Source organism: Vicugna pacos, chromosome 7 (assembly GCF_048564905.1).
Source record: "Vicugna pacos chromosome 7, VicPac4, whole genome shotgun sequence".
Lineage (NCBI taxonomy): Eukaryota > Metazoa > Chordata > Mammalia > Artiodactyla > Camelidae > Vicugna > Vicugna pacos.
The window spans coordinates 23,653,113-23,935,886 of record NC_132993.1 but is presented as its reverse complement, the minus strand read 5'-3'; the positions used below and the strand labels follow the sequence as shown (position 1 = coordinate 23,935,886).

The 282,774-nt window shown below is 34.7% G+C and overlaps 1 protein-coding gene, 1 long non-coding RNA gene, 1 other non-coding gene and 1 pseudogene across 7 annotated transcripts; 1 reads left to right on the top strand and 3 right to left on the bottom strand.

The window, feature by feature from the left end:
• Window positions 1-42,229: 42,229 nt before the first annotated feature.
• Window positions 42,230-118,669, bottom strand: POT1 (protection of telomeres 1). 5 transcript variants are annotated; one of them, XM_072964564.1, is made up of 20 exons: window positions 118,562-118,669; window positions 117,662-117,797; window positions 114,746-114,818; window positions 111,332-111,423; window positions 101,994-102,107; window positions 101,166-101,213; window positions 100,282-100,396; window positions 75,820-75,950; window positions 73,047-73,337; window positions 67,453-67,608; window positions 62,464-62,633; window positions 61,312-61,400; window positions 58,645-58,701; window positions 57,408-57,564; window positions 55,668-55,873; window positions 52,401-52,536; window positions 50,148-50,236; window positions 48,148-48,239; window positions 46,440-46,545; window positions 42,230-44,886 (listed from the first exon to the last, which is right to left on the bottom strand). In XM_072964564.1, the coding sequence occupies exons 2-20, from the start codon at window positions 117,782-117,784 to the stop codon at window positions 44,774-44,776; spliced, it is 2,358 nt and encodes a 785-aa protein (XP_072820665.1). In that variant the 5' UTR covers window positions 117,785-117,797; window positions 118,562-118,669; the 3' UTR covers window positions 42,230-44,773. The 5 variants fall into 5 exon arrangements, with proteins under 5 accessions (XP_072820665.1, XP_072820664.1, XP_072820666.1 ...); XM_072964563.1 differs by having other exon boundaries at window positions 117,662-117,800; window positions 118,562-118,654; XM_072964565.1 differs by lacking the exons at window positions 111,332-111,423; window positions 114,746-114,818 and having other exon boundaries at window positions 117,662-117,800; window positions 118,562-118,654.
• A 3,084-nt stretch (window positions 118,670-121,753) lies between these two features.
• LOC116278842 (U1 spliceosomal RNA) lies at window positions 121,754-121,917 on the bottom strand. The gene has a single exon (XR_004188198.1). It is a non-coding gene; the product is annotated as a U1 spliceosomal RNA (small nuclear RNA).
• A 6,634-nt stretch (window positions 121,918-128,551) lies between these two features.
• LOC102534073 (developmentally-regulated GTP-binding protein 1 pseudogene) lies at window positions 128,552-166,479 on the bottom strand (annotated as a pseudogene).
• A 127-nt stretch (window positions 166,480-166,606) lies between these two features.
• On the top strand, window positions 166,607-280,200 carry LOC140697352 (uncharacterized). Its single transcript, XR_012074310.1, has 3 exons — window positions 166,607-166,739; window positions 216,747-216,849; window positions 279,950-280,200. It is a non-coding gene; the product is annotated as an uncharacterized lncRNA (long non-coding RNA).
• The last annotated feature ends 2,574 nt before the right edge of the window (window positions 280,201-282,774 follow it).

Genomic DNA, 282,774 nt, shown 5'->3' with positions numbered 1-282,774 from the left:
ATGTAAAGAAGGGTAAAATTAAAGATTAATTGACACATATATAAACAAGCATTCTAACCTTTCTCAGCTCTTTAGAGGTAAATTCTCTGTGAAATGCAGCCCCACCTTTTGGTGAAAATCCATTAAGAAGCAAAGATACTTACTTGGCACTGAGTCAATATGCTATATCAGCGGACCAGACCACCTCAGTTTTAGTCCCTCATAACTTCTCAAATAATATATTTTCCTTAGCAACTACATTGCATTATTTGTAAATCCTGTAAATAATCACAGTAGGCAGAACTTTTCAACAGTTATCCAAAGAAAAGGTGATACTATAAAGATACACATTTTACTTCCTTTTTGCTTTATTTGGAACGAAGCTGTATATTGTATCAATGAGATTTCTTCTAAGACTCTCCAGAGCCAACCACCTTATTCTACTTTTGCTTCCCCTCTAACCAAGCCTTATCCTTTAAATCAGTTTTCTTTGTAACATTGATACTGAATAATACTCAGGTATAAAAGCAGGTATAAAAGTAAGTCAAGCCATAGAAGCATTGTCTTTGTTTAAAATTTTAAAATACTAGTAAATTTGAATTTTTAGCAAACTGACTAGAATGTAATTTTTCTATACAGAGACAGTAAGGAAGAGCATGCTTTTCTATATGAAAAGTGAAACGCTGAGATAGTTGGAAGGGTTTTTTAAAAGAATGCATCATTAATTTGGCTCTCTTGGCAACCTATTAAATTTTAGCTCCAGCAAAGAAATCGATTCAATGGACGCATCTAAGCCTTGAGCCTTGGCACTTTTAGCCATTATTTTCTTGATTAGTAGTTGAAATATAAATGGTGCCAGAACAAGGTTTGCTTTGTGAATCATAAAACTCTACCCTAAAGATTGGTCAACAAAAAGGAAGCAATGGACTTTTCCATTTTATAATCTTTCTGATTTGTTTGTGTTCACTCTTTTTAGAAGGCGATCTGCTTTCTATTTATTTTTAGCTTAGTATGCGGAGAGGGTGGGACTCAGTATTATCGCAACAACAAATTGATCTGATAGCACAGAAATTTTGAATGGTCAAATTAATAAAATGTTAAGATGTGGCCCAAGGTAATCAAATTTGGATGCTTGAGACTGCTAGTTCTCTGGAGGTTGCGTTTTCTGGTTCCTGTATGCAGCTCCTTCCAAGGACCCAGCTGATCCACAGACTGCTTTTTCAAGACTAGCTTTATGTTCATACTTTTATGAACTGAATCTCCTTCCCTGCGCATCCACCCTCAGGAGAAGGGAAGTCCTTCATTTCCACTTTCAGATAACAAAGAAGTCAATTGTCTCCTCTTGTATTAGAGAGGACATTTATGTGATAGTGTGACCAACGCCCCTTGCAGTGGTCTCCCTCCTAAGAGAGGTGCCCCCTGGTGTTCGCAAAGCTGGCCTCTTTTGGGACACGGAGGGTGGGGTGGTTTCCCTGATTCCGAGATGCTTTTAGCTCCCTGGACGAAAGAAGAGACATTCACTCTCTGCCTAGACTTCCGTTAATGGATATATTGGACTTCATGAAAGAATTTTATTTATAAAATGAGAGAACTTGGCTGCTAAAAGGAATTAAAGATGAATAATCCAGTACAACCCCTTCCTTTTAGAAACAAGGAAATAGAGGCCAAAAGGGGGAGGTTATTTGCTCTGTATCATGCAGTGCAGTAGAAATAGAATTTGGACTAAAACCTGACTTTTCTGAGAGTGAAGAGGACAGGACACTAGTCAGTGGTTCAGAGAGGCCTCCTGACAGAGGCGGATGGACAGGAGGGTAGGAGTTGGTCACTGAAGCTGGAGGAGAAAGAATCCATGTTGCAAGCAGAGGGACTGGCTCCAGCAGAGATGGGAGACGAGAAAACACTGTATAGCACAGGGAAATATACACAAAATGTTATGATAACTCACAGAGTTATCAAAAGTGTGACAATGAGTGTGTATATGTCCATGAATGACTGAAAAATTGTGCTGAACACTGGAATTTGACACAACATTGTAAAATGATTATAAATCAATAAAAAGTGTTAAAAAAAAGAATGAAATGTATAGGACAACAAGCAGTTAGATATTGCTAGGAATAAGGTATGAGAATTTTTGTTCTTAGAAAATAGCTTGATGTCAATTTTGTTTTTTGAAGAGCACTTAATTACAATACTTAGGGATATCTGACTTAGAGATCTCCCTACTCTGGAATATTTAAATATGTATTAATCTTACATCTATTCAAGAATCCTCATGGCTCACCTTCTCTGTGCCAGGAACTGTGCTATGTGTGCTAGACGTATAGTGGTGGGCAAGCCACTTGTGATCCATAGGCTCAAGGAGCTCCTGTTAGAGCAGGCAGATAGCTAGATATGAGCAGAGAAACGGGGACACAGACCAAATGGCAGGAACTGGGCAGAAATGAAGGGCACAAGCCAAATGCAGGAAAACATACATCATGTAAGCACCAGGGGTCCCTAGGCAGAGAAAGAAAAGCAGAAATCTTAGGTCTGATAAGGGGCCACACCGTTTGGCCCGGAGACCAACAAAGAAAGGTGAAAAAAGGCAGGAATTTCCTGTGTCTGGATGTAACCTTTTGCTCATCATGCCCTCAATTCAATAAAATTAGTCTTGCAGATCAGAAGTACCTATCATGCAGTGATGCCATGACACTTCCGATCCAGACTAAATAAGGACAAAAATCCCTCCTCCCTTTGGGAAGGTGGAGTTGGGATGATAATCAGGAAATACAACCCCAAGCCCTTCCGTCCTCAATGAATATTCTGCCCATTCATTTTTACACCCTGTGTAACTAACTTGCCAAAGAAATTCAGGGCAGCCTCTCACCTGAGCCTGCCCGCTGCCCCCTTGAGAGTGTTCTATCCATCCTTTAATAAATATTCACTTAATTTTTTTTAACCTCTATGTCTTGTCTCTGAATTCTTTCTGGGACGGGACAAGAACCTGGAACACTGGTTGGATCCACCAGCAACACTCTCACTGTAATAGAGAATTCAGTCAACTGAGCAGGCATTTACTTAGAATATACGATGACAAAATCAGCTCTAGAATAGGGAAAGTGGGGCTGCTTATGAAAACATAAAGAGGTGTCTTCCCTGAACTGGAGGAGGTCTTGAAGTAATGGCCTTGAAGAAGAGAGGAGAGCTGGGCATCCAAGAGAAACTGGGGCAGAACTGAAATCCGTGATGAGCGTGATGGACTTATCACAGTGGCAGTTTGTGCAGTGCGGCTGGGAACAGAGTTGGAGGTAGCAGTGGGGAGAGACAGGTCAGAGGCAATAATTACAAATGGACTTGGGAGCCAGCAATTTTCAGAGAGGAGAGACCTGCGAGGAAGCCTTACAGATGGGAGTGAATGAAGGCACAGAAAGCTGATCTGAACTATGATCCATCCTTTGTCTCTGTGGCTTTCCATCAGTCACCTTTTTTTTTTTCTTGCTTCCAGCATCCCGGCTGTTTTTGTCCCTCAAATATGTGATACAATATACCTGCCAACACCTTCTGCATTTACACATTAAAGAATTCAGTCATTAGAGGGAGAAAGATACTGGCTTCCCCTTTTAGTTCCAATATCCTTGGAAAGGACCCCTCCACCCATCAGATGACCACATCAGTTCTCTTAGATGTGGCCAGACGGTATGCGCAAATTGAAACAGACAGCTTCCACAGACACCTGCAAGCTACATTATGCAGAGAAATGAGTTCACAGAAGAATTGTGGGGGCATTTCCCAGTAGGAGATGGAGTTCTGACCAGGAAAAGTCATGAGTGTTCACTTCATTGACTCACAAGGTCGCCATAATGATTGAAAGAATAATATATGAAAATTCAAAGCACACCCGACATGTAGTGGGTACTTAGTAAGTAACTTGTGTAACTGATTTGTTTTAGTGCTTGAAGGACAATGAAGAAACTGAAGTTTTTACAGGGACCACTTATTTGCTTTACCACCAGCCACACACACTTTTCTGGGAGTACACCCACACACCCACAGGGTTTTTTTATCCCCGGTCTACTGAGCTTTTATCCCAGCTCAGAACAGTTTTACCTGACTCCAGCACCAAGTAGGGGAAGAGTGTAGAGAATGCATTTCTCTTTTCCAGGCTTGAGGTGAAGAGAACTAAAACACATATAACATTTAAGAAACACTTGGAGATTATCTAAAGGAAGAGAAAGGATCAGAGGAAGTCAGTCCAACAACAAGAATCCATTATGCACCATTTATGTGAGGCTGCGCTAGGTGCCTGACCAAGTGAACTGAGCCAAAGTAGTTCCTAATTTTAAGTGGTCAACACTCAACAATTGGACTTCAGAATTATATACAAGACACTGGAGGCAATAACACAGGGTACCTTTATTTCAAACAAATCCTGAAATTCTTTTAACTTCAGGTGCCATTTTGAAAAAGCATTTTTTGGGAAGATATTTTGTTGCTCTATAATTGCTTATAAAAATTGCTACAATTTTAAATTATGAGTGGGAAATGAATTAAAGGTGCTAGAAATCTATCACTTTAATAGAGGAAACTACATTTAGGAAGAAAACATACCCTCAGACTATTACAGCATACTCTTCACCTAGATCATAAACAGTAGACTTTTATCAGGTAGTGATGTATATTACAATATTGAGAAGAGAGCTGGGTTCTAATTCTGACTCTACCATTAACTACCTAGGAAGGTAATCTTGAGAGTGTCTCTAACTTTTCTGTACCCATGTATCTTCATTTGTAAATGGTTAAGGCACTGTTAAAAGAATATAATATTACAAAAAATAATAAACCTTTTAAACGTTCATGGAATTTCCGGATTAGTGATTCACATCCTTTATAATGTTTACGAAAATCTCTTTTGTACAGGGGGTTTATGGAAAAAAGGAAATCTAGAAACTCTAATTATAGATCCAACACCTCTACTAATATTTATTAGTTATGACAGGAATAATGGTTTATTAGTAGTACATATAGTTATATAGTTATATGATGCATGCACTATTTGCTAAAAACATGAACTCCATTTAAAACCATTGTCTTGTATGTGGTCCAGGTGTAAAAGAACTTTATGGATTTAGAATGATTGAAAAGACTTATAGTGATTTTCCAGGTGATGCATTGTGTGTATCTGGTTTTAATTTTCAGTTTTTTTTCAAATGTCACTAACACACTATTTTAAAATAAAGGACAAGTAAATTTTTCAAAGAAAATTGTTCAGTTGGAATTAACCAAACTGTTGGATTCACTAATGCTTCTCATTCCACCATTCCAAGAATTGTTCACCCACAGTTCTTCTGTGAATGCACTTCTCTGCATCATATAGCTTGCAGGTGTCTGCAGAAGCTATTTCACAATGTGGGCTGCCACTGGCCCGCCCAGTCGCTGGTAGACTATTCTGTAGGTAACCAGGCACTCTTGCTCTCTTCCTGGTCCTTCCTGAACTGTGTAGCTTACCAAAGGCTAAACAGTTGTGTTTGTTTCTTTAGCAGCGAAAGCCAGTTGTTCTTGCTGCTGTAATTACGTACATTAACATCATATAAAATCGAATGAGATGTTTTTATGACCATGAAGGTGTTGTTTCTTTGGATATTTTATAAAGAACTGATTAAAATGCTGTTAAATTAGGTGGAAGTGGCACAACTGTAAAATATTACGATAGAAACTTAGATTGCTTTAGAAGTGTTAACTTCTTTCTCTACTCTAATGTAATTCGAACTGAAAGCATAAATGATGCATTCTGGGCGTGGTTTGCATGAGAAAGAAGATGAGGACCTTCAGGCATAGGACATCACTCAGATTCTTGGCCTCATCTCAAAACAGGTGAATAAACAGTAAATTTGTGTGTTTTTGACTACAATCCGGTATTTGAGGTATGCATTAATCACTTTTTAATGATTCTTCACATTCACTGCTTTTTAATGATGTAACCAACAACAGGTTCTACTCATTAGATGAGAAACTTTCTATTATAACTATTTATTTAAATGCTAGTATATTAAATAATCATTCTGGCTCCTTTCCTACTATGTCTTATGCTTGAACCTCTAATGTTTCTGTTCCTTTCAAATCCTTCTTTAATTGTCAACGAAGCATAGATACACCCTGAACTATAACATCCTGAAAGAAAAAAGCCTAAAGACGATTATCTCAGAAGTCCCCATTAACCATTTGCTCTTATTCCTGATTGTTACTCTCTCATTACTGTTATTTTCAAGGGAATTCATTCTTGGTCAGATTAGTCCACTCACCCAACGTTGTTGCCCCACACAGAGCAAAGGATTATCACTCCAGTTTATAGTTTTGGATATTAAAAAAAAAATTGTCTTGGCCAAATTAAATGAAGTGTCACTATTTTTCAGAGTGGTGTGTTAGGTGAGAAATATACAGATATTTAACTATTTTAAGTGCTTGGTAATTCCACAAATATTCATGGACTATCTTTTATGCATAGAACAGTGCAGTATGTTGTATGCACATTTGAAAAAGAAAAAAGGATCTTAAATGAGGCATTTTGATATGCTATTGTCCTAGCTTTAGGGAAGATTTCTTTTGATGATTTTTCAACCAAGAAATATGAAATAAACATATATAAAAAGTGACATGAAATAGCATAGCTAAAAGATTCTCTGATAATAGCATCTCCCCTGAAAAATATGGGGGCAAATGCACTGATTTTTTTAAATGGGCAAGAAAACTAAAGAAAATTAAAATGACAAAGGAAACTCTCAGGATTTAAGTTAAAGGGTGTTGTTTTAATCTGTAATCAATATCCTGACAATTCTTCATAGTTTCAGACTAAAACCTGTACACAGAAACAATGCCTGACATACTTTCTCAGTGCGTGTCTTCAGCAATGCGTGGTTGCTAATGACAGCATTTGCTCATGAGTCTTCCCTGCAGGAGAGCTACCGCCTTTGGGGTGGAGCATTTTCTATAACAGCAGACCTGCCATAGCTGATCTGTCAGGGTGAGTCAGACAGGCATTCTATTCCCTGAGGATGACAAGGAAACAAACAAAAATTAAACAGAATGCAAACATTTTCATCAAAGGCACCCGGCAAATTAGCAGATGCCCTAAGGAATCAAAATCAGGGGCAGAAACAAATAGCACTTCATTCATTGAAATCTTTAAATTTCAGTATTCCAAACAGATAAATTAAACCATCTAGTATGACTCCTGATATCCAGTTGCACAAATATATGAGCTGGGAATTTGGCCAACATTCCACGCTTTCACACACTGCTCATATTCACTTCCTGCGGATATTTTTCAGGCTTCTACTACACCAAGGCAAAGTGCTGGGCACTAGGGGAATGTAATGGTGAGCAGAAACTCACAAGGATTTTCTGCCCCACCAACCCCACCTTCGAATGCAGACGGGGAGGCAGGCACGGTAATTTAAGTGTTCACACAAGCAAATGTGAAATTGCAGGGAGACAAGTGTGATGGTGAGCTATGTGATGTTTAGACTCTGTGGTTGCTGTATTTTATAGAATCCTGAAGGTCAATGATGACTTCTGTAAAGAAGCTCTGGAGAATTCTTGGAAGTTAACCACTCAGCGGGGGAAGGAGGGACGCTCCAGGCAGAAGACTATCCATGTCTTAAGGCGTGGTGGCAGGAGAGGGTATACTCAGCTGAGCGACTGAAGGAGGTCACTGTGGCAAAGCAGAGGGTGCCCAGGCATCGTGGAATGCGGTGGGGCTGAGGACAGTGTTGGAACTGGATCAGGAAGGGCCTCATAGGCACGGTGGAGGGCTTTGCCTCCATCCGGAGAGATAGATTGTCAACAGGGTTTTTCAGGTGTGTGTGTGTTTCTCTGCGTGTGTGTGTGTGTGTGTGTGAACATGAATGTTGTGTGTATGCCGGTGGTGAGGGTGTCATGCTATTTGAGTGGCCTGGCGCAATCAGGTTTGCTTTTATACTCTACACTTTATTTCATCATTTCTTAATTTTACCAACAGACAACAGTCCTTTATAACAGTTTCTTCACACGGCAAGAGTAGTTGGAGTTGAAAGTGCTTTTACATTTAGACTGAGGAAAAGACAAATATGGCATCATAAATAAAGAAAATATTAAAGCAGTAAATACAAAAACACAATCACAAGTATTGCATATTTTCATTTGTCATGTAACACAACTGAATGGCTTTTTAAAATGTGTGATTTGTAGTCAAAATAGTATAGCTTGCTATTCTTAACATGAAGAAAATCAAGAGAAAGCTCATTCTGACTGAAACCAGTTAAATATTTGTGTAGTCATTTTTTAAGCATATACACTTGTTCCTGAGAAAAATACAGAATAGGATATTATATAATCACCAGAACTTGTTACATTCAAAGGTTGGGAATATGAAAAATCTGAATATGCAGTAAGTATAGAACACTGCATGATAACATACAGAATTACATAATAATAATAACTTGCTGTTATGAGTGACATTAGCAATAAAGAGAACCCAGCTCATAAGTTTCTGGCCAATATTATTCATGTCATGGAATTCCAGTTTTTAACTGATGGGTGCCCATCATGGGCTGGGTGCTTTAAACATCTCCATGGAGAGTCTTTGTGAGCTAGTTTTCAAGACGGACCCTCATGGAGCTAAGTGCAGGCGGGCTGAAGCCTGATAGCGGGTAGTAGAGCTCCACTTCATCCCACCTCCACATAAACACTTGGGAAGGTGCTAATTTTGTTTTGTGCTAGTTATTTGCACCTAGTCAGGAGGCAGGCATTTAGCCAGCGTTTTCAGAGCAGCCCATCTGATACCAGTAGTAGAGTATTAAAAATGAAAATAAAAATAAAATATAAAAACCTTGAAAATGGCAAAGGAAGCTTCTCCCACCTAGTGGGACACTGCTCCATTCAAACAGTGTCACCCGAAGCTGCGTAATCCCATGGGGGTGCAGGGGAAATATACTGGTCTCCAAAACCTCACTGGGTTTTACCCTGCTTTATGTAACTGTTCTGTTTTTCCCATTGCTGTGAATTTCCCAACCATTTGCCACTAAGACCTTCCATCTTTCTGTCAATCACATTACCATCCCATTGTGACAACGGAGAAATGATCACACTCCCTTTAGAAATGAAGACACAGACACTCTGAGCATCACAGTAACTCATCCAAACTAGCAAACGATCATGTTGACGTCCTGGTGACACAGCTGTGTTCTTTGTGGATGTCACTGTTGGAAAAGGTCAGGGAGGCTGACGGAACGATTATAGGGTGAGCGTTGTGGAGAAAAAAAGAAATCAGCTTCATAAACGTGTAACTGTGACACTGAGTCGAGAAAATTTAGGTTTCTTTTCATGTTGCACATAAAAATCATACGATCTTATGAATATATTTATTTCACCATCAAACTGTCAGTTCTATGACTATGGGAAGTCTGTCTATTTCATTCATCTGTGTGAGGCCAGCATCAAGCAAAGAGCCATGCAGGTAATAGTCATGTGATATATACTTATATTTTCAAATGTTCACAGTGTTTTTATTCTGAATTATTTCATCATTTAATTAAGGTGAAAAGATGATGGTTGGCATTTGGGGGACATATTATAAGTGATGATTCTGTGAGGATGGTTTTGGATGAGATTTACATGTAAACTGGGGAACTTTGAGTAAAGCAGGTTGTTCTCTGTATAGTGAGTGGGCCTCATCCAATCGGCTGAAGGCCTAAATAGAACCAAATTCTGCTGGCAGACTTCAACATCAGCTCTTCTCTGGGTCTTCAGCCTCTCAGACCACCCTGAAAATGTTAAACTTGCCAGCCTCTATCATTGTGTGAGCCAATTCATCAACAGGTCTTTCTCTCTCTCTCTCATATATATATATATATATATATATATATATATATATATATATATATATACACACACACACAATCTATTGATTTGTTTTCCTAGAGAATACTAAGTAATACAGTCAGTATTAGCATAAATTTTTTAGGATATATATGTTTCAGTATATGCAAACTTTGTAATCTTTAATGGTGTACAGACTATTAAAGTGGGGTAGAAAGAATACAGAGCAGAAAAGTCATGGGATCATATCTAAGATTTTTCCATTTATTCACTCATTCATCAAATACTCTCAGGCACTGTTTGGGGAGCTGAGAACGTACTGTGGAGAATGGGGCTCACAATGCATTCCTCTCCTGTCCTTCCATTTTAGTAGAACAGATGGACATACATAAGTGAAAAAGTAAATGAACAAGCTACTCTCAGAAAGTAACAACTACTACCAAGAAATAACAAAATGGACAGATATGATGGAGAGTTCTTTAGATTGGATGATTATGGAAGGCTTCTCTGAGGAGGCAATTTTGAGTGGAAAGCTGACAAATAAAAAGCCTGCCATCCCAAGACCTGGAGGCGGAACATCTCAGGAAGAGGAAACAGCAAGTGCAAAAGCCCTGAGGCAGGAAATGTTTGCCCAGGGAAACTTGGACAAATTACTTGGCCTCTCTGAGCCCTGTTTTTTCATCTATAAAATAAGGGTAATGAGATATCCTTAAAGGGTTGTTGTCAGATTGGAGATAACATTTATAAGGTCAAAGCACAATTGTGGCACATAATAGACACTTCAGAAATGGTAATTATTAAGGGAACACAACAGAAGGAGGAATGATTTTAACTAGGAATAGGAGGACATAGAGAAATGATTTACAGAGACATTTGGGTCCCCCCCCCAGTTTTATTCAGTATAAAATACACAATATAATTGACATACAGTGTAAGTTTAGAGTGTACAATATGATAGTTTGACACATGTATATATTATGAAATAATTACCACTGACAGTACATAGGGTTTCAGTTCTCCATGTTCTTGCTGACACTTGTTACTATCAATATTTTTTATAGTAGCCATCCTACTGGTGTGAGGTAAGTTATTACAACTAAAGGAAGACAATTTTTGTTATGACTATAGAAAGACATTGACCGGACTGAACAGCAACAAAAAGAAACCTTAAAAAGCAAACTTGATAGAGCCATCATGAAAGCTGTGGCTACGGTGATTTTAAAGCCACAGCAGAGCTAAATAATGTAAGATTTTCTAAGTTAAAAAAAAATTCACATGGATTTCATTCTCTGATGATGGCATTTTATTAGGTGTCCACACATCGAAATGACGTGAATCGCCTACAAATAAATTGTGAACACTTTCGGTTACCCTCCATCGAGTAAAGTGATCAAGTCAAACAAAGTACCGCCACCAAGAAAAACGCTCTTCGAGGCACTGACGGTGATGCTTAAGTACTTGGACCAGTCAACCTGGGAAAGGTAGTAGGAGGAATGGACACGTGCCGCCCTGTTCGCACCTCTGGCCAGGTGGAACATGTTGGCAGCTGATTAGTATGCTCCTGTCTAGAAATACATGCACCTGCTGCTCCCACATGTTCTTCGGCAGAATGTCTATTAAGAAATATTCTAGAGAGATAAAGCAACTGCTTACAATGCTTGGAGTGTGGCATTGACATTGAGTTTGAGCTAGATTTTATCAAGTATCAAGTAAAAGAGTGATAAATTCAATCAACTTGGGCCACCCACGGAGATGGAGAAACATTTCCACACTAAATTTTAATCTCCAGGAGGTCAGAAGCTGGGACTGTTTTTTTGACAACCATTCATATCCCTGTAGCGTAGTCCTGAGCCTGGCACTTAGTAGACACTGAAGAAATATTTACTAAAAGGATGAATACATGAATGGATGTTGCTGTATCCACCAGGTTTCCAACAGGCTACGTATGACACACCTGAACTAGGGTAATCTGTGGAGGGTTTATTGTTCAAAAATCGAATTAAAAGGTATAAATGAAGCGTTGGGGAAGTGAAAGGACAGGGCAGGAGCCCAAGCTAAAGAGATATTGGGACGTAGAATTGCCAAAACTCAGAAAGAAAGAGTGGGTGAACCTGCACACAGCAGGGACCCCCCTCCATCACCCTCCCAGAACTCCTATTTGCTAAGCTCAGCTTGAGGGCACAGGATCCATGTTGATGGTAACGTTCATACAGACCAGCCTCAAGGAAACATGACCTGGGGAGTGAAGGTTGGAGTCCACACCCAGAAGAGCAAATAGGGACACTGGTATTGTCATCTTCACAGGATGATTGCACTGCTCACCCGACCGACCGGCTAACTGATAAACCACACACAGGTGCAGTGTGCACACTCACACACCCATACGTCACACAAAGCCTTCCTTTAATTACAGTGGTTCGATTGTTGTTTAAAAAAAAAAATCAGAACAATCCACCCTATTTTGAAATTAGAACAGGAAACGCACAACTTTATTAATTTATACACCAAATATTTTAAAACTATAGGTCCATTTTATATTGCCCTCAGTGAAGAAGGAAGAAAGGAGATAGATAAAGAAGGAGGGGAAAAAATAGACTAGAAAAGGCAGAGAGACAAACTCAGAAACAGCTAAAGGAAGATGACCCAGGAGACTCATGGACCAAAGGACTTCCAGGGGGGAAGAACAGTGTGAGCCTAGGGAGAGATGTCGGGGTGGGGGCAGTGAGGAACAGAAAGAGGGGGAGGATGGGGATGAGGAGTGTGGAGAGGGAGCAGGAGGGAGGAGGAGGAGCCATGGCTATCCTCAGACTCAGGAAATAAATGGGTCAGTTGTTAGGAGCTGTGCAAAACCGCCGGATGGCAGGCAAAGCCGCAGAATGTTTAACTTGAAAAGAGTTTGGGGGAAAAAATGCTTGGTAACATTTATGTATTCGTTTCTGGAAAAAAAATATCCTTGACATTTTGACTTAAGTAATTAAGTCAAAGTAATTCATTCCATTTGGAAATGAAAACTTATTTCCATGGGACAGAAATATTTCTAACATAATTTTTTTCCCTTTTTACTCAGGAAACTTGGAAGCATCTTTGCCATGACAAAAATAGAAGAGGTTGATTACCCACAAACTGTTTCCCTCTCCTTTCTTACCCTTTACTTCCTGGTTCACCATATTGCCTTCCTGGCCATGTGCGTGTCTATGCCTATGATATAGTTATTAGTTTATTTATAGCCATATGTATAGATATAGATATAGATATATAACATATGCTTTAATTTTTTCAAATAAATGCCATGTAAGTGTGAATAATTTTAACTCCTCAAATGATTTTTCCCTTCTGCGATGCCCCGTGCTACACATTTGACAACTCTGCAGCCTGAGACTCAGAGTTGGAAATAAACATCGCAGTGATACAACTAATTAGCGAAGACCCAGGGCCTAGGTGTCCTCACTTCCTTGCTTTTCCCTCTAGGGCACCAACTGCCTCCCTAGGTAAAGGTTTTAATTGAAGAGTAGCAAGATGTCAGTTTGCCAATAAAACGCCATTTCATTCCATTTCCCTGACTTTTGCTTGAAAACATACATACCCCCTTCCGTTATTTTCTGGATGTTAGAAACCTATTGAATGATCATTTTGACATGATAACCTACATTTACTGATGATTTTTAAGATCTATCTCTGAGAACTAATTTAATGTGAACTACTGAATTCATCCAGTCACAATTCGGTGTCAACCCTGTTTTTATTTTTAGCCTATTGCTGAAACGAAGAAATGCCTGTTGATTTGCTAAAAGCAAGAGCATAAGTGCTCTTTGGGCATTAATAACAGTGACTGGGATAATAGGATGAGCACCTCAGAGACTCTATAATGTACAACACATAAAACTAACTCAGAAGGGCAAGATTCAGGATAATAGTTCCATTAAAAACAGACCTAGGTGTTAGCTGTGTAGTCACTCTATAGGTGCCCAGTCTTCAGGCTGGGAGTATGCCCAGTGTTAACCTAAATAAATAAATAAATAAATAAATAAATAAATAAATAAATAAATAAATATTTCCATGCTATCAACAGTGCTTTAAGTAAAGAAATGAGGCTCATGACAAACATAGCACAATTTAAAGCAGAATAAAAGCAATGTGGGAGGATTCTAGCGGTTGAATTCCCAAAACAGAGCCAAAACCATTCTTTAAAGAGGGCAGAAGCAGTTCAAAGCTTCGATCCTCCAAAGATCATGAACTTTGATTCTGCATTTCAAACGCTTAAAGGATATGTGAAGGAAGGCATCCAGAATTCAAAGTCTTACGTGCACTGCATATTCAGAGTTGTGCAATCTTCCACCTCCTAGAACCCTACTCGGGAATAAATCTGCCCTGGTCCCCGGGGAAGTGTGGTCAGAAGGCGCTCACCAAGCTGGTATCGTTTGGCTCCAGGACACTTAGGACTGTTGGCACTTACTGGGTTGGAAGCCCTTTTTTAGTTCTGAGTGGACACTGTAACTTCATATTCCTCCCAAACCATTTGGAATCCCTGAGAACCTCAACAGAACTGAGAAAGGTCCTGCCCCGAGCCGTGGTACGTCTAATCGTGTTTCTCGGGGTCTTCAAACAGGACATCGCCAAGATGCTGCTTGAGCTTCGGGGGAGGGGTGTTTTCCTCATCAGGCTTCTCACACCTGACGTGCTCCTGGAGGATTAGACCAGAATACCGTGGGGAAGAGCGCCCTCTCCTGCCTTGCACTAGGAAATGCCACTGCGTGCCATTGCCAGCGTGAATCCATCCATTTTATGAGTCTCCCCTTGCCAAACTGTTGAATTGGATCACAAGAAATTTGCATTTCAGTCTGGCTAGATCTTTTTTTATATTTATAGCCCTTGATTTGGAAATCCAGGTTTTATGTATAAACAAATGCATAATTAGAACATCAACTATAGATTGCATGTATAAACAAAATGTATAATTTGCATATTGCCTACAGATTTTCTTCAGAAAAAACAGCAATTATTTCATACGAGGTTTTGGAATTAATAGAAATCTGTTCAGTTGTGATTTATGGGCACTTCCAACCTGAGATTGTTACCGGGGAAATTGTGACAGTTAATCAACATGCAAATGACATGTTTATGGATGAATTAAAATGAATTTTGATAGATGTATGAGTGCCAAATATTCAAATTCAAAGCTTTAGTCTTGTAGTGAAAGTGACACAAACCGCAGAAAGATCTACCTTACCTGTAGACATACTGAAGATCAAGAGAGCTTAATTAGTACTTGCTGGGTAATTTTTCACTTATTGATAACACGTGAACTATAAAATATAAATACTCAGAATGCTAGAAGTAAGAAAACACTCTTGTACTCAAATCTCGCCTATCACCCCCATCACAATTCATTGATATAAGATTCATTCCAATACACAGAGGTTTTAGACTTGTCTGCAGAATTAAGTTGGGTATATTTAAGTGACCATTCTGTGACTGAATTTTTTTCTGTTCATAAATATTTGAAAATGTACTACTGTTTCTGAATCTTAATCATGAAAGTTCAACTTTCATTAGGAATTTTACAAGATTCTGAATAAAAGAAAGGCGTTGTTTTGAAAAAGTATGAGATTAACAGATAAATACGAAAGTAATTAAAGTAATATCACTCATCTGTTTATTTAATTCTCATCTCTTATTTGGAAGATCCTTAAGTTAATATGAACTAACATTTACTGAGTGATCTATAAATAATAGCTGTTATCACATATTGGGCATTGTGCTAATTGCATCACCTTCATTATCTCCTTCAAACCTCAGGATTTCAAGAAAATTTAGGCAAACTGAGGCCAAGGGGATGAAGTAACTTGACCAAGCTCACACCTCAAGGAAGTAGTGAAACTGTGTTTTCAATCAAGGCCTGGCTCCAAGACTCCACACACTTAACTTCTACAGTGTACGTTTCAGACTAAGTAACTGACACACTATGCTTTCTCTCACAGTCCTTTGCATTTCCCGGGTACATGACTGGTTCATGAATTTGGTTCAAGACTTTGGTGTGGAACCGAAGTTGGAGGTAAGGTCCAGGACTGCACTTTCCATGCCAAGAAAGAGTTCAAGAAGGAGAAATTCTAGCTTGCGATGTGAAGGACAAGAGAATGTCAAAAGAGGAAAACTAGAAAAAAAGTAAGTGGATCTGGGCAAAGATGAATTTAAATGATAGGGCTTCAGTGAGACAGCAAGGTATGAAGCAAAGAATGGAATGGGTGTGAGAAAAGGCAGAATGTCACATGTAAAATTTTAATGAAAGAAATGTAGTTATGAAATGGAGAAGAATAATGAGCCAGTAATTGGAAAGGTGCGATGGAAAGAAGGAAGAGAGAAAGGGGAGGGTGGAAAACTAAAATGTATTTAGAATTCTTCACGGGATAGGCATTTAATTTTCATATTAAGTGCTCCCAGCACAAAATAAAACATTTTTATAGATGAAGGTACTAAATAACATTTTGGAGAACACTTAGCTTATAGAATTTAAAGAGCCAAAACTTGAACCCACACCTTTTGATTCCAAATGCTGACGTATGTTTAAGAACAAGGAGTGAAGGAGTTAATAAGGAGAGTTTTATGTGATCTTAAATAGATTTCATTTGGTTGCTATATTGAAATATTCTGTGTGTTATTTCTAATTTTAACCATTGTACATGTTTATTTAAAGAAATGGGGGAAAAGTTTTTAAAAATTTCCTACTGCTCGTTGCATTCTTTTTGAGAAGAAAATATTTGTACTTTTCATGAATTGGAAAGTATTTTTATAAGTCAGGTAATGACCTTTTTCTTTTCTGTTTACTCCATCTTTTAAAGGAAGATCTATGCTTGAAACGGGGTCTGTCAGATGTTGGTATAGATCCCTACCTGAATCTTTTGGCTCCAGAGTTAGAAGAAAGGAATAAATCTAGGCTGCACATTTACTTGACTAGCTAAGAGATTCAACAGACTGGAGGAAGTGAAGAGGTGCAGATTTTTTCTTTGAAGATGTTATTTTCTTTGTTTTGATTGGCAGTGGGAAATTAACAAGGATAGGGCACTGTTTTATGTGCACGATAAACCAGGACACGTTAAATCCAGAGGATGCACCATATTCATTGTGACTTTAGCACCAAGTAAGGCCCCAGGCTCCCCTGTGGTGAGCATCCGGGTTTCTTTTGATTCCCACTTATTCCCAGGTCCTCTTTGCTATAAGGTAAGTTTGCCTTTCATTCTTCTTCTATTTGATCTACTTGGAATAGAAATCTTCCCGTTTCTGGACAGTGGCTATCACTAGTCCACATTTGACTGGTTAGTAAAAGGTTGCTTTCTTTATTTTTCTTTTAAGTTAAGAAGTCCATTGGTCCTTTTAATGGCAATCTCCTTAGACAGAGTTAGACATGTGGTGATGCTGTCACCTTAAATCTAAGTCTCTTTTGGGACCATCTTCATACATTTTTAATGAACTGTAAGACTTTCAAAGCTAACCAAAGTATGTGGGAAATCATCCAAGTAATTATGTTTTTGCATATTTGCAAACCTAGAGTATAGCTCAAAGTACTTTTAAGTCCATTGTACAAATGCAAGAATCAGACTGTAAATGTTTTATCTGCTCTCAAATAAAGGGCTCTAATGTCTTTGTCTGACATGTGATTATATGTCACAATTGGACGGAAATCTTATGGGGCCTGCTTACATAAGGATCTAAACACAGTAGGTCCTTGATACTTGTTTGCAGAGTCTATGGAAAAGTAGGGGAAAAAATACCTTTTCCTTTAGAGATTTATTCAAAGTGCATATTATTAAGGGTTCTTTTTTAAAAATCATTTTAAAGAATTTTTAAAAAAGAAGTCAATTCTATAAAAACTAAAAAATTCTAAGTAAATATTATTTATGAAAGTCTGTTTCACTGTCTGTAAATATTATTTATGAAGGTTACTGCTCACCTCCTACCCATTTTGTTCCAGACTACTAAGGAAAAAAAAACTTAAATTCCCTGCGGGTGGATAATCAGCAAGTTTCCCCAAAAGCTGGAAACTGTGTTGTTTGGAGACACGCATAAACATTGTCACAACTAATCCAAAAGGCATGGACACATACTTGCAGATTACACTCTCAGGATTTCCATCTCTCATCTTTCCTCTGAAGTCTTTTCCTTTTTAAATTGTCTATTCCTCATCAGAACAGAAAATGAGTTTCTTTGGTCTGTTAGTGTTTTGCTTCAGGCAGTGTCTCAGTTTTTCAAGCATCTTCATTGTGTGTGTTGCTTCCTTTTATGTTATCTGACTTTTATTCTTTTGTTTTCTTTTTGCTGATGATTTTACTTGCCTCTTCTACTTGTTAAACAATTTTGCTGAAATACCGCTGATGTACAATATTATGTTAGTTCCAGGTGTACTCCACAGTAATGTGACATTTGCATACATTATGAAATGATCACCTCGATAAGTCTAGGCACCATCTGTCCACATACAAAGTCATTACCATATTCCTGAGCATACTCCCTCTGCTGTATAGTCCATCCCCATGGCTTAGTTATTTTATAACTGGAGGTTTGTCACCTCTTAATCCACTTCCCCAATTTCAATCTTTCCCAGCGTCCTCCCCCTAGCAACCACCATTTTATTCTCTGTATCCATGAGTCTGTTATCCTTTCATTTTACTCATTTATTTGTTTTGCTTTATTAGATTTCACATATAAGTGAAATAATACGGTTTTTGTCTTTCTGTCTGACTGATTCCACTTAGTATACTACCTTCTAGATCCATCTGTTTTGTCACAAATGGCAAGCTTTCATGTTTTTTTATGGCTGAGTAATATTTCAGTGTGTGTGTGTGTGTGTGTGTGTGTCACATCTTCTTTATCCATTCATCTATCAGTGGACCCTTAGGTTGCTTCCATGTCTTGGCTATTGTCAATAACGCTGCAATGAACACGGGGATGCATGTATCTTTTATGGAAAAACGAAATTGCTGGATCGTATGGCAATTCTATTTTTAATTTTTTGAGGACCCTCTATACTGTTTCCCATAGTGGCTGGACCAATTTACATTCCTACCAACAATGCATGATGGTTCTCTTTTCTCCACATACTCACCAACACGTAGAGCAATTTGTTCTTTTTGACGACAGCCATTCTGATAGGTGTGAGGTGATATCTAATTCTAGTTTTAGTTTGCATTTCCCTGATGATCAGTGATGTTGAGCATCTTTTCATACATGTTTGCCAGTTCTACCATTTATCCTTATCGTCCGTTTTCTCCTTTATAACCTCAGCCACTCACTTTCTCTCCATTTTCCCACAGAGATGAAGTAGTGCTGTCATGCTACTTTACCTCCCATGAGAAGTTCAATTTTCACTTGAGTTTCTTTTGCTTTTATAGTTCTTTTTCCTTTCCAAGGAATAAAAAGGAATAAACATTAAATTCATAGATAAGATGCAAATTTATTTTGCTTTCATATTAATCATGATTAGCATATTTTCTGATTTTTAATGAAAGGAGGATATTTTACTTAACCGTATAAAATGCGTTTGATTTAGATCTCTATCTAGAACCGATCTCTCAGTCACTTGCTGATAAGAAGGAATTTTTTTCTTCATGATAACATAAAATGCATTCTTTCTGCAAGGCATGGTTCCTATTTCCTGAACACAAGCCACACTTTTCTTGCCACTGTTGTCTTTGTTCTTGATCACACCTCCACGCTCATCAAAGACTAGACTCCTGCCTCCCCCCGTGTGACTTCAACAGCCTGCGGAATGCTCCCCGCTCCTATGACTCTCGGTAACTTTTAACTATTCACTCTGAGGAGGTCCCTGTATCTTTTCTCTCTCAGCAGTCGACTTCCTCCTGCTCAACAGTGAACTCAAGGCTTTCAAGATAAATGCCCTGAATGGTCCTCCTACTGAAACAACAAGAAATACAGGACATAACATCAAATAAATTTTTAAAATCCCTAGTAGATGTAGCACAAAATTGAAGAACAGAGAGTCCAAATCTGAAGAGAAAGCAGAAACCCTGGAAGGTAGGTGACAAGACTGTCTTTGTCATCAGTGGTTTCTGATAATCCCGTGGCCGGACTCGGGGGAAGCAGGCAGGAGGTGAAGGCTAAAGCCTGAAAACAGCCTGGACCCCAGCGCAGGAAACCCTCAGAGCAGAGGTGAATGGGAACCAAATCCTCTCTTTACAGAAGGATAACAAAGAAACTTGTCTGTCTAGAACTTGATGCCTCCTCCGAGGATTTACAACCACTTGTGAGTGTTCACCTGAGCTCTAGTCCAAATCATCCCCACTTTCGTTGTCTGAAGAAAGATCGAGTGGAAATTTTAATTGAAAGTAGTCCTGGCTTTAATCTTGAAGAAATAGGACCTTAAGGACCTGAAAAGACAAACGTTGAAGTTAGGAGAGCCAGTGAAAGGATTATACAGCCGATTTGCACAGCTGAAGAGAGAATGGTTGCGTCTACAGGGAAAAGAAATTATCCAGAGAGTTAAAGTAAGTGGAGTGTGAGACGGAGTAAAAGGAATACGCAACTATTTACTTTCCAGAAAGAGTATCAGAGAGATCTGAAGAGATGATGATTTTTCCAGCGCTGTTAAAGGACGTCAGTATTTAGATTCAGGAAACTCAGTGAACCCCAAGCAGAACCGATAAATACATGCACACCTCAAAATACTATAATGAAGTTGCAGGTACGCCTAAAGACAAAGAAAAGGCAGTAAGGCCCAGTTTTGCTCTTAATGATCTCACAGTCCGGACACTTGCAAAGGGCTCTGCCCTCCCCATTTTATAGCAGTTACTTTTGGAATGAGAGGCACTCAGGGTAATTGTTTCTTTACATGCTCCTTTTCCCTTCCATCCCACCTTCATTTCTCCCATTGACAGAAAGATCAGTTCCTGCAGACATGACTTCATTCTGGCTCCCGTGAAGTCCTGAGAATCCAGAATTTCAAACACGGCAGACTACCTAAAACAAGGTAGAGAACCCAGCTCTCTCCCTGCGTTACTTCCATTAAACGTTGTTTAACTTCACAATGATCTCTTGTTGTACTGAAACCACTTCTATGAACTCCCGTTGATATCCACATCCTTTATGACTCAGTTTAGATTCCAATGACCCTTCTCTTATATTGCAAGTCCTGCAATGCTGCTACTTAAATGTATCAGGAATCTGCACCCTTCTCTCTGTCCAGTCATCACCGCCAGTTCAAGTCACCATGATCTCTCACGGGGATGACCCAACAATATCCACACTGATCCTCCTGACCCCAGTCCTCCCAAACTTGCCCTTCAGCCCATTCTCTACACTGAGCCGTAATCTTTCTACAAGACAATCTGACTGTGCCATTCCCCCTTTAAAACACTGTGATGACTTCTAGTCATTACTACAAATTCCTGAATATCACGTACGCATTTTCCATGATCTGGCATTTATTTTCCTTTCAAGCCTCTCTCTGTATCACTGATTAACCTTCTTGCTTTACCTCACTTCTTCTTCTTCCAGGTAGACTGAGTTATTTTGAGTTGACTAAGTTTTCCACGCTCCCTCCACCTCTAGGCTTTTGCACGTGCTCGTTCATCTTCCTGGAACACTCTTCTGTACTCCTCCACTTCTTCTGTTACTCCCCTGATCCTAATCACCCTGTAAGTCTCACCTTAGAGATCACATTTCTGACAACCCAGGTCTGAATTATATACCCTTTCCTATGGGCCTGTACTTCTGTATCACAGCACTTAACACAGAATCTCACAACTGTCTAATTGTGGGCCTCTCTCGTTAGACTGAGAGATGTGAGAATACGAATAGTATCGCCAGGCCCAGCACAGTCTGAAACACATTAGCTACTCAATAAATATTGAGCTGGGGGAGAGGATAGCTCAGATGGCAGAGCATCTGCTTAGCATGCACGAGTTCCTGAGTTCAATCTCCAGTACCTCCTCCAAAAATAAAATACAAAATAAATGAGTAAAACCCAATTACCCACTTCCTCCACAAAATATAAATAAAGGTATTCAGTGAATGGAAAAAAATTCCAATTCAGAGAGTCAGATGTAGAAAATTAAATTAAGCAGACATAATCCTAAATCAGGATATTAAATTAAGAAACTAGAGGATTTCTATGAGATTAGATACCTAGACATATGGAAACTTACTTGCCATTCTAGAAGGTTACTGGGGAAAAAAATCAGTATTTCCAAAATTATTATAAAATTTGTCTTTATATTACATTAAATAAGCATTTATAATCCACAAATTCCACTTTTTAAAAATCCAGGTTGACATTTCTACGTGTAATCTCCACACTCAACACAGGCACATTACCACTATAAATTGTTTTCCTGGTTTCAGATCAGCATGTTTTCTGAGTAGTTTCCTTTTTTTGGCCTCTGTGTGATGGAAGGTGACGTCCAGAGGCACAAGGAACAGGCTTCTGTCCCATCCCTCACGACTTGCCTCGGGACGTACTGCGGGATCCCCGGACCAGCATTTCTGACAGGTCGTCCATCTTCCACACAGCGGTGGCTTTACAGAAACACAGTTAGTGCCACAGACGTGGCTCCTTAAAACCTCAAAGCCAAACTTGCTCAGGCCATAGCATGTCAGTGGACAGAGAACACTGATATTCCCCTGCAGGTCTCCTTTTCCGGTCAAAATGGAAGTGTCAGATTATGATAATTCCCTCTCCATCAAATGCCTATAAAAGGCAGACAAACTGGGGGAAGATAAAAGTTAGTGAGAAGTATGTAAGAATAAAAGAGAAAATAGAGAGCTGCTAAACTCTCCAAGGCTTTCGTAACTGCTGTCATTTTGATAACATAATTCTTGCAGACCATCAGGCCGTAGCCGGCTTCTTCCAGCTGACAAGTCTGAGGTTCCCGCTGCTCCTAAAATTGAGTGATGTATCTGCGTGAAGGAGCAAACAGCCTCGTGGGAGGCTTTGTACTTTCATAACCATGGGAAAGCTGGTAAGGTCTGTCTACAGCAGTAGTTTCAAACGTGGATGATCATCAAGACTGGGGAGGGAGGTCGTTATAACATAAAAACTCCTCAGTCCCACTCCCAATATTCTGATCCACCAGATCTATGTTTTTGTTCATTTTGTTTGTATTTTTTCTTACGTTTTATCAAAGTAAAATTTTACAGAAAATAAAAAGCACAGATCTCTCTCTTTCCCTCTTTTGGGTTAGTTAATATTAGTTACCATTTCATTAAAAAATTTTTTTTTGACTTTTAGCTACACTTTGTTGATTTTTAAAAGTAATTTATATATAATTACCATATGCACCTTTATCACAGTCTATTCAGAGCTAATATTTTTCCACTTGACCTAACATGTCTAGTAACAGCATAATACTACCTACCTCCATCTTCTGTGCTGTTAACATGAATTTCAAATTTACATCCCTTATAAATCCTATAAACCCTAAAATATTTGCATTAAAAGGCAGTGTCTTTTTAAACAGTTAAGAGAAAAACCAAGATACTCCTTTACATGTATCCACTTATTTATCTTTCCTTCTGCCCTTGAATCCTCCCTGAAGATCTGAGTTCCCCAGTCACCATTTTCCTTTAACCTAAAGAAAATCCTTCAGCATTTCTTGTAGTGCAAGTCTGCTGGTGGCAAATTTTTAGTTTCCATTTATCTGAAATGTCTTTGTTTTGCCTTTCTTTTGAAATACATTCTTTCTGGAGATAGAACTCAGAGAGAATGTTCTACCAGGACTTTAAAGATTTTGTTCCATTCTCTTCTGGCCTCCACTGCTTTTTGATGAGAAGCCAGTCATCTTTGAATCATTGTTTCCCTGTACATAATACTTCACCAAACACATGTGTGCACAGAAGACTGCATTCATGATGTTCTCATTAATTCTTGTTATTATCAGTTTGATTATGATATGTACACTTATGGTTTTCTATTAATTCTATATTAATCTTACTCAGGATTCTCTGAGATTTCTAAGCCTGAAATTTGTTTTTCACCAAATTTGGGAAATTTTAGACATATTTTAGTATAGATTCGTTCCCATTTTTTCTTCTTGTTAGCTGGGGTTCCCAGTATACATACATTAGATAACCTAATGTTATTCTAGATATGTTTGAATGCCTATTTTTTGTCTTGAATCTTTATCTTTGTTCTTCAAATGGGATTTAACTTGCCATGACTCGCACTCCAAATGTTTGTCTTCCTTGTAGTGGGCAGCAGCTAAAATCTCTATTGAACCTTTTAAACTTCCAAGCTATTGTTTTCCATGGAGCTCCTTGGATCTTCCCTGACACTTACACAGTCACCAAGGATTGAGGAAAGTTCGTGTTTATACTGTGGTGCTCCTTCCTCTAGAACTCGTTCCTTACTAGGGGGAGGTTCTCAGCCTTTTAGGCCATTCCAGATTCCGTCCCTTGATGACTCAACCCCAGAACACTGCAGCCTCTGAGGTGCTGCTGCCCTGTACTACAGACAGCTGGGTGGAAAAGAAGGGCAAATGCAGTTCCCTTATGTTAAGGATCGAATTCCACTTTTGGTCATCTTCCAGTGGCTTCATTTTTTCATTTAGATTTTGTCATTTCTAACTGTGAGGTGATGGATGTTAACTAAACGTATTGTGGTAATCATTTCACAATATAGATATATATTAAATCATTATGTTGTACACCTTAAACATATACTATGTTCTTTGCCAATTATATCTCCAAAAAATGAAAAAAATTTTATAATTGCTATTTGTGGACTGACATGGGGATATATATGAGGGAGCAGCAGGAGATAAGGAGAAAATATTTGAGGCTAAGTCATGAATTACCTTGTATGAAATTGATGTTTATACCAAATCTTTTCCTGACAGCAGGCTTCAGCAGAGCTATCCCGTGCCACTGTTGTTAATACAGTTATTGTTCATGTTGTAACGATGGGTTTCTTTGCGATTTATGTTACTCTTGTATAGCAGTGCAACAACTGCAGTTAACTGACTTTTTTGACTGATCTCCAAATTTTAGGTTCCTAACTCTTAGCATCATTTAACTAGTCTCTGTATTTTCCCCTTTAATTAGCTCAACCTACATGCGTCACATGTAAGTAAAACTATGAATGAAAGAATCACTACTAAGAGAATAAATGTCTTCATTAGGGAAAGCATTTGTACTATCATATAGTCCCAAGTATTCCCTAGGGCTATTGCTAAAGTGAAGAGGCAATGTATGTTTTTGCCAAAAATAAGCTGTGGAAAAATAAATCACTTCTGTGTGACTTGGTTTGTTCGACAGGATGCATTATTGGGTAAGTGAGATCAATGTCACTGATTTAAGCCTCCTGGGAGCTCTGACATCACTGCTCATGCCTCCCTTTGTCTGTCCCACAGGATGAGAACAGTGAGAGGAACGGACTGCCAAGGCAAAGAGCGTGGGCCGTTCAGTGCAAGTCCATCCCCACTTCTGAAAACCACTCGAATTGCATGCCTTGTCACATTTGCCCTTGTTCTTTTCAGCTCTGCTCTGTATCCTGTATTTCCCAGGCTCCAGGCACCATCAGCAGAGTGGAAGGAGGCAAGAGGGAGACTCCAAAGTACCTCCTTTTCTACCATTAACAGTAGCTACCATCACTTTCAAGCTTCCATCTCCTTCCAGAAAAGCCCATTAGCTTCAGCCTTCATGCAGTAACCCATGATGATGGGGGACCGTCATGCCTCTTAATCCTTTGCCCTTTAGCCTGCAGATGATGGGAACGTCAGTTCCGCCAGTCTTTGGAGAGCCTCACTGTCCTCTGGTAGCTTCTCAGCTTCTTCCATCACCCATTTCCTACATTAAATTCCTCATTTTCAATACTGAGAGTGGTCCATCTTTTTTTGTTTATACTCTAAACAATTGTGCCTTGCTAATGGAGGTTTGGTAACACTGACTTTTTAAAATTTTTACTTAAAGAGTTCCTTTTAAAATATATCCATTAAAAACTCATGTAGGCATACGCACCAAAGAGGGGATAACATTTTAAAAGGCATTCTGACTAAAATGTTGCTTAAGGTCAACGTGCTTTGCTCACACTGAATTCTTTAACTAGAGGTAGACAATATGTATATAAGAAAGAAAACTGTAAGGCCGCAAGTATTATATGTGGCAGGCAGACTAGACCTAGATCAAAAATAGGAAGATGATCTAAAGATTCAAGTTGCTCAAACATAAATTATAGATTTATGGCCAAATGAATTCTCCTGATCACTAAAGGAGATTAAAGTTGCAACAAAGCAGGACAGTTTTCTTAAGATATGCATGCTCCCCTTACATTTGAATACAATTCTTACATGTTAAAATAGATGTGTGGTTTATAATTAATTAAATACAAATAATTTCCAGGGACAAACTATAGCATTTTAAGTGAATCAGTGAAGGGATAACAACGTTTAATTGCACAGGCTTGCAGGAGATTGGAACCACTGTTATGTAATATGGTCATATCACTCTAAAAGGTTATGTGTTTGCCTAAATGTACTATAAGACCGTGTATTATTAAATTTTGTTTCTTTGTAGAGTCAATCACACTATTCCTGCTACATAGAAGATGCTAAAAGATATATGTTACTACTATCCAGTTCAACACATGGACTGATGTGGCTTCCCAGAGATATATTCTCTAAATGTTCACCTAAAATGCCCAACAGAAACACTGTAGAGAGTCCAGAATTGCAGTAAAGCCCTGTAAGTGCTTTTAATCGCTTTCAAGTTAACTTAAATCCCAAGCCTGATGTTACAAGTGGGAAAAGAAAAAACACATAGTCTCCTAGACTCAGTCAAGCTTACTCATGAGAAATGAAAAAGACAAGAAAGGCTCACTTCCTTACCTAGATTTTTAACAAACATGTACCCTTGATCGAAATATTAACTCTGAGAAGCACAAGTCTTTCTTTTTAGATTTCTAATTACAAAAGTAAAGTAAATATTGCATTTGAGATAGTCTAATGTATTTTTAAAAATCACTGCCCATTTTCTTTTTTTTTTTTTTTTTTTTTTGGTGATCCTACAGGACTTGAAAGTAGTCATATTAAGAACTATTTCAGGAAGAGAGCAGAAGTCATCACACAGAAAAGTCACACAGCTTTATTTGAAGAGCCTTTCTTGGGTCTTCAAAACCAGTTCATGAAAACTTGGCAGAACTGAGTCTAGAAGGAGGCAAAGAACTCTTGAGCACCTGGTCTTCCTGGGTCGTGCTAGCCTCATGGGGGCAGCAGTGAGCCGCTAGCCTGCCTCAGCCCACCTTCAGGAGCAGCCGTACCGTATTTCTCTTAAAGCCCTCATTCTAAGAAGGCGTATAAAGGAGGAAGGAGACTGACTATAACTCTCTAAAGATAGATCTCCACTACATTTACAATCTGCATCTCACGGCACTACGGCTCTATCCACACCCCAAACTTCCCCCTTTCCTTCCCCATAAACCCTTCACATTCTCCTATTACTCAAAAATCTTTGGACAAAATAGATGCCAAAATTTACAAGCCATTGTTGCTTCCTGCTCAGTCAATACTTCCCTGAGCAAATGAAATGGAGAACTGGGACATAAAGTGTAGACAAGGAAGAGAAAGGTAAAGGAAAAAGCATAGAAAACCATAAATTGTAATCTCAAAACATTATCTGGCCTCGCTGATATAGTTAAATTTTGTTCTGCCTATTTGCTGAGTTGTTCTGATCAGTTCTAATAGTTTCTCAGTTATCACTTGGATTTTCTAACATAGAATTTTTTTTCAGATGTTTAAATTTTGTCTTCTTTCTCTACATTTATACTACTGGATCTGAATACATTGGCCATAATCTTTAGAATTTTAAGAAACTATAGAATCATTACGCATGCTTATACTCTTCCTAAATATAATCGAAGTGCTTCCTATAATTCTCTATTAGTTGTGATGTTGACTATGGTTCAGATATTCTTTGTTATAAGAGATCAATAGAAAGCAATGGAAAGGTTCAGTTATAGACAAAATAATCAGGGTTTTTTGGCTCAGACGCTAGGAGGAACAGTCTAATAAACTGGGAAAGTTGTAGTTTACCTCCTGTCTTACACTAAAATAAATCCGTAGGTCCAAGATTTAAAAAGAAAGAATTAGACTATAAGTATTTGAGTAAAATTATGTAATGAATGTATTTTTCTTAGACGTCTAAAAAATTTCTAAATATGATATAATAACCAGAAAACATAAGTGATTTTAAATAAATTTACCTTCCTAATAATAAAATTATTTTGCATGACAAAATAAGTAAAATAAAATCCCTAGGCAAAGTAAAAGGCTAATAGGAAAATAGGAAGAGGTTCAGTGCTATTTTTAATAATAGGAATATCCTGATAGAAAAGTGGGCAAAATATGTGATAATGACAAATGCATTTGAAAAGAATTTCAGCCTCACCATAAATCAAATACAAATTAAAGTGAACTTCTAGGTTATGAAAATTATAATGTCATTAAATTTTGTAATATAACTGACATTGCTTGAATTCTAGTATGGCCATTTACTAGCTATGCAAAGTTGCTTAAAATTTCTGTGCTTCAGTTTCTTCATCTGATAAAATCATTCCAGTCATACAGGGACCCACCCATCCTGTATGCCAGTATGTCATCTGTAATAGCCAGTATGTCATCTGTAACAAAGTGTTACTTTCCTCATGGCTGTTGTGTGAATTATATTAACATATGTAAATAGTTAGCACTGCGCCTGGCACAGAATAAGTATTCAATTAATGGCAGATAATGGAAAGGTCTAAAATTGTAAATTGGTTAGGAATGGATGAACGCAGCTGCAAATAACAGAAGACAAAAATAGAAGTTTAAGCAAACAAGGATTCGTTCTTCCTACAGAACAGGAAGTCTGAAGATGGAAAGTTAGTTTAGCTTCTCAAAATGCTATCCAGGGACTCATGCTCTTTTTTAACATCATACCTCACCATCTTTAGTGTCAAGGTTTACTTATTGCCTCAAGATTGTAAAGTGATGCTGTATATCTGGGCATCACATCTGCATTCCAGGCAGGAAAAAGAAGGAACGAAAGGAATGTGAATACCAGCTCAGTCTACCTCTTTCTATCAGGAATGCAAGTCCCTGACATAATAAACTTCTGCTTTTATAGCTCTGACCTGGAAATGTATTACATGGTCATCACTAGTTGAAATGGATGGGTATTGGGTCAGCCAACCAATAGTGTTTGCCATAAATAGTATTGATGGAAAAAAAAATCATTAAGATACTTAGCAGTGGCTTTATCCTTTATGCTTTTACTGAAAAACTTCATTGCTTTTTCACAGTAAAACTAATCATTAAGATTAAAAATTCTGGTACTTCTCTCTCCACTTCGCTATAACCCCCACCACCACCAAATACCTAAAAAAAAGAGGAAGAATGGGGAAAATATATTACTAGTATTCGATTTTTCGAAATCATTTTGGCACCTGAAAACATTCATAAATTTCAGTCTCTATTGCCTGTAGAGTATTGGTGACTTTTTTTTTTGTATTTGTGAGGTAATTAAGAAAAGTGGAGATCACTCCCTTGTACCACATGCATACATCTTTCTTTTATAATAAATCTGAGAAAACAAGGCAAGAAATTGCACGTTCTCAACCAATTTCTTTATTGAAGTTTCCCTCTGTTACATGTACCCACTTCAAGGACAAAGATCTGAGGAGTTTCACACCTAAACACTGAATGTTATTGGGAAAAGATTATACAAAGCAGTTTCTCACACTGAATTTTAATCTGATTCCTTTTAATCACATAAGCTCTCATTTTTAAGAAAAGGTCATGAAGGAAGAGAATGACATACTGGAAATAGAGCTTCAAAATAAATACATTAAAGGAGTGAACTCTCATCAATTGTTAAGCACTGTGAGAAATATACAAAGAGTAATTATTTGATGTGTTGGAGGTGTTAGATAACACTATGGTGGTAATCATTTTGCAATATATGAGTGTATCAAATCAACACTTGGTGCAGCTTAAACTCACAATGTTATATGTCAATTATATCTTAATAAAACTAGATTTAAAAAAGTCAATTGAAGAGCCTATGGACAACTATAAAACTAAGACTATCTCTGCTTTTGCTTATTTGAAATAAAATCTATTTAAACAAACCAATTTTATTAACACAATTTTTTCTCATATATTTTCTCATATTTATTTTGCTGCTTTGTTTTGTTACAGGAAAAGAGAAAAATCTGGTATTTAGGACAAAACTGTGAGTAATCTTTGTTATTTTAATTTAAATTATGGAGAAAATTTAAAGGCCAAATGTATTTGCATTTGCAATCAGAAAAAGAAAATTTCTAAAACCTTGTGTTTTCTGCTGACCTTAATGAAAATGCTTTGCAGTAATTTTATAACAAGCAAATAAATACCTTGATGAACTTTACCAAAGCTGCTTCTTTTTTAGTTATTATTAAAGTTCACTACAGAAGACAGGTGGTACTTCAAAAGATGGCAAATATAATTGTAACTGAACTTGAAAAAAAATGCAGTCCATGGAAGTAGTCATTTGTGGGAAATCAAATGCTAAATTAATGTCAAACCAATAAGACATGTGTGTCTGGCTGACTTTACTCGGGTACAAGAACATTCCTGGCCCACTAGATACTTCTATTCTTAGAATCTCACACATTATTCAGTTTGTTCTTGATAATCACAGTGGATTATGAATTATTATTGTTACATAACAGACACTCATGTGTGTATGCAAAATGAATGAACAAAAGACTCTCCTAAATAAAGCACGTAAACTACCCAGTAAAATTCAGTGGCCTAAGAAAACTTTCCAAAGAGATTGAAACTTTGGGACCAAACGTTTCTAAATACATCTAAATTCATTCATGGTTTTAAACTTTTATACAAATATTGTCTTTCCAATGGACACAATCTTTTAAGTTTATTTGTTCTATCAGGATAGGACAGGACAAGTACAAGAACAATTTGGTTTGGATTTAATGCAAGACTGATCTCATAGAACTTCTGATACTTTTACTCATTTATGTGAGATCAAAAGAACTTTAAAGAGATATGGATAGTGGCCACATAGAAAAACTAGTTAGTATTCTGACATTTTCATACTCAAGACTTCAATGTTACGTGTCTGATACAAAGTCAACATTTGAAGCTGTTGAAGTTTAAAGCACATTTGTAGTATGTGCAATAAGTTTCTTCAGCATTCACAAGCCCCAAATTCATCCCCTTTTCTTTTTGGAAAGCAATTTCAAATTAATTTCTGATGGAGGAATAATAAACAAATCCAAAGAACACAAACCATATCTGCACAGAGTGAGTGAAATAGAAAAATTTGATTATTACAGAAAAGATCTATCAAGTGGATTATTTTCTGCCTATCAAATCCAAAATCACTAAAGTGAAGGCTGACATACATTAATTACCTTAATTCTATGAGTAAGGCTTAAATGGTCTACTGCCAGCAGAAGTGTGAATTTTCTTGGTTATCTCATGTTTAACTGTTATTTTCTTTGTAGCATGATTTTGATATCTATTAAGGGTGTAGCAAAACTTAATCATGGCCTAATTCACAGTTGAAAAAGCAACAAAAAGCTTCTGTCACATCTTTTAATGTTAATTTGAACTTCTATTCATCTACAAAGCCTTAACAAAAATTAATCTTTTCATCACCAAGGGTATAAGAAATAATGAATTCTGCTTAATGTGAAGCTTATGGAAAATATAGAAGACTTTTTATATGATGTTAACTTAAAATCATCCAGGTTTTCTTGAATTATGTATTACATCTAGAAACGTAGTGGAATCAAAAAAGTTTCATTAATGGGGAGATAAGCAAGATGGCGGAGTAGAAGGACACTTGCAGCTCACCCTCTCCCACAAATACACCAAAACTCACATCTACGGACCTACTCAGCCAACCAGAGCACCTGCCGAACTCCGACAGAACATCGCCCTCTTCGAAAGACAAAGACGCCAAAACTCTGGTAGGAAAAAAGGAAAAAAGAAAGAAGAAAAAGCAAAACAGTGCCGGGCAGTCCCGCGGGGAGGGAGTGGCAAAGGAGGACTGGTGCTCGTTCACTGGGTCTCCCCTCTCCAACAGAGAGGCCAGCAGGATGGAGGGGGAGCCTCCGAGGCTCAGATCTGCCCCGAGAACCCCTTGACTGACAGAACTAAGTTAAACGGGCACAAAGGGTCCCCGCAACATCCAGCCCAAGACGTGAGCTGGCAGCTGGGGCTGGGACAGGCCACCCGAGCCGGGTGGAGGGTGAGGGCGGCTGCATGGAGGCAGCCCTTGGGGACTGCAGGGTGCTGCGTGCCACGGCTGGGAGGGGATATGGAGCAGAACCACCTCGGTCCCCCATAAATTGCAAAAAAAAGCAAAGCAACACGGCTGATGTGCCCTGAGGGGAGGGGCGACGTAGCCTTTGTCTCCCCAGACCCAGGGTGCCATTACTGGTGCTTCTCGTGAGAAGAGAGGAGGGGCTCAGCCACAGCCGCCATCTCCTCCTGTGCGCAGCAACCGGGCAGGGGTGGGGCCAAGCCCTGAATTTGCACCACAGGGCTCCGCAAACTCCTAGGCAGGACTGAGACTAGTTTACAGCCTGAGGCAGATAGGATCTTTCTGCCCTGGCACCTCAGAGAACTCTCGCCGCCAAGACAAACAAGGAGCTGAGATCTGGCACAGAGCAGGGGCAGGGCTGTTCCATGGTCTTCCCCGAGCCCGTCTACAGAGTGCCATCCCGAGGCAGAGCGGGCAGCTGCACAAAGCAGCGGAGCGACCGGCACCAGGAGAGGGTGGGCAGCCACCTGCCTTCCTGGCAGGAACACCTGACCACAGTGCTTGGAGGGGGCGCGATCCACCCACCTGCCTCGCCCAAGTGCAGCATCTGACTGCAGCATCGGGACGGGGAGCGACCCGCCCGTCCACCGGCCACAGCGCCAGAGAGATATGAGCAATATGAAGAAGCAGAGGAACCACTCCCAATTAAAAGATCAAGAGAAATTCCCTGAAACCATGATCAAGGAAATAGACATTGAAGGCCTACTAGATGAAGACTTCAAAAAAGGACTGATCAAAGGACTGAAGGAACTAAAAGAAATAGTGTTTAGAGATATAAAATATGTCAAAAATGAAATAGAAGCTATAAAGAAGAACCAACTAGAATTAGTAAACTCATTTGCTGGGATGAGAGCTGACCTAAAGGCTGTACAAAGCAGGCTAGATAATGCAGAGGAACGAATAAGTGACCTAGAAGACAGGACAACAGAAAGTACCTAATCAGAACAGCTGAGAGAAAAACAAATACAAAACAATGAAAACAATATAAGGGACCTACGGGATAATATAAAGTGTGCCAACCTACGCATACTAGGGATTCCAGAAGGGGAAGAAAGAACAAAGGGGATTGAAAAGGTATTTGAAGAAATCATGACTGAAAACTTCCCAAACCTAAAAAAGGAATCAGATATCCAAGTACAGGAAGCTCAGAGGGTCCCAAACAGGAAGAACCCAAACAGACCCACACCAAGACATATCATAATCAAGATGGCCAGAGTCAAGGATAAAGAAATGATCCTAAAGGCAGCAAGAGAAAAACAAAGAGTGAGTTACAAGGGAACCTCCCATAAGGCTCTCAGCTGATTTCTCTACACAAACACTACAGGCCAGAAGGGAGTGGCAAGATATATTCAGTCCTGAATGAAAAAAAGATGCAGCCTAGGATACTCTATCCAGCAAGGCTATCCTTTAGGATAGAAGGAGAGATAAAGAACTTCACAGACAAGCAAAAACTGAAAGAGTTTAGCAACACTAAATCCATGCTAAAAGAAATATAGACAGGTCTACTCTAAGTAGAAAAGAAGCAAGACGCTACAAAAATGAGAAACTCATAACTGGAAAGGTGATAACTACCATGAATTACAAAAAGAATCAACACAAAATTGTAAAAGAAGACATCTAAATCTTTAAGAGTGGGAGGGGGAAGCAAGGAAAGCCACTGTGGAAAACAGTATGGAGATTCCTCAAAAGACCAGGAATAGACTTACCATATGACCCCGGAATCCTGCTCCTGGGCATATATCCAGAAGGAACCCTACTTCAGGATGACACCTGCACCCTAATGTTCATAGCAGTACTATTTACAATAGCCAAGACATGGAAACAGCCTAAATGTCTGTCAACAGATGACTAGATAAAGAAGATGTGGTATATTTATACAATGGAATACTATTCAACCACAAAAACCGACAACATAATGCCATTTGCAGCAACATGGATGTTCCTGGAGAAAGTCATTCTAAGTGAAGTAAGCCAGAAAGAGAAAGAAAAATACCATATGAGATCGCTCATATGTGAATCTAAAAAAAAATAAATTAAAAAAATACAAAACAGAAACAGACTCGTAGACATAGAATACAAACTTGTGGTTGCCAAGGGTGCAGAGGGTGGGAAGGGACAGACTGGGATTTTAAAATGTAGAATAGATAATCAAGACTATACTGTATAGCACAGGGAAATATATACAGGATCTTGTGGTAGCTCATAGTGAAAAAAACAAATCTGACAGTGAATATATGTATATTCACATGTGACTGAAAAATTATGCTCTATGCTGGAATTTGACACAGCATTGTCAATGAGTATTGACATTATTGTCAATTATTGTCATTATTGTCAATGACTATTGGAATGACTATTACTCAATAAAAAATGTTTTAAAAAGTTTCATTACTAACGATAATTATAAATTGATAAACTAATGAGATCTTTAAATGGGACTTTCAGCATAATTAAAAAGTGGCAGACCACACATGGTATTCTACTTCACTGAAAAGATGTTAAATTAAGTGATTTTACAAATTTTGAATAGCTAAAGCATTAATAATACAGTAGGATTGTTCCATTTTTGTATCAATTCTCCCTAGAGATATTTGATTGAATTTTTAAAAGAAAGCCTCTCTTAGTTGTAAAATTAAAACACCAGAAAATCGTGTGCTTTTTATTACTTTTTTTCCTTATTCTAGACAGTTGCAGTATGTTGTGAAGACCTTCATAACTGCTATGATGTAATGAGACTTTTTTTTCTGCTAGATTTTCTTCTCATCTAAGAATAAAGTGAGTACTGTTATAAAAATGTGTTTATGCTTTAGTCTGAATATGAGTCGATACACAATCTTCATAGGATTCTGAAAAGAATAGGCAGGTTCAAAAAAATCCCCAACTGTTTGCATTCTGGTGGTTCTGCCTGTAATTTCTGTCATGTGTGTGATTTTGAGGGAAGGGACTGCCTTGTTGAGAGCTGTATTCTCAGTTCTCATCACAGTGCTCTGAACAAAGTAAAGGCTCACGAAATGTGCTTGTTGAACAGATGATAGGGGGGTCAGGATGTTAATACACTCCTTTGTTTTTACACAAAACAGTAAATGTAAGAACATTCTTAAATATTATTCTAAAACATGATATTTGAAGGCTGCATTACATTACAATTTTCAGGGGATAATTTATATTCTACCTAACCAGTATTCTGGGACATTATGGTTGCTTCCATTTTTCCTAAACCAGTAATTTGTGGGCATTATGGTCATTCTCAATTTTTCATAGTTCATAAAGGAGGAAAACATGGAGAGAGGTAGACTTTAATTAAACATTGTAATATAACTTATCTCTTTACCTATTTAATTTACACCATATACATGAGAAAGAGTTTGTGAGTTCTCTCTACAAAGATAGAAGATCAAATCAATTATTACTCCAAGGTTGGAGGAGGGACAGAAGAGAATCTAGGGCAAATCAATACTACCAAGCTGTGCTCTACGCAAGTGCATTATAAATTGTAAAGGGTTATCTGAGTGTACATTATTATTTCTGTAAGTCTGTAAGTTACCACTTAAAGTATCACCTACTCCCTAAATGAACTGCCAGAAATGTAAAGAGTATTAATGATTCCATTTTGGTTTGCCAGAGTACACTAGTGTTCAACTTATTATAGACTGAAATTAACAGTAAAACAAAAAAACCAAAAAAAACCTTCAAACCTCCATTCAGATGAAGAATCTAAGCAATTACTTTTCCTTTTTCTTAAAACATTGAAATGAACACAGACAATCTAAAGTTCTCCAAGAAAGCTCTTTTAGATGAATTCTCATTTTGGATAGGGAAAGAAACCCAACAGAAATTAAATTGTGAAAAGAATAAAGGTTGGTGATGATTCTGGACTGGTGATAATATTTTGGGGTTCTAGTTACTTTTCCCTTAGCTACTTGAGGGTTTGTTTGTTCTTAAATCATCTCTGAAAGGCAGCCTGTAATGCAGTTCTCTATTGTTTTCTTCCCTGTTTCCACGGAAAACGCTCATTAAATTAAGCCTTTTGGTTAGGCAGTATAAGACTTTTATTACTGGATAGAGTGAAGCCCTATTTTAGGGGAAATCAGCAGTAGCTGAATACAACATAAGTGTCTCCGGCAAAACTGGAACCATGATTCATTAAATCAACGAAATGTTAGAACTGGGGGCTGGGGGATTTTAAAAATCATCCTGCTTCACTGGTTTACAATCTGGACTTCTGATCTATTAGAGGACTTTAAAGGAGCAATGGGTAGAAACTGGGGTTCTTAAACCATTTTCAACATTTCAAAAAGCTTAAAGAAGTTGTACAATTACTCATGAGAAATCTGCACCAACTTCTTGCTTTTGCTTAGAATTAAAGGAACTTAGGCAGCTCTTGTTATATTAATCAGACCAAAACTGCTTATTTACTGTTGCTTTTAATAAATAAAAATACGAAACAAATTCTCATGTAGTAGGTGAAATTTCAACTCATCAGTGATGAAAACTTGGAAACAACTGGCCTTTATGGATGAGAGTCCAGAGAAGTTAAGTGCCTGACTCAGGATTAAGAGAATTATTGCAAAGACTGGGACTGGATATTAAGTTTGCTGACTCCCATGTAGGTGAGAGGCAGGGTAAGAGCTTATCCTTAGTTCTGCCTCTTTAGAAGCTGGTGCCACCGCACCACAGTCTGTGTGAGGGGCGATCCCTGGGGGTACGCGATGTGGGCCTCTTACTCCTGTACTTGGGAACCCTGTGGAGTCCTCTGTTCGCAACAAAATGTCACAGAAGATTTTATGCTTATTTAAAATATTCATAACAACATAAAGCAGTACCGTCTCCCCAGACTTACTTGCACTTTATGAAGGCCTAAGGCCTGGAACTAAAGAACCGAAGCTCTTCCAAGAGAGGGTCAACCTCTCACTAGGTGTTCTTTTGGCAGAGAGAAATTTCTGGTAAAGAGCCAATGATTAAGGGAAGTATGAAGTGGATTCTAACTCTCTAAAAGAACATCAATCTATTGAGAGTGGACTTGGGGAAATCATGTTATGAATGTTTGCAGTGTTGGCTTCCCTTATGAAGGAAGTTACTGAATTTGCCATGTGTTTTAACCTCCTCTGCCATGATGCTGCAGGAGTGGTCTGGTTCTGAAAGACTGGTTTTATTACCACCTTCCACTAAGCAAGCACTGTGTCATAAAGACTGAGGGATACACGGACGACAGGTTTTAGTAAATTTTAAGTACCTAATGTGTGTCCTCTCTGTAAGAACCAAATCTTATTTTCTGAGGCAGATAAATTATGATATGTATCACATGCTCTTTTTGGGATCTTAGAGTAGAAAGTAATTTTGCACATTCAATATTGAAAATCCAGTGCTTTCAAATAGGTGTCAGTTACAGTCTGTGGAACCTTAAAATAAGAATTTAAAATATCTCACCATATATATCGGTAGAAAAAATGCATTTTGATTTGCATTTAGATATAACTAAAACCATAGGGACACAACACTAGTGGTGTATTACATCATTATTTTTTGTTTAAATCTCTATTACAAGAAGAGACAGGTACGTGGAGTCATATAAGCCCATTCCAAAATCAGATTCTATCCAACACTAAGAAAGAACTTTCTTGATGACTGAAAAACAACGAATGGCTAGTGAATGACTTATTAAATATAACCACATTTGAATGATAAAAGCATTGGGAAATTCATCGATTTAGTTGTATTTTAGTTTTAAGTGACTCAAATGCAGAAACTGAAGACTTCTACAAACTGACTACATTGCAAAAAAAATTCTCCATAAAACCTACACTTTTCCTTCCTTTTCCACCATTTTTTCAGTTTTTTTGTCAGAAAAAAATATTTTCATCTTTCTCAATGATTGCACAGTGTGCAATGTTCAGATTCCTCCTCTTGTCACTTAGTAAAGCTAATCCCCTATTTTAAAAAAAAATCAGCCCTACAGGCACATAATTATTACTGTTTATCTTGAGTTTCTTTGCTTCTCTGTATTTTTCACAATAAAAATGAAATGTTAGGGAAAAATGGGATTTTAAGTGACAAAACTACCCAAGATAACCATCTTAGGAGAGGATTCTTCAGTCAGTGGGTCCAATGATATTCATTCCCTCCCACTCCCAGTTTTATAATAGCTTCACTAGATTGGGCCTGAAATGACCCAGTGTGTCACTGTTTCCCTTGGGCACCACAGCAGCAGAGCTTGCCTGGACACTAAGGAATCCAAAGTAGAAGGATAAATAAATTCCCAATCTTTTTTTTTTCTTTAAGAGAATGTCAATAAAGATTAGTTTTGTCATCAAGGCTTAATAATCAGATCTAGTCTTTTATGAGGATTTCCTGTGTGCTGGACTCTAAGTGTTTTGCATATATAATTTCATTTAACCCACTCTCCCCTACTGTCCAGTTTCCTGAGGTGGGCACTATTACTATTCCCAGTTTTCAAGTCTAACCAACTTGCCTAAGGTCAAACAACTAGTTTGGGATGCAGACGGGGTTGAATCCATGCAGTCCTAGCAGGAGTCCAAGGATCCGAGGCTGCTAAAGCTTCCTGTCACGTGATTATATGAGGCCGAAGCTAAGAACCAGTGACTGGTTCAAGGTGCTTCAACTCAAATGCTTTCAGGCCCAAGCGGGTAAAATAAATGAAGCAAGCAGATACAGACCCTACTCTCAATCATTTCTAAAATAATGGTTCTGAATCTTCTACCTGAACAGAATCCCCTGGGGAGATTGCTAAACACGCCAATTACTGAGGCTCAGACTCACAGAATCTTTGTTCAATCTGCATCGAAGTTACCTAGGTTTGATCTTTAAATGCAAATTTCTGGGTACCAGAAGTCACTTTTAAGTGCTAGTATCACCTTAGGTGTTAATAAATTCTAGTATTCTGATTTTGAGTCTTGAATATTTTATTGGTTCTAGGAATATTACTAAGCAAGTATAATATACCAGCAACTGGGTAAACAGCAGTGAACAAATCAAACTTCCTGTTTCTAAGGAGCTCATGTTTTGTTGGGAAAGGGAAACAGAGCAAGAACCGGTAAAAAATACGTCAGATTGGAAGTGCAACGGAGTAAAGTAAGTCAGGAGTTGGGGGTGGAGCCTGATGGGGTAGTGGTCTTTGTATGATCAGGGAAGGACTTCCTATAAGGTTTCTGTGTTACAGAGGATGTGAGGGAGTGAACCATGGGAACTGAACAGCTCAACAATGTCTGGACTAAAGTAACATTAACTTACAAAGCCCATGAAAGAGTTTGCCTGGAAACCAGAAAACACACAAGGGGACTAGTGTTTGGAGAGGAGTGAGAGGAGAAAAGTAAAAGATGCCAGAGAGGTAGTAAGGAAGTGGGTTGCACTGGGTGGTGAAGGCCATGGTAAGCTCACTCTGTGAGACATTAGAAAACACTGGAAAATGATGGTATCAGCCTTATGTTTTAAATCAACCAGTCTGCTGCTGTATGGAGGTAATTCCGTGTAGGGAAACTGCAGAAGCCAGCTGGGGAGATACGGCTGTAGACAAGGGAAAACATGGTAGCATGACCAATGTGGTAGCAGAGGAAGTGGCAAGAAGTAGTCGAATTCTGGATGTATTTTAAAGAATGATCCATGATTATTTTCAAATGGATTGGATGTGGGTTGTTAATGGAAGAGAGGAATCAAGATGACTAGACCTAATGTTCGGGCAGTTAGTGTTTAGTAAATCTGCTTGGTTAAATACTCTCCCAGCAAATTCCCAATTGGGCACTGGTGTGAAGCTTCTTTTACTTACGACTAAAGCAGCACCTTCCCTGGAACACTGAAGGTGAAATACTGGAGCACGTTATCTTCCAAACGACTGGAATTCATTAAAACCCACATTCTTCTTGATATGAAACACAGAATACAAGACATCTCTTTTATTTCATTACTTGCAACTAGAAAAGAAAAAGGTAAAAAGAGCTAATTTTCTCAGTGATATTTGTATCAGAAGAGAGTTTATTTAAAAAATTTTCTCCTTTGGTAATTCATTAATGCTTCTAATAATTCTTGAATATGCAGAGATATTTGAAACACTTTAATCACTAATAATAGAGCCAAAAGTAAAAAATGCTCAGATAAAAGCCAAAAGGTAGACCTGCCATTTTCAGAGCTTACTGCCCATCATTTTGGATCAAGTTTCTGCATTTTTAAATAACTACCATTAACAACAAAAATCATTCTGCTGTTTCATGTGCTTAATATAAAATTTTGCCTTATTACTCTTAAAATTGAGGTTAATAAACAGTCTGTATCTAATAACTTCTGTCATGTAATAAGAGCAATGTAACCTATCGCATCTTCATGTATAAGTTTTGCTCAAAATCTGTAGTGCCCACTAGGTTAGAAATTTTGAATTGTTTAAACACTCTCCTCTTTATTTAGCTCTTATCTCTCTTCCCTGTTTCTAAAGGTTGTGTTCCATATCTGTATTTTATTGTAAACCACATCAAATCCTTTCTGGATAGATACTGTATGAATACTAAATGAATATAAATACATGAGCTGACTCTTAAATGCCCAATTTGTACTCCATATTCTTTACCTTGGCTTCCATTTAAGCTCTGATCATTGTGCAGAAATGTTTGTCAATGATCCCCAAATTCAAGGGCAAGTTTATCACTCTAGAACCTCATCTAATTGGCCATAGTACACAGGATTTCATATCCAACCCAATAAAACCACATGATGACCTACTGCAAGCTATGTTTTCATCTGATTCCACAACTGTGATTTTAAAATGTGTTATCTTTCCTATTAACTGTTATGGTAGCTTGGGACAGAAAGTCATTTAAGAGGCAACTAAACTTGGCAAGAGAAATTCTAGAAGGACCTTGCTTCTAATGGAGGACAAAAATCTGCTGAGGAAGTTGTATGTAAAGACAAACCAGCTTTTATCTGGGAGTTCATATTTCACAGAAGGGAAAAATCATTCTGAAAACACAGGGGAAAAAAAAATGGTATATACCAGAGCTTCAGGGTTGTAGATGAAAAAGGTACTTGTTTAGAAACTGTGACAATTTTTGGTGGAATATTTTATTAATGGATAAGGCTCTCAATAAACACATGCTCCACATCTTCAAAGTATTAGGAATAGATGAAGTAAAAGAAACTGTACACAAGCTGAAAATGTCTTGTTTTGGCATTTGTGGATGAGGCTGACGAGAAATTCCAATGTATTACCCTGCAAAGTGAACTCAAAACAGAGAATAAAGGTGAGCGTGCACAGACACACACACACACGCACGTGCACACATGAATATCAATGTGACTCTGCGGCCTAGATTTCAAGGGGAAAAAAACAGACATTCATCAGGATGATTCTATGGTCTAAAAGTAGCAGAGGAGTCTCTGAACTATCCATGTTTCACCACTTGGCACATCTGAGGGAGAGCTCCCGTATACATTGATGCATTATCCTTATCGTTGTAATTGATGCCCGACACTTCTCTACCCGTCAGATGCAGTTTTGAATGGAAGGGACATTCATCTTCACGTAAGATGATCATCACTTTGAAACCTTAAGTGATCTCAAATTTCCTAGCAGCTTAAATCATAATACTGCAGGGGAAAAAGAATACATAGTGCTACTGATTCGTTTCCTGACTGCCAAAAGATAAAATCTCACATACCTGAGCGCATGGTGAGTTCTTGCTTCGTGAGTTCCAATACTATTTCCCAGTACAAGAAGGAAGAGAAGAAAGATCGCTCTGCCAGGATTTTATGAGGTGACTAGGCCCCCCCTTTTCCTGGGGTGAGTGGGGTTTTTTGCTACTATCCAGATAATCAGAGGGACCAGCACAGGAAGACTTCTAAATTTCTCCCCAAACGGTGTTCTAGAACATTAGTGTGACTCATTGTAGCTTTTACAGAGCTTGAATTTCCAAATGAAAAGCATTACAGGAGGCGGCTTCCTTTCTTACATCAACGTAATTCTTTTCACAATGAGTTCTTTAATGCATAAACAAGTATTACAGGACAGCCATGTCATGGCGGAGCCCTAACCTGTATCAGGAAGACTGGACAGGCTTTAAAAAATCTGATCACGTGAAAAACCTCCAGGAAACACAGTAAAACCAGGTCCCAGGGGCTCCAGATTTATTTAAAGGGAAAATAATACCAGACAAAACACAGACTAAATAATAATACTGCTGTGAATAACTATTCAATGAAACAGACAACATGAATATGTTCTATAAAAATATAAAATTCCAAAATTGGCATGATAAGAAATAAAGCACTTACATAGACCCCCAACCACCACAAAAACACAGAAAGTGAAATAACCAGAGAATTCCCCACTGAAGTTTCTTAAGCTAAGCAATTACAAACAAGTTTCTCCCTCTAATTCTACTGACGTAAAAAACAAAATCTACTCTACAAAGTGACAGAAGCAAGTTGCAGAAATATATTCATAGTATAATGCTATTTTAAAAATGTATCTGTACACATACTTACATGTTCTTAGGGAAACAGTCTGGAAAATTACACAGAAAACTGTTAAAAGTGCTTTCCTCTGGGGCGCCAGTTAAAGTAGGCATTAGTTCAACCTTACATACTTTATGCTGTTTCAAATTCTTACAAGTACATATTACTTTTATTAAAAAAAATTTCTGGATAAAGACAAAACTTGATGGAAAGCATGGTCAAAATTCAGAACACTGAAAATAATCAGAAGAATGTAGGGTTTTTCCCGACACCAATGAAAGCTTCCAGCGTGCAGAAGAGAATTGGCTGGACCGAGAGTCACAATTAGTGACACACACATGCTCTGACTTTGGAATCAGAACGGCAGGCAGCTGGGAGGCGGGCGGGGGGAAGACTGGCCCATTCCTGTGTGTGCAAGCAGCTCGGCAACACCAACTGTGCTGATATGAAAACCGGGCAGCCAGCATGGTGTGGAGACTGCTCTCCCAGGTAGTCACGGATGTGTTCCGCTTCTTTTAGCCCATCAACACCACTTTCTCTACTCATTTAGAAACAACGTCCAATGTGCAATATAACCAGGCAGAAGTCGTAAGAGAGTCATAAAGAAGTCTAAAAAGAATTGGGGACAGTGAGGGTGGCCACTGAAAGAGCCCACGATTTTTCATTATCTAAAGAATGGACTGTCTTCAATTTTCTAAGACGGGCCCTCTCTTTCCTACACAGAACAGTGCCGGGGCTACGAGAGACAATCCAGGAGTGTCTAAAACAAGGGCTGCTGCAGAGTCTAGAAACTGAGGAAGAGGCTGTACACAAACTATGTTCTTACATTTAAGTAATTTTGTATCTGACAAGAAGATTCACACAGACAACAAAGGGGACAAGGCTCAAATCTGGGCACAATGAACTACTGTCCAGTGTCGCTCCAGAAATAAAATTCCCTTGAAACTTGGGGTTCCCGATTAGGGAAAAGCCTTTCTTATCAGAAAAATGGGTTCTTCTGAAACTGAAACACATGTTAAGTGCTTACTTAGCAATAGTACCTGGTGTGCAGCCAGTCCTAACTAGCGGCTATATTGACAAACCAGCTTTGGTTCCTCACTTCAAATCATGCCTCAGCTCAAGATGGGACAAATAAATAAAACAGTTAAAATGCGTGCATTTATTTATTCTTTACTATTACTGAACTAGGGAGATCTGTATCTCTCAGCCCTTAGCAAATAACATACATAAATCTATACATATATACAAATATACAGAAATATTTGTATAAAACTGAATGTTCATGATTTTAAATCTGACAAACCTCGTCAGGTAAAAAGCAGCCTACATCATACTGATTTAACACTTCAATGTTCAATCTGAAACATGAGCACAGTTTATACAAGACTCTAACGAGAAGGGTAATATAAATAAGTCACTGACGCGGCCAATCTGATCACTTGATTAGGTTGAAGTGCAATGGAATAACTTCCAATAACATGCAGAGAAATAAGCAATAAAAGCACATAATTCGGGTCTGAAAAAAATGGATTTATCCTCCGTTGGTCAGTATCAACACCTAAAGGAAGCAATTCTGGCACTTCCACTTAGAGCAAATCACTCTCTCAAGCACACTGTAGCTCACTCAGACCAGCACCTCTTCCAGGAGTACTTGTTTAAGCAGATTCCTTTGTACAAAAACAAAACAAATCAAACAAATCCTTGCACTCAGTAGAAGCGGAGAGATTTAAGGTAAGGACATTTCCTAATCCCATACGCATGCTAAAATCACCAACCACTGCTGATGTAAAAATCAGGGCAGAAAAAGCAGCTCAACCAGGGATGGTGGATGGCAGAGCAATCAGTGGCTGATATGTGGAAAAACCAAAAGGGAGAGTGATATTTTAGGGTAGGGTAACAAAATATCTTCTTTGAAAGGACTGCAGAGAGTAAATGAAAACAGTCCTTATTTATTTGATGTCTCTCTTTATATATCCCTCGCAGCCAGCATACTGGGTATTCTGAGCAACAGGAACATTTTTAACTTACAAGAGGGAGTTAAGATAATGCAATGTCTATTTGTTAAAATTTTTTTAGATAGCTGTTAAAATGGAAAATACAGAGCTAACTCGTGTATGTGTTTTATAGCAATCTCATAAAAAATAGTAATGTTTTCTAAAATTAAAATATTTTACATATGCTAAGTTGAATGTCAAAATTAGATAAGGTCTTCTGCAACTGTGGTGTCAAAAATCTGATAGCAAATTTGCTGCTCTGTTCCACTTGTGACATTATACGACTTGATGAAGCACTCCAACCATGGATACGCATCTACAAATCAAAAAGAATATGCTTTTGAACCACTGAAATTAAACAACTCTAAAATATGTATCTAAGCATAATGATTAGATAGAAAAATTAACATATTTAATTTAGCTTGAAAAGTAAATAAATACACTCACCAAATTTCATATCCTTACTCTTCCAAATAAACAATGGATTCGTTATTGTTCGGCAGCAATTCTGATTTGATTTTTTTCCCAACAGGAAAGACTAATTCAATGTGAGGTTTTCAAAATGTTTGATGGCAAAGGCTGTAACCTAAATCATTTCCAATTTTTATTCCTTTTTTTCCCTCCTGATTATTACTTACTGATCTCATCTGTTTTTGTTTGTTTGTTTGTTTGTTTGTTTGTTTTTTCCTCCTTAGCTGACTACAAAGAAACCAGCTCAATACCTTACATCTGTCTTCTGAAACGTCCATCAGGTAACAGGTGCTGAATCCAGGCACGTTGGCAGTCAAAGATGCCATTTCCAAGCTCTGGTCATGACCACAGTCTATTTATAACTTCTAGAATACTCTCTTAATATTTCTTCAACTTTGAATTTGAAAGACATTTAATTTTGTCTTCAATATTGGGCAAGGGTCAAGCAAGAGAGGCATTCTCCTGCACTGCTGGTAGAGCTGTAAATAGGTAAAATACTCTGGAAAAGCAACCTGGCAGTATGTATCAAAGGCCTACCAGCCCCTTGCTTTTTGACATGTCAGTTTGATTTCCAGAAATCTATCCAAAAGAATCCAAACAGCCAAACATCAAATAAAAGTATATAAATTAAAACCTAGCTATAAATGCACAAAAACTAATTTTTTTTCGATTGTTGTAAATTGCAAAGATTGACCAGGGAAAAATAAAGCCTGATTGAAAATAACCTATAAGAGTTAAACTGACAACAGCTAAATCTGCAGCTGGTCAAATCTGCTACTGATGAAACATTGCTGGCAGAAGTCAAATTGTCTGAGTATGATTTAGATCTGCAAGTTTCATTATAAATGGAAATAATGGCCACAAAAGAAAACTCAGTGGTAGCAGGTGTAATCAATAAAATTTGACCTGAAGGCTGGTTGATGAATCAAATGTTACACAGAAAAAAACTAAACCTGACAGAAATACTTAGTAAAATAAAAACTTGTAAAATCTGAAACTAGTTAATACTGAACAGAGAATTCATCAATGAATTAAACTGGCTAAATGGGGTTTGTTGTCAGAAATATTTCCTGTCAAAATTTCATCCCTGTTGGTTTAATGTTTGTATGCATAAACATAGTATTAAATGTGCTTGAGATCAAAACTACCTGCCCTTTGTGACATTTTAAAACATTTAAAAAATCTTTTCATTTCAGAAATTATGATTCTTACCTATTGCATCCCTGCTAATGTCTTCATCCGCAGGTAGACCATACAGTATAATCAATTGCTACTTAGCAACTTACCTGAATTCAGATTTCAAAGTTTCTATGCCTTTTAAAGTCGATAGATTAGCCATATGCTAGGTGTTATTTCAAGAAAAAGAATGAATGGGATTATTAAAATATTACTGCCTACCAATTTTTACTTCTGGAGGACAAAACATATCCATGATCATATCTATACTTTGCTGAAGGTTGTCATTGAGTAGGACTTCTGATGCTGGAATCTGGAAGAATTTTTCCTTAAAAAAATTATAGAACAAACAAGGAAATGATATTTATCTTCTTTAGAAGTTATAATTAATAAAAAAAGTATTTGAATATTATCTAATTAAAATAATCTAGACTATTTCACCCTATCAAGATAGTAGAATGCATTAACTAGAGTGCTAATCTAAACTCTAATATCTGATTTACCACTTTATTCTATAAACAGCTTTGAGATATATTTATCTATAAAATCAAGTTAAACTACTTTGACTTATCATAAGAATAATGATTAGAATACAGTGAGGCTTACTATTCTCTTGACAGAATATAACTGAGTTCCTACAATGTCTAGGTGTTAAGTTTAAAAAGGTGTAATATACAGTATATCTTTGTTTCATTTTTCTTCTCTACTAGATTGTAAGTTTCAGGAGGGAAGGATTTTGCTTGCTTCACGCATCGCTATACACCCATCACAAAGAATACTACTTGGCACATAGCAGGTGCTCATTAACTATTTATTTAATAAGTGGATAAATGAACTGCTTAGGCAGGAGAAAAATTCTCCTCTCAACCTGACCCCAGATTCTTTCCCAATGTATGTAGTGAAAAATTTAACCTCACTGGCCTTTGCCCTTGGTTTCTGAGAGGTAATCTCTAAGCCCTTGGAACATCAAGCCTCATTGGAGGGTCCCTGTTTGCCTGGAGACCTTGGGTCACATTAACATTGTGATTTAGAGCGGGGACTTTGGAGCATGTGGTGTTAACTTGACCGCTGGTAGGGCTGAAGACTGAGAGCAGTCACATGGGCAGCCAATCACGACTACCCAATAGCATGCCAACAAAAACTCTCAACACTAAGGCTTAGTTGAGTTTCCCTGGTTGGCAGTACCTCACGTGTACTGTTACACATCATTTCCAGGAAGGCAACACTATCCACTACTTTATGGGAAGCAAACAAATCAAGGTTCCATGTTTGAAACGTTCCTAGACTATGCCCTATGCACCTCTTCCCTTGATGATTAAAATCTGTATCCTTTACTGTAATAAATTGTAACAGTAAGAATAATAGCTTTCAGTAAGTCCTGTGAGTCTTTCTAGTGAATTATCAAAATGAAGGTTGGTCTTGAGGACCTCTTAACTTGAAACTGGTGTCAGAAGTAATGGGGGGGTTTGGGAATGCCCTAACTTAGAATAGTCAGAAAATGAAGGTGACCTTGTGGACAGCTCCGTAGCTTCACACAATATAACTAGCTCCCTATCAAAGTAATATTGTTCCCTCTAACATGAAATATAGAAGCTTAAAAAGCCCAATGAAATACCAATAGATAATGCCTGTGGGTGTGGCCACACTTCTGCCTTTGGCTCCCAGAGAACTTCTGCCTAGTATGGACAATAACTCTTTCCTCAAATTCTTATTTCTGAATTTTTCATTATTCAGATATTAAATTTTACAGTATCAAATTAAAAGAGAGATAAATACATAGACCATTTAAGATTTATGTACTTGTCTTTTATTTATTCTTCTGAGTTGCCTTAACTCTTCTCAGTAATCAAGTAAGCATAAATAAATATATTAAAATTCAAAAAAGTACTATCTTTTAATTAGAAATAGGTTCACTATCTCTGTTACTTACAGAATCCATAAGATAAGCTTCCAACACTCCTGTTCCATCATCAAGAGTAAATGTCATCACAAACACGTATTGGAGGGGTACAATACCTAGTACTAATATGAAGGAAAAAAAGGTGAAACCATATGAATCTCCTATTTCTTATAATCAAAGTAAAGAAAAAATTGCTTTATGATATTACATATGTTAATTTTGTTTACTAAGATAATTCAAGATAAAAAACTTATACATATATCTTTTTGTTCTCTAAAATATTAAGCTCATTTTAAAAGGTTCCTTTTGGAACATTACATTATACCAATATGGGGACAATGACTCACGAGCAATTGTATCTTTTTTTTGATTAAATATTAATATAGCATGTCTTTAAAATGAGTTGATCTCAATGGAAAACAAAAATTGATTTGTGAAAGACAATTCATTGCATGTTGGCTTTATGAAAGACAAAATTAAAGTACCAGAATGTTCTAAAAAAATAGCATGCAGTATAATATTTAGGATTTTGTAACATGTTTCTCTCCTTTGTATTGTAAGCAAAGGGATCACTTATTTTTTAAGAGCTATATGGTTGAATGAAATCAGAATCTGGGATTTCATAATTTGGTAAGATGAGAAAAAAGAAAGAAATTAAAGAGATACTTAATCATATGAAAATTTATAGGTAAAAATAAACATCTTATATTGTATCTGGAAATGGAAGACATTCAATAGGCTTAGAGAATGGAATATTGTCTTCCATTTGTGGAATTCATGTTCAAATAGGACTAACAAAGGAGGCAAGTAAGAAGAATAAATTAGGGCATACAGACATGAATTAGGGCATACAGACAGGAGAGAAATTGTTAATACAGAGGAAGTGAATTCTAAGATTCAAAAGATCTCAATAGGCATAAAATGCGAGCTAAAACCAAGAAGGAAGAACATAAAACCTATCCTGAGGGACCAACCACATAAGCAAACAAAGAACTACATTAAGTATCGGCTGAGGAGAAGAACAAGGCTGAAGCACACAGCAAGAAGCTCATGTGAAAGTAACCTGGAACCCCACTGGACCCCAAACAAAATATAAGATAGCAGTATCATGCAGCTGGATTAAAAGAGAGAGGAAACAAAACCAAGTATACAAATAAATATATCTATACAATAAGATTTTCAGGTAAGTAGAAGCAGTGTCCAATTTTAGGGAAATAAATGTTTTCTTCATACTCATGAATTGGCCAACATCTGCAGCCCTATTTTCAGCTGTAAGTGCCAAACTCTGAAAAGAGCATTGGTAAAATGGAATGTTTACTGAAGAGGAGAAATAAAATAGTAAGGAATGCAGTGAAATAGGAAAGGAAGTGAGGATGCCTGCTTGGAGAAACAGACTCAATGAAGGCTTGACAGATTACCTCCAAATGTACAGTCTGTCATCCTACAGAAGCAGGAACAGAAGTACCCTAATTCTAGTAGACAGAATGTGGCCCATGTTAAAATTATAGGCAAGCAGATTTTACCTCACTGTTAAGTACTGTACCTAAAAATTAAGGGACATGTTACCTTGCAGTGTAACGAGCCCCCTGTCACTGAAGAGTTTGAAGCCAAGGCTAGATGACCACAGTTAATAATGTGATATACAAAGATTCTTCTTGTTCCAGCTAAAAGCTTGTATTGGGTAAAAAGCTGTAATAGCAATCTCTAAAACCTTTTTCCATCCCAAGACACTATGAACTGTAGAGATTTTTCACAAGTTGTACTTATAACTACTGATTAATACTAAGATTACTGAACATTAAAGTGTAAATTAAAAATACTGGCAGATGCTTGAAAGTAAGCTTTTAAGTGTTTTGAGCATTTACTCTATACTTTTGTTATAACCACCACGAACGGTTTTGCTTAAGGAAAATTAAACTTTAGCTCAGCCTTTACTCTGGTTTTACTATACCTGCAAATACTGAAATATAATCAGTGAGATCACCTTATACAAGACAGCTACAATTATAGGACATAGAACTTTAGCCAACCTTCTGCCACAGAAGAAGGAATCCACGATCTTTTATCAACCAGGGAATTTAGATTTTGTATTGGTCTCAGATTAGAACATTGTTTACACCTGAAATTAATAAAAGCAAAAAAACAGTAAAAATAATTTATTATATTATAACTCATTTAATTATTATTTACCATTTTTGCTGTTCAAGCATGCAGTTTAAAAAGTGTATTATTAAACAAGAGCACCACACCTCCTATATTGTAATATGTATATTACAAACAGAATTATTAAAAAAAAAAGCTTCTTACAACAGAAGCAATCAAAAAAGAGTACGATTCAGAATAAACACCTGTACATTGAGAATCAGAGTGGTTCCAGATGCAGACTGTTAATTAATCTGGCTATTTTCCTATCTGGTAAAACAAAAAAGTTTAAAGAGACAATCTCTAAGGACTATTTCATTTTATGGCTCTGTGAACAGTATGTAACAGTGAAGGTCTTAATTAAACATAAACCAATAGGAGAAAAATTATTCTAACTAAAGAAGTCAGTACTAGTACATAGGGGAATCATAGTTTATGATACGTTATACTGTAGTTATCTTTTGTAATACAAACCAATATAACAGTATAAATATACTAAAATTGCACATCATTTAGTATAGGTATGTTTTACTTACCTACAAACATTTTAAATACAAGCAATTTTTATTTGCATTTATTATACTTTTTATTTACACTTTTTATTATATATTAACATTTAGAAGATGTTGATAAGAACGTATGCATGAATAAAAATATAAAAATAAACATTCAAAGATGCATGCAGACTTCTTTTCATCTGCAAGCTGGGGTAAAACAAAGGGTAACTATATTAAATGTTATCCTCTTCCATTCTTCTAATACATAGAAGTTTTTTTCTTTAACAGAAAAAGATAATCCAATAATGAGTATTATTGCCTTAAAATAAGGCTGCGATATTAAACTTTAGACATTGATAAAGTAAGTACACAAATTAAAAATTAAGGATAATAAGTAGAAATTAGAGAATCCATTATTTTCACAGTAGTACAAGAGGGAAAAGGAGAAAAATAACATTTTTATAAGTCAAGCCAATAGAAGAATGGAGATAAAAATTAGCAAAATAAAAAAAGGAGAGGACGGGAAATAAGAATAGCATGATAAGTGGAAAACAACACAAAATGTAGAAGTAAAACCTAAATGTATCAGTAATTAGCATATTTTAAACTCATCTATTAAAAAACTAAAATCTAGTCATAAGTATTTACTTATGAGACCTACTAAAATATAAGCCTGAATAGAATGTTTTTTTTTTCTTTTTGACTTCCAGTAAGTGAAGAATGGTCCAAAGTTTATAACTAATATTTGCTTTTCTGGTTCTAGACTGGCCAAGGTGACTGATACTAGGAAGGCAAGACAAAAAGAACAGAGGGAGAGGAGAGAGCGCAAATGAGTCAGGATGAGCTACACGCTCAGGTCCATGTCAGTGACCTCTTAAAAAGAAAAAAAAAAAAAGCCAGAATTTGATATTTGGGAGATGGAAAAGGAGAGGGATGGTATGACAAGATGTATTCTACAATCCAGGGTTTCTCAAAGCAGGGCACTACCAGGGTGACTGTTTCATCAAGCGGAAACAGATTCTATCTGCACTGCCTCCTTCCAAACCTGGACACCTGTTTCTAGTTCCTAATGGATTCTGGTATCTTCCAGTTTCTCAGTGGCAACTAACTTATAACTTTGTGGCACTGAAAATCTGGAGTTCAATCACTTAACTTTTACTAGGATGCAGCTCTGAACCTTTCTCTGTAACTAGTATGTAAATTCTTATGAAAGAAAATAAAGGAATATTTCAGCCTTTGGGGTAGCCTTACACCTAGCACACTGTAGGCACTCAATATATATGCCATCCAAAGAACAGATACATACCAAAAAATCTAGTACACATAAATTGGTACTCAGTAAGTATCCATTCACTATATAGTAACAAGTGAGATACTGACAGGCATATGTAGAATAGATAAACAAGATTAGACTGCATAGCACAGGGAAATATATACAAGATCTTGTGGTAGCTCACAGCAAAAAAAAAAAGTGACAATGAATATAGGTATGTTCATGTATAACTGAAAAATTGTGCTCCACACTGGAAATTGACACACTGTAAAGTGACTATCACTCAAAAAAAAAAGTAAAAAAAAAAAAATAAACAAGCAATAGATAAATAAAAATAAAAATTCCCCAAATTACCATTATTGAAAACATACCCATAGTGATGCATTTTCCTTTGTATAAGGAATGGTGCTGAAAGGTCGAGGACTTCCAGGTCTTCTGGGCCAGATCTCACAGGAATTACACTATGAAACTTGTTTGAGAGTTTACAGATTTCACTGAGTGTACCTCCTATTAAAAGAGAATAAATAAATCCTTCAAGTATTACAAGTATAGAATAGGCAAAAATGGAGTACCTATTAAGTACCACATGAGATATATATAATAAGACTAAAAGGACTAACAGAAAAAGGCAATGCATGCCATGAAGTTAAGACACTTCATACACTTATACATTTATTGTTAAAATAATTTGTAAACTTAGGATCTTATTCATTGATTAAAGAAAGCACTGAGCAAAAATGCTGAGACTTGAACAAAATATAAAGTTTGTAAAATATTAACCATAACTTTAAATTTGTACAAATTGCTCTTTATGCAAGGAACACTATGGTTCAAATGATCTAAAAGGAGTAAAGTTGGGAGCCATAAAATGACAGGATTCCTATTAAATTTGCTATATACTACTAGTATATAATAATAATTTGAACTAAATCTTTTCAGTTTGATGTGAGCAGACTGTGTAATATGAATTCATGTATAGTGTTTGTTCATTTTTTTTACTGTGAAAATCATCCCACTTACCCTAATGCTATGACAGGGTGGACATTAAAATCATGTTGGCTGAGAAGAAACAGCATGCTCAACGATGTACCATTATTAGAAAGCAGCATTACCAATGATAACACAAACCCACTGGTACCTTTCTTGGTGAACTTTTCACTTAGGTTGGTAATTCTTCCTCCCCAGGGAAAGAGAATATGATTTATAAAAGTGATTCTGTGCATTTCCTAAAATTTGTGTAAAATTTATAATGCTAAAATTCAATTGTGAGGGGAAGCGTTTCTGGCATAGCAGTGTAAGAATGTCCCAAAATACACTTTTCCATAACAGCAAAAATAATACTGGCAAAAACTGTCAAATTCAACGTTTTCAGAACTCTAGAAATCAACCAAAGGCTTTCAACAATCCACGGTGTGTTATTTTTTAAAAAGTGGCTAAATCTTGGTAAGAACACCAAACTCTGCTGTGTTTTAACTTGCCCAGCTCCCATACCTCCTCCTGCAGCTCTGCCATAGCTGGCAACCACAGTTCAGCCACATCATACTATAGTTAGATCCTAGCCTATGGTTAGAGTTATGATACTGAGAAATATGATAACATAAAAATAGCTCACATTTTGATGAAACCCTTTTAAAGTGCTTTCACATACACTCTCATTTGACTTTTTAAAAAGGCTCTGTAAGGTAAAGTGTTTTACATTGGATGGACTTACGTATCTAATAAATCTCTACTGAGAGCCAGTTATGTGCCAGGTGTACTACTCTAGTGCTGAAGACACGTAGATTAAAATAACATGTATCTGGACCTTAGAGAGTTTACATTCTAATATGGAAACAAATCTATAAACAGACAGTTGTAACACAAATATAATACAAGAAGAAAAGTGTTCTACTAGAAGTTCACGCGGTATGTAATTAGAACCACACAGATCTGCCTGATGCATCAGAAAAGCGCTTATGCACGCAGATGCTCATTAAATATTTTATAAGAATTGCCAAATAAAGGGAATTACTGAGTTCACTTCTGAAGATGTATTAGAACAGAAATTCTCAGTAGAATAGCAATGGAATGGCACAGAGAAATATACTGGGTTTAGGAATTGTCACCAGTTCAATATGACGGAGGGTGGGGTGGGAATTGAGGACGGGCAGGAGATGACACTGAAAGTTTGAGGGACGCCTGGTAATTACAGATAGGATTAGGAGCTAAGGGGATGTCTTTATTCAAGCTTCCTTTGGATCCTTAAGGCCAACTTGGCTTTAGCATAGACTCCGGTGGGGAGCAGCACAGCACAGAAGGACCCTAAGGCATATTTGACATCCTCTCTGTTGGCCCTACAAGGACAGTTCTTATAAAGCCTGACAAGATCATGGCTTTATTTTATTTTTAGGGCATATAAACAGTCTTACTCCATTTTTGCGTATGTGTGTGTCTCTGTCTTTCTGTTTTTATGTCTATCTCCTGGTACAGATTAAAATACTGCTAATGAAATATCACATTTCACTCAAAATGGCCAAGTTTTTAAAAGCATTGGTGTATAAAAGCACTGGTATGAGAGTAGGGGAACAGATAATCTCATATGCACTAAAGCATATGCATACTATGATAACTTTACCAGAAAGTTATTGGGCAACATTTACTTAATTCCTTGTATCTCCATAATTATACTTCATCTGGAGGGAGGCGAAGTTCATCACAGAGTTACTATGTCAAAAAACAGGACACAGTTAAGTTCCACCACTCACTACCTCTATTGAGAAAGACATTTATCTCCTCTGTGGTTCAGTTTTCTCATGTATAAAAAACAACTCACAACAGTACCAACTTCACAGTGATAATTAAATGAACTGATACATAGAAATTAATTAAAATACTTTCTGATACACTATAAATATATTAAAACGAGATGTTCATGAAAATAATACCAATGTTTATATACATGTATATTCACACATATATGTTATTTTCTAAAGTGACTGTTTTATAAATAGAAAAATATCAGCACTAAAAATGATCATAATCCATTGTAATAAAAATCAGTTCATTTACAAAATGAAACTGAAGTTTCTCTAATGAAAATTAAAGATGATGGTCTCCTATTATGGATTACTAGATATATATTAGATAAAATAAGCCAAAAGGATAAAATACAAAACCAAATTTGACTCAAAGTTTCATTCTTTTAAAATATGTCGTTATCTTTACTTGCTTTAAGGGTCCCTTCCTTGATTTAGCTCGAGATGACTTTCATGCTGTTTTTATGACACAAGAGTGACATCCAGAGGCCAAAATAATAGCAACTGTACGTAACAAGCAGCTTCCTGATTATTATTTGGCTCAATAATCACCTTGGATCCCATTAAGATTACATGTACAAATCCAACAAGATAGACAAATGCAAACACTTGAATTTAATGTATAATTTCAAAATGTCTTTCAGATAAACATATACATACTTGTACGTATGTATCTGAATCTAGTTGTTATATGTAATATATTACACTGTTTGAAATTTAAATGAACACTGCTTTGACTTTGTATGTCCTAGGCTGCCCCTAAAATATATTTAACAATAATTAACCAGAGAAAGACACAAGCAAAAGCCGTATTCTAATAAAACAGTAACTTAAATATCATACCTTCTATCAAAATTAGACAGTTATTTGAAAATGGGAGAATATCATTATTTTTCACAAAATGAACAGCTACTTTTCGTTCTCCTTGATCTTTAGTGGTCCAGATTTTTGAATCATATAATGATGTGTTTTGTAGTTTGATATCTGGGGTTTTGGTTGCACCCTCTTGCAAAATTTTATCCAAATCACCCTCATGTGGAACTTCTTGCCTAAAATAAACAAAGAAATAACACAAAAACAACTGGTATAAACTTGCAAGGTCAAATTTAACAAATGATCCAATAAAAATTTTGTTCATATGCCTTTGAGGCAGCTACTTACTTTAAAATCTGGAGACAATTCACTTTGCAGATTAAGTGTCTCTTATTCAACAGAAAGATATCTGATGATATTACATGGCTAATTAGACCCATACTATAATTACATTGGCCACCAGCAATTTCCTTGCCTGGTTTGGTGATACCAAGGTTACTTATAATTATTTCTAGAACTAAACTGTTCTCTGTAAGGAATGCTAAACCTTCTAGCAGGAGATCCCTGTCTTCACTCAAGATAAACATCCACTTACCATTTAAATTATCTCACTTTCATAGGGTACCTACTAATATTCCTTTTGATTTCTTTTAATCTAGAATAATAATTTTTAAAAGTCATATGGTAAAGTATGATACAGTAGAAACAGCATAATTTGCAATCAAAAGGTTTGTGTCCTTGTCCTGGTTCTGTCACCAATCAGCTGTGTAACTAGGTGAAACCTCTTAACTTTTCTGAGATGATTTCCATAGTTGCTTAAAAAAATGATCATAAAGGGTGGTTTTGTTTGGCAAAGCTATGTGTTTTTGCTAATTATAACTTGATAATACTTCAAGAACTACCTAATATCTGTACTTATATTTTAATTCCAAATACCAATTCAAGCCCAAATGGGTGGAAGACAGTCTCCCATTTTATATAAGGAGATCTGATGATCAAAAATCTGCACAGCAGTATTACACTTAGATTCTGGAGGGAAAATATATATACATTAGTGTACACAGAAGCACCCACAAACAACAGACACCTACAAATATGACAGAGATGTATATATATTTATGTATTACATATTTAGAGGGAAGATAGTCAAATTGCATAAAAAAGAGGAAGAGGGATTAAAAATAATTTTCAGAATATATCTTGAGCTAATAAGTACATATTTATACTAATGTCCTAAAATTTATTTATTTATGTAATAATTGATGTTCAGAAAAAAGACTGAGGAACTGAGAAATCCTCAATTACTAACAAAAGTTTAAATTACATTCACTATATTGTAGTTATTAAGCAGGACAGAAATATTTCCAGCAAGGCTTTCTGTATCACTTAATTAGAAATTTCAACTACCCAGAATTATTCTCTATTTAACAATTTTAGTTAGTAATGGTTCACTTTCAAGAAGATTTGGAACAAATGAGAAAGTCTCCCCAAATATCTTCATAGTTTATTATGTGTTTGCATTTAACCAGAGCTACTAAGTTGAATTCCAGATCTGAAAACAGCACCTCCTTTTATGTATTACTACTAATAAATATCAGAAGGATTTATTACAAATTAGTATTTTCTCTTAAAAACATGATCATTCTTTCAAAATACAATACATTAAACTATCATTCACTCATTGCCAGGACTTAAACTGATACATAAGAAAACATAAATACACAAATTTTAATAAGTGAAAACTTCTGTTCTATAATGGAAAATACTCACAGTGAATGACACTTAGGACAAGAAAGTTTAACAGACTGACAGAGCCTTCTGGGCTTATACGACCTCAGTTTTGCTCGGATGCGGTACTGTTGGGGAGCTTTTTGTTTCAGAATAGCACAGAGTGGCGTTTTCTCCAAATATTGATGATCTGTAAGCACTACAAGGAATTGTTAGATTAAGTCAGAGAAATCTACAAGAATGTAAGTATATCCACGACATGAGTCCCCCTGAAGCAAATATACACATTAAGATGTAATTAAGTTTTATTCATTGCATTTCTGGTGTAGAAAGCCTACTGTGTAAGTGATACTGTGGCCTTCTCAGTGCATCACATCAGTGTTTCATTCCTGGGGATGTTAACTCTGCTCAGCTGGTGAAGGTGCTGTTTAGCAGTTATCTCCACTATACACTTATTGTTTCCCCCTTTAAAACTAGTAAGTACTTGGAAAAACATAAATATCCCAGTTCATTAAACATTTAGGATTCTGCTCATTTAGGATCCATTGATGATTGACAACTAAATAAATTATTACTATCATGATTAAAAAATGGCGTTTTTTTACCCCCAACTTCATTATTTCATTTATTAGTTGCCATTCTGTTTTAAATAACAGTTTTCCATTCAATTTCATTTATTTATTTGTTTTGTTCTTTTTATTTATTATCCATACGGACTAATAGATTCCTACTTTATTCAATCAGTTCTATCCCATCACCAGTATTTTTTATTTTGATACTCAAATTGTACCAGATTTGACATGTGCCATCATTACCTGAAAACTTCTTTACTTTCTGGCACAAGATGTTCCACAATCATCTTGTAATTCTCCTGTCCCAACCCTGGAATCTGCTATTTCTTCAAGGAGTCCTTTTAATTGGGGATATTATTTATAAACGAAGACCTGTACACGAGGTGTGCTCATTGCTACTGGGGGCCATTGCTTCTACAGCCTTTCACTGACACAGCTGGGGTGCATACGCACACACGTTCATACCTATACTTATACACAGGCACCTCTATGTGTATGTACGAATATGTACACACGTGCACCAGTAAGTACAAAGTGTGAAGTGATTAAAGTTAATGTCATATAAGATACTTCACATTATAAAACTAAAAATAAACCCCACTGTACTGTAGGGCAGAACTACATTTTATAAACTTATAGATATAAGGTCAGATTTATTATGCTCATTGTTATGCCCATTTTTCAAAAATGAAACATGGTCTTCTTACCTGTAGCTGATAGTTGCTGACATCTTTCTACCTCATATAGTGATACTGATCCAGAGCCTTAATTAGGAAGAAGGGAAGAAGAATTACAATTTTAAAATCCATTAAAAATTCAATGTGGCATTGAAAACTATAAAACATTACTGAGAGAAACTGAAGAAGATCTAATGGAGTGAAGTCATTTGTTCATAGATTGGAAGGTTCAATATTGTTAAGAGCTGATATTATCATCCCAAATTGATCTGTAGATTCACTATAATCCTAGTTAAAATTGCAGAGGCTTTATTATAGAAAGAGACAAGCAGGGTCTATTATTTAAGTGGAAATGCAAAGAATCTAGAATCTAGAATCTAATCTCAAAAAAGAACAAACCTGGAGGACTTTTATGACTTCAAGATTTACTATAAGGCTATAGTAATCAAGAGAATATGGTGTTGACATAAAGATTGACAATATTAACAGAATTAGAAAGTCCAGAACTAAACCACATTTACACAGTCATTTGATTTTTGATAAAGGAGGCAAAGCAATCCAAAGGGAAAGCAAAATTTTTTTCAACAAATGGTTCTGCAACAACTGGAAATTTGTATGAGGGGAAACAAATGTTTATTTCACACCATACTACTAAATACTGAATGGAAAGCAAAGAAGTAAATCCACACTTATACTCATTTGATTTTAACAAAGACACTAAAGCCAACTTAAAAAAAAAAAGATTCTGCAACTGGAAATCTGTATTTTTAAAAAGTCTACATCATACCATACTAGGCATTAAAAAGAAATAAACTACTGATACATGCACAACACGCATGAATCTCAAAAACAAACTGTATGTACAGGAGTACATAATATAAAATTATTCCATTTACATGAAGTTCTAGAAGAGGCACAATTAATCTATGGTGGAAAAATGAACTTCTGGGGTAGAGCTAGGGGTGAAGATTGTTTGGGAAAGAGCATGAGGGAGTTTTCTGCGAAAAGTAATGGACTTGATGTTAAGAGCGATTTAGGTTACACAGGTTCATATATTAGTCAAAACTCAAGTTCCCCATTTCACTGAGTATAATTTACCTCAGTGATAAAAGAATAAAAAAGAATTCTAAACAAATACTGAACTCTAGTTGATGATGTTCATTCATTGAAGTGTTTAGGAGGTGTACTTTAGTCTGCAAATTACTTTGAAATATTTCAAAAAAGATGGATTGATGGATTAAAAAAGAGAGAGACATGACAGATCAAAGAGAGTAAAATGTTAATTGGAGAATCTAGGTGGTGGGTATATGAGTGTTGACTGTACAATTATTTCAACTTTCCTGTGACATGTACTACTTTTGTAATTTAAAAATAATCAGAAAAACCTTTAAAAAGGAAAAAAGAGATTTTAAAAAATATAATTACAAATTACACTGTCTCCAAAAGATTGTCAGTTGAAGTAAATTGGCCTCCTAATGGTTGCTCAAGAAATCACGGATCACCAAGGTGCTAGGAAATATGAAGAATTTAAAGAAGAGAAAATGAAGAAATAAACTTATGTACAAAAAATCAAATAGCACACATTTGAATCTGACTGACTTTGCCATCAGGTAATAGCTAACTCAGCTGGGGCAAATTATATGAACCCCATCACTCAAAGCCTCAGCTTACTTTCTATAAGAGGGAGGAATAATATCAACCTCATAGGAGTGCAGTTAGGATTAAATGATAATGACTGTGGCACTTACTAAATGCCTATCAATCCACACACGTTAATGCTTATCATTACTGGTATAGAAAGAGAGTAAATACTCAAAAAGGATCACAGAAGGGAAAGGAGTTAGGTTGTTAGGAAAAAAAAAAAAGAAACACGACATAGATTTTAGGTCTCAGAATGTACAAGCAAATATTAAGACAAAGTGAAAAAGGAAGAAACCTCACAGAGTGTTTTAAATTTTAGATTTGAATAGTCATCTATTCAGGTAGATGATAACATAAATACACAAGTAATTGTTTGCTAATGTTTTGCAATTAGGTACTTGATTAACTCAATAATTAAGACTTGGAACTCTAAGGTATGTGTGATAAAAAACATGTGGGGAATTTGAAATAAAGCAGCAAAGACAACCTTTGTTCCTTTTAGAAACTGATAAGCAAAGTACTTGGCTAGGAAATTAATACAGATTTTTAGTAAACATATATACATACATATCAATATATATACATAAATACTACACATATCACAAATCAAGTAATTCCTACCACCCCAATTTTAAAAATGTAAATATTTAATTAAGGGAGGAATAATGTTTACCTTTGCCTAGGACACTGATAAAAGATTTAGCATGTTCCTTTACAAGAAATATGGATTTGCCAAAAAAGAGAGAGACAAACAGAAACGGGAAATTATTTAAAAAAGAGAATTTATATTGATAAAGCCATTTTACTTAACAGTGACTAAACTGGCAACATTAAAAATTGTTCTTACTTATTAGGAGTATGGGATTAATAGATATATATCACTATATATAAAAGAAACAACAAGGATTTATCATTGTATGGCACATGGATCTATATTCAACATCTTGCAATAACTATAATGGAAAAGAATTTGAAGCTGTACACCTGAAACTAACATAATATTGTAAATCAGCTACAGTTTAATAAATAAAATAAAAATGTAAGAATTGTCCTTACTTGAAATGTTTGAAAAGCTGTCCTCATGTTCTGATTGACAGATACCACCAAAAGACTGATTGGCTGGCAAATCTGCAGATTCTAAAACCCTGTAAGTGAAAGGATATAATTTTAAATTTCAAAAAACAGTCAAGTAATGGTCAGTTTAACTCTACCCATAGGAACCAAGAGCTCACTGATACTGTACAGAAAATTGTCTGTGCGTGTATGCATTCCTCATCTATACCTATGATCAGATTATCAGAGGGTTCCAAGAGATCCTCAAATTGATCAAACCTAACTCTAGAAAGATAAAAGTGGAACAGTGGGATGATGAAATACTGCAAACAAATAAGCTGGGTGCTTAATGGATGACATTCTAGGTCAGAACAATCTCATTCTAGACTCAAGCACTGCTATGTATTGCACTATGAGAAAGTAGGGAAACTGATACAAGATTATTAAAATGGCTAATTAATTTACTATGTTAGTCATATTGATTTCAGTATATTAAAACCTGGAAAATAGGTACGTCATTTCAATTTACTGAATAGGATACTTTCTATATCTCTTCGAAGATATGCAGGAAACATTTGCTATTTCTCTAGAATACTGGTCAAAGAGTTTCTATACACAATGACTAACAGTAATACTTCAGGAAAAAGTTTTAAAAAAAAAACTTTAAAAGTTTACTTCATGTAAAAGTTTTAAAAATATGATACACTGAAACATTTGTGTTATCTATTTTATCAGTTATACACACTTTAGAAAGGCAGTATTTTTTTCATGGAGGATCAAGTCTGTTTGCTTCCTAGATATATGTATCAAGTTTCCCAAACTTTAGCTAAGCTCCAGTTTCCACTGTTTGTTGATGTACCTGGAGAATGTGGCAAATGGTACAAGACAATAAATGCAAAGAGTAGACGTAAGAGCACAAGTAACTACTGGAAAACTAGCTCTGCTACTGTTAAGCTACTTGAACCCAAAATCATCACTTGATTTGTTTCATTTGGTTCATCTATTAAAATAAAATGGGTAATGGCATGGAAGACTCTGAGGATCCATTACAAGGTACCTATTAGATCCCCCCACCCCACTCCAGAATATTTTCTTAGAAATCAGCTTAATTAATACCTTATTTACAATTTCTAAATAGGTATATAATACACTTACTTTTTCAGTTGATCCACATCTGAGTTACTTTCTGGCAACACTCTGATTCCCCGACCATAACTGGTGCCTCCATGGAGATGAAACTCTAGGGCTAAAAATGTTGCCATGTTTTCAGAATTGACTGACTGAAGCTTGGTATGGAGGCTATAAATTCTAAGAAAGCTCCCAACCTAAAAACAGATTATTATTTAGAAAATGGAGAAAAATGAAACAATTTCTGGCACTTGCAATATTTAACAACCAATTTGGGGCACTGACCAATCACCAGGGGTGTTGTTGACTCATCAGAAAGGATACTGGTAAGTTATACTAGTGTATAATGAATATGCCCCAAGGACACTATATCAAAACCAAAATGTGTATGTACACATATATATGCATATGTATCTATTTTTTCAAATGTAAAGACATATTTACATTTTAGAGATATTAAAGTGTAAAATAAGATTGAGTCTTAGCATTGGTAAAATATAGTAGTTTAGAAATCTATTTGATTAAAGTTTCTGAAAATAACCTACCTTAAGTAATTTAAGGTAAGAGTTAATTAAGTATGATCACTAAAACACTCTCAATTATGAGAATACTAGGAAATATTTTTAAATGTGCAGCTATATCAAAATAATAAAGTCCTATTCCACAAGTTCTATGGAAAGAAAACTTTTATAATAATTTGTGTCTGTACACCACAATGTGAAACACATTCTATGAGTTCAAATATGGAATTAACCCAATTATAGTTTTGAACTAAATGTCTTACAGTTAATTTTAGATGTTTTGCTAAATTTATTAGTCTTAAAATATCTTTAATTACAGAGTATTTAATATTCTTTTAATGTACAAGACTTAAAAAAGAATCAGATGCAGAGTATTTATCAAAGGAACAAACATCTACTCAAAGGAAGCTATATAACCTAAAGTCACATTTATTTTTGTGAAGAGTTATAAAGAAAAGGAATTACCAACTAGGAAATTTAATTCATTTGCATAAAGCAGCTCTCCTGACCACTGATGACTATGGGTCTACCATTCTCCTTTTTTCCTACAAGGTCAAGATTGTGTAACAGTAGTGAGATTCTGTTTAACAGAAAAGCTATATATGGGGGAATATAAAGAAAAATGGGGTAGTAAACCAACTTCCCACCTCTGCTTATTGCTGTTTAGTTCATTGTGTTTCTCCTTATCACCCTCTGAATTTGATGGAGAGAAATGGGGGTGTGGAATAAAGGGGAAAAACACACACTTCTGGATGCTACTTGTTCATTCTCAAGGCTCTTTTTCCCATCCAATCATGGGTTTTGTAGAGAGGAAGTAAGGCATTTAGTCTCTTCCTCTCTGACTTCTTCCATTGACACACAGCAGGGGAGCAGGGTGAATAGAGTCAGAGTAGGAAAACACACACACACACACACAAAAGATGACAAAACTGATTTTCCTCATGGTCTCCAGACTAAGATGCTGGAAGAAAACATAAAACACTCTATTTCTATTTACTTTTATCTCATTCTTTTTGAACATTTATTACTCTGTGATTCTTTTTAATATACAGAATGTACTAGTACAGTACATGTATATAATTACAAAGAACTTAAAGAAGGCTAAACAGAAGGAGAAAGATACCATATTCATAAATGAAAAGCTTCAGCATTATATAAAGATAATTTCCTGCCAATCAATTATTCTTTAAAATGCAATTGCTATCAAAATCTCCAGTGCCTTTCATGGAATTGTAAAAAACTGATGTGAAAATGCATATGGAAGTGAATAGTTGAGTTTGTTTTGAAGACTCAACTGGCAGTGAGGGCTTAACCTATGAAATGTCATTTAAAAATGAAGAGAATAATAATTAAGACAGTCTGGTGTTAATGCAGACACATGTATGAACATGGACAAATTTTAAAAATATAATGTCAAAGGAAAAAAGCAAATTATAGAATGATACATAGTACATGCATCTTTTAGAAAAAAAGCCACAAAATACAAGCATAATAAATATGGGTGTACACAGCTACATGTTAAGATAAATAAAAAGGATACTGGGGAGCAAAAAATTAGAAGTAACAGAGGTACAAATAAGATTTCACATGTAGAGTTTTATTTCTTGAAATAAAAAGTACTTGAAATATGTGTGCAAGACATTTAGAAATGTTAAGTTTGGATGAGAGACACATGGGTGTTTGTTATACTATCTTCTCTACTATTGTATCGCATAATAAAATAAAATTATATTTTAAAGAAAAAGAGAGAATTTATTTATATAGATAGGCTATAAAGATGACATTGTTATTTCCAGAAATTCCTTCTGGAGGCAGCATTGTATTTTTTTTTAAGCTTGCTAAATATACTATAAAATGTGCCAGATGCTCTATTATAATAGACAAATATATAACAGATAGTCTTGTCAGTAATGTGATAAGATTCCAAAAATACCACTGAGGGAGTTAAAACCAAAAAATTATAAAAGATACCTTTAAAAATTGGTATAAAAGCCCATTTAGTATAGAAACAATAAAAATTAACCAAAGTAAACTGCCTATTAAGAAATCACTACTCCTTTAGAAATAATTTAAATATTTCTTATAAACTTTGAAAAATTTCCCTTTAGGTTTAACATTTCAATGACTGATATATGTCTAAAAATAAACAAAATAGAGTTCTTGGGTCACTGAATGCCAAACATAATTATAACTATGTATGTTTTATAACTGCTTTTAATTTGTATCAGAATAAGTATGGGGATTGAAAATATACTGCTTTTATTCGCAGATAGAAGGTTTGAAATGTCTGTGTGTGTGTGTGTATGTGTGTGTGTGTAAAATGTTTAGGAAATGAGGTTATTAACTTACTTAAAAAGCAAGGTTTAGAAAAAAATGTTAAGAGTAACTTAGCTGTAAAATTTATTGTATACAGAATTCAGTTATAACGTACTGTATAATTGCTTTAACTGTTCTCTTTATTTAAAAAACACATTTTTTCTTGTTCCTGTACAATAACAACACATGTGTTCCACGCATTTCAATATAAATATGCAATTTTAAGCAGTTCTCTTCAAGTATCAATAAGAATTTATGTGTATCAATATCGTCTGACTGGGGACTTCTTAAATTAGTATGAAATTGTTGATATAGAGGTTCCCTCAGAACAAATAAAATGTGGTGTCAATGTACATTAAAAAGCCTACAGTTATATTACTTATTCATACATATGCTTTTCATTTTTCTATTACATTGCAGATAAATATGACATATCTTTAAAAAATTAATTGCCCTACATTTTCTTAAGTACATGTGCTCACAGCACCCTCTAGTGGGTGAGATAAAACAGACAAAAAGAAAATGGAAAAAAAAAATCTGAAAAAAATTCACAGCACTCAGTGATTCCATTCATTCATCAGCAGACATTATTTACTCCATCCCTACTGTACAGAAAGCACTGTGACAGATGCTGTTCAGGACCTGGACAAGGAAATCAGGACAAAACAGGGGAACAGAAAGGTCTATCTGAACTACTTAAAATTGCATATTTATATTGAAATGCATGGAACACATGTGTTGTTATTGTATAGGAACAAGAAAAAAAATGTGTTTTTTAAATAAAAAGAACAGTTAAAGCAATTATACGGTACGTTATAACTAAATTCTGTATACAATAAATTTTACATGGGGGGAACAAGAGGGAATTAAATAGTAAAAGTAGAATTTAAAATGTAAATCTTTTTCATTCATAAGTATTGTATTTTATTGTATTGTACTATCTGTATTTTAAAGACTTTAGAATTGGCTTTACCATCACATTTATTTTTGAAACAAACTCATCAATGTAGATAAAATCAGGGAAAAGAATCAAAAATATATCTCCAATAATCAATTTTCTCCGATATGAAAGGCATGAACACATTCAAAAAAGGACAAACGTGTGCAGTTATCACCTTCCTTCACTCAGACTTTAACTTAATTTATTGATTTGAGTTGGGTGGGCTTATTTGTAACACAGTGTGCAAGCGGAAATGTTTCTTTCTCCAAGAATACTTATTTGCAAAGGGAAACTGGGCACTAAAATTCAGATCTAAAAAACTGCAACTCACTTTCACTGTTCTCTTCCTATAAGCAGGCTGTATAACTGCTTAAAGTAGGCTGGAAGCTATCTCCAGTAAAGGAAATCATTTCTTCATACTGCTTAAGAGGATTGGCTCTGGAAACAGATGTCGTACATTTAAATACTGGCTTCACCCAAGTAGCTGTGAAATCTTGGGCTTAACCCCTGAGTGCCTCAGTTTTCTCATTCGTAAAACAGAAATGATGATAGCACCTATTGTACAAGCACTAAACACATATGAAGTGCTCAACAAATGTTATTATTATCATCATTTGATTAATGATACCATTCTTTGCTAGAAAAACACTTGCTAATATAAGATATAGGAAAATGAAAAAAATTGCTTAAAATGTTATTAATAAGCAAGAAATGCTGTGACTAAACAGTGTGCTTTTAGCTAGAACACTATCTCAAAAAAGAGTGGGCAAATTCTAATAAACTGTATGGTTACACACACAGACACATAATTTGTAAGGTATTTCAGAAGTGGATTAACAATTTCTTAAACTAATCAGTACAAAGTTACAGACTGGATTTTATCAAACCCAATTAACAAAACTTATCATTTAAGTTTACAAATATTGTATGCATCCTATGTCATTTTAAAAAAGTGTATCTTATAGAATCAAATTTTTCTTCCTTACTTCCATAATAAAATTGGGCACAGCTTTTAAGATATTCAGGAGAAGATATTCTTTAATTTAAAAAAGCTGTTCAAGCCATTATAATCTAATATATCTTCTAATAATTTATTTTAAATACACACTTTACAAATTAAAAGTTAAAGACAAAATAAATTTGGATTTAATTTCTAGATCTCAAATATTATCTCACATGTGATTTACTCTAAAATTTATAAAATACAAGAAAGCAAACATGCTTGCTACTCAACATTACCTTCAGAGATTTGGCCACTGGAACATGGTTATCATAGACTAAAATGTCTATTGTCAGATTCTGCAGCCGTTGGATGTGACTTAAATCACCTTCAAGAACAAAGTCTTGTATTAAGACTCTCCAAGATGGGAATGGGGTCCTGGTGCCATCCCATACCTGCAAGAGGTAGAGCAAAGTTTAGGATCTTTTTGGGAAACCAGGGAGGCTAAAAGAGTTTTATTTGCTGGTAATGTAACTTAAAAGTACCTAAATGTATTCCCCAAATATCTGGTAACCTTTAAATATGATGTATATTCTTTCCTGATTACAAAAGGACTATGTATGTATAGGTAATGAATAAAATTATAAGGAAAAAAATTCAAACTGCTATGAGTTTAGAAAAATATTAACATATTGTTGAATTTACTTTTATCTTTTTTCTTCTGTGTGTGTATAATACATGTCTTTTTTTTTTTTTTCACCAAACTGGCATTATATTGTGCTTTGAATTTCTCATTTTTGGACACTTTTTCAGGCAATTTAAATATTCTTCTAAAATAGAATTTTCAATGGCTTCACATTATTTTATGGCATAGATGCACACAAATTTATTAAACCAATCCCTTTATTGGCCATTTAAGTTGTTTCAAATTTTTTGCTATTTTAAATAACTTAGTAATTACCATCTTGTATATAAACCTTTATAAGTACCTTTGCTAATTTTCTTAAATACAAATTCCTAGCTTTTAGGGAACTAATCTAACCTTTGCATATTCTTCTACTTTGTTCTGATTTGGAAAAGGCCTTTGAAAGTACAGATATCGGTACTTTGTTTATGTTAGATGTTATGAACATGAATGACAATCACAGGTGCTGGAAAAGGAAGTTCAGGTATTTCTCACATGAAATCTTGTTTTACATTCATCAAGACTTTGAAAGATCTTTTGTTCAATTATATATTCTATTTATTCATGACATGTAAAAAAGCTGTATTTAACTAATATTTTAAACCAGTTATATCACTCATTGAATAATTTTATTAATCCAAATGGCTTTTTAGTTAATCGTTGGGGCTTTTGTATGTGATGAGTACTGATGTTTATCTTTCTTTTAAAAGAGTTAAATCTCTCACTTCTTTTCCTTATTTTAGTGAATTTCCTGAACAACATTATATAACAGAGAAAATAGTAGAAATATTTTTTTCTTGTTCCTGGCATTACTGACTCCAGAATTCCAACACTAAATATTTGTTTGTGTACCTTACAATAGAAATTGTTTACTATGTTAAGGAGGCATACTTCTAATTTTGTTTTGCTAAACATTTTCATAAATATTTTTAACATCCATGGAAATGACTACATAATTTTTAATATTAATGGAGATGACTAGAATTTTCCTGAAATTAAGCTATTCTGAATTTTCCTGAAATTAAGCTATTTGTAAAATCAAACTGTGCTGGGTTATAATATATATATCCCCCACATATGTAAATATATCTCTGTATCATTCCTAATTCAGAAAAATTTTTCTTGTCTTTTTAAAAATCAGAATAAAACTTTGTTTTTTAAACCTTTGAACTTATTTATCAAGTCTATCTTTTTCTACTTTTTAAAAAAACCATTAAGTATATAAATTCCTACATACCTTACTGTTAGGAAACAGATACTTTCATACATGGCTAGGAGCTGTTTAAAGAAGCATTAACCTCCATGGAGGGTAATTTAGCAAGAGCTATCAAAATTTCAAATGCACATACTCGAATCAGCAACTCTATTTGTAGCAATTTATCTTCACAGCTCTATGAGCACATATGTGAAATGACGAATGTTTAAGTCAATCTTCTAAATGCAAGAACAAGATGCAAGATACAGTAAACTATGCTACACCTCCATATGACAAAAAAAAAAAAAAAAAACAGCTGAGCAGTGTTCCCCTCCTAATTCAAGACCATCTGGAACTTGTGAATGCATTGGAAACAGTGTCTCTGCAGATGTTATTAGTTAAGATGGGGTTACAGTGGATTATGATGTGCCCTGAATCCAACACAACTGGTGTCCTCACAAGAGGAAAATTTGGACTTAAAGACACAAAGAGAAGAAGGTCATTTGACAACAGGGACTGAAGTGATGCACTGGGTAAGCCAAAGAATGCCAAGGATTGCCAACAACCACCAGAAGCTAGGAGGAGGGAAGGAAGGATTCTTCCTGAGAAGCTTTGGAGGGAGCATGGTCCTGACAACACCTTAACTGTGAGCTTTCAGAAGTGAGAAGAATACATTTATGTTATTTGAAGCCACCCAGTTTGTGGTAATTTGTGATGGCAGCCCTAGGAAACATGTAAGGAACTTTTTAGGTGGTGTTGTAGAAAAATCTCTATGATAAAATTAAGTAAAAACAAGCAACTGCAGAGTAATGTATGTAATATGCTATCATGTGTACACAAGAAGAGACAAAAGAATATGTACTGTATATGAACTAAAATAGGTCTGACAAGATACTCAAGAAATTTGCTTCAGTGAGAGATGTTGAGATGGAGAGACCAACAAGATGGGGACAAGACAGGAAGTTGAGGTGAGAAACTTTTCACTACATAGCATTTCAAAGTATCTTTTAAATTTTTGGACAATGTTAAGATTACCTATCCAAAAATTAAATACCTTATTAAATATTACCTCCTACTTTCTATAGTTTTGTTTGTTACTTTTTCAACTTCTTGAGTGGAGAGCCCATTCTGATATGCTATGTTTTTTTTTCTTTCTTTGTTCATGAATACTTACATTAAGGCTCTGAATTTTGTTTTTGAATATATCTCTTTACCCTTACTAACATTATATTCTCAATAACCTATAATTATAATTAATTTCTCTTTGAAAGAACAGTTTCTGGTGAGATAGTGTCTTTTTTAACACCTGAATATTTGGTTTGGGTTTGTAACCGATGTTTGAATTTACATACTTTTACTGATTCTAATCAAAACAATGTGTTCTTTAACGTCTCTTTTTTGAGAATAAATATTTGCAGTAATTTTGTTACGGTAAAATTATTATTTTAAGAGTCAAATTTTTTGTTGTTGTTGAATTACAAATATCCTCATAGTGAGTTCTATTACATTTGAGTTTGAAAAATACACAATTACCAATAAAATAAGTTTTAAATTTTAAACCAACAGTTATATCATAATGTGTTAACAATACTCGCAAAAGGAATCTAACTGGCTGATTTGTAAAAGTGTTTTAAACTGATTTCTAACTCTTGAGTCAACTGTTATAAACAATAAAAAAAAAAAAGGTCTTGACAAAAACTCCTACACTTTAAAATAGGGTCTTTTGTATATAAATAGGCATAGTAATATTATGGATATTTTAAAAAATTAAGATAATAGTGATGTATTTCTTGGGCATTAATTGGATTTTTTATGAGATTAAGCCTTATTGTTAGATTAATTATATAGCATTCCTCTGCTATTTCTATACAAATAATTAAGTTGTAAAAATCAGAACAGTCTGTTAAAAATATGGTGATTTTCTAGTTTATGTTTTGTTTTTTTTTGATCTCCAAACCATCTTACAGAATAGGTATACAAACTTTCTACCAGCTCTGGCTGCCAAAGATTTCCACCTGTTTACAAGCAAATAAACAATTTTGGAATTTGTTTTACAAATCAGCCAGTTAGATTCCTATTGCCAGTATCTGTTGACAACTTGACTTCCCAGAGAATATATGGCTAAAGCACTGCTATATATTCCTCTCAATATATTTTTTGCTATGCATATAATACATTTTTAATATATAAATGAAGCTGCATTAATTACGAAACAGAAGAACACAAATTTCTATATCAGGAAGTACGTGTCTACAATGTCATTCTATAGTCACATAGTATCTATAATACATAAATACTTCACAAATTTTTCTATTGTTAGTACCTGAGTTTTGCCTGATTTTTTTTTTTTTTTTAATGGAGGTACTGGGGATTGAACCCAGGGCACTTGTCTATGCTAGGCATGTGTTCTACCACTGAGCTATACCCACCCCACTTGTCTGATTTTTGTTACTGTAAGAAATAGAAGGATAAATAGTCTTTTAAAGGCATTTTCCCACATTTTAAGTTACTGTAAAATAAATTCATGAAAATAGAATTATTGAGTTAAAAAGTTGAAAACAGCACATGTTTATTTACAGGTGAAATATTCTGAAAAAGTAAATGCATGCTATAAAAAAAGTTAGGTAAGTCAGGTAGGACAAAGCTGAAGCTAAAGCATAAAATCATCCAAACGAAGAAGGAATCTCAGGTCAGATTTATTTCAAATTGTCCTCAAGAATATCTTACTAACGTAATTTCTTACATTCATTTCTAAATGCAGTATTTTAAAAATAACATCTACATGAAAGCTGTTTTTATTTAACCGAAAAAGGCTATCTATAAAAATAGAATGAAGGCATGTTTTGTTGCTTTAGAGAGAAAATGTAGATTCAGTCATGTCAGCTAAAAGATGGCAGGCTTTAAACTCAGAATTTAAGAATGCTCTAACAACACAGCAGCCAAAAGATGGAGAATACTTCTCTGCACAGCAGATTCCTTGTCACTGGATGTGTTCAATGATTACCAAATGCTTATTTGCTTGATGTCACTCTGGGCATAAAGTATGACTGGCTGACCTGAGATTCCTTCTTATTTTGTTTGGATGATTTTATGCTGTAGCTTCAGCTTTGTCATACCTGACTTATTTAACTTTCTTTACAGCATGCATTTACTTTTTGAGAGTATTTCACCTGTAAATAAACATGTGCTATTTTCAACGTCAAAAGCTTCATATTCAATGATTTCTATCTTCAATATTCCTTAATATGGGCAAGGTGAAACTGGTAATGCTAAACTGTAAACCAAGGGCCACTGTCCTTCATTCCCTGTTTTATTGTTTCAAAGAGTCAAAAGCTAAAGAAATAACTGCAGGGGCAGGGCTGAAGCAGTGTTTGTTTACACGGATCCTGCCTAGGCTGGGTGGGTGAGGACAGCATCAGACAACTGTCTTCTCCAGAAGCCACTCATGAGTAAATTGGGATAGGTGTAAACGAAGATTAGATGGGTCTTATGTTACCTTTTTTTTCTTAATCCTGTAGACTTAAAAACAAAACAAAAAATTAAAAACAATAAACACTTCAAACGACCCATGATCTGCCCATGAAGCAATGGAAAGACATGGGAAGAGAACCTAACACCAATGAGCCAAAAAGTACAAATGAGTGAAAAGGCTATACCTTGACAGGGAAACAGAAATATGCATGGGTAGAACTGCAACGAAAAAAGAGCAACAGAAAAGAACTCCATATTTTATTAGTACTAAAATAAATACATAAATAAATACAGCATAAATTATACTGTATTTAAAACACAGATCTGGTAATACTATTTTTCTCTGGAAGCATACAATAAAAAAGAGAAGTTCAGGAGTAAAGCTGCATGAAGATACAGGCTCATCAAAAATGGTCTGTTACTTTTTAAGTTCCTAACACACAGTAGGCATATTTATTCCATTAGAATGGTGAAATACAAGCTCTTTAAAGACAAGTAGGTGGTACTAACATATACAATTACAAGTATTTAAAAATACCTACCTTTAGAAGAAATGATGCTCCATCCACCTGTGCTTTGCCCAAGAGCTGACAAGTCAGGTCAAAATACTGCATTGGCTGAACATCACACAATTTCACTAACGTTGAAGAAGGTGAAATATGAGTAGATGCCCAAACACGTAAGGCTTCCACCATTTTTTCGTCCTCAGCAGTGAAATTAAAACACTTGCTTGAAGTACGAGGTATGATAGGAGCTCCCAGAGTTCCCTCAAATGTCAAAGATGCAAAGCCAGAGCTGGCAATACCTTGAGTCTCGTTTTTATATACTTGGATCTAAGAAAGTGGCAAAGTACAAAACAAAACAGAAACAAACAGAACAGAATCTAGGAACTGGAGATACTTGAGAGATTATAAAATCTTGCCAGCATAGTTAATAGAGGACATAATTATTTAAATATTTGATTTAATAAGTATATGAAATTATAAAATCTACTGGACACATGAAGATCCACAAGCATCATGTAAACTGTAAAACACTATGCAAAATTTATTCTTATTTTTTAAAGAGGTATGCGGTAGACTCCCTAATACTATCAAGCTTGTACTTTTACTAACAAAACATTTTTTAGTTTTACTATTAAGGTATAATTTACACAAGGAAACAGGATAATAAGTAAGTTACTTGTGAATGTTATAGGGAAAACTAGTACACATAAATACAAGAGTTTTAAGTGAATAAAATGCTGCTGAGACTAAAGTTTCATCAGTCCGACAGAGCTAAGACGTGCCCTAAAGATACTGGCTTTCTGAATTTTGAGGCTCAGTTATTAGATTCACGTGCATTTATGACTGATACATCTTCATAAAGCAACCCTTTGGACTTACAAAATGTCCTTTTTAATCTCTTGTAATACTGTCTCATTAATAACTGTATTTATGTATTTATTAGAAATTAGAAAATATATTGAACTGAAGGATACTTAAGTTGCGATGTGTTTAAACGTATTGGATGTAACTAAAGTATCACAAAGAGAAAGCTTTCTAGGCATAACTGAGCATCTTACAAAAGAAGAAAGGTTGGAAATCAGAAATTTAGGCTTCTATTACAAGAAGCTGCACAAGGAATATTATCTCAAACCCCAGGAAAGCAGAAGTAAAACATAATCAAGGTAAGAAAAACAGAAACATACAATAGAGAAAATCAAAGTGAGAAGCTGATTCTTTGAGGAGACTAATAAAAATAATAAGCCTAGAAAGATTAATCTGGAAAAAATGAGAAGAAACATAAAGTATAGTATCAAGCCTGAAAAAAAGGACTTACCAATACAAATCCTACAAACATCTAAAAGATAAGTAACATTATGACCAACTTTATATCAATAAATTTGACAATTTGGATGTAACAGGCAAACTTTTCTAAAAATTAAATATATCGTAAATTAAACATAAGAGAAAATTTGAGTAATCTCATTCCTCTTAAAGAAATGTAAATTCATTAATAAAACCTACAATAAAGAAACCACCAGGCTCAGATAGCTTTATCAGTGCACTGCCCCAAGCATTTAAGTAAGAAAAAACCACTAAGCTTGCATAAACTCTTCCAGAATCAAAAAAGAGGGCACCCTTCCAGTTTTTATGAGGCAGCATAGTTTTAATTTCAAAATCTGTCAAGGACATTACAAGAAAAGAAAATTACAGCTCTAAATATAAAACAGGAAAATAATAAATGGCTTAAAGGAAAACTTAGCTATATTCATAAACTGGAGTAGACAAAGAGTTTCAGGACATAAAAAGTACTGACAATTCCGAGTCGGGACACAAAGGGAGTTTCTAGAGTTCTAGTTACATGAACATGCTAATACTGTGAGAAGAGAGATGTATATTCTACTTAAAATAAACAACAGCAAGAATGACTACTACAAATACAGTTGGCCCTTGAACACTGGGATTGGGAGCAACCACCATCCACACAGTTGAAAATCCCCTTAAAACTTATGGTGGGCCCTCTGTATCCTCAGTGTCACATCTTTGGATTCACCTAACTGTGGGATCCTGCAATACTGTAGTGTTTGCTATTGAGAAGAATTTGCATGTAAGTGGCCCCGTGCAGTTCAAACCCGTGTTGTTCAAGGGTCAACTGTACTATAGGAAACAGCAGTGTGTGAGAAATAAACTATTTTTTTTTAAGTTTGGATAAGCCTGTAATATAGTGCCACAATGATAATATTTCTATTTCTCTTTTCAGAAAATGTTCTCCACCATTCTTTAACTCTAAGGGAAAAGGCACTAATAGAGCGAGCGAGGTAATTCCCACCATATCTAAGACTAGAGCACACCTGGACACCACACTCAATTATGAGCATCAGTGACTGTGAGGGCCACAGATGAACTAAAGCAACAGAAGAAAAGACAGAAAAGATAGTGACGAGGTTGCATGGAAACCTATGTAACAAGAGCAAAATATGAAGGGACCGAAATGTTTAAAATCAAGACTGAAAACATTACAGTATAGAAAAACTGATTTTTAAAAAATCACATACTATCTAATATGTTCCACCTTCCTATTAAATGTTTTCTTGCAGAATGCAAATAGCCTAAGTCATGGCATCTAACACATTTCTGTGGAAGGAGGTAAGGTAGTTTGTTCTAATATGAATCATTTGAAGTCTGATACTGCTTACATTTCCTCTTATCTCTTGAAATGCCTGATGTCGTGTTCTAACAAAGCAACCACAGAATTAGTGCTAACTAGTTTTAGTGAACAATACAGAGCTCTCTTCATACAAACATAAATTCTAGACAGTATGAATTATACCTTCAGCCTGTGAAAGCGAACAATATCTCCATTTTTATAAATAATTGGAAGGGCTTCATAATTTCCACTAAAGAACAGGCAGGTTAACTTAACATTTGTCTGGTCCACAATTGTTACAACCGAGCAATAATCTGGAAAACACAAAAATATTTTACCTGACTTTTTGAATTTCAAAGCATTTGACAAAATGAGAATATGCTGAGTTCAAAACATCAAACAAACTCTATTCTTCCCTCTAATGAAATCTAAGAATAGGATCAAAACAAAGAAATTTTATTTCTCAAAAATCACTGTCAAATTATTTTGCACAGGTGTTCTAAAGAAATTAATTTTAGAAAGTTTAATCAAACAAAAATAAAAACATTAATATAAATTGTCTGGAGGTGTAATAACTTATTACTCAAAGTTGAGAAATCATAAGGCAGAGAAACATATTCAATAACAATTTACAAAATAAACATAATTAACTTGAGAATGACAACAAAAGACTAGAAGACATTTGCAGCAAATGTGATAAAGAGTTAATACATTGCAAAAAGAGCCTATGAAAATTGGTTATAAAACCCAGGATTTTACAGTAAATATAAAATTCAAAAGAACAATTCATAGAAAACTATATAATAATAACAAACTAAAAGGGAAAATGATGATTTGCTAGTTGTCTATAAAGGTTACACATTAGAACAAAAGAAGTATTTTATACAACTTAAACTGGTTAAAAAAAAACCCACCACCAAATTTAATGATAGTTGGGTTGCCATGAAAACAGTAACTTCAAACAGTGGTAGCAGCAAGAACTATAATAGATGCTACCTTTTAATATACATGTTTCAGAAAACTGCACACTTGAGAAAATTTGTTGACTTTCTTCTTTCCCAGGACCATAGTAATGACAATTTAGAGATAGAAAAGGATAAACCCAGAACAGTGAAGGCAGAAGACAGAAGAGGGGAGTGAAGGAGAGGGTGAGAAGATATTAATGTAGTTCAGGAAGCTGGGAAAGTAAATGGTTAAGGGACAAAATGAGCAGAGGAGGCTGCATCTAGAAGATACCATAAAGTGGTTACAGCAAAGATGGGGGCCACTGGGATTAAAGGTGGAAGTGAAAAATAGAGCGAAAATCAGGGCTAATCAAAAGTTTACACAGAGAACAACTGTTTCAATGACCACCCATCCTAATCCCTACTCCCCGTGAAAATGACTTCAGGTAGGCAGGCAGGGTATCTTAGTCTATAAACCCACCCCTCCCTAGAACACAGGCTGTTTTCCAAGGAAGTTTCACTGACAGACCAGAAAGTGGTAAAGCTTCTGATGTGGGTGTTAGCATCCAGAATAAATCCCTCTACATTATCACATCAGGGGGTCTACAGCTAGATAAGAGACTCTCTTCCCACCTACCCTAGACTGACATTTTCAGTCATGGTGCCCTAAATAAGTACTATTTGTCTCTGTCAGATTTCCCATTTCAAAAAAGAGAGCAAGTTGAAAAAACAAACTACTTATATACAAAGCAAAGGAAACAAATGTCTGCAATCTAAAATAAACCATATCTACATTTGTAAATGTAAAGACAGTAAACCATTACCAGACACAGAACAAAAATGGAAGCAGGGAGGGAAGGAGGGATACTGGGAAGGGGAGGGGAGGAGGTGGAGGGGAAGAGAGGAAAAGTGGAGGGACAGGGGGAAGGAATTGGGGGGGAGAAGAATGGAGGGCAAGAGGAAGAGAAACCTGATTCTGTGAGGAGGGGACAATAATTCAGAGAGCATAAAAAACTTGAAAAACAAAACGTTCATAAGCATCTTCGAAAAGAGTAAAAAGATACTACATCCTTGTCTCTTGATATACAGGATCTACTGGACCCAATTTTAGTTTTTGAGTTTCCTTTCTCAGTAGTTCTATTTGTAAGGAGTGTGATTTCATGATAATTTTTTCTTTCTTAGCAGGCTTCCCAAGATTAAAGATAAATTGTACTTATTTTTTAATGGAATAAAACACATTTTTGTTTTTGATTATCATATGGCTCTATTGCATCCCCTTTTATACATCTAAGACACATCATGGAATCTCAGTCATCTATTTTCCTATCTTGAAATATTCTATTTCCTTATCCTATTAACTCTTTCATCATTATTCCAATCTACGCTAAAAAAGACTAAATTATTTTTTAAACAGGAAATCGAATGATTTGCCTAGAAGAATGATACAAGAGTGAAATGAATCATCCCAGTTGCACTGCATTGCTTAATGTGTTACATCACCTTTTAAGAAGATACAGAGTTTGGAAACTATTTTTGGAGTTTCTTCTTCAGCTCTAAGAATTTAGTTAAGAATTCAGAGCTGAAAAATTTTTGCCAATAGTCACAGAGAAGAAAATTGAGAGAGGAAGTCCTTTAAGCATTATTAGATAAATCAGAAGCTGAATGCAAAGACAGGTAGCAGCACGTTAGATTCTAAGGCTAACGATGAGTGTACTTTGAACAAAACACAAATGCTCTGAAAGTTTTACGTTTCATATAATTTCATGACAGACAAAACATTAGTCTAATGAAATCCAATTCAGGTATACACCAACAAACGTGGTGTTTTTACATGTTTTGTTTCCTGACAGCTTCTGCAAAATCACGTATCACAGATTTATTTGTAATAGAATACACAAATGCACATTTCATATTTATATCAGAGAGCTATTTAGTACTTATATTTATAGCTTAAGTTGCAGTAACTCTTGATTACTCCTCTCACTCTGAATGCTTCACAATGAGCCTCTTTTGTAAACTGGGGATATAATACAGAACTACAGAACAGCACATTTAGCAGGCATAAATAATAACAGTTGAATTGACAGAGGCCAGTCTTTGTAGCACATACATGATATTAAAGAATGGAACAACTGAAAACATGGGGTTTTGGTTAAAAAAAAAACAGGTTTAACCTAAATTTCAAAATACTGAAAACTGTCTCACTGTTTTGTTTTTCCTGGAAAATGCCAGCCTTCCAAAAAATGACAAAGAGAGGGAGAGAGTTGGGAGGTGGTGGGGAGAGGAGGAGGAGAGAAGGGGAGGGGGGGAAGAGAGAGAGAATTGCCCAAAGAGCAAGACAACAGGTGTGTGCCAGGGTGTGTGTGTGTGTCTGTGCTCAAAATTCTGGACGGGCTAAAGGAATGGCTCTACGTGCTGGTGTAGATTATGGAGAAGAGGGCACCCTCCAGCTGCATCACGATAGCCTGAAACTCTGCGTATTTGTGTTTTCATCTAAGTGACTCCATATGAATGAAAATGGCATCTCCTTAATGGTGCACACTTGTGCACTGCACATCTGAACTATCATATGCTGAAGTCCCTGTTTTCTTCCCTTCTTTCTCATTCATGGCTTGTATTTTCTCTTTTGGAAGTACTACCTGTGACTTTAGCAAATGTAAGCCAAAGAGACTCACCTGGTCTCAAAATCTTTAATGAAGTTAAGATTTTATTAACAAAGAAGGAAAAAAGAGGACCTTTCCATAGAGCAAGAGCTTCCTTGAAAGCAAAAAACATCTATACTGCATACATACATAAAGTGATAAATGAGAATTTGTAGGCATGCAAGACTTACTACCGTAAGGATCTTGACAGTGGTGGGGGGGGCGGGTGGATGTTATACAGCAGCAGAATCACCACAGACACTAACTACAGGTGATGACCAAGCTCACACAGCTTGGGTAAACCACTCTAGAATTTAAACCTTAGAAATCCCCACCACCACCTGAGCATGCTGAATACCTCAGCACTGGTATATCGTTTTTTAGCAGCAACAAACCCTACTAAGTCTTTGCTTTACTGTTTTCCAATCCAATTTTTAAAAAATTAGTATATAAATTAATCTAAAATTTATCAAGTGTCTACTTAGTGCTAGGTGTACTGCTACTCAGTGAGAATATTAAACAAACAAGGCATGACACCTTCTCTTATGAAGTTTACATTTTCCTTATATTGATTTGCATTCTAAAAAAGTAATGCTATAATCTCAGCTTGTGTATTATTTTATATGTCAACATTTTCTAGTACATAGTTTATACTCCCTGTGTATGTAATGATTTCATCACTATAAAGGCAGAATTAATGATGCACACGACATTTTCTAGGATAACTGGAAATTGACATTTAAGCTTGACACTGGATAAACAGAAAGCCTTAAGACAATCCTGGATTCTTGGTGAGCATTACAGTAAGCATTCACATTTAAGAAAAGTGGTAAAAATAAAGGTTAATAAATTTCATACTCAACCTTGTAGTTCAAAACACAACAGACCTTAAATTAAATTTCAAAACATGACTGAAGTTTCACCAGAGTCTGAAATTATGTTTAATGTTAAAGAATATTAGATTCTGATAAAAGATATTTATAGTCCTAAATGTAGTTTGGGGTTATCAAATAATAATTAATAATGTGCAAAATAAAATGCCAATATTTCTAATTAATTTGTAGGAATGGAGAAATGCACTTTACTTCTCAGACAGAAAATAAAACAAAAATACAGTGTTAAGCAAAGTATCCTGTTCCCAGGCCTATAACTGGGGGGAAAATTACAAGATCTAGTGGTCGACAATTACTTAGGTCTTACTATATTCCGGGTAGTGTACCAAACAATTTATACATATTACCTCCCTGAATTCTTAGACAGTTGTATGTAGCAGTTTACAAACAAGAGAAGGTGGTTTCTTAACAAGGCTAGGTAAGATATCCATGTGTGAACGTCCTGTAAGTCACATATAACTCAGCATATCTGATTCCTATGTTTCTATATTTAACCAAAACACTGCACTATCTCCATATTGCATGTTTTTTAAAACATAAACAATAATCCCAAAGAAAGTAAAATATGCTTAAAACTGACGGATGGAGGCTTCAGAGATTTTCTAAGTAGGTGAAATTACACTGTATCTTAACTCTATACTATTTACTATTTCATGCATTTGTCTTGAAACATACTAAAGAAGAGTTCATTGCTGAAGAATTAACATATCATCATAATGAAAATTCACATATAAATTTACTCCAGAAACAGATCCTACAAACATCATCAGAGGAAGATTCTACAATAATGCATTCTTATGATGCTTGTATGTATTTTTATGTTCTTTGTAATAACTATATTTTGACTCATACAACTGAAAGAAGAAAAGAAGAAAAGGAGGCAAAAGAGTGTCTCCTAAGGTATCTGAACAAGAGTTAAATCCCAGTGGCAAGACAAAGGCAATAAAAGAAGATGTATGTTTAAGTATGAGGCTAAAGAGGAGTTAACCGCATCGTGAGTGGTAGGAGGGAAAAGGAGAGAGCACGGTGTTATAAATCAGGAGTTGCCAGACTATGGCCCACAGCTCAAATCCAGCACAGTGCCTGTTTATTATCTTTTCAAAGCATTCAACTTACGTTTAAAAAAAAAAAAGTCTTCACGTTCATATTCATCCATTTATATAAGATTTTATGAAATTACTTAATTAGAATAAAAGTAAAGGAAGTATGAACAAATTTGGGAACAAAATCCTAAGAAAACAATTCTTGCAGGCATACAGTCCCACTAGTGGGAGCAGGAATGAGCAGGGGCTTTAGGGCCAGTCTCCCAGTCACCAATTCCTAGTTGGGAGAGCTCAGGATGACAAAAGCATCAGTAACAAGGTTTTACAGACAGAGTGGAGAACATTTGTTCAGTGCCAAATTAGATAAGAACAGGTTGGTTAAGAAAGTTTCTAATTTAAATAATAACCTACTGTGGGAAGGCATCAATTGTCATGAAATAAATTATATATATTTATTGGGTAACAAATGATGTATTTGTACATAGCAAATATTTTTCAGAACAGTGACTGTATACAGAAGATTTCTAAAGAATGTCAGAAGGAAAGTAGACACTTTAATCAGAAAACACAGATAGCCTTCCAGATTTAGGATTAAGTCTTCACTATTCACAGCATCTATAACACATAGTAGTTGAGTACCTATCTTTACTAAATTAATGCATGTCATTACCTACAGCAAATATATACTTGTAAAAATTCCTTTCTGAGGCCTACTGCAGACACTGAAAATCATTTAGTCTCTTTGTGCCTCTATTTCCTTATCTGAAAAATGGAGAAAATAATAGAATTCACCTAATATGATTGTTAGAATTAAACAAGTAATTACATGTAAAGTGCTTAAAACAGCACCTAGAAGATGGTTAAATGCTATATATGAGAGCTGGCCAATGGTGGTGGTGGTGGTGGTGGTGGTGGTGGTGGTGGTGGTGGTGGCGGCGGCGGTGGTGGTGGTGGCAGCAGCGGTGGTGGTAGTGCCAGCAGCAGCAGCATTTCTCTTACTGCTAATTAATCAGCATAATTTTCTAATGAACCCAGGTATGATCTTAGACTCTGTCTTAACAAAGTATCTGAAGATACCCTGGCAAGATACAGTGCCAAACTGATCACAGTTGGCACATGAAATGAAACGTACAGAGCTAAGTGATTGCAAAGGAATTTCAATTTCAGTTTCCATCGGAATCTTACTTAGTTGCTTTTAGATATGGTGCTCTCAGAGAACCATCTTGTAGTTAACAAGAGCATTCAGTCCTCAAGAGAAATTTCACTTGGAACACAAAGAGTTTCTGAAAAGCTACAAGGTAGAAAGCAGCATTAACCATTTATCTTATTCAAAAAATGAAAGGTTAAAAATAATACAGAACAATTTTAATGGAGCTAAATGGTAATCAAGGGCCAAGAAGATCTAATACCTTACTTAAAAAATTAGGATAAAAAATTCACCTGATGATAGACTGTGTCAGTTTGAAGAAATGTTCACCTTCCAGTAGGGTTAACAATTCTTAAAGTTTGGTCTGCAAAACACTGGGGGGCTCCTAGACATTCTTATGGGGTGATAAAGTCAAACTTATTTTCATAGTAACACTACAATGTTATTTGGCTTTTTACTGTGATGACCTTTGGGACTGATAATATAAAAGCAATGGTGAGTAAAACTGTTTGTGTCTTGGCAAGAATCAAGGCAGTAGCATCAAACTGTAGTGGTGGTCATTGTATCCTTCACCAAAACACACTACATTAAAATAAAAACCCACAATAATTTTATTAAAGAATAAGGACATTCTTGATGAAACATTAAAAATTTATTATATGTGACCTATGAGTATATGTCTTTTTAATATTCTACATGATGGCATGGGAAGTAAAATATTTCATTTGCTTATCAAAGTATGATAGTCATTTTGAGGAAAAGCACTTGTGGGACTGAGTTGTGAGTTACACTTGCCATTTTTCTTCATGGAACAACATTTTTATTTAAAATCATGACTAACAAACTTTAGTTATTCAGGCTTTGGTATTTGACAGATGTTTTTACAAAAACGAATGGAATGAATCTGGTCAATGAAAACTGGCAACATTATTTTGCCAATGATAAAACCAAAGTTTTTACGCAAAAATTAGAATATTGGAAAATTTCAATCTTCTACCATGATACTGATAGCCTCCCAAAAGTCAAAGACTTTTGTGATAAAACTGAAGGCTGACAGAAATAACTGAGTTGTGGGTACTGGTACGTTTCAGTATTGTGTGATATTGTACAATGAAATGTGTTAACATTTAGAAGATCAGCATAACGCAGGAAATTTTTTTAAATGACTTATGCATTACAAATTATGGATGATTTAAAGATCCATTCAAAGTGCAAGATGGATCACTGGATTTTAATTCAATAAAATATGAAAGCTCATTGCTATGGTTTCAGATTCCTCATTGCAATTAATTTTTAAAAAGCTACCACTTGCTGATTTTTGGTGTAATATCAAAGAATATCCAAATTTATCTGAAGACTAAAAATCCTCTTTCCTTTTCCAGCTACAAAGTTGTGAAACCAGAAATTTTTATATATCTCAACTGAAGTAACATGTCATAACTAACTGAGTGCTGAAGAGAGAAGTCTGCTTTTACTATTTTAAAGATTAAAATACCTTAAAAACTGGGAAATAATACCACATTTCATATTTTTGGAAAGTATTTTTTCATTAAAAATGTTACTTATGTTTACATATAATAGACTGTTTTTGGTTTAAATGAATTATTAAATGTTATTAAATGTTAGTTCTTCACTTTTGATTTCTAGTATGTTTAAGTATCTATATCTATGACCCATATAAATAAATGCTCCTAGGGATCCTCATAATTTTTAACAGTAAGTTTAATTTTTAAAATATTTTTAATTTTAATTTTTAAGAGTGCTTAAGAAGCACTGATCTAGAGCATCAATATTATACTTTCTGAAAGGGAAAATTCATAAAGCGCTACATTTTATACAGATCACTACAGAGACAGGTCCCTTGCAATACTATCAAATTGCAAACAAGTAAGAATTGGCACTACCCCTTCCCAGTTCGCAATAAATAAATGAAAGTTAAACACATACACACACACACACACACACACACACACACACACACACACACACACACACACACACACAAATACGTACAATGAATTACTTGAAAGTGAAGCTCCATCAACCTTAATCTAAGTCAGTAATCCCTAAACTTGATTCTATGGAACAACAGTTTAAGTAAGAATCAGAGTACATTAAAAGGGTTCCATGTTCAAGTAATTCCAAGTAAAAAATAGTTAAAAATAAAGTTAAACGGGTTCCTTTATTAAAACTTTTCAGAGGTGATAACATGCTAATAATGCATCGTGAATCTCAAGAGCCAGATACAGTATGCAGAATTTCCCACTTTTTCACAGAATGTTTCACAGAACTGGTGTTTCTCTCACTGAGAATGCTTTGCTAAATAATACTTTTAAAATAACTTGCAGATTTAAGCTTATGTCAATTAGATCTGCAAGTTATTTTAGAGTATTACTGAGAAAACTGGAGCACTTACAGCCTCACTTAATGAAGAGGCAGACAGCTCTTCATGACTACATTTTCCTGTTATCGTGGGACACTCTTCACCAGTTCTTGCCTCCCCATTATCTACCCTGTCTCCTGGCAACTCAGTTACAGATTTTTGTCTCTTTTTTACATTCTTATCTCACTCTTTGTTGTTACTTACAAGACTGCAAAAAAAAAAATCAAAACAGTAAAATTCCATTTTGATGCTTCCTGATACCAAACCAATTGCTACCCTGACTTCTCCCACCCAACCTGCAGGAAACTCGAAAGCGATGGCATCCTTATTTGCTTGGAAAATGAGTAGGGAGCAACTGTCATCTTGAAGAATGTTTCCCAGTTTACATAAACTGTATCAAGTAACCAAAATAAACTATGAAGCAACTGGGTGACATAAAACCCAGTCAAATAACCTGTCCTTAATCATGCAAGTAACTGGCAACTTTTACAGCAAAAGTCCAAAGGCAATCAGAAAAGTCTAATAAAGTTTCTATCTTCTTTACAGTAAAGTTTATACACTGGTTTTTACTATTTCCTACACAAATGAATAATTTTAAGCAATAAAATGACAATCAAAGCTTTCTATTTCTTTTAAAGAGGATCCTGAAGTATTATGGTATTTGGCTTTATATTATTATGGATAGACAAAAATAGATATTCATAAACTCCATACATTTCATTGTATGTACTATTTTCCTTAAAAAAAAAAAGAACTGTAACTAAATACTGAAGTCTAGTTATTGATAGTTACATTGTCTAGAGATTATACTGTATTTTCAGTGGAAAAGTAGTCTCTTGATTTAAAACAACTTTGCCCTCAACTCATACTATAAATTCAAAAGATAACATTAATATATCCATACCCATTGTAATTTTCTGTTATGTAACTTTTCCAATGAGCATTTCAAAAGTATTTACAACAAAGTTTAGGACTCCACCTCAATGAAGTAAACTGTTTTGCCTTATTCAGATAATTACAGGAATGTATTTTATAAACACCTGGTGTAGTGACTAAGGAAAAGGGCACATAAATTACACTCAAAACGAAGTACTGCCCACTGGAAAGATAAACTGAGAAATTCTAAAATCTCCCTGTATTTATGCTATTTCTCAGATTTGTTTTAGTTCTCCATTTCTACAGCTTTAATTTTGGACTACTGTTATAATCCGGAATTATTTTTCCTACCTTCATATTTTCTTCTCCTCCTGTCAAATTACAAACAATTAAAACAGCATTCTTGAAATACATCACTACCCTTACCAAAGAACTTCTCGTATTACCACGTTATCTGTGGACATTTCTGAGTTGCTTAAAAAAAACACTAACATGTAAATATATACAGATACACAGATGTGTATATAGTTAATTAGAGAACTATCAAATAAAAAAGTACTTTCTCAACACCAAGGATCATAAAAACAGAATTTAAAAATATCTCATTCGAAGTTTATGTCTTAGTGTTTTAAATCTAACTTCTTCACAGGAACGCCCACACACGCAATCAATTCAATTACTGAGCTGCAGGCCCAGAGAGTCTTACATAGTAATATTCTTCAAAATATCACCTCCTTACAAAGCAAGCTGTTTAGAATAGTATAACATGAGGATGACTGTAGACTATCCTAAGGTTGTCTATAAAATAACGAGGAGTTTCAAAATAAAACACCATTTTATACACATATTTTGTATTTACCTATTTATAAAAGGAAACAAAAATTCAGATTCAAGAAATAAGTGGCATTAAAAAAGTGTCCAGTAAATTGCTTTTAAGAATAATAAAGACAAGCAGCAATCTAAATGAAATATTAAATAGCTTTCAGAGATGCAAATCAAAAAATACAATAAAGATACCACCTGCACCCACCAGAATGGCTAAATAAAAAATACTAAGAGTACCAAATGTCAGCAAGAGTGTAAAGCCACATTTTCCATGAGAGTTTAAACCGGTACAACCTCTTTTGAAAACTTTTTGGTAGTTATCTACTAAAGCTGAACGTATGTTCACCCTATGACCCTGCAATCAATCCACTCCCACAAATATGCAGAACAGAAATGCATACATTTTTCAGGAAAAAAAGATACAAGGATAACAAGAATGTTCATCATAGAAGTAGCATTCATAATAACTAGAAATTGGAAACACCCAAATGTCAATCAGTCAAGAGAATGGATAGACAAACTGCCGTGTATTCATTCAAAGAAATGGGACAGAAAGATTACTGCCATATATACCATCAATTTCACAAAAGTAATACTGAGCAAAAGAAGACCCAAAGGAATACGTACTGTATGACTCTACATGAGGTTCAAGAAAGCACAAAACTAAACTATGACAGAAGATAAGATAGTGGTTATCCTGAAGGGGGTTGTTATTGGAAGGGGACACAAGCAGGTTTCCGGTGTGCTAGTAAGGTTCTAGTTCTTGATCTGGATGGGTGTGTTCATTTTGTGAAGATTCATCAAGACATATATCCATGATTTGTACCATTTTTCTGTGATGCTACCCCTCAATTAAAAGTTTACTTAAATAAAAAGGAAAAATCAGCAAATAAATAACCAAGCTACTCATTTTAATAAATCCTAATAAGGCAAACTGCTATAATAGGTTTTATTTAACTGCCCCAAAAAAGTAAAGTGTTCCACCAAATAAACAAATAATCCTTCAATAATGACTACATAAAATAACAAAAATATTTATTTTTCCCATGCCTAATTTTTTACTCATTCCCAAATGAAGGAAAAATAAACATGCAAAACTATAGTCAACTTACAACTTCATATTTTAATAATAAAGTTACAAAAATAAAAGGTAATTTAAGTTTATTTTCTTGATAGCTAACATCGGCAGGGAAGGTAGGGAGAGTAGAAAGACATTTAATAAACCAGTATTCTTTCTTGTTTTATCTAACTAGTGTATAATATTTAAAAATACATATTTAAACTTTTAATAAAGGATTGCCTTTAATTATTTTAATGCTTCATTAAGACTTCATGTTTAAGCTGTTGACAAAGTATTTTAACTACTTTAACACTTAGGTAATACTTCATGTAACTTGATATAAATTGAGAAAAGATAAATGACAAATTAAGCCCCGTATTCTGCAATCTTAAGCAATTCACCTAATTTCCTCAGTATGATTAAGTGTAAATTGCCTTGGAGTTTTATTATAAGGGTAAGCTGGTAGTTCATCTAACCAAGGTCTTTAATCAAAGCATGCATGCATAAATCATATTATCCACAAAGAAAATTCCTTAATGAAAGTTGCTTTACCTCCTTTTTATCTACTACAGCACTGCTGTTTTTAAATCAACCAGTATTTTCGCAAATTTTCCATTTGTATAAAACTTTATTATTGAAACACTAAAGTAAAAGCTATGAAGACAAATCACTGAATAAAGGCAATATTATATGTTATAATCTTATTATTTACAAGGACACTTTCTATACAATACACATATAATAGCACTCCCTTTATTATGCTGGTGTGTGATTAACATAATTTGTACTCATGTTTTTTATAATATTGCAAAAGATCATGGGAGGCAGGAAAGAAAAGAAAGCATGATAAACTGTGATATAGATTCTATAATATAGATACGTGTGTGTGTGTGTGATTAGATAAGTAGGTTAGATTAGCTAGATAGATAAATACATAGATAGACAGACAGGTAAATTAGGTAAGTAGATAGGTACCTAGATGTTCCATGAGTTCATAAATGTTATTCTGGAATTATATAGCTGGAGGCATTTTCCTCCTGTGATTTACTCTATGCAGTGAGCAACCACAGGTCACAGACAGTAAACCTAGGTGTAAGGATTTATACGAAGACTAACAATGGTCTTTATCTTTACAGAGTTTGTATTTAAAATAAGGGAGGCAAAACTAACAATTTTAAAAAATTTAAAAAGTTTAAAAAAATAACCATAAAAATATATTGATATTCAGTAATAAAAAGGAACAAACTATTGATACATGCTACAACATGGAACCTCAAAATCTTTATGCTAAGTGAAAGGAGCCAGAAGCAAAGATCACACGTTGTTTGACTCTATCTATATGAAATGTCCAGAAAGGTATCGAGACAGAAAGGAAATTAGTGGCTGCTTAGGACTGAGGATGGCAATGAGGACTGACTGCAAACAGGATGGAGATCTTTTTGAATGGCATTGCTTGTTCATGCCTATAAAAATAAAATTCACTCTTCTTGGTTAAATCAGTTAATAACAACCATCCAAATATCTGAAGTTTTGTTAACTATGAGCTCTTTTGTTAACTATGACCTCCCATTCTATTTGGCACTGAAAATTATACCTATTTTAAACTGTAATTTTAATTTTAACTTGAGAGGGAGCTAATATAAACACATGTGCTCGGTTGTCTGAATTCTTCTTAAAATTTTATGAAAATCATAACCATGAGCAAGATCAAAGGTCAGCAAACTATGGCCTGGGGGCCAGCTGCCGGGCTGTAAAATCAAGTTTTACTGCCACACATTCATTTACATATTGTCTATGGCTGTTTTCATGCTATAAGGCACAACTGAGTAGTTGTGACAGAGATTACCTGTCCTGCAAAGCCTAAAGTATATACTATCCAGTGCTTTCAGAAAAAATTCAACTCTTAAACTAGATTGATGGTGGGTCTACAAAAAGAAGCGGCTTTCCTGAAGAGGGTGTGACACTGCAGACTGGTAACTGGCCAAATACGTGATTTGTTTAAAAGCCTTTGGAACAGGGGAAAGAATAACGTGCCACTTCTGACACAAGTTTCCACCTCCATTACACTTAGGGTGCTCTGTAAAGCATAAACGATGATCACATGGCCGTTATTTAGAGGGTCATGCCCCTGAAGAATGCAGGCCACACACAACACTTCACAGAACCAGAGGGTCAGTCTCCGTGGTTCACAAACAACTTTAGTGTGCTACATGCTAATGCTTCTAAACTCTTTATATTCTTAATTTTATATTAAAAATATCACTAGCTGGAGAAGGGAGTGAAATTGGACTCTCAGTGGAAAGAAAGTCTTCTTCATGACTTTAGAGCCTTGTATGGTTTAGAAGTGGCAACAGGTTAAATCATCCAAAGATCAAATCGACTGTGGAAAAGGACAATTAATAACATACTCAGCAGAGCTTAAATATATTTTGATTGGATTAGATATAATGTTTAGCATTTATATGCATTCAGGCTTTCAAAAAATCACAATAAATTCATAAACATAAATAAAGGTATATCTTACTACACAGGCAAGTCCAACCGGTCGCTAACCTCCACTGATCCTACTTCTGTATCTTATTTTACAATCACATCTTTTTCTTCCTTCTCAGTGTCACAATCTAAGCTCACGTCCTTTTCCTTTCATAATCAGGTTATTGTAATAATTTCTTTTTTTAATAATAATTTCTTAATAGTGTCCCTTCATCTCCATCTCTTCCTCTCTACAATACCATCATATCACCACCATTTTTTTTCTCTCTCGTCTTGTCACCCTTCTCCTAAAACAGCTCTAGGTATTCTCTGTTGCACACAGAATAAAGCCCAGGAATGAGATTGAACACTATTTGCCACTAATGTCCCCAAATATATTCTCCACCATTATTCTTCAAGCACTTTATATTTCAAACAATCTAAACTTAAATATTCCTTGTATAAGTTGTGCAGTGCCCCCACATATGTATGGCTGTCTTCATACACCACATTGCCTGCATTTCTTTAAGTCAGATCCTAATTCTATCACCTTTGTGACCTTATGCAAGCTTCTTAAACTCTGTCTCAGGATTTTCATCCGCAAAATGGAGTAACAAGAATCTAATACACAGAGACTTTTGAGGATCAAGTGAGATAATACATAAAAAAATGCTCTTACGACTTTGGTGCAATTGCATGTAATCTTCAAGGCACTGTACATCAGGAGGGCCCTTCTCTAAAAACACCTTCTCAAGATTCCCAGAACTAGAAGTGATCTACCCCTTTTGAATCCCCTTTCACACTTAATCTTCTCTCACAACTTTCTACCCTGTGCATTGTTTAAAAGTTTAATTTTTTTTTAACATTTTTTATTGACTTACAATCATTCCACAATGCTGTGTCAAACTCCAGCGCTCAGCACAATCTCTCAGCCACTCACGGACATACACACACCCACCGCCACACTCTCTTCCCCGTGATTCATCACAACATTCTGTGCATACCTCCCTGTGCCACACAGCGCAATCCTGTCTATCTACTCTACAACTTTGAAATCCCAGTCCATCCCCTCCCATAAAGTTTAATTTTTTAATATAACTTGAACATAGAGTGTAAATACACACAAAATACATCTCTCTCTCTTAATTAATCACCTGCAGGTGATATCACCCAAATGTCAGTGTACCCTATTTCTTTGAAATATGCAAGTAAAAAAATTATACTGATACATTCAAAGTTCAGATGGTAGCTTTGTTTTGACCCAGAATTCATAGCAAATTGAAGACAATTTTGTAAAGACTACAGTGATTCAACCAGAAGATTGTTCTAATTAACTACACTTGTGCCTCTAAGAAAGATGGAATGAATGAGCCCCAAAGCACAGACTCCCTTACCAGAATCTTAGGAAGAAATAAGGCAATAGAAAATAAATCTGTAATTTCAAGTGCAACATTATGTTAAGAGTCTTTAAGATTATTCCATAATTATCCAAATAACAATAAAAACAGATAAAGGTATGTGAGTTAAATGTTATTCACATGTTAAATACTGAAGGTCTGATTTATACTAAGGATTGTGCTAGCTGCTACAAAAGGGATAGAAACTAGAGTCAAACTAGTAAAATCACACTGTGATCAGAGCAATGATAGGCACAGTGCAAATACAGGGCAACATCTAACCCAGAAGCATGTTGGGATGCAGGTAAGGTGAGTAAAATATGCTTTAGGGCAAGGTTTCTTAACCTTAGCCTTGTTTACATATTGAGCAAGATAATACATTGTTTGGGCGGGGAGGGTGGCGAACCTATGCACTGTGCAATACTAAGGGGCATATCTGGTGTCTGCTCACTAGAATATAGTTGTGCCGCTCCAGCTGTGACAATGGCAATTTCTCCAGACATTGCCAACTATCTCCTGGGGGCAAAATCACCCTGGGGTTGAAAACCACCGCTTTAGAGAAATATATATCCTAAATTCTGAATCACCGTGTAGCCTGGTAAAGATGAAGAAATAACATTCTAGAAAAAGAGAACACCAAGAACCAGACCTAGTCAAGAAACCAAAAGTTACGCAAGGTGTCTGTGGAGCTACAAGTATTTCACTAGGGCTACTGGACAGGGGAAAGGCAAGAGGTTTAAAAAAAAGAAAGGAGAGTTACAAATTGGACTTTCTAAATCTGTAACCTGTAAGGAAGGCAGAAATAGGTATCTGCTGAATGTAGTCTCCCTGCCGGCCTTTCCTCCAGAAAAAATTGGTATGTGTAGAGGCGGCCCCAGTGACCTGGCCTTGCATAAAGCAACTGGCAGACTTGGTCATATTCCATTAATTTTGAAGAGTTTTGCTTACTGGCTATGAAATAGTAAATTTAAAAAGGACACTTTTTTGGTAAGTTTTTTTTCTCTTTTTCTCCATCAGTGAGTTGGCAGTATACCTAAATACATTTCTATGACTTTCTTGTATCTTCACCAACTTGAAAAGCTGTGGGTTACTAATAGCAAGTTTGTACTCCCATGATTTAGATTGAAACAAAGTTGGAGGACGTTTAAAACTTTCTTTAGCCTGGGACAGGTTGTGGGCACGGGTAGGCTGCTCTCAATGGAGTAACATGACCTCACCACCATCAAATTCTCTGTCATGTGGGTATCTTAAAGACCACAGGATGCCCAAGAGTTGAGTCATTCTGTGTCAAAATATTTATCCCTAAACTTAATATAACTTCATTTTATTCAAGTCTACTAAACTCCAGCTTCATTTAAAGACAAATATAAAAGCTATCTCAAGTATTCATTACACTACACTTCCAAAAGAAAACTGAAATTTCTAGAAATAAAAACACTATGATTATTGTATACATAAGGAGAATAATTAAAGGTATTAATAATAAAACTTAAAATGAGAGGCTAAATACTTTGACTTCTAACATATTCCTTTATACGCTAAAACTCATTATACTTCTTCATTAAAATCCAAACACTAGGACAAATGGCTAGTTGTCCTAGTGAACAGTATGCTACTTCATGAATTTAATTAATTTCATGAATTTTATATTCATTCTATTAAGTATTAATAGGTTATTAATAACACATATCATGTTTTAACATTCATCTGACAAAATGCACTAGGGATATATTACACACACACACACACACACACACACATATACACACACACACCCCCCTTTGAGAACATGACACCATTTATTCTAGCTATATGAAAAAAAATCACAACTTATGGTATGAGTTTCATATAAGCCCTAATCCGGTTTCAAATATTCTTAAATCCAGATACCAGTATCTATATGGCAAATACACCCAATATATTCCTGTAAGGCTTAAAAATACATTAAAATTATGAACGAAGAAACAAAAAACCAGATTAACAAGCAGACTATAACGTTAAATAATAAATCAGAATTGAGATAAAGAATCCTACCAATCCAAATACCTCCAAACACTCATGTAGAGAGTACAGTAAATACACTGCCTAATGATTAAACACTGGGCAATATCTGAATAGCTCTCCTCTTTTTTGAGGAGACCTATCACAAGTCACATACTGGAAGAAGAAAATTCACCCCAGGCTCTGTTAGGTATTGTTCCACAAATCACTATACAGAGGTATAGATATTATGTATGATTTACACATCATATAATTTAATAAATGATTTTGAAACAAGGTAGTTACCAACAAAAAGTTATATCACCGCACACTACATACAAAACAAAATTCCATGCAGTACATGCACTATCTGTTCTAAAACACTTAAAATAATTTCAAGGAAATACAGGCTAATATTTTTCACATCTTCTAATGGGTAAGTCTTTAAGCAAACAAATAAATTATGACTCCACAAGCATTTTAAACATTTGTATTTCAAAACTACCAGTACAAAATCAAAATGCTGGGAAAAGCATCTGTAACATATGTGACAAAAAAGAGATTATCATTATTATATAAGAAGTTGCCAGAAATCACTGAAAAAAGACAACCAAACTAAAAAGTAAGGAAGAGAATATATTTTTATTTTCTTAATTTAAGATATGTAAAGTTGGGAGGGAAAGTAATATACTGAAGCAGAAGAAAATCTTAAAAATATAGAAGGAAATCAAAACAATTTGTAACTTGAAACTAATTTTTGTGAACCTAGTATTACTAGAATCCATTTACATGATGTAACAAAGCGTTCCACTGAATACCACTTAAGACATCTTATTTGTAATAATTCTGAATACAAAATCTTTCAAAGACCAATTGCCAACTATGTGACAGTTCTACCATATAAATAAAGCTGCTAAATGCATATATAACCAATACAATCCAAATGAGTCAGTTTTACCACATACAGAAACCATAAGTTAAATACATAATTTAAACAAAAATTCTTCTAGAATATAAACAAAGCGTGCACCACCAAAGTATCATAGTCCTTCGTAATGATCCCTGAAAAAGACTGCTACAAGAGCAGAAAATTATGCATCAATAAACTGCTGACATTCTACTGATTATAATTATATTTAGTCAACTTCTTCAGCCATTAGCTTTTGAGAAGTTCACATTTTCATTATAAATCTGACAACTTTTGTTGCTTTTTTCAAAGTCTGGCATATTAGTCTCTTCTTCCTCATCTATCAAAATCCAATTTATCCTTTAAAGTTCAGCTTTAATGCTATGTCTCTTAGAACCTTTCCCCTGTTAGCATTAATCTCTCCATTGCCACTCTGCTTATTCCTTTAGCCACGGCATAAAACTGTGCCTTCTATTAGCTAGCTGATTACATTTAGGTCTCCCTCACTTGTAAACTCTCTGAGAGTCATTTTACCTATGCACAATAATTTATGAGTCTACAGACAACAAAAACGAAGCTACACAAGGCTAGCAAAGACATTCTTTGATTGAATGAATAAAAGAATGTACCACAAGTTTCAAGAAAAGAATGAGAAAACTACTGAATTTATGATTCATTAAAATAATTCAAATTATAAACTCATAAAACATTAAGGGTAACATCCTAAATAAACAAGCTAATAATTCATTAGAGGAAAAGGTTATGAAAATCCTGGGATATGGACAGTAAGCCAGATGGAAGCCTCAGGGTTCGTTAAAGAAGTAATTCCTGATATAAGAAAGCAAACAATACAAAGGTTCAGTGACGGGGGAATAAAGATTTTTCTCCACCTTCATTCTCCAAGTGGAAACCTACTTCCTAATGGCTTGGACAGAATAACTGGAAAATAGTGTTGAAAGAGGCTTAGTTCACCTTTCCAAATCCTTAAACGGGTAAGTGATGATTAGCTGTGCCCTGGATGTCCTCAATTCCTGCAAGTCAGATAGCTAAGCACTGGAGAAGAGTCTCACCTCACTCAACTAGACAATGCAAATTTTTAGCTCTTGGGAAATGGAAAACTCCATGCCTGCCCAAACCACAACCTACATCTTACATAAAAGGTAAGTCCATCATTCAACTTTAAAATACAGATTTGAAAAGCATGGTATGTTATACAATGAAGATTCTATCTTACACAGTCAATAATAAAACGGACAAATAGAGTCTTGTAAATTGGGGGGAAGACTAAAACCAAAGCGAAATCACGAATAATTATAATCATTGTATTGTAAGGATTATCTGTCTTAACTATAAATGTAAATTTCTTGAGGGTAGACACAATGACATGAATCTTTGAATGTCCCCATGTCTAACACCTGGCTTATAGAAAGTACTCAATAAATGTTTGTTAAATAAATGAACAAATGAGTGAACTGAAAAGCAGAACTACATATTTATTTATTTTGCTTCAAATGCCATACATTAAGCCAAAATGTATGTTGTGGTTTTGATATTAACTAAATATTCAAATAACTGAATATTAACATGCCACGGATCAGGAGTTTGCAATCTGAGACTCAAAGGCAGTGGGGACCAAACCTTTGATACTGTATGTCTAAGTCCTTATGCATGCATGTGCATTTTTCTAAGGCAGGCTCTCTAGCTGTAGTCATTTTTTCATAAAGGTGTAGGACTGCAAAAGGGTTAAAACTTCTAAAGACACATTATCAATTTTGAAAAATAAAAATTATTATTAAATATTAGATACAATTTTATGTTGTACTAGATGCTTTAATCTCTCTCTCTGATGAATCAAAGACTCCTGGATCTTATGGAGCACCAGTGAGTCATTAATTACTCAGTAATTAATAAAATTTTTTCAACCATTTAAATGTGGAATATGTGCGAGTTTATTACTATGCTTTAAGAAATTAAAAGACAGTAACTACATAATCATTAATAGGCAACCAATATGACTCACTCAAACAAAAATATTCAAACAGTTTAGCTGTACAACATCAATACATAAATGGCAAGTCAGTCTCATAAGTGAAAACAGTATTTTCACACAGCCAAAATCAGTAATCCAGAGTTAGGTGGGATGTTTTACAGAACAAAGAAAGACAGGAATCTTATGGCTCTATCTCATAGCACTCTATCCTAAGAACTAAAAGTAAAACAGACAGGAGCTCTTAGAAGTCTAATGTTTCAGACAAAATGTTAGTAATTTGATTATAATGCTCAGTAAATAGCTAAAACAGGTGTCCTTTTTCTAAGAAACTGAAGAGCAAGAGAAAAAGCCTGCTTCTAGAAACACTGTAACATACAAAAAACTGCTCAGTTTAACCAAGCTGCTTTTTCTAAAATGGAGAAATTCTGAAGGGAGGTGAAGTACGAAAATAATCTAGCATGGTAATGCATTCCGGAGGAAAGTTGGGGAAGGAACCAGTCATGTGCCATATTATGTGGCACAAAAGGCTGGGACTTCTAGGGCCTCAAAATCTGGGGAAAGAACAACAACAACAAAAAAAGGAGAGGTGAGTAGTAAAAACTGAAGATGCAGATACTTTGACTATTCTCTCTCCCTTCCTCTGGACTCAAATATTAGGAGACTAGGCACAAGCCAGGTTCCCCGCACTCGTCCCACTTGCTTAGAGTGAGCAGGCATTATGATATTAAACAAGTAAGCATGACCCTATGCTATTAACAAGTCTGGATGGAAATGTTTTATGGCCTGCCTCCATCTACCTTATTTAGCAAGAACAGAGTAGAAGTCTAAAAATACACTAAGCTATTTCTTAAAATCTGAGGCAAAGTTAAAACTATGTGTGATCTAAACCTTTATAAGTGTGATCTAAAAAAATCTGCCCAATGTTAACTATGCAAGGCAGAAAACCTAGCTGTATCTAGCCAGCTCTCCAAAGCAAAAGTAAATGTGAAGCTTTCAAAGATAATAGCAATAAAATCTCAAAATCTGAAGAAAGTGGCAATAAGCTTTCCTTCCTATATGAAAGATGCTATATTATGTACCCTGATGAGTCATTAACAAAATCAATTTTGATATACAATGATCTTTTAATATACGTTCTCTCCCTAACCTTTGAGAATGGCTGTTTTCATGATGAATCTCATCACAAATAAACAAGAATGTGAGTATCTTTAGTCCTTTTAATAACAGGACTAACAGACTTCTCCAAGAATAAAAGCTACAATTCCTCCAAAATTAACTATAAAGCTTGGGAAATAAAGCATTTGCTACAGAAATAAGACAGCAGTATGCTCAGGTCATGTGTAATCACTGTTACTGAGGATGAGAAGCAGTCTTCAAGAGAAATTTTAGTCAAGAAGTAAAGATACTAAATTGCACCAAACTGCCTCTATTGCACTGAATTTAACATTTATAAAATGAATTTTAATGAAAAATTCTAGCTAATGATATATAGCAGAAGAAATTTCTTTTCCATCTACCTAAATTTGAGTTGCATAAAGGTAATTTTCCTCCACATGACTATTATGTACATCAAGATGTAACATTTAGGTTGTGGTCTGTATTTCTGAAATAATGTTGCTTTATGTAAAGGCACAGCTGTGGATTGCTCCTGTACATTTATTCCAGTGCTTCTTAGAGGTAATACTAATGAAATTGATCTTTTCCTGAACACAAAAATCAGTGCTATTTGCCTGACTCTCCTGCAGCATGCTAAACGATGAGCTCTATCAACAGAAATAAAAACGTTAAATGTAACTAAAATTATAAGACAGATAGCTTTAAAATGTTACCATCTTGCTAGCAGTAAAGAGATCTTGCTCTATCTTAAGACATATTTTAGAGTTTCAATGAATATGCTCAGATGAAATTGATGACATTCATTTTAATTTAGTATCTCAGAAGAAATAGAGAAACATATTATCTTTGTAATAAAAGTTGGCTTATTACAACTCATGAATTTTTTATTAAGAAACTGGATCTAACTAAACATATCTGATAGATGCATATGAATATATAATAACTATTATAGTTCCCCCATGCTTTCATCATATATATGATTTAATAACACTGTCAGAAGAAAATGATTACACTGTCTAATGTCAACTTAAAACTAATATTGAGTCATCAATGTTTTAAACACAGCTATCATTTTATGTTATAATATTATCATTCCACGTTATTTTTGAAAATTGTGTATTTGCTGATTAATTTACTGAAAACTTTCAACAATAAGAATTTGCAACATATCAAGTGCAAAAAAGCTTTAAAATTATATATTCCACCAAGTTAGATGGACATTATTATCAATAATGTAGCTTATTCCTGAATGTGGCAAGCCAATGAAAGGACAGATAACACTTGAACTTGAAGAGGATCACAGTGATTAGACCTTCATAGCCAATTCTCAGAATGGGCAATGAAAGATTTAGGGGGAAAAAATATGACCTTGAGAAGAAACTATTAAGGTGAAAATATGCAAATGTATGCTGAATGGTATGCTGTGGTATGGAATGTAGACTTTGGAACAAAGTAAAGTTGAATGAAAATATTTGAGAAATTCATATGTAAACAAAAATTTCTCTGCTTCAAACTTACTGTTTAATTTTTCCATTCCTGCTAAAATAACAGAAATCAGGGCTTTTCAATAAAACATCCCTTTGTCATCTTCTGACTTAGGTGCCACCTGTTTCAAACTATTCTCATCTCTAGATTTAACAGTCTTCACATGGTCATTTTCACATAAACTAAGTCTTGACTTTGCACATTAACAAAGTCTTCTGACCACATAAAAATAAGATTTTTCCTCTAACCATCCCATCAAAGAGTACACTTTGAGCTTATGCCACAATGAAATTGCATATGTATAGTTCAATAAATAAAATCTTGAAAAAATATTAACTCAAGGAGAATATTTTTGTGTTCCCAGCATGAGCCACAGCAGCTGGCATGTAGTAAAGACTATTTCATCAACAACACCACTGTTTCAGATTTTTCACACCTTACAATTAACAGTGAAGCATCGCTTTTCTTTTCTTAATGACAGATAAAACAATGATGCCTTTTACAAACGATGTTGTTTCAAATTAGAAGAGTAATACATGTTAAATCTAGATGGACTGAATTAAACCAAGGTCAAAGTGTGTTGTCTGTTAACTATATTAACGCTCAGAAAACTGAAATTCATGTTTTCTGATTCACTCTTTTACACATTAGTCTGTTTAAAAGCTTACATTATTATATAGGTTATACCTTCTTAATTATCTTTAAAAAAACCCAAGTACTATGTCTTTTGACCGGGGTGTTTAAGCATTTTACATTTAAAGTAATTACCAATAGGGAAGAACTTATTATTGACATTTTCTTAATTGTTTCCTGTCTGTCTTGTAGCTCTTTTGTCCCATGTTTCCTTACAGTCCTCCATTGTGTTTCACTGATTTTTTTTTTCTGTCATGACATATTCTGACTCCTTTCTCATTTTCTTTTGTGTATCACCCGTAGGTACTTTCTTTTTGATTACCACAAAGTTTACATAAAACACCTTACAGTTGTAACTTTCTTAAGCTGATAAAAAATAAACATCTATCACATACCAAAGCTCTACATTTTTGCTGCCCCCTACACATACTTTGTTACTGACGCCACAATTTATATCTTTCTATATTATGTACCCACTAACGTATGTTTATAGATAGCTTTATACTTTTGTCTTTTAATTTCTATACCAGAATTACAATGACCTACATAATGTCATTGTGCTATTACAGTATTCCGTACTTGTCTATAAATTTACCTTTTCTAGCTTATTTTATACTTTCACATGCTGTCATGTTGCTATTTAGCATTCTTTTCTTTATTTTTTCTTTAGAATCTAAAAACCATGTTCATATTTATTTTGTAAATAAAAACGGCAAAAAAATTTGTATCAATATTGTTTGGCAATTATAAACCAGAATTGAGCTTCTAAGACAGGGTACTGAAGGAGCTGTGTTCCTGAAACCAATACAGCAGTTTCAGTCCATTAAAATCCTGACCAATTTTAATACTTACCAGTTCCTTTGCTTAGATATGGAGGCTTAAAGAACTTCACAACACCATAGACATTGACAATCATGCCACTCTTGAGTTGATTCAGGGGTGTATATACATAATGTGTTGCTTGAATCTAGAGAAAGACAGTGAATATATCACTATTAAGTATTTAGACTTTAGAATCATGTTATGATCAAACATGTAAGTTAGAAAGTCCACCTGCAGCTTTTCCTTTTAAGTGTCTAAAAAGAGCTTGTCTGAAAAAAAGGAAATGCACAGCTTACAAAGGTTACTATATAAACCAACTAGCTTTTCTTATAAGTAACTTTGATTATAAATGGTGTAATTTGTAAACAACTCTAAAAATACAGTTTAAGAGATTTTCACCCTGGTTTTTAACCTTAACTAATATCACTTCAAAACTTGTGGCATATATATATTTTTTTTTCTATTTTGCTATGAAGATTTTTACTAAGACCTAAATAAACTTAGGTTTTGATTATAAATGATATAAAGACATTAAAAATGGTAATAAAAGAAAAAAATTCTGAAATAACTGTACATATGTTTGGAAAACAGAGGGGAAGTGATTTACAAGGATATGTCTGCATATTAGTCAAACAATTCTGAAAAGGGTTCAGACATCTGGTCCCATCACCCACCCATTTCACTCCCAATTAGAAATAAAGTTACCTATCATACTAAGAGTTAAAAATTTAAAAACCACATTAGAATGAATTCACTGATTTTTTTCCAAGGCAGCTGATCCCTCAGGTCAAACACAATAGAGGCAGGGCTTGCTCAGAAATCTTACAAAGTGGATCAAATATATACATGCATATATATGTGTGTATGTGTGTGGGGGAGTGTACATTTCTAAATTAAAATGACTATCTTCTTACCAAAGACATTGATTCAGTAGAAAAATCTCTGACGCATTTAACATAAACCTGAAAAAAAAAGAGAGGGTTTATTTGTATATAAATAATGTCCAATGTGATGATAGAGCTTTAATTGTATAAAACTATACACTTAACTGTATAATAATCAAATTCACCAGAATAGTATAAAGTTATGGCTTACAAATTAAATTAAGAGTAACACATACAAAGTTGTCTAGGCTAAGCTTCAGTTTAAATCATTAATTTTAATATCATAGGATCACTTCTGGCCAATATAATACCCTGTATAGACTGAAAAAAAAAAAAAAAACACCCCAAACAAAGAAAAAAACCAAAAACCAGGCAGATGCTGGTCTGTGGGCAACTCTACTTCTCTACCTGACAGCCTTGACCAAACAGGTAGTCTCTAAAGATGTACTGAGGGAGAGGGTGGTGAAGAGAGGAACAGGATGGACACCTTCATAAGAATGAAATAGGAGGAAATCAGTTTTATCTAAAGAGGGGACTTTGATCAATTTAAGGTAAAATCAAGCTGACCATCAAAAGAGGCTGATGGTATAACTGCAAAGAGTAAGATCAAGAGTGTCCGTAAAGTTTAAAAATTTAACAAACAACTGTCTTTAGAGGATCTTTCTCTTCTACTTGGATTCATTTTAAATACAAAGGCAAGGAAAGGATTTCTATTTTTTTAAACTTAAAATATTCAATTAAAATAATTCAGTCAGACTAAAGAGTTTATCTGCTGATTTACAGAACTACTACTTTGATTCCATCACTTTAGCTCATTAAAACCACAATATAGTTAGAGACTAAAAGTTACATACTTACATAAACAGTTGATCTGAAGTCTTCAGATGCTTTCAAAAATAAGCAATGTTTACTATCTCTGCTTGTAGATGCAGATGCTGTCAAAACAACAAATCCAGCCACTGCAATGGTGTCCTACATAGGAAAAAATAATTTTAAAATCATCAAAATACCTGTAAGTCTGAATGCCATATAGATCCTTATTTTTATTACTATTTAAAAATAGGAAAATATCATTTCTATAAAATGAAAAACTGGTTAGCCTAAACTTATTTAATGCTTTTTGAATATAAGATTGAAACTACCGCCTCATGTAAAAGGGTCTCAGCAATGTAACCATAGTTAAGTACGCTGCCCCACGTTGCGAACCAGGAGCGCACTGACTAAACCACTTAGAAATTTTTATTTCTTTAGTGGGACTTCAAAAATCAATGTTTATCTCAATTTATGTGAGTAAGTCTGCATGGATAAACACAATGAAAAGGCAGTGATGATTCAACAGGATGGAAATTAAGCGAAACTAAATCTCAGAAAGACTACATTGAGAAAGACATATCACTAGTGCAAAAATTCCTCATTACAAAGCTAATACATGTGCATAAAGATCCAGGGTATGAGACATAAATGGGAAATTTTCATTTGCATACGAAAAAGAACAAAGGTATTTTCTTTCTACTTAGATTTGTAACAGAAATAAGAAGCCAATCTCCATTTATTCCTGCCTCTCTCATTATTTAAATCTCCCTTTCCTTCTTTTTCAAATACTGGAACAACCACACTCAGTGAGTTTTGTCTTGCTGCATTATATACGTGTTATATAAAATATCCTCTAATTATAACACCAAAACCTTAAGATACACTGAGATTCCTGGGCTTTAGGCAGCTTCCTTCAATAATCTTAATCTCTACCAAATGGAAGTCTTCTCCATTAGTGATTTTTGCTTTGCACACACAAGGGTGTGGTGTCAATCCCTAGGATTCTCTATTTAGGTCCATTAACTAGGCTGTGAGAATCCTGAAGACAAGGGTCATGTCTTATTCTGCTTTGCATTTACAGGGCCTGGCACAAAGTAGGCTCTCCATAAACTGTCTATGAATCAAAGGAAGGATCATAAAATGCCTTTCTAAAATCTCTGGCCCTATCCAGACACTTTAACTCCGCTAATTTCTGCATTTATTTTCTGCAAGTGAGACTGCAAACACAATAGTATATGTGCTGTTAATGCTAAATAACCACAATTCTTCGAAGTTAAATGGATAAAATTTTCCTTCTCACTGAAGATTTTGTTTCTACCATGTTTTAGGCAGTTTTAAAGGGGAATAAAACAAACAGTAAATTTTTTCTGGAATAATTACTTTTAAAAACTGAAAAATATGCAATTCTTGTCAATTTACTTTAGACCAGTATATTCTGATTTAAACTAAAATTTATGATCTTAGTCAAAGATTTAAAGTTTAGTCAAACTAACATAGGAAGATAAACAGAAGTAGAGAAGTCATTGGTTTGTCAGTTCCAAAGTCTCTTCAAAGCACAGAAAATAACCTATCTCATGTTATTTTCTATTTCACTTAAAAATGTCTTAAACATAAGTATTATACAGAAATAAATACACTAAATGCAAGTGTCAGTGGTAGGGATGCACATTTTTCTATTTTTCTGTATAATCAGAACTTTTAAAGAATAGTATTTCTTTCATGATGGAGAAAGAATAAATCATTAGAAGCAGGATATCAGTACTTACATCAAAATAAAAAAAAAACTATTCTATTTTAACATTAGCAACACAACTCAGTTAAAAAGTTACAACTCTTCCTCTAGCATACATTCGAAAACACGGAAATAACAACCAAAAACACATTTTAAGAAAAGAAAAATAACATTTATTTATAAACATGAATTTACATTTGAATATACACATATAAATTGCACTGAAGGCCCTCAGTGATCTCATGTGACCTTGCCTGTTTTATCTCCATATACTTCCATTCAATATTATACAAATCAGATTCTTGTATGCCCAGCACTTTTCCACCTATATTTTTTGCGTATTCTGAGCCCCCACTAATTATAAATAGCATTTTTCTCTTCTGCACCTATCTGATCCTATCTATCTTTTAAAATGTGGGCTGTATATGCTTCTTCCCTGTGAGGTCTCCATTAGATTGTACCCCAAAGAAGGAAGAAGGAAAAATAATTCTTCCTTCTGCTGAACTTTCCTAGTCAGCATTTTAATATTTTTCATGTTGTATGTATACTTGTAAACTTTTCTTAGTCTTTTTACTGCCCTGAAAACTCTATAAAATTATTGGGACTAAGAATGTCTTATCTACCTGAAAAACCCCTACAAGTGACTGGTGGAGGCTTCTGTTCATAACCAGAGATCAACAAACATATGTTGAATAAATTAATTAACACTGGTAAAAACTGAAGTACAGATCTAAATAAAAGAGAGGAAAAACTAAATGGCTCTTAGACTCATTCCCATGAATTTGTTAATCATACTGGCTTTAAAATTAATTCAAATACAGAGAATAAGAAAGATAAATATACAATAGGCTGTATTAGTTTGTATAAACATTCATTAGATTGAGTTGAGAATGAGATTTAATATGCATTGTTCTAAGTTTCTGAGAAGAGCATACTGAAGCCATTCAAACAAGAATGGGATGACACCTGCACCCCAATGTTCATAGCAGCACTATTTACAATAGCCAAAACATGGGAACAGCCTAAATGTCCATCAACAGGTGACTGGATAAAGAAGATGTGGTATATTTATACAATGGAATACTACTCAGCCATAAAAACCGACAACATAATGCCATTTGCAGCAACATGGATGCTCCTGGAGAATGTCATTCTAAGTGAAGTAAGCCAGAAAGAGAGAGAAAAATACCATATGAGATCACTCATATGTGGAATCTAAAAAACAAAAACAAAAACAAACAAACAAACAAAAACAAAGCGTAAATACAGGACAGAAATTTAGACTCACAGAGAATACAGACTTGTGGTTGCCAGGGGGGTGGAGGGTGGGAAGGGATAGACTGGGATTTCAAAATTGGAGAACAGATAAACAAGATTACACTGTATAGCACAGGGAAATATACACAAAATGTTATGATAACTCACAGAGAAAAAAATGTGACAATGAGTGTGTATATGTCCATGAATGACTGAAAAATTGTGCTGAACACTGGAATTTGACACAACATTGTAAAATGATTATAAATCAATAAAAAATGTTAAAAAAAAAAAAAGAATGGGAATGACACAGGTCAGTGGGAAGAGTGCAGCATTCTGACATACCAGAGTAGGCATCTCTCAATCGGACGAAAATAGTATTAAGGAACCAGCCTGAGAATCATAGCCATGTTACTAAAAATGATAAGGTTTTAATCACTATCTTTGCATGAATGTCTTGAGTTAAAACACACTTGGTATGACTGAAATCTTTGAACTAACTCAGGATTCTCACATACCAGTAAAGGGGTCACTTCCCTTTCGTGTCACAGTGCCTCAGAAAGAGTGAATCCTCATCATTAAACAATTAATTTAGCCAATAGGAATATTTCTACTGCAAATCAGACTCAGAGAAAATGAATGAAATCAGTACAGGTCTTTTTAACATAAGTGTTCTTTAAAAACGAACAATTACAAGGAAAAAAAAAATCCAACAACTTACTTGCATTTAAACAAATGGTTTTTACATGCTAACACAACCAGTGGTGATATAATCAACAGGTAACAAAATGTAAATCAACAGGTAACAAAAATGTAAACCACATAATTAGTATATTCATTTGCTAATTTTTAATGGATAAACTATTAAAAATTCTCCAGTCATTACACTTAATAAGCAGGAAAAGGGCAAAGAAAATATGAAACTGATAACCCAAAAAGAAAAACTTCTCTGGCTTTAACAAACATTAAGTAGTTTTTATTACACTGACCTTGAAAATACCATTACGTTATCATATCTTAAAACACTGTTACAGAGTGAAAGGGTACAGGGAAAAGCTATGGACCTGATGTCATGATAGTGCAGTGATTGACAGAAAATGCATTTCTAATACAAAAAATGTATTTCATAGGTATTAGCATCTCTTGGACCATGTTAACACCAAGGACGTAATTACATAATATTAGCATAAAAACCAAAATCTTTAAATGGTCAACAAACCATTTTACGATCTGATGCCTACCCAGCTTACCAGCCATATTTTGTGTGACTCACTCTGGAATTCTGCCTCTAGAATTCCACAGCGTCATACCAACCATACGCAAACTATACCTCAATCAAAAATTTTAAATTGCATCAAAAATCACTCTAGTTATCATTCTGAGAGAAACAGTCTAATGAACTGTCCTAGGAGTTTTAGGACATGAATTGCACGGCAGTTCTCGTATTTCCTCAAATTCTACAGTAAGATTTTAAGATGTAATGCTGATTTAATAATTTTTCAGAGAGAAAAAAAAATCACTACACTAATTAATTTGTTCAAAATATAAATTAGAAAAAATTAACCGATTTATCACCTCTTCACAGAAACTTTAGCAAAAGAGACAAAACCTGAGTTTGGCAATGTAGTCCCCAAATTCCTACACAAGAAAAAAAGAAGTAGCTGCTCTGATAGTTTCCTTGGAATGGGTCTTTAGTCTCCACAGACACAGGTTCTGCAAAAATTAGCACCATTTCTCAATAATTCTCCACTGAATTATTTATAAATGATCACAATTTCTGAAAATATACTATGCCAGAACTATTCAGAATTCTCAGCTAATCCAATGCCCTCACTTTATACTTGGTTCAATTCAGATCTGCAGATAGTCAATGGTTACTCAAAATCTAATAGTCATCTAGTGGAAAAGCAGGAACCAGAAGCCAAATTCCTGAGCTCAGGTGCAGAAGTCCTTCCTCTCCCCTGCTCTCCCCGACTGGGGCTATCTCTAGTTACAGTGAGATGATAATAGAAGTAACAACAATAATAGTTGCCATGTACAGAGTTCCTGGTAAGTGCCAGCGGCAAATATGTTTCATCTCTAATCCTGACAACAATCCAGAAAGGTAGGTATTATTATTCCCATCTTAAGATTTTTTTAAATAATTAACTTAAATTAGTTACTCTTTTAATCTTCAGATTAAAGAAATTTTTCTTTAATCTTTAAAGATTTTTTTATTTTAGAGGTTGAATGGAGTCAAGGGTTTTTGCTCCAGGTCATCCCTGCTGGGATTTAGACACTGCTGTGTCTGGAACATGACCTCATATTTCAGAGCCTTTGTAACTGCTAGAACACTGTCCTAGAACACTCTTCCTCCAAGTATCTGAAGGATCACTTTTCATTTCTCTCAAGTCTCTGCTCCTTCACCTCCAGAGAAAAACATCTTTCCTCCCCTTTTCTCCTCACACCTTCTCTCTCTTTCACTGTTTTACTTTCTCCACAGCACTGTTTGCCACTCGAAAAAGTAGGTATTTATTTATCTGTTTATTGTCTGATTTTTGCCACTAGAAAGTAAAGTGTATTAAGACAAGAACTTTGTCTATTTGGATCACCTATGCCTAGAAACAGGCCCTGGCTCAGAATAGGAATTTTTAAAATTCAACTTCAGAACTCAAGGAGCAAATGTTCTTACAGACTTACATGGTAAGTACCGTCTCAAACACTGAAACCTACTTTCCTGCAACCTACAAACACACAACTTATCAATTCTTTGTTAGTTCAATCAATGCTTTAGTTCTGGTCTTTATACATCCAGGATAGCTTCTGAATTACTGTTAAGTTCTCCACACTGATTTCCCCACCTTAGTCTCTTCCCAACAGAAGAAAATAACTGAAAAATAATTTATGAGGTAATCAGGAAAACTGAAACACTGGCTTGATATTTGGTTATATGAAGGAATTACTGTTAAATTATTTTAGGCATAATAATGAAATTGTGTTTATGTATATATAAACAGACAGCAAGACAGATATATACACAGACGTGTGTATATATACATGAATAAATTGATATTTCATGATTTATAAAAACTGATGCTAATACTTCAATAGTATAATGGTACCATTGTATGTATTCATTTGTGTATATACATATACATATATGTATATAATTTTAGGATCCTTTTCTCAAATACTTAAATTTTTATGGTTTAAATTACAAAATTCCTCATATTTCCCTATAATTTACAGCAGTAAAATTATTGGATGAAAGAAATGAATTAAGAGCCTATGTATTGATAACTGCTCAAGTTAGATGATGGGTATATGGACATTCACTATGTAATTCTCACCACTTGATATACATATTATGTTTGAAGTTTTTCATAATAAAAAGTTTGAAGCCTAACAAACAAAATGTTCCACTACAAAACCAAGTGCCTACTGTTCGATGTTTTGCCCTAAATCCTCCAGGCAGAGTCAGTTTACTGAGAGTGCTATTCCAGTTCTATTACAGTCACTGCCATTGAATGATCTTCCATTGGACTAGAGACAGTGGGCTCCATAACGTCAAGTACTGTGTCCTATTCGTTTTCGCTTCTCCAGAGCCTACCACAGTGTCAAGCAAAATGTCAGCCCTTAATAAATGTTCACTGAACCTAAATGAATGTAAATGAAAAAAGAGACACAGTACAATCTCATTTGATGGCATGGTTTTGCAGAAACCATTGTATTTTCCCATGTCATTTACTTCTTAGTAACAACCATAAATCAAAAAAGATTGAAACCATATATCATACTCCCACGATACCATTTTCAAAACACGGTCTAACTTTAAACAATTTATTCGGAGACTTATCAATGACTCAACAGTATGTTTAATAGCTATATGGTTCGATATTAGTTTAATTGCCATATCTGGTTTTGCACATATCTAGAGGATCTACAGTTAACATCAAAGATATCATGTGGTTCTTAAAGAAAATTAATTCTAAATCATTTTACTACACATGTAGAAAAAAATCTGCAGGATTTTACACCAAACAGTGGTTAATTCTTCTGGAGATGTGTTAGCCCAATACAGTATCAATTAGCCACATGTGGCTATTTAAATTTAAATCAATTAAAACATCATAAAGTTTAAAATTCAGTTCCTCAGTTGTACTAGCCACATTTTAAGTGATTACTGGCTAAATATAACTAATGGCTACTATACTGACAACACAGATACAGAATGTTTCCATAGCTCTACTGGACAGTGAAACTCTAGAGGATTTGGATCAAAAAGGAGTCTCATTTTCTGTTACGTAACTGTGTTGCCTTAGTCTCACACAGAAGACTTTTTTTTTTAATGAGACAAAATATCAGTAACGTAAAACCTGCTGTTTTAACTATTTTAAAGTGTACATCTCACTGGCACTAATTACAATCACAATGCTATACATCCATCACCACCATTTCCAAACACAGCCCCTAGTACACTCTAACCTGTCTGTCTCTGTGAATTTGCCGATTACACATATTCATGTAAGCGGAATCATACAATGGTTGTCCTTTTGTGTTTGGTTTATTTCACTTAGCATTAATATTTTCAAGGTTTATCCATGATGTAGCACGTATCAGAACTTCATTCCTTTTTATGGCCTAATAATATTTCATTGTACATACACACTACACTGTTTATCCATTCATCTACTGATGCTCTTGGGTTGTTTCCAGCTTTTGGGCATTCTGAATAATGCTGCAGTGAACACCAGCATACAAATATCTGTTTAAGTCCGTATTTTCAATTCTTTTGGGTACATACCTAGTAGTGTAATTGCTGGATCACACTGTATACCTATGCTGAGCTTTCTGAAGAACTGCCATACTGTTTTCAACAGTGGCAGTATCATTTTACACTGAGTGGACTTAGCACCCTTGCCAAAAATCAATTACCCATAGACGTACGGGCTTATTTCTTGACCTTTTATTCTATTCCACTGGCGCATATGTATGTCTATCCTTATGCCATTTCCACACTGTTCACTACAATATCTCTGTAGTAAGTTTTGAAATCACGAAGCATAACCTTGTTATTCTTTTTCTAGATTGTTTTGCTATACAGGGCCCTCAAAACTCCATGAGTTTGAGGATATACCTATTTATGCAAAAAAAGTTGTTGGAATTTTGACTGGGATGCCATTGACTCCGTAGGTTACTTTGAGTAGTACTGACAGCTTAAAAATACTTAGCTTCCTAGAACACGTATGTTTTCCATTTATTTAGGTGTCATGTAATTTCTTTAAGCAATATTTTTTGGCTTTTGATGTATAGTCTTTCACTTCATTGGTTAAATTTATTCCCAGGTACGTTCTTCCTTTAGATGCTAGCCTATGTGGAACTGTTCACATGATTTCTTTTCCAGACTGTTCACTGTAGGCATATATAAACACAACTGATTTTGGTGTGTTGATCTTGCACCCTGCAACATTACTAAATTCACATATTAGCGCTAGTAGCTCTCTTTCAGATTCTTTCAAGATTTTCTATATATAGGATCATGTCATCTGAGAAAAGAGATAGTTTCACTCCTTCTTTTACAATTTAGATGTCTTTTATTTCTTTTTTACTTAAATGCTCTGGCTAGAAGTTCCAGTACAATGTTGAACAGCAGGGGTGAAAGCAAGCATCCTTGCCTGTCCCTAATCTTAGGAGGAAAACTTTCAGTTTTTCACCACTGAGTATGACGTTAGCTGTGGGTTTTTCATAAGTGATCTTTATTATATTGAGGATGTTCCCTTGCATTCCTAGTTTTCTGATTGTTTTGATTATGAAAGTGTGTAGGATTTTTCAAATGCCTTTTCTGCATCAATTAAGATGAGATCATTTGTGGTTTTTTTTCCCTTTGCTCTATTAATGTGATGTATTACAATAATTGATTTTCTTCTGTTGAACCCAGTTCATTTCTGGGATAGATCCCCTTTGGTCATGGTGTTTACTCCTTTTTATATGCTGCTGGTTTGGTTTGGTTGAGGATTTGGCAGGCATTTATTTGTTGAGGATTTAGCGGACATTTATTTTTAAAATAATTATAGAAAATATCATAAACCTATAGAGTTATAGTTCACATTATTTTTTAGTTACAAGAATTATTTTTTAAATGAGGAGAAAATGTACACATCTTTAAGACATTCTATTGAATACTGATAATTAAAATTAAGTGATAGGAAAAATTGTTCCTTTTTATGTCAATATAAGTTTTATTGACCTTTTAGGAGTGTCGCAATTTTAAAGATGCTGCTTTTTTAAGTATCATTTTTCATACACCTGCAAATATATAAAGAATCTCTAAAAATTGGTCTACAGGATAGATATAATAACACTGATAAGTCTAAATCTATTTCTAAGACAATAAAGTAATATAAAAACATTTTACCCCTTTATAGAAAACTTTAGCACAGTCCTTTGCTAATTTTCCAAAAAATAATACATTGATGGTGTTGACCTCTGAATTTGAATTTTCTTGTTCTACAGAGAAACACACACACAGAGAAAAATGCTTTAGATACAAAAAGAAACCTGATGACAACTAAATTCTAAAAACTACAGTTACTTCAAAATGTAATTATGAAGAGTAATTAAAATGCTTATAATTCACGCTAATATCTTAAGTATTGCAAACAACAATATACAGAATGCTACTAGGCATTAAAACCAAAATTATAAAACAGAATATCTTTTATAAATTTCTATAAATACCACATTAACACCACATGATGATCACTTTCTATTTATTTTCACATGTTTATAATCAAAAGAAATTGAGTAAGATACACTTACTCGATTTTTATAGTGTATCGCTCTGCAAATATTTCATTTTTACTGAACTTCTGGTAACATACAATTATCAGTATATTAACTTTTAATCCAGACCAGTGTGTTCTTTTCCTCCAACATCCCTATACTGAAAAGTAAAAGAGCAATGTGTGTGTAAAGACTGAATGATCTGTGATTTTAATGTTGAAAATTACTTGGAAAATGAGAAATGAATATCCTACAAGGAAGCTAATTTGGATAGTCTAAGCTTTGGCAGAGAATCTCCACTATCTTCATTCCCCAGAGGTCACCTCCTAGAATTAAATGCTGAACTAAGGCCATCAATTATTGTATCATCTGAGGGAGGTTTTATTCTTACCAGCTTTCAAACATTCAGCTACTCTAAGAAACTGCCATCACATCAGATTTTTCATGCATCTGTGAAGTACATGAAAAATCCTTCCAAAACTTGCAGTCTTCTTTGTGTAACTTACAACTCTCGAATCTGCTCTTCTATCACCAGCAAAGAAACAACTACCACACATCTGCCTACTGCCTCTTTTCACTTACCTCTTTCATCCAACTCCTCAAAACAAGTATATTAAAAAAACTGAAACATTAATGTTTCTCAAAAACAAACAAAAATACAGTGGCTTCGAATTAAAATATAACATACTTCTTTAATATTTTAAATGACCTATCAGATGTCTATTTCTGGCCATGATAGAGAGTAACAGGGAGTGGATTTTACTCTCCAGCCTAAAAGCAACTAGAAAATGAAGAAAAAAATATAGGAAACAATTGTTTTCAAACATTAGACAACAGGAAGTGCAAGAAAGTGATCTCTTGGAGAAGGAAAACCAAGCAACAGCCCTAGCTCACTTCCTGGGGGGTTTCCAGACTGCAGAAAGTGGAGGTGAACTCCAAAGGAAGCCCAGTTGCCTCACTGAACTCAGAAGAGTTCAGGTTTGAGGACAGCCAGGTGGCGAGAGCTTGCAGGACAGAGCGCTGAAAGGGAAGGGAGCAGCACAGACAGGGTGCTCTGGAGATGGGTGCCTTCGGGTCTTTGGTTGAGCACTGATCTCCAAATGCATGGGAGAAAAGTAGCCCAGGAAGGGGAAGAACCATTTGAAAGGATAAGATAGCACAATTTGGAGACTCACGTGGGGCTGGGAATTATTCTGGTTCCAATCAGCCAGAGTGGAATCCTCATACACTAAGCCCATAGTCAAAATGTCATAAAGGTATTTCCTTGGTGATGAGGCCAAATCAGCCCCAAAATAAAGGCTGCTCTAGACCCACACTAAGAAAGCTAATCAAACTGATTCCAAGAAAATTGATAGTATCCCAAGATAAAGACAAATAATATTTAAAGAAAGACAAATCCAACATTTGATAATATAAAATTCTAAATGTCTAGCACACAGTAAAAAATTGTAAACCATGTAGAAAGAAAAAACACGTGTGTGGGTGACAGCAGCAGGGAATCTATAGGAAAGAACCCAGAAATGTCAGAGATAATAGGATTACCAGAGAGGCTTTTAAAAGAGTTATTGAAAGTACATGTTCAAGAAGGAAGAAAACAGATGAAGAGAACTGGTAGATATGAAAAAATTTAAGATGAACTTTCAGAGTTGAAAAATATAATATTAGAAGTTAACTGTACTCTGACTGGACTTAATAGCAGATTAACAGAGAAGAAAATGTTATTGAAAACTGAAAAATACAGAAAAATTAATGAAAAGAAAATCTGACCTTAAAGATCAATAAAATACATCTCTAGCCAAAATGATCAGGAAAAAGTAAGAGAGAGAGAGAGAGGTTACCAAATTATCTAATCCACTAAATGGGATATCACTACAGATCCTATTAACATCAGAAGCATATAAAAAGTATATTATGAATGACTTTATGCCAATATATTTGACAACCAAGATGAAACACATAAATTCCCTTAGAAACACAAACTACCAATGCTTACTCAAGAAAAAAAAAGATAATCTGAATAGCCCTTTATCAATTAAAGGCATTGAACTTAGAGTTAGAGCTTTCCCATAAAGAAAACTCTAGGCACAGCTGGTTTCACTAGTGAATTCTACAAACATCTAAGGAAGAAACAACAATTCTAGATAAATTCTTCCAGAAAACAGAAGAGGAATTATAAACAACTCTCCTCTGAGGACAGCATTACCCTCATATCAAAACCAGTCAAAATCACTATAAGACAGATTCTGATCATATTTTTCATAGATTTAGATGAAAAAATCCTTAACAAAATATTAGCAAGTCAAACCTATGAATATATAAAAAGGATAATATACCAAGCATACCACCTTATCCTGCTCTATTTTTTCTTCAAATCACATTTTGATCCATTATTACTTTTTGTGATTATTTGAATTTATTTACTCCCGTACAATGTGAACTCCAGTAAGGTAAGAACTCTGTTTTGGTTGCTGCTGTTAGAACTGTGTCTGATATATAGCTGATTTTCAATCGTTGTAGAAATGTTGTAGTTCAGTTTGTTTCCCATTCACTGCCATAGACCACTCTTCATTCGTTCAACCAATTTCAGGCTTCTGATGAGATCTACTTTGCCCTCCAAGTATTCCATGGTTGCTCTTCCCAGCTTAAGATTACTTTAGGGTTACTAGGGAGAAGGAATTATCTCATGCACCTACACCTAGGTAATAAATAACATGCTGAAAGTAGCATTTTTAAAGTCTGCTAAACCATTTGAGTCACATTAGTGAAACTAGAAGTAATGGGATGAGTTAGCTATTGTAATAATCTAGATAGGATGTCAAAGGAATCTGAAGTAAAACAGAGGCAATGAGAGGGGGAAGGATGGACTTTGGAGAAAAATTTTTGAGAGGAAAAGAGTAACTTTTCATTCTATAGATTTTTATACTAGTGTGCATGTATTATTCATTAGAAATCATTTTTGTGCTTATGTGTATATGTATACATACATAAAGTTACTCATTTCTAGATTACAAGCAAAAAGTTAAGCAGAAATGGTTCTCTCATATACCTTGCAGTCCAATCTTCAAAGCAGCTGCTCTGTTTCCACCATAAGTTAAAGAAGAGATATATGAAAGTTTTCCCTGAAATAATAGAAAAATAGGTACACAGAAAAGCCAAAAGAGAGCGTAACACCAAGATATAAGTAAAAATTAGAACAATTTTTAAAGCAAGACTTTTATCTTTCAAGAAATCAAAGTACGATGTCTAAGTGTCCAAGTCATTATTTTTAAGACATGATGAAAGTGATATTTCTAGAGAAAAATCAGAGGACCTAATATTTCAGGTTCATAATTTAATTTTTTAAACTATTTTATTCAATATTATCAACTCTTCATTTTACAGATAGAGATGAACTAGCTCAACTTCTGGTTCATTTTAACCTGTAATACTGTTCTCTACTAAAGAAAAAAAATGAAGAGTTTGCCAAGAAGAAATTAAAACGTATTAAAAGTTTAAAAGTACAAAACAATAATCTCATAAATAAGGACTGTGGACTAATCAATGGACTAAGGCACATGTATAGTTGAGCCCTTGTTATGCTTCTGTAACTCAGCTCCGTCAGCTTAAAAAAGTTATTTAATCAGAGTCTCAGATAAAACTAAGTATTCAGTCTGGATACATTCTACAATTTCTTCTGGCTTTAAAGTTTAAATTCTATGAATAAATACATTATGGGACTCTGAAAACTTCCACATAGAAACATAATTTCTTTATTCAATAAAGTTTAAAAATAGATCCTATAACACGTATCTCCACACCAATAACTTTGATATAGCCAACAAAAATACAACAGCTATGTTCATGTATCAATTTTATTTATAAGAAAGGAATCAGAGGAAAAAAAATCTGATTATCAGCAGTGCATAATGACTCAGTCAAAAATAAAGGTAAATAGTTTCAACTAGGAGGCAGTAAACTGGAGAGAACAAAAAGTTGGAGAATGTGCACATTTCAAAATTTTTCTTGACCCACCAGAGAGTTGAAGTCAGAAGGCATCCAACTAACCAGAAATCAGTACCTCCAATGAGAGATGGGAGGCAAGTGAGTTGAGTTCACAGAGCAACCAATTAACCAGAAATCTAAGGAAAGAAGAGATCACTAACTAGAGAAGGGCAGTAAGCACCTGCTTACCTGTGGTAAAGGGCAAATGCTGCTTGATATCAGTAAGAAAAATTCATCTAACATCCTTAATGAGTTATTAAAGGCCAAGTATGGGCTAAAAGATAACAGAGTATCTGGGAGCTGCAAACACAAGGGGAATTCACACCCACTTGCAAGCTCTCCTCCACAAACCTGCAACTCCAGGCCAGGAGGGGCAACGGTGGTGGCAGTTACTACACGAAAGGTGGGAAACCTCGCCTCGAGCTTTCCTCCCCATCTTTCTTTCAGAACAGTCCTTCAACTGCTGGGAGAAGGGCAAGAAACTTCTGAATCCTAGCACTTTGGTGAAAGCCCATTACAGCTGAAAGGGGAAGACAGAAACAATACCTTCTACCCCTTCTAAGGACAGGCAGAATAGGTACACAGGTGCAAGGACCAGACCTACAGTGAGGGACGGGGCGTGATCAGTGGGAAGGCCTCCCCCTCAAGACCCAGGGACACACTACCTGACAAGACTTAGGCTTAATCACAACAGAGAACATCCACTTATCACAAGGCCAACAAGTGTCTAGCAAAAAGTAACCTTGGCTACAGTGGGACAGAAGCACGAGAGCTGGGAAAGAAACCTTACCTGAGATGAAGCACAAAGGAAAGACCTAAAACTAAAGGTGGGGGACACAATGGGAAAAATCCTCTGTCCAACCTAAATACAAACTAACTCCAAAGGAATTTAATACCTGTACCACATTGAAGTAACCATAGCAATAACAAATCCCCAGCCTAGCTCAACTCCTGACCGGCTTAACTCAAAACACCACGCTTAAAGGCCTAACATAAAGGCCTGCATACTTCCAGGAATAAAAACTTATTGACCTCAGTTTCCACTGCCCTTCACAGGATGCACTGTTTACATCCACAAACTGTGGAGCATACAAAAAAGTAAGAAAGAATTACACACTACCAAGATGCAAAGCCGTCAAAAGAACTGCAACCCAATTAAATTAGATTAATCAAACTAAACTCAAAGCACCTGATCCAACTGGAAGAACGATATGGGTAAGACTTTGGGATGACTGAAAAAAGAGAAATTAGTTACTGGAATAGGACATGCTGATTTCACAACAATGGAAAGAGAGAAAAAAACCTCAGGTACCTAGGGAGAGACCCCCCCAGTACCTGAGGAAAGGAACTCCTTAGACATCAGGAGGCATAGTGGGAGGAAGGCATTAATAAAGTTTGTCTTTCATAACCATTCCAGAAGCCTTACCCTCACCCCAAAGGAGAATGCAGTGGGGCTGCTCTTACAAACTGTAGGGAGTTTTGAAAGTAAACTATCAGACCCGTTTTACCTATAAGCCCTCTACCTCCTTTGCATCATTCTTAATTTAGTCTCAAACTTAGATATATAGAATTAAAAATTAACTAAATATGAATAACAGAATATTGGATATGACCAAAAAAAGGTTCAGTGAACTTAAAGCTGGCTCAATAGAAATTCCACAATTTGAAAATCCCTCTGAGCCAGGGGGAAAAAAAAAGAAATGAAAAAGAAACAGTACCTCAGAGACCAGAAGGACAGTATCAAATAGTCCAATACACATGTAACTGACATTCAGAAGAAGAGTAATAATACAGTAAGAAAAAAAATCCGAGAAACATCAGCCAATAACTTCTCTAATTTGATGAAAAACATTGACTTGTGGCACCAAGAAGCTCAAGTACCCACAAGCAAGAGAAATTCAAAGAAAAACCACATCAAGGCACATGATAATCCAACTACTAAAAACAAAAGACAACAATTCTGAGTTATGAGAATTCTTACCTGGATATATGTCTTGCTATAATCACAACCTGGCTGTAGGGATCTGAAATCTACTCTGTGAAATTTACTTAAAAGATCAACTTCAGGCACTCCACTGACTTCTTTTATTAATTCAAGTGGCATATCAGATAGCTTACTGCTGAAAACAAAAATACCAGTGTTTTATCCAAATTGTAATCAATCATTTGCTTTAAACTTCTTTGATTTAGTTTTGCTTTTCCTTTAAGTTAGTTACTCATCATTGTTGGGGGAGAGGGAGGAAGGGTGGATTATTCCATAACTTTGTAACAAGGATCAGTATAGCATTGTCCTAAGACACTGAAACCCAACCCTTTTCTATGTCGTTTTGCATTTAAAGAAGTATCTCTAAAAGTTACTTTAAGGATCTGTGAAAACTGCACTAACAACTTCCTATATCACTGTGCTTTAAAACGTACAAGCTATTGTAGGGAAAGGAATGGGGGCTGAAAAGTTTTGGTTTTGTTTTTTAATCCCTTTGGCAGTTTTAACACTGTGTACGCAAATTATTCATCGAACGCTTATTGCTCCAAAATATATCTGCTGTCTCCTCCCTCCAGCTCCTATGCAACCGAAACGCCTATTTAACTTATGCATTGCAGATTCAATCTTTTTCCTAAAACTTTTCGACTGGGACACGCACTAGTGTCGCTAATTAATTTTAGTGTGTGCGCATCAAACCTCTCCAAGCCAGCTGAGCGGCGTTAAGGCGGGGACCTGGATTAATTCAACTCAGCTGCTCATAAAACGCCAAAAAAAGATGCTCAACACAGCAGACTCACGAGAAAGACAAGGATGAAGGGTTTCTCTGCAATAACTCCTCCAAATTTTGATCTAAGCTAAATCAGTCTCCTCATAACACTGATTCAGGCCCCTACTCACCTTGTACCTATGGAAAGACTTCCAAACCTACTTGGAAATTGACTCAACCGCCGTCTAAAGAGAAACTAGGAAGAGTTGAGACCGTCGCGCCCGTGACGTCACACGCACGCCAGCACGCCAGCGAACCCACCCCCGCCCCACGCATGCGCAGAGGCTCACTAGGCTATGCCCCCTCCCTTCCGCATCCCCAGAGAACAATTGCACGATGATTTCTAGGGCTAAAATGCCACCGAAATTTGACGGAATACTTAGAGGGTGCGGCGCCAGGGGGAGCGTGGGGCAGCAAAACTTCACCACCCACGGAGTTCCCGCCGCTCCTCTTAGCCCCGCCCCCGTCAGTTTCGGCAGCCTGGCGGGAGGCTCAGGCTGGGGAGGCGGGTGCGGTGCGCTGAGCGATACCTAAATCCTGTAACCAATGAGAAGCCTTTCCAAAACCAGGGCGGGATTTGAGATTACGTTCAGTAGTTTGGACGCTCCTACCGGCAGGGCTCTTGTTTTACCCGCCAGTTCTCTCCCCGTTAAGTGCAAGCGCTCAAATATAGTGTTAACAATGAAATAATTCCACCAATGAGTAATGCTACTTTCAGACAGATTTGATTAACCTCTTCACTGGTTTATATGGCTATGATTTTATGCTGTAATTGATGAGACATGTTAAATATGAATCCTCTGCTAATTTTTGATTTATGCCTCTAACCGTTAAAGTGAAACCACCTCAGTGCAAAACTGTAATGTAATAAAGATTTACGTATCTCCAGAGCTATTTTGAACTGATTCATCTGCTGCACATAAATATTTGCAGGAAGAAATGGCTAACTATAGTTAAACTATATTTTAGGCAGGAAGCACTTGGTGTTAGTCCATTTTCCCTTCCTTTCCCACTACTGTATTCGTATACCATACATAAACCAGCGGTGATAACAGCCTCAGCAGCTGTCCACTTGAGGAAAACTATTCTATGTAAGGCTTAGATCCTCTACTTGTTCCTACCCTGATCTCTCCCAACTCAGAAATACTGTTCTTCTTGCCTAAGTGAAGCTCTCCATCTTGGCTCTGGATCCTGGCCATGTTAAATTCACCTCTGTCCTCAATTATTTCTCTTCTCTCTACCTGCTTTTAACTTTTCTTTCTTTTTCTTTGTGTTGACCTGAAACAAATAAACTGTCAGGTATTTCTCCAGCAAAGATGGGTTTACTGGGGATCAGAGGAACATTGCAACTCAAGGTCTGCAACTATGAGGAGACATGCAAGTCTCCATCCAGCAAGGGAGAAAGAAAACCATTACAGAGGGGAAAAGGAAGCTGGGAGGGCTTTAGTAAACAAAGTGTCTGTGGCTTTTCATTGTCTGAATCTTTGTAGGAAAGGAGTCTTTCTTCTTCCTGTTGTGGTCAGCAAGGTGTGAGAGCCCTTCCTTCTGATCTCCCAATTCTGTTTAACTGAGGTTTCTGTTTATTAATTTTTTACATTTGCCATTGGCATTTAAACACATTGTTTCACACCCTAAGCTTACAAAGGGTAGGGAGAATTGTTTACCATCATATGCATAAAGCGTGTGCAGTGTTTGGGATATTATAGGGGCTAAATATTTGTTGAAAGAATAAATGTTTAGGAAAAAGTTTTCTCTTTCCTCACCTCTGGCTTCCATCATTCCATTTCACTCCCAACTCCATCCTATTACACTGAAGCTGCCTTTCCAAGATCACTGAAGACCTCTTTGTTGTTAAGCCAAAAGAACACATCTTTTACTCATCTTTTGAAAAAGCATTTTCATTTTGCTACTGTAACTGAGCAGGATCCTATAAGGCCTTCCTGGGACAGAACAACCCCCACCCCCACCCCATGTCCTCTTGTCTGCAGAAGAACTTCAGCCAAATAATAAATTTAATCAGAGAAATGAGAAATGCAGAAACAAAGGAAAATAGTAAAATAGGACAAAATAATAATAGTTCAGCCATTAAATAAAGTCAAAGACCCTTCATTCCTCCTCAAGGGCTATAGATAATATTCTAAGCCATATACTTTGAGCCATTTTGCACATACTGAAATGCCCACTAGATGAAAGAAGTTAATTGTATGCTGCCACAAGCACATAGACCCCAGACCTGTTGGAACCAGAAGGTTGATGCTGACTCCTGATTACCTCGCCAGCAACCAATCAGAAGAATATCCATGAGCTGATCACATATAGCTTGAAAACTACACCTCAGGACACAGCTCTTTGCCTCTCTTCCCCATATAATCTCTGAGCAAAACCTGAAGAGTTCGGAGTTGGTTTGTTGAGACATAAATCCACCTTCTCCGCAAGACTGTCAGCTTCCTTAATAAAGCTATCTTTCCTTTTACCCAACACTTGTCTCTTAGTATTGGATTCTTGAGCGATTAGCAGCCAAACTTGAGTTCAGTAACACTACCCTGTGTTCTTAGTTTTTCTCTTATCCTCTAACAACTGAACCTTTAAAACTTTAGTTGTCTCCCCCCACCCCAACCACCACCATTTAGCCTATAAATGTCCACATTCTACTGTGGTGCAGATATCTAAGAGAAGTCTGTATCACTTTTGTGTGTGCGTGTATGATTGTTCTCAATTGCTCTAGGACCTAGATAATCCCTACACATCCAAGTGACTTCCAATCCTGTTTCTTCCTCAGTCTCCCAATTAGTGGCTGAGCTAGGTATGCACCTGGTTCCGGATCCTATACTTCTTTCCCTTACATCGGCAATTAGTTTGTACTATGAATGAAGAAAATTGAACGTGAAATACAGTGTAATTTAAGATAATAAAAGAGAAAAAAAAAGAAATTGAATCAAATAGATAAGGCAATGAACTCACATATGCCAAAACAATCTGTTACTGTTTTTTTACAGCTATTGAAGCAGCATAAAAAGCTACACAAGAAAACAATGTAATAGCTATTACAAGTAACAATCTTTAAAGGTACAAAGAAGAAAGTTTTGGTATAAAATCTACACTGTAAAAATGTCCAATTTTTAAGAAAAGTTAAAACAAGATCTCACTAATAAGTAATGAGCACTAAAAGTAGAATGGGTTTTTTTTTAATTAAGAAAAGTAGAAACATCAGTGCTGTTATTCTAAGTAATTGACCAAAATGAAAGAAATTAATTTACAAATTTCTGATAATTCTTCCCTCTCAATAGCATTTTAATTTTTTTAATTAATTAATTTTTTTTCTTTAGGAGAAAGTGTGAACGCAGTCCCCCACTACCACAAATTATGCAGTCAAGTTTCCCACATTTGGGGAAATCACAGGGGTCAGCACATCCAGAGTGCAATGGATGAGCCTTGCCCTGGGAAAACTACCTTTGTGATCATGGTATCTCCCCTGCCAAATACGTATCAATAGCATTTTTAAGTTGCTCTTTACTATTTACTTTTTAAAGTTGAAATTTTGAATTGAATTTTCTAGTCACCCAGTATTTCATATTTATTTCCTTTGTTGTACTTTCGGGGTCATCAACCCCTTCCTGTTGCAATCTACCATCTTCCTGCAAACACTTGTTATCATGTTGCAGCCCTACAACTTGACAATATCATGTTTTACTTATTCCTGAGATTTCTGAACAGTAATATTTAGGCTACATTGTTCAGAGTTCATTTCCTTGTGTTCTCACAGCATTTCTGTCCAATCCTACTGAACATCTAGATGAATGTATAAAATCCCATTTCTAAAGCATCACATTTCTATATTGTTATATAATTGAAACAAGATATTTCAAATATAACTTTATAGCAAATTTATGTTTAAAGTATATAATGATAAGATATATAATCATTCATTGCATATTAGGAAGATAATAAAGACATTTTTAGACATAATAATGGGTACCATGAATTGAGAAAAAAACCAGTGTCTATGGAAGAGCTCCCCTCACAACTTTTGTATTTTTGGATAAATTTTTAAAAATTTGCATGCATAACTTCCAGTTTTCTCCAAATCAAATTCAGTGAAAATCTATGTCTGAGAGAAATACTAAGGCACAAACCACACACTAAGGAAAAAGTGAATGGCTAGAAACAGAAAATAATAATCTAAAGCCAAGTCAGCATAACAGGGATTCAAATGTGTGAAGCAAGACTGGACTAAGCAAAAAGGGTCGTGATTTAATCACAAAGTAGACTGCAGCTTTCTCCTGTTTTGGACCATGCCATATGGCACTTGAATAGCTCATCTTAAGAGGCACAGGGTTGAGACAGGCTGTTTCAACAGAGATGACCTTTATTTAAGTTACACCAAAGATACATATTGAGACAAAAAAGAAAAAACCCTGCAATGTGAGTGTTAATTCAGAAAAAGATGCTCTGACAAACTTGCTTATAGAAAAAAACCAAAACCCACAAGCACCAATATGTGGGAATAATCATGTTCCCTGAGAAAATGGTTTGTTCTTCAAGTTTCTCTACAAAAGGAGAGAAGGGACAAAACTGAGGAGGAACTGGGAAAAAGCCAGAGGGTGTGGATAATTCCTTTAAAGAGATGTCACTCTTTGATGCCTGTGCTGTCCTGCCCATTCAAAAAATAAAAATTTTAATAAAGTTGTTGAACTTTCAGTAAAGAAGTAAGGAACTTGGTCTATGTTCAGATTGGTACAAGTGTAACTGAGGCAGCACACACAGAAGAGGGATAAAGAAAAGTAAGAGAAAAAGACCTGCTAGAAATCAACAGACAAAGACAGATTAGTCAAAGAGGAACTTCCACCTTCTTAACACTGTAGATGTTTGGATTTATGTCTTGAGTTGAGAGTCTCTATTTTCGGAATGCCCTACCTTTTATACCATGAGGATATGTCCTGGAAAATCCTGCAAGTAACACTCACATATAAAACTTTATGTACTCTTAGACTAAAAAATTGTGTTGATAATTGGTTCATTTTAAAAAGACCATGGTGCAGTTCTGAAAGTTGGAGAGCATGGTGGTAGGTAGCAATTTGTTAATCTGATATTTTTCTCTTTTTTTCCTATATTTTTTGAGTGATCAAAAATAGGTACACTTTTAAAATCTTTCTAATGAATAGTTTTAAATAATGGAAAATTGGTTGGGAGATTGCATGTTTTTAAAATTATCATGGTTATTTAGAATAATTGAGAACTAATTTGTTTTAGATTCAAAATGAATTTTTAACACAAAAAGACATTTTGTACCTTTGTCAGATCTTTCTTCTATTAGTTTAAATAGAATCTGCATTTATTCATTATGTTCATATGTTTTTTCAGGAAATGGAAAATTCAACATCACAGAGTCTCCTTGATGAAAACTGAGGGTATTTTATCCATTTTTCTCCTGTGTACAACAGTGAAAGTTTCTGTGGCTAAATGACAGTTTATCTTTTCTCCCTACAATGATAGGTTATAGCTACTGTATTAATGAGAGGATAAAATATCATTTGTGTTGGCCCTACTTTTATCTAGTTCTCAATAGCAAAAAATTAGTGCAAGATATCTGTCCTATGATTAGATCAGAATAGAAATGATTACCATATAATCATATGTGAAAATTTTCAGTTTAATTAGGGTATATTCAACCCAGAATACAGTGTCAAAGTCTGACACAGCCAAAGAAATAGAACAGATGGAGAAAAACAAATACTTTGCCATTCCTACTTATTTTCATAATAAGATGGTATAAATGAATCCAAAGTCTAGAGGCATGTTTGCTTAACAGCGTCTTGCAAGTCTATTAGAATGAAAGAAAATGATGAAAAGGAAATTTATTCTTCTTGCCTTATCATTTATATCTGGCTATGAGAAAAATTTTTATGTACTGCAAGTAATCTGCTAATTCTATTCATATTACACTTCCAAATACTAATAATAGTAATCTCGATCAATCTCCTTCTTAATTTTTCCTTACATTAAACATTCTTCGATTCTTTCAATTTCTGTCCATTATCCTTTATATCAAACCACTTATTACTCCATCAGAAAAATCCTAACCTCTTTGCCACAATCACAGATTCAGGAATGAGCATGTGATCCAATGCAAGTCAAGGAAAGATGAAAAGCTATTTGCTGGGGACTTCTGGGAGAGATTTTTTCCTCTCTGTAGAGATAATATGACAAATTAGACTCCCATTCTCCTGATACAAAGTGAGAAGACGTGTAGACCAATTACTCCTAGATGCCATTCCATGACCAAAAAGGAGCCAGATTTAAATTGAGCCAGTCTGTGATAACTGGGCAGAATGTTAGATTAAAAAAAAATCCCGCAAATTTGATGGTGGCCTTACGCCCTTGAATCAACTAACTCTGAAATTCACATGCCTCTGAATTTCTAGTTCTATGAGCTCATTTCCAGTTTTATATGACTGGCGGTCAAAAGCTGCCTTGTTTCAGGCAAGTACAAGGGAACTCATAGGTACAAGACTTCTAACATCACTAATAATCTTCACTTAGCAAAATGTGATACTCGATAGGAGATTTTTAAAAAAGTAGCCTCTAAGATGTATATTTCCAAAATTTATATTTCCCATGAATTCCAGACCTGTATTTTCATTTGCATGCTAGGTATCTTCATGCAGATGTCTAGAAGGTATCTTCAACTTTCAAACCATAGCAGGCCCAAGAGAGATCTCAGGATTTTGTGAGCCCCAAATTGCTCCTCTTTGATATTCCCCTACTCAATGAATGGCACCAACACCATGCAATTAATTACTCAGGCTAAGCCACCTTGAAGATGCCCTTAATTCTTCTTCTAACACCCCACAACCAATCTGTAAGGAAGTCCTGTTGTCTCTGTCTTCAGATAATATCCTATCCTGGATCTAGGCACTTGCCACCACCTTCATCAAGCCAATTATCTTGCACAGTTTCAAAGCAACAGCCTTCTAAAGTGGTTTCCTAACTACCATTCTTATATACTCTTACATCCAATTCTCCACATAGGACCCAGAGTGATGCTTTTAAAATATATTTAGAAAATGTCACTCCCCCATGCAATACCTTTCAATGATTTTTCATCACACTCAGGAAAAAAAAAATCTGGCCTCTCACCACTTCCAACTTTACATTCAAATATGCCCCTCAGTCACTCTGCTAAACAGTACTGACTCTCTTGCTGATACTGAAACACTGTAAACACATTGAAATTCTCTTCTCCAAATATCCACGAAACTCACTCTCTTCCTTCAGGTCTCTACTGAAAGGTTACCTTATCAGAGACTACTTTCTTAACCCCTTGTTCACCATTCCTTTACTATCTTATATTTGTTTTAAAGCAACTAGGTGACTATATATTACCAATCCAAATGACAATGTTTGAGCTCCAGATCTGTTGATAACTGATCATCTGTTTTTAGACTTTTCAGTTTAAGTGCTAATCCATTTTTGCTTATGACATTTGGGTACGGGTTTTATTTCATTTGCAACAAAATAATTAATACAAGTTTTTAGTCTCCATGAGCCAAAAACTGAGCTTGGCTACACTATGTAAGCCTCACTATTAGAACTATTGTCATCTCCTTTTCTTTAGTAGTGCCACTATTTTCTTCCTTTGTGAAACCTGACACCATCTGTGTCGACATGTCTTCTAAGGCTGTAGACCACCTATGTCAACAGTAAGGAGAGGGAGCAGTTCCTGTATCTTAGAAGGAGAAAGTTGTACAGAGAAGACTGCCTTGAACAGAGATGTAACCTGTGTAGTGTAGTGATGTGGCCAGCTTCAAGCCAACTCACAGATCCATGTGAGTATGGGGTAGAAATGACATGGTCTGCACACGTCAGCCTCCTCTGGCAGAGAGCACATCAAAGAATGGCGAGAAGGTCTAGGAGGGCAAAGAGAATATATGGCATATCCTTCTAGGTATATTTATCTCACTTTTTGAAGACAAATTTTAACTGTTTTATAACTAATTTATAACTATTTCCAGGACACAGATTTAGGAGGTAAAACACTTACCCTTTAGGGAGTATTGAACAAAAAGAGGGAGTCCAGACAGTGAATGCCTCAAGGCGAAGCAAACCTCATTTAAACTATTTGTTTTTGAGGATGAATCAACAATCTGGGAGGAAAAAATAACAAAGACACTTTTCAGGACAGACTGGGATATATAATAAATTGATAATCTAATTCCAGTTTAAGTCTTAGAGGCCCTTTGGTAAATACAACTATCTATTACCCCAATAATTTCATACTACTGTAAATCCTGGAGGCCTGTGGGGAAAAAAATCATATAAAATATTAATATAAAGATAAAACACTAAAATTATAAAACTTTCTGGAAATTTTATATGGGGCAACTTCTACAGACCTATATAAACTTTGAAATTTTCCATTTTTTCCCAGAATCCAATAATAAAATACACACTACAATTAGAGCCATATTTGTAGATTGACGGTTTAAGCATTCTAATTATAATTGCATAGTTCAATTATATTCAGGTACCTCCAACTTTTAATATAAGACCTTTGGAGCTATGTTTGACATATCCCCCATTTTTTAATGAAAGCAAATATAAAAACAACAGCCAGTGAAGTGAGAGTGCAAATATCCACATTTTTTGCATAGATTCATCTACTCTGTGCCTGTGCCGTAATAGCTGCATTCTGTGGTGATGACTCCCATGGAGCTGAAAAACATGGACACTATTAAATATCGAAAATCCCCCAAATTACAAGTTTTAAAGGGCTTCTTTTAATTAGGGCCACCAGATAAGCAACTATCTAATGATATTCTTCAAATCTTCACACTACAAATTAATACATTTTAATGTGTTAGGTATAATTAGACCATTCTACTACCATTATGGTCTTTGTAAGCTGCCTCATGTCTTAAACACATATGGAAGAAACATTCTGCAAGTGACAAATTCCTTCACTAAAAGTACTACTAAACTACTAAAAAAAAAAAAAAAACCCAAACCAAATTTCTAGAAGAAATAAATCCACACAAATACTACATTACCTTTCTAGAAAAGTCAGAGAGAAAAATCAGGCTTCAAGTCAGTAATCATAGGAAATGCTGAGCAAGGACACTGGAGGAAGATGGCTAAGTAAACATAAGAACCCTCTCCAAGCCAAGTCACCTTTAAATGGCCACATACATTTCACAACATAACAAATACAAAGCGGTGATGGAAAACTAGAATATCTTTATCAATTAGTCATGTAATTTGAAGAATTTGTTAAATACAGAGAACAGAGAAAAGAGACTCAGGTAAACCACAGCTCAAAAGACATTAGGAGGAGGATTGCGGGGCACACGTGAAATGGAAGCAAAGGATGATTCAAGTCCAGAGCAACACATTAAAGCAGTTGGGGAGGCCTGCAGAGAAAGGATTATTTGGGGGACTGCGTGTGGAATGGCTGCACGGAGTCCTCTCCTTCCCTGGGCATCAGCTGCATTTGCCCACAGAGCAGAGTGGCGAGGATGAGTGCCTGCATCATTGAAACCAGACATAATCAGACAGAAATTTCAGGCAAAGTCTACCAGCATTTTACTCCCACGGTCTCCTGAGGCCAGCTCTGATGTTAGAATACACATCCACAGCCAGGCAAACAAGTTATCAAACAAAATTATGAGGAACTAGCAAAAATATCACCACAATTTCGAGGAAAATATGCTTTATTAACATGTCACCAAGCCTACTTTTTCAAGAAATTAATCTGAATATTTTAGAGACCAAACAGAATCCTTTAAAAGGCATACAATTAACATCTTTAGAGTTAGTCAAGATGTTATAAAAACATCAGAACTAATGTGACCTATTATAGATGTAGAATATTAAATGAGTATAAAATAATGCTTTGCAAAAATTTACACCAATAAAATTCAAAGGCTAAATGAAATGAATAATTCTAGGGAAATATAAATTGCTCACATTGGTTCTAGCATGATAAAGAGACCATTAATCAACGAATAATTATAGATAAAATTAAATAGATAGTAAAAGATTTACTCTTAAAAAATACACAACAAAGACATTCACTTTTAATCTGGAGAAGAAACAAAATCTCTGCCAATTTCTAACAAAAAAAATGAGAAGTAGAAACAGAAATTTTATTTTAGATGATATTAGCACCAATAAACCCAAACTCTGAAACATTAGTAAAGGATACCAAATGCATTGCACATTGGAGACAAAATGTTGAAATGATTACATTAAGAGAGAAGTCGGGAAAGATTAGCAACCACTTCAGATCATGAGCAAATCTGTCAGAGCAGCAGGTTTCCAAAGTGGCTGGAACCATTAAGTGGAAAATTGACTCTTGTGTTAGACATCAAGGCCAAGTGTGTGGGCTGAAGCAGCCTTCTTGATCCTCTTAGTCCTCATGGAGTGGCAAGGGAATGGGGGTTGAAGAGAAAAAAAAAACCTATATATATATATATATTCCATTTGTGCAGCAAAGCAGTTTACCACAATCTTCATCATGTTGGCCTGAAGTAATCTTCTGGTCTCTTCCCACATTAAATTCTGTAAACAAGTGGAAGCAGAAAGAACTTCTCACATTCAAAAGTATGTAGCAATGTAAAAGAAACATATAAGAAAAGAGTCATAAAAAGAATATAAAAAGCTAAAAACAAAGATGGCCAACGAAATATTTTAACATGGAGTAGATAAAAACTTTGGTGAAGTATTTTCCTACAGAATCAAATAGTTTGGTAAATTTAAAAAATTGTTTCAAGCCCTCCATGCATGAAGATTTCAAGGCAAAAAATATAGAAATGCCTCAGTTGATCATTTAACAAGTATTTATATATGCCAGGCACTGTTCTGAATAGAAACAACAACTCAGTTAACCTTTATCACAGCTCTAAGAGGTAATGCCATTATCATTCAATTTACAGATGATTAAACTAAGGTATAGAGTAGTTGCATAGTTTACCCAGAAATATTACTAAATAGAGCCAAGATCTCAACCCTGTTGACCTAAAACAAGTAGACTGACAGTTATTTCTCCAGTTTAAAAAAAAAAAAGTGAGTTTATTCAAAAGTGAGTTTATTTAGAATCAGCAGAGAATTGCAATTTGAAGTCAACAATCTTGGTGAAACACTTGCAAGTCCCCCATAGGCAAGGAAAGAAGCACTCTTTTATAGACGGGACAAAGAATTTGGGAAGGTTACAGTAAACAAAGAGTCCTTGGTTTTTCACCAGCTGATATGTGATAGTTCTCACTGGCTGAGTCTTTGCCAGCAGAGGGGCCTTTCTTCTTCCTGTTGAGCTTTGCTATCTATTGTCACAGGATGTGAGAGATTCCTCTTCTGGTCTCCTGATTTTTTCAAATTAAGTTTCTGTTTATTTTTCACAACCCAGAAAATTCTCACTCCAGACCCAGTGCTTTATAACCAAGCTCAGTGCCTGTTCTATGCCAATGTCTAATTCTGTAGAAACACTGCAGTTTTATTACATGACAGACAAATTCAATGTTATTATTATTATTGATAAACTTTTTGACAGTATGGTAAAAAGCATTTCTGTGTTTACATTCAGAAATTTATTTTACCAATTATTGTCATCAGTTCTAGAGAAATACTTTTTTCTTTTTAATAGTAGTAGTTAAATAGCAGAACCTAAGAAAGTCACTGAAAAATGAAAAGTGATTTAATTAAGTTTCCATAACTGGATCTGAGCATTTTGGAAGAAAACTGCAAGCACTTAAATATTCTGAAGTTAACACTTTATTAAGATAAATAGAGGAAACTCACACCTCTCTTGGTGTTAAATTGTTCCAGGCTGTCTGGCTTTGTAGCAGTTTACAAGAAGATGGTGCATTGATTTATAGCATGAAGGCTATCTCTGCAACCAGAGAGACTAGCTGTTTTATTCCCCAGTAACTAGAATCTCAGATTGTGAAAACACAGCAAAATCTACATTGAAAAGGGTACACCCTCACAATCTGTTGTTTATACACAGAGCTTATATAAAATTTCAGGTAAATCATCTGAAAAATTAAGCTACTTGAAAATGAAAACAGAACCATATTTACTCTAATTCTTCAACCATTACCTCATACTGATTTCAAAATCTTTATCTGTGAAAACATATAGAACAGAAAAACTGGTAGGTAAACTATAACACCAATGAGAATCTTTATAGAAAATTTAAATATAACAAGTAACAAAAAATTATACATTATATTTGTACTTGACATTATTCTCGCAGTATTGCTAATTGATACAGAAATACTTCAGAATTTTTTAGGACTAATTTTTAACTATTTGTCTAGAAAATTAAGTCATCATTTTCAAAACATCTCTTGGGATGGGCCAGGAATTTTAAATTTTCACTAAAATGGAAGGAATGCAGGCAGCGATACCTTTTCCTTTTACTTTATTAGAAAAGTTCTGAGATAAATAGTGAGGTATTTCTTCCCGTCACTCTTAGAGAATGACATTTTTTATTTATCAATAACTACTTGAGAGGCTATTGACTCATATATCTTTAATGAAAAGCCCTTATATTTATTTTGTGGCACTATTATTATTTGACAGATGTGTGGCTTAGCAATCGTTACTAATTGATAGAGTAGGCCATATCTGTAAATTCATACAAACTAGGCACATTGTATACCTTGACTTTTGGTTGTCTTCTTTCCTAAATAAACCCCAGAGATATTTAATACAGATACCCAGCTTGTGAGCTCTCTAACCAGGTAAGATGAAGGTAGTCAAAGCAGTATGGCTAGAGGGTATTTTGGGACTATGTGAAATCACTCCATTTTGTAAAAAAACCCTCTGATTTGTAGTAAATGTTTTTTTGAAATAATTATTTGGAACGAATAAGTTTGGGTGTTAAAAATCTTGATTTATTGCTTCTCAAAATGTATTTGACAGCACACAGCACAGGAAGAGCTTTCCAGAAAGAAAAACATTTTGACAAGAAAAAATTTAACTATTTAAAATTTTAGTTTAAAAATATACTTAATAGATAAACTTTTGAAAATATCATTATCATCAGTGTGAATAAATCAGAGCTTTAAAATAAAAATATTGGAAACAAGTGTTTATCTTACTGTTTTTATTAGAAATAAAAGCTGAATGATTTATCTCAAGAATTAAAGGTAAATTTTCTCAAGATTACTGTGGTTTGCTGCATCATTTCTATGCATTAATAATTGAAGTTGGGAAGATTCCCATAGCTAATTATTCTTATAGTAAAATAGTTAAAAGTTTCTCTGAGACAGTTCTTTTGAGATCTTAAAAGTCATTTATTCAAATCATGCATCACCGTGAACGCTTCATCAGAATGAAAGGGAGAACATTTAGAAACCGCAAGCTTCACTACGACATAACCTGCCTTTATATTTGCCTGAATGTTCTTTCCATAAAGTAAATAGAGCCTTATATATAGTATAGAATGACAGATACCAATTCTTTTTTATTTCAAAATCCACTTGTAAGTTAGTTATTTTGAACTCAGAATGCATTTTTTCCTATAGAAAAAGAAATATTAAGTATATATATAACATGCATAATCCAATGTATAAGTGAAAAATAATAACAAAATTAACATCATAATTTCATTTATTGAGTGGCTCCTAACTTATTCTAATTACTAACATCATTGCTCAGAATATCTCATTTAATCCTGATAATAGCTTTGTATATTCAATATGTAAAGAATCTATAGAGTATTCATATGAAGAATTTAGAGTACTCATGTTTTTGTTTCCACTGAAGGATATATTCCATATTTGAACTTTTTTCCACTGTATTTGAATTTTTTATGAAGACTTTTGAAGTTGTCAAACAAAAACAATCAATATATTTGAATTCTGCTTCGAGCAAAGATTATGGGCAAAATATTATCTCTACCCTCCACCAAATGCTATAAAAAGATAGATAAAGTATAACTCAAAGTGGACATAATATAGACATAAGTATATAAACATATGTCTCTATATATGTTAACAATCAAGAAATGAAAATCTTACAGTATTAAAAATAAAGAGGAAGAACAATTAAGAACACACTTTGATGCTGTACAACTAAGAGGTGATTATCAAATTCGGAGATGGGCTCCAATGCCCAAGGACTTGAGTTTTAATGCCCACGCAGAGACAAAAGGTGAGACTTTTGAAACAATTAAAATATTAAGTTGGAACTGAGTCACCTGCACAAATCTGCGGTCTTCAGATTTTCCACCTTTGGTGATAAAGAGATTGAAAAATGCTTCCAGTGCCCTAATATGAATCAAGTTATCAAGTGTCTGTTTAATTCTCTAGGTAGAAAACAGAAATATTTCATGAGTTCAAGCCAAGTCTGTGCCGAATGTAATTCTGAAGCCTAATCCTAAACTACTTATATATCTGAATCTTGTATGTGTGAATCCTTTAATAGAAGTGTAAGTTTTAAAACTGGTACTTGGGTTATAAGGATAGACATATAGATAAATGGAATAGAAGGAATAGAATGGGAAGTCCAGAATTAAACTCTTACAATTAAAGCCAATTAATTTTTGACAATGGTGCTTATTAGTCAGGGTTCTCCAGAGAAACAGAACCAATAAGCGGTGTGTGTGTGTGTGTGTGCGCGTGTGTGCGCATGTGTTTGTAAAGAGAGAGAGAGGGGTTTTAAGGAATTTACTCACATAATCGTGGAGATTGGCAAGTCCCCAAATCTGCAAGGTAGGTTTACAGGCTGGTGACCCAGGGAAAAGTTGCAGATTGAATCCAAAGGCAGTCTTCAGGTAGAACTCCTTCCTGTGGGGGGAACTCAGTCTTTATTCTATTAAGGCTTCAATGGATTGGGTGAGGCCAATTTACCTTACAGAGAGTAATCTGCTTTACTCAAAATCCACGAATTTAAATGTTAATCTCATCCAAAAAACTGCTTCACAGGAAAATCCAGAATAATGTTTGACCAAATATCTGGGTACCATGGCCCAGCCAAGTGAACACATAAAACTAGCCATCATAGGAGCCAAGAAAATTCAATGAGCAAAGATTGTCTTTTCATTAAATTGTCTTAGGAAATCTGAATATCCACAGGCAAAAGAATGAAGTTGGACCTCCTTCCTTAAACCCTAGAGAAATAAACTCAAACTCGGTGATAAATTTAAAAGTAAGAGCTAAACCTATAAAATTCCTAGAAGAAAACATAGGATTAAAGAGGTATACCTTCATAAACTTGAATTAGGCAATGGTTCATTAGATTTGACACCAAAAGCACATGTGACAAAGAAAAAAAAATAGGTAAAGAGGGTATATAAAAATTTAAAAAAGTTTTGGTGAAAATAATACTATCAAGAAAGTGAAAGGACAACTCACTGAATGAATTATTTGTAAATAATTTATCTGATAAAAAAGTAGTGTACAGAATATACAAATACATAACTTAATAATAGCAGCACAAATTACACAATTTAAAAGTGGGGAAAGTATTTGAAAAGACATACCTCCAGAAAAGGTATACAAAATTCCAATAAGCACGTAAATAGAAGCTCAACATCATTAACTATTAGGAAAATGCAAAATCAAAATTATAATAAGATACCACTTCACACTCAATAGAATGGCTATGATAAAAATGATAAAAACAAATGTTGATGAGGCTGTGGAGAAACTGGAACTCTCACACACTGCTGGGAATGTAAAATGCTGCAAACAGTGTAGAAAACAGTTAGGCACTAGGCAGGTCCTTAAATTCTAAACACAGGGCTACCATATGGTGCAGTAATTCCAATCCTGGGTATGTACTCAAAGAGAAGTGCAAAGATACATCCATAAAATAGTTGTGCATGAATATTCATAACAGCATTCTACACAAAAGTCAAAAAGTAAAAACATTCAAATGTCCATCAACTGATGAAAGAATAAACAACATGCAGTATATCTATACGATGGAATATTATTTGCCAATAAAAAGGAATAAAGTATTAATACATGATACAACATAGATAAACTTTTAAAACATTATGTTCAATGAAGGAAGCCAAAAAAACACATATTGTATGATTCCATTTATATTTTAAAAATCTAGAATAGGCAAATCCATAGAGACAGAAACTATATTAGTGGTTGTCTGAGGAAGGGAAAGTGTTAAGGAGCAACCTCTAATGGATACAGGCTTTCTTTTTGGGGTGATAAAATTTTCTAAACTTACACTGTAGTGATAGTTGCAGAACTCTGAATATACCAAAGTCATTAGACTGTACAATTTAAATTAGTGAATTTTAAAGTATGTGAACTGTATCTCAATAAAAATGTTTAAAAAATTGTTCCTGGGGGTACTTCTGACATACTTGGGAAAAAGTAAGTGTAAAACAACTCTAAAGAGATATTTCTATAATCTATGCTCCATGAAAGATTTTCAAAGTGAACAGTTGCTTTGGAAGATAAGATTACAATTAAATATATAAAAAAAAACCCCCACAAAGAAATGATCTACCTGAGACATGGCAAATATAAGAAATATATTTGAAATACATAAGAGCATAATAAAACAATTTGAAACATAAAGTAAGTATATTGAATATAGTTAGCCATTTATGAACAGAAAAAGTAAGAAAAGAATTAGACACTATGAAAAAGAGAGCAGGCTGATTTGAAAAATCATCACTTAAAAACTTCTAGATTTTTAAATGATTCTTGAATCATGAGCAGGTCAAAAAGTAGATTAAATAAAGAGAGAAAAGAGAATGTTGACTTGGTTGCCTGGTGAAATTTCTCATCATGTAGTTCTGGGAGATGTGAAGATTAAACATATGAAAGAGAGACTAAGACACAGAGAAGGCAGAAGAAAAAAATTAAACATATATTTATGAGTTATTGTAGTAAAATAAGATAGGAGCAATATTTGAAATGACAGTGGTTAATTTTTTTCCAGATTGAGGAAAAAAAGAATCTTCATAGTCCGGGAGCAAAATAATTTCCAACCAGGTTAAATAAAAATAAAGTTATACTGATCATATCTAGTTGAAACTGCTGGACACTAGAGACAACAAGAAAAATCTTAAAGACAACCAGGAGAAAGAAGATTACTGGGAAAGAAATGGTAGGGGTGAGGTGGAGAGGGAGAAATTAACCACACAAAAATAATATTTAGAAAGCAGTGGCTATCTCAAAGGCAACAAGGAAGTCCAGACAAGAAAGAAAAAAAATAATGACTAATCATTTATGGTTTAAAAATAAGACATAACTAAAATATCAGACATGAATTATGTGAAAGTAGGTTATAAGTAAGTTACTTATATTTTGGATGAGGAGCATAAAGATATTAATTAATTTTAGACTTGGTCAGCTTAGGCTACACATTTTAGAAATTTAAGGGGAAATCCCTAAAATAAGAGAAAAATAATTTCCAACAATTTAGAGGTGAAAAGTGGAATAAAGATGCTTGATTAGTCCAAATCAAAACAGTAAAGAAGGAAAAAAGAACATAAAAACACAAAGTAAGGTGGCAGAAATAAAATACTAAGAAATAGTAGAGAAGACAGTAATAAAATTGACAATTAAAACATGGAAATTCTACGATCAGATTACAAATTTTCAGTATAGGCTCTATTAAAAGTCCCATTTAAAATATAGTGACACAGTATATTTAAAAGTAAGAGGAAGGAAAATGATACACCTGACAAATATTAACCACAGTTGCTGTGGCTATGTAACTCTCAGGGAGAACAGTTTAAGAAAGAAAATATTAATAAAGTTAAAAAAGGTTATTGTAAAATGATTTAAAAAATACTAGGAAGATATAACAAGGAAAGAAGATATAGAAATGCATTTTCCTGTTATTTATGCATGTATAATACACAAAAGATTAGAAACTAGATTAGCCCTACTTGAACAAACTTCCTTTTATTCCTTGACATCTCTCCTTGAAAGTTTAGAACACTTTTGTCCCACGAAGCCTTCCATTATTGATTTTTCTAACCCTTTTCTACCTCCCCCTTCGCTGGTATGTGGTATATTGTATATTGAGTTAGATGAGAAACCTCACAGGAGCTTTGTCTTTTATGTGTTTGTAAGTGCCATGTACCCTTACAACTATTATAAATAAATAATAATCATCATCTTGGGATAAAAATAAAACATTAAAGTGTCAACCTTTCAAATGAAAAAATGAGTTACCTTCCTCTCTTTAACTATGCCTTAGAGATGCATCCTTGTAAAATTCTAGAAGCTCTTTCAAGCACATTATTTAAGTCAGAAAAGAAAAATAACGCTATATCAGTATAGGGTGAAAACCACCTCGTTTGCCTGATTTTAGCACTGAAAGTCCCATATCCCAGGAAGCAATTCAGTCTCAGGTTAAAATCAAATAGTTGGTTCCTCAATAATCTCACTCTTCTTTTAAGAAATTTAAAGCACATACATCTCATACATTTCTTGAAATTTTCATCTAAGTAAATGCTTAGGCAAAGACCAAAAGTTAATATCCACAATGGAGGAAAATATTAGCAACTGTCCTTATTCAGAGTCCTTTATTTCTATTGTTAAAAAAAAGAAAATTTCTACATTTTTATAGCCTACGTATTTCCTTCTAATCTGCTTAAATACAGAGCTCTTATTAAGTGGAAAATTAGCAAAATGGTGGAAAATGATTTTTCCTTTGAATTAATATCTGTTGTCAAGAAGTCTCTGGTACTCCTGGAATTTTTATTAAGAATTATAGACAAACTCACAATTATTTTCAGGCACCATAGCATCTGATAAGTTCAAGAAAGTAAAGAAGTTACGGAGCCAGTTACCAATTTTTAAAAAGAATGCTTCAGAAATGTTTCATAGCCTTGCACTGGCCTTTAGTGACAGCTAATTTTTTAGCTAAGGAAGTGGTTAAAATAGAGTATGGAATTTACAGGTAAAGAGAATATATGTAATTAAATTATGATACATTTTCATAAGCAAATAGTCTAAACCTCTCTGCTACGTGAATTATAAAGAAGTATACTTTCCATGTTTGATAACTTGTGAAATTTATATTTTCTTATGTGGTCAAAATGATTCTGGGTACCCAATAATATTTTCTCAAAAATGTTCATGTATTCACTAAACTATATACTCAGTGGGAGTTCCAAAGAGAAATAATACATGACCCAATCTTTAAGGGACTCATATTTCATTAGAAGTCAAAAGTGAACAAATGAATTTATTAAAGTAGATCATAATACAACTGTATATAGCAAGTGCCATCATTATACTAAAATGTTTATCAAAAGCTTTACAAAGATATGATATTTGAATTAGATCTTAAATTAGTTAATCTATTCACGTATGCATGCATTGAGCAACTTCCACTGACAGCAGTTGGTCTGATGAAAGTCTACAGCACGTTATAACAATGATTACAGAATTATGATGTTTCAAGGCATTACTGACAAGGTATTACACGGTATAACTCTTATAAAAGATGGCCAAACAATAAGGAAAAAAATGGCTACTCAAATAGAAATGCTAAGTGATCCACAATCTCGCTGATGTTTGTTATAAGTTTTTACCCTTTTGTGTCTTTATTTATGGGGCAGATGAGACATTCATGTGGAGATTGTCATTTCCTTCACATACTTTAAAAAGGAGAAGAGTCTGTTTAAAATTAGATTATCTTGGCTTGGCCCCCATTATCCCTTCCTTTCATTTAGTGTTACATTAATTAGTTCAGCATGATCATCCAACTGTCAGATCATATTTAATTCAATTAACTTCATTTCCACCCAACACCTTTCCATAAAAGTGAACAATGGCTTTATTGTTTGTTTTCATCAATAATTTGTCATAGTGAATGCTCTATATTCAGGAGTAGCATTCCTTATCCAGGCAGATAAAAAATTCTGTACACATACACAGACATGTAAATACCAGTTTACTAATATAGTCTAGCAAAAAAAAAAAAAGCCTGCACTCACTTTATTAATGAACTATTTCATAAACAAAGAGTTTTTAATTATATAACTTTTTTGGGTCTTTAGAGATATTTCATTTTGACTTTCTAAATGAAGGAGACAGTATAGGGCACATGAAATGTTTTTGAATACAACCTAAAATTATTTTAGTACATTTTCACTGAGCATTTAATATTATAAATATTTACCCTGAATATTTCTTTATATGATATGTAAAAATTACATGTGACTATATTATCTGTGACATGGCAGTTTAGTAGCCAATTAAATTTTGAAAATTGGTGTTCTTTTAAAAGTGAAAAAAGCAGGCATGGAAGAAACATTCTGTACTGAGCAATTATGTATAGGATATTTTTAAGGATGTATAAAGCTATTTTTTGAATGGAATTTTACTTCCAAGTGCTGGCAGAATTATTAATGTATCTGTCTATATAAAAACAGATTCATATCTGAAAACATTATCAAATTTTCCCCTATTTGGTATGAATTTATTCCCAAATGTGTCTTAATTCTCTCAGTACATTTGGATAAAGACATTTACCAAGAAGATAAGCAGACATGACGCCTAAAACAGCTAACTTTTTGGTCCAGAGAGGAATGAGTTTCATTAATCTCCCAACCACTCTTTTTCTGTGTTTAGAGAATTCTTGACTGTCCTTGGTTGATACAGATATTCACCTAGGATTGACTTAATGTAAAGGGGGTGTAGAAGTCTCCCTAGTCTGTGTGGTTTCAAGATATTATCTCTGGTCTACACTTAAATCTCAAGAACTGGGAGAGCAGTCCTTTGTTTCTCATTGGGAATAAAGGCAAAGCCCACAATAATGGGATAGACAGAATGGAGTTGGTGAGAGGTGAGGAGCCCCCAAGGCACCTAAGGTGGGGAGGCAGATCGGCCATGAATGCAGAACTTCAGATTTGTTACAAATTTTTACTTTTGGAATTAATGTTTAACTTTCACAGATTTTGACAAGATTTCCTTAGGATAAAAGTATATTCATAAGGAAAGTTCTAGATCTTAATGCCAGAAGAAATATATAACATTCTGTTCTAAAATATAACTTTTGAAAGATAAATTGCAGAGTTTTACCTTTGAATGATTTACCACATCCTATTTCAGTATGTTCTGATTTTGAAGGGGCTTAAAAAATGTGATTAGTTGCTTGGACAAGTGAGAGGTGTTCACATATGTCCTATTTCTGATCAAGATTGGTTGTAAGGAGCAGGAGGTTGGACTGTTGCTGTTGGGAACCATCCTGGGTCATACACTGGGCCACCTTTTCAATCTCATCTCTAGTTTGTTCCCTTAGCCTTCATCCAACCATACCAAGGTGTACTCTCCTTGACCTCCTTAGTCATAATTTGATTTTCATCTCCCTGGAATGTTGCCTATCACCAACCTATTTTCACATTTGTGGGATGATGGAATCACAAATTTCAGAATTTGGAGGGACAAGATATACAATTTTTCACCTAATCTAGTATTCCTTGGTCTTCTCCTTACTTACTCTTTAAGAACAAAATTTAAAATTATATTTTTCTGGGAAGCCTTTCCTTATTCCTTTAACTGACATCACTTTTGTCTCTAGTGGAATCTATAATGTTTCATTTGCACCTTTTTTTTTTAGCAGTTTAGTACAGTAAGTAACCTAACTTTTGCGTAGTCTTCTAAATTAAAAGTTCCCTGAAGTGATAAGTTATCCGTACATATTTTTATAAATCCCTGTTGCTCCTAAAACAGTATCTCATAATGAACAGAAATGTAAACATTTATTGAATAAAATGTAAGCTGGTTTATGGTAGAAATGTGAAACTATTGTTAGTTATAGCGAACAAAATAAACTACTAAATCCCATTTATATTCACAAGACATTAAGGCTTTGAGAAATTTTCTTTGATGGAAAAACAAAGGCAGATAAACCATATCTACAGGAGCAAGCGTGTATTTATCTGAACCCATAAATTCCAATAGCTTTGAAAAGTCATATATTTCTGCTAACAAATTTGACCAGTCAGCCTAGGGTCATTTGTTATAGATTTAATCTTGTTCTCCAAAAATATATGTTGAAGTCTTAATCCCCACTACCTCAGAATGTGACATTTTTTGGATAGAGGGTTGTTGCAGATGTAATTAATTAAGATGTGCTCATACTAGAGTAGGGTGGCCTCCTAATCCGATATAAAGATGAAACATGGAGACAATTACATGTAGGGAAAGCACTATGTGATGATGGAATCAGAGATTGCAGTGATGCATCTACAAGCCAGGGGAAAGTAACGGGCTCCAGCAACCACCAGAAGCTAGGAGAGAAGCCTGGAACAGAGTCCCCAGTAGGAGTCAACTCTGTCGACGCCTTGGTTTTGAACTTTTAGCCTCCAGAAAAGGAAGAGAATAAATTTGTTTTATGAGGTCCCTCAGTTTGTGGTCATTTGTCCTGTAAGACTAATATATCATTCTTCTCCCTCATCCATTTCTCACACACACACACACAAAACTTTAACTCAATACTTTTACTAAGCTGAGTGGCAACTGGTATTTGGGAAAAATTGAGAAGGTGAAATCTTATTATGCCTCTTCATGCAGTGGGCAGAGAAGCCACTTAAAAAACTGTAATGAAGGAAGCCAAAGACAGACAAACAGTGTGTCCAGATAAGACAAGAATCCAATGTCAGGTAAGCACATAAAAGAGGCAAAGCAGAACAAGAGTTCTAATGTTCATGCAGGTAATCAGCAACAAGAGGATCTGGAGAAATTGAAGCAGCAGTAGGAGATGGGTTGGTTACAACACTGATGAATCAGAAATCTTTATCAGTTGAAGGTGCAAGGGCAATGTAACTCAAGAACAGAGATACAGAGCCAGAGTAATGGAGAAAGGAAAGGAATAATTCTGAAGCTGAGGCTGTTTGCTCCCTAATGCTCCAACTTCCTTTATTCCTGTCTCACAAAGATGAGTCTCAGTCCTGAGTAACCGTTGCCTGGATGCCTACAGGTATCAGAATCTAAAAACAAATAGCTGACTTCTGTGGGATTGCCAGAGTGGGAAGACACAATTTTCTGGCAGAAGTAGTTCTTATATTGATCATTTAAGCCTGTGTCTTCATAAAATATTAACATTACAAGGCTTAGTTGGTAGATGTTAACTGCTGAGAGCCTCTGGTGAGATCAGCGCTCATGTTGGACTATAACTCCAACATAATACTTTTCTTTTAAATCAGTAAACACAAATATCCTTTTCCTTTTCACCACGCAGGAAAACTCAGAATGTTATTGTGGAATACCCTGCAGTTATTGCACAGCAAAGAAATGTTTCTCATTTTAGTTTAGCATCTGAAACTCCATATATATATATATATATATATATATATATATATATATATATATATATATATATATATATATATATAAAAGTATGTAATAGTTATTGTCAACATCTCATGCCTCCAACCTTAATGTTCAGCAATAGAGTACAGTCAGAGTGACGTTTCATCCAGAGACTGTTGTAAAAAATCCCAAATAAGAAGAAAATGTGTGGTGCTGTTGGGAATGGATGCATGATGCTATAGTTAAGCACCAGGAGATAAATGTGCAGGTTAAGTCTAAGAAGACTTTTTCAGAGCTATGTTATTGCCCTAGAATAATACTTGGGTGCTCAAATGGCAAAGTAGACATGTGGCAGAAGACCCCAGAGGATACTTTTCCCCATTTACATAAATGGAAAATCAAGTCTGCAAAGATCTTCTGAGGTTTTTGTTTATTTTTTGTAAAGGATGTTTAAACGTAACATTGATTTCCTAATTTGTTTATTAGTTCATTTAGTTAAATTCCACAAACCTTTCATATAGAAATGGGATACAAAGTGGCAAATACAGTTCCTGTACTCTTAGGACTATACACAGGGAAGAGATAGATATACATAAAATTAGCTATAATTTACGGGAAAATGTAATGAGTCAGTTATAGAGTGAACTCAAGATCTGTATGTGCAAAAAAGAATATAATTCTCACTAGGAAATTGGGATGTTTTCTTGAAAGATCAGAGATTTGAGTATTTGAACCAAGCATTAAAATTAGGTAAGATTTCAGCAGTCAGAGGTAGAGAGAGAGCAGCTCAGGCAAAGAGACTAGCAGTGAAGGCTGGTAGGCAGTAAATGTAGACATCAAAAAAGTGGACTCGTGAGGCTGGAATGTTGGGAACAGGGAATAAGACTGGAAAGGTACGTGAGATTGAGATCACAGAGGGTCCGGAATACCAGTTTAAGTAGTTTGATGATATTCCTTAAGAAATGCCAAGTCATAAAAATATCTTAGTGGGTCATAGAGTTGAGTTTTCAAAAAACCATGTTCCACTCAATATGTCTACTATACATCTGTTTCTTGATCTCATTACTCAGATGACAGATTGCAGATTTTAGTCTGCTTTCAGAGAATTACTCTTCTTTCCCTATTCTGACAGCTTTTCCCTTCAGATTCTTCTGACAGATCTACGAGCCTCTCAACTATAGTGGTTGTACTCAATTACTTGATTAAGCCACAGACATATGTGTATATTATCAATGTTTGTTTTAAATCTTGGCAAAAATGAGCTTACCCTGTGGTAAAATTTTGGCATGAATGTCACCACTGCTCTGATGTTAACTAAATACTTCAAAATCAATCTGACTCACATTACATTAACCTGATTTTTAGTATGAGATCCACAGAAATTATTCATCTAACATCAAAATATGATGTAGGAATAAGATAACTGAATTGACAAGTATTCCTTAGAGCAACTCTAGCCACTATTTCTTTCTCCAAGAGCTCTGACAACTTGTCAAACATTTTCTTATAAAGAAATCATATGACTACCTTCATCAGACTACCTGTCGGTTCACACCCATTCAGGCTTGAAACAGAATCAGTGCTTCCCCATTTGTTTCTAGTGATGTGAATAAGAATTGCTCAGCTCAGCAGATCCTGAGAGGTAACATGGCCTAATTAATCAAGCAACAAAGAGAAAGTTTAAAGTTTGGGCATCTAATTCTTGCTTTTCCCTCATAGATTTGTTGTATAACTTTAGAAGATTTTTCTTCATTCTATTTTCTCTCGTCCAGTTCCTAGACTTCCCTTGTGGTATTTGCTATCTGTCATTAAGAAGATGATGCTGACATCAAGATATTATCTACAGAGGAAAGCATTAATTCTAAAAGCTCATAAGAAGATATTTATTGAGATAAATATCTGTTCTCTCTTCCAGTTTTTCTTTCATCATGATTCACTGTGAAGCTCCAAATTAAATAGAGTTCTTGTTCACTCTTGTTAAAACATCTGTCATATTTTGCCTTTCTTTTTAAGATGTTAGATTGGTCAAAGTGAAATGTTCCATATCACTCTTCTGTTTCTTTGGGACAAAAATGAAATCTAAGCTATTTATAAAGGGAAAAAAATGGATTCCTCTGCTATCTCTCTCTCTCTGTGTCTCTCTCTTTGGTTCTTTGTATCTTTTATTGTTGAGAATGATTACAAAAATGTTTACTTTCATCGAACACTGCTACCCAATTTTGGGACATATACATTTATTTTTTTAACCTTAATTTTCCTGTTGATAGACTTGTTTAGCAGTTGAGTTTTACTCTTTGACTATGCAGGAAAGGTGGAAGATTCAGTAATAAATATGAGCAACTTAATCCTTACTATAATAGAAACAACTTCATTTAAGTTCTCCATGCATGGCAACCTATCTTTAAGAAACAAAATGGTTTGTAATACATCAATAAGAATTTTAAATGGATACCTGAAAATTAAAATCATCATTAAAAAATTGTTTAATTATATGATGCCATGCAAATTTTTATTATTACTATTATTATTTTAAATAGTTCTGTTGCACGTTTTTCCCTTTAGAGAAGGAAATAAGTATTAAACTGGCTATCCACCAGGATTAATTAAAAAACCAGGAAGATAAAAAATAAATGAGAAAACATGAAATGCCAGCAAGAGTAAAAGGTGGACAGAAGTGGCCACTTAGTTCTCTTAACTGAATAGTGGGTAACCACTGGAAACTGATTTGTAAACTTTGATGAAATTATTTATGCATTAAGTCCATCCTAGTCTTTTAAAAGAGCTGATGACAAACATTTTACTTTTCTGTAAAAATCAAATGATTGCTTTCACGCACTTATGCATAAACATGTTGAGTCTATTTATCTGAAGTAATACTATTGACTTTCACATCACTACCTAAAAATGCTTCCACTTCTGACAGATTTGGCCTATCTTTATCAATGTCAACTTTAGAGAACTTAAAAATCAATTCAATTGCTATCTGGAGAGTGGGTTTCAGAAAAGTTTAGATACTGAGTTCTTCAAAAAATATTTATGGTTCAGTAACAGGGATGCTCTTGATTTTCTTTGGATTTGAAGGAACTATTGCAAAAGAAATGAACTGTTCACAAGATTTTTGAGGATTTCTTTCCCTGTAGTTAGTTTTGTTGTATTATACTTGCTTGAAAACTTGATAACTTGTTCAGATTTCAGAATCTCATCACTTTTCTTTCTGAGACTGAAATGCATTTCGATCTGCAAATGAAAAATCTATAGCAAAAGGTTTGTCACCTTTGAGCATGATTCATTGTCATCGTCTCTCTAAAATCTCTGAGAGTTCAACATGAAAGATATTATCCTTTTAGGAGATGACACATTCATTGTCAAAATAATTCACCTGCATTGTATTTGAAACCTGTTTCTTTTTCTCCATCCTAGAATAAAAATAAACTAAGTTGGTGGGATTCTTTGTGATTTCTAACACTATTAATTTAGGCTGGTCTTTATATACGAAATTTCTCTTAAGTTTTTCTTAAAGTTCCAAATAACTGAAAATTCTCAAGGGATAAGAAGATGCCCGTTATAAATACAAAGATCAGCATATCATAAAGACTTAAAAAACAATATGAAGATATTGAGATTATAATGATTTTCCTCTCAAATATTTACCTACTGTTATTTAGAGACTTTAATGCTACTAAAGTGCTACATATGCATCACTCAATTAAACCTTGTTCAATAAATGAATAAACTTTGAATAAAACTTGGTATTTAATTTTTTAAACTTTACTGAGTGGGACATTAACAGATTTTGCTACTTTATCAAATGTCTAGATGATTTTATTACTTTGCTAAGGAGCATTTTTTCATGATTAATTTGATTTTATAATACACAGGTTATGAAATGACCACACTTGGAAGGTATTAAATAAATAGCAGTGAATAAAAAAAAAAACCTAGTCACTTTCTACAAAACATGTTTTAAACTAGTCTGAATAGTTTCTTTAAACTTTTAAGATTTATTTAATCTACTATTTCAAAAGTTTTAGTGATACTCTGAAGACTGAATTGAATTAGGCAACACTTCTACTATCTGAAAGAATCATAATGACAAATGTTTATGGTATTAATATGGACTATGTATGATACTAATACAATATTATGATATTAATATATACAATGCAATAATAATAATATAGCAAAATATTATGTGTAAGAAGGAACCTTTATATTTAACTAGTATTAAAAGAGAAAAATAACATACAACTAAGGGATATATCAATTATTTTCTATTCACAGATAAAATGTGTTGGCAAAGTATTTGCTCAGTATTATATATCATTTTCTTTCAGTGATGTTCTTTCATACATACACTTAACTTCAACAATGTTATATTATACATTCCCATTAACATATCATAGTCATTTAAAATTTCAGAATAAATTTACTTTTCTCAGAAAAAGCTTCCAGATTACTCAGTTCACAGAACATGATCAAAGCATTTTATACTTTAATAAGATCTTAAAGACAGTATAGCTTACTCCTATCTTATTTTTCCCATTTCTTCTATCCACATTTTGCATATTGATAAATTGATAATGGATGAAATTATATATATTGAAGGTCATACTATGACTATTGACAGAGAGAGGACCAGAAGAATCTCCTGACCTCCAATTTCTGTGCTTTGCTCACTGCACCGTTCCGTTCCTTCCTAAAATTTGTGCTGTTAAATATCAATTTATTTATGGTGAAATCCAAGTCTTCACAAGCACAACTTTCCATTAGTTCACTTCAATCTCTGTGTGAATATAACCAGGAAATCTGGCTGAGATAAAAGGCATTCCCAAGGTTTAAGGGACATGTTTAACACTGTCTATGTACTTAGCATAAGGGCCAGGATCATAAATCAAACCTAAGACGCTATATTCAGTTCATTTTTCGCTAGATCACACAGCTTTTGGTCTGAATGTCGTTGAAGCAAGAGCATGATGCCATGCTAGGGGAAAGGCGAGGGAGGTTATGGCCAAAATATGTAAATGAGCACCTGCTGAAGACCACCAGAGCCATCTGCTGCTTGGATTCTCATACCCACTAGCCAGCCTCTTAGCTTTTCCCCTCAGTGGCTCAGGACGTGAAGGGAGGGCTACAGTCTCTAATTATGGATTTTAAGGCATTGGCAATCATTGGGATCGTCTCATAACAAACTTGTCAAAGAAGTGCTTGCTTGATTTAGTGTGCTAGTGTCCTAAGCTACTTGAAGACCCCTGGTTATTTTTAGTTTCTGGCTTACACAAATACTTCAAGTTGACTCTATGGATTCTCAGAGTCATTCATTCTAGCATTCATTCCAGCATTGGCTATAACTCTGATTTATGATTGTTAGGATCCTTTAGAACCTTAATTTTCAAATCATGTACTCACAAATACGTTTTTCAGTCCTATCAGTGTCTATAAAACAGTCCTTTAGGAGATCATTCAACATTATAAAGATAAAGCACAGTCCCATGGAAAATTGGAAATATGAAGAAATGAAAATAGAAGAAAAGACACAAATAATCACCTCCCATATACAGTTGTTAACTTTAGGTATGTAATTTTCATTACATGTGTGTGTGTATAATTTGTATATAAATTTTAGAATACAAATGAGGTATATATTTATGTATATATATTTAAAACATAGGTAAATAATCCCAGATGTGCAAATTTTACCATTTAACAATATATTATTAAAAAAGTACCATTTTCTAATATTATTCTTTAATATTTTCTAAAATAGTTGCATGGTGTTTCGTTTTATAGATAAATCACAATTTCCCTTTTTAAAATATCTAGTTTGCTAAAAATATCTTTGTTCTAATTAACTTCTATGAAGATCATTACACATAAATCTTGGTATATACATCTAATTATTTCTTTAGGAGAATCATCCCAAAGTGGAAATTGCTGGGTCAGAATATGAAACTTACTTGTAAAAGAGTCTTCATGTGTGAAAAGACATTTGAGGTGACTTAATTATCCTCTCTTTCATCAGAATCCCCATTTTTGAACATTTACTATGTGCTCACATTACATTGGGTGTCTTATTTATTTAGTACAACAAAATCCTTGGTTTACCATTTGTATGCACAACTTACTCATTTGGAAGAATATAACTCAGATTTTAATAATTTCTCATTTTTAAAATATATTTGATCATGTCAACAGTACATATCCTTATATTTCATATAATCTTGTTTTGTAAACTTTAACTTAATACTGTTAATATTCCCTTACACCTCAAAGATCTTTAATATTCTAACAAGGGAGTCACAAACTAGACAATGACTCTGCCAACTCATGCACTCATGACAAGGATCTACTTTCAAATCAAATTGTGGATGCAGCTACTTGCTACCATTCTCCCTATCATTCCTTTCCTCTCTGCCTATTATCTCTAAGCCATATGGATAATTCATAGCCATGTGCTCATTAGGAACCTGTGCGTGGATTCATTCTCTCTCTGAATCAGACACTTGAAAAACAGAACTGACTTCTAAAGAAAATTGATGAGAATTAATTCTACTAACAGATAAAGAGATACTATGGAGGAGAGTTTAAAGGATAGTTAAGAAGTGCCTAGAGTGAAAACTAGTCATATTACATATGACTTTATACATGGGTGACATATGTGATACATAACGTATTCAATACTTCATAACAAAAATTTTTTGGTAATGAATTACATCAAAATATTTGATACTTCTTTTTAAATTAATGATACAGGATTAGGCAGAGAAGCAGTTCTGGGAATACTGTTTTCAATATTAAATCATTTAATGCAAATCAGTTCATTCTATTTTTAGTTTTGATGCTTCTAGTTAGGTCTTTCTTGCTTTGTGTTAATATGTTATGTTAGATATCTATGCTTGTCAATGGATAGTAATGAATATTTATTAATAGCTTTTTTTAATCAATAATAATATTTTAATAAGAATAACTTAATTATGTAAGCTCTTTTTATACATGGATTAATAAAGAATGTGAAACAGATGCAATAAATGAGGTTCTTAAATATATTGCTAAATTATGAAAAAACAGGTAAGTTAATTTTACTCCATATTCCCAACTATCATTTACTCTTAATTGCAAGAAAATTATCACTTTTTAGAATAATAATTTGAAAGAAAGATAAATAAATTTTCAATAAATTCTCTTGAGATTTCACCATTTATCATCATGCTTCCCTTCTCTAATAAAAAAAAAAGATTTCCATCTTGTAGGCCCACAGTTATATTTGTGGTTAACCATTTGCAATATTATTTCACTACAAAGAACACATTTCCAAGTTACTTTCAATGCTTTCAATAAAGCTTAAACTTATAATAAGAGTAGTTTTTGGTTTGATTATCTAGACTTGTTAACCAACTGTCACTGACAGTGTAATGGAAGGCTTCTGCGGGCTTGGAGAGGGAGACCATGCTGATGGAGCAATTTATCACTTAGGCTCTCAAGCCAAAAGACACTTTGGCTTCCATCAAATCCCTCTTCAGAGCTACACTGAAAACAACCTTTTCGCTAGTGTCACAGGTGTAGAAATCACATCTTTTAATTCTGCAGCTTAATTTTGGTTTTCCTAAGGATTTAGCACAATTTCAGGTTTGGTCAAGTTATCTTTTCACTGTAGACTGATTTTATCTCTCCTTTTCTCTATTTTAAATTTTTCTGCTAGGAATGGCATGTACCAGCAAATATTATGATGGCTTCATTTCTTTCTCTAAAGTTTTTTTTTTTCATTAGCTTTATAGCAATAAAAACAAATTTTATTTTCACCTTTTATTATATCTACCATTCAAACATTTTTAGTTTAGTTCTGGAAACCCATGGGTAACATCTTATTTTCCACATTACTGATTTTTTAATTGTACCAGATTTATTAGGTTTTGGAACTAGCAAAACAACTTGTTAGAGTTGAAATCAGCATGCTTTCTTCTGAAACCTACTGGGCTTGAAGCATCAGTTATCCAAGATCTCTCTTATGGAGCATCAGCTGTGAGTCTTATATTTTCATATTCCCAACAGTTGGTGTAGTCATGGAGAATCACAGAATAACTAAGCTGGAAGGGATTTTAAAAAGTCATTTAGTTCCAACCATTTGTGGCACATTCCAATGTAACTCTTCCCAAATGCCATCAAACCATGGTTCTAAACTTTCCTATTTTGTTGCAGTACTAAGCAACCAACAAGAATTTATTGAATAAACTAGTTATACTTCTGTGGGTCTAATTCTTCCTGCTACTCCACTTTTAAATGTTTAAAACACATAATGGCTTACCTTTGCACTTAGCTTTATATCAAACATTAATAGCATGGCCTGTGAAGCACAGTATTATATGGCCTCTGTACAATGGTGTCTCAGAGCTGTTTTGTACCAGCTTGTAAGAGCTAAACTTTGAGGAATTTTGTAAGCTGTTGTTAAATTGAGACATTATTTTAAAACTTACAGACATTATTATAAAAACTTAAATGCATTATGTTTGAAACAATGGCAGTAAATACTCAAAACTCATCACTTCCTAATTATTTGACTACATTTTACTAAAATCTTGAGGTTAGTTACACTTATTGTGTCTGTGTCATGGAAAATAACATATAATGGACTGCTACTGTACACTCTTGTCAACTCAGCATTCAGTGATGTGATGTTGGTAGCCTGAAATTAGGAGAACATACACTACAGAAGTTGGCAAATCCTAGAAATCAGGACTAATGAGAACTTCACTTACTGCTCTGCTGACTGCCTAAACTTAAGAAAATGATAGAAAAATGTTAATAATACAGATTAAATTTAAATAGTGTCATATATGTAGCCATTACATTGTGACTATCAGAAAAATTAAGTAAATATTCTTCCAATTAAAAAAAAATTATTATGTGATTCCACAAAGAAGTCCCTCATGTCACTGACCAAGTGAGATTCAGATATAGATCTTCATTGCTTCACTTTCACCTTATTGTTAACAGAAATAAAAATAACAACCAACAGTAATGTTGAAGCTACAATTGTTCAATTGCAACCATAGGTTAAAGGCTATGAACATAAGGGTTTAGCAAAAATGAACAAAATCGTTCTGTGAGAAATAATTGGCTATGTGGAATTTATTGCAAAGAGTACTTTATGTGTTATTCTTCTTTGTAAGTTGTGTGCAAATTTGTAAATTTCCCTGGGAGTCCATTCAGAAATCAGGCATGAAAAATCACGTATAAGAGCATATCACTGCCCTTAAAAACACTTAGCTCCTGTCTCCTACTGCCCTCACCAAGCTCTAGGCAAGTTAGCCAGCTATCTCTTCTTTACAAGTATTACACTTATTGTCACCTTGGGCTTTCTTACACATTGTTCCCCCGGAAGAAAGTCTCTTCATTCTTCCATATCTGGCCAACACTTATCATCCTTGAAGTCAGCTTACATTAGCATAAGAATATGTGTTAGCGTCTGCAACTTTAAAACAAAAGCAAAAACAAAACTATCTTTTTTCTTGACTCTACATCCTATTTTATTTCCCAATATTTTTTTTGTATCTTTTGACAACAAGACTTCCTAAAGAAAACTCTTTGTGCTGTCTGCCCTGTCTCACTTTTCACTCCTTCAACAGACTTCACATGGGCTATTTTTTGATCTTTCCAGTGAAGAAGCTTTTGCATGTTGCTGATCTCTTGGTAATTCTTCTGTCTTTAGTTTACTCTATTTCTCAGCAGCATTAGACACAATGAATCATTATTATCTTCCTGGGTCACTTTATTCTCTTGACTTCCCCACTACTACACTTTTTCAGTGACTGCTCCTTCTCATCTTACTTTTTTGGTTCCTTCTCTTATCCCTGATTTCTGAAAATTTGTGTACCTCAGGGATCAGACTTTAGCCCTTTTTCTCTTTTCTCCTTCCCCTTTCTCCATAGATAATTTCTTTCAGTCCTATGACTCTACAAACCATCGACATTCAGTTGACTCAAACTTGTGTTTTTAACCCTGAACATCCCTGAAGTCCAGATCACATGGTTATCTACTTGCACCTATCAGGTTAGACATCTAATAGGCATCAGAAAATTCACACAGACAAAACAAAAGAATTGGTTCCCACGATCCTTCCCCCGACACTGCATATTTTCTCCAGACACAAACACAACGGCAACCTTTGAATTCTTAATTTTCCCTTGAATTCCATATGAAAGTTCATCAGTAAAACATGTTAACATTACTAACAAAATGAATCTAAAATTGTAGCAGATTTACTATGTATAAATTACCACCTAAGTATATCTACAAAGAAGAACCAGATGACATCCTCCTCCTCTAGGCCATGAGAAATAAATGGTGAATGGAGTGCCAACATATTTCAGAAGTGATTTAGTAATCGTTTTATCTAATGCAGGGACACTTACGGTCTTACTCGTTCACAGGAATGAAAATATCAACCAACAAAATATCAAAACTACCATAGGTTAGCTCTGGACCCAAGAGTTCAGCAGAAATCAGCAAAATGAGAGATTTTTGTCTCCATGAGAGACATCTGATTTCCATGAGAATTTCACTACCGCAAGGTTGTGGAGGACAAAGAGAGAGAGAAAGTTAAGTACAATTGGCTCAAAAGAAAGAAGCACCCATGTAGCAATTATTATTACTTAACTTACAAACTGCTGGACACTTGATTTTATCCCAAATGAGCAGGAATGCCACAGAGATTTTCAGTTAGAACAGGAGACTATAGAGATAAGGTAACAAACAGAGTATTGACCTCAGTCCAAATACATGTTAAACCTAGTAGAACCCAGAACTCATTTCTGTGTGCTTTTTTTTTTTTTGGAAGAGAGACAGTGAATGGGTAACATATGCACTGAACATTTCAATTTGAGTCCCAAGGACAAGTAGCACAGTCAAGTTAGGATACCTCTAGATATTTTAATTTATCTGTTTTTCAAACAAAGGGGCTAATTTCAAAGGCATAGGAAGGATGGAAAGGGGCCGCAAAGGATAGTGAGGGAAACTAGGGCTAGCAACAGTGTAGTTATTACCATCTCTAGGCCCGAAGGGATAAGGGGAGGGAAAGGTCGTCAGAAACTGAAGGTAAGATAGGAGTTCCAACATGGTTGTCTTGAGAATGGCAACTTCCTGTCAAGGGATGTAGCTAGCATGACTTGAACTCCCTGAGAGGGAACCAGGAAAAGAAATACAGTGGCTTCAGTCCCCTACAAAGAATCCTTATTGGCTAAAAGCAATCATACATCAGAGGACTCAGAAATCTATGATGTAATTCATACAGGCCAGCCTTCCAGAACAGAGATCAGCATGGGAAAGGATGGAAAGTGAATCTGGAGGAGCAATATCAGACACATTCAGCAACTGACAAATTCCTCACATTGGTTCCCTGACTTCAAGAGAAGGGAACAGTGTGGAGCAAGGGAAGATCCTAGAGCTTTCCTTCTTTGCAAAAAAATATATCAGAAGTAGTATCAATAACTGAAAGTTGCAGTGTTGGTGATTCTTATCATATACTTATTTCACCATCTGCCTTGGCAAGTGCAGAAGATGAGTACATTTTGGATAATATTAATAGATAAGTGTAAATGTAGTTTGCTTATCAAACTGTCAAGCTGCTTATTCAAATCCTTACTGAATAAATTATTACCACCTCTGGGAAATGGTAAGCAGATATTAACCTTGGAAATGATGTTTTATCTTGCCCAATGTAGCTAAAAACTCCAGAAGTTTGATTACTCTAAGTGGGGACAATAATAGAAATTCACAATCTTATCTCAAGGATTTATGCCAAATAGAGCCACAGTCTGTAGGAACCTTGATTATTTCATTGCCCTACAGGTTATCACTTTGGCCCACTGATAGCCTACTGACAAGACCTGGAAAGCAAGATGTTGTTTGTGCCTTTGATGCCCATGTAGGACAAGTATATAACAAACGTTAGGAAATAAATCCCATGAAAATGTTTCTCCAAGCACAGTGTAGCTTCTGGAGGACCATCATCCACCAGTAACAGGGTGGATGTCCTCTCCAAAGGGCAAGTTGCTTCATCATGTATCACTTACTTTGAGAGGCACAATGCCCATAAGACCATTTGTTATTTTGATGACCAGAATATAGCTTTTTGTAATTCAAAAAGGCAAAAATTCAGTAAGTAAATATTAAAATGTACATTTATCAATATTTTGATGTTGGACAAAAGCTTCCTTTCTGTAAAGAAAGCTTCTTTCCTTTGCTTAAATTACTGCTGTATTCTTTTTTTAATAATCACATTCAAGTTAAACTTTTTAAACTGGCTGAGAACTTCAGAACACTTGCAAACAAATTTAAGTGCCCAGAACTTTATAGACATATAGATTTCCCCTACTTTTTTTTTACTGTTGTCTCACATCTACTTGATCATAATTTTATAGAATTTAATTTTACTGAGTCTTTCCATGCATTCAGCTTAGCTTTTAAAGAATCAATTTTCTTTTCACATTCATATTTCACTAGTTTACACAATAGGTGATTAACTTTAGCAATTTTAGATGGAAGTACAACATACACAAACAGGTAGCAGAATAAACACAATGGAATTTTGGCAAGCAGCTAACAACACAATTAGTGAGCACCAAAGTGTGTGTGTATATAAGATCAAGTAGGTAAAAGTAAAGTGGAGATGGGTTAACAGGGCTTCTAGGTTACCATATGTGTGTGTGTGCTCATCTAAATTATCTAACAGGTGATCTGAAAGGTCCCAGGAGAGGTATACTATGTAAGCAGCTCTACTTCTTAGCCCGTATGACCCAGTAGATTCAATGGTACTCAAATAGTTTATGGCAGATCAAGACATTGTATGGGCTCTTAAAAAGCCCCTTATTTTAGTGGTTCAACCAGCTACCTAATGGCAGGTTAATTACATTGGGCAGCTTCTGTCATCCCTCACCAGAATATTTACATATTTTGGATTAAACAGACTTTCGATACCATTGTACATACAGGAAAAAAAAAGAATGTTACTACGTGCTGAAGTGTTCACCTACACTACTGTAAGAAAATAAGATATTTATACACAGTAGAAACAGGGAGAAGTATGGATAAAACTCAACTTATTCCCTGGGGCAGACACATGGAACTCTCAATGATCAATGATAGGAATTAAGGAAAGACTACTGCAACCTTCTAAAGCAAAATCACTAATGGTTTAGATCTTGAGGATGAAGATATGATCACTATCTTGAAAGCATCCTAATCACTATCTTGCAAGTACTCAAGAAGCATAAGTATCACCTGGAAAAACTGAATTTAGAACCAGATGTAGAAACTGATGTGACCCTGGCTAGGAAAGCATGTATGTATACTGGGTACATTAGGAAGTCAAAGGTGTGAACTTCATTTGAGTATTTTTCACATTTGGCTACCTAACATTCAAACACATTTTCAATTTGTGAGGATTCCAAATTAGGTGGAAAATAAACTTTTATTCATTCTTTAGCTTCCAGCAAGCCACCAATTGCAGTGCTCCTTGATCTCTCGTGACTTCACCTATTTTCCAAGCTTGCTTATCTGCATACCAACTGATTCTCTGGGCTCTCTCTCTCTAAGTGCTGTTAAAATTTCTTTTCTTTTTAGGTTGCCTTGATCTCGACTCTTGTTTACAACCAAGAACTCTGATTGGTAGAGTATTTTAAACAACATAAAAACATATTTTGCCTTTCACGACATAGATTTAGCACTTTTGTGTGGCAAGAATTTCAACAAAGCTGAAAATCCTGCAAAAAAATTTTATCCCAATCCTTAGAATTACAATTTGATTTGAGGTTTTCTTAGTACAGAGCTTCCCTCAGTCTATTCATACACTTATACTACAACTACTCCTTTATACATTAGCTGCTATTTTCATAAATGTTTCCACAAATGTTATATTTACAAAGTGGGCTTAGAGTTTTCTCCTTTCAATATTCTGCTAGGAGTACATGTATTTATAACCTTACAACTAAAAGTACATTTACTATTGCAAAAATAGCTAATAGAATGGTCTACATTTTTTTTTTTTGCTTGCTGATTTTAGATCAGCTTAATATTTATTGAGCTACTACAAGCTTCTTTTGGTTTAATTTGCATTACTTTATTTCTAGTACATAAAGTTGAACGTTAAAAATATTATTTCTTTTTTAAAAATTATCTTTAAAGATATTTTGTGCTACATGTTTCTCCCCATTTTATTAGCTTTAAATTATTTCTATAATTTTTGCCATATTAAAGTTTTAAATCGTTATTTTAGTTAACACAACAATCTTTTGTGGGTATTTCCTCCTTTATCTTTGACCCTGGGCACTGGTAATACTGTTACTACCCTATGTCCCTCAATCACAAGGGAGTAATAATAGCTCCCTGCTGTTGCTACATTTTGCATCACTTTTATGGCTTTTCAATTACTCCAGCATAGAAAAAACCATTCTCTGTATTAAATTTTCTCTGTTTAAAATGTCTAGATTTGGGGGCATTTTTAGTTTACTGGAAAATCTTTGGAATTTGTTTCTCCAAATAGGGTAAGAAAGGGATTTAATTTAACCGTTTCCTAATAATTTGACCAGTTGTTACAAAAGGTTGTTTAGTCACCCAATCTTATACTAAGAATTAGAAATGCCACTTTTGAAAAATGCTAAGGAAATCTCTTTCTGTACTTTCCATCTGTTCCCTTAATGTTTCTCTATATGTATGCTGTTCATGGTTTATTATAATTTTATAATATCTGAAGGTTTAAGATTATCATCATTTGGTGTGGTTTTCAAAATTATCTTTATTTTCTTCCATTTATATTACTTTATTATATTACTCCATTACATTATTCTTTCAGAAAAAAATATTATCATTTTTGTCAAGTTTGATAAAGAGTCCTTTGGGATATTTATAGGAATGGCATTATTGTGGAAAGAATCAATATTTTTAGAATACCCTACTTTTGTAGCTAGGAACATGGTATGCTTTATTCAAGTTTTGTTTTAGATATTCAGTAAAATTTTAAAATTTTTATTACGTAGGTTTTGCAGTTATTCCCAGATATTTACTATTGTTAAAAACCTAGACTATTTTTTTTAATATTTTTACATTCATTGATACTTTAGGAAACTGTTATATTAAAATGTATCTTATTTAAAATTCAATACAAACGTGTATTGAAAATAGCAAACCAAATCTTCTATAGCCACCACCCAAATTAAACAATCATCAAGATTTTATCACTTATGCCTTATCTATCCCTTTTGTATTGTTGATACTATCCATCTATGACTCACTAAAATGATTTTACTGTTGATTTGTTTCAATTAACATTAATATGTCAAATTAGTGTTTCTTCTTAAGACTTTTGAAAAATCTGGATCAGGTCTTCCCATTCCTCTACTCCCTTCAATTCCCTTCACTCTTTTTCTCCCTTTATACCAATGACTTGTAAAAACTGAATCAAGTGCTTTTACCAACTGGATTCTGGATATTTGTTTGCTTCTTTGTGGTTCATTTAACTTCTTCTTTTTCTCATATATCCTGTAATTAACAGTTTGCTCTAAAGTCTTCATTAGATTCAGGGTCAACTATTCAGGCAAGAATATTTCTTAGAGATTGGTACAAAATGGATCTAACAATAGGGTTATGACATGAATATACTCTTAAAAATGAGAAAAATGGAAATGTTATAACCTACTTGGGTCATCTACTTCCTTCCCAGATGTAACGTGTGTTATGAATGCATCTGCTGTGACACACTAGAGAAAATGTATAGAATCATTTATTTGGTGCATGTTTACCATAGGGATTTATATTTTATATTTTGGTTATGCTCTTCTCACACAATATATCCTGGGTTAAGTCCATGCTCTGTTAAATCTAACCCATTTTTTAAACTGTTGTGTATATCGCATTTTATTTACCATTTCTCTATCAGTGAAAATTTTAGTAAAATTGCTTTTTCCCCCTATGCTACAATAAATACATTATGTGAATGCAAAAATGTTTTGCTAATATAAATACCTAATAGTTTCATTGAATCATCATGATATATTTACATTTTAGTTATAATAGACACTATTAATATGCATTGCAAAGTTGCATTTTTACCACTCGTACCACCAGTGAGTGAAAGTACTCATTTCTTCATAATCTTTCCAGTGCTTGACAATATCTTTGTTATTTTAATATGCATTTCTGAGATTTATAAATTACTACAGAAATCAAATATATTTTTACATTCATTAGCCGTTTGGGTTGTTTCATGTGGTGATTTTTAAGACTAACACACGGTCAGTGCTTATAAATGTTCTATATATATGTTAATCCTGCTTTTGCTTACAGATTTCTACATATTTATAACAAATTTTGCTATTTATATTACTCGAGAAATCTGTATCCTCATTTAGTTTTGTTTACTTGGTTTGTTTATATCTGAACGGTGTGTTAAATTGTTCCACTGTGATTGTGGGGTTTTCGATTTCTATCTGGAGTAATTTTTTTCCATATATTTTTGAAGCTAGGTTGTTAACTATACCCACATTTGTGGTTGTTATATTCTTTTGGGGTGTTTATCCCTATATCAGCATGAAATGCATTTTATTTCTTTTAATGTGTTTTACTTTTAATTCTACTTTTCTATGATGTAAATATTGTGAAAAAGTGATACAGACATTGCCTTTATTTTTTTAACCTGGAATATCCTTTATCTTAAAATATTATATGTATTTAAAGACTTTGTTTTAGAGCAGTTTTAGGTACACAGTAAAATTGAGAGGAAGGTACAGAGATTTCCCATTTACACCTTGTCCCCACACATGCGTAGCTTCCTCTATTACCAACATACCCCAGCAGAGTGGTACATTTATTAAAATGTAGTAACTTATTATATATTTTAAATATACAAAAAACTAAATTTATTTTCAGGAATGCCTGAGCCAGTTCTACCAATTTTAAATATTCTTCTATTCTTGATTTAAAAATTTTTAATGAAATAATGCATAACATACTATTGAAACCTGCCGACCATTTGTCAATCACATTTTCCTTCCTCCCCTTCTCCCAGAAATAACAACTCACTTGAATTTGTTATTTATTAGTCCTATGCATAATTCATATCATTACTTTGCATGTATTTATTCACAATGAACATATCACCTTGTGTGCTTTCACAATTTTTATGTCATCATACCATATGTGTCATTTTTTAACTTATTTTGTGTCATTTCTGCTATTTTTACATCAAAAGTTGTATTTGCATTTAATGGATATTATGACTTCACTCATGCCTATGAATAGGTAAACACTTATTTTTATAGCTATGATCCAATTTTTCTAATAAAATATATAGTAAATTCATGTTCTGATTTTCATCCTGATGGCTGGCTTTCTTCATGAATGTTCTAAGTTCTGTATGCTGACCTAATTGATTGCATTTTAAGCCTTTTTTCTCCTTTCTTCCCTTTCCCTACCTATATGTCCCTCTCATTCCTTGCCCTTTCCTCTCTTTTTATTGAACTTTTCCTTTTAGAGGATTCAGAAAACTGTCATTACTTTTACCTAGATCTTTGCTTCAGACCAGAGCCTACTAATGTCTCATAATAATGTTTCAACCCATCCCACTACACTGAAATGATGCATAATAACTTTATTACTTTTGGCTTTTGTAACAGAATCAGTGGAAAGAGAAAAGGTCAATGGATCATGCCAACTGCAATGATTTCATCAAATAAAGATCATTTTTTTTCTCACAGAAGAGAAATTCTGGATGCAGGCTATCCATGAAATCATAGATGTTCAACCTTCTTCTAGCCCTCAGTTTCCCCATTGTTACCATGTTATTTTCATCCTCAAAGACTCAAGACAGCTTTTGTACCTCCATGCATTTTTGATACTGGGGATGAAAGGTAAGTGAAAAGAGCAAAGGTCAGTAAAGCATGTCAGTTACACTTACACCTGCATAAAAATAGCCAGAAATTCAACTAAGTACTTTCTGTTTATCTTCTTGGCCAGTTATAAGTACATGACGACTTTACCTTCAAGGAGTCTGAGAAGGCAGGTAACTTTAATTGGACATATTTTTAGCCGAGGAAAACTGGGGATGTCTCAGTAAGAAAGAAGGTGAGGGTGGTATTCAGTGGGAAACTAGAAGTGATGTGACAGAGATATTGGGGTCACTGCATATTCATCCTCCAGGACAGGGGCAGCTTGGCTTTATATCTGGTCACATGGCTGCATCTCCATCCTCTTACCTCTTCTAGGCTGACAGCTTCTCACAAAGCAGGGTCAGAAATGACTGCTGGCAGGCTAACTGCAGGATGTTTTGTATGGCCTTTGAGCTAAGAATTTTTACATTTTTAAAGAGTTGTTCAAAAATAGAAGAAAGAAGAATATGTGGTAGAGACCCACAAAGCCTAAGATATCTACTATTTGACCCCTTGTAAAAACATTTGTGACCCTCTTTTAAAGCTCTAGACTCAAATTCCAACAGGCTTTCCCCTCATCTTCCTTTCTGTTAGCTCTATCTACCAGATATTGTGGAACATTTTTATTTTCCCACAGGAATCATGTTTCCTACTCTCACCTTCTGCTTCAGCTTGCATGACCATCATCCCTGCAACTTCAACTCACTCATTGTTCTGTGTTTGTTGCAGTTCTGAAACATTTTACACATATATATTTTTATGACTGTATATACTTGCATATATATATGTTTATAACTATGTGTTTACGTACATATGTTAATGACAGTGACACTGGCCATACATTTTCATTTTACTCTTTTTATGTTTTCTTTCTGTTACTTTATTTTCAAAATTCCTATCATGCAAAATACGTTAATGTAATGTGAAAGTTTTTGTTTAAAACAGGTAAATGTCACTCATCTCTTTAATTTTTTAGTTTCTGTGATTTCCCCTCTTTTCTTAACTTTTTGATTGATGGTAGCATTTTTATACCCCATTTTTCTTAAATGTAGAAGAAACTTCTATTATTTTAATCATTGCTCCTTCATTTTCCAGCTCTTTAACTATTAATAGGAATTATTTATTATCTATTTCATTAACACTTATTTCCTCCTTCTTCCTATTCCTTCCTTTTTGGTGTTGCAATTTCCATATTGATTTTTCATATTCCCTAATATTATTTCATACAACTCATCCCTTTATTTTTTATGCTAAATTAAAGTAGGATTTGTTGGCTCAACATGACACCTCACCATTTCACTTTTCACTTAATCAGGCTAAATCTATTGCTGCTGACACAGTGAATGACTCATGTATCCCAGCCCTGAACCAATCACACACGGCATTTTTCTGGCTGCAGTAACTGCTTCAAGGAGTCTGGGAACAAGAGCTCAAGCCTTTGGTTCACTGAAGGTGGGAAGTGCTCCTCTCACCAGTTGGACGCAAATGAGGAAGTGTAAAGCTCAAATGCTTCTTATAAGACATCCCATGATTAAGGGTGAAATCATTCTTAGAACAAAACTAACATTGTGGATGGCAGTGTAGAGAAAGAGACAGAGAGGAAAACAACAACAGGTAAACCAATCATGAATTCTCTGCCTCTGGATTTCCATTCATGTAAATTGATTATGTCCATAGTGTATTAAGTTTTGCTGCTCAAAAGAGTGATCCACGGACAAGCAGCATTAGTACTACCTGGAAGATGTTAAAAATGAAGAATCTCAGGCCCTATGCAGACCCACTAAATCACAATCTACATTTTATCAGAATCCCCAGATGATTAGTATAGACAGCAAAATTCGAGAAGCATTATCCATAGCACTGGCTCTCAAAATGTGGCTCATGGATCGTTGGGAGTTTCTAAGGCCTTTCCATGAAATCTGTGAGGTCAAATTTGTTTTTATAATTATAGTAAGACATGATTTTCCCTATCTACTATGCCAGGTACTGAAATGTTTTTATATTCTTAGTGAAGAATAATGCTGAAGAGAGAGCATAGACTAAGACTGATTTGGAGATTTTCTCTCTTCTTACTCTGTGTTGGACTTGTGTTGTTTTGAGTTTCACCATCTTTTTCTCTTTCTTTTTATACCAGTGACTTGATTATATTTGGAAAAGCCCATTCTCAAGTCTGCCTAGTTTTGGTGTGCATGACCTCTTGCCCTTACTGCTCTCTCCAGGCACACAGATATAACCTAAGTCTGGCCAATTAACTCATTTAATTCTCTTGGCCACAGTGATTGATTCAGAAACTGGCCTATGACCCATATTAGTGCATTCAGAAGAAATACTGGCACTTGCTTTTCCTGGAAAATACTGGGAACGAGAAGATCTCATTACACTGTTTTCTTTTTAAAATGCTGATATAAGCTAGTGTTGTCAGGAACTCCCTTTGGAGATGACTTCCCTGTTATAGCTCAGTATAGAATTTAGGTCTAAAATAATTTTTCTTAGAATCCTAAGGCATATGCTATGATACTGTGGGATGTGTCTATTTTGTGAAACAAAGGCAAGGTATAACATTAACTAAAACCTTGAAAATTATCAGTTCACATTCATTTCCTTCCAGAAACTAGTATTGATTGTTATTAATCTTAATAATTGATGATATCAAACCATTATATGTCCCCTTTATTTTCACGAGTATTTGAGAAAAGCCTGAGTAAACTTTATGAATATAGATAATCAGATTTATTTTTGAACTTAAGGGTCTAGTGACCCTTTCTTATTCATATTTTAATCTCAGTACCTAGCACACTCTGCTTATAGCCCATTGCTGAAATGAATAAGGAATTTTGCATATAGGCATTGTAACTTCAAATCTTTTCTTCACCGCACTAAACTAGTATGTTATTAATTTTGAAAGGAGTTGAAAATATTTTTTCAAGGTTGACATATTATCTTTCAAGGATCCTCAGTTATAATTTGACTTCTAAAGCTTCAAAGAATATTATGAGAAATTTTGTAGGAAAAATTCTCCGTTAATAAATATTTATTGTGTGCTTAATATGCTTGGCCGTGTGCTGGTTGAATAAAATACAAACTACAATGTCTATTCTCAAAGAGATCCTATTTAATAGATAAGATGGACATAAGCATACTTTTATCTCTGTGCTAAGAGCAGCAGATTAAAACATGAAAGAAGTACGGAGTGATTAACTTTATTTATGAAGATCAGAGAAGTATAATTGAAGGATGTGATGTGATGATTGGAGATAGAGTATATTACAGGCAAAAGAATGGCGTATTTAAAAACACCAGTATTGTTTGAAATATGGACAATAGGAGATGAGACTAAAGAGAAATGCTGAGGCTGTATCAAGAAGGACCTATGTGCCATTTCAAAGAACTCTGACTTTACTCAGCTGACCAGTGTTATTTATTTTTAAAGCAACTCCACTTGAAAAACATATAAATCCCCTCTAAAACAATTTGAGATTACGGTAGCTTGTGTATTCCTCCCTCGGTGAAAGCCACTTCTATAGACAAAGTGGATCCTTCAAAACGTCTTGCAGAGAACAGAGAAGCATTCTGAAAACAATGGGGAGGTGGACTGGATGACAGACATGAAAGCTAGACTTAAGGCAGTGGCTGTGGGAATGGGGAGGTGGACAGATCTGAGCTACCTGAGAGGTGGTAGAGTCAACAGGACGTCTTACATAAATCAGGGCTTAGATCTAACTTACTTATATTTAAGTCAGAAGAAAACTTTAAAAATAATTATCCCTTAGTGTTCTGTAGACATAATCAGTGGAACTTATATTTGGTAATATATATTATTCAACTTTACAAATATAGAGGCTATTTATAGCCCCTTTAGGCAATGATTATAAATATACTAAATAGCAGTGAAGGGGATACTGATTCATAAACTGAAATGATTAATTTGTAGCTTGAGAATTTGACAAAAGATGCTGCTTACTCCTTCACTTTAGCTTTGATGTCATATTCATGTACAGTTTTATATTCTCTGAAACAGTCTGTTGGTTCCAATTTTATACAAATAATATTAAATTAGTTTTGGTGCTCTAAAAGCCTTGATAGTGACCATTACCTAATTTTCTTCTGCTCTTACAATTTACTTTTTTCTTTACCTACACTGTAATATTTGCATTTTTGATTTTATAACTTGGTTGGTTAGATCAGTACTCCCCAATTTCTTTCACATCACAGCATACCTAGAAAATTATGTATGTATGCAATATATAAAGGCAACAGATAAGGCTGCTTGCTTTAGAAGACCACAAACCAGGTGCTCTAGCCTACCAGACCCTTATCAGACTACTCTAAAGCTGGGGTGGGGGGGATTGCTGTCATCTCACACTCCCACAGTCCATTCATAGTAGTTGGAATGCTCTAAGTTAGGAGTGGAACTTAAAGATGTCATGATTATGGGATGGACACCTGCGTTGTTCAGTATTGTGGTAGTATTTGATATATCAGGTAGCAAAAATGCCAGTTGAATCAAGGAACAGCAGCTAGCGGTCAAGTAAAAATTTTGCAACATAGTAAGCATAACTCCAGGCAACCTACAATTCTTATAGAGAACATGACTGAGAGCATATGTTTCATTGATGTAGACTCAGGAGTCTTTGGTAGGATAGTATAAACACCCAATCCTTTTATTTCATAAATGAGAACGCTTGAGATTAAAGAAAGTATATCTTGACTAGAAAGTAAATGACTTGAATATAGGTTAAATGACTAGACCGAAAGCTTTATGAAGTTGGGGACATTTTGTCAATTGCTAAAGCCCATTGCTTGGTAGAGTTCATAGCACATGGGAGAAGTTTCCTAAAATTTTGTTGAGTGAATGAATAAATAAATAAATTGGCCAGCATCACACAGATAATGGCAGAGCCAAATTAAGAATTACAGTCTTCCCTCTCCCAGTTCAATGATTTGATCCACTGAGTATAAGACTGTATATCACACTGTTATCAATGTTCTATAAATAATTCATCATGTGGCACAAGGCACAAAAGGTCATGGACACATTCTAGAATTGAATATTTTAAGGATTTGCTTTTTCTTCTGTTTTGTAGCAATTCCTATTGATCATATTCATAAACTGAACAGGAAATATTCGGGTTGCCATAAAGCTTGTATTTATCTTACCATAGTTCTATAAACACAGGTATTTAAAAAAAAACAAAGTTAGTCTTAATTGAAATTTCATAAAATTTTTTTCTTTGGTAGTTATAATATTTTGTCATTTTCTTCAATAATAGAATATATTCAGGTTTGTATTTCCTATTCATTATATGAGGAAAGATAAAAGTTTAAGTAAGTAATTACTGATGCGTCCTATATGCAAGCATTAAAATCAGAGAGAGCACTGTCATGGAAAGGTTACGTCACTCAAGAATTATTAAATATTCATTAGCCTCACCTCAGGTAAAGGTGTCCTTGCTTACATACTTGCAGATTTGCATGCTCATGCCCTGAGCAAGATTTCAGAAATGTTTATGATCCTATGACCACCTTAATTATAAATTCCCAAATAGATATTAGTTAAATCTTACTCAATGTGGTCATTTTTTTTCCTACCTGGTTCTTTATGCAGCTCAATACACAAGGTGACATGAAGATAAGATAAATAAAGTTGCAGTTTGGGTGCCTCCATTTCCCTCCTCTGAATCCTGATCCAAATCTGGAAGAGATTCTGGGTAGGATGCTTGGTCCTGGGGAAAGCTGCTGTGGTCAGCCTGATGGATGGGGAAAGGGGAAGTTTTCTGTGTCTGAAAGACACCCTCATTCTCCAACATGTGGCCTTTAACGATTTTTTGAGGATTGTGTTACACAGAGAAACCCCAGACCAGAGCATATTTAAAATCTTTAATAAGATTTTCGTGAATCTCCATGCAGAAATCTCCACCATGGTCCTGGGGTAATGCGGCACCACTACCATGTGTAATCTGTGAAATGGCTTTTGGGTTTGGTGTAAATCCTCATTTGTTTCAGATACTCCCAGATCTTTCCCAATAAATCATCAAACTTCCAGCAGCGATGGGCAGAGATGGGTACAGTTAGGCACCTTATAGATGATATACAATTCTTCAGTGGAGAGCTGGTCAATCTTATTTAACTAACTATAAACTCAGTTTCCTTGCATCACTTCAATGAAGTCATTCGCTGTAGCATCGGGACGCAGACTCATATCAGTATTAAGAATTTTGTACTCAGCCAGAAAGCTTCACAGTTTCAATAGCCAGCTCACTCTGATGCTAAGTGGCCTTGAGATTAATGCTTCCTTTATCCTTCTTCTCAAAGCCAATATTAGAGGGTTTGCTGCTGCAGCGAATGCCAGAGCCTTATACTGTCTTTTGTCTCAAAGGTTTCAGGACATCCAGAACAATCAGGATCAAGTTACACATTTGGGCCACTGCAATGACTTCACGGCCTCTACCTTTCCGATCCCTGGCACCCTCAATGATACCAGGGAGATCCAGGAGCTGGATCTTGGCACCTTTGTATCTGATGACACCAGGCACAGCAGTCAGAGTAGTGAATTCAGGCTGCCACCTCGGAATATACCCCTACCAAGTTACTGAGCTGTACTGACTTCCCCATAGATAGAAAACCCACAAACTCAATTCAAGCATCACCAGTCTTGGCCACATCAAAATTCTTGCTCACCGACACCACCAACAACAGGAGTAATGGGTTCTCTGCGAAGGTTGGCACAGCGAGGCGTAAGCAGCACTAAGTGGTGCGCTGCGGTTGTGGTTTTTCAGCCGGAGCCATCTCGGCTTCGATCTGCAAGGTCCTGGCTAAAGTGCTGCTCGTGGCGTTGAGTCCTGGGCAGCGAACTGACCTGCACACTAACCGCGTCCGTCATACACCCGCCATCCGATCTGCGGCGGCCGTCAGGGCTACTGCACTACGCAGGCGCGGTACTTCCTACTTCTCGCGACAGTTCAGTGTGAGACTCGCCGACCACCGCGATAGTACAGCACAGGGCAGTCTCCTCCTACTCGGTCAGCACCCTTCCCGCCCCACCTGCCCCCACCCCTGAAGCTTTTAGGGGATGATTTTCTGTCGTTTCCTTTTTGAGGTGTAGGCTGCATCATTCAGAATGGACCTCTGTTCTGGCCCCTACATGCGCACAGGTATGTAGTGTCAAAAACCAAATTCTGCACCTGAGTAAAACAAAGAAGGAAAGTAAGTGAATTTACCTGCAAGGCAGCTCAAGGCCGGGGAATCCGAGTCCCCTGATGCTTACAGGCTAAAGAGGTAGAATATTTTTTGTTTGTTTTTTAAATGGAGGTACTAGGAACTGAATCCAGGAACTAGCGCATGCTAAGCGTGGGCTCTGCCACTGAGCTATGACCAGTCCCTTCAACTAGTGAGGTTTTATGAGGTAAATGTGGAAGTTATTTGTGTTTTTCAGCTGATTGGTTGTCTGCTGGTCTTCTTCCTTATTTGGGTCAGGGTAGCTGAGTCGGAAACAGGAAGGCCAAAGATGGTGTGAACCGGCTTGGCGTTTTGAGATTGGCAGGCGTCCTCTGTTGGTGTCTGAGAAGAGCCGTAAATTACCGCAGCTGAGGTTAGGAAAAGATAAGTTTCGTTTTTCGTTAATGCGCCTGCATTAGCCAACCTCATTTTGTCCCCCACAGAAGTGCTCCATTTTTGTTGTGTTCTACAGTGTACATTTATGTGTACACATTTCCGCACAAGGTCAAAGGTCTAGTGGGTTGGGGAAGTCAAGCTCTTTTCCAAGACGAAATTAGAAATAGACCGATTCCAAAGGATAGATGGCTTCTGAGACTGAGGCCCCACTCTGGTGGGAAGACACATCTGTTCAAATGCCGGATTGCTGCGGACAGTACTGGCAGCCTGAAGGACTGAGCTCTGAGAGGAGCCTGGGTGAATGAAAAGCTTACATACCAGCCACCCCTCCTCCTGCCTTGCACTGGTGGCCGGTCCCGCCCAACCCTTTAGGCGGGCATTTGGCCTGTTTGTGGGGAGGGAGCCTGAAGATCCGAAGTGCCCCCATGGAACCTTTCCTTGGCCCTTACCTTATGCCAGTGCTGTTCATGTCAGAGTCCATGACTCTTCGTCTTTCATAATAATTTGTAGTGATCAAATGTTTCAGGGAGGAATAATATATTGAATTATTGATTATAATAAAATTCAGCATAGAAGGTTTCATAAACTGTGGGTCAAAGAACCAGTAGCAACTTGGCAGATTGATGTGAATTATACTGTTGTCCCTTTCACCATATATCCATCTAGGCTGTAGTGTTAACATAGCAGATGCTAAAGTGGAGATTTAGCAATTGCCACATGCTCTGATTTTTGAGATACTATGGAAAAAAGAAAAGTTACTGGATTTAGTGTAAGGAAAAACTGTAACAATTTGATTTTTTTTAAAGGTTTGTTCTGAAAATTGTGAGTCATTAGGTTTGTAGTTAATACTAGAAAAGGGCCTGGATTTTGTTGAAAGAGATGACTATTCACATACAGAATAAGGTGCATTGATTAGGAGTATAGTATGTCGTGACTTGGAATAAACTATGCCCTCAAAACTCCATATTCAGCGTTTGGCAGGCTTTGGCTGCTACAGCAGAAACCATGTGTTATATTTTTAGCTAATCACTTAACAGTTTTTTAGGACATACTCCGGGGCAAATTAGAGTCGTGCAGACAAGATGATTGTCTTGTAAGTAAATTTTTAGCTAGTTGTACCAATGTGGCAGGAGATTCGTACATAGAAGTTGCACAAATAATGGCATATTTCTGTGATATTTATTAATGACTTAAGACTCAGAGGCATACTTGTAAAACTTATCAACATTCATCTAGCAGTACAAAATTAATAGCTAATATAAACTAAAATAGCTTCAGAATTCAGAAATATCTTTAGAGTTCAAATCATGGTATTAATGCACTAGGAAAGTATTTATATGAAATGTCCAAAAGAGGTAAATTCATAGAGATGGAAAGTAGGTTAGTGATTACCAGGGCCTGGAGGAAGTGGGAAATGGGGTGTAACTACTAACGAATGATTTTTGTGGGGTGACAAAATGTTTTGGGATTAGATAATGGTAATGGTTGCATAATTTTGTGACTATACTAAAACACACTAAATTGTAAACTTTAAAAGGGTGAATTTTATGGTAAGTGAATTATATCTCGATAAAAACTTCTAAAAGGCTTTTATGTTTAATAAACTGGGAATAGGAGAAAAACTTATGAAAAACAGAAAGAAATTGAACACAGTAAAGAATTTTTATCTTGTACATGTAACCAGGTGAAACTCTAGTTCTATTCTCATTAACTCATGCAATAAAAAAAAATAAAAACAGAAATTTACTACCTCCATTGTTATTAAGCATTGCTTTAGATTTTCTAACCAGGATATATGTTTTAAGTATTCTAACATGATATATATCATATTTAAATGCTGGGGGAGAAAAAGCCATATTCTATTCAATGCACATGATTTGATTGTCTATATAGAACACACAAAGGATTTAAAATGAAAGCAATTAGATCTGAAAGAATTCAAAAAGGTGGCTGGAAAAAGAGGGTTGTTTAACAAAATCAACAGCTTTCCTATATGCTATCAATGAGCAATATAACAAGTTGAAATAGAAAACTCATTCACAGTAACAGTTTAAATAATATAACTCAAGAGTTAAATTCACGAGTTATGTGCAAAGATGAAGACGCGTTATATGGATCTCAGATACGGGTAATTGTGGGAAATTGAATGAAAACAATTTTGTGTACGCACATATGTGCATTTTTCCAGGTAGAGAATCTAAAGATTCCGTCAGATTCTCAAATGGCTTTAAGAAACTAGGAAGTTTACATATCATTGTCCATAAAGCAGCAGCATCTAGAACAGTATAATAAGAATACACTGATAAATAGAATAGCTTGATAGACAAATAAGTTGGAACAGACAGATAAATGCAATTATAAGAAAATAAAAAGTTAGGAACTAGAATATTTATATATTTGGTGTATCATAAATAATAAATAAATAAATAATAGGAGAAAGGTAGTTTTCAAGAAGAGACACTTATTTAGGAAAAACAAAATGTAGTTTTCTACTTCTTTCCATACACCAAAATTTCAGACTTATGAAGGATTTTATAGGAAAGTTAAATCTTAAAAAAAAAGTATCAGAAGAAAATACAGGTGAATTTTTATGTGTGAGTCTTGAAGAAGACCTCAAATAAACCATTGTTAAGAAGTCAATATTCTTTTGAATGCAGGAAAATATAAGAAATTTGCATAGAGTATAATGGGCAAATAACAAATTGGGAAAAGCATTGCAATATATTTGATAAGGTTTAATGTTGTTAATACGTAAAACTCTCCAAAAAATCTTCAAAGAGACAGATCAAAGAAAAGTGATCAAAAGCCAAGAAATAAGCAAGTTCTTAGAAGAAATACAAATAATCAGTATACACATAAGATGTTCAAATGTACTAGTAATCAAAGAAACTCAAATTTAAATAACAATAAAATAGGACTGGCTAATATTAAGAAGTCTGATAATACCCAGTGTTTAAGCTAGAGTTGAGAAATGGGCTTTTCCATTGATACACTGATGATTGAGGTCTAAATTGCTGAATGGCAATTTGCCATTATCTACAAAAGCCTTAAAAATGTGCTTAAGCTTTATAATTACTGTTCTCAAAATATCCTAGGGAACTAATTGTGTAAATACTCACAAATGTATATTTGAGAATTGTTTTGCAGCATTTTTTTTATAATAGTGGAAAATTTAAACAGTGTTAAGTAGGTTAAATGAATTACACCTGTGGCCATAGTGATTTCCACAGATAGCCATAACAATATTTCCAGTCCCATATGCTCTTCCTTAACCTTGTCACTCTCTCATTTACAGTTTGAGTCTATTTTCCGTCCACCTAAACCTAGGCAGCACTTTGTGGCTCCCTCACTGAATGACATAAGATGAAAGTGAAATGGGATGAGTTTTAAAGGCAATATGACTTTCCACCTGGCTCTCTCTCCTTTGGGAATTTTCTCCCTTAAAACCTAGTTTGTTGTGTTTCCGTGTTGTGAGGACGCCCAGACCACGTGGTAAGGTCACCTGTAGGTGTTCTAGCAGAAAGCCCCAGTTAAGATCTCTGACAGCCAGCATCTGCCAGTCATGTAAGTGAATGAGATTTCAGGTGGTTCTAGCCTCCAGCCTTTGAGCCACTACGGCTGATTCTAACTAGAGCAGACAAGTTGTTGAGCTCTAACAAGCTGCAGATTTGTGAGCAAAATAAATATCGTTGTTTTAAGTAACTACATTTTGAAATGGTTTGTTATATAGCCATAGTACCTGGAACACTGTTACATCTGAAAATGGAATATTGTGAAGCCATTTCAAAGGAAAATATAGGTGAATAACTATCTGTCTTATAGTTTTTGGACATTCACAAAGTATAACTTAGAAAAAGGATAGATCATAAGAGAATATATAATTACATTTTGTGCGTCTACACAAAAATTCACATATCCAACAGCCGGCATACGTATACATAGAAAAGGTGGTTTGGAAAGTTATTAACCAAAATGTAAATGGCAGTTGTCTTCAAATGTTTGGAATAAAGGGATGATTTGTACTTAATTTATGTTCTTACTCATCTTGCTTGTCTTGCTGCATTTTCTAATTTTTCTACAAGTGGCCATTGATTATTTGTTAAATAAGGATGAAAGAAATTTGGACTTAAATTAATAATCAACTGGTGGAGTACAAAATATGGAGGAACCTGGCTCAGTAGCTGTTCATGAGAAAAAGACAGGTGTTTTAGTTGATTACAAGTTCAAAATCAGCCAACAGTATATTTGTAACTGCCAAAATGTTAACGCAAACTTAGGTAGCAATTACAGAATTCTAGAGTTCAGAGGACCAGAGGCAATAGTCCTATATGAGACACTGAATAGATTACACGTTGGGGTACCACAGCTTTGAGAAAAACAGCAACTGGATTTTTTCCAGAAAAGACTGACCCACATGGTGGTAAGGTCTGAAGCAGCGTTATGTGAAGGCAGAAAACCCTGTTGTGTTAGGGAAGAGAAAACATAATAGGTATAGGTATGGAGAAGTAGAGTTAGACTTCATCTGGATAATTTCAGAGAGCAATAATTAAACAATAAATGAAACCCTCAAAGAGAAAGATTTGGCTTGATTAAAGGCAATACTTGCAATTAAATGAAGCTGTTCAAAAACTGGAAGGAAAGCCAGAGTGTAAGAAGAGTCCTTGGTCTTTGATGTTGAGGTTCCCGGTGTCAGGATGTTTACGGAACTCTGCTCTTCATGGGAGGTCTGACTGGGTATCATTTAGAGGCCTGCCCCTGTCCAGATCTATAAGAGTGTCTGTGATAGGATGAGAGTCCCAACAATATACTATCTGGACAGTACTCTGTAGTCACTCTTTAGCATACATTTTCCTAACAGCCTGATTTTCTAAATTCCCGGTCTTTGCTAATTAGCACAGCTGAACTAAGTTTGGCAGTGGTTTTTTTTCTCAGAATTAAAGGCTCCTGTTTCTGATGATGATGTGTGTCTTAATTAAGTCTCCTTATTAAAACTCCCTAGCTTTGATTGTTAGTGTCTGCCTCCACATAGCACAAAATAGACATTTGGCCATTTCTTATGTAATGTGATTAATATAACAGCTCATCTTAGTCATTCAGCTCCACAAAGCAAATGTTTAGTTTTTTTTTTGTCTAGATGGGCTGTGTAGATCTGCTTCTTATGTACTTCTTTAAAGTGGGATTCCTGACCACCTGAATACTCTGCTTAGCTACAGATGTAAGATTTTATCAAGTTGTTTGAAGGATAAAGATACATTTCCTTCTTTTTCTACAGCAGTTATGAGGAACTAATTTAAACTGAATATTTGAAAAGAAAGATAATGTCCTCTTACAAGTTTTGTGAAGACCCATGTGATTTTCCTGTCACCTCTGGCCCTGCCTACTTGCTCTCAGATTTAGCAGTACTGATGAATTTCAGGAAGTCTGTATTTAGGACAAAACTTCACCCTACCTTATTTTGCTAAAACATAGGCACAGGTCTCTACAGACTTGATATTTGGGTCCAGTGTTCCTCCACCTTCCTTCAAACCTGTCCTTTGACCTTAAAGCACTTGCTGTGCAAATTTAAAAAGATATTCTCATTTAGAAGATAAATAATAACAGAAGCAAGAAAGTAGAGATGTATGAATATATGATATATTTGAAAGTCTTTACTAATCATTTGAAAGCCTTTTCAGCAAAAATTCACAGGGCAAACTATGTTCAAATGATCTGCAGTGACTACTACCAGTAGAGACATAAATTACTTTCAAACAAAATTATTCCTAGGAATAATCTTTATATGGCTAACATTTATTTTACTTTAACTTCAGTTGTGAAAATTCCTAACCTACTTGGAAAATTGATGAAGTGTCTTTTTTCTTATAGGAAGATCCATTTAATGGTATGTGGGAGAGGAGGACTTTCAATGATTCCTCTTTGCCCCCTTAAGTGGGATCCATTCCATTGTACTTATCAATTAATTGCCACCAGTGACTTTTGTTCACTTGTTGGGCAGCCCCTGAATGCTATTAGTTTTTATTTATAAAGCAAAAAAATAAGTTTTCACTTCACTGACAGATATGAATATGATATAGAAACAAAGCAAACAGTACTCCCCCTAAATAAGAAAAAAAAAACCCTCACATTTTAGCTTGATAATGTTCTCTTAAGTGTAAAGAACTAGAAGATGAACATAGTAAAAGAATGTAATGCTCTTCATTGTCCCCTGGGAGTAGTTACATATTTACTTGAATTGTGGAATGGGAGAATGTCAAGTTTGGAAGTCAAATTTATAGTTACTACTAAGTGTATGTTTAGAAATCATGACCATGTTTTCATTTTTCTTGCCACCTTCTCTGCCACATCTCACTCTGTGGCAGGTTGTAGTATGGTTGAATTTATAGGTTTTAGAATATGATGACCTTGGTCCTGTCCAAGCTCTTTCACCAGCTGTGTGGCTTGGACAAGTTACTTAACATTCTTACGTTCTGGATTCTTTATCTTTAAAGTAGGGCTAATACTCCTACCTCATGATTTTGTGGAAATGAAACAGACTAATGCAAGTACAGTGCTTAGTGAGAGGCGTTGTGGAGGCTGTAGTCTGGGACTCAATGAGTATAGCCATTATTGCTGTTAATGCTTTAACGATGCTTGGTGCACACAAAGGGGAGAAGTAGCAAACCTTGCTCTTTGCACTGATTCTGCCATCTGTTAGTTTCTGTGTGACTGAACAGAATTTTCTTTTCTGTGTGTTCTGTGGTTGCTATTGTTCATTTTTATACATTTCACTATTCTTTTCAGGAGAATAATGTGTCAGTCTTGAAGATTCACTGCATAAAGGTGGCATCTGCCAGCAATATCACTAAGAAACTTCTAATTTACAGAAACCAGTTGTCTGAAGTTTGAGAAATATCACACTCAAGAAGGGTTTCTTTATTTAGTGACATAAAATTTTATTTTTCTTGTAAAAGTATTTCAAAGAAATTGAAAGAATGATTCCTCTCTTAGAAAATAATTTATGCAGTATGAATTCTTTAGTTCCAAGAAAACACAAATGTCATTTTGAGCAAGATTAAATGAGAATCTAGATTCTACTACAAACTTGTTGATAGCATTGGTGGTTCCCAAACCTGGGAACTCAGTGAGATACTCCGGGCAGCTTTGAAAATAAAGACTTCTGTAAAACTCAGTCAGTTGGAAGTTGACTTGGTGCAGGAGGTGAGGATCTGGTTACAAAGTGCACTAGTGCAGATCTCGTACCCTGGATAGGAGGGGATGAGTATACCAGAAGAGGACTAAACCTAAGAACATGTCGGGTTATGAGACCCACACTTCCTTCCTATTCCTCTGAGTTTTACCTTGACTCCTTTGAATTTCCTTAGAAAGAAAATTTGGCAAAGCTATAGACAATTAATGGTCTAGTTGTGGTCATTAATTTTGCTACTGCCATCAACATGTTCCCCAAAGGGTAAGAATTCTTGGGCTGTGAGAGTATTTTGCCTCAGAGGCAGCTTGAGTGATGGAGGCATAGGACTGGGAATGGGCAGGTATCTTCTATGTTTGACCAGTATACTCAGTGAATATATCTGATTTAAGCATCTGTTTTAATGATGCCTACTTCATTCTGAGACTATGGATTGTTTAGGGAAGGTTTAAGGAATTATTCTAACACAGAGCATCCATCTTACACAGCTCCCAGACTGTCCACTAAAGAGCTAACAAATGTGCAAATGGCCACAGTACTTTGCAGTAACTCTCACCAAAAGGTGGAGTCTGGTTCCCCACCCCTTAAATCCAGGGCTAGCCCTGTGACCTTCTTTGATATACTGTAGTAGAAATGATGAGGTACAAGTCACATGAGTTATGAGCCTAAGCTTCAAGAGGTCTTGTAGCTTCAACTTTTGTTGCTTGTGGAACCCTGTTGTCACCATGTGGGTGAGCCAGCCTGGGGGGTAATTAGAGACCGGTGGCACATTTGCTCCCATACCCGTGGCTGAAGACAGCCAGCGATGTGACTCTAGAGTGATCTAGAGTCCATCTTAGATCTTTTGGCCACCAATTGGCCTTCTTCATTCTGCCTGAGTCCAAAGGGATTAAATGAAAAAGGCCCATGCCACAGAATGCTCATGAATACAGAATCATGAGCTAAATAAATGTTGCTTAAACCCAGTGGGATTTTGTAGCAAAAGCCAAGTGATATACCTGAAACAGTCCTAGTTTAGATTCATCGCCATAGTGTAATTATTAGTAATGCCCCCTTTCATTCTCGAAACTATCCTTGTTCAAGTATAAATTATGCAGTCAATTTAAGTTAATAGTACCACTGTCTGTTCATTTGCCAAGCAAATTTTACGTTTAAAATTATAAATTAAAATTAGATAAAAAAATAAATAATAAAAAAAAATTAGGTAGACTTATTTTCTGGTTTAAACCCCTTAAATGCATTCCTATGTCATTTAGAATAAAAGTTAAACTTTCATGATCTACAAAGTCTTAAATAATCTGGCCCCATTCCCTTCTCTGTAGACTTCACTCATGGCATTCTTCCTTTGGTTCCACAGTCAGAACACTGGCCTCCTTTCTGTCCCACAAACAGGTGAAGCTTTTTCTTAAAACCTTGGACTTTGTTTTCCATCTGCTTCTAATGTCCCTTTTCCTGCTCTACACCGGCAGCTTCTTCTGATCTTTCAGTGCTCAGCTCAATGCCACAACCTCTGAGAAGCCTTCTCTGACCCTTGTTAAAAGAGGCCTCACCTCAGTGTTAATCACAGGTCACCCTTCATGTCCATCATATAATTTATCACAAAATGTAACTTTTGTAAAAATAAATTAGTTCACTTGATACCGTCAGCCTCTCCCACTAACAAGTGAGTTCCTTGAGAGAATTAAATCCCAAGGTCTTAGCAGAATGCCTGGCAGAGAGGAACTAAATAAATATTTGGTGAATAAATGCTGTATGTTCAGCTCTAAACTTAGAATTGACAGTCTTGGATTTGAGTTTTTCCTCTTGTTTCTAGGTTGTTTTATTTTGAATAAGTCACTTACCCTTGTGACACTTGTTTCATCATTTTGAACATATATAAAATAATGAATGTAAGTTTAGGATTGATTGGAATGTGCTGTTGTCAACCATTATTGCTAGTCTTTCTCCAAATGCTTTTTATATCAAATACATATTTTTTATATCAAATACATATTTATTTAAAATATATTTTTAAAATGTATTTTAATAGATTAAGTGCTTTCCTTAAGATGCAAGGTCCTTGCTTGCCTGTACTTATCTCAAACGTGAAAAAAAGCACTGCCAATCCCTTTCCATTCTATCATGTTGTCCTGTGAATTATTATTTCTTTGGTGAGTTTGATTGAGCTGAAGGCAAAATAACCGTAGTGGCTCATCCTACTATCAGTCTTGTCTTCTGTCATGTATTTCTTGTCTTTCAGATTACAGCTTTTCTTTTTTTCTAAGCTCATTTTGAAACAGACAAATAGACTAGTTCTCCTTACAGGCTTTTTTCCTGACAAATGAAGCAATATCTTAGACTGATATCTCATCATGCCACTCAGCATAGCTTTGAAAATGATGTGATTTGCTACTGATTGGATGTTGAATGATTATAAGACTGGAATTATGGGGATCAAAAAGCCAGTTCTGTTTTCAAAGAAATACTTCTGCATCTTAGTACATGTTGATAATGCAGTTATTCTGTTAATAAAGTGACTAATGCACAGATATAATATATAACATATATTTCATGATGGCCTTTTAAAATGAGCTAATATGTAAAACAAATCAAATAAAGGGAAACAAACTACATTTTGTAATATATTTTCCCCCAAAGGTATATTTGTAGCATCTATAAAATAGATTTTTTTATGTTTATAAATTACCCTGAACACTCTCTGTTAAACAAGACAGATCATGAGCAAGACTGTGATATCTGACAGCTGGGGCCTTGGCTTTCCTTCCTTCATTTGACATCCCTTCCAAGTGGAGCATACATAACTCACACTCAGGATAGGTAGTATTTTTTCGTTTTATTTTTACACTGAAAGTATAACATATGCACACGGTAAACCTTTCAGACAGTACAAAGGTGTTTATGGTAAAACATCAATCCTCCTCTCACTGCAGATCCTTATTCCTCCAGTCCCCCCTGGAAGTAACCTCTGCTAAGTTTCTTGTACATGTCTGTCCTATACATTTGCATACATATTTTACATATATGTAGATGATATATATCTTAAGCATCAAGCATCTTAACCTTTGTTATTGCAGATGCTTTATCTATATAATTAACCCACCTTCATAGAGTTAACTTGGAATCAATTGATTATTATGCGTGAAGTCCCTGGAATAGTATCTGGTACTAGGAAAACATGCTGTGTTAGCTGTGATTGTGTTCACTTTTTTGCCCAAGATCTTGCATCACTGAGTGGCATAATTACGTTTTAATAGAGGAATTTAAATTTTGAATCCAAATGATTTCAACTTAAAAAAAAAGTTCTGTAGTACAGACTATAAAAGGTTCCACACATAGACATATTCTTTCTACATTCAAAAGAAGATTAAAAATTCCTTTAAACATGAACTAAGACTAGATGGCTTATTTACTGTGGAGCACAATTGGCCTTTCCTTAGATGCCTTGTTCAAATGGTAAATGCTAGAAGGAAATGAAGCAATACAGTTAAGGGCTTTATATATTTCTTTGCATTACTCATTTGCTCATTTATTCATTTAAAATATATTTATTTTACACTTACTCTATTTCAGACTCAAACCTAGGTAGATTATAGGCAAACAGAATAATCACAGTTGCTATTATCATGGAGTTTATAGGATGGTGGGGAAGAATTTTATTAGTGAAATAATTACATATATGATACTGAAACAAAAGGTGAAATGCAATCTGTGTCTGCATAACTTAGTCTAGTGAAGGGTGTGATGAGGAGGACCTCTCAGTGGAAATTTGAAGGAAAAAGATTTTGATCTAAGAATTTTATTTCCAGCCAGTTTGTCATTCAATTCCAAAGGCAACTGAGAGCTATTTTCTGTTATTGAAAGGCTTATAAAATACACTACCCATATATTCTAAAACACATTGTTGGATGATGTATGCCAGTAGAATCTTTCTCATTCCCACTGTTTTTTGACAAAATTCTTATTCTTCCTGTCCATTCAGAAATTTACAAAGTCAATTGGAATGCTTACACAAGTTTTTGTTTACTTTATTTCATTTCTTACTTTATAGAGTTTATGTTTATTTATGCTACTGTACTTTTCATTTTAGTGTATATTATTAATAATCATTAATAGTAATGTAATTAGTAATAATAATCAGATATTTGTCCTGAGTCAGAACTTCACTTTGTGAGTTTTTGTGTATGCTCTGTTTGAGCTTGTCTGTCATTTCTGTGCATGAATTTACAGTGTTCTCATTGTGTGTCAGGCTTTGCACTAAGCTCTGGGGATGTAAAAATGAATGGTAAAGGCAGGTCTTCTGCTTTCATAAAGCTTATAAGATTAGGAAAGGACAAAAAATAAGTGAATTCAACACAATGTATGCTAAGTATGTACAGTGAGAGAAGAAATATAGGGTACTGTGGAAACATATTAAGAACATTAAACATTTAGATTCTTCCGAAGTCCTTTATTTTGGGGAGACTCAAAGATTCTCTCGTAAGTTTCTAATGTTTGGAAGAGTCATGAAAAGATTCCTAGGGTAAGGAATGTCTAAACTGTGATTCAATTAGAACGAAGAGCGTTCTAATTCTAAGCTGAAGTAACTATGATAATGTATAGAGGCAAGAGAGTGCAAAAGAACATACTATTGGTGAATGACCAAGTTTTGTTGCTGTTTCCATTTTATGAGTCCATCAATAGGGATATCTGTGAAACTCTTCATTTTAGAAGCACAATTTTGATTTTAAATAGCATTTATTAGCCCCTTGTAGACCTGTCTTCACAAGCAGGAAAAAGTGAGAAATTCTTTTTAAAAAAAATCCTCTCTGTGAGACACCTTATGTTAAATAGTTTATATTTAGAATTAGCAGATTTCAGGTGAGATAGTATATTTTGGCTGATAATTCCAATCAGGATTCCTTCTTTGGAAAATCCTTGTTGTTTAATATCCTTGCTCTTATTCTTAGTAACTATCCCATTGTGATCATTTCTCAACAGGATCCTTTCAGTCTTCATCTGCCTAGAACCTGCCCCAGCTGATCTTTGAAGTTTAAAATATCTCTGGGTAATGTGAAAGCAGCTGTTGAGGGCCTTCAGTATCATTCCTTTGGAACCAATATTTTAGGCCCTCATTTGTAGTTTTTTACAGTTTAACAACATAGGCTGCTATTAATCTTTCTTTTCCTTTAACAGTTATCACTTCTGTAAGACTCTATTAATTTTCCCAGTATTTCTCCTCCACACTAAAAAATTCTATAAGGAAAGACAATGTTTGTGTCTAAGAGTTGCAAGCTAAATGAAACAATTATAATATCCATGTGGCAAATTTCCAGCTTGTCAGCTGCCATGCAGTATTCAAGCCAGCTTGCTAGGTCCTTTAGTTTGTTTCTGTGTTTAGAGGAAGTACACAAACATTAGCTAACCTATCATATTTATGTCACAAATGTTAAAGTCTTGTTATAATTAAATCCTCTGAGGATTTCCTTTTATGTATGAAAAGGAAAACATATTTGGGCAACTGTAAATGTGTGCTTTTTATTTTTAGAATAGAAACTACAGCTTGTTTACTTAATTGGTTTGGCAAGAAAAATTTGTTAGGAGAAAAACAGAACAACTAATTTGTGGTCTCTTCTCATTTATCCTGTGTTTCCAAATATAAGATTTGATCCTTTTTGTAACTGAGGATACACACCCGCTGAGACTAGAAGTTTGCAGATTTTAATGAACTGCAAGTAATGGTGTGAATCCTTCTTAGAGTGAAGTCAGAATAAGAATAATCTGACAAATATGAGTTAAGCTGTTTTTTAAAACTGAGATTGTTTTTTAAAAAAAGTGTTTTGGGTGAATAAAAGAAAAATAGGCAAGGTAATATTTTATTCCTAGAAATGAAAGTTCCAAACCCCTCTAGGATCAAATTGGGGAAAGACAGAAGGTATAAAAGGTGGGGATGGGGTCAAATAAATGTAATCATTTGATGTTGCCAAGTTAACTTTCAGTTTCTGAGCTGGTAGGTGTTTAAAGCTCTTTCTCTCTTGTGCACTTTCATAGGTGTCCGTGATATAGGGATATCATTTTCTTGACTGGCTCCTACCTTTCCTTCTACCTCCTGGTTTTCTGGAGGTCTACTTTACCTAGACTTTTTCTGTTTGTGTTTCATAATATGGTGCTAAAGAATATCTTGAGCCTGGCTGAGTTCAAATCCTGAGTCTACCATTTACCAGTTGTGCAACCTTGTGTATATTATGTAGTATCTCTTGCTTCAGTTTTCTAATCTGAACGTGGCATGATGATAAACATAGAATTGCTGAGAGGAAGTCTATCTATTTACCTACCTACCTACCTGCTTATCTACCTATCTGTCTGCCTACCTGCCTGTCTGCCTGTCTATCCCTCCATCTATCCATCCACCCATCCCATGGTAAACATGATGTAATATTCATTATCATTATTTTCACTGTAGGAAAATTTACAGTGGCTTCCGTCTACTTTTCTCTCACATGTTCCTCTGCTGATCCCCAGGGAAAGTCCATGCCTTTTTTACCAGGAGCAAACTCTGGAGATGTAAATGATACCTAACATGGCAGCAACCTCTGCTTTGCTCATTTTGCAGCTTTGACACAGCTATCTGGTGCCTCCACCTTTTAGACTTTCCAGTCATCTGTTCCAGTTCTAACCTTAGGAGACACATACTGTTTTCTGAGTAGTTCTGTAGAAGACCCTTTAAGTATGCTTAAGGTTAGAAGCAGGTCTCACTTGGTGCTAGAAACTAGTGGAAGATATATAAGTTACAAATATTAGGAAGAAAAAAGAGAAATATGTTGTTATTTGCAGATGGCATGATTGTATACATAAAAATCCAAAACAAATAAAATAATGAATTGAGAAATATATTTATTATTTATTGCCTTATTCCACTGGCCAGGACATTCAGTGCCATGTTGAATAGTTAGGGTGATAGTGGGCATACTTGTTTCATGTTATGTTCCAGATAGACCTTTTTTTAAACTTTAAAATTATGGATTCATCTACTTTAATAGGTGAAAGGCCTATTGATATTTTGGAAGTTGAGTTTTTAAATGAATTTGTCCAGTCAGTGCCTCTAAATTTTCAAATTTATTGACATAAAGTTGTTCTTACTACTTTTTAATGTTTGTGTTAATGTAATGTTGTCCCTTTTCCTTCATGATGTTGTTGTTCTGTGTCTTTTTTCCCCCTTAAGCAGTGTTGCTCAAAGTTCATCATTTTATTAGTCTTTAAGAGAATGTGGTTTTAGTTTTCTCTGTTGTATGTTTATTTTCTATTTCACTGATTTCTGTTTTTAGTTTAATTACTTTTTTTATTGATGAGTTTTAGTATGTTGTTCCTTTCTTTGATTCTTGATATAAGCTAATAAATATTAATATTCAGCTTTCCTTTTCTAGTACTTCCGAGTAAGGCTATGTAATTCCTTCTAAGCACTGCTTTATGTATTTCCCACAAGTTTTGGTATTTCATGTTTAAAATACTTTCTAATTTCCACTCTAATTCTCTTGATTTTATGGGTGTTTAGATGTGTGCAGCTTGAATATCCAAAATTTGGTAATTTTTGTTGTATCAATTTTAAATGATTTCAGGCTAATTCCACTATAATCAAAGAACATTCTCTGTATATTATGTATCAATTTCATCATTAGAAATCTGTAGAGATTTGTTTTGTGGACCATATGTGGTCTTTGATATAAAATATTTCTGAGTCGGTGAAAGTATATTGAACTATTTTATTGTTAGAGACAGTGTTCCATATCTGTTAATTATATCTTTTGTCAATTGCATTTTTCAAATCTAGTGTTTTCTATTGGTTGTTTGGCTTTCTTTTCTATTAGTTACAAAAGGATTTCTGTTAAGGCTTTTCAGTGTTTTTGGAATTTGTCTGTTTTTCCTTTGAGTTCTATAGGACTTTGCCTCATCTTCTTTAATTCTGTACTGTTAAGTGCATACAAATTTAGGATAGTTCTACCTTTCAGTTCAGTGAACATTTCCATTACTGTAGTGATTAATTTTGACATACCAGCTTGACTGGGCCATAGGTGTCCAGTTATTTGGTTGAACATTATTCTGGGTGTGTCTATGAGGATGTTTTTGGATGAGATTAACATTTGAATTGGCAGACTGAGTAAAGCAAATTACCTTCCTCAATGTGGTTGGATCTCACCCAGTTAATTGAAGGTCTCCATAGAGCAAAAAAGGCTGACTCTTCCCAGAGTAATAGGGAACTACTCCTGCCTGATTGCCTTGCAGATCTTGGAATTTGTCATTGTCCATAATTGCATGAACGTATTCTTTATAATAAGTCTCTTGCTATCTATACATCCCAGTGGTTCTGTTTCTCTGGAGAGCCCCAACTAATACAATCATTATGAGATATTTCTCTTTATGTGTAGTTTTATTTTACATGGAATGTTTTTTCATCCTTTTTCTTTCATAATTCCTATGTCTTTTCGTATTTAATGTGTATCTATTGTAAGCAGTGTGTAGTTTGGATTTTGTTTTTCTATTAAGTCTGACAATTAAAAAATTTGCCTATTTAATCAATCTAAATTTTATATAATAAATATAAGTAATGATGTAAGTGGAATTTAAATCTATTATTTTTTGTATTTTTCTGTTTATTTTTTCTCCCTCCATTCTTATTTTCTTTTAGAGTATGTAATTTTAAAGTATCTCCTTACTCTTCTATTAGCTTTTTAGTTACATACATATATTTATTATTCTTTAAGTAGTATCCCTAGTAGTTTCAACATTCTGCTTTCTATTAATTTGTACCAATTCCTGGACTTCACAAAGACTTCACATATTTTATGTCCATTTGTCTCTCCTAAACTTTATGCTACTGTTGTCATGTATTTTAATAATATATAAACATATGCAAATACCCATGTATATATGCATATTTGTATATACACAAATACACAGACTTACACACACGCACAAACATGCATGCACTCCAAACTCCACAGGACATTATTATTTAGAACAGTCAAGATTCGTTTAGATTTACTCTCAGGTCCGTACTTTCAAAACTTACCCATTCTTTTGCATTACTGTGCTTCCACTTTTTGAAGTCCTACTTCCTGAAGAAAGACTTTATTATATCTTTTAGTGCAGTTGCCCTTGAAATGACTTTTCTCATATGTTTTTTATCTGAAAATTTCTTCATCTTACCATCACTTTAAGGATGTTTTCACTGGCTAAAGGAATCTAGGTTGGCTTTTTTTTCCCCCAGTGCTTTAAAACTGTCATTTCATTGTCTTCTGACTTGCATCATGTGTATTCAGTGAGCTGTCAGTCTTATTGTCTGTTACACCTTTGAAGGTAATGTGTCCTTTTGCCCCTCTGTCTTCTTTTAAGTTTTTCTTTTTCTTTTTTAGCAGTTGTACAGCTCAGCTGTCTATCCCCTGTGATCTTAGAGCTTTTTGATATCTTTTATGTTTGATGTTGCCAGCTAGTTTTATACATCTTGGAAAATTCCCTGTCCAATATATCTTCAAATATTCTTTCTTTCTGTTGCTTCTTGGACTCCAATTTCATGCATGTTAGATATTTTCAGTGTTTCTATATGACTCTCATTCTCTTTTGTGTATTTTTAATTCTTTTTCTGACTTTGTGCATCAGTCTGTTTATATTTCTGTTTCTCTTTTTCCTAGTTAATAATCTTCTTTTCTGCAGTGTCTAATCATTAGATTGTTAAACATATCTATTAAATTCATAATTTAATTTATCATATGTTTTATTTTTTAGAATTTTTACTTGGTTATTTTAATGGATTTTAATTTTCTAGTGAAATTTTACATCTTACTTATTTTCTTGAACATATTAATCATAGTTATTTTAAAGTCCCGGTCTGATTACTGCAATATATAGAGTACCTGGGATCTTTTTCTGTCATGACTTTTGACCTTTTTGATCTTGCTTTTTTGTCATTTGGTGAATACCACAGTTTTGTAGGAAAAGTTATAGAGGCACTGGATGATGTCTTCTTCCTCCATAGAGAATTTCATTTCCTTTTGTTAGGTAAAGAAACCACCTTTATCCATACATAGATTTAAACCATTTCAGAATTTTTGAGTCCTGTTCTAATTCCAGTTTGCCTTTACACTTGAGTGTAGCCCTTTGGGAATCTCAGCTGAAAGCTTTAAGTGCTTACCATAACCCTCTTCCGTGGAGAGCCCCAAACTTGAATTTTTGTAACCTCGCAATTGTGAGACTGCCAAAATCTTTGCATAGCTTTCGAGCCTTTAATAAAAACTATTTCTTATTTTCTTGATTTTTCCCCTTGGTCTGCTTAGATTAGTTATCTGAAAATGTCTCAAGGGGGAAATTATATCAGTATATCACAGTTACTTCCTTGTGGTTCCCGTAGCTCTGGGTCTTGGTCTGTCAAATATTGGCTGCCTTGGTAGCCTATTGCCAGACAGCTTTCCAACTAACTATAAATTTGAGGACATTCACATAAATTTTTCATTCCAGCTACCTCACAAAATACATTATAGACAAATTTACAGATAAGCTCTCTTTAAGAAATCATTATTAAAGGGATGAGACTGGTAAATTAATTAGCTGTTTGAAATTCATGGACAAATACATAATGTCTTAAAACTGAACTTTGGAATTGTTCTACTCTATACAAAAAGTATTAGCAACTTTAAAATAATTTCAATTCCTAAGATAGCTTTTCTTAAAATAAATTACTGGCTGCTAATTATTAACCACCTACTCTATGCCACTCTTACCCTGTATATTTTCTCTAGAGCTCATTTGCCACAAAAGTACTATGGGCTATGTATTATTATACACATTTTACAAGAAGAGGAACAGAAGCTCAGATAATTTTAAGTAATTTTCTCAAAGTCACAAAGAACTAAGTTTTGATTCTAACCCCAGAGTCTATCTCTTTTCTTCATGTGATTTTTGTGATTAACTATAACAGTTTTTAGTCATTTCTATTTTATTTTTGTAACTATTCCAATATAATGAAGCTTACAGTAATAATTACATGTTGCTATATAAGTAGAATGGAGATGTTTAGAGCAAATAAAACATAGGAAATTCATCACTGTGAAATTTTAGAAAAGTAGGTTTTACAGTCCTACTTAGGCTATCTACTTATTGTGTGTTCTTATGTATTTCTCATGAACTTTTAAAACTTCAATTTCTACATATTTAAGGTGGGGATATTGATTAGTACTTCATAGATTTTTCTAAGAATTAAATGATTTGCATGCATATAAATGTTATGGTCACTCAATATATTAATTTTAATAGTTTATATATATGCATTTATCATAATGATTTTTAATACACATTTTTTAAATCAAATGAGCCATGAGTACGTGGGGGATCTGGTAAGATCAGAGCTTACATAAGCACTTACCTGAGGGTTAGCTAATCACACTTTTAATAGAAACAACATTATGAAAGCCTATTCAACTTCTTTTTTAGGTTCAATGCCCTACAGAGTTGAGAGTGAAGCTTTTCCACTCTAGGATGGGTATAGTTCAAAAGTCCAGAAAATTTTGACAAAATTGAGTCACACAATTTTACTGACTGATTTAAATCTATGATCCAAGAAATTTTATCGTTACGTGAACACTTGAGAACAGAATGTTTAAAAAGTGATCAATATCACAAATTTATTTAAGAGAAGTTATTAAAAATTCTTTTATCTTCTTTGGTGTAATGATGGATTTATTAGATAAGGAAAACTGGGGATCAGTGTGCTATCTATTATGGATTCAATACATTGTTTGATGAAATGCCATATAGCATCATTCCAAAAACATCAATTTAAAAATACCTAGATTTACAAGGTATTTATTTAAAAGGCGAGCAGGGTAAGAAAGGAAGAGTGTTCAGATATAAAAGTTACTTCAAGTTGTTTGGCAGATAGTCTTTCCACCTTCTGTGCTTTCTGGCACATTACATGCATCTTTATTATGACATCAGTATAGTGAATTACAGTTATTTGTCATTATGCCTCCTCTACTAGACTGCAAGATCTTTCAGATCATAGAACCATTTTTATTCACCTCTGAATCTTCAAGATCTAATAAAATATCTGGCATATATTAGGAATTTCTTTATTCTTGGCTAAAAATGGTCCTTTTCATAATTAGTAAAACAATTTTAATTTTAAACTGAGTGAAAAGTCCTTAAACTTTTTTAAGATATGCAAGTCCCCATGTGTGAAAGATTGAACATTTTTTTTTCTCTGAGAAAAGAAATATTGTGCATGAAAATACCTGATTTCAAAAAATGTTTTTCCTTATATGAAGAGAAGCCAACAGGACAGAAGTCACTGTGGACAAGAGGGAGGAGGTCTTCAGTTTCCTCACTTGTAAAATAGATGATTGGACAAGAGTCAGTGCTTCTAAAATACTTTGTTTTGCTTTGAAAATTCTTGTATGAGATCAAGTTTCCCCACTGCAGTGTTTTAGGTAGTGCTCGGGAACCAGTGGTATAGCCTTACCAACCTGACTAGCCTGCTAGTTGGTGTGTGCGATCTCTGCTAAGATTAGAACGTTGCTAAGGTAAGCGCTTACCCAAGAGTTGTGCCACTGAAAATCCGACCATCGGAAATGTTCTATTACTTGTTTAAAAGAAAAAAATGGATTTGAAACAAACTATTGTTGACTTCTCAGTATGGGGATCCTTAAAGTTTCTTTATACAACAATTAATTGAGCTCAAAGGGTTTATGTTGAATAATATATTTAATAAAACCTGTCAATGTAATTTGGTCTTAATTGCCAAGTTTCTTCAAATACAGTAGCTTTAGGTATATAACTAACCTGACTGCCAGCTGATAATAGTTTATTATATATTTTAGGAAATGATAGCACTCCTTGCTAAGAATATAAATGCAGCGAAAACAGATCAGGAACCATAGGTAAACATATAATAAAATCTCGTTATGGGAGAATCCTCAAATGAACTAATATAAAGAATACTTTCACTATTCTTTCTAAACGTAGATGTGTTGTGCTGAGAAATTAATCATGCAAAAATAGTTGTAGGAACTTTACTAGTCATTATGCATCAGAAAAATGAATTTTCAGGTGTTTCAATTTTTTTGTCTACTTGTTACTTTTTTCCTAAAACTAATTGTTAGACAAAACTCTGCCTGCTTTGAGATACTGAAAGTAAAGCAAAGTGCAGATGTTGCTTATTTTAAAATTTTCCATAACTATGAATTTTCACTAAATAATACTGATCTTCTTTTCTACATTCTTAGTACAAAATAGGGACATGCATAAAATAGCAGTTAAATTATGGAAAAGTAAAATGTACATATTTATTTACCAAAGTACAGGAAGTAGTCCAAAACCAAAATAAGAAGTCATAATAACAATTCAGTGTGAAATTGAGATGAAATATTTGCAGATACATTTCCAGTCTGATGAGAGGGGAGAGATTCTTACCAAATCACTGCTTGAACATTGTCACCAAACAGCAACTAATTTTTACCAAAGATCCTGATTACTGCAGAAGACTTGAAGTAGTAGCTCTTTGAAAAATTAATTCAGGGACCAGTAGATAACAAGTAAGAATTTTTGTTCACCTAAACTAATTTTAAACAAGCACTGAAACTAGAATTTTGCAACCCATTGAGTCAAAGGTAACTATGTTAAATGTGAATAGAAAAGCTTAAGTGAGTGATGGTTTTAAAAGAAACACATTCTAGTTTTTCTCATTGTGGGGATAAGAACTGAAAGGCCATTGGAGTTGATTTCTTGCATATTTGATTTTCATCCAAAGATTGAGGTGAAGAAATCATTGGAAAGCCTTCTTCTAGGCAGTGGTCCACAAAGCTACAACTATTCAATAATAGAGACTTGGGAGCAGCTAGGAGGTAAAAGTAAAAGTAAGAAAAGTGGTGGGGGAAGAAAAATGGGAAGGAAAGATGAACAAATAAAAAAAAGTAAGAATTAAGTAGGAGTCTTTTGAAGTAGATTGTGTATATGAATAAGTAGCTTTCGTACTTTGAGAAATATAAAATATAGCTTAGGCCTCCCACAGAATGTAAGTGTATTTTTTTTTTTCCAAACTCAGCCACCATTGTTGTGTCCTGTCTTATTCACTGTTAGTACTCCAAAATGTCACATTGTAGGGACTCCTTAAAGAAATCAACACAACTTACTGTTTAAAAAGTATGTAAATGTGGGAAACTAATACATACTGGTACCTATTAAGTACTAGACACTAATGTTTCTTTTAATTCTTATATTTTATAAGTAAAGAAATCAAGTCTGAAAAATTTGATCCAAATTCAACTCCAACCATAAGGTTTATGTTATTTCTATTACTGTCTACTCTGATAATTTGCTTAATTATTAAAGATAAATGGATACTATTTAAAAACAGGCAATAAATCTCTCAACTAAGTAATGCTGAAATTTTGCTCAGATAGTTGAAGTGGTAAGGCTACAATTATAGGAGAGAACATACAAAGAATATTGCAAGTTATACAGGCAGTAATGTGTATTCTTAGAACAAGGTTGGCAATGATGGTTGTGTCTGAACTAAACAAAGGAGTGTACTCAGAAGCACTTTATAAATGAGATTAGGATACAGTTTTGGTGTATATACCCAATTCAAACATAGTTCCTCACCTTGGCCTCAGTTAAAATTCCAAGAAGCTAAGAACATTGTATCTCTTTCTGCATTGCCTTCACATTGCAGAGGACAAACTAATATTAAGCAATAGATACTGAATTAGTATTTTCTTAATTAAACTCATAACTATAGCAACTACACTTTCCTACATATAATGATTGTGTATGGTCTAATTATGTAATAATACAAAACTATAAATTATGGTCTTCTGAACCAGTTTAAGGAATTAGCCAGCAATTTCAATAAATTCATTAAAATGTTGAAGCAGGTTAAGTTAGTCTTTAATTACACTCTAAATTCCATCTTATTTTGTCTTCTTTGTGCTCAAAGGATCTACATTATTTTGTCAAACATAAGAAGTACATTTTTACATTTTAACATGTCTGAAATTGAGATGTGATTTTAAGTGATATGATAAAAAAATTATCATAGTAAATTGGCTTTTTTTTCAGTACACAGAAAATTGGTGTATTTTCCATTTAATAACAGCTTAGATTTACTGAAATTAGATATAAGGCATAGTATTCATAAAGTCAATGTCTCCTTGTAGATATATCTAAATGTCCAATTGTATTTAGGTGAAATTATTTAGGCATCACTCCTCTTAGGGATACACGTATATTTAAAAAGCTTCTAAAATGAAACCAAAAAAAGTCAAATGAATAACTTCAGAATTCTGAAGAGTGATTTGCTAAAGGCTTTCAATCATGGTGGTAGGTAGTAGCATATATATTTTTGGTTGGGGTCTATTTCTGATACCATTGAAATGAGTTCTACTCAGTCTAGTCTTAGCTATTACACTCAGTAGTTATGCAACCAAGGCCAAAGATTTAGCATCATTTAATCTCAGTTTTCTCATCTGTAAAGTGGAGATTCATAATCTACATCATAGAACCATCAAGAGAACTACATGAGATGGCAGATGTAGAGAAATAGCACAGTTCCTTGTACATAAATGTTAATTTTTTCTTAAAAAATGGCCTTGAAATAAGCTGCATTTTGAAAACTGAGATTTGTCACAGATAGTAGAAAGTATTTCCGATGACTGGTTCACCCTGACCTCAGACTAGATCGATAAAGTATGTTTGAGCTACAGATTTTGTTGAAAGAAGAGTCTAGAGGATGGATGTCCTCTGCTCATGTTAGTGCATGATTACCAAGACACAATAGGATGAAGGATAGGGAAAAAACAACAACAAAAAAACTCCTGTAATGAAGTGATTACATTCTTCAATCAAAGGTCTGTGCCTGTCTTCAAAACAGAAGGTGTGAGTGTCATATTGGGAGCACCTCACTGTGAGATGGGCAATGCAATTAGATTATCAAAATACTTTCCACATATCACACCAGGTGACTGTAGCTTAGTTCCTGCATAGGTTTATAGGTAACTACTTATGAATTCGGTCCTATCATTTCCTCAAACTGTCTGTCTCAGAGTTTGAAATACCTACCGTTAAAGGCACTTTGGTTTAAACACATGGTCTCTAGAAGGACATTGCACAAATGCACAACGGTCCCACAGAAGGGGGAAGATATTTCATTGATTCATTAGCATGTGTTAGTGTGTCAGATTAGAAAGGCAAGGAAACAGAAATCAAGCCAAGCAAGTTGAGTGGAAATAAGAGAAGTTTAGATATTCTTAGGAGGAGGGCAAACTCTTAACAGCAGGGAAACAAAGAAATAATCTGATGGAATAATCAGTTGGAAGGCTCTAGGAGCTTTGTTATTGGGAAAAAAATAAATATACAGTTATAGTTCCAAAAAAACAGAAGTATGTTGATATTTCATTGCTGTCTCCAGTTACTAACATGGACTGTGGCACAGAATAAAAGCCCTTGATACATACTTGCTGGATGAAAGAATGAATGAACAAGACATTTTTAAATGAAATATTTTTTACTGTCTATTGCTAAATACCACAGTGTAACGTGAATTTCATCTTTACATGCTCTTGCAAGGCAGGAGCATCACAGAACATTGACAAATCATGTTGTATCGTACTTTTGTTCATGTTCGATAAATGTACGATGATCTATAATATATCTAAACCTATGCAGTGAAGAAATGACTTAAGATGTCAGGTTTTTGAGTGTGTGGATCATGCCTCTTTTCATCTTTGTAATTCCAGTGGTTATCATAGTGCATGAAATATAGGTGTTCAATAAATGTTGGCTAAATTAATGGGATTCTAACATACACAGTTAATCATTCAAAAGCTTTTGTGCATGTTTTGTCTAATAATCCAGAAAATTGACTGTATAGTTATCATGCATAGTCAATGGCACGCCTCTCTCATCTATTGATGGGTTATAATTTGGTTCATCTAATTGTGTTTATGTTTTACTGTGTTGTATTTTCTTTGTGAGACTATTTGTTCTTCAGCCAAATTTTTGCTTAGCCACATTTACATGTCCTGACAAATTAATATATTTCACTGGCCTTATGTTTCTGTTGAACAGCCATGAGATGTTTTATTTGCAGCATCTGTGTATTTTAAAATATCATTCTGCCTAAGAGATGCCAATTTTTTATGTAAATGAAGATGAAAAATGAGATTAAAACATTGGTAAAATAAAAGTGAATCTGTAATTTACTCAAAACATGGATTCCAATTCCTTCCTGGAAATTTTGATTTAGTTTTGTACTTGGGGAGGAAGAAGACATGGGGAAATTGGGATATACTAGGTGATTACAATCTTTGAACTTAATACATACCTTATTTCCACTTCTATTTTGAGACTGTAAATTCTATCAGGCTGGGGCTAATTGGAATCTGAGAAATGTACTCATCTTGAAAAAACTCCCCCAATGCCACCTCACATTGATTTAATCTATGACCTTCCATTCTCCTGCCAATAGAGGATTCACAATCTCAATGTTTACTGATATTTGTGATCTGAAAATCTTTAGAAATGGCCAATTAACCCCATTTAGTTGTTATTGAACCTTCTTAAGGAGATTGTTTCTGATCTCATTATCTTGTTTCCAAATTCATTTGAAATGGATCCAGTGAATTTAAGAGAAGAAATAGTGAGAAGAGCTTCAAATTCTAAAAGCCAATGTGAATTATAAAGGTCTAACTGGGAAATCTGGGTTAATAAACTTCCCTTTAACCTAATTACTTCCTCCTGGTTAAAACCTCTCAGACTTTTCACTTCCAAGTTGTTATATAGGAAGAAAAAAGTTGTTGCATGACTGATAGATACATAGTGCTTTTAAAATTATTAGAGAATAAAGACATTTTGGTGAAGTCAATAAAATTTACTCCTTTAAAATATCAACTACAACCCCTTACCCACTTTTGTTTTCTATTCTACAAAAGCCAGGACAAATTAACTGGCAAGAGCAACATTGTTATCTATAAAGCTAATGAGTTTTTTTTTTTTTTAAGAAGAAAATGGCTCTATATTAGTTGCTTTGAGAAACTAAAATGGTCATTGTTATAACAATATTAGCAACATTATAATAGATGATCCTTAATTTTTGCAGAAACAAATTGAGAGAATAAGAGGGTTGGAGATCAACTTCTTATAAAATATTGGGGATATGACTGAGTGCAAAATATCATTATGGAAAATTTGGTATTATCACACTTACACGTATCCAGTAAATCATATAGAAATACCACTTTCACTTTACAGATGAGGAAAGTGAGGCTCAGAGACCTTTCATGTCCTAATTCCCCTTTCTTGTTGTTTATGCTGGAGTCTGACATTGTCTCTCATTTTCAGTCTGCGTCTTGTACTGATGTGCCCAGGATGCAGCATGAATAGTTGCATCTGTAAGAAAATAGAGAGTGGTTTGGCTGCATTTCTCTCGCCTTCCCTCATTTAAATCTTACTGCTTAATATGTGTGTCTTTCTGGTGCACTAAGGGTCACACAGGCCACTCTCTGGATTCATATTCTCCGAATATCTAACAGCAGAAATTGAAATGTTGTTACAACATATTAAGTGAAATCATCTTCCAGGTAACATTTAAACTGTTAATATTCCTCTTAAAAACCTGGGCAACCATAGATATCAGGGGCTAGTTTTATCTCTTTAGCATCCCTAGTACCTAACACATCACAGATTTTCCTTAGATATTTGTGAAATAAATCAGCCTATTATGAGCAAGTTGATTATTTGATGCCATCAGTTTTCCATCTTGTTTACTTTCGTGATGGTCTAAGGTAAGAAAAATATCTATATAAAAATGCAGAGTTTGGAAATACTTCTCTATCACTGAAATTCTGTTTTACTGTGTATATGCTCTTTCATTTAACAAGTGTTTCCTAGGTCTCCACTCTGTCCTTAGCCCCAGACTAGGTATTGCTAGATTAGCAAGGACAGCCTGTAAAGCATGTTATTTTCTTCACTGCCTCCAAGTGAAATCTATAATAAAACCAAAGCCATACTTGAGTTATTTCAGAGAAAAACTATTCAGAAAGACAGTTCCATATTTTCAGACAACTTAGCAGGTCAGATGCCTTTGGGTTCTTTGCATGACTGAGTTAAAGTGCTAGAATGTATATAAAAGCTTACTGAATTGTGTTTGCAATTTCACTGAACAGCCGTAGTTAAAACCAGACTTTGTTGGGGTTTCAAGTGTAACCAGTGAAGTGGTCGCTTGTGATTGAATTGCAGCTCTGTTGAAATACATCACTGAAGATGGACAAGTTGCTAGTGTGGCATTTGTAGGTTACAGTTTGGTTTTGATGTTTGTCCACGTGGAGATTCTCCCTTTATATATATCACACGCAAGTGGAAAATTAAGCTAGGAAATAAGATTAAATTGTTTTGAAGAAGGAAACTAACTGCCAATAAAACCAAAGTTTACGATAAAACAAATCCCAAGCCATTCTTTGCTGGTGTAAAGTTTCCCTTGAAAAACCAAAGCTTGTAAATTTATGATACTGATAAGCTAACCTTGTTTGAATAATCAATAAGAGACTCTTTTTTTATTAACCACTGAAACTATTTAAAAATATCAAAGTGAAGGTGAAAATTTTTAAGGCACAAATTCCCTAATTACTGCTGAAACCCAATTTAACATGAAATTATTAAAGTCTAAATAGCATTTACCGATGTATCGTCTGGGACACGTTATCCCCTCGCTATACTTCCTACCACTGCTGGATGAATACTCAGTAATTATTCTTCAGTATCACACATTTCACAGAAACTGTCAGAACATGCAATTAGTCAGGAATGATAAGATGGTGGTAACAGAGTTAGGAATAATGAGTTAGCATTATATGTCATTCCTGTGTGATACATTTCTTAAAATGTTTCATAGCCTACTGGCTATTAAATGTAATCATGACTGGAAAGGCAGGTGACATTTGATTTAGGGACTAAAATGTTTAACTTTCACTTGAAAATGGACCACGTTTGTTTGATTATCTTGGCTCTTACTTTACTGTAAACCACTATAAAATTCTGTTAGGAAATCTGCTCTAGATCTGGGGGCCATTGTCTGAAGGCATTTATTACAGAAAGTTGTACAAATGCCTCAGCTATAGTATGATTTCACAGCATGAATGCCACGAACAGTGAGTCTCCAGAGAAGCAGTAAGATGTTTGCGGCAGCTGAGCCCGAAGGTTAGAGTTTAAGACACAATTGATTGCAGAACCTTAACTTTTGATAAAACTCTTAACCTTTCAGCGCACAACTTAAGTGGTCAAAGAAAGCTAAGTATAAAGCCTTGTTTTTTTAGTTTCTACAGATAAACATGGGTAACAACAAAAAGATGACCTTAAACATCCCTATTATCACCAGCACACCCTTCCATATTTTTCCATTTTGCAAAGTCACACATATATAGATATACAGCTGTAATTTTTAGACTCTGCTGCTCCTAAATATAGGCCACTGCAATTTTCATCTTGAAAAATGCTCCAGCTTACTAGGCCTAGCAATTTGAATCATTGATTAGTAAGAAGTGATGATCTGTTATGCTCCATTTCACCTTTGACTATTGAAATCACACCCTAGAGGTAACTGCATTATGGTGATGGATGAAGTAGTTAGGAAATTTCTGTGATCCGGAGCTTCTGGGATGCAAAAGAATATTTTGCAGGTGTGTAACCAAAGGAAAGTGGTTTAACATGGTATTTCTCATCCTATAATTCATATTACATTGACTAGAGGGAGAGAATAGCTCATTTATGAATTCTTGAAGGTGGTGGCATCTGACATAGACCTGAAATGGGAGACTGAATTTAATATCCATAATTAAGTGTCAACATTTATGCTTCACTCTCATGCTTGGCAGTATTGTACTGACATTACAGAAGAGTGGTACAGAACTTACTGTTATGTAGCAAATTTTTAAATGAGCGTATTTCAGAGCTCCCTATGAAGAAATGAATTAGAAATTAGCTTTGAATTCAACTTGGTTGGCCGCTATTATTTAGTACATAGATCTCATAAGACAGGAGAATCCTGTTGTACAATAGCTACTCAGAATTCTGTGTGACATTACATGATCATATTAAAGATAATTCTTATGTTTTCCATCCAAATCAAAAAAATTTTGAGGGTTTGCTTTCACGTTTATGATGTAAGGCTGGAGCCTCACAGCACTACTGTAGAGAATCCAGAATTCAGTATAAAATGGTTGTGTTTTTGTGGTTTTGACCCTATCCAAGGGGATTTATTACTAGAAATACCAAAAGGATCTCACTGTACCAGGGCTTCATTTATAATAGAGTCCCATGGCATGGATCCTGTGGATAGCATACAGAATACTTCTAGGTCTCCAGAACAAGTAAAAGCAATTAGCTATAAAAGAAAAATAATCTTTTTAATGCATTTATTTTGACTAGTTAACTATTTGACTCTTCTAGCTATTTAACATAATATTTTGACTGTGCATAGTAATGTTTCATTGGGAATGCTGATTGAGTTAATGTATCCTTAGCGCTTAGACTTTGAGTCTGCCGTGCTTTCAAAATTCTGTTTCTGAGAGAGCCAAGACAGTGGTATTATAAGGCTTCCTAATTATTTTCCATGCTACAATCTCAAAAGGTTAGCCTTCTTCTCCAAAAACTTGCATAACATAAACTCACTGTTCATGACACAGCTGTCATTTGTGAATCTGAGTTCTTACTGAATTTTATTCACTTGTATGTAACTGTATTTTTTGCATTAATACCTCTTGTCTTCATCCACTGGGGTGTAAAAATGCTACTTGCTTATATATATAGCCTGACACTATTTTATTTTCTCATTATAGGATAATCCTGAAATTCTTTGAGGCTAAATTTCTTCATTTAAAATGTCAGAATAATAATAACCAGTTTTATTATCAAAATAGAATAGGTTATAGTAAATACAGTTTCCCAGTTCATAGTAGGTGCTATTTTGTTCGTGAATCTATGATTGATTACCTCTGTATAGTTCTCATTTCTTTTATAGAAATTCAATTATGTTCCCTTTCAAATTTACTTTTTTGAGATTGATGAGTCCCACTTCCTCATATGAAAATTCCCATGTATTCTTGATTTTAGCTACCTTTTCTTGTCCCTTCCTTAAACTCTATATTGTCTTTCTTCAGGCATGGCACCAGAACTGTACCTAGGAGTTCAGATTTTTGATCAACTGTTATACTCTGCTTCTAATTTTTTTTTTAATATCCCAAAGGAAAAGCGAAATCTTGTTGAAACTGGAAGGAATGAAGAATTGCTCATTAGTCATATAATGACTTCTCTTGCCTTGTAATGGGATGAAAACAACGTCTGTGACAGATGGTTCGTGGATGTATCTTCTTTATCATCAGCCTTATTCTCTCCTGTATTGTGGTGGATAATCGAAAAGAGGTGACAAAAAAGATGCATAGGGCCAAATAATCCAGTGGACTTAGGCATTGTTCCTGAAGGCATGACATCACTGTTAGGTTGATTTAACAGCATAATATGAAAATTATTTTTATTAAAGTGATCAGAATTTTGTTTAAATACATGGTGCATATATTTATTGCTTTCCAGCATTTCTTGAATCATCCCTTTTTTTCCATCCCAGTTGCCAACCCTTGGATGTATACTTCTGTACTTTATGCCTGAATTATAAAAGTAGTTTTCTGGCTAGTTTCCATTTCTTTATTCTTTCCCCCTTTTAATCATTCTATACACTGCTGCAAAATTAATCTTTATGTAATACCATTTTTTCTTTATGCCACTTTCATGCTCAAATGTCCTTGGACTGCAGCAGGATTCTCAAGAATTTCCACCCAAATGGCAGATGGAAGGGGACTGGAAGATCCTAAGGACAAAGAATGTATTAATCCTCCTAAATCTTTATTTTGTGTCTTTAAAATTCAAGTTAATTTTTTATGCTTTACCACATATTATCAAGATTTGTTTTGATGTAATTAAAAATCTTTCCTTATTAAATAGCCTAACATTTCATTCCAAATCTTGAGGTAATTTTGATGTCTAGGAAGATTTGCCATACTAATCCTATTGCTCCAAGTATCCCTGGCTCTATCATGTTTTCTTAGGTAGGAGCACCCTGATTTGGGAAGTCAGTTTGAGTTCAGACCCTTGCTGAAGTTTAATGATATGCCACAGTCTAGCTTTAACTCCCTTTTATAGTCTATCTTCCATTAATTTCCTACATGAATCCTACATCCCAGCCAAGCTGTTGAACTTGTTTTCACACAGACTCATCTTTCCTTTCCTGCTTCTTGTCTTTGTTCACAGCTTAGCAGTAGCTTCCCTCTGGCTCTCATCTCCGCCTATCAAATGCTGATTAATTCTTAATATCAAATTTATACTCATTTTTTTCTTTAAATATCTTTAAGCTGGAAGCAGTCTTTCTCACGATTCATTTCTTGCAAGTATCCAGTGAGTTGCACTGTGGTATGTAAATACTTATTCTTTTGTTTTGAACAGAACTCTGTCCTCATACGCTGCTTCCTCTTTCAGAGATTTAAGTTTTGTGGTGATGAGGGCTCTCTCCTTGACAAATTGTAGTCAGGCTCCTTAGAGCTCCTTTAGGACTAGGTGTTGTCCTCAGACCCTGTCCTGAGCTTCCCTAGTCTAGTGGTAGCAAGAATCCTGCTATGTTTATTAAGAATCCTTCCTTGCTATCTGATCACCCTGGTCTGCATTCAGCAAGAATCCCATTAAGTGGGTTTAGCAAGAATTCTCCTACCTTGGATGTCTCCTCTTCGTAATTTTCATTCAGTGACCCCTCACTCTGCTCATTGACTCTAAATCCCTGGCTGTCTCTTCTATATTCAGAGTTGAGGCTGATCTCTCTTCCCTATTATGATATTCTTGACACCTATCACGATAGTCCTTAGTGAAGTCTTCCTTATCATTTTAACGAGTGTCAAATATTATTTTTTTAACAAATAAGGGTGCCAATTATGTTAACCCACACCCTGGGCTGTAGGGTACGGATGTAACACAAGCTCAGTCAAAAAAATTTTTTTAATTGTTTCATCCTCTTAATGAAGTTACATGAGTATGAACCCTAAACTACTCAGCATCGTTCCCTGCTGCCACCATATGGAGAAGCTGACATTAGACAATGAAGGTGTCACATGGACAGAAACAGTCCAGGTCTGTATGCTTCTAACTCCTTCTTTAAAGCCACCCTTAAGCTCAGCTCAATTTCCCCCCTTTTCCAGCTGTGTAAGGAAATAACTTGTCCCACCCCACTCACCCACTTTATTGATTAATTTTGCTTAAGTACCTTCAACAAAGTCTCAGTTTCCTAAAGCCGGAATGTCCTGACTGATGCATTGACTTGTGCAGTACTTCATCTACTCTGCTGTGTTACTGATTTGTAATCTTAATTCCTCAGTTGTATTGTGTATGCTTTTTTCTTTGTGTAACTCTATAGAAATACAGGCTCTTAACAAGTATTTACTGACTTATCTAATTTTCTTCATGCTTGAAAATTAAAGAACTATGGAATTTGTCATTTTTAAAAGTTCTCTTGTTCTAAATAAGTTACTATTTAGAATATAGAAAATAAAAACTAGTATATAGATAAATTTATCTATAGTTTTAACACCCAGGGATGACCTGTGAATAACTGATGTACTCCATTCGTCATTTCCCGTGGGATTGTTAGCAGATGGAAGACTCTACCTTAAAGTGGGGATCCCACAAACATGGGTTCTTGCCTGCCAGATGGAAAGAATTCACAGCTGAGGCAGAGTGACAGAGCAAAAGCTGCTTTATTTCTCAAAAGAAGACAAGTCAGGAAAGCTCTTGAGCAGGGAAAGGAAGCACTCGAATGGGGCGCTGTCAGCCAAGAGGGCCAGCAGAGACAGCTCCGCTGTTACTCAGGCCCACATGGACTCATATGGGAGGCTCTGCCATCAAGTCTTCTTTCTGAGTGTGCTGGAGCCAATCGCCTTTATTTTCTGTTCTTATATGTGGGCTTTTCCGATTGTTATCATGGCAATCCTCAACTGCCATGGTGCTGGGGGTGTGTCACTTAGCATGTTAATACATTACAGTGACCACAGAACGAGGCTGAAGGTCCACTGGAAGTCAAATCCTCTGTCATCTTGGGCTTCAAAGGTTCAAACCAGTTCTTGTTTCTTCTCTTTGCATCCTGAGACTTAGATAAGAGTAACTGGTTCCAATTCAAGGGAAGGGCAGGTGTGTGATCTTGAGGGCAACAGCCTTGGTAACCTGGACCCTGCCCCAAGGCTGCAGTATTGTTTCTTGATTGTTCCTCCCTTGTTTCTGCAGTCCCTTCCTTCCCTAATTAGCAACTGTTTGAATCTGCCCTTAGGAACTCAGGGAAGATCAAAGAGGCTGGATGAAGCCTATTTTCTACAAACAAGAAATAGGGAACATGGAAAGATTTGTACCAAGGAGGACCCCACAGGGTCCTGCTCAGTATCAGGATCATAAAGTACCTACTGCTTTGTTCATTTTATTTTCATTGTATTTTTTTGAACAATAAATTGTGAACATCATTCTATCAATAGCATCTTACTATCATGTAAGAGCACTGTCTTTACTATAAATAATCCTCTATCTTAAGATGTCTAGATTGTTTCCAAAGACTCCCCATGTATAACACAAACCAAACAAAACTGAAATTTTTTAATTTTATTTTTTTACATGTTTCTCACACATTTGGCTATTATCTGAGGATGTGTACATTAAAAAGAACTTTTGGTTCATATTGCAAATTAACTTCAGAAATATGGTACACATCTATACTCCTGAAGTAATGATGAAGGAAAACGGATGTGGAGCTTGAGGAGGGCTGTATCCCAGGTCTCGGTTGAGCCCCTGGGATGTGCCCTGCCAGGTGTGGGTCCTTTGCTTCGGGCAGGGGAGAGAATTCAAGTGTGAGCCACTGCTGAGTAAGGGTAGATTTGTTTAGAGAGATACATACTGCACAGAGTGTAAGGCAAGAGAAAGGCAAGGAAAGACGTGTAGGAATTGGGCGCTCAGGTCAAAGTAAAAGTAGGTACACACTCCATAGACAGAGTACAGGCCATTTCTGAAGGGAGGGAGCGAAAAAGGGCCGCTAGGTGTGGTGTTGTCAGTTTTTATAGGCTCTGTAGCTTCACAGGCCTACATGTGGGACCATTCCAACTGCCCTGGGGAAGGGGCTGAGATTACCAGCAATTGGACCATCGCCCATTCTTTGGCCTTTTGCGGTTAGCCTTGGGGCTGTTATGGTGCCTGCGGGCATGTTATTTACCACACTGTTACAATGAGCATATAATGAAGCTCAAGGTCTACTAGAAGTCAAACCTCTTAATCCTCAAGGCCAACTAGGAGGTGAATCTTCTGCCATTTTGGTGTTAAATTGCTGTCATTCCTTGAGTGGCTATGCCCTGCCCCCTTCCCTCCTGTCTCAATGATTTACAGTTTTAATTTTTTTCTCAAATTGTAGCTAAAAACTGTTTTTTTTTTAAATTGTGCAGTTCATTGTATATGATGGTAAAAATATTTTTGGATTTATTTATTAAACATATTCTTTGTTAAATTTTTATTTATTCACATTGAATTTTATTAATCTCATTTTTCTGTGTTGCAAATTCAGAAATATGGTACACATTTATACACCTTTTTAAAATGAGTTCGGTAGAATTATTAACATATGAAGGAAGTTAGCATTTGCCATTGATGATGATTATAATGATGATTATATTTTAGAGTTATTGGTACTTTTTCTTTCATACATGCTAAGAAATTTTATTCAGTTTTTTTGTTTGCATTTTAATTTTTGGTAAGATATATTTAGAAAAGCACTCCATACTTAATGTGTTGCTTTTCTTTCTTTTCTAAGATTTCAATATTTTATTGAAGTATAGTTGATTTACAGTGTTTCAGGGATACAGCAAAGTGATTCAGTTACACATAAATATTCTTTTTCAGATTCTTTTCTATTACAAGAGGCTGAATATAGTTCTTTTGCACTATACATTAGTACCTTATTTATCTACTTAATGTAAAGTAGTGTGTATCTGCTAATCCCAAACTCCTAATGTGTCCCTCCCTACACTTACCCCCTTGCTAACCATAAATTTGTTTTCTATGTCTGTTTTGTAAATAAGTTCATTTGTATCATTTTTTTTAGATACCACATATAAGTGATATAATATGATAATTGTTTTTCTCTGTTTGACTTCACTTTTTTTTTTATAGGTCCATTCATGTTGGTGCAAATGACATTATTTCATTCATATTCCATTGTGTGTGTGTGTGTGTGTATATATATATATAGCTATACCACATCTCTTTTTTTGATGTGTTGCTTTTCTATTAATGTTAGCCAGTTCCTGTATTTTGGGTCTTATAATGTAGAATTTTTGGATATATATATATAAATATATATATATATATATATATATATACATACATGCAAGGGGGTCTTAAATATAAAATGTCTTGAAATCGATTATACAGTGGAATAACTTGGTTATGATTATCCAAGTACTTTTACTTTTTATATATGTATGTATATTGCATTACATATAAAATATATTTATAAACGTATGTATTATATATAAAAGACATACATATATAACTTTTTTTTTGGCTTAATTGAATTTATGCCATGTTATAGCAATTTGACAATGACTTTAAACTTCTTGGAAATGGTTAGAAGTCAAGGTTAACAAGTAGCGAATTAATATAACACTAAGATGTTAAGAAAGCCCCATTCAATGCAATTCTAGACATTTGTTACAATGGATCAATTTTTCATTAAATTCTTTAAATGATTTCAATACTATTTTGGTACAAAACCAACTGCCTTTCTTAATATTTACCAGAAGATGGCGCTATATTAATAAACTAAAATCTGTATTTTAGAAAATGCAGATATTGTCAAAGTATTAAAATAAAAACAATTCCTAGGGCTTGACAAAGAACTCTCTAGTGATATGCTCATCTTGTCTTTAAAGTCTGTGTCTTAAAATTAAAAGTTTTTATATATTTGGATGGGAAAGGCTTACAAATGTTTTACTCAGTATAATTTTTTCCCTCATATTTTCACTCTTCTCCCTTTTCATGTTATAAGAACATCTGGGGTATAAAAAGGCTACCAGTTAGTGGAATTTTAAGCTAAAGCTATATAATGTACTTGGAATCACTTGAAAGTTGTATGCTCATACAACACACACACACATACACAAACTACTGTGCTGAGACTGGAAAAATGGAATAAAAATAACCAAAGCCAAAGTTTCAAATTGTGACAATTCTATGGGCTAACCACAAAACAGTAGATTCTGTATGTATGTACATTTAACAGTAGTACACTAAAATTCAACTTGGGGGCATGTTTACATAGCATTTTATTTACAGCGAGACAGAATCACTCATCAGAGCAAGGATCCCTTCAAACATTGCCTTCATTTAATGCCATTAAATATAGGTGTCTTTTTAAAAGGCAGCTAATTTAGTATAAACTGAAATGCCTCGCTGTGTTCTAATAATGGATCTTTTATTCAGCATATAAACTGAATCTTAATAAACCCCTTCCTATTGTATTGCTCCTGGCTCCAGAATTTTCTAATGAGTAGCAACGGGAGCTCAGACCACTAAGAGGTTTCTTAACCTGACAGTAATTGTGTCTAATAAGTAGACAGACCAGAGGATTCAGCAAAAGTTCCACTGAGGTATCCAGTATTACCTTACTAATTCTTACTAATGACTGGGAAACAAATTGTATGCCTTGAGATTGTCCATGAGGCACTGGTTCATGAGAAAGAACCACAGAGATAGTGTAAAACTTTACTAATGAGCAGAAATGGCATTGGTACAAGTTTTGATTTGTTTTGTTTTTGGTTTGATTCCTATAGTACCTTCTGAATCCATATAAAAAAACAGATCAGCAACACCTCATTCTTTACAGCATGTAGCTCAATAGTTATACACATTTATTGAGTTCCTTTGATGGGCAGAGAGAGGGTCTTCACACTACTCAGAATTGAAGGGTACTTTAAAGAAATAGAAAGCAATCCTTTTTGGAAATAGCCATTTAATTAGGGAGATGGAATAAACGTTCATGCAGAAAATAGCAAAAAAAATTTTTATAGCACTAAGTAATAACGGTGTGAAATGATGTTGGGATTGATTAGTCCTTATTTGATTTCTGATCAATGCTTTTAGTAGAATGTGAAAAAAAAGGCTTTAAATACACTGTTTTAACACTCATCACAATCTTACTATGTAGGTATTATCTTCTCTTATTGATGAGTGAGGAAACTGAGTCCCACAGCGGGTGACTAATTTAGCCACTCACTCACGATGTGGCCTCGTCTGTTCTATTCCAGAGCCTGAGCTGTCTCGTATGGGCCAGACAGAGCTCTGAAACCCTTTCCGTGCACACGTGCACCAGCTTAGGCTCACACTCATTTTGTCTGCTTCCTAATGTGAAATTTTAGGTAGCCTGGCTTTACTCTTCTCAAATAAAAATCCACACCGAAGATTTTTCAGAGTCAGAATTGAGATTGATTTCTGTGATTCATTTGTCGCTGTGAAAGAGATTAGAGCTGAAAGAAAAGGGACTAAAATGATGGCTCATGTTCACTGCTGCATGGCTGGCAGCTTCTAAAACAGAAAAACGGACTTCTCCTTTCCTTTGAGGAGTGAGCAGCACGAGCACATTTCATTCAGTAAAGCCATTGACTTTTTTTTTTTTTTAACTTGGACACCCAAATCTCCCAGGTTCACCTTACAGTATTATTCCTACGTTGATAGAATTTCAAGAGCATCTCTTCTGAAGGGAAATGCATTCCCTTTTTCCAACTGTTTTCATTGTTTACTTCTCTTGTAATGATTTCCACAAATTATCTTATGTATTTAGGCCTTTAGGAAAGAGAAGTTGCTCTGTAGAAGGCTCTGAAAGCAGAACATTTAAGTATTCCTTTAACTGATTTGCCACAGTCCCTCTCAAGCCTGCTGGTTACATTCGTTCTCAGTTATCCTCAAATTGTGTGTGTGCTTTGCATTTCTTTAGAATTTGTTACTTTGCTAACTCTGAAAAAGGATGTATCATTACTACAAAGTGTTTTGCCTTATATACACTTGTCTAGATTACTGATTTTGAGTCTTCATTTGTAGTAAGTGGGGCCCAAAACAATTTGGGGTAATAATTCATGATTACTGTAGAAATTGCAACTATAAGTCATTAATAATACTAGGTATTAATCAAATTCTAGTCGACAAATACAGAGGCCTTGTGAGGTATGAATAAATCTATACTGGAAAATAGTATCACAGAGGAGTTGAAATATATCCTTGGAGTCAGACAAACCTGAGCAGAAATCACAGTGAAAGCTAGGATAAGTTACTTAAATTCCCTCAGCTTTGATTTCTTCTGATCAGTTTCTTAAAATGCTTTATAAGAATTAAATGAAATTACATATATATATATGTGTGTGCTTATTATATATTCATATATACATATATTATTTAGCATACTGACACTTGGTAATTGTTCAAATGGTAACTAAATTACTGTTTTGCCTTTTTTTTTTTTTTGATGGTTTTTAAGTCTTTGTTCATAAACCAGACATTTTTTTCCCTCTCCTCTCATCAAAGTTTCTTATATACACAGTGAATGACCAATAAACTCGTGCCACCATAATGCCATGTAAGAAACAAGTAAAATCCTCAGTGACATATAGTGTAACCATATGGTTTGGTGTTTCTGCTGATCTGGGCCAGGCCGGGCTGATCTCTACTGTGTCTGTGGAATATTCTTCCTCCTACCCTCACCCCTTCCCCTTTTAGTTCTTTTGTCTTGTCAAATAATTGAAATGACATAAGGCAGATTAATAAGAGAAAATAAAATTTATTATGTATGTACAGGGAATTCGCATAAGTATGAAGAATTCCAAAGACAGGAAGGTAAGATGGGTTTTATATATATTGTTATTTCGGACTAAGGAGAAGGAGTTAGGGCACTGGGACTTCAAAGGGAAGTAACTTAATTCATAGGAAGATGAAAAAAGTTAATGTTTGGTGAAAAAAATGCTTCCCGGGCCATATAGAGACAATGGGACACAGAAAGGACTTTGATCAAAGGGCCTTGCCTGGTTCCTCCCTGACTACCGCACCTAGTTCATACTTTACTACACTTATTTAAGTTATCTATGGTGATAGCTCCTTCTTGGAACAGGCCTTCCATCTTTAGTTCTTTTAGTCAGTTGGGGAGAAGTTCAAAGGTTTTTCCTGAGTCTTTTGGGCCTCTCTTGTTTTCAGCTCAATATAATCCACGTGCCAGAGTGGCACATCTTGGGGCAGCCTTCCCCAATCAGTGGTCAGCGGCAGATCATCTAGGAGCGGGCTTGTCTAGGATTATCTCAGCTGGTTATTTGCTCTCTGATCCACATACCCTCTCATCCTCCAGCAGACCGGCTGGGGCTGGTTCTTTTCCAAGAAACAGCATGAGAAAGTGTGCAAGGTTACTGAGGCCCAGGCTTGCAACTGGCACACTGCCACTTCTGCTTTATTCTTCTGTCCAAAGTCTGTACTTTCTGAAGGAAGGAGCTTCAGAGTCACACGGCAAAGGTTGTGAATGTAGGAAAAGGTGGAGAGTTGGGGCGTTTTTACAGTTAATCAATCGTAGAGGTGAAGTGGCTAAGACTTCTTTAAAAAGATGCTAATCTGTTTTTGACAGTTTTTGTATCTCTTTCATGTTCTGATCATTTTTACCTTCACAGCTAATGTTAATGCAAATTACTATTTACAAATAATAATAATAGCTAATCTTTATTGACTGTATACTATGAACTAGGCATATTGGCATTTTGCATTCCCTTTCTTATTTACATTTCAGAACTACCTTTCATTATTTTTATTATGATTATTTTTATCATCTCTATTTTAGAAAATAATGAGTCTTAGAGAAATAAGTAATTTATTCATGGTCAGGGTGCTAATAAGCAGCAGTGCCAGAATTTGAATCCGGGATGAGTGGAGTACAGAATTTGCTATGCAGTATTGCCTTTATGCCCTCTTCCATTAATACTATTTATTGACTCTTGCATGTGTCCGCTAAAACAAAGAAACAGACACTGACCAGTTAGGTGATTTTCACTTAATACAAATTAACAATGTAGTACAGATTGAATACAGATAGATTAATTGATGCCAGAAGTGATGGTATTGAGGCTTAGCTGTCTTACAGATAATTATTATGAGAGGGAAGCTGGAAAATACCTCGGAGGCCCCTTTTCCACCTGCAGTGTGGCTGAGCTTCCAGAGCTGGTGTTCTAATTGGTAGCCATGCTCCCATCGCAGAATGAACCAATTAACTAAGTTTCCATTCAGCTTCTTGCTAAAATGTCAGGACTAAAACCGGATTCATTTAAAGGCATACAATAATAAATGGGGTTTATTTAAAACAAGACACCCTAGGCTGTATTCCTAATTACAAGATTGAAATGATTGTAACATGTTCTCTTGATATTTTCCTAATTTTATTAGATGTTCTGAAGTCTAATATCACCTGAGTCACTGAGCCATTTTTTGAAAGATTTTCTAGTACATGAAATAATCTTCACACAGAATAAAAGTAATTGGCTTGGATGCATATGAAGTATATAAATTGACAGAGTAACTGTTAACCTCGGTCCCTCAGAATCATCCTTGATGTCTCCCTTTCTTTTACTTCCATCACTCCCACCTCTACCCTCTCCCTCTAAGCCAGTTTCTCAGTACATGTTTGTTGATCTACATATGAAATCCCTTTCTTTTTCTTTCTTCTCCATGGTCCCTGCCACTGTTTTGGTCCTGACTTATAGTCTTCCTTTTAGAATGAGAACCTTCTAACAAATTTTCTTGTCTTTAGTACCTCTTTCACCCACACTGGTTCCAGTTAACATTTCAAGATAAATATTCCCAATTTCTTCATATTAACATGACCTTAAGTACTGTTATTATTGATTATCTTCATCTTTCTAGAACTGTCTCTCAGATTATTAGATGGCTTGGAGAGGTCTATATGTCAAATGGAAAAATGTCCATCTCACTCTGGTCAATTTTAGATGACAGTAGGACAGGGCTGGGAAAGAAAGCTAGGAAAGAGAAGAATGGCCTGACATGTAATTCTGATCAGGTGTACAGGGTACTGATGGAGGGATCAGATGGCTACGTAGGTCAGGTAAGCTGGAGACCTGGGAAATAAGGTTACAGTTGGAGGGTGAGTATCAAAAAATGTTGTTCTATGCAGGACTTATGTTGTGGTCTAGAATGAGTCAGCAGGAGAGTCACTACACAGATGGTATAAAAGCCGAGCTCCTCAAAACCTCAGTGAAGAGTTAGGAACTCTCTTAGAAGATGACAGGAAATCTGTGGGAGGCTGGTACAGAATGATGCTAGACTGAACTGTGCTGTTACGTGACCAAGTCCCATTCATCATTGGCTTAGAGCATTACACTCTAGATCCTTCATCTGATTTTAGTAGAGGAGAGTTATGTGTGGAATTTTTCTTCCATTCTTACTGGGTAGAGTCCCAGTGGGCTTAACCCCTTAGAAGACAACTAATATCAGTAAAAAAAAAAAAAAAAATGATAACAAAGATGATATTTAAATGATCATTATATGTGAAAAATACTCAAGCTCATAAATAAAGAACTGTAATTTGAAATAAGATAAAATAAACTTTTTATTGATAAAATAGATGAATATAAAAATGTTTGTAGTCACCTTTGCTAAGAATGGGTGGAAATATATATTTCCTGTGACTTTCAAAGAGAATTCCTAATTATCCTTTAAGGGTTTGGGGAGCTGAGCTGTAGTACCATTTCCTAACACTGCTGGTGATTTTAATACAGAATGTTAGAATTTGGTTTGGTGATATATATTTACATCTTAAAAATATTGTGTCCTTTGACCTAACATGCTACTTCTAATAATTTACCCTACCAAAATAATTGAAGATATTTCTAAATATGTACAAGTAAGGACATTTATCACAGAACTATGAACAATACTATAATTTAGGGAAATAGGTTAAATATAAAGCAATATGGAGTTGGTTAAACAATTGTTGGTATGTAAATGCAGTGTACAGCCATTAAAACATATGCTTAGAGTATTTAATGGCATGGGGGAAATACTCATAACATGCTATTATGAATATAACAGAGCAAGTTAAACAACTCTGTTTTTGTAAAAATTCAAATGTACGTGTATATACATGAAGAATCCTGGAAGGCTATACACAAAAATGCTGTTAGCATTTATCATTGAGGGTGAGATTATTAAGGATATTTATTTCCTTCTTTGTGTTTTGTATTTTTAAATATTTTTCATGTTTACTTTTTCAATCAGAAGAAAACTTGTACATTTTATTTTTTAGAAGTATTGATTAATGTTTTATATTTGCTCTTATTAATGAATAGGAAAATTTTTCTTCTTTGTGCTTCTCTAGGGATGATTTTTATGGAGGATTGTATTATTTAAAAACATATCTGTATGTTACTACTAATTATGTTAATGACAATGTCACTATTTTATTATTTATACAATATATTTAAATAGTAGCATTTACACATAGCATTTATTTAAGTAGTAACATTGGGATGGATACTCTCCACAGAGAATACCAAGGATATCATGAGGAAAGGAAGGCTACAAAGGGCATTCTAATCAGGCTGCTGAGGGATTCCTAGCTAACCTCCCACATCTCCCATCAATATCTAAGAGAGAAATTTTCTAACTCTCAGATTTCTTCCCAGTCTTAAAGCTAAGACTAGCTTTAAACTGGATGAGTTTGGAGCTTTTAGTGAATTACCTTTCCAGGATACATTTATCTAGGTGGTGATTTGTAAGTGTTTACAAAAGTATGTTGGTAAACTTAAAATTGTTAAACTGGATAGAAATGTTTGATATTTATTATTTTAATGAAAGCTTATTTAATGACTATGTTTATGCTATTAAAATATTTACACAGGTAAAGTTTCTGGAACAGTTCCAGTCATTTCACAGTGCATTCCATTCAGCAGCATCCTCCACGCCTCCAAAGAAGCTGTATAATTTTATCAGGTTATGATTGTAGGTTCATCTGTAGATGTATCAGGCTTTGAAACAAGCTCCAGTCTGATCTTGCAGGGAGTGCACCCTTGTAGCACTGTTTTAGTGGTTTATGGAGGAATCTGGGGCTCAGATGTGAGACTTGGAGGCAGCAGGAGAGAGAGCACCGCTGCTGAGGAATCTATTCAGCATTATTGACTTTTCAAGAAACAGTTAAGAAAGTTTCAAGGTAACTGTTGGATATACAAAGTCATGGAAGCAGCAGCTACTGATGCTGCCTTGATATTAAAATATTTTCAAACAGACTTGAGAGCCAAGCCTGTATTTCTTTGAAAATCCGCCTGATTTAAGTTACTCTTTCAGGCAAGATTTTTTAAATTAAGGAAGTCAAATTAATAGAAGCAAACTTTTAAGTAGATTAAACCAAGATATAACTGAAGTAACATTCATTATCATCATTGAAATCAAAATCGTAATTTGTTGCTTTTCTTAAGTAACTATTCATTTATGATATCATCTCATTATCCCTGGTTAATTTACCACAACAGAACAGTCATACATAAAGTTATGTTAAACACATAGAATGCTAGTTTAGTTCACTTTTTTCTTAAAATTTTCAAATACTAAGACAAATAAATAAAAGAAAATATGTTGTATTCTAAATAGATCATCAGATAAAGTGTAATCTTTCTGTAACTTTTTGGAAAACTCATTATTGAAACTCATTAAATAGGGAAATGCTTATGGGTATTTAAATAGATTTTACTGTAAAAAAAGTTTAAAATATAGACTTTAAAAAATTATAAGTGAACATAGCTGTCTAGATAGATGAATATATGTATGTATGTCCATTCTAAATAATGCTGCAGTGTACATGTAGTGCACATATCTTTTCAAATTTATGTTTTTCTTTTCTTCAGATTATACCAGGAGTGGAATTGCTGGATCAAACGGTAGTTCCATTTTTTTTTTTTTTTTGTGAACCACTTTACTGTTTTCCATAGTAGTGGCTGTACCAATCTATATTCTCACCAGCAGTGCATGAGAGTTCTCTTTTCTTGACATCCTTGTCAACGTTTGTTATTTGATGTCTTTTTGTTGATAGTCATTCTCACAGGTGTGAGGCAATAGCTCATTGTGGTTTTGATGTGTATTTCCCTGATAATCAGTGATGTTGAACATCTTTTCATGTGCCTGGCGGACATCTGTATGTTCTTCTTTAGAAAAATGTCTATTCAGGTCCTTTCCCCATTTTTAAATTGGGTTGTCTGTTTTTTGATACTGGGTTATATGAGTTCTTTGTGTATTTTTGTTATTAACCCCTTATTGGATATATCATTTGCAAATATCTTCTATCATTCAGTAGGTGGGCTGTTCATTTTGTTCATAGTTTCCTTCCCTGTGCAGAAGCCTTTCAGTTTGATGTAGTCCTATTTGTTTATTTTTGCTTTTGTTTCCCTTGCCTGAGGAGACATATCCAAAAAAATGTTGCTGAGACTGATGTCAAAAAGCATACTCCGTATGTTTTCTTCTAGAAGTTTTATTGTTTCAGGTCTTCTATTTAAGTCTTTAATCCATTTTGAATTTATTTTTGTATGTAGTGTGAGAAGGTAGTCCAGTTTTATTCTTTTGCCTGTCGCTATCCAGTTTTCCCAACACCATTTGCTAAAGAGGCTGTTTCTTCCCTATTGTATATCCTTACTTCTTTTGTCATAGGTTAATTGCTCATGTAAGTGCAGGTTCATTTCTGGGCTCTTTTTTCTCTTCCGTTGAACTGTGTGTCTGTTTTTGTGCCAGTATCATAATGTTTTGATTACTGTAGCTTTGTAGTATAGTTTGAAATCAAGGAGTGTGATACCTCTAGATTTGTTCTTCTTTTTTGAGATTGTTTTGGCTATTGTAAGTGTTTTGTATTTCCATACAAAGTTTAGAATTATTTGTTCTAGTTCTGTGAAAAATGCCATTGGTATTTTGATAGGAATTGTATTAAATCTGTAGGTTGCATTGGGTAGTATGGTCATTGGAACAATATTAATTCTTCCAGTTCATTAATACAGTACATCTTTCCGTGTGTTTGTCTCATCTTCAGTTCCTTTCATCAGTGTCTTATAGGTTTCCAAGTACAGTTCTTTTCCCTCCTTAGTTAGACTTATTCCTGGATATTTTATTCTTTTTGATGTAACTATAAATGGGATTGTTTTCTTAATTTCTTTTTCCAATGGTTCATTGTTTGACCGAGCAGTCTTAAAGAATACTGTATGTGTTAACCACAGCCTGGCCCAGGTAGGGATTGCTAAGCTCAGTTCAGTTCTTTTTGGTGTCTACTCATTACAGTTTAAAAATGTCTTAGGATTATAGTAAGTAGTTTTTGGTATATATGCTACAGTGGGTCTTGAATTTAGATGTCTTCAGGGCCTTTCCAAATAGTATAAAGTGCAGAAGTATTGTAAGGCAATACTTATCAAAATGCAGCCCTGCAACCAATAGCATCAGTATCACAAGGGAACTTGTAAGTAATGCAGATTCTAAGGCCCCACTGACAATGTAGCAGATCAGAAACTTGGAGTGAGACCAGCAATGTTTTAACGAGCTGTACAGATGTTTGTGATTTATGCTAAAGTTTGTGAACAACCAGTGTAGAACTTTAGTGAATTACAGAGTGTAAGCCTTAAAGTATTCAAATTCAAGATCAACAGACTGAGCTGACCAAAACAAAACACAAAATCACACATGAGGGAAGAATTTAACCCATAGTATACCAGTTTATGTCTGCAGATTTAGAGGGATTTTGACCCCTTTAATTTCTAAAATGCTCAAAATTTTAATTGGTCATAATTGAACTATTTAGAAAACACTTCCTATGGGTATTCACTTTGCTGTCCCCAACTATATGCCCTCTAAACAGCACAGTCTTAACCATTCAAGTCATTTTGAGTCAAAGGGACCTCCTGATAAAATGAGATATGGTAGACTATGTGTGCATATTTTGTAGAATAGGGTGATCTTTCTGCTTTGAAAATCTGTAAAGCTCATAAAAAGGCTTTCTGAAGGTTAATCCAACTTGTTCATTTTCTAGATAAAAAAGTAAAGTTGAGGGGCTGAGCAATGTGCTGAAGACCAAACAGTGAATAAATGTAGTAGTGTTTGTATTGTGGTAGTCGTTATGAAGAAGAGTCAAATGCATGCATACCACATATTGAAAAAGCTGTATTATTTTTGAAATGAATATATAATATGTAGGAAACAAAAATTTTTTATAAGAATGTATCTGTGAAATTATAATCAAGGCCAGTGTGAAAATGATTCAACATTCACTTCATGAAGGAGTGGTATGATAATTTCTAAGTATTCCTACTATAATTAATACATTTAAATATTTGTAGCATGCAGTATAACATAACGTAAATAAGTTTTATTTACTCTGTCTGATTCTTTTATTCATGGATCATAGGTTAGAGTGTCATATATACTTGGAACTCCCTTTACTAAATGAAAGATTTATAAGAGAAAGGTTCTTATTTGCCAAGTTCCTGCTGTATCCTACTTCCTAGAATTCTTGGCACACTTTCAGTACTCAATAAATATTTGTTGAATGGATGAACGTGAAGACAAGTTATTTAATTTTCCTGCCTTCTCATATCCCTTTTTTCTGAAATTATGCTCCCATAGCTCTGTGTGTACAGTGGTGCGTGTATTGCCTGCTACCCTTTCACTGTGGTTAATGGGATATGTAACTGATGGAACCAGAATAAATTTGGTCAATTACTTTTTTTTTAATTCTTATTTTTTAGTGTAGTCGATTTACAATGTTAGTTTCAGGAGTACAGCAAAGTGATTCAGTTATACATATACGTTCGTACGTATATTTTTTCCATTATGGCTCATTACAAGAAATTGAATATAGTTCCCCTCCCCAACAAGTAGGTCCTTGTTGTTTATCTATTTTATATATATATATAGTAATGCGTATCTGTTATGCCCAAATTCCTAATTTATCCCTTCTCCCTTTTTACCTCCTTGTAACCACAGTTTGTTTTCTATGTCTGTAAGTCAAACAAAATGACAAATATCATGTGATATCATTTATATGTGGAATCTAAAAAAATACAAATTTTATTTATAAACCAGAAATAGAATCATGGCCAATTACTTCTTTGCTCTGGAAATATGGAATTGAGACATGGAGACTTCATGAAGCTGTGTTCAGGATTTGAACTGGGTGATATTAGGTTGGTCTTTCTGTGAATTTTCAATGGGTAAATAATGATTGTCCACCTAGTATTTCTTGGGTAATAAGAATACTTCAGTCAATAAAGCGTGCCCTTAAGCTTACATTTACTGGGATGTATAGATTATTAAAATAATTGCATACATAATATTAAGAAATTAGTGTTATGAAGAAAAATAAAGTGCCATGAGATGATAGATAGCAAGCAGAGGTATTATTTTAAACAAGGGAGTCAGGGACTAACTCTCTGAGCTGGTAACATTTGATAAGAGACTTGAATGAAGTGAGGAGCAAATCATGTGGATCACTTGGAGAATAATGATCCAGGCAAAGAAAACAGCAAGTGTAGAAGTTAAAAGCAAGAGACCAGTTTGGCTGGAGTGAGTGAGCTAGGAAGATGATGGTAGGAGGTGAGACTGGAGATACAGTTAAGAGCCATATTTGGGGGGATTGGAGAGCCAAGATAAGAACTACAGATTTTTTTTTTTCTAATGGTGCTTTTAAACCTTTTAAAGAGTTTTGAGAGTGGGAGTGATTTATGTTGCCAGAGAATCATTCTGGATGACAGAAAGTGGAGACAGGGAAACCAATTAAGGTGTTATACTGGGCGAGAAGTAAGGTAGTAGTTGTAGATGTGCTGATGGCTGGATTGAAGATATATTTTGAAAGCAGTGCTGAGAGGATTTGTTGTTTGTTTGGACATGAGGTGTTAGATAAAGAACAGATTTACTGGGTGAATCCACTAGGTGAATGTGGTGTCATTTATGGAAACGTGGACACTTGGGGAGAAGCAAGTTTGGGGTTAAAGTAACAACAGAATCAAGAATTTGATTTTGGGTATATTAAATATAGGATACCTATTAGACATGGAAATCAATACAGTGAGTAGGTTCCAGGACATGTATCTAGAGTTTAGCAGATTGACTGACAAGGGCAGTTTTACTGGATTAGTGTGGCCAAAAAGATGTATGAGGTACACTCAAGAGAGAATAAGATGCAAGGAAGTAAAGACAAATGTCACAATGAGTTTTGGAAAAAGAATGGAGAAATAGGGTACAGGACATAAAGGGATCATAGATGAAGGGAGTTTTTTTTTTATTAAGATAGATAATTTAAAATAGTATAACTTAGATGTTTATATGACTATGGAAATGATCTTGTAGAGTGGAAAAATGATGCCAGAGAGGGGATAATTATAGGACTGACATTGTTGCCCAAGTAAGAGAGGACAGTGATGTAGTCCACTAATAAAGAGGTTGACCACAGGCAAACAATTTATTCATTGAATGAAGTCAGAGTATATAGGGACAGACACAGGTCATTTGGGAGGTGTGATGGAAGGGGGGATGTATAAGTACTTTTCTGATTACTTCTTTTTAGTGAGTATGAGGTAAAGGTATTAGCTGGGAGTGATATGTGTGAAAGGGATGTTGGAGATTTCAGGGGAGAAGAGATGTATGGGATTCAAGTAAGAAAGAAACATAATTGAGTCAATAGAATACCGGTCCCTATTTGGAAATAACTCTCCTAAGAATTATAGTCTACTTAGTAAATACATTCATCAGAGGAAGTAGAAAAAAAAGAACGGGATTAACTAGTAAATAAGCAAAACAAAAATCTATGCTCCTAATATTGTATTGATTTTTCATGGTATATAACTTAGAAAACTTGACTAATTCTGTACGTGAAAAAAATTAAAAAACAAAACACAGCTAGTGGAGCTTGGGAGGAACATAATTATAATTCTCAGAAGGGTGGGGGATGTAGCCAGGGCTCAGGTACACATGCTGGTGTATGCTCAGATGATTACAGGGAGAAGAAACATGAGTATTTGGGTTTGTAAACACAAGCAGAAGCTGAAATAGATTTAGAGGGGAATATTCAAGATTTTTACATCTTGCCCTTGAAAATATATATTCAATTTCTTGAGAAATTGAAGAAGTTTTTGTCATATTTCCCCATTAATAATCAAAATAAGATTAAATTTATCAATATTTTTATATACAGTCCATCCAGATAAACTACAGTAACTGAGCTGTCTGTTTTGGTAAACTGCATAATCTGTTATAACTTGTGTTCTGTTAATTTAGTGTGAAGATGCAGACAGCCTTCTGTTCTTTTGTTTACAGGGCCTCTTAATTCTGTGACTGCCCTGGCAGTAATTCATTTTTTTGCTAAAAGGTAACAAAGTTACAAGTGCAAAACATTTATTTGATTTGTTTAGATTTATAAAACCATGCACATTCTCTAGGCCTTTGGGGGCATGAACTAGATAAGAACATATGGCTTAATTTATTATTTTCTCAACTCTAGTTACGTGATAAAGCATTATTTAAATGTCAGAGAGAAAATCTCAGATTGCTCTCCTTGGAAAAGTGATTTTTTGGATAATGTTCAGTTAAATTTAATATAAGGACACTATATTTTTCTTTAAGTAACTCACCAAGGCCATGGTTTTCAGTCTTTTTACAACAGTAGGAAACAGAACTCATTTCTACTCCTAGAAGTTCAATTCACCACCTATTTTTAAAATAGTAATGTACTATAAGCAAATTTCAGATTGCCAAAAGTCATGACACTTTTTCAACACTGATAGTCTTAATTCATAAATGAAAAGAAGTTAAAAAATGAAGCAAATCATGAAATATACCTTTTTAAAACTATTTTTACTTTTAAGTCTTTTTGTTGTTTTTTTGTTTTGGGGGGGTGAGGTAATTAAGTTTATTTATTTATTTTGGGGGGTTGTTTTTTTGACAGTTGTGCTGGGGATTGAACCCAGGACCTTATGTATGCTAAGCACAGCGTTCTACCACTGAGCTATACCTTCCTTCCAGGAAATATACTTTTAAAGAGTATCATTTTGTTATACATGTATAAATAAGTTTATATTTCTATGATTAACGTTGACACAATGATAACAATTGTTATAGATAGTGTAAAAATGGCTAGACTGAATAGGGAGAAAAATGGATGGATTATGCCAGGCGAAAGCTTCTGAAACCGGAAGTTTGTTTTTGTTTTTTGTTTTTTGTTTTTTGCCAGTAACCACACCCAGCAAACAGAGATTTAAGATCTACCTAAACAGCCAAGACAAGAGACAAAAGGATGTTCCACTTCTTCGGAGAGTAGTACTTTGATCCTATCAGTAAGTAGTTGAGACAGTTCTGAAACTCGGCCAACTTTTCTTTCTACTGCTTTCCTCCCAAGTTCCTACTGGTATTCATATATCTATAGATTGATATTGATATCTATGTTTATCTATATACACATATACATGTATATACAAACACACACTTATGTATTTATGCACATGCATACACTTCCAGGTTATTCTTTGATGGTAGGGTGGGTGAGTAACTGATTTTTCACCCAGTTTACATCTTGGCTTTTATTAATATTTTTATCAGAAAGGCTTTTCTGAACCTTGGAGTGCTCCTGTGTTGGGGATTTGCATTGACTTCGGGTAGAAAATTTTAATACCATTAAGAATCTCAAATGTGTTAGAATTACATTATCCTCTCTCTGCTTTTTTGGACAAGTCCAAGTGTCTTATTGAAAATCTTTGGAGATATTTTATATTTGGAGCCTGTCAAGAAATGTAACATAACTTGAATAATTAGAGCATCAGCCACTTGAAAACTAGCCTACAGACAATTTTCTCATTTAGTAACCAGTATTATTAACATTCAGGAAAACAAAATTTGGTTAAAATTAGAAAAATATGTCAAAGAAAAAAGGGAAATTTCTTTCAAAGAAACTGTAATGGATGTATACAGCTTCTAGTGGTTCATGTGTATTTTATCATTTTTCACTAATAATTTTTAATGTATTTATTTAGATAATAGACTTAATGAAAGATCATGATGACACCACTTGGCATTTACCAGTGAATTTCATGTAGGCTCAAAATATTATACCTAAAGAGCTATTTACCCAATATTTCACAGCAAGAGGATAGATCTATTTGCTGATGCCTTCCTAAGTACTATCTATAGCTCAGATCACCTTCTTGAACTACAGATCTTTGCTGATCATTTCAACTTGGCCATTAACACAGAGAACTGAAACTCAGTAAATCAGTAGTGGAGCTAAGCATTTTCTTGAATCTGTTCTTACTGTTGTATTGCCATCTTACAGAATATACACTTTACTTCTTTCTTTTCTTTCCCACCACGCTGAATCAATAACAGATCTTTCTGGTTCTGCCTAATAATTTTCAAATACAGTTAGTATCTATATTATCTCTACTCCAAATCCTTTTTTTTTTCTTCTCACTTCTAGATTGTGGCAACACATTCCTAGTTCCTTCTCCTGCCTATAATTTGCAGTCCTCCAGTTTATCAAAGTGATTTTATGAAAACTTGAAAAAAAACTTTCTTAAAACCTTTCAATGGCTCCCTTTTCCCCCTATTATAAAATTCAGACATCTTGGCATAGTATATAAGGTAGCTGGTGACCTAGTTTTGGCTTACTTCTCCAGTCTCATTAGTCTCAAGACCCAGCAAAATTCATAAGGAAGGTGATTTAAAGAATTATTGTAATACTGTTTTCACCTGTCTTATGTGGAGCCTTACACTGAGTATCTTAGGAATCCATTGTGCTATTAAGAATGACTGATATGATATATAAACATCTCAGTCAAAATTTAAGGATGAGATACTTTGCCTTATGGAATTCCCTTGAGTATTAAACAATAATTTGGTATTAAAGAACATTTGTATGCACTTTAATTATATAAAGTGGAACATGCTAACTTTTGGAACTTTAAAATTTTGATATAATTTCCCACTTACAGGGAAGTTGCAAGAATAGAAATTTCTATATACCCATCGTACAGTTTCCAGTGGTTCACATTTTCTCCATTTGCTTTATTATTTATTATCCTCCTCCTGCCACACCTGCTTGCATGCATTCTCTCTCCCTCTCTCACATGCACACACATACACATGCATTTTTCTTAAACTTTGGTGAGTATAAACAAATATAGTCCTATACCACTAAATATTTCAATATGTTTTTCTAAAAATAACATTTTCCTCCAGAACACATTATACTTTTGAAGTCAGCATTCAAACAAAGCTATTATCTAGTCCACAGCCTATATTAAAATTTTTCTCCACAATAATGAAATTATACAGTATGTACACTAATTTGTCCATCTTGTTTTGCACAGCAAAATGTTTGTGAGATTCATGTATCTTACTGAATTGCATATGTGGGCTTACCCTTTTTATTGCTGAGTATTGCTATTAATATTTCACTAATATACCACAATTTGTTTATTTATTCTTATGGTAGTGAATATTTGGGGTTTTTTTCCCCACAATTATGAGAAAATCTGCTGTGAACATTCTTGTTCAAGTTTTTCTGCAGGCTGACTTTTTTTTATTTCCCTTGGGAAATACCTAGGAATGGAATTGCTGGATCATAGTATAGATTTATGTTTAACTATGTAAGAAACTGCCAGACCATTCCCAAAGTGCTTGTACCATTTCACACTCCTTTCAAGAGTTTGTGAGTTTCAATACCTCTACATCTTTGTCAGTATTTCTTGTTATTGGTAATTTTAATATATTAGACATCTATTAATAACTCATTGTGCTTTTAATTTGTATTTCCTTGAAAAACCAGTGATTGAACAGCTTTTCATGTGCTTATTGGTCATCATGTTTCTTCTTTTTTAAGTGTCCCTTCACGTCTTTTTCCTACTTGATTGATTTGTTTTTTTTTAAACTTCCGTTTTGTAGGGGTTATTATATGTCACTAATATAAGCCTTTGTCAGTTAGATGTTTTGCAAGTATTTTCTCCCAGTGAAAATTCTCCTAGTGAAAAATTCACAGTGTGTTGGCCTGTCCATTTTGTTCCTGGTGTCTCTTTGATGAGCGTAAATTTTTAATGAAGTATACTTTAACATTTAAAAATTTGGGGGTGAGGGGCTTTCCTTTCTGTGCCCAGTCTGAGAAATCAATGTTTAACCCTAAGCCATGAAGATACTCCTGTTTTCTTCAGAAAGTTTTAGAACTTTAACTTTACATTTAAGTTTATGACTCACTTTAAATTAATTTTCTGTATGATGTGAATTAGTGGTTGAGGTTCACTTTTTTCCATATGAATATTCAATTAACCCAGAATAATTTTCTCAAAAGACATTCCTTTACCCAATGTAATTACTTTGGCGCCTTTGTTGAAAATCAACTGAATGATATTTCTACTTCTGCCTTGCATATGTAAAACTGGAAAGAGCCTTGTCCATTCTGAGAACTATACATGGCTGGTTAAACTATAAAATCGTAACTTCTTGAGACCATCAGAGAAGTAGCAGGGCAACTAAGTAACATGGAGTACAAAGCAGAAATGACTCTTGCTGGGATTAACAGCTCATACAGAATGGCATATTTGTGGCATGGGAGAAACTACGCAAGCAGGTAAGAAGAATCAGTTAACATTTTCATATATCATTGGAGGCCAAGTGTTGGCTGGCATGTCAGATCATGGCGTCCCCCAGCAGCTATTCTCTGCTAAGCCTCATGGAGTTTCACCCTGGGTATTACTGTTTAGTATATAATTTAAATACTGGAGGAGCCCCCACAAAATTTCTGTAGCTCTTCTTCTCTAGTACTCTGTCTTGCAGACTCCAGCCAACTTAGCATCCTGGAACTCTGATCCTTGCCTCTGCAGCTCAGCAGGACCCCTGTGCTCTGTTTGGGTTCCAGCTGTTCACACCCCAATCTGGAAAATGTCCACAGGAAAAAAGCCAGGGTGATTTCTTGGCTTACCTATGTATATTCCTACCCGTTGTCCTATTGCCTGCCTGCTGTCCTCTAAAAAGAGCTGCTGTATATATTTTATGATTTTTTTTTCAGTTGTTTTTGGCCAGAGGGCTAGTCTGGCACCAGTAACGTTTTCACGGTCAGAGTGTGTTATTTTCAAGACCTGTGCTTATTGGTGAAAAAAAGGCTACAGATATACAAACATATAAACACATAATATAAACACCAATGAAAAATTAGAAGAAAAGAATGGGTTAATAATTTCAATCTTTTCATAATAAACCACATGAAAGATGGATTTGGAGTTTGTAAGATTTATCTTAAAAATTATTTCTTTTTGTAATAGTTAACTTTGTCTCGTTATTTTTTGCCTTGTGGTCTTATTTTTTTTTTCTTTTCTCTTGATAAAATATTTTAAACTACATAGTAATAGCTATCAAATGACAGCAATAGAGGTGGCTAGTCCAGGGCATCCCCTAGGGTGTGTTGGGCCCCAGTCTACATAAACAATTTGAGTAAAAAAATGTTTTACAGAATGTATGGACCCTTGTGTGCTACATTGATCTACTGATTATGCATTAGAATTATGGGTAGAGAAGTACTTATGTATTTGTTGATAGTTTCCAGGCACTGTCCTCTCCTGTTCAACTCCAGCACCATCTTTTAAAAAGTTTTTATTTTCCAAAGTAAGATTCATGCACAATTTTGTATGTTGTATTATACCATGATAATAAAGTTAACAGTGCTGTTCTAGCTCACTGCTGTGTCTCTTTGGACTGAAATAATACAGGTCTTTATACAGGCAGAAAGACTTCGGTAGTTAGTTCTCTAGTAACATTTGTGTAATCCTGATTATATCAGTGTTCATGGTGCACCATCATCTATTGTGCTACCCATGAATATTGGCTTCCAGTGACTCCCTTGGAGGTTGTTACTGTGTACCATTGCTGAGAACTACAAGTTCCAGTCTTTACCAGAGTATACAGGTTAAATCTGAATAATCATTTATTTTCATATTAAGTTTATCATTCAAAATTTTATAGTGTGAAGGTGGAATAACACATCTTTCAACCTTGTGTTCTTTTGGCTATAATCATTGCATTTGCTGCATTTCTAGAAAGTGATCTTTCAATGTTAACTGTACCTCTGCCTTCCAAATACTGCCTCCTGTGAGTAGGCTAGGCAAGAGATCCATGGACAGAGCAAGAGTAGTACCACTATTTCAAGGGCATTTCCATTCCTGTCTGGCAAAGCTTAAGACTGACCCAAGAGATCATAACATTACCACACTGATCAGAAAAAATGAAGGCCACTCAGAAAGATAGGTGTTGTGAGCAAGAATCTCTAAAGCTTTCTTTGAAGATAATGCCTGTCAGGTGCACAGAGCCTGCTAAGGGGGAGTGGTGGCCTCCCTGGGTGTCAGTAGCAAGGGCACATAAAAGTCACCTGCCACCACCCTTGACACGTTGTGTGCTGTACAGTAGAGGGGTCCACACATGCAACTCATATCACCAAGGGCCAGTGGTAGTTCATCAGAAGCCCAGAACTCTGAACTCACCCTGTGTCCAATGCGAGTGAAAGTTACCTAAGTCAGTGTGTCTGCATCATTACGGTAGCTCAATCTTATGAGATCCTGCAGAAGAAATACCTTTCTGAGCATCTGGAACTATCCTGTTACTAGCCTGTCTTTTAAGCCCTGGAGCTCAACCATGGAGACCAGGGAAGTCTATGTAGACTAAGTGAATCCTAGAGTTCCTAGGGACATCTGGTTGAGCCCACATACTGGATCAGAGAATGCCCCAAGTTGAGAAACGGGCACTATGGATCATGTGGGTACCAGTCTGGCCTAGGGGACTATATCCAGATGGCAATGCTGGCTGTATCCCAGATACAGAAGGGTGACATAGAAGATTTTAAGGAAAGCTCTTGGTGGTGTGAATCCTCTGAATGGAAGGGCCTAGGACAGAGGCCCCACTTGTCCAGGTCTAAAGGCAATACTGAGTCAGTCCATGAGTTAAAATGCTAGGGCGTTTGAACTTTCAAGGCAGTTGAATGGAATAATTGTGTTAAATGGAGATAATCCAAGCTGAATTCATGAAATATTAATGATAATTTTTAAGTGTTCGATGTCACTATATTTAAGTACTCACAATAATTTAAGAATTAACAAAGCTGTATATATGCACATACAAATTGACACACTTACTTGAAACTTTGTCAGTTAGTGACATCATCACCTGAAAGGAAGGGAAGAAATAATACCAAGGGATGTTATGTATGAAGAAATGTTTTCCCTCCATGTTATCCACAGAAGTTGTATGGCATGAAGTAATATGTTCATTTGTTTGTCCTAGATAAATCCCTTTGAGTTTGAAAGACTATAAAAAAAAGTGCTAGTATTCCTCAATATGTGCAACAAATATGTAATTATACCATCCACGAGCTCTGTATTTCCAGAAGTTTCAAGGAGCTGCAATCATCTGGAATTTTTCATAACTCTTTACACTGTGCCCGTATGTCTGTATATACTGATATGACTATCTTTTAGTGTTAATGAAATAATCTTACAAAACTCTTGATTTTTAACTATTTCTTTAATGTTAGCAAAGATTACATGCTGCAGAGTAAGAATTTCTCAGAACTTTTATTTCTTATTAGATTAGAAGAAGAAAAATATTTATATTTTAAAGTCTTCTGATTTTAGAAAGATGGAGGAATCTGAAATCTTTGGTTAACTTCGAAGTAGAAGGTTTCTTGGGTTTGTAATTAACATTCAGATAATCTGAAATCACATAAATCCTGCCTGTATATAATGCCTAAACAGACTGGCAGAAGTGAAAATTTCAGCCAATCCTATGAAATGACTTTAACAGACCCAAACCAACACAAGAGGAACAAAAATATATCTTGTTACCAGTAGATACTTTAAATAAGGTAAACTCCTCAACCCTACTTTCAAGAGAACAAATTGAGTAAAATTGGTGATGTGCTTGGCCGTAGATTAAGCTGAACTGAAATTTTCAAGGTGACTAACTCCTCAAGTCTAAATGAATTTGATGCTTGTCAGAAGTTGTTAAGAAAATTTGACTCACTGTAGTGGTCTCTTGAAATCTTAAAAAATATTACAACAGCTATAGCCAATGCCCCTGAAATACGCAATATAAATTTCTGTGGAGAATGTAAGCAGATAATTTACTGTGATTATGAATTAGAAAATGCAAGAAACTTTTCAAGCAAGGGAGCTGCCCCATTAAATGATTCCTGAGCTCAAAAAGGAGCAAGACCCCTGGGCATCTACATGTTGGTTATGTATTCGGATAGCTGATTCATCAGGAAATTTGCTTTTAAATATATTTTCATTAGGAGAACTTAAGTTCCCTGATAATTTTATGATAACCCAGAAGATGAAAAAATACTTCCAAATGAATTCATTTGCCCTGCTGCAATGATATTTCAGTTTTAGTATGTGATCGTTTATTTTACCGTGTTCAAATCTTTTGGAATAAATCTCCAACTTTTCAGTTAAAGCATATGAAAATAAATAAAAATGAGAAAGTCTAAGAAAAAGAAAAATACTGACTTACCATCAAAAAATTACTGAAAGTGCAGGTGTTTAGGGCTGAACAATAATACTAATAATATTTATTGAGTATTTATTATATGCCACAAATGTTCACAAATGTCAGAAATACTAGATTATTATTTGGGCTCTTGGTATTAGTAATAGTAGTAAATTGAACATCTAAATAGAACAGCATGAACTCTAAACATGATGGAAGAATCAGACTTTAACACAAACATCTAGGCTTAAGGTAGAGAAAAATAAATACGTTTGATTTTCCTTCTTTTCCTTTTCAATAAATTGAAATAAAATGAAGGACTCTATTCCAGATTGTTTTTCACCAACTGAAAAGTGGAATAAATTAAAACACTCCACAAATTGGGAACTATTCATCTCATTTCCAACTTCCCTTAAGTCCCCTCATGCCTTTTTATTCAATCCTTTTCAATTTCATGTCTCATACATTAAGCTTTCGTAAGAATTTCAGGAAATATTAAGAATTTGGGGATATTATAACAAAGATGTCTCAACCTTAGTACCAATGGTGTTTAGAGCCAGATAAGTCTTTGTTATGGGCTATCCTGTGTATTGTAGGATTGTTAACAGGATCCCTGTCTGCTTCTACTCACTAGATGCCAGTTACATATCCATTCTCCATGACCAAAAATGTCCAAAGACATTGCCAAATGTCCCTGACAGGGCAAAATGGCTCCCAGTTGAGAACCAGTGCTACAAAATTATATAGGATTTAGAATTTTCCTTGTTTACAAGAAGAAACTGCAGTTTTCCTGCTGCCCCAGAAAAACAAACATTGTAATGGGTAGGAAGAGACAAAAGAGTGATATAATTATATACATTCCACTGGTTATGTCTGTATAGCACAGAAGTAAGAAACGTAAGACTGAATATATCAACAAATGTAAATTGTTAAACCCAACAAGTGTGATTCTGCGTACGGTAGTTGTTTGCTTCTTATTGCGTTTGAATTGGTTGCCAGCATTTAAAGCTGGAATTATTTCATTGAATTACCTTGATTATGACTTCTGAAAAATCAAATTCTAGCAAAACTGTGCCTCAGTTCTCAAAAGAATAATTTACTGGATGTTGCCTTCTTTAGATAGGACATTATATCAGATCTGACTCTTTTTTTTTAAACTTACATTACATTTCCTACCTAGTCTCTATAATAATTTGAATTTGAAAATCCAATATATAGGTAAATCTAATGTTTAATCAAAAGCTCAATTAACGTTAAGGAATGAATTCTAAGCTCTAAGAATTATGAAGAAAAAGAGAAGCATTAGTGAAGAAGGGCCCTTGGTGAGAGGAAAAGAGAGGGGATAATTTCTTATTCTCTTCAATGCATTGGACCTGGGTATTAGGTATTATTATGGCTCTTTAGCATGTTAATTAGCTTATTAGAAAATCCTTTGAGCTTTTCAATCACTCTTGCTTTTAAACTCATAGTAGGATAACCAAGACAGCAGCATACAGAGATTATTTTCTGGGCTATAATCATAATATGGAAAAAAATTAGATGAATCAAGCTGTGGGCAGGAGACACGTTCTGGAGGGTCCTCATCTTTATCAAATAAACAGAAACTATGGGTCAGATCTTCCACATCACTCAAGGAAAGTGCATTTCTCTCTGAAAATTTACAGTGGAAGGTTTATGGCATGAATGTGTATTCTCCATGGAGTAATGAATATAGTATAAATTACCACCAACAATAGGTGGTCTACTTTTATTTATTTTATTTTATATGCTCATTTAAACAGTATACTTTCTTTATAGGAGTCTTTTGAAACTAACCACAGATATTTGTATTGGGGTGGGGTATAGAGTAGTATCCTGGGATTGTGGACTAGAGTGTAGTTTAATTAGTTCAATTTTTTATTAATGTTAACACTGGAAAACTGCTTTGTGGATCATAATAAAGTCATTTTTCATTGACTCAAATTGAGACAAGGTGTATCCAAATAAGCATGAAAATGGTATTTAGAGAAATTTTTTAAAATCCAGTTTTTATATGGATCCAAGAATTCTGAGAAAATAATTTCACGTCTAGGAGAGGTGACTCTGGTGCAACTTTTTAAACAAGTGTTTAAGTTCTTGTCTGTGACCTACATAATAAGCCTTGGGTATATTTTACTTTTTATTTAGCACATGCTATCCTGTTCTAATAAAGAAAGCCATGTCAGGTGCTGTTTTGGAATATTTTCAAAAACACTTGTTATTTGCATCTAGTTATGAAATTAAAGCAACTGAAGGATAGTTTGAAATTTTTCAAAATAGTAATATCTTAAAATCATTTGAAGGCAAAAGTAGTCATTCATAGTTGGTAAATCATTAACTCATTTACTGTAAATGAGTACATATTTAAAGTAAGGACACCATTGACCAATCATTAGGGGTTTTGCTTTATTTGTTCTTAAAAATCGAACACAGACACTGAGACTAACCTATGAAGCTTTTAGTCGGGAGAAGGAAATATTGCAGTTCCTTTTTGGGACTTAAGCAAGACATTATTCTATGTAAGGAATTGATGTTTTTAAAATTTTTAATGCATATAGATTTTATACATAACCAAGAAAAATAATATTGTTGTTCAGATGAGTTCTTCAATATTTATAACTTATAATAGACTGAAAGTTTTCTAATTTTTTTTATTGAAGTATAGTTGATTTATTATGTTGTATTAGTTTCTTTAATCCCCTACCCCTGTGTTGCCCCTCCTGTCCCTCTCCCCACTGGTAGCTATTAATTTGTTCTCTCTATCTGCGAGTCTGTTTCTTTTTTGTTTTATTCACTAGTTTGTTGTATTTTTTAGATTCCACATATAAGTGACATCATACAGAATTTGTCTTTCTCTGACTTGTATCACTTAGCACAATACCCTACAAGTTCATCAGTCTTCTTTGTCCAATCATCTGTTGATGGATAAGGAGGCTTTTATATTCTTATTAAAGGGAGGAAATGTGACTGAGACTATATTTTCCTCTTTAGTATGCCTTACATACATCACTATCCAAAGAAATCACCAACTGAAACAAAGGCCTACTTTCAAGCTATTTTACATGAAAAAAACCTCATTTATTTATATTTGTGTTAGCTAAGGTTTCTGTTTCTCATAGCAGAACCCACTGGTAAGCAAAATTGTATTTTTTTTAAAAAGGAAGAAACACCAGATCAAAATACGGTGCCTTCTTCCCATTAAGTCTCTGATAACTGGAAATGCTAATCAAAAATTAATTTCCAAAATATACAAACAGCTTATATAGCTTCATATAAAAAAACTCAGGCAAAAATGGGCAGAAGGCCTAAATAGACATTTCTCCAAAGAAGACACAAAAATGGACAACAGGTACATCAATATCGCTAATTATTACAGGAGTGCAAATCAAAACTACAGTGAGTATCACCTCACACCAGTCAGAATGGCCATTATTAAAAAGTCTACAAGTAATAAATGCTGGAGAGATTGTGAAGAAAAAGAAATCCTCCTGTTCTGTTGGTGGGAATGTGAATTGGTGCAGCCACTATGGAGAACTGTATAAAGGTTCCTTAAAAAAAATAAAGATAGAGTTATCATATAATCCAGCAATCCCACTCCTGGTTGTATATCCAGAGAAAACTCTAATTCAAAAAGATATGTGCACCCCAATGTCCACAGTGACACTACTTATAATAGTTAAGATATGGAAGCAACCTAAATGTCTATCAACAGATGAGTGGATAAAGAAGATGTAGTGTGTATATGTATATATACATGGAGTTACTCAGCCATAAAAAAGAATTAAATAATGCCATTTGCAGCAACATGGATGAACATAGAGATTATTATATTAAGTGAAGTAAGTCAGACAAAGACAAATATCATATGATATCACTTACATGTGGAATTTAAAAAATGATACAAATGAACTTATTTACAAACCAGAAATAGAGTCACAGACATAGAAAACAAACTTATGGTTACCAAAGGAGAAAGGGGTGGGGAGGGATAAATTAAGTGTTTGAGAATAACATATATAAGACAGATAAATGGCAATGACCTATTGTATAGCACAGAGAACTATATTCAGTATCTTGTAATAACCTATAATGGAAAAGAATCTCAAAAATAGTATATATGTATAACTGAATCACTTTGCTATACACCTGAAACTGACACAACATTGTAAATCAACTATATTTTAATAAAAAAAAGCAAAACAAGAGGTACAAACCATTCTGTATAAAATGAGCTACAAGGATAAATTGTACAACCCAGGGAATATAGCTCGCGTTTTATAACTATAAAGAGAGTATACCCTTAAAAATTGTGAATTACTGTATTGTATACCTGTAACTTAAATATTATACATCAACTATACTTCAAATAAATAAATAAATGATCCTCCTTAGTCATCTGTGTCTCATAAGACAGACCTATGTCACGTGGTATTCCCCACTTAAAGAACACTGGGAAATTATTTGTATTTTCAAACCAGAGGTAGCGGTAAGGAATCAAACGAGGTAGGGAGGGAGTATTGGCCACAGTCTATGCCTAAATAATTAATTTAATTTGATCATGAAATGATGTGTCCATGTAATTGAAGAATCAGTATTTTTATGAAATGAATTTTCCCTAATAGACTCCAATCAAAATTCTTGCAGATTTTTCTGGTGGAAATGGACAAGCTATTTAATATGGAAAATCAAAGGCTGTGAATGAACAAGGCAATCTTAAATAAGAACAAAGCTGGAAGATTTATATACCAGCTACAAACTTTATTACTTGACAAAAATAGTTAAGACCAAGGTATTAACAGAAGGTAATACAAATAGAGCAATGAAGCAGAATAGTTTCCAGAAGGCAACCACACAAATGATCTCCTGATTTATGGCACAGGTGCCACGATAGCATGGAGCGAAAGGGATGGTCATGGTAACATGTGGTGCTGGGTTAGTTAAACAGCGAAATGGAACAAAACAAAACCAAACCGTGATTCCTGTCTTATACCTAATACACAAAAGACTCAGTTTTAGATTATAGAGTTGATATGAGAGCTACAACAATAAAGCTTTTGGAAACTTCTAGAATCAATCAGTCTCTTCCTCTCTCTCTCTCTCTCTCTCTCTGTGTGTGTGTGTGTGTGTGTGTGTGTGTGTGTGTCTTGCCTTTAAGAACTACTTGAAAATTGAAGTCCCTAACCATTTTGTTAGGAGGAACTAGATTTAGTTTCTTGGAATTATACAATTAATTGTGTTACGAGAGTTGGGTAGGTCTGAGGGAAACAAATCTCTAAAGAGAAAGTCACATGGAGAGAAGTTGCCTGCCTCCTTCGTGCTTTAACCCCTATTTCATGTCCAGGGGATTATACAAAGGCTGATTTTGTAGTATTTGTGTGGCCTTAGGCATGACAGATGTCTGAAACTGTTCAGGTTTGTTTACATCACCTAAAGTTTTATGATTGACTGCTTAATTTAAGAAATATGTTGAAAGAAACTGTTCTTATTTTTATTTGGCCACTGCTTTTCATGGTCAGGATACAAATGTGTAGATTTTTCTTAGAGATTTTCTTAAACAAATGTCATGAATTTATCCATGCAATAAATACTTTTTGCTTAAATGTAAAGGTAACTAAAGCTTCTTCTTCAAAGAGGGTTCTGAGACAGACCAGTGACTACAGTACAGAATGGGAAGTGATGAATGCTGCCATTGCAGAGATAGAGCTCAAATGCCGTGGAAGTTTGGGGCCTGGGAGGGATCAGATGCTGCTTTGTAGAGAAACTGACATTTTACTAACTGATAGGTAGTTGGGATTTGGAACCGCAGAGATGTGGTATGAGGCATTCCTGGCAGTGGGAAGACCACAAACAGAGCGATAGAGGTGTGAAACAGATATATTGCAATCACTGGGTATAATTTGAAAAATTCAGTAAATAGTTCAGTAAAGTCATTAGAATTATTATATAGGAAGCCCATAGATTATAGTAACAAAATTATAGAAACAAAAGTTCCTTTTTAACGAAGGGAAAGGATTAAAAATATCTACAACCAAATGCTAATCTGGAATTTCTGTTACTAAATCAGTGAAGGAAAATAAAGGTTCACACAATTCACAATTGTTAAATCTCGACAAACTATTTGGAAATCATTTATATTCTTTCACATTCTGCCTTTTAAATATAACCTTCAGTACAAAAATGCAGCATTTAAAATAAAAATCATGATAAAATGTATACATATTCTTTGTATAGCACATGTATTTAAATGAGTGCTACTGGGTACTCTGGTTTCTCTAATAAGAAACCATCCAGAGAAGCTCAAAGCAAAAGTAGGTTGCATAGGCTGAATAGGCATTTCATATTGCCTGACACTCCTCTCGTGCAATAACTTAATTTTATTTTATATGAAGTAGGTCATTTCGTACAGGGATAAACTTTCTGTTGGGCACTGTTCTCCCTTGACATCTGTGTCATTTTGGCTGCTTGTTGTAATCCTTTTTTCTGTAGTTCTCAGCAGTTTGCCTGTCATCTCAATTTGTAAAACAAGGAGTTTTACCTCTCTCATATATCGTAGATTGGGACCAGCAATGATTACCTATTACCTGTAATTGTCTATTTTTAATACTTGATGACATCAGAAGAAATTTTCCTTTCTATGTTTCATTCAGAGGATATTAAAACAACACATTTATTTACAGGATTATATCAATCTAATTTTATGTGATGGTTTATGAAATAGGTCAAACTTGAAAGAAAAACAACTTGATAAGATATTAGTTTAGCAAAGGATAAATTGTGCAGAATTGACTGAATCTCATTTATCTTGTTGCAAATAGTTTTTTTTAAGTTTTCCCATCATTGTTAGATAAATATAATGAGGATAGAAAGATTCTGAGATTGACATCTTATACACATGCCAGATAGATGCAGTTTATTAGACAGTGTGGAAAAATAGAATTTGTGAAAGTTTATCTTGTAGGCAGAATCTAGCATAGAATGAGATATTATCAGAGTTTAAGATTTTGCACACTCTCTTTTCAGTCCTTTTCTTTTGAAGAAGCCATAAACAGGCCAGAAGCACATGTGTAGTTAAGAAATTAGAGTTGGTTGAAGGCAGGTAAGTAGAATTTTTGTTTAGCTTTTTCTTTTCCTTGAGTTCAGTGATTGTCTCTTTTGTCTTTGAATAATTTTCAACGTACATGTCACTTAATTGTCTCTGAACTCTTTTCCAGAATTATAATTTATTCTAAATATGTTTTAAATTTCAGGTTATGTCCTTGAATCCTTCCTATCTCATCCTGAGATTTTGTTTTCTTCTCTCCCATGTGACATCCCTCATGCTCTGGATCTTTTCTTGGTTTACTTTTTCATTTCACTAAAACATATCCATGAAGAACTTCCTAAGCACAAGGAAAGTAAATCTTCTGAAAACATGAGAAATACACGATTAAAATTTTACGTAGTCTCCCCTGACACTAGATTGAGAGCATAGTTCAGCATAGAATTTTAAAATTTAAAATTATTTTCTTTAAATAATTGGAAGCCTGCTCCATTGTCTTGCTTCTAGCGTGGCTGTTGGAAGAATCCACTGGCACTTCTCTCTTGAACTCTCATAACAATGTACTTTGCCATGAATCTTTTTTTTAATCTCTTTTACTGGGTACTTGGTGAGTTTTCTAATCAGGAATCTCATATCTTTCATATATCCTTCTAAAATCTTTTTGGAATTGTTAATAATATCCTTCTCTTATTTTTTCCTGTTCCCTTTTTCTGGAACTATGCTTATTCAGATATTGCAGGTCCTAAACTGATCCATTTGCCATTCTATTTCCCATCTTTCTTTTCCCCTAATTTCTCTAAGATTTCCTTAACTGTAACGCAGCTATATTTCTTGAATATAATTTTTCTTCAATCATGACTTTTAAAATTAGTTGAGGATACTGTACTTTAAAACGTCCTTTTGCTTTAATTTGTTTGGTGTGGATATTGACTGTTCCTATACCAAAAATAGAACAGATCTCATTACATTGTAGTACAGTCATACAGTTGAATACTATACAATAATGAAATGAGTGAAAAAATAACCAACAAAGCCATCATGTGAAGATTTTGAGATTTAACCTGGACCTATCCCATAAATTTGTTGTTTAAAAGACGTATTCACAGAAAAGTATATGTAGCATGATTTCATGTGTGTAAAGTTCAAGAAAGAAGAAAAGTTAAATAATAGATTGGTTTGATAATTATTCATTAGTGGCCTAACAAAAAAATGAATAGGAATTGCAGGTACAAGCATGGTGGTAAGTGCTTCTGATTGGGTACACAGTGGGCTTTAAATTACTGTTAATGTGAAGCTTAATTAAGCACATGGGTGTTCATCATACTATTCTTTGTGAACAGAAGTAGTTTAGACATTATTTTGTTTACATAATATGTTTTTCTTCAGAATTAAGGAAACAAAGCAGCTGAGGGGCTGGGATGTTGGGTGTTGCATGGTTAGACATAAGATGTAAGGGAGTGAGTCTGGGTTATGATAGAGGATCATAAGGAAGGGAGATGAGAAGGACATTTCCGGAAAGAATTAGCCACAAAGTAATTAAAGCTTTATATGCATGGCCTGGACAGTTAAACAGAAACAAGAACATTGACTCCATTACCTAATAAGGCATGAGAGAGAACAAATATCCATTTGGAGAGTTTTCCTTTTATGATTGGCAGCTAAAACCTGACAAAGGCCAACTAGTCAACACTAACTTGTTGAAAGAATAACTTCATCTTGAACTGCTGAGAAGAAGGGGTGACAAGAGTCTACTTCCATACTCCTAATACGTTAAGAGAAAGCAAGTCGTGTTTTCTTCCAGCTAAGGCAATGCAACTGAAATACTGAACCTGTCAGGCTAAGCTAAGCAGGAGCAGACTGGGTCAGTACTTGGGGATGTCTCTGAGGAACGCCTTCCGTGGAATAGCTATTTTAGGAAGTAGTTCAGCAATAGGACTATCTCTTGAGTCATTTCTGAACCGGCCAGATGTTCAGGGAGTGCTATACCAATGCAGGTGCTGCCTTAGTGATGATTACTTTTGGTCTGTTATATGTGAGATTATTACTCATCATGGGAGACTTGACTTTCCCACGCAGGGTGATCATTCCCTGCAGTCCTAGAAGCAGGGGATATGCAAACTGAAACCTGTCCAGAGAATGCTGTTTACAGTTGAATCAGTAAGGCAGAATTTACATTTCATCCTCTGCGTCCACTCTCCCAATGCTCAAGATGTTCTAAAGAAGGGAGAATAGGCAGAAAAGTCCACTTGCCTCGTGTCAGAAGCGTAAGGATATCATATAAAAATCATAAAAAATGCGTAACAAATATTGACAGGGGAAAAAAAATCCACTAACCTGCAGATTTGATATCTCAAGGGAAAAAATAAAGTAGAATTAAGCTTAGTTCTGAAAAGGGTGAATGGAACACTAAAAATAGCCAAATATTTAATAACACACTGTTAATGGTCTTATGGAAACTGTTTGAACTACAGTGTTAGGTAGTGATTTATATTTGAGTGATGGTGGCAAAATATGATACATAAGTATTTAAAACTTTCATCTTCCTCACTGAGGAAGATTTCTGTACTTTTGTGTCCTTGACTACTTGAGTTTTGTTGTTGGCTTAGATAATGAGTGAGAGGAGACAACATGATTATATCTGTAACAGCACAAATAAACAAAAGTAACCAAGTGGAGGGTGGAGAAATTTTGGCACAAATTCTAAGCCCCCAAAGACTCCACTGATAGATATTAAGAAGAAGTTGCTCTGCAAGTTGGATGCAGTGGGCAGGAGTGGAGTGAGAATTTATGCATGGCCAGAAAGCTAGGGAGAAAGATTTGGGAGCAGCTTATCTGATGAGTAAATACTTTGAGAGATAGATGACTAGTAGCATCACTGTAGATTGCAGTTAAGATGACTTTTTAATGCATTTTGGTGTCTGACTGGTGGATTTAAGTCTGTCTTTCTGTTCATTCTTAAACCAACACTGTGCTGAGACTGGCTTAGAGGAACTACAGTTAAATTCAAGGCTGATTGATATTCAAAACAACAGACATGGGCACAGACCTGTAAGACAGTTAGATGACCTGTGAGAGTGGAGGCCAGCCATCATGCTGGACTGGTGTGTACCCTACAACTCACTATGAGTCCTAGATTTCAGGTTGCCATTATGAACTATTAAAGTATCAGTATTTTGTTCTTGTTGTTTTAAGCAGGGTCAAATAGAATAATGAATATTTTTATTTTATAAATCACATGATCCATAGTATCATTTTTCACAATCATTAGGAATTTGAGGCTACAGAATTATATGAAATTCCATTAAACCCCAGGTGCTATAGTGCTATCTTAAGGTATTTCATATAAAACAAATTTTAGAGAATCTGAAACATAGATAATAAGCCTTGAATTTTTATAACCCTGATTATTTTCCCAGATATTAATAATGTAAAACACTAAAAAGGGGGTTATTTTCTTTGCCATTGTAAATAAATTCTGGCAGTCTCTAAATAAGGAAAATTGTTTTTTTATTGGGCTTAACATAAAGATCTATAAGAAAATAATTTTCTGATTATCAACTAATGAAGCAATCTGGTAATTTTTAAAACCTAAATTATTTTGAATGAGAACTTCATGTGGTATTTGCAACAGGTTTTCTAAATTTCTATGCATCTACACAGTAGCCCTGTGGTAATTGATCATTATAAACAATTGTTTAACAGGACAGAAAAACAGTTTTTAGCATTTGTTGACATTTATGTAAGTTTGATCGTTTTACCAAATCTCACAATTTGTTCTAATTTTAAGGATTATGTAACTGAGGTTTGAGCAATGTAGGTTAAGGTAAATTCATTCATTAAAGTATAACTTTGAAATTCATGAGCAATGTAGCAGTAAAAGCAAATTTCTTACAGTGAAAGAATAAAAGATACACTGTTTGACATTTGATTTACTTCTCTTATTTCTGTGTATATAAACAGTCATGAAAGCCAACACAAAATTCTAATTTAATTCTTGATTTTTTCCTAAGCCATAGTAAAGTTCTTATTCTGTTAAATACTCTTAGTTACTCACTGGCTCTAAGCTTCAGGCAGTAAGTTGAAGTTTGGTGATACTGTATCCTTACATTTAATTGCTAATTGCTCATTTTTTAGTATTAAGGGCAGAAATTAGGGACACCGTAATGAAAAATAATAGATCATGAACCTGCATTTCCATGGAAGACAGGTAATTTTTAAGAATTACATTGACCTGGGGTATAATCAATATAAAATAGAAGTCAGATGTCTTATGGGTATACTTGCTCCTTAAAGTCAGATTTCCAAGACAATAATGTATCTAAATTTCTAAATTCAGTTCTAGTATTCTCTTCCATCTCAATCTTAAATTAAATCCTAATTTTAAACCAAACTCTAATCTTACGATTTTCTGAAATGAATAAGGTAATGAGTTCCCTTGATTATCATTTCAAACTGGGTTTTTTGGGAGTGTGACTTGGAGCTTTTGGTGAGGTGGGAACTTGCAGGATAGAGTCCTAGGTGGGTCATGCAGTGAACTTAGCATTCTTTTCCTTCCTCAAATATTCTTCCACCCTTTAAAATTCTGCTTCACTCTCTCACTCCTCATTACATTCTATGGGAAGGTTTGATTTCACATATTTTTGGATGTAAGCTCCAAGGTTTTTGATCCCCAAATGAAAGAAAATGGCTCTTGTTACTGTGGCTACTTCCTACCTCTTTCAGTGAGAGCTAATCATTAGAAAGGGCTCTGTTCTGCTCACTGTCATTTACACCATTTCCTTCTTCCTAGATGTTTCCTATATTGGAGGAATACATTCTCTCCTCACTTCTTACATGCTGCTAGAGGCAAAAGAAGATTATTGCAAGAGTTAATCACTGGCCGCTCTTTTATAATACAGCTCTCAGATAAAGTTTTCTTACCAGAAAATGAACTAAATTCACTTACTGAGAAAAAGATTTTCACTTGTTTCTTGTAACTGACACAAATATGAACAATCAGTTGTAATCTTGTATACATGACTAGTAATTCTGCCATCAGACATACAGACAATATAGGAGGCATTCCAATATTCTAAAGATTTGAAGGAATGGTGGTTTCCATTGAAAATAGAACTTATACACTAGAATAACGCCAGCTATATCATAAGTCCTACATTAAGCATGTATGAAGCTTGGTTAGGGAAAACTATTGTTGAATATGGTGGTGGGAGCAAGGATAGTTAGGAGAAGGATCACAGTCAAAAGCAAAATGGGAGAAGGTAGCGTGAGCAGAGGAAGTTGGGTAGGTCTGGAAAGAGCGTCTGCTGAGACTCCTGGAGCAAGGCACAGTGTGGGTCTTCAAATATGTGAAAATGATCTGTTTCTAAAAATCCTTGGCTCAGTCCTTAAATAGCGGCCATTGCAAAGAGGTGCTTTTCATATAAAAGTTTTTGCTAGAGTCAGCCCTTGTTTTTAACAACATTTTAATTTAAATATTCTCATTCAAATATCTTTACTTAAATACGTGTGGAGAAGATAATTTCACCTCGACCAAGTATGTGTGCAGCCATTAAGAACATTATCATTGAAACATTACTCACAGCAAATTGTTTTACTTGTTTACATGGAACTTAACCTATATACATGGCTAAATTAATTTTAGAGATTACTTCTTCAAATATTTCTTAGGTGAATTACTATTGACTAAATGGGCAATATTTCTTGAGGAGCACAATATTTAAATTGTGTTTAAACAGTAACTAAAGAGTGTTACTTCCTTTTGAAAGTCCTGAAGGCAGTATTAGGAGTGAAGTATAAGAAATATGGATAAAGCCAGTGTATGGAGAAACTGGAAGCCAAAGGTTGCTTTTGTGACCCTCTTCACAGTGAGGAAACAAAAAGCTAGAACTACTGTTTAAAAGAAATTGTTTTAAAAGTCTTAATCAATTACTTAGGCTCCATAGAAATGGAAGACTTTGGCACAGAGGGGACTTTTTGGCCCCAGCAAGATCCAGTTCCATAATGTTGCCTACAAGATCCTGAAGCTGTGAATAGGTGAGCCAGAATAGGAAAGTAAACTTGGGATGGAAGAACTAGAAATAGGAGATAACTGAATATCCTTAGATAGACTAAAGAAAAATTAAAGGCAAAAGGATAGATGAAATGAAGAGGCCAGGGGATGAGTGGAAGTAGCTACAATCTCTGTGCATACTAGGCAAATAAGAATTCTGCATGAATACTGAATCCTTTTCTTCTTAACCTGCCTTGGTGATGAATAGTAGTTGATTCCCACAGAGTCCTTTTCTGAACAGGCAACGTATTTGGCTATGTCTAGATCTAATGTTATGATGCCAAATCAAATAACAAATATTTTAGTTAAATTGACCTTCTAATATTGACTAAATCAGTGATTCTGAAGCTCTTCAAGTTTATAACATGCATAGAGATTTCTTGGAATATGTCCTCGATAATCACCAGAGTAAGAGAGTGGCATGCAATTAAGAAAAGATTTTTAAGCATACATACAAATACACCCCAGCCAGCATCCCTTCTCTTCATGCTAGGTGATGCCATTTAAAAATTATTTTTATTTTTTTCCAGCCTTTTCCGTGTTTTCTCAGTGAAAATTGGCAGGAAGGGCTGTAAAATTTTAGGGGTATTATGATTGTGTTTTGTCAAGGACATCTTTGTAGGCAAGTAGCCTTGTGTTCTTGGGAAACATTGAACAATAGGATTGCTAGAACCCAGAGCCAGAGAGAATCAAAGATTACTGTGTTCATTTCTTATATTACCAGTGCCCATCCTCACCCTGTCATCCCTCACACTTTTATCATCTTTGCATTTATTGCAGACAACCTGCGGACTCTGTGCACTATGAAGAATACACTTATTGCCCAATGAGCAACATCCTGCGGCTGAATAGATACAGATATATAGATACAGCTTCAACAGAGTTTTTAATCTCTAGTATTTTTTTCCTTAGAATTTCTATCTCTCTGCTTACAGGGTCCATTTGTTCTTACCAACTGTCTACTTTATTCATTAGAGCCCTTAGAATATCTATCATAGTTGTTTTAAATTCCCAATCTGTTAATTCCAACATGCCTGCCATGTCTGGTTCTGGTTAAGCTTGGTTAACTAGTTTCCTCTGGGGACATTCCTTATTAAGAAGAACAGCTATTTCAAAATGATTCTTTTTCCATCTTCCTGCTGGAAGCCTGAGGGGATTTCTTCTGATATTTGCTGTGAGAACCTGGTCAAGCTCCTGGATGTAAATCTCACAAAATTGTCAGAGTTTCCCTATGACATGGGTCCCCCTGCGGTTTTTAACTTCTCAGGGTTGTCCACACTGAGTCTCCAGCAAATCCTCCTTTACAGTTCAGCCTTTCCTAGTGCTGGTCCTGGGTTCTGCTTGTGAGTCTCTGCCCTGGGAAGCCGTGACGCCCTGTTTTTACCTGTTGGACTTTCCAGTTTGAGGGGCAGTGGTTTGCCCTGTAACCGTACCTCTCTTATGAATCCTAGAAGAATTGTTTTTTTTTTTTTTAAGTCTGTTCAGCTTTTTACTTGTTAGGACAAGGTGGAGCCTTTCAGGCTCCTTACTTATGGAACTGAAAACTGGAAGTTGGTCTCTTATTTTACATACTCTCTCTTTGCCCATTTCTGTGTTGGATTAACATTTTCTTAAGCTGTTGTGTGAAAATGCCATCTGCTATATAAATGCAAGCATGAAGAAATGCTCTCAACCATTTGCAGTGAGCCCCTATCTCATTTTTAAATTGAAGTATACTTGGCATACAATATACTAATAGTTTCAGATGAACAACATAGTGATTCACTATTTTCTATATTATGCACCAAAGTGATTACAATATTATTGATCATTTTCCCTGTGCCATACATTACATTTTTGTGACTTATTTTATAATTGGTAGTTTGTACCGCTTAATCCTCTTTACCTATTTTACACATTTCCCCATCCCCCTCCCCTCTGGCAACCACTAGTTTGTTCTCTGTATCTGTGAGTCTGTTTCTATTTTATTATATTTGTTCTTTTTGTTGTTGTTGTTAGATTTCACATACAAGTGAAAACATACTTTATTTATCTCTCTTTGTCTGACATTTCACTTAGCAAAATACCTTCTAGGTCCATCCATGTTGTTTCAAATGGCAAGACTTCATTCTTTTTATTGCTGAGTAATATTTCATTGTATATATATGTGTGTGTGTGTGTGTGTGTGTGTGTGTGTGTGTGTGTGTGTGTATGGCCCACATTTTCTTTATCCATTCATCATTGGACACTTAAATTGCTTTCATATCTTGGCTGTTGTAAGTAATGCTGCAGTGAACATGGGGTACATATATCTTTTTGAATTAGTGCTTTCATTTTCTTTGGATAAATACCCAAGAGTGAAATTGCTGGGTTGTATGGTTGTTCTATTTTTAATTTGGGGGGGAACTTTCATACTGTTTTCCATAGTGGCTGCACCAATCTGTGTTCCATCAACAGTGCAGGATGGTTACCTTCGACATTCTCAGCGGTACTTGTTATTTGCTGTCTTTTTGATGATAGTCGTTATCAAGTGTAAGGTGAGATCTCACTGTAATTTTGATTTGCATTTCCCTGGTGTTGAGCATCTTTTCACGTCCCTGTTGGATGTCTGTATGTCTTCTCTGGAAAAATGTCTGTTCTGGTCCTCTGCCCATTTTTTATTTGGGTTGTTTGGGTTTTCTTTCTTTCTTTCTTTTTTTTAGTGTTGAGTTGTATGGGTTCTTTATATATTTTGAATATTAAATCCTTACTGGACATACCATTTGCAGATATTTTCTGCCATTCAATAGGTTGCCTTTTCATTTTGTTTGATAGTTTCCTTCACTGTGCAGAAGGTTTTTAGTTTGATTTAGTCTCATTTGTTTATTTTTGCTTTTATTGTCCTTGCCTGAGAAAACAGATCCAAAAAACCCTTACTAAAACTGATTCCAAAGTGGGTACTGCCCATATTTTCTTGTAGGAGTTTCATGATTTCAGGTTTTACATTTAAGTCTTTAATCTATTTTGAATTTATCTTTGTATATGGAATGAAAAAAATGGTCTACTTTCTTTCTTTTATATATAGCTGTCCAGTTTCCCCAACACCACTTACTGAAGAGACTTTCTTTCCCCTATTGTATATTCTTGCCTCCTTTGTTGCAGATTAATTGACCACGTCTCTGTGGGTTTATTTCTGGGCTTTCTGTTCTGTACCATTAATCTCTGTGTCCATTTTTGTGCCAGTACTGTACTCGCTAGATACTATGAGTTGTAATTTGCTGATAGAGGTACTTGCACAAAATTTGAAAGGTGGGAGAGAAGGAGTACACATGAATAGGGAAGGACACATTGGCCTCCTGGTTTGCCACTGTTATTTACTCAACCTTTATTTTCACAGTTCAGATTTTAGTTCCTTAGTCATTAACAGTGAATCTGTGATGGGAAATTCTCTGAAATGTATAATGAAAATGATATCATAAGGGGGAGAACATTTTTTCTCACTAAATATGTGTTGCATATAAAAACCTAAAAAGAAAGGTGAATATATTTGAATACATAGAACATTTTTGTGTTCAATAAGGCTATATTCCATTAAACAGTCCAATATAATAGTCTTACAAGAGTGTTCCAAATAAGTCTGAATTTTATTAAATGAACATCATTGTGCTCCAACCACTAAAATCAATGTTATCAAGATAGAGAATTTTGAGTATTTATGAAGATGAGGAATTTAATTTAGGGGAAAGTTCCAATGAAGAATTTTTTTGCAGACCATTTTTATTTTTTTATACACCGTGACATTCAGTCATCTCTTAGATTACCCTTGGAAAAGGAATTATGGAGGAAGTCAATGATTGTGACTAAAAAGTAAGGACTTTTCCTTCAGGAGAGCAGTATCAAGTATAACTTTGAAAGTTTTTTTGTTTTTGTTTTTTGGCCTATGATTTTTGGGTAACTATTGCAAATATACATCCTAAAACCATTCTTAAGGGCTGTAAGGAAACAGCTCTACCATGTACTGTCTGCTGTGGCCTTATTTAATTGTTCCCCTCTCAACACTGCATATGCAATAAAGAGAAAAAATAGATGTAGGTGAGAGGACATTATCTGTTGCTGTTCAGAGCAACAAAACTTGAAGATTTTGAAAGGGATGTTAGAAGGTGAGAATCTCTAGCATGTAGGATTAGCCTATATTGTTTACTACCTGTAGCCTAAACGTATATTGAAGTGTTCAGGAGAGAGTTGAATTTGATTTAGCTTTTTGTTAAGGATTCTTTCCTTAAACCAAAGATTATTTTTATGATAATTTTTATCTTTCAGTGAATCTTATTTATAAAGTTGAGAAATGACAAGTTTAAGAACTTGTAAATTTAGATTCTCTTCAGATGTGATGAGGTTAACACCAGCCATGATTAAATGATTATCACATTACAGATATGCTATTTTTCACATATTTAGGTGCAAGCATATATATTTTAAATATTTGACTATTAGTAATTTTTCAGCCATAAAATGCTTTATTTCAGAATAATTGGCATCCTAAGTATGTGGTAATCTCATTTTATCTGCTATTTCTTTTTTTTCCCCTTTCGTTTATGGACAGAAACACAAAATGTGGATTGATCTATGTTTAAAAGCTTGAAGTAATACCTAGATAGGTGCTAATGCGTCTTGTAAGTAAGAAAAGAAAGTATTTGTTTTAACTCAGACCTGAACATTTTCAGACTGTTGGATTATTTACTAGGCTAGATCTTCATGGTCTAGTTGATCTGGTATTTCAGGTAGGCCTCTCAAGGGAGACTTTCCAGAAGAAGGAGATGTGTGTAAGTGCAACTCAGGAAGCCCATGTGTGTGTGCCATTCAGGTTAAATAGTCTTATGCCGTAAAAATGTTTACTGCCTTGTGAATGCGAGGCCAGAAACTCTTGAGTCAGGTGAAGTATCTTCTGTCTGTATACCATAAACATGGTTTGAAGCTGCATGGCTTAAGTCTAAATAAAACTCAATAGAGTTTTGGGGTGGAGGAGTCTAATTTAACTGTTTATTTTTTAGTAGATAATGTGTATATTTGTTTCTAAGCTTGGATTTAAGTTTATTACATAGTTTGCTTAATAAAGTTCCAAATACATTTTTACAATACAAGCTACATCTTTCAAGGAGAAATAGGTCACAAAATAAAAAGAAAAAGGGAGAAACGATTATTTACTTTATATAACATTAAGAATGTCATGCCTTCAGTAGCTTATTTTCCTATTATGTTTAAGGTAATAAAATTTATTGAAATTTGATTTGAATTTAACTTTATAGGAACTCAACTAATATATTAAACAAAGTGGTCAATTAATATATTGCAGACATTGATTTAAATAAAGTTAAACAGTTTAAAAATGATTTGTGTTAATATGTGATCAAACTTGGCAGTTCGACATATTCAAGGAATTAGCTAATTCAGTTTTCAGACAGGCTACTTGTTCTCAGACATAAACTTAGTCATAAGTATACTTTTAAATATGCATTGTATAAAACTGAAATTCATTGAATTCTGTCACACTAAATTTTCTCAGAGTTTCCATATGAATTTCTAAACCCTGAATCAATGGGTCAGAGTGCTATACCTTGTTTGTGACAATTAACAATATAGAATAGAGAACAGATGATACAGACTTGATTAAAAGCGCTTAGCCAGAAAGGTTATGAAAACAAGAAATGTGTGACTGCTTTATAGTACACACATGTCTGAGGATTCTCAGCAGAGATTCTGCCTGGGTAAAACATCATTTAAAAGTACTTCTGCAGAATAACAAATGAGTGGAATTGTAGTTTATCTTTTAGAAATAAAATTGTTACACCATGTCATTGTATTGCTTTCCTGCAGTGCTTACTATTAAAAAACAACAACAACAAAAAACTTGGGTTTTAACAAGTTTCATGTCCATTCTTCCCTGAAACAAAGATTCTGTATTATTTAATGAATGTTATTACCTTGGCAAAACAAGCAAAAAATGATCTGGAACGGTATCAACTCTGGTCACATATCAAGTAAATGGCAGTCATGAGCAGTATCACAAAATAATGCTAAATTTTCTTTGACGTAAGTTATCACGGAAAAGAGCAGCTCAGGAACAGAATGAAAGAATAAAAATTAAGAACTGGGAAAATGTATTTGTGCTGCTCTGAGATAAAGAGTACAGAAAAGAGCTGAAACTATTTTCCAAAATCTCAACTTCACCTGACAAAGCCACCTAACCTGGAAAGGAGAAATAGGGGGAGAAATGGGATGATTCATTGTATTATTCTGTTCACTACCAACAGTCAAAAGTGAACATAGCAATTTTAGTCCCTTGTAAGTTTGAATAGTATGCTAGTGTACTTTCTCTCTATGAAATAAATATTCTCTGCATGTACTAGAATTTGAATAATTCCATTGAAAGCATTGAAGAAAGACTGAATAAATTACACATTACTATTATTCCTGTATTGATGCTGTTAGAGTTGTTACTAATTGTGGATTTTTTTTTTGTTTGGTCCTTGACTATATTCATAGATGATTTCTTTCTTTTTGACACAAAGCCAAGGACAATTCGATGCCACCATTTCTTTTGGATCAGTTACCATTAGTGACCTATAAATATAGTGAAATAAGTTACCATTGCCCTGAGGCAGCAAGGATTTTATGACTCAGATTCCTTACTGCCCTTCGTTCTCTCTCACCTGAGTGGAATGGAATGCTTCAGTACATTTTGTGACAACTTATATAGCTTGATGGGTTAGTTTGCTCACTGGGTACTACAGTTGCAATAATTCATACTTCATATTGTCCTACAAACGTCCTGGCCCTGGACACATACCCATACACTTTTCCGCATGAACTTCCAAGGCCAAAATCTGTCTTCAAATACTCAAAAGCAATCCTCACTAAAAATGATTAAACAAACATACATTTGGGGTAAGGCAGTATCCAGAAGTCTGTTTACCTTTTCAGAGAAAAAAATTGTTTCACTGTGATTACAGTGAAGTTGCAGGTTGTTACCCAGTTAGTGCCAGCTGTCACATTAAAAAGATTTTATTTTGGACCTGGATCGTCTCCATTCAAATAAATAAATCAACAGACACTTTTTGGTCCCCCTGTTTTTTTTTTTTTAAGTGCGCCTGTTGTAATATTACCAAGGTTGCTTAGCAACCACAAAATAGTGAGCTAGCAGGACTGAAGAGCTCAATAAAATAAGCAGTTATATTTACATACAGTGAGAGGAATCATGCTGATTTGGTCAGCCTATAGACCTATGCAGTCTACATCATTCACTGTTAACATTGTGGGCCAGTTTTACAACAGAATCCTTAGTCATCATGTCCAGTTTTAAGGAATAGTTTCTGCTGATTTTCTCCATAGTCGTTCATTATATTACCTCTCAGGCTTTTAAAAGATGTCAGTGAGAAGTTTACTGTTAAATAGATAGTGTATAAGAAAGATTCGAATAGATTTCCCAGGTATCCTTTTTCAACCGTGTACCATTTTATGGCCATTTGCAGGATTTGATTTGTGGGTTTTTTTGGTCTTATTTGTTGCATGAATTCTATCTCAATGGATTTAAACAGAAAGCACTTAATATGTTTCAGCAGACACAATTGAAGGTTGTGTTTATGTAAAGTCAAGAAATAAAATATCCCAGATCACTTGAAATAGCAAATATTAAATTAAACATAATTTAATAGATACATGTTTAATGAGTTTTGATCAGAAAATTGTCCATTTACTTTAAGGAATACACATTTGGGGTTTTATAAGAACCAAATCTAAATGCTTTATATTGGTTTGCTTTGTGGGTAGTTAATAAATCCGTTCATTCATTTATTAAATACTTATTGTATGCTATTACATGCTGAACTGAGTAGTAGGGGAAGAAAAATAAATAAGATCTTTGCCATCCAGAATCTCACAATATATTTAGAGTCCAATTTTTATATGTTAAAGGAATGCTAGAGTGGAGGTACACCCAACAGTTTGAAAATACATAGGAAGTAACAGTCTTTCTGGAGGAAAGTGGGTAGACTTCATAGAACAGCTGTTCTGGATGTTGGACAGGGACTAGGATTTCGCAGGAAGAGAAGGAGGAAAAGGTATGTCATCGAGTGTGTTTGCATGTGACAGTGCGGAGGTGTACTCAGAAGCAGGCACTTACAGGGACAGACAATGTGATCCTGTGTCTGAAACTTAGACGGGGGTCGTGTAGATTGGGAAGATACACCACTAAAAGGCAGATTTATTCCAGCTGGTCTTGTAAAGAAATTTATTCTGAAAAAATAGAGTGAAATAATCAATACTGAGAATAAGTCTAAGGGGCTTGACTTTTCCCAAAGCTTTTATCCAGCCGTGGTGGGTTTGGCTGGCAACTCTTATTTATCCCTCACTAACTACACCAAATATGCTGAACACTTACAAAAAATAATTCATACACTATACAATTTCAGAAATTTAATTAGGAAAAACTGCCCTTAATGGATATCAGCCTTAGTGTTGTCACAGCTTCCAGCAAGGAATATTCCAAAAATCTGTTAACCTCCACATCCCACATTTCTACCTTTATAAGTTTATTACCCCTATTCTTGAAGTATGCAATTAACAGCATATTAGAAATTTAGCAAGATTTGAAAATCTTATTAGTTTCACATAAATTCCCTGAAGTGATGGCAGAAAACATGTTAGATTTTTGTTGGATGTCAGGTCTCAACAGCACAATCAAATTGGAAAAATTTAAAGTGAATATAATAAAGGGCAAAAGTGTGGATATTTAAGGACATTTTATAGGGAAACACATGGATAGTTTGTTTGGTTCCCTATGATAGTAGAACCTTTGCCTGAAGTGGTGAGGTGAGATTCTTATTTATAAGAATCCATGGAGAGAAGTTCCTGTCAGGACAGGGCCATGTCACAGGAGCCACTGTGACCACCAGCCTACAATGATTTTGCAGGGAGAGGGCTCAGGAAATAAACTCCAACCATACTTTCCTCCTTCCTTCCTATCTTCTGCCAACCAAAGACCAGACTGTAGAGTCATGAATGTAGACTATAGACAGCAGCCATCCAGGGCACAGAATGATGTGGCAAGAGTGGTTAGTATATTCCCAGGGGCAATGGAAGATGTCCAGTAGAGTTCATTTGTTTAGATTAGTTTAGCTTCCATTCTCTTAAATCATCACCACAACACTAAAATGGTTCTCTTAAGATAATTGGTGGGAAGGGAGTCATAAGTAGTAATTTGACATGTTCCCCTAACAACTCCCAGGGAGCTGAACCTGAAGCACTGCACCATTTAAAAGCTAAAGGTGTGTAAAGTAGGATCAGTCAGGACAAAAGGCAGTGGTGTGATGGATAACTGCTCTAATCGTTTTGCGTTTGGACATTTTATACTGTGATTCTAGCCTTTCATAGACATCAAATTTTTATATTTCTAGAGTTAATAGGTTTTAATCAAAATAGAAATAACTTATAATTCCAGTCACTAAAGGAATGAACATTCTTACATAAGTAGGGATCCAAAAATTTCAGGTAGTTTTTTCAAGTTTTGTTTTTTACTAAGATATATACAGTGATTTTATCACTCTTCATTTGTACTGAAATATTAGAAATTCATCTGACCTCTTTCCCAGTCTGTTTAATTTTGCCTAAATAATAAGTAAACAAACCACTTTCATACCGACATTTCCAGGATCATTGTATGCATTAATTTCGTAACTTGTCCTGTTAATAATGTTTGTGATGATTACAAATATCATAGCACCTCTTGCACTATGTACATCAGTATCACTTTGTATTGAACGTCTTTGGTACTTGTTACTCCATTAGCAAGATTTACAATCACTCCCCTCTAAGACCAGTTTTGCAGTTCCTAAATTAAATGTCCAAATTTCATTGTTTTTACTGAGAATTTCATTCAATATAATCTGCCTTATCAGAGTCCTCTGTACATTCTTTAGAAGAATAGATGACCATTTTAAAGACACAAAATAATGAATAAATCAGTCATTTGGATAGTTTGGCAAAACAAATCTGTTTGATTCAATGGTCTAAATTTGTTCATTAAATTAGAGTAAGGATGCACAGAACATGGCAACAGAAGAATAAGAACTTGGAAGGACATACCAGAAGATGCTACCTGGGAATTGCTCTACTGGGGTGGGAACACACTTGAGGAGAATCTTGGCTGCAGGAAATCCAGTCAGGCAGGTGATACACAGTGTCAGTGGATAAAACGTATCCAGTCAGGAAACGGGGTTACAGGGAAAGGCACTGAGTAAGGGGAATAGGTGAAGACTTAACAGGAAGAAAGGAAGGTTCTGATCTCAAAATGTTGTTTAGTGAAAGCTGCGTGAGGAAAGGGATCAAAGCTATGGAAATACAGATGGGAAAATAGAATCTTTGAGATTCAAACTTTTGTGTCACTGTCTGCCATTTCTGTCACACTCATTCCAGTATTTATTATATTTATACAGTATTTATTATACACTGTATAATAATACACAGTATTTATTATAGAGTCCCATCTCTAGTCACACCCCCTTCCATAAACAATGTCTCTACTACATTTTAATCCCTTTTGGTTGCTGACCTCTCAATAGTGTCTTCTTGTGAAATATATTTTTATTCCTTATTATATTATTATGTATTACTTATACATTTTCCCATGATGAAATGCATTTTTGCAACTAAATTGCAAGCTACTCAAAGTCAGTGTCTTTGGTATCTCCAGTATCCTCCACAGTGCTTAGAATAGCATTAGACTCCTACAGTAAAGATTCCATGAAAATTTGTAGAATTATATAACTTTAATATTAGCATTGAAAAGCTAGTTATTAACACAATGCTTTCTAAGATTGTTAGCTTAGAGATCATTTTATGTATTTCTTTTATGCTAATTACATTTCCCACTTCTTGATGCCATGTGCCTCTACGCCGTCAAGCTGATGTCTTTATGTCAGGGTTTTCTTTGGGGTTCTTCACAATGACAAACAGAGATGGACACACATATAATGCTCTACAAATATTTGTCTTGATTTTTACTTTTAAAAATGGGTCTGTTTGCCTTGAAACAGCTACAGTGTGGGGAACCATTTCACCTACCTAAACAACCCAACTTAGAAAAGTTAGAATTACTACTTGACTTTCCAGGTAGATTATTTCACATGTTCTGATACAGTTCTGAAGCAGGATCTCTGGGCACTGAAGCTGTATTCAGAGTGACGTAACTCTACCAACCTGAACATATGAAAAATCAAATAGAAAAGATCTGTGTAAGGCAGAAGGGTAGTCTGAAAGCTATTGACATGGCAAAGTAAAGACAGGCAATGCAAGCAATTGAGCAGAATGAAATAGATGACAAGAATACCATGAAATACTTCACTGCCTGTCTCCAGGTGACATTACCGTTTATTCCTTGAGTGACAGAAACAGGTGGATCACAGGTTCCCTCAAACAAATATATCATGAAGCCAGAGAGTCAGGAAAGAGAGCCACAAACAATAGGATTGCAGGCCACACATGAGCTATTTTAGCCTTACTCTTGTATCATGGGAGCCCTTTTACCATCAACACTAGTTTTGTAAATTTGGTAGCAAAGATCAGAAATAGAATATTGGCATACTCCTCATGAGTTATTCTAAAAGAGGGTGTTTAGGAAGAAAGCAGGTTGCTCTGTAGATGATTCTGAGTAATTCATCTCAGGTTTAGTTTGAATCCTGTATCTGATACATAAATGAAAATGGCCTCTGTTCCCTCATGTTTAATTTTTCAATCCAACTTACTATTTTGAAATAATAGCAGATTAACATGCAATAGTAAGAAATGATACAGAGATCTCTTATATTCTTTATCCAATTTCTCCCAGTGGTAACAGCTTGCAAAATTGTACTACAATATCACAACCAGGATATTGATATTGATAAAGCTGAGCTAGAGAACATTTCCATCACCACAGGAGTACTTAAGTTGTCTGTTTATAGCCAGACCCACATCCCTTCTGCTCCTACCTCTACTTTAATGTTTGGTAACCACTAATCTGTTTTCCATTTTTATAATTTTGCCATTTCATCAATGTTCTATAAATAGAATCATGGAGTATGTATGTATTTTTCACTCAGCATAATCATGTGGAGGTTCATCTAGGCTGTTGAAATTATAAATAGTTCTATGGTGTCAATATGCCATAGATTGTTCAAGCATTCACTCATTTAAATATATCTGGGTTGTTTCAGGGTTTGAACCATTACAAATAAAGCACATAAACATTCATGTATAGGATTTGTGCCTTCATTTTGAACCTTCATTTTTCTGGGAAAAGTCCTCAGGAATGTAACACTGGGTCGTATGGGTAGTTGCATGTCATGTACGTCCTCTTTAGTGAAATGTCTCTTCATGACTTTCTGCCCATTTTCTAATTGGATTTTTATTTATTTTTTTTTTTACTATTGAATTTTGAGAGTTCTTTATATATTATGCATGCTAGTTGTGATGTGATATTTTCTCACTCTGTAGCTTGTGTTTTCATCCTCTTAACATGATCTTTCACAGAATAAAAACTATTTATTTTAGTGAAGTATAGTCTATCAGTATCTCCTTTTATGGAGCATACTTTTGATGTCAAGTTCAAGAACTCTTTGTCCAGCCCTAGTTTTTGAAGGCTTTTCAATATATTTTTCTATAAGGATTTTTTTGGGGGTTTTTTTGCCTATGAATGTCCGATTGCCCAATTGCTCTATCTAGTATTATTGTTTAAAAGGCTCCATTGAATCGCATTTGAACTTTGTCCTGAATCATTTGGGCCTATTTATGTGGCTTGTGGGTCTGATTTTCATTGGTCTATGTGTCTATCTTTCAGCCAGTTTTTTTCCTTTCATTTAGATAGTGTGTCAATTTATTTGTATTTTTGAAGAACCAACACTTTATTCCATTGTTTTTTCTCTATTATTCTGTTCTCAATTTCAGTAATTTCTACTCTTTACTATTACCTTTTTTCCACTTGATTTGGATTTATTTTGCTCTTCTTTTTCTAGATTCTTAAGGTGGGAAGTGAGATTACTGAAATGAGACTTCATTTTTTTGCATTTGTGTGCAAAAAGTATGCATTTAATGCTGTAAGTTTCCTCTTTGTACTGCTTTAACTGTATCATACAGTTAAATGATATGTTACATTTTTATTCAGTTTAATGTATTTTTGTATTTCCCTTAAGACTTTCTCTTTGATCCATGGATTATTTTTGAAGTGTTGTTTAATTTTCAGGTGTTAAGAGAGTTTCCAGCTTTCTTTATGTTACTGTTTCTGATTTGATTGCATTGTGATCAGAGAAGACACTATGTATGACTTCAAATCTTGTAAAATTGTTGAGGTTTGCCTTACAGCCCCAGAATATGTTCTGTATTGGTATATGTTCTGTACAAACTTGAAAAGAATATGTATTCTCCTGGTCTTTGGATGGATGTTCTATAAATGTTGAATGGATCCTAATATTTGACAAGATTGTTGGGTTCTTCTGTATCCTGCTGATTTTTTGTCTGGTTGTTCTATCAGTTGTTGAGAGAGAGGTGTTGAGCTGTTCAACTATAATTGTGGATTTCTTTATTTCTCTCTTTAGTTCTACCAGTTTTTGTTTCACATATTTTGCAGCTCTGGGGTTTAGTACATACTTATTGAGGATTGCTGTCTTCTTGGTGAAATGTCCCATTTATTTTTTTTTTTCATTATGGTCTGAGGTTCTGGATCTTATTTAAACCTTCTATTTTATTTTATTTAAAAAATTAAATTTTTTTTCATTTATTATTTGTTTTTTAACAAATAGACTTTATTTTTTAGAATTTATATCTTCAAGTTTACATAAAAACTGAACAGAAAGTATGGAGTTCCAATATACCCTTTTATCCCCTACCCAATTTCCTCTATTATTAATGTCTTATATTAGCATAGTGAATTTGCGATTGATGAGCCATGAATATATTATTAACTGAAATCCACAGTTTACCTTAGGATTCACTCTTTTTGTTGTACATTCTGTGAGTTTGGCAAATATATGATGACATTTATCCACCGTTACCATATCATGCAAAATATTTTCACTGTCTTAACAATGCCTTGTGGTGCACCTATTGATCTCTCCCTCCCAATCTTGAAACCCCGACAATCACTAATCTCTTTTCTGTTGCCATTATATTGTCATTTCCAGAAGGTCAGATAGTTGCAATCATACAGTGTGTAGCCTTTTAAAACTGGCTTCTTTCTCTTAGCAGTATCATTTAAGTTTTCTCTATGTTTTTTCATGGCTAGATAGCTCATTTCCTTTTTATCAGTAAGTAATATTCCATTATCTGGATATACCACAGACTATTTATCTGTTAACTTATTGAATGACATATTGGTTGCTTTCAAGTTTCAGCAATTATGAATAAAGATGCTATTAACATTTATGTACAGAATATTGTGTGGCCATAATTCATTCAGATACATACAGTTCATTCAGGTAAATACAAAGGAGAGCAATTGCTGGATCTTGTGGTAAGAATATGTTCAGTTTTGTAAACTGCCTCCCACAGTGGTTGTACCATTTTGCATTCCTGAAATATGTGTAGTTTACTGTACAGGAATGATATCACAAAAAAGATGTTTTAAAAACAAAAGAAAACAAAAAATCCCCCAATATTTTTGATAACAATGAGCATTTCTGTTCCTCTACATCCTCACTAGTGTGTGATTTTTGTCAGGATTTTTGGTTCAGGCATTCTGAGAGTATAGAGTATCTCACTGTTGTTTTACTTTGCAGTTCCCTAATAACATATGATATTGGGCATCCATTGCAGATATCCTATGTGCCATCTGGTCTCTCCTTTGGTGAGATATCTGTTCAGATCTTTTTGCCATTAAAAATTTTTTGGGGTGAATTATAATAGTTTTTTATATATCTTGGATATTAGTCCTTTATAAGATACAGATTTTGCAAAGATTTTTTCACAGTCTGTGGCTTATCTTTTCATTCTCTTAACTGGTTTTCGCAAAGCAGGGTTTTTAATTGTAATGAAGTCCAACTTACTAGTTATTTTCTGTCATGGATATATCTAGAAAAGTCATTGCCAAACCCAAGGTCATCTGGGTTTTCTCATGTTTTATTTCCTAGGAGTTTTATAGTTTTACATTTTACATTTGGATCTGTAATTGTTTTCAATTAATTTTTGTGAAGGGTAAAGGTCTCTGTCTAGATTCATTTTTTTGCATTTGGATGTCCACTTGTTCTTGCACCATTTGTTGAAAAGACTGTCTTCACTCCATTGTATTACCTTTGTTCCTTTGCTGAAGATCAATTGACTATGTTTGTCTGGATCTGTTTCTGGGCTTTCAGTTCTGTCCATCAGTCTCTGTTCTTTCACCAATACCACATTGTCTCAATTACTGTGGCTTTATATTAAATCTTGCCGGTCCTTTTTTCTTTCCCCGTTCTTTAATTGTGTTTGCTATTCTGGGTGTTTTGCTTCTAATACTTTAGAATTGGTTTGTTGATATCCACAAAATTACTTAACCTTCTGTTTTAGCTTCTTTTTTCTGACACCATTCTGCTACCTTTTTGTCGCCTGGTGGATGTGTAAGTCCAGGATTGTCATTAGGGCTTTGTTAACATCTACAGTTTAATCTTGTTACTCACTATTTGTGGGTGAGAGTTTTGCTCCCCATTTGGTTTCCAGTGGCACCAAATATGATGTGTGGCTTTGTTAGTCTTGCCCTTTAACTTAGCCTGCTCTGACAACATCATGGCAGGAGTGCTGAGGTACCTTCTTACAGATGCAAATTTGGAATTCTAATCTCCTCACTCAGCCTTTGTTGGCATGGGAGACGCTGGGGCTGCACATTTTTTCTGTGGCATCTGGTTGGGATAGTGCAGTTGTCTAAACATTTTCTGCTTTGGTAGATTGACCCTTTCAACCAGGCTTTTCTTGGGGATTTTTTTCCCTATGGCTGTTTTTGGGGTTTTGGGGTTTCTCATTTCTTCAGCTCTAAGGCTGGGCTGTATGAGGCAAAAAGAAACTGGGAGATCTTACTACCACCTTGTCCTTGAGTCCCAAGGTCCCCAGCTATTCTGCTTTTTTCCCTAAACCTTTCAGAGTTGTCTTATGTTTGTTTTATATGTAATTTCCAGGGTTTTTAGTCATATTTAGTAGAAGGAATAAGGAAGTCTCCATCTACTCTATTATTCCATGTAGGTGGAAGTCTCTACCCCTGTGTTTAAAATGCTACATGCTCTTTAGTTGAGAGACAAAGGTAAGTTAGGTTAGGGATGGTTTTGTATGTCAAGAGGTTTCATCTAAATTAATAATCAATAGAATTCTGCTGTAGAATTTGGGAAAAATAATTGATGTGATCAAGTAGAATTTTATAATTTTTTCTCTTGGCTTCAGTATATTGTCTGTAGGATTAATTATAAGGGGACCTAATGGGAGCCAGGAGGCCAGTTAGGGAGCTGTGACAGTAACCAACTTATGGGGCCTTAGATTTGGGTAGTGGAGGTGGTGAAAAAGAAAAGAGTGAATTTTCATTAGTGGCATTAGCAAACATTGTACACCTGTTATAAACAAGGTAATGACAGAGGTAATGAACATAAAAAGATAAAGAAGACATGGAGTCCTTTTTTCAAGGAGTTTTAAACTGGCAGAGAAAATATGTGTATAAGAATAATGGACAACTTGGTGATAGGTCAATATCAAGTGATGCCATGGTAAAGAGAGAATCATGGGGAAAGAGTAGCTTTTAAGAGGGAAAATTAGTTTTGAATATGTTGAGTTTGATGTCATGTAAGATATCCAAGTGGAGATATTCTGAAAGCAGCTACTTGATATAAGACTGGAATTTAAATTGGCAGTAATTATTAGAACTAATCTGATTTTTTATTTCTCAAAAGCAATTTTATAGAAGCTTTTGATCTTAGAATTTTAGAATGGAATATATGTACACCATGATTTATTGGAGCTTTGAACAGAACTTATCAAGGGGTAGAAAGAACATGACTTTGAAATCAGAAACTGAATTTAGACCCCAAACATGGCTCTTACTAGCATTTCAACTTAGAGCCAAAATTTTACCTGTTAAACAGGAGTCTAATACTAAATAATTAATGTTATTATATAGTTCATATAATAATGTATTAAGGTGCTTGACACACAGAAAAACATAAATATTAATTCTCTCTCTGTTTATTGACCTTGTTTTTATTGGAAGTAAAGGCTGCACTCAAAATTTTTGCTGTACTTTTATGTTTTCTTTCATGCAGTTTCTGGTTTTTGGACCATTAATTATACTAGAGTGAAAATTTTATTGACTGTTCTTGGCCTGTTAATGCTAAGGATGCGACATTTCCAAACTATATAATTTAATAGTATCAATATTAAATACTTTGCTTTGATTAATTTTAAAAATAATTTATAGTGTATTTAGATATTTTTTTTTGCCAGTTTTGTTCAAATATTATGTCTTTGGCACATGACACAGAAAAGTTTTTTTCAGGGCCAATGTTGGTTGGTAACTCAAAAAATTTTATACAGAAGAGCAGAGAAATGGGCTGGTACCTTAAGGAAGAGGCGATCAAGGAAGGCTTTTGTGAGATGCAGGGTATCTGCATTGTTCTTACTCATTCGCTCTACTTTGTCCCCTCTCATCCTCCCTCCAGTGCAGTATGTTAGGTTTTTATCCTGTGATAAACACTGTGCTTACCAGATACTCATGTTCCCTCCTACATTTCCCAACTTCCTTTACCATGTAATTGGGTTTTGGCTAATGTACCTAGAAGTTAGGTAAACAATTTCCAGGCCAGGTCTTTAACAATATACCATGCCATCTCTCACTCTGTTTCTCTTCTGTGATAACCTTGCAAGCCATTTGTTTAAAGTGGCATTTTTCAAGGTGAATGAGGGCTGCCAAGCTGGAAAGGTGTTCAGTGAGACCCCTGGACATTGCATATTTAAAAATAAGCCTTTATTGTTAAACCACTGATATTTGAGGCCTTATCTGTTACCACACCTCATCCTAACCTTCTTTCACTAATACACATCCTCACAAACCTACTGATACAGCTCTTGTCAGAATCACCGTTGCCTCTGTCTCACTTCTGTCCTCGTCAGGTATTCTCTTCAGGAGACTAATTCCTGAATTGTGCATGAAAGAATGTTAAACCACACTAAAGGAACATGGTCTACCCAAGAATCTGTGTGCCCCCAATTACTAAGGCTTCTCTTTTAAAAGTTTCTCTTTCTGTGTGATTTTTATTCAATATTTACTTTTAAAAAATACTTGGAAAATGAAAACAAGAAATCTGAATTGTTTTCTCTTTTTCATTGAAAAAAATCTTTATCATTTTGCCATTTCTTTGCAGGGGACTTTTTTACTTTGAAAAAGAAATACTCAGTAAGCGATGAGAAAGCTTAATAGAAATGGGGGAAAAGAAGGAAAACATTTTCTAGGATGAGTGACTTTATTGCTTTAATACATAATAATTTATAGAAGAATTTATATATTCTACTCCTCTGAACAGAGAGCACTGGGCTGTGACTCATGCATATTTTTTCTAATCTATCTCAAACAAATGGCTTTGTTTGTTTGTTTGATGACCTTTGCTGAGAGCCTTAGATAATAAGGTTGAGAATTAAGACATCACTAGACAATGGTACACAGACGGGCTTCAGCTGATACTTTAGAAAAATAGTATCTCTGTTCTCCAGCTATTTCCCCATAAATCCAGCAAACCTTACTGTTTTCATGCAAAAAATCTACTTTTTAAAACTACTGCTACTTTTTGCCATGACTAAAAATTGTCCTACCATTTCTTTCCTACTAGTAATTATATAAATAAAAAGCATAAAGTAGAAGTAACTGAAATCTCATGAGAAGGGCAATGCTTTTTCCACATCAACCATGCTGACTTTTTTGAGGGTCACTGAAAGTTTCTGGAAAACTTCTTTACATTGTTCTGTTACAGACCTGAAAATGAATTAGTGGCTGCATTGAGTCACCTCAGGAAATTAAGTTTCTGTGTTTGTGCAATCTCTGGGATTTGAGCAGTAGGTTTCATTTTAGTTAGAAGGAAACTATACTACCAGAAATTAGGTTCTCCCTATCATTTTTCCCCCAGAGCTATTTCAGGTGATAAAACATAACTAATAAACCAGGAAAGAAAATAAAACTACCTCAGTTGCTCAAGGCTGTAAAGAAATTAGGGGAATCTTGCAAAACTGGTCAGTGGGACTGAAAACAAATGTTTGAACCCTGTTCACTCTCAAATTTTGTATATATGTATGGATATGTGTGTGTGTATGTATGTGTGTGTGTTCATGAGTGTGTCTTATTAGGGAGGCAATGTGAATAACCTCTATCGTATACGTTAATATAGTCTCCCAAATGGCAGGATAAACAATGATCTCTCAACTATACTTAAAAAGAAAAACAAACAAGTAAACAAGAAAGACCAATGATCTCTATGATTTGAGCTTCGAAGTTCTAGGTAAGACCCTCCTGCCCTTCTCCAAAGTTCTTCTACTTGCCTGCCTACACCTTGAATTCTGACACCTTTTTAACATGTGCAAGGCTTTTAATTTTGCTCTTAAACTTCAGGATTAAAATGTAAAACCATATTGATTTAGGCTTAGGTAAGTGTAGAAAATAGTCAATATTAAAAGAGATCCAAAGGGTAATGGATTTCACAAAAGTTTCACATAAGTTACAACTATATGATGGATGTGTTGACATTCGTTATCTCCCTTAAGATATAAAATAATCCTATAAATTCGATAATATTATCTTATTTTGCGCTGAAGATATCCAGATGAGAGGTTAAGTGACTTTTTAAGATCATAGAGAGTCAGAATTGGTAGAACAGGAAATCAAAGCTGGCTCCGTCTGACTATAATGTCCTGGGCCCTGAATGTGGTTAGAAAATCTGGAATAACTATTGGAGGGGGAAGAAAAAAGATTGTTGAATTAAAAGTCAGCTTGGTGTGCTTCACGATTTTAAATAAATATTTATATTCACTGAAGTTACATTTATACACTCTAGGCAATGTGGGGGTGTTTTAGAGTCTCAGGAGCTATGGGTACATGTCCCATTGAGAGGTAAAAGTTTCTAAATCCCTCAGGTAAAGTTTATTCATCCCTAAGATTCCAGTGCACAGAAATTGATTTCAAATATATTTGGCTTTTTATTTCCAGAAGGGTCTAGTTCATGGTTTTGAACATCTTAAGTACTCAGCAGTTCACTTGATTTTGGAGGGGCGCCAACCGCCACCCTCACACACACATACATTTGCATATATTATTTTGTTAGCTTATTTAATAATGTGCTTATGTACAGATACATATATTTCTAACCTTTAAGCAATCAAAGTAGCTGTGACATGTTTCTCCAGTGGTGTGTGTATCTCTGGTCTCATAGACCTTGTTACACCCCTTTGCTCTGTGCTTCCACGCTCACTTGTACGCTGCCTTTGTGATCATTATTATACTCGTCATTACTGATTTAACACCTGTCCTCTCTGCAAAAATGTCATTTCCATCAGAGCAAGGCCATGACTATCTTGTTCACTGTCATACTGTCAGCCCCTAACAAAATGCGTAGTGTATGGTAAGAGCTTAAGTATTCGGTGAGTTGACTTGAAATTGCAATTCAGTATTCTCTTTGTAAAAGGCAACTTTCCCTGAGATGGGCAACACATTAAGCCATGTTAAATGAAAACTGTATTTCCAGGCAGTATCTTAGAAGCCAATGTTGAACAGGAAAGTTATATTGTAAATGGTATAAAGATGCTTCAAAAAGTAATTTGCTGAAGTCTCAGTTTTACTTAGAACTATCTTGTATTTGCAATATTATTCATTCTCTTGGAAAATATTTTTGGTAGGCATTCTATTAGATGCTAGGAATTAAAATATAAATAAGAAAGACTAGTTAAGAGAATTAGCTCTTAGGAAGATCAGAAGGCCTTTATGAAAATGCGCATTCCTTAAACCAGTGATCTTAAGCTTTTTGCTTACGTACTCCTAAGATGTATTTTGAAAATAAGTATGGGCCCCTTTTCACATTTTCAAATTAAAAAATTCATTATATGTTTGAAAAGAAATAAAGAGTGTAGTTTTTATTTATAAAATTACATAAATATTTGCATTTTAAATTTCAGTAGAATCTGAGTATCATAGTAGTTTAATATCCACAACCAGCTATTTAATAATTACATTAGCAAGCTTTTCTTTAATCCTTAGGCATTTTATATCATGTCTTTTAATCTTTAACCTTATTTACGTTTCATTTGCCCTAGAGAATTTTATCCTGAGGTAATGTATTTGTAGACTCATGTCTCTTTTACTAGTTAAATACTAAAGTATTCATACTTCTCTGTCAGCAAACTATATTTATACATTAGACATGTCTATTTTCCATGACTCTAACATTCCAAATGTTAAAATTTTTCTCCTAGATCAGGTTATATTTGTAATTACTATTAGGATGCAATTGATCAAAGCAACAGAAATATGTAAAACATTTGACAAGTAATTACTAAATATGAAGAAAAATTTTTATTATAAATGCTCCTATGAATGAAAGAGGGACTATATTTTTCACATAGTTCATATATCTAAAAATGATTCTTTTATTGTTATAATAAAACAGGGTTTAAAATTAATTCTACTCCTATTATTCATTTATGGTAGTAGTGGGAAATATTTTCTACATATTGGGAATATTGTTACAGACATGTCACACTTTTTTTTAAACTTTTAAATTTAAAATTAAAGATCATTGTCCTTTATCATTATTTTTGATGCCCTGTCAGCTGATGATTCAATTATGTCTTGTTTATTTGATGAAAACTGCAATACCATCTAACTTTCAAATGATACCCTCTTAGTAGAAATACCCACTTCCTCAGTTCCTGGAAAGCATATAAAATACCTCACCAAAAATCATCAACACCTTAATTTAACCTAGAGTTACCTTGTTTAAACTGATACTCAGGAAGGTTGAAATTGCTGACTTAGCTTATTCAGTTTATGGAAAATGTCCATCATAAATCCTAACAAGAAAACCAGTCCTCATTGTCAACCAGTCCTCATTGTCAAACTAATCAAAAAATTAGAATTATTTCTTATAAGAAAAAGTCTAACTTCATTTTTCAATTGAAATAAAGCCATCTAGATTCTGAATTCTAATTCTAAGATGAATGGATAGGCAAGAGCTAAACTCTGTCTTGAGTAGGTTGTACACCAGATGATGTAAGGCTCTGCTGGTCTTAGTAGTTCTCACCAGTGCTCTTTTTTTTTTTTCATACAAAGGGTTTTCCCTGTATGCATGTAAAGGGTTAAAAAGGAGAAATTGAGTAACATCCTGATTTTAGTGTTTTCTCAGGCAAATCAGTTTCAGAAAAGAGAGCATGAAACTTGGAGATCTGAAGATTAATTATCCTAAAACTATTGCAATCTTTTACTCCTTAGAAATCTTTCACGTAATGTTGTTTGCACACTACTAGGTTGAGTCACTTGCATAAAATCACACAATCTGTAAGTGAATGAGTAAGATTAGAACCCAGGTCTAACCCAAAAGTTCAAAAACTTAACTGTTCTGCTATATGTTATGTTTTGTTATATCATAGAAGGAAATGAAATAGTATCTGTAGGAAAATTTTGGAGATAAGGTGATAATTTCTCTCTTTCTCTCTCTGTCCTCTTTCTACTCTTTTTTTCTTTTTGTAAAATGGAGGAAAGACTATTGTAGAAAAAGGAGTTAAAACAAGCAGAAATGGCATGAAGCCTAACTTCAGAGTCTTTTTTAGATGTATTAGTTTTAGGAAATACCATCTGAATTTGAATCCCTTAAAATTGTCCATGTCTACGTACCAGTCTTCATGCATTTCCAGGACTTTGCATGACCTAGATTGAACGTCATTGACCTAAGAGAAGAAATAATGGCTGAGACAAAGTAAAATGTCAGCCATAGTCTTTTTTCTTTGGTCTATTAAGACAGAATGGTTCTCAGAATAGCCTGTCATCACTTTTGGAGAGACTAATTCTGTGGCATGGTGGGTAAATTTTGATAAAAGGAGCAGAAGTACTGGTTGAGAGGAAGGTAACTCATGATTATTATACCATCAGGCTTTGATGATTGGGAATATCAGAGGCTCAGTCTGAAAAAGAAAAGATTTAATAGAATCCACAGTGGGACCATAGAAGCCAATAAAGCTGTGCTGAACTAGAAAATTTTGTGCCATAACCTACTACACATTGTATATGTAGCAACCAGGCTCCAAATTTACCAGCCCATACAATGCCCAGTGAAGTACTTCTTCATTACGTTTTATTTGTAACCTAAATGTATTTTTGAAAGAAAAAAAAAAAGATGAAAGGGCAATTAAGGAAAAGTAGAAATACAAAACTTCACTTTTTATTCACATTAACATTTTACTTTGATCAAATTAGTGCTCTTAAAATGGACTGATTTCACCTCCCTACCCTGTGCTCATAGTTTTATTTCCAGGACTGATCAGTCAGCTATAGTTATAAAGTATGTACATTGTGTTACATGCAGTCTACTGCATGTTTGGCCTCTAACTTTAAGTGTTGAAAAAAAGAAAGAGTAAATTCATACTTCTCAGTATATGCGTGGATCAAGAGGATCATCCTGCCTTCTCATTACGTAAAACCGTAACTCTACTGGAAGGAACAAATACAGATGTTGTTCATGTGTCACTTCTCAGGCACGTCACATAACCTTTTCTCTCAGATCTTTTCCCAAAGTTGACACTTTCCTGAATCTCATGCAAGTGAAAACAACCTCTAGTAACAGAGAAATTTTGTTACTTTTATACATATGCTTTGCCGTTGGTAGAGTTTTGATAACTGTCTAAATGAAAAAGATGGAAGAGGTGATTTCATGACAAGCGCATGCTTATGCCCATGGAACCTGTAACTTGCCCTGGCACTCCTATTTTACTTACGATTTCTGAGCAGAGTGGTACAAAAATGTCTTCTATTCTAAGGCTTGCAACTTGCGCAGCTAGAAAGGAAGCTAACTAAAGAATCCGTCAGAACATGACTCTGTTTCGCTTAGTCAGAGTTAAAGGTAAGTTGGGCAGTGGATTAGGAAAACAGTCTATAATCGGATCAGTGACCCCAGTGAGACCCTGTCATTAGAACTTTAGTGTTGAGCCTGCAAGCCTCTGTTCGTCTGATTAGGCAATTTACTCTCCACTCTTCTGTTTGCCAAAACATTCAGTTGCAAAATGCTTTCTGATTCTCTAGACTCATAAAATGTTCTGAGGAAAAGAAAAGGAGAACGGAATTATCTCACTTAGCGATCCATCATGATGCAATCAGAAAACATGAGGGATTCACAGATAATATTAAAAAGAGACATTTAGATGGACAGAAGGGCCAGACCCCTGCGAGGGTACATGCTCTTGCTCTTCAGGGTGTGTCACAGTGATTACTTACATCAGTTAGCAGTGTGGTAGAGGGGACAGACTGGGGCTATATTTTCACTAAGGTGATCATTTTGAAGGTCACAAAGTGACTGCAGTGCGTGAGTTTCCACATTTGTGTGGCATGAATACTGATTCCTTCCATTATCTTACAAGTTTGTTTTGATACAGTAATTGATCAAGAAGTGTTTTGAAAGTATCGTATAAATCAAAGGATATTATCTAACTCTTTAGAGTTCTGGCTTTGATTTTTAATTCAGATCTAGTTACGTTGGTGGCTTATTATAAAACATGATCATTGTGTATTTATTGTACTTCTTGTTTAAGGATGATACTAGCTAGGGAATTACCGGGCAACATTTAATGGAACCATCGAGGGTATTTCTATTCATATATTTTATGAAAATTTCTGGAGACTTCATCCTATTCCCATTAGGGATGATTGGAAACATCCAGTCATCTTATTTACTAAACCAGTATGGGAAATCACAAATAAATGACAAATAGAAACACCAAAACAGTATGGGATATAGAATCTCAGGTATGTCTCCTTCTCATCTGATGCAGATGAGCCACAGCGTGGATTCTAACCAAACGTTTGCTCCTAGTTTGACCCTAAGTGTAATGTCTTTTAATTAAGACATTATTTGTCTTAATAATGTAAGTAAACCCCACAAACATCAAACTTGTTAATCTGATTACATGACAAGCCTCCTCAGAGACGTCCCACTGCCCGTGAAGAGTGAATAATAGTGAAGGAGATGAGGTCAGGTTGCAGAACGTTCAAAACATCACTAATGAGCAAGGGGAGAAACACAGCTGAGAGAGATGACAAAGATACCACTGTGTCAAACACGTTTTCCTTTCCTCGGACCTTGAGTATTACGAACTGTTTTATACAAGGCTTAACCTTTCCTGCAAGGGTGTCTGTAAATGCAAGTGTTTTTGTGACCCTCATTCATGGTGATTCTATAAATCAGGAAAATATCTTCAACAATGGAAATGTCACATCTGCTTATGAACTGTGTTTAATGGAGTTTGTTTCCTATGCTTTTTAAATCAAAGAGTTTGCTCCTCTCTCACCTGGCTTTGGTGAGTAGGAATAGAATGTTACAACATGAAATATTAAGAAATTATTTGTAGCAAATGTGTTATTTTTTTTAAAGTACAATGAAATATTTAATGTTTCGTGACTGGCTCCTTCAGATGAAATTTTAACATGAAATAAAATGCAAACATATACTTGTATTTTAAAACATACACTATATTATAATGGACGTTTTAAGAGTACAGTTAGTTTTTAACAAAGTCATAAATTGCCTTGCCTACCATTTGCTTCACAAAAGCAGTAAGGGACAGTGAGGAATCAGAAGACATGGGTGTATCCTTAATGACTTACCTGATATGCTCTTGAAAGTTAAGGGCAAATAGCATTTCCCTCCAGTGCCGTATCTTCTGTCTTTAAGGGGGAAATACACTTGTATACTTTCTCTTCTGATATTTTATATATACTGTGGAAGAAATGGTTAAGATTTGAATATAGATACCAAAGTGATGAATTCTCTTATTATTCCTGTTTACCTTTCTCCAATACTAACGTCTCCCCTTAATGTAAACTCAGATGTTGGTGAGAAGAAAATTATGAACGATATTAAAAAAGAGTAAAAAATGAGATGGGCATGTTGATGTGGCAGCATTAAAATATATACAAATGTACAGACAAAAGAAAAAAACTGAGAGCATTTTGAGTAAGGTATATCAGTACTGGTACATATCTGACAACCTCCCCCCAGTACCCTCCCCCCAAAAAACCCATAGGAGTAGGCTAGCAAAATTTTAAGAACTCACATTCAGTATCCACAAAAATTATGTTATAATCCCAAGAATCCAAAATACAAATGTGTCAAGCAATACCAAGAGTGATATGTCACATTTGGTATTAATAGCTCTGGAGGAGGAAGCAAAGGGAATGAAATGACTTCTATAGCAGGAAAACCTGTGCATCTAATCAAGGACAAGAAATGCAGCCCAGAATCCCAGTTAGCATGAGAAGTGCAGTGGGCCAAATTCAGGAAAGTAGCCTAAACTGAGAGGGGAGCGCCAAGGTTTCTATTAAGGAATGACTGTAGAAGGACCACTGAAATGTTAGTTATTATGGGTCAGAGTGGACAAGTGAACTCTCAAACTAACAAACTGGTGCTCTTTCCCAGTAGCAGGGCCTTCAATATGGAAATACCGATGAGACTGGAATCTGACTTGAGAAGGATGGGAACAAAGGAAAGAAAAACATACGTAAGGGAACAAAGGAGGCAGATGCCCAGAATACTTAAGACTACATTTTCTAATCGTTTACTGTACCAATAGGAGAATCCAAAATCATAAATATTGGAAGGCCTTGCTGGCCCACCTTCCTCTATTATTAGTGTGGAAAGCATTTTGCTAAAATACTAGCAACATAAAATTCTTAGAGTAAAGTCACATCTAAAATTTAAAAAGATAATGATCAGAATAGATTTGTACAAATAATGAAATAGTCTTCTAATATAAGCTGAAATAATTTAAGGCAATGAAAGCTGTAAGGAATAAATCAGTCAGATTTTGATGAACACAGACAAGATAAAAGGTGTTTGCAGAAAAGGAAGATTTCTAAAGTAATTTGACATAACTCATGAAAGAATTAAAAATAAAATATAAAATTTGGGAAATAAGTTCAAACTGTAATTCAAAAAAGAACAAGTAAATACCTTGGATAATGCCTTAAGGTAGGTACAAAATGAAATATGCAAAATTTTTAAATAATTGAAAGAAAGGTATTAATGAGTAAGTGATGGATAAAGAAGATCAGCGAGAACATAAAGCATGTATATAAAATGATTCCTACTATACAAACTCAAGCAATAGAACAAAACTAATCCTAAAACTTATAATTCAGTAAAAAATACTGAATCATCTTCAATTTCCTTCATCAGTATTTTATAGTTTTCACAATATACATCTTTCACCTCCTTGGTTAAATTTATTCCTATGTATTTTATTCTTTTTGATGCAATTTTAAACAAGATTTTTTTTTAATTTTGCTTTCTCTTTCCAATACTTCCTTATTAGTGTGTAGTATTTGTATATTAATCTTGTATCTAATAGTTTTTCTGGTGGAGCCTTTATGGTTTTCTATCTATAGGATCATGTCATCTGCAAATAGTGATAGTTTACTTTTCTTCGGGTTGGATGCCTTTTATTTTTTCTTCTCTGGTTTTCATCACTAGAACTTCCAATATTATCTTAAATAGAAGTGGTGGGAGTGGGCATGCTTGTCTTGTTCCTCATTTTAGAGGAGAAGCATTTGGCTTTTCACTGTTGAGTATGATGTTAACTGTGGGTTTATGATAAGTGGCTTTTATTATGTGGAGATATGTTCCTTCTATACCAACTTTGCTGAGAGTTTTACCATGAATGGATGTTGAGTTTTGTCAAATGCTTGTTTCTCTACCTATTGAGATGAACACCTGTGATTGTTATCCTTCCTTTTGTTAATGTGGTATACCACATTGGTTGACAATCAGTAATAATTTCAAGCACATTTACCGAATTGCTTGAAATGTTTCATAGTAAAGATATATTTAAAACACACACACACACAGATTGTTGTTCTATTCCCCAAATCACTCATGAATTTTAGGCAGTGAATCACTGAGCACCATCAAAGCAAAATGGTGACTGGTAACAGATTGTGGTAGTATATATTGCTGTCTAAGTGAACTGTCCAACAGACACTTGACTTTATTCACTTCATTCCCTTGACTTTTAGGCACTGGCATATTTTGCATTCCATAATTCTTAAGTTTATCATCCACAGAAATCTGATCTTAATTTTTAAAATATTTGTCTTTGCTCATGCTGCTATTTCAAGGATCATAAGGGTATCACAAATGCTAAACTTATTTATTTGCAGTAATCAGTCTAGTCAATTCTGAACATCCCTTTCTTCTTGAAGAATATCTTGTCCAGTTTAGTGAGAAACTCTGTTTGTTTTAACTTAATAGCTCTTCTTTATTCAACCTTGAGATATAAGCGTTATCTTCGAGTTTACGCAGGCAGTCCCATTGGCTAGCCATTGTAAGACAATGGAAGCCAAACGAAGAAATAATTCCGTTAGGATTCAAAAAGTGTAGTTGTAAAAATTTAAAGATGACAGAAATGCTGTATTTGGTTATTTATTGCTAGATAGGGAAGTAAGTGGTTTTGGGTTCTCATTACTAAGACCTGACAGTTTTCAGACATTCAGTAAATAATTATAAAATGAAAGAATGAAAATACAGGATAATTAACAGCACCACATGTTGGAGAGAGAGAATATATATAAATAGAAATACCCATTGGACTTTTATTTAGATGACCCTCAGGTGTTTCAATAAATATATGTTGAAATGAACTGAACTAGAAAGCTCATTGTGAGTAGGATGGTGGGAGTGGAGAGCTAATCACATTAGACTGAAGAATGATCAGGAGTTAGGAAGAGACATTCAAAATAGACTAAAACTGTCTAACAGGTAAACTTCTCATATAAGAAGATATGCTGTCTAAAGATATTTGTTAAATTTATGTATAAATACCCATCTCCAAGTCCATTTTCATTGTGAAACTTTTTTTTTAATTCCTTCAGGAAGAACAGATGTTTTCCCTTGATCCATCAAAGATAAGTTGTAGATAAGTGCTATTTAGCCTTGTTCCATTCTGCCTTATAGTATGCTATTTACTGTCTTACCAAGTAGAGGTTGATTATTTTGTATGTGTAATGTATTCGTTTAACACTGTACTAAATGTCTAAGGAAATGAATTTAATTAAATTTAATAACTACTAAAAGTTCTCCTAATTTTAATGCCTCCAAAAAGGAAATCTTACAGAGTCCCTTAAAGTAAATGAAATATCTAATGCTTTTGACTATCCACTTATCTTATTCACAAGGAAGCTCAGTAACAGTTGGTGACTGTTTAGTAAAAGCTGCTAATTGCCTGCTAACTGTGTGGTCTCTCCTTCCTCAGTAATAGAACCTCTGCATTGTTTAGGATGGCAATGTACCCAGTAAACAACAATTATAACTCTTATTTTACCTTTAATAAATAGGGTCTGCATGACATATAAGTAAAATTGCAGTGGCTTCCAGTTTTAAGATAAATTTTGATGATGTAATGCATAGCATTGTGACTTTAGTTAACAATATTGTATTCTTTATTTCAAGGATGCTAAAAGAGTAGGTCTTAAGAGGTCTTAACACAAGAAAAATAAAATTGTAACTATGTGAGATGATGGATATGCTAACTAACATTGTGCTAATCATCCCACAGTGTATACATATCAAATCATTATGTTGTACACCTAAAATTAATGCATTGTTGTATGTCAGGTATGTCTGAGTAAAGCTAGGGGGAAAAAGTCTGATGGGTCATCTAAGAAAGCTCACTTTGTTCTTCCTGCTTGGGCTGTGGATGTGATGGCTGGAGCTCCAGAATCATCTTGTAACTATGAGGTAAACTTGAGGATAGAAAGCAACTGAAAAGGATGGAGGATTATTTTGCACCAAAAAAAAAAAAATACTAGTATGTTTAAGTCACTATATTGACAGGTCTCTTTTACTATCAGCTGAATGTAATTTTTGGCTCTTATATGCACTGTATATTTAAAGGTATTCTAAATCAATTATATTTTTCTTAAAATGATTACTTTTAGTTCTTGAAATCTTAATTTTATCATTAATTTACTGGCAACCAGAATTGCTAGGACTATTCTCAGAACTTATCCAGATTTCTCATTTTGAGGACCACTATATAGAAAATATACTTAAAAACATCAGGAGTCTCAAGGAATAAGTGAGTAAAACTTACGATAAGAGTTTCTTTAATTATCATGGTATGATAATTATGTTATTTGCCATCCAGAAATAAAGAAACATCTTGTAATCCTTAAAGACAGAGAAAAACTTAATACATTTTAAAGATGATAGCATCAAAAGTAATTATGCAATTTCACTAAACATATATTGAGTCTTGGAGACTGAATGGAAGCAACATGAGTCTGGCTTATGGTTACAAATCTCGTATTATTTCCTTTTAGTTGAAGAGACCAGAATTGCAGCCAGATGTTCCTATATAACTCTCCTCATAGAGTATTCAGTAAGATTTTTTTATGTGTAGATTTTATTGTTGTTGTAGTTTTGAAGTTAGAGTCTTCTATACTGAAAAATAATGAAACTGTACTCTTAAAATACATAATTCAGTTTTTTTTATTAATTCAGACTAGTGAGCTCATGGATTAGTTTGCATTTAAAATTTTTATTAAATATTCTATTAGACTTTACACAAAGTATGAGAGAGAAAATAAAACGTAGAGGAGGGAGATAGGGAAAGAAAAATTTTTCTTTGTACTTGAGATAATAAATATACATTCAGAAAAGAGTCAGTTTTATCAGTGGTAATGCCTATTCAAAATTAGATTTGCTTCTTTAGGTTCAAACTACTTTTACCGGGTCATTGAGGAGTCAATGAAATCTGCTAATGATTTTCATATTTTTAACAAGGATGACATGGTTCTATTTCTATTACTGGTCATGCTTCTGGATTTGTATGTTAAACATATTTTAATATCCTATTTGATGTAGGTCACTTAGGCTTCATTCTTTCAATTTGCAAGCAGCTCTCAGAATAATCCTTCTGAACCTGCCTCAGCAAGCAACTTTTTACAACTCTTTTTGTTCTCTGGTGGGCAATATTGGTGATTTCAGCATTCCCATGGGAATGTCTTTTATTTTCCTGGAACTGTAGGCTTAAAATCTTTGTAAGGAACTAGAAAGAGTGTATAAAATGAGAGTTGGGGTTGACAGCTGGGAAAGTCAGGGAGGTTCAAGGCTGCCTGCAACCTATAGGGAGGGGATCTCCTAGAGAACTGATATGTAGATAGACGTATGTTTTCTTGCAGCTTGTTTTTTGTTTCCAGTTTGCAAAGTGGGATAACTCTTGTGATTTTCAGTTGCAAGGAACAGGCCTATAAAACTGAAGAATTATGGGTTAAAGTGTACAGTTGTAGTGTTGAAAGTCTCAGTTTTATTTTGAATTGTTTGCATTTTGCAGTACACATTATTTTCTCCATACTGGTTTACTTACATTTCCCTAAGTATCGTGTCATGATCTGAACATTTACCACAAGGAAGGGCGTGTAGCTGAAGCTGCCTTTCCTTGCCTTTAATGCGGTAATTTTTAAATAGCTGTTACCAGTAATGCAGCTTGTCAAATGCACGTCTGAGTTTGAAATTTGGGGACAAGATCTGGAAGAATTCTAAAGTGTTTATTCTTAACATGGTGGGTTAGTTATGTTTAAACAGAGTCAAATGAAACCTGAAAATAAGCATATGATAGTCCCCTGAATTAACATATTCCATCAGATAAACCCGGGTCATTTTTGTCCATCACTATCAAGTAGTGAGAAAGCAGTGAGAATCTAGATTTTTGAGCTCTGGTCCTAGATTCAAGTTCCAACTCTGTAACTTATCACCTCTGTAACCTTTGGAAAGCCATTTAAACATTTTGTTCAAATTTCTTCATCTGTAATCATTGTGAATATAATAACTACATAATTGAGCTGCAGAGAGAATAATCAGCATTACATTTACTGAGATTTTTTTTTTAAACGCCGGGCATTGTTATAACACTTTACATGGAGTATCTCAACAGCTCGTTGAAGTGGATGCTGTAATAATTTCCCTTGCAAAGGGGAAAAGCTGACTAACAGAGTTTAGATAACGTTCCCAACATTACAAAGATCCCGAGTCCTGGAGTTGGAGTTTGTCCTTGGGAATTTGTCTAATCTGTCTCCAGAACTCAGGCTTTTAACTTATATGTCACAAAGTAATTTGTAAAAATCTTTAAAGCCTACAGCAATGTAAAGTGGTAGCATTTTTATTATGAAAACTTGAACTGTGTAACTATAAATCAGTTAGGTATTGAGATTGCTTGATAGAGGTGGGAAGACCTTCAATTGGGAAGCCTTTTGGCTGTTCAACCACATTTCTGTTTCCCACTGAGGAAGCCTGAGGCAAAAAGACTGGACTAGTGCCTGCCTGACCTATAGATGATGGTTCCATCCTGAAGCATGTTCTTAATTCTTGAGGTTATCCAGCGGGAATGTAAAAGATATTTTTGATGACGATGTTTAATCAAGTATGCGACATAGTGCTTTTTTCAGCACAATTCCTGTCTGAAAGGGGAAGACAGAATACTTGGATAAATAGCATGCTTTCTATGTTCTCATTGTTCCAAAGACCATGAATATTTTGTTTGTATATTACTATTAAGGATATTAAGTTTTGTGTAATACTAACCTTAAAATTTCAAATTGCTTTCCGAGTTACACCTTGAGCCTTGGCTGCAAACACATTACTGTGGTCTAGTATCTGTGCATTAATTTTCTCATTAATTAGTATGTCCTTGACATCTGGCACCATATGCTGCAATGTTCCAAAAAAAATTACCATGCCATAACTTTATTACTGCAAATCACAACATTGGTGATGCATGATTGACTAAGCACAGTAATATTTGACAGAAGCTTCAAACAATTATTACAGCATATTTAGTATGCACTTCATTAAAACCTCATGAATTGTCTCAGAGATGGTAACCAATATAGTTACACAAAAAGAACATTAAAGCCACAACAAATATGGTCAATAATTTCAGTGAATAAATACTCTCCATGTGATTTTTAAAATATTTATATCAGTGTTTGTACGTAGACTTGTTACAGTGACGCCCTCTGAAATATAAGATCACTCTCAATCACAGAAATAAATGACTTACACATTTCTAAAAACATTTAATTCCAACTTTGTGCATTCCTTCAATTACTTAATATGTATTTAAACACATTTCTTAATAACACATTTGGATGTTAATTTCTTTTCCTCAAATGCTTGTTAGACTTTTTCTATACATATGTGTTTCTATACACTTCTAGGAGACCACCACTTTTTCCTTGTTTTTCAGATATAGATGTCCTCAGTTGAGATTAATTGGTTGTGGTTTGCAACTAGCAAGTTAACAAGTTGTGAAGAGGCAAGAGTAAATTATGATACTGTATCTCTAACCATCATCCACTGATAGATTGTTTTGGTGTTTTGCTGTTTCAGTGACTTAAGCCTGTTTCTCAGCCAGAGTCACTTACTGCCAGTCATTGGAACTTGTCCTTTGAATAAGGAATAGGAATGGCAATATATACTCCTTTAAACTTTCTGACTCTTGTTTAGTAAATTCAGATGTAGTCATCTGTCTTTCCTGCTACACACTGGTTTGGTGGAAAGCATATAGATTCAGTGTGATAGTAATGAAAATTCTACCTGCTGTGTTTATAAAAATTTACACATTGAATTTATTTTAAATTTATGTTAAAATTGTAAAAGAATAGCTAGGATCTTCCTAAAATAGAACAAACAAGAATTTCAGTATTTATTTCAAGATGAATACTAAATTGGCACAATGATAGACAAATAGTTTAATACAGTAGAGTCAATGGATAGGACACGTACAGTGACTCTTGATTTATGATAAAGATGTAACTGCAAAATAGTGAGAAAGGATGATTTACCTCAGTGAATAGTGCTGGGCCAACCATATATACCAAAAAATGGGGACATTTTTCAATCACTATTTGACACAGTAGACAAAATTCAGTTCCAGGTGGATTATATATCTAAATATGAATGGTAAAAAAAGAGTCTTCTTGAAGATACTAAGATTTTTAATATTCTAAGATAGACTATAAGCATCACTAAAAATAAACTATTGGTAGTATTATTTTTTAATTAAGAAATTCTATTTATCAAAAGATACTATTAAGAGTGAAAAATCAAGCCATTGAGTAGGTGAACATTATTGCAGCATAAATAATGGTCAAAAGCTTCTTGTCCAATGTATACAAAGATCTCCTACAAATAAGTAGAAATGATACAGGTTGTGCAACAGAAAAATTCATGAGAGGATTGAGCAAGCTCTTTAAAAGAAGATATCCAAATGGTCAATGAATATCCTAGAAGATGTTCAACCTCATTATTTATCAGGGAAATACAACCTCAATATAATATCCTACACATTGTAATAATGGTTAAATATTAAAATAATGCTAATACCAAGATCTTACAATGATGTGGAACAACCCCATTTCTGATGTAACTATAAATTGTTAAATAATTTTGGAAAACTACTTAGCAGTGTCTTCTAAAGTTTAATGAATGTGTAACCTATAACATAAGAATTCTATTCCTGTATTCTCAACAGAAATGTGTGTAATTATGCACCAAGAGATGTACAAAACTATCCAATTCAGCATTGTTTTTAATAGCCCCAAAGTGAAAATCTCCCAAATGCCTATAAATAGTAGAATGGATAAAGTGTGGTATATTCATATATTAGGATGCTATATAACAATCAATGTGAAATAATTACTGTTAAAGTAATAAGCATAGGTGAATTTCACTTACACTGAGTGAAAGATACTAGCCCAAGAAATGCGTATTGTATGCTTCAAGTTATTTGAAGTTCAAAAACAAAAAAAAAATTAATCAGGACTCTTAGAATTCAGTGTGATGGTAATCTTTGAGGAGGAATAAGGGTAGCGATTATAAAATGGCAAGAGGGGAGCTTATGGGGTGGCATCAGTGGTAATTTTCTTGTCTTTTGTGGTAGTCACATTTGTATGTTTATTTTGTGATTAACTCTTTGAGCTCTGATTTGAATATAATTCTGTGTGTATACTACTTTTATTTTTAAAAATTATTAAAATAAGGCTTATCAAGAAAAGAGGGCTTGGATACTGTTTTCCTAGACTGCTCATAAATTCTTAGACTTAAGACTTTTTCTTGTTTTATATAATTTTCAACACAGTCAGACTTTGATTTCTCTGTGCTTTTAAAATAACCATACCTTATATAAAATTAACCCTGTTGCTAATATCTATTACCATCAGACAATTCATGGCATCTATTTGTAGCACACAGAAGAAAGCAGATTTTCAGGCATCCCCTTCGGACAATTTTTGTTTAGATGTATTTATGTTGCTTAGAGAAGAATATTATCATTTCTGTACTAAATCATCTGCATGAGATAATTGAGAAGCCAGAATGCAATTAAACCAGCTTGCTAGTTTTTTTTTTTAGTCACAAGAATTCAATATACTTGGAGATATGAGAGTGAATTGAGAGCCTTATTTGTAGCCTTATTTCTAAAAGCTTTATTAATTATGAGGCTCATTCTTGTGGAGATGGCTGACTAAGTTGGTATTGGGAAAGTGGCTGAAGGAAATGGCTTTTATTTACTTCTGATACGTCTATCTCTGAAATGGAATTAAGATAATATTCTTTAGTGTATTTTATATCTCCGGGCATCTGGAAATGATTTCTCTGAAGCAGCACCCAGGCAAAAATCAAATAAATGATCTTTCTTTAGTTTTTCCATCTCAAATAAATCATCCGAATGCACACAATTTTTTCAGGGAACGTAAAGACAATATTTAAGTCATCAATTAATATACAAATAAATTTTGTGTACCTGAAGCAACTATTTCTAGGCAAACTAAAATATATCGGTATACATTCCCAATGATACGGATAGAGATTTCTAATTTCACTTTGATGAGTTCAGAGTAGGTGATACTTTTCAATTTCTTTTAACACTTCTTATTTACTTCTAAGGCTGAGCACAATTTTATATTTGCTACTGTGTGGCAAGTGTCAGAAGTAATTATTAACTCAATACAGTTTGTGTAGTCCCACTTTTTGCTTCTTTATATTTCACCCTTTATCATTCCACCTGCATACTTTATATTTTTCTTCACATTCTATGTTCTTTACCACAAAAAGTGATATTTTTGAACAGGTAAATATAATGGCACAAAATCAAGCTAGTGTACAACAGTCTGTGTTTTATATTACAAACACATCTTTTTGTAGAAGTGGGGAGCAGTGGACTATTTTTAATTGAAATGAAAACTGCCTAGTTTTGTATACTTACAAATGTCTATGTCTCAGGACATGGATTTAATGAATTCTTGAATATTGCATATGGAGGTTTCTATTAAATAACAAGTAAGTCAATGTTGCTGTTTGATATACATGGAAATAAAATACGCAAAATTTATTGTGGAAATGATTTTTGATAAGGTCTTAGGAATGTAAATGCATTGAATGATGTTACATTATATCATTTTGCTGAAATAATAGATTTTTTAAAAGTCATTCATCTGACATACTATCAAACTGTAAACTACATGAAGGACAGTGACCAAGGAAAAGTAAGATGTACGTTACAGACAAATTCAATTGGGCTTCTCCTGTTATAATACTTTTAATATAGTCTTAGTTCAACCAGTGTTTAAATTTCTTAGCAAGAATCTATATAGGTTCTGAGTCTCTAACTTAATACTCATATTACTTGGAGGGATTTTAATAATTGCATAGATTAAAGCATAACTTTAAAAAGTGAAATCATGACTCTCAGGCAAATATAAAATAAACACATGTCAAAGATTTTATTTATCTTACTAGTTTCTGAAAGGACCAGTAAGATGTTATGACTGGTTCAAATAGCACTAAAGTAGTTAGGGTATTTGTAGGGAATTTATCAAAGAAACTTTAGGATAAGATTGCTGAGTTGGACATAATACTTTTTAATATCCAGTAGATCACAAATCTTTGAAGTTATCTGTTCTAGCAGATAGGAATTACTTTTTTTTTTCATCTTTCAGTTTTATTAGATAAAATTGATACAATTTGCACATACAGTCAATATACAATATATTGCATGTAAATACATATATACAAATATACTGCATATGTTTTTAAAAATTTACATATATATGCTGTTTATTGTTTCTAAGAATAGTTTAGAGCTTTAGCTTTCTAAACTTACCCAGTTATCAAAGGAATCAAACCAACTACAGAATAAGAATCAACAGAATGCAGTAATCCAATCATAAAGGACAGTCAAATGTGCTTACACATATTCCAGTCAGTCATCTAAGTTATAAATAATAAGTAGTTCATTTGTGTCCTTTTTTTTAGATTCCACATATAAGTGATATCATATGGCATTTTTTCTTTCTCTTGCTGTCTTACTTCACTTAGAATGATGATCAGGGGTTACTTTCATCTTTATTGTACAAAATCTACAAATTAACAAGTAACCTCATTAAATCTGGGGCCTTTCATTAATAATAAAGAAGTGAACTAAGCACATTCTCTTAAGCAACACTTGGGTAGCTTTTGCTAAAGTATAATATTGAAAGCATATGTATCCCAGGTTATTTGCCTTATTTCCAAGTTCTGGGCAGTTTTTCTGATTCACAATAGATATGCACCTTATCTTCATATAATACAGAATTTGAAATTGAGAAATAAAATTTTACCCACTTAAAACCATATTGCTAGAAGGGGTAAAATGATCCCTTAATTCAAGCGCTAGGCTACAGGTTAAGTACGAAGAAGGAAGAAATGTGCTTTCAAGAGGTGCAAAGAACTGTGGATGTTTATACTTCCAGTAATGCGATAAAATTGACTGTAACTAATAGAGTGTGAAATAGTCTCCCAAGGAACATAATGAAGCCCTAAAGAAAAGAGCTTAAAACAAGAGTAGATGGAGGTCTTGAAAATACAAGCAAGGAAAATCACTGCTACCTTGGAAGGTGATTTTTAAGTTGTTACAAAGTGTTGCCGTCTCTAATTTTGTTATTTTCATTTATGCCTGGCCATGTTCCATTTTATTGTTGTTTTATCTAATTTGTACATACTCCAGAGAACAAAATGGAATCAGAGAATCCAATGCTTATTGCTCTAAATATCAGTAAGGTACAGCAAACATTTGCTGCTTATATAGATAGTGCTGTCTGGAGACATGCATTATGGGGCAAGTTGCTAAGCTGGTTTCCCTAACAGATCTCAACACTTATTTTGTGCATCACTGATATTCTAGCCATGTGTCTTGTTAAACATACTGAATGGCATAATGGCTTTGTAGTGTGGGCAGGTACTCCTGAGGGTCTTCACTAAGAACCTAAACTACTTCAGGAACCAACAGAGTTAGACATAAAGGAGTTTCCATTATAAACCAAATATGTTACATTGATGAAAATACATAAACAGTGCATTTTAGAAAGTATTGTGATAATAAATAGGAAGACATTCCTAGTGATTTAAATAATCAGTAATGGCAAATTTTATATTTAGAGGTAGATCTTTTTATATTTATTATCAGCACTTCACTAATATTTTCCTGAAAGAGTGATTTCTGTCATGCATTAGTGACTTTTAAAAAATAATTGTTACCATCAGGCCATCTTTTCATCCTAAAATCTAAGGACTCTTTTTCATAATAGTGGTTTATTTCCCAAACATGGATTTAATGGATACTAGCTATAATTTTTCATACTTAGAACTATTTTAAACCTGAAAAATTGAATGTAAATAGATATTACTAAGTATCACTGTTTTCATGGTCAGTGAATTTCCTCACATTGTCTACATCTGATTCTATTTCACCACTGACATTGCGATTTTGTAGTAATTTCAAGTAATTTGGTTTTTATTATTTATTCGTTTGATTTTCCAGGCTTGATTTAGTAACTAAACCTGTGTTAGAATGATATTAATATAAATGTATAGTCATTCAAATTTAAATGGTATTTAAACCCACTCACTTTCTAATGGAATTATTATCATATAAACGAAACACTTTTGCTAGCACCCCATCACTCATATTCCATTAATATTAACTAATCAAGGCATATGGAAGCATTGTTTGAAATTTTTTACTACACAGGAAGAAGAGTCCACCATAAACATTTTTTTGTGTGTTTCATTTTATTTTATTTTTTTCCTCTTTGTGGCATATAATTTTTTGATTTTTAATTTTCTTTGAAGTATAGTCAGTTTATGATGTTGTGTCAATTTCTATTGTACTAAAACTAATTTTTGGTCTTAAAAATGATTGTTATTTAAACACAATGACTAAATAAATTGCTGTTTTTGTAATTTTAAAATTTTGTGTTCAACAGTGATAAGCAGATGCAGATACTTAAACAATTTTATTTGTCTACACAAATAAAGACATTCTGTGTAGGAAATAGAACAAATCATAATAAAATTTATATGGAACCATCAAAGACCTAGAATTGCTAAAGCATTACTGAAGAGAAAGAAAGAGGCTGGAGAAATAACTCTCCCAGACTTCAGACAATACTATAGAGCTACAGTCATCAAGACAGCATGGTATTGGTACCAAAACAGACATATGGACCAATGGAACAGAATAGAGAGCCCGGAAATGAACCCACAAACTTTTGGTCAACTCATCTTCGACAAAGGAGGCAAGAATATACAATGGAATAAAGACAGTCTCTTCAGCAAATGGTGTTGGGAAAACTGGACAGCAGCATGTAAAACAATGAAGCTGACCCTTACACCATATACAAAAATCAACTCAAAATGGATTAAAGACTTAAACATAAGACAAGATACAATAAACCTCCTAGAGGAAAACATAGGCAAAACATTATCTGACATACATTTCAAAAATTTTCTCCTAGAAGAAATAAAAGCAAGAATAAACAAATGGGACCTAGTGAAACTTACAGGCTTCTGCAGAGCAAAGGAAACCAGAAATAAAACAAGAAGAAAACCTACGGAATGGGAGAAAATTTTTGCAAGTGAAACCGACAAAGGCTTGATCTCCAGAATATATAAGCAGCTCATACGACACAATAAGAAAAAAAATAAACAACCCAATCCAAAAATGGGCAGAAGACCAAAACAAGCAATTCTCCAAGGAAGACATACAAATGATCAATAAGCACATGAAAAAATGTTCAATATCACTAATTATCAGAGAAATGCAAATCAAAACTACAATGAGATATCACCTCACACCAGTCAGAATGGCCGTCATTCAAAAATCCAAAAATGACAAATGCTGGAGAGGCTGTGGAGAAAGGGGAACCCTCCTACGCTGCTGGTGGGAATGCAGTTTGGTGCAGCCACTATGGAAAACAGTGTGGAGATTCCTCAAAAGACTAGGAATAGACTTACCATATGACCCAGGAATCCCACTCCTGGGCATATATACAGAAGGAACCCTACTTCAGGATGACACCTGCACCCCAATGTTCATAGCAGCACTATTTACAATAGCCAAGACATGGAAACAGCCTAAATGTCCATCAACAGGTGACTGGATAAAGAAGAGGTGGTATATTTATACAATGGAATACTACTCAGCCATAAAAACCGACAACATAATGCCATTTGCAGCAACATGGATGCTCCTAGAGAATGTCATTCTAAGTGAAGTAAGCCAGAAAGAGAAAGAAAAATACCACATGAGATCGCTCATATGTGGAATCTAAAAAACAAAAACAAACAAAAACAAAGCATAAATACAGGACAGAAATAGACTCATGGACAGAGAATACAGACTTGTGGTTGCCAGGGGGGTGGAGGGTGGGAAGGGATAGACTGGGATTTCAAAATTGTAGAATAGATAAACAAGATTGCACTGTATAGCACAGGGAAATATACACAAAATGTTATGATAACTCACAGAGAAAAAAATGTGACAATGAGTGTGTATATGTCCATGAATGACTGAAAAATTGTGCTGAACACTGGAATTTGACACAACATTGTAAAATGATTATAAATCAATAAAAAATGTTAAAAAAAGACATTTTGTGTAAGTTTAGTTTTGTTTTAAGGTATGAAAACAGTATTGTAAGGTTGTGAAAAACATAGCTGTTTTATTCATATTTACTAGTTTTTCCTATGTTCAACATACTTGTAGCTTGCTCTAGCTAATTAATCACAAAAATATAGCTAAGCAATTTCCAAAATTTGTAATTATCACTAGATGAAATATGACTAATTTGAGATGACTTACTAAAAAGATGAATAAATTGAATTTGTCATGATGTTATATATCTATTAAAGTGTTTTGAAAAATTGGCTACATACACATTTTAACCAATTTTCAATTATTAATAATAATCATTAAAACTTTAAGAAAATTCATAAATCCTTAAAGAACCTCATGTACCTGTAAACTAATTGTCTCTGAAAATTTATCTTAAAAAATGAATGGAATGAAGGAAGTTGCTGAATTGTAATACTTTAAATAAGCAATTGGACTAACCAATTATTTTAATATCCATTTGCAAATTAAAAGTGAAAGCACAATTAAAAACAAATCTATCGAATACTTATCAAACAGACTTTAAAAGTTGTGGAGAATCTTAAAACCAGAAAAATATATAAAGCAAACATTCTTCCTTAGCAGCAATAGCAGATCTGTAGTACATGATTGACCAAGTGAGTTATGTGCTATTTGAACATGTGTTTTACATAGTTTGGGAATGGTATTTTCTTGATTTTTTTTCCCCTGGAACTAAGACATTCTATACGTTTCATCATGAGTGAAATAGTCCAGGGTGATTAAAGATCTGTTGTCTATGAATGATTCTGTATGTAGGGTTTAGGACTGGAACTTAGACAACACAGTCATTCCATTAAGCATTTACACAACACCCAGTGTGCACACTGTATAGCACTGTGTAATACCAGAACTTAAAAAGAATACAATATCCTGTCTTTATAGGAAATGTATTTTGCATGTATTTGAATGAAACAGCTAGAAGTTCTATAATAACAAATGATAGAATAAGTAGATTCATGAATACATTATTAGAATAAAAATGTTTGTAGTTTGAGAATAAACAAAGCTACATATAAGTGTATTTACTTATCACTATTTTTAAAGATGTTACCTTTAAATATCTTGCTGTTATCTCTAGAGCAGAGCAGCCGAGAGCACACAAATACATCTTAATATTAAAAGGGGTTGAAGCTGCTATAATTTTTGTTATCCTAGAAGCTGTATTGATGCGTCAAACCTCAGGATCCTAAAAACTTAATTCTGAGGATTAATACCACCAGTGGATGTGCCTGGAAGCATTTATTTTTCCTTGACTTCCGAAAAATACAGTTTCTTTAAACTACCAAAAAACTGTGTATACCTCAACAGTAGGATTTATAGTATAAAAGGGAGAGGCAAAGATCTGCAATGAAAGGAGAGCACCTTAAAATTGCCCAAGACTTTTTACTTCCTTTATTACGTTTTATTGATTATCTTTTATGTGCACAGTGTACCAAGCTAGATTATTTAGTTCTGTACCAAGTACTGTAGCAGTGAATCTCTGACCTTTGAAAGCTTTTGAACTACTTGAAGAACTAAGTGATAGGTGCAGAGACTAATTTCTTTCTAACTCATTTATTTGGTTTATTCACAGGAATCTCTGTTTAACTTCAGGAATCTGGCAATATGTACCAGGATGAAATACAGAAATTGTGCCAATTACTCAGTGAGCTGTTCTCTGACCATTGATCCTGGGAAAACTCTCTCTTGGACCCTTGTGTTCATCTCTAGGATGGATGTGATTTCAGTCTAACTGGACTCTGACTTATCTACACAGGTACCTTCTTTTCCTATTCCAGGGTGAGGTGGGGCTAGGGCAGAGGAGCAAACTTAGGTCTCAGGATAGTATCCTAACAGGGAGAGATGTAGTACCAGCTGCAGTCCCAAAGCTCACTGGTGTCGTGTGGCTCTGACTTAGTGAAATGCCACAGCTGGCTCATGGGCTCTTTGTTATATTTTTAGGAATTTTGTGAACTGGCTGTTAAATAAAGCTGTTATTAAAATATAAATTAAATAATGTTACAATTAAATAAATTATATTAAAAGCAAAGGTAATAAATACTCAGATTTCACCTCATTCTAATAAATTTTTACCAAGCTATACTATTCTCTATGTGCTTGAGGTTTTGTTTACTGTACCTGTATAGTGGAAGGACTATATAACTGTGTGTTCCATGTTCAGTGATGCAATATTAATAGCTGGAAATTGTCCATGGTAGGAGCATTTATACCCCACAAATTAACAAACATTACAAATCAGCAGTAGGTTTATTATTTTGTTGATTGTCTGAACTTAAAGTGTTGGAGAAAATGTTAATAATGGAGATTAAACTGAAATTGTGTTACTGTTGTAGCTCTTTGGGAGCATCACAAAAAACTGAGGAAATATTCTTCCATTACTTGAAACCTATTAAGCTGACTCATCAAAGCAGTGGCTCATGTCATTGATCATAGGTGAAATTCTGACAATAAATTTGGGTTGTTTCACTTTCATTTTAATTGTTCACATAAATAGAAATATCAACCATCATTCAAGTCAGAACTATGCTTGTTCGACAGTTGCAATCATGGGTTGGTTACAAATGAAAGATTTTCTTAAAAAATCGATGAAAGAATTCTGTTAGAACCGGTGGGCTCTCTTGATTTTATAATAAGCAGTATTATATATTTGATTGTTTGTAAATTGTTTGCCACACATCTTTTATGTCAGTGAAATTTGCAGTGAATATTTGTGTGTGTGTGTGTGTGTCTATGTGTGTATATTGCTTTTTCAGAGAGCTATTTGTTAGACATCTATTATTATTATATACCTCTGGCCCTGACTCTTGCCAGCGGAGGAAAAGCAGATTCTTACTGATTCCTCTCTCTACAGCTCTTACTTTGGCTAGGAGGGCTCTTCGCTGGCTTTTTTCCTACTAAAGCCACCATTGTTCTCTGGCTACTTCAGCAGCTTCCTCACTCATCTTACTTCTTCCCCTGGTTTCCATTCTCCACACAGCAGCCAGAGTGACCTTTCTAATACATAAAGCATGTCACCTAACTTCTGTAATTGAAATCTTCTAAGGGCTTCTAAGAAATATTTACCATGGCCTCCCAAGGTCTGCATGATACCCTCATACTCAGCTTTCTGTAACATCCTCCTTCTTGTTCACTATGTTCCAGACACACTGAAGCCTATTGTTTGTAGAATAAAAGGCCCTTCTCATTTTCAGTGTCTTTTCTACTCTTTTCTGTCCCTAATGCTCTTGTTTCCAGCTTTCTAGAGTGGCTCCTTCTTATCCTTCAGACATCTCAAAGATTAATTTGTTCAAATAGGCCTTCCCTGATCACCCTAGCCAGGGTTGAGCTCTGCTAGTTATTTTCTATCGCCTCATTTCATGTCTTTATTTCTTGCATAGAATTTTTCATAGCTCATAATTATATCACTTATATCTGTATTTATTTACTTGCTTATCTTCCATATCCCACAAGAGGATGTAAAACCCATGACTGCAGACATTCTGTCTCTCTCTCTCTCTCTCTTTTTTTTGCTGTAATCCCATTCCACTAACTAGGAAAGAGTAGATGCTGTTTTTTTGTAAGAAAGGAAAGACAAGGCAGGCAGGAAAGAAGGAGGTACAGGCAGAGGAAGGTAACTGCTGTTACTATTAGTTCTACTACTTCCCTTACTGATCCAGTGCATTAAATCTGATCATTCCTTTAATTGAACCAAGCCGAGCACTGTAAAATATTTTTTATTTAGTGCTCCATTTGGAGCCAAAATATCCCTCCATCCTAAATGCTAACATTGATATTCTGAACATTAATAAGTAATCTGCCTTTATTTATTTAGGGACAAAAATTATCATAGAGGAAAAATCTCAGAACAGAGGCTGAACCTGCTTCACTTTTTAATGTGAAGCCACAAATTTAAATAATCACAAATAGAGCCTGGAGAAATACTTTATAGGTGTATGCAATGCGTGACTATTAAAGTAAACGTTAGAAGGTTAATAGAAGTGGAGGTTTACCTTCTGACCAAGAGTTAGGATATGTTTTGAAGATGAAGTGGGGGGACCAGGACGCTTGGTAACTAGGTGAGTAATTAATCCCAAAAATTTCGTAACCATCATTCTCCATAAAAGAGATTGAACCAGATAAATGTGTTTTTCATTCTCTACTCTGCTAGTCTGGCATAGTTATTTTTTAAATATGTAGTACTGACAGAACCTTTTGGCAAAGAGACATATATGCTAGCTTGTTCCTCCCTTTTCCAAGCAGGACCTTTTCCTCTAAGCATGGGTTTAAGCCCAGGGTTGAATGCAGATGTGTGCACCATCATCCATTTTTTTTTTTTTTTTTTTTTGCCGTCAAAGGTCCTTTGCCAAGGCAGCAAAGACTCTTCAATTTCATTGTAACTATTAATTCAAGGAAGGAGGA

Bases quoted from the DNA above. Each gene is read 5' to 3' on its own strand.
- POT1 (XM_072964564.1), bottom strand. From the start codon at position 117,784: ATGCCACTTGAATTAATAAAAGAAGTCAGTGGAGTGCCTGAAGTTGAT. The intron at 111,424-114,745 runs GTATATGAGAGA...GTTTCTCTGTAG, and splicing joins TTTGAAGATTGGACTGCAAG to AACAAGAAAATTCAAATTCA. The intron at 55,874-57,407 runs GTGAGTATTTTC...TGTTTATTTTAG, and splicing joins TGTCCTAAGTGTCATTCACT to GCAAGAAGTTCCACATGAGG.